Source organism: Anabrus simplex, chromosome X (genome assembly GCF_040414725.1).
Source record: "Anabrus simplex isolate iqAnaSimp1 chromosome X, ASM4041472v1, whole genome shotgun sequence".
In the NCBI taxonomy this organism is placed as follows: Eukaryota; Metazoa; Arthropoda; class Insecta; order Orthoptera; family Tettigoniidae; genus Anabrus; species Anabrus simplex.
Genome location: NC_090279.1, coordinates 162,799,038 through 163,087,395, shown reverse-complemented (window position 1 = coordinate 163,087,395; position 288,358 = coordinate 162,799,038). Strand labels below are relative to the sequence as shown.

The 288,358-nt window shown below is 39.3% G+C and overlaps 2 protein-coding genes across 3 annotated transcripts; one reads left to right on the top strand and one right to left on the bottom strand.

Annotated features, from left to right (window-relative positions):
* Positions 1-97,766: 97,766 nt before the first annotated feature.
* LOC136885885 (two pore channel protein 1) lies at positions 97,767-174,820 on the bottom strand. Its single transcript, XM_067158574.2, has 13 exons — positions 174,721-174,820; positions 174,386-174,573; positions 164,779-164,943; positions 160,443-160,568; positions 153,596-153,909; positions 144,060-144,159; positions 143,792-143,972; positions 138,696-138,914; positions 135,131-135,250; positions 128,975-129,314; positions 117,557-117,858; positions 106,984-107,090; positions 97,767-98,265 (listed from the first exon to the last, which is right to left on the bottom strand). Exons 1-13 carry the CDS (start codon positions 174,818-174,820, stop codon positions 98,059-98,061), a joined length of 2,469 nt encoding a protein of 822 aa, XP_067014675.2. The 3' UTR covers positions 97,767-98,058.
* A 178-nt stretch (positions 174,821-174,998) lies between these two features.
* On the top strand, positions 174,999-220,591 carry RpL6 (ribosomal protein L6). Of its 2 annotated transcripts, none has more exons than XM_067158706.2 (6): positions 174,999-175,107; positions 175,477-175,731; positions 181,841-181,953; positions 192,497-192,657; positions 219,476-219,660; positions 220,361-220,591. In XM_067158706.2, the coding sequence occupies exons 2-6, from the start codon at positions 175,477-175,479 to the stop codon at positions 220,520-220,522; spliced, it is 876 nt and encodes a 291-aa protein (XP_067014807.2). In that variant the 5' UTR covers positions 174,999-175,107; the 3' UTR covers positions 220,523-220,591. The 2 variants fall into 2 exon arrangements, with proteins under 2 accessions (XP_067014807.2, XP_067014806.2); XM_067158705.2 differs by having other exon boundaries at positions 175,077-175,161.
* The last annotated feature ends 67,767 nt before the right edge of the window (positions 220,592-288,358 follow it).

The following is a 288,358-nucleotide window of genomic DNA, read 5'->3' as shown; positions in this document are numbered from 1 at the left end:
ATGATAGTAACAACCTACTATGCTTCTTTCCTCATGGGATATTTCAAGCTTTGCAAGAACGACAACAAACTATGGTTCCTATTTTGATGCTGCCAAATGAATGGCATAGTTGAAAAAAAAAAAAGAACCTTATCGGACATAATTGAAGAAAAAGAACCTTGTGGAACATACTTTCTACAAACTACCAACCAACCTAATGATTCATCCAAAGATGAAGAGATCCAATTGTTGCTTTGTACAGTTTGTAAATTGTTAGAAAATTTTAAATGTATTCATGTAACAAATTTTGTTTTTAATTGAAGTTGCACATTTTTATAATTTTTGTACATATCACCTAAAGTAAGACCCCATTTTTTTATTTGTAAAAAATAGGTTCTTAGTATACGGTCATATTTGTATATATTGGTTCCAAATGTTTAACTCAGACAAGACCTGGTTCTTGACCTTAAGATTGACAACAGGCTGAAGATGCCCAAAAACAGGGCAAAACATGTACCTATGTACTGTAGTGTATACAAATCACTTATAATTAATTAAATCACCACAAACAGTGAATTGTATTAAATAGGTGGCTGCAATAAATTTTATTCTAATAGAATCTTACTTATCGTTATCTTTATTATGGAACAAATATGAGATTAGTTACATGTAATCATAGTCAATACTGAACAATTATAAATATTTAACCGATATGGTTAAGGTAATAAAAAGAAAGGTCACGTGGTTTGCAGGGGAGGAAGTAATTATTTTTAATAAATCAGGTAATGGATGACGAAACACCCCAAAGTACATGCCCTCTTTCTCCAACCTGAGATTTGTGCTGAATGAATCAATGAACTAATGTTTCCAGTTCTTCCACCCAAAGTTCCCGAGGAAATGATTACCTTAGTTTTCAATGCATTGTGGAACCACCCATGCAAATACAAGAACATTACTCTCCATTACTAGGCCACAATGTAAATATAAAGTCAATGAATGTAATCTACATTATTTTAGTCTTTACTGTAAACATCAGAAAATAATCTGAGCTAAACTGTTGTTACAGTGAATTTTTAAATAGATTGCTGCAGTTTATTTGTCCTCACACACAAAACACCTCCGTCCATTGGGTAAAGCGGCACTCAGATTTTCCCTGTCGCTGAGGGGTTAAGAAACAGAGTACAGCAGCATATATTCTATGTTTTTACAGTGGACAACCTTGAATTAATGAACAATGATTTCAACACCTAATGAATGACTGCTTTTCTTGCAGTCTCAAGAGTATGCACAATGGCCCCATAAGGGCCACTATTTCCATTAGAGTGACTGCCTGGGCCTTCGTACAAAGTGATGAAAACTGACCTATGACAAAGTTACACATAATAAACTTCAATATTCTACAGACTGTGTAGATTATCAAATACGTTTTTGGTTTGGGGCGATGACATCATCAGAGCATGATATAACAAAAACCTCGATAAAGTCGTACACCTAAATGGCTATCGGCGGCGGCGGCCGCTACTCATTTCCAAGAATACGTTTTTGATTATGATGATGACGCTTGTTATTTAAAGGGGCCTAACATCTAGGTCATTGGCCCCTAATGGTATGAAATGAGATGAAATGTAATGACAAATTAAAAGTCCAAAATCCACCACTCACTGGAAATTAAAACGTGAGGATGAAGAATGAATGGATGGATATGAAATTAAAACAATCAGTGGATCCGACCCGCAATACCTCACAGGCACAGAAACTGATGTAAAACAATAGTATTATTGACCAAGGGACTGCTTCTAAAGCATAATACTGAATCGATGATGCTTGTAGTCTAAAGGAGTTCAAAATCCAAGTCATCCGCCCCTCATAATGGTACTTATCGCTAGAAAAGTAGAACTGTGTTATTTGTCATATTGCGGTACTAATCAAAAGTAGCGTAGACTCGCGGTATTCCACACATTATGGTACTACTCACAGGTAATGAAATTCGCACATGTAATACAGACCTATGGTGTTAGCACATTGTGGCACCATTTACAGGCAACGCAAACCTATGGTGGTCATCACATACATGTACTAAGCACAGGGACCCACACTATCCCATGGTGTTCCTCATATACTGGGTACTAATCATAGGCAAGCCAGAACCATGGTGTCGCTCATCCATGGTGTCACGCCTTAAGTGGTACTAATCACAGGTACTGCAAAAGCCGGCAATGCACTCTGTTGTAACTAATCACAAGTAGTTTCTTGGATCCAATCCAATCACCCCCTTGGTCACCCCTTATGGCAAGCAGGGGATACCGTGGGTATATTCTTAGTCCGCATCCCCCGGCCACAGGTGGTTGTGTGTTTGGTCGGCGAGAGGTATTTTATTTCCCTCAAGTCCGCCGGCAAGCCAGTTAGGACCCCCCTATCTGCCACCTGGGACGCACCGTGTGGGAGTATCACCTCTCCCCCTGCTATGCCAGCGTACTAGGTTCGTGGAGAATATGTTGTTCTCCTGCAATTCTTGTTAATGACTGTTGGCTCTGTGGAGATGTCATTGAGATATCACTGACGACTTATCAAGCCAATCTTCGCATGAAACATGCGGCTACATAGGTCACATCTAAAGGTGGGTGGAGGACATGGTTGGAACTGATGTAGTTTCCAGTTTTCATGGGTTTCAGTTTCTTGTTTGCAACGTGCTTACTCAAACAGTGAGACACCTTCTGCAGTAGCTTTGTGCCAAAGATCACAGTTTTGTGCAGTGTTGCCCAGGAGTTAGCATTTATGTGACCGGTTGGGACAGCAAGAAGTCATCAAAATCTTTCCATTGTATTTTGAAAAATTCATCCAGTGCTCAAATAGATATTATGGTGTTAAAAGATTTGTTGTGAAAAATTCATGTATTTGTTTTAAATTGTGTTGGAAGAAAAGGACTTTCAGACTTGTGAACATTTTAAGGATTATCAGTATAAAGAAAATTAATTTTGACAGTTATGAAGAAAGAACCGATGAAAACCTACAACCTGTTTTCCAGTCTTTGACCGGATCAGGGATGTAATGAATGAAACATATTTAGGCTGTTATTACAGTGGGGTTGCCACTCCCAAGGTGATTTATTAATGACTAATAAATGCTATGAAATGATAATGGAGAGTGTTGCTGGAATGAAGGATGACAGGAAAAACTGGAGTACCCTGAGAAAAACCAGGGTATCCAGCGGTGAGAGACCGATGCGCTGCCATCTGAGCCATGGAGGCTTATTAAGAAAGAACTGATAAAATCTGATAATGAACGACGACTTTGGTATTATGTAACCTTGTGAAATTTTTGTGGCATGTACTTTCGAGGCAGGGTACCGGTTTAATCAGATAGAACGATCTCAAAAAACGTTCTCATTGGATTTAATAACAGGGGATTTTAATTGGTGAATGTGTCAGGGTAAATTCAATGGCCTGATTGGCTGGCTTCAGGCTCCTCGTGAGAGCGAAGCAAAATCTCTGTGTCTTTAACATTTGACCGACCTAGCGAGCGGACGAGCTCGGCGTTCACTCCCATTTGGGGATGCCAGCCTTTGGGATAAGCACTAGTTCCTTGTGTTTCGGCCTTTAACTTATCTTAATGTAACTTTTCCATTTTAATGTAATATCTGATTTGTACATCGGAGTTTACTCTTAGACACCCGCATTCATCAATATGTTCGTCAAAATGACTAATCTTTGTAGCTAGTCATTCCTTTTGGTTTTTGGAGATAATTCGCCCTTTTTTTTTTCTTTTGGTTTTATGAACTGTGTAATTAATATATAAATTTAGATTTCCCTTAGGGTTGTCCCCTGTAACTCTGTAACAGATTCTGTGTTAAGATTTTAAATTTTCTGCTGTCCTAAGAGTCTATTTATTCCATTATTGTAACGCTCTATTTTATTTAAAGATCATTAGGATGTACCTCGTGTTTGCAGACCCTTCCATCTTCTTAATTTTCATCTATTATGTTACTTGTTTATTGGTTTAATTGGTTTACTAATTTGATTTTTGTATCTTATCTCCGGTTTGTTAATTTAGTAAACAAAGAGTTGAGGGTAATTATCGTGTACCTCTCCTTTATTGCAATGAGATACTTTCACATGGACCTCATAGGATGGGTACAACGCACGGGTACTGGAATCCACCCGGCCAGGCTTTTTACTGCAACGAATCACAAACCTATTTCGTACCAAGTCAGTGATACTACTCGCAAGTACGTGCAACCCATGGTGTTCCCCGCATGATGGTACGAATCAAGAGTAGTTTCATGGTTCTAATTCATTCATCCCTTGGTCGCCCCTTTCAGTCGCCTCTTACGACAGGCAGGGGATACCGTGGGTGAATTCTTCATCTGGCTCCCCTACCCACAGGGGGACCTCATAGGGCTTCCATGTCACTTCCACATCCTTTTCATAGTTGTCATTTTGATCTCCCTGTAATTTAAGTTTCAGCTGCCTCGAGTATTTGTTTACATTTCCTACAATTTTAAGATTCATTATTATCATGTGTTTTTTATGTTTGTGGTACCTGCCGGAGGTCACAACTGATGTTGGTGCTATTCATAGTCTTCTTAAGCTGGTCTTTATAACATTTCAAAGGAGTGCCTTGAGGCCTTTTGCCACAACCAATCTTACTGTAGAGAAGTTGTTTAGTTAGTCTGCTATCATTCATATGCTAGACGTGACCAATCCATCTAAGCCGATGAGTGATGATGAAGGTTTCTATGTTATTCATATGCGCCTTGTCAAGAACTGCCACAGTGCTTATGTAGTTATCTCATTTGATGTTCATGATGGATCTAAGTTTCTGCTGATGGAAGCGCTCCAGTTTCTTTATATCATGACGATGAAATGTTCAGGTTTCACATCCATATAGTAATGTTGTTATTACTACAGTTCGGTACACCATTAGTTTAGTATATATCTCGAGATCCTTAAAACAGTTAATGGGCAGGTGTTGCATTGTCATCAGCATATTGAAGCTCCATTACGTGAGTACCATGAGTCAATCTCTGAGAACGGAGCCTGGTTTGGTTGAACAGTCCGCCATCATACCGAAACTTAATTTGCACACTTACATGGTCGATACTAGAAATCTTGTGAAGCATGGCTGCCAAGTACAGGGCGAAAAGGTTGGGGACAAGCACACAGCCTTGCTTAGGCCCATTTGTGATAGGGAATTCTTCTGATAGCTCATTCAGGTGAAGAACTCGTGCAAGCATTCCATCATGAAGAGCCTGGATAAAGCCTAAAAAATGGTCAGGAGAGCCAAAGCGCCATAATACCATCCACATAGCTTCTCTAGGCTATATAAACTACTGTATATGAATTAAATAAACTAAGTCACATATCAAGAAAGCACAACAATTCAGACTCCAATCTTCTTCTTCTTCTTCTTATTATTATTATTATTATTATTATTATTATTATTATTATTATTATTATTATTATTATTATTATTATTATTATTATTATTATTATTATTATTATTGTACCGGGCGGTACACCTCCACTCCGCTAATTTAAAATGTGCGCCTGTGGAAACTCCTCTGCTGGAGGAAGTCTGAACTTTATTTACCCTATTAATTTTCTAGTTTCTCAGAAGATGTCACCACGTGGAAAATTTTGAGTTTTTGAACTGTGTCATTTTTGATGTGGTTTTGTTTCGCTTGAAGTAAGAAGTGTGAACTTTCTCTTCTAGAGGACACCACTGAAAAACTACAATAGTGCACCCTAGTGGGAAGAAAAATAACTGTTCTTTGGAGAAAATTTTATTTCAAAAGTTTGTTCTTTGTTAAATTTCTTTCTCTTTCCCCTTGTTTTGCATTTGACCAATCCCGAATTTCTGTTATTAATTTCTGACCAATCATTGGTATCTTCCCCCAACTTGAATATGTTTCTATACCCTAGCCAATAAAAAGTTTGTGGGAGGGTGTTTTCTTTCCCCTAACACCTAGAACCTTCCGCGAGAGGATATAAACTGCTGATTTTTGGGTCTCCGGGCCACTTCTGTTCCATCTTTCAGTGTATTAAGTACATAGCAGGAGGCGGGAAGCGCCTCTTTCTCCGGCAGCGGTCAACTATAAGGTAATGGCCGATTAATATATTCTTTCTTTGCTAGCTCAGCAGTTTAACTCTCGGGGCGGGTGCGAAGCGTTCCACCATGTAACCTTTTCCTAAAATGTAAATGTAACTACTCTTTTCATCTATTCTCTGGGAAAGCTACATTCTGGGATAGAGAGTGCTAACCCTCTCGAGCTCCCACTCATATTGTTTTGAGGTGAACTTATTTTTCTCAACCTATTCTTCGTTAATGTAAAACAAATTGTTATCTTCTTAAGTCACCTCTTTAGTATGGGATTAGCCCTTGTATTAACGGCCTAGCGCCAAGTAGGTCTTAATCTAGTGTATTAGGAGTGCAAGTTCGCCTCCTCTCAAATTGTTATTTTAGAGGTCATTTAATTAACATTCTTTTCGTTTAATAGACCTCAGTAGATTGGGTATTTTACCCCCTGTGTTTATGTCCGTTGAGGACAGCTTGAAGGTGGAGTTTGGTGTGGCCTGGGAGAGGCTTAAATTTGAGAGCGAGTGGCTCTTTTGAAAATTGTATGTTGTATGCCTCGAGGAGGCTTTTCAGTGTAATTTGGAGCAAGGGCTCCTAGGTATGAATGGGGTTTTCTGCCCCTCTGTTAAAACTTGTGTTTGGGGTAAAACTGAGCTGATTGCCCAAGCATTGTGAACTCGGGGCGCGAAGCCCAAATTCTGTAAATATTGTAACTACCTTATTTGACTTGCTATTCTGTACCTGCCATGCTTGTTACTTATTTATTTTGAAAAGAAAATATAACCGTATTAAATTTTAAATTTACTTTACAGGCACTATAATTTCGTAGCTTGAGATCCATTCACACCCGCACCTTCTTTCACCTCTACCTACCACGCTAAAACACGGTAACAAGTGGTAGCAGAGCGTGGTTGAATGGGTCTCAATTTAGCCCCTTTTGATGGCTAAACATTGTTTGTTCCGAACTCTAACTATTTTCCCAGTTGCTGGAATTTTTTGAGTTTTTCAAAATTGTTCTGTCACCATGCCTGGCCCTCGCGATGTTCTCTATCTTAACTATTTGCGCAAGGAGGAGTTGATCTATGAATTAACTATCAGAAATGTGCAATCTGGAGGCACAGTTGCAGTAGACACTAACAAGCTTAGAGAGTCCCTTGATTTGCCCATTTCCATCCCCAATTTAGGAGAGAAAGAAATTGATGACTCTCTTTCCACGATCATCGAGAATATTACTGGGCTAGCTTCTGTAGTTAGTTTTTTTGATGAAAATGATCCGTCTCCTAATCAAATTAAGCGTGTGCAAGGCAGGCTATATCATTTTTCGAATAGGGTTAACGATCTGTTGTCTCTAAAACTGAATGACGTTCAGAGGAAGGAAGCTAGTACGCTCCTGGAAAATATTTCCGAATTATCTAGTAAGGTCACTCAGTTGTTAACTGGGGAAGTTCCTCCCAAATCTGATCAACCCACCATAGTGAATGCAGGTAGTGAGGAAGCGCCTCCCAAGGGAGAAGTTAATAGGATAACCGTTGCTGCTCAAACTATCCCTGCCCCATTGGACAACGAATCTGAACGTCGTGCATCTTTGAGTAACATCCGTTCTGAATTAACTTCCTTGCCATTGAAACCTTTACCTACTATGTCACCCGGGTTTAGCAGCTTGCCTCATCCATTGGCAATGTTGCTCAGAGGTATCTCTAAGTTTTCCGTTAATACCACCAGTGATGTAATTTCTTTTTTAAGATTTCTAGTTGAATTTCAGGATCATGCCCTTGTGTTTTCTCTTTCTCCATGTCAAATTTTGCAAATTATCTATCCGTATGCTATTGGTATTCTCTCAGATAAAATCGTAAGAGCCATTGCCGAGCAATCATCTATTGAGGATTTCCATGCCCATTTGCTAGCTAACTTCATCCCGGCTAGGGCCAGGTCCTCCCTTATTCAGAAGTACTATTACCGTGTACAACGCTTGGATGAAAACTTGGCTGATTTCATACAGGACATTAAGTTTTATACTAGGGTGTTTGCTCTTCATTTCCCTGAGGATCAGATTGTACAAGCTATTGTGGAAGGGATTTCACCACCCTACAGGTCATATTTGTGTTTCGCGGCGTGCCCGCAAACTTTCTCTGAACTTGAAGCGTTGGCCGTCTCAGCGGAAGGAGTTAGATACGCCGATTCTTTGCGTGTCGCCTTCCTTTAGTAATACTCGGCCTCCACCTCGCCGACCAGTCAATCCCCGTAAATGTTATGCTTGCGGGTCGCCTGACCATCTGCGCAACAAGTGTCCACTGATCAAGTCAAGTGGGACAAGGAATGGAGCCGGGTCATCACAAGGCTGTTTTAAGTGTGGGGCCTTCTCACATATCGCCAAGAATTGCCCAAACTCAAATAGCACCCCCTCCTGCTCAACTTCTGGTGCAAATTCCACCTATGCCAATACTAAAAAGTGACTAGTGGCTTCGGCTGAGTCGACTAATCCATCTTCCCGAGACTCAGCCCCTAGTAAACAGGTTGTAAATGCAGAAAACGATCAGCCTTCAAATTCATCTTTTGAATGCCCTAAAGAATGTCTTAGGATTGCGGCGGATACCCCCGCACCTGTTCCTTTTCTTAAGATTGAGTTAAATAACGAGCCTATAACAGCTCTCTTAGATTCAGGCAGTGTTTGTTCGATTATTTCGGCTGAATGGTATTCTAAATTGAAAACGGTTTGTAAACTTCCTGACTATGTCTCTTCTCCTGTTCAATACGTGTCGGCTAATTCATCTCCATTAGAAATTCTAGGTTCCTTACTGGTCAAAATTCTTATTTTTAAGTTTACATGGAAAGTTAAATTGTTTGTGGCCAAGCAATTGTCTTGCCCCATTATATTGGGAGCTGACTTTATTTCTCACACTGGTCTTGTGCTCGATCTCCAGTCTAGGTCGTGCACATTCAAATTTGCTTCTAATTGTAAAATCCCACTATTAAAGTGTAATTCTGTGTCATGTTCTTCTATTTCGCCTACCCAGGATGAGATGTTGTTAGACCTTAGACATCTACCTGAGGAGCAGGCTGATAGTATTCGCAAACTGTGTCTGTCGTTTCCCGAGGTGTTCTCTGATACTCTTGGTGTTACTGACCTTATTGAATACAAAATTGAGGTCACGGATTCGATTCCTGTCCGTTTTCCACCTTATAGGCTATCTCCACCTAAAATGAAGGCTCTGAAAGAAATTATCGATCAGATGTTGAAGGATGGTATTATTAGGCCCTCTAAGTCGGCGTATTCATCGCCTATTTTTCTAGTCCCGAAACCCCAAGGAGGCTTCAGGCCTGTCATTGATTACAGGGCTCTCAATCGGAAGGTGGTGTTGCAATCTGTGCCCCTTCCTGACCTACATTCTTGTTTTGCATGGTTTCGTAAGGCCAAGTTCTTCACCATCTTGGACTTGAATCAGGCCTATAATCAAATTCCCCTTGCCGAAGAGTCTAAACACCTTACAGCGTTTGCCACGGACTGGAATTTATATGAATACAACCGCGTACCTTTCGGGCTCCCCACGGGGGCAGCTGTGCTCACTAGGCTACTAGATAGGGTCTTCTCCGACATCAAATTCGAGTACTTATATCACTACTTAGATGATGTCGTCGTATTTTCAGAGACTTTTGAAGAACATCTAGATCATCTGCGAGAAGTTCTCGATCGCCTTCGTAAGGCGGGGTTAACTGTTAAGTTGTCCAAGGTTGCCTTTGCTAAGCCCTCTATGTCATTCCTAGGGCATATTGTGTCACCCGATGGTGTAGCAGTCGATCATTCTAGAACACAGGCCATCCGTGATTTTAAACCTCCCAAGGACATTAAAGGTATCGCCAGGTTCATTGGTATGGTGAATTTCTTCAGGAAGTTTATTCCTAACTTCGCTAATAGAGCGGCGCCCTTAAACCTTCTTCGTAGGAAAGGCATCAAATTCGAGTGGGGACCTTCTCAACAAGCCGCTTTTGAAGACCTTAAATTAGCACTTTGTAATGCCCCTGTACTTGCTATGCCTGATTTCTCGAAGAAATTCGTTGTTCAAAACGACGCATCATCGTCGGCGGTAGCTGCAGTCCTTCTCCAAGAGACTGAACTAGGGAGGCGCCCCATCGCCTATGCATCTAGGACTCTCTCGGCTCAAGAAGCAAAGTACTCCATATATGAGCTTGAAGGTTTGGCAGTCTTATTCGCCTTAGAAAAGTTCCGTCTCTATCTGGAACACGTCAAATTCGACCTGGAGACAGATAATCAAGCCTTAAGCTGGGTCTTAGGTAGACCACGTCGTACTGATCGTATAGCCCGTTGGGCCATCCGTATTTCTGCCTTCCAATTTGATGTTAGACATATCAGAGGTATCGAAAATGTTGTTGCTGATGGACTCAGCTGTATGTTTTCTAACGACGTCGAGACCCACGAACCGGTCGACAGTTCATCACCTTCCGAGTCCATACTATCTGAGGTTAATGCCATCCTAACTGATGCTCCCATGCTTTTTAGGGATATCGAGAAATACCAACGTGAAGATCCGACGCTGGCTCCGATAATGGAAACCCTTTCTTCTGGGGAACATGTTGTCCCTTATGTTCTGAGGAATGGGGTTCTATGTTGCCCTTCGAGGCATGATAAGATGATGAAAGTTGTTGTTCCAGCTGTTCTTGTACCTATGATCTTCAAGTATTATCATGAGACCCCATTAGGAGGGCATCTTGGTATCTTTAAAACTCGTGAAAAAATTCGTGATATGTTCATCTGGAAAGGTATGGACGGTGAAATCCGTGAACTAGTAAAGGCTTGTAAATCCTGTTTGCTTAGTAAACCGACCATGTCCACCAAGGTAGGCCTCTTGTCTTCCCAGCAAGCGTCGCGCCCCATGGAACGCCTGTATATTGATTATGTAGGACCCTTCCCCCAGTCAAAGGGTAATGCCAACAAGTTCATCTTTGTGTGTGTAGATGGTTTTACCAGATTTTCTTGGTTATTTCCGACTAAGCTGGCTACCGCTCAGTCCACCATTACTTGCTTAAATTCTATTTTTGCTTCTTTTGGTCCGTGCCAATATATGGTATCTGATAATGCTAAGGCTTTTACATCTAATTTATTTCGTAAATTCTGTTTTGACTTGTCCATCTCTCATGTAACTACTTCGGCTTATTACCCTCAACCATCTCTGGCTGAACGGGTTAACCGTAATCTCAGGTCCGCACTTATTGCCTATCATCATGAAGATCCTTCCAGGTGGGACACGTCCCTGCATTGGATAGCTTTTGCTTTGAATTCGGCGGTTCATGACTCTCACAAGTTTACTCCAGCTTCTTTGATGTTCAAGTTTGTTCCCAACACGCCGCTCTCTAACCTCTGGTCTCGGAGTGACATTCTACCCGAGACAATAGATCCGGACAACATTAAAGATCTTTGGAAGAAGGCTAAAGCCAATCTTAAAGTGTCTCATGAAAAGGTTAGGGAAAGGTATGATCGTGGACGGAGACCCACCCCTTTGAAGGTAGGTGACCAGGTTATGGTCAAGAATTTTGTTCCCGCGGGCAAGCTTGCCCCCAGATTTCATGGGCCATGCATCATTCTCGATTTTCTTACTCCAGTTACATTGTTAGTAAGCAATCCAGCCACCGAGAGGATATCTAGGGTTCACCTGTCCCAGGTGAAACCGGTGTAAATTTGTTTCAACTTGCTTCATATAATTTGATAGGAATACGATGGTTATATTTTTTTTTTGAGTTCCACTCTTAAGGCATTCTGCTCCTTCTATTTTATTTTATATGTAAGCATTTCTTGTAAACCTCCCCCGATTGTTAAACTGCCATCCTGTCCTTGTCACGGCCATTACCACGCTCCCGTCTCCTGCTCCACTACACACAGTGGCTGGCTTTGATGAAATGCCATGGATATCTGCACGCCGCTGGCCCCTCAATCTCTCTACAAGCCTGTGCCCTCAAAGAAAAATGATGGTCCAACACAATTCTGCCACCTAGCTTTAATGTTTCAGTGCCCCCGCAGCCGCGCGGCGCTGTGCCGCGGCTGGGTTCGAGGACGGGCCCCCTCGGCCCCAGCGAGGACGACATGTGCACGGCGAGCCGGAGCTCTCCTCCCGGCCAAGGCTGATGTGCGGCGCACGACCTGCTACTTGCCCGCAGCCTGTATATGTTCACCGCGGGTGCGGCGTGCTTCAACACCTCTGCTCCCCTCATAGTGCGGGCGAGCGGTATCTCAGGGTACTTGAGGGGTCCGAGCGGCTTCCTTTGGAGGCAAGCTGTAACGGCCGGTCTGGCCATCCAACTTAGCCTACATCAACTACATAGACATTCCTGTTCAACTTTAATACCGTTTCATGGGAATTCAACAGCAATATTTGGTGGACATTGCAAAATTTTCTTCACTTTTAAGTATTAAAAGTTTATCCTCAGAATTCAACTACTACAAACAGAAAGACTTTACTTCACTTGCAACAACAAAATTTTGAAACTGAAACAAACCAAATTAAGAAAATCTCATAAATGCTTCTGCAATCTATCTTCATATTCACATCATTACTTGGAACTTGTTTCAAACTGACTTCATGTGTCATCCCTCGAGGAACTTTTGGGGGGGGAGGTCTGTACCGGGCGGTACACCTCCACTCCGCTAATTTAAAATGTGCGCCTGTGGAAACTCCTCTGCTGGAGGAAGTCTGAACTTTATTTACCCTATTAATTTTCTAGTTTCTCAGAAGATGTCACCACGTGGAAAATTTTGAGTTTTTGAACTGTGTCATTTTTGATGTGGTTTTGTTTCGCTTGAAGTAAGAAGTGTGAACTTTCTCTTCTAGAGGACACCACTGAAAAACTACAATAGTGCACCCTAGTGGGAAGAAAAATAACTGTTCTTTGGAGAAAATTTTATTTCAAAAGTTTGTTCTTTGTTAAATTTCTTTCTCTTTCCCCTTGTTTTGCATTTGACCAATCCCGAATTTCTGTTATTAATTTCTGACCAATCATTGGTATCTTCCCCCAACTTGAATATGTTTCTATACCCTAGCCAATAAAAAGTTTGTGGGAGGGTGTTTTCTTTCCCCTAACACCTAGAACCTTCCGCGAGAGGATATAAACTGCTGATTTTTGGGTCTCCGGGCCACTTCTGTTCCATCTTTCAGTGTATTAAGTACATAGCAGGAGGCGGGAAGCACCTCTTTCTCCGGCAGCGGTCAACTATAAGGTAATGGCCGATTAATATATTCTTTCTTTGCTAGCTCAGCAGTTTAACTCTCGGGGCGGGTGCGAAGCGTTCCACCATGTAACCTTTTCCTAAAATGTAAATGTAACTACTCTTTTCATCTATTCTCTGGGAAAGCTACATTCTGGGATAGAGAGTGCTAACCCTCTCGAGCTCCCACTCATATTGTTTTGAGGTGAACTTATTTTTCTCAACCTATTCTTCGTTAATGTAAAACAAATTGTTATCTTCTTAAGTCACCTCTTTAGTATGGGATTAGCCCTTGTATTAACGGCCTAGCGCCAAGTAGGTCTTAATCTAGTGTATTAGGAGTGCAAGTTCGCCTCCTCTCAAATTGTTATTTTAGAGGTCATTTAATTAACATTCTTTTCGTTTAATAGACCTCAGTAGATTGGGTATTTTACCCCCTGTGTTTATGTCCGTTGAGGACAGCTTGAAGGTGGAGTTTGGTGTGGCCTGGGAGAGGCTTAAATTTGAGAGCGAGTGGCTCTTTTGAAAACTGTATGTTGTATGCCTCGAGGAGGCTTTTCAGTGTAATTTGGAGCAAGGGCTCCTAGGTATGAATGGGGTTTTCTGCCCCTCTGTTAAAACTTGTGTTTGGGGTAAAACTGAGCTGATTGCCCAAGCATTGTGAACTCGGTGCGCGAAGCCCAAATTCTGTAAATATTGTAACTACCTTATTTGACTTGCTATTCTGTACCTGCCATGCTTGTTACTTATTTATTTTGAAAAGAAAATATAACCGTATTAAATTTTAAATTTACTTTACAGGCACTATAATTTCGTAGCTTGAGATCCATTCACACCCGCACCTTCTTTCACCTCTACCTACCACGGAAAAACTCCGTAACAATTATTATTATTATTATTATTATTATTATTATTATTATTATTATTATTATTATTATTATTATTATTATTATTATTATTATTATTATTCACGTGCCATGTCCTTGTAGAACGTTGGCAACTAGTAGCATGATCTGTTGTTTGTTGATAGTTGGTCTGAATAGAGTAAACTTCGTCACCACAAACCACCAGCTCAGGTTGCTGAGCCACAATGTTCTGCTTCGTCCCAGACCATATTTACCATTAATTTTCCCTTGGAGCAGCCATTCCCAAACTGTGGTTTGCGGGCCCTTGGGGGCCGCGGTGATAATCCAAGGGGTCTGCAATAATAATGTAAGTTGTATTTGAAGAGTAAAATTTTATTGTACACACATACTCTCTCTCTCTCTCTCTCTCTCCCTCCCTCTTAGATCATTGTACTAAAATTTAGGAACTATGTCTTAACTGTTGTATAACTTACATCCAGTATATGTAACTCTTAACTTTGCTGATAGATGGTACAAAGTAGCAGAAAAAGAAGAAATACTATAAGGCAGTTAAGTGACTTAACTGTGAGACACTTGGAATTGCTGGTATCCACGCTCAGACCATATTGCCTCTGGTTGAAAAAATCTTGTGGATCAGAAATCCCTTCTTTGAAACTGAACATCATCTGCCCTCCCTTGAGGAAGATCAACTAGCTGAAGTATCTAGTCAGAGAGAAAGTGAAAAATAAATTGAAGTGTGATAAGGATGGAGAATCAGATGGAATGGCATGTTTAGCTCCAGGAAGTTCCACGAATGTATCGCACCTCCACATCTTTCATCGACTTTTGTGTCCCCTATAACCTACAATTTATAGAAAGGAAATACTGATTTTAGCGCTTTTTCTGCCCTCAAACAAATGGAAATGAAGTAAAGAAACAGAACTAATGTAGAGGCTGATATTTGGTTCGACTGACCATGCTTTGTCTTTAGTAAAAACAACACCATTTGTCTCATTGATCCAATAACCACAACAAGTGAATTTTTTCAAGTACTGGTAAGTTTAAGTTTCCAAATCCAGGCTGTTGTAATTATTAGCCCAGTGACACATTATTATATAATTTCTGTGCATTTATAAAATATCTTTATGTTAATGAAGTTAAATTAACCTTTCAAAGAAAGTAAATATTAGTCCTAAATATTCTACAAATAAAATCAAACATGGTATCACTACAAAATTCTGTTTTTGTTTACTGAATGCAGTGTTATGTTCTTTGGTTAAGGGGTCTGTGAACACACATGTGATATGTTCAGGGGGTCTCGGAGACAAAATGTTTGGGAAACCCTGCATTGGAGTATTACTTGTAGAATGTGTTGCGCATCATATGACCAAAGTATTCTAGCTTCCCTCTCTTGATGCTAGTGAGAATTTCTAGTTCTTTGTTCATAAAGTGCAAAATTTCTATATTAGTCATTTTAGCTGTCCAAGGTATCTCCAGCATCCTTCAATATGTCCACATTTCAAACGCTTGCAATCTCTTGTACATGGTCTCAGTTAGTGTCCACGTCTCAATGCTGTACAGTAGAATGTGAAAACATATCACCAGAGTAGTTGTATCCGTAGTGTAATGGAAAGGTCACAGATTGTCAAAAGTTCTCTAAGTTTCTGAAAAGAAGTTCTGGCCTGCTCAATTTTGCAACAGATCTCAGGAGCAAGGTCCCAGTCATCATTGATGTGACATCCCAGGTATTTAAATGTTGCCGCTCTCACGCTCCAATGCTTTCCTGCTTTGAGACTGCCTCAAATACCATCTTCTTTCCTACTTACAACCATCCACTTGGTCTTCTAAACTCCATCAAAATGATATAAACCTCTTAGATATGATATGGGCTTTTGGGCTTATGCAGTGTCAAGAAAACAAGGTGAAACTCTTTACGTTTCGCAGAGAACTTCACTCTGCGTCTTCAGAAGAAAATCTCAACCGTTCCCGAAGAAGTCTTCTACAATAATTAGGGTTTGAATTTAAGATTGTTTTACCATTGGAACTGTAGTGGTATGCTTGTTCGTCACCAGGTGGCTCGATGTAAGCTGGCACAGCGCTGCAAATGGGAGCTGACGACAACATTAAGCTCAAAATAAGATGTTCTATCACACCGTGGGTGTGTGTGCGAGGAGTAACAAGGAGGACATCAAACGAATCAGGGACGAATGTGGTAGAAGAAATAAATATAAACCAATAAAATTAATTGCACTGAAAGACACCAGGATAGAATAGAACAGAGATGAAAAATGGAAAGAAAGTATGTGGAGAAAACCAGAGGATGATAATGATGTGAGACAGTGTGAGGGAGGGAGCATAACCAGTGTACACATGTTATGAATGTATGACATTAACCTTCAACTGGCATTGTGAATTTGTACAACCCTGGCGCTCCCTCAGTATTCCGTTCTGGCTATCGCCGGTCACTGTAGCTGTTACTTAGTGAAAGGTCAACTGCTATCTAGAGTTGTAGCGTTTAGTAAATATCGGTTTTCTCAGGAACTTGATTTAAATATTGTGTGGTACCGTTTAAGACCCCACAATGGCGTTTGTGTTACGAAGTTTGTCGTGACTTAAAATTTTGTAAGTGTTCACATTTCATTCGAAGTGCGTGTTTGGTACTTTTTCTTCGTTTAAGCCTTGCTATGGCTTTCACATCTCGCCCTGGCATGTCAGTGTGTGATCCTAGGATGCAGTGCTTTAGAGGAAGATGACGAAGGAAGTGACGATAGCGATCTCTCAGATGAAAATGATCCACATTACAATTCCCAGCACGACACGGATTCGGAACAAAAAGAAGGCGAGGAAGACGAAGAGGGAAGTTTCAGGGACAACCTAGACGTCCATAACCAACCGTCATCTTTCTCTGGAAGGAACAGATAGAAGTGGTCAGCTATCGAACCCAACAAGCAAGTGAGACGTCAAATTCAGAACATTATTGTCAAACTTCCAACCTTTAAGTGTTTGTGAAAATGACGTAAATGACTGTGAAATTCAAAAGTTTTATGAGTTTTGTATACTATAATATTTAAATGTAGCTTTGAATTTGCTTTGGAGCAATGAACATTTAAAATTTGTTTTCATTTAAGTTTAATTCATGGGAGTGCGATTTTCTTTTAAAATCAATTACAGTAAAATAATTGTGCATTATCTCACAATCTATAATCAGTAAAGATATTAATTTCTCATTGTAGGCAATGCGAAAGATATAAGGAAATATAATTGACAAGTATTTATTTTTTGAAACATAAATAAAGGGTGTTTGAGGTCATCAATTCTATGGTATCATTTTTGACCCCACAACGCCATTATCGAACCAAAGTTTTCACAACGCCAGTCGAGGGTTAACACATAACACATAGTTTGGAATGAATCAACTGGTGATGACTAACGTATAAATTTGGAAAACACCTAAACGAAATAACAACACGGAAAGGACAGGGAAGAGAACTACCTACATACATCCTTAATGCTGGCAATCACGTATTACTTAACCGATAGCCAGTGTCCCTGCTGAAGTTATTAGGATTGTTACAATTTCCACAGCTTCCCATATAATCCTAGACTTGTTTAATTCTCTAATTTACTAATGCTCATTAAACATCCCTTAAACCAATCAAAACAACTTAAGATATGACAATAATAAACAGTATTTATGTGAATAATCCCCACACCCTAATTTTAAGAAGGACCATTTTGAAAAAAATGAAATGAACTATTATTCCTTCCATCGAAAGAGTAACGTAAGCATAAACAAACATTTCATATCACTCCTCGAGCTATACGTGGTATTTACGCCAATATGAACATGACGGATATAGCTACTTTGCTTGAACATGTCTGAGATGATGAAAATGCATTATCACTGCTATAAAACATATTTGCCATGGAAATTAGCAAGTAAGCCTTCTTACATGACAGATATTTCATTAATCTGAACTTGCAATAGGCTCGATTCACTGTATATTGGAAGATTCTTTCTTTCTTGCATCACTAAAATCCTCTCCTAAATTACTTACAAATTCATCACACTTCACGTCTAAAACACTTATCACATGCGGTCTCTTCTTGCTCAGATAGTAACACGACCAGTGGTGGATAATTCTTTACGTGCAATGTAAACACTTTCAAAAGACACACCTGCAAACTCGTTTGTTAGCTTTGCGATACAGAAAAACCTCATTAATTCCAAGTCGTAGGGATGCAAAAATGTGACTTCGAATTACATGATTTCGAATTAACTGCCAACTTGTAATTCAGACATGCCAACCCTAGCCGTGTCAGAAAATATTCCAAGACCCATTACTGCAAGCAATTAGCATTGATTCACAGTTTATACCTCTTAAATGCCATGGAAAGACTACTTCCGAAATGTATCCAACAAGGTGAATTTACGTTATTCAAATAAAGCACTTGAATAAATCACTGGCAAACATAACCTCATGCAACGAAAGAATAAAAACAATGTTCAAAGACGAGGCCAAATTAGGCTGGCTCCCCTATGCAAGTGCCTTACTTTTTGGATTATTTTAATGTTTGCATTATTAGAGGCCTTGTACTTGCACCAAAACTTCGTGGCATATTGAACTTTCCTATGACGAGCAACACAGTACATTGACCTCATCTCCTTTAAAACCATAAGTCGGCATTACAAAAAAAAATGAAGTTTCATCAGCATTGACAATATTGTTCGGTGAAATATTTGTATCTATACAATCTGATGGCCAGGCAGGCATCAATTTTTGGTAGTGAGACAAAGTCTCTCATAGTGCATTGGCACTGCCGGTGGCTTCAAGTAGCCTACACAGTGGCCTCCACGGTATGCACTAGCCATGCGTCTTGGTAGGTGTGCTAGGTACCAACTGACGAGCCCAACCTAGCACACGGGGGCGAAACGCTGGCAACCAGGAATGAGTTAGCTGGAAAATTTATAATCAATCAATCAATCAATCAATCAATCAATCAATCAATCAATCAATCAATCAATCAATCAATCAATCAATCAATCAATACTGATCTGCATATAGGGCAGTCGCCCAGGTGGCAGATTCCCTATCTGTTGTTTTCCTAGCCTTTTCCTAAATGATTTCAAAGAAATTGAAAATTTATTGAACATCTCCCTTGGTAAGTTATTCCAATCCCTAACTCCCCTTCATATTGTGATCTTTCCTACTTTTATAAACGCCACTCGAACTTATTCGTCTACTAATGTCATTCCACGCCATCTCTCTGCTGACAGCTCTTCTTCTTTCTCCCAATTCTTCCCAACCCAAACTTTGCAACATTTTTGTAATACTACTCTTTTGTCGGAAATCACCCAGAATAAATCGAGCTGCTTTTCTTTGGATTTTTTCCAGTTCTTGAATCAGGTAATCCTGGTGAGGGTCCCATACACTGGAACCATACTCTAGTTGGGGTCTTACCAGAGATTTACATGCCCTCTCCTTTACATCCTTACTACAACCCCTAAATACCCTCATAACAATATGCAGAGATCTGTACCCTTTATTTACAATCCCATTTATGTGATTACCCCAATGAAGATCTTTCCTTATATTAACACCTAGATACTTACAATGATCCCCAAAAAGAACTTTCACACCATCAACACAGTAATTAAAACTGAGAGGACTTTTCCTATTTGTGAAACTCACAACCTGACTTTTAACCCCGTTTATCAAGATACCATTGCCTGCTTCACATTATCGAGGTCACGTTGCAGTTGCTCACAATCTTGTAACTTATTTATTACTCTATACAGAATAACATCATCTGCCAAAAGCTACCTCTGATTCCACTTGTTTACTCATATCATTTATATATATATATATAAGAAAATATAAAGGTCGGATAATACTGCCTTGAGGAATTCCCCTCTTAATTATTACAGGGTCAGATAAAGCTTCACCTACTCTAATTCTCTGAGATCTATTTTCTAGAAATATAGCAACCCATTCAGTCACTCTTTTGTCTAGTCCAATTGCACTGATTTTTGCCAGTAGTCTCCCATGATCCACCCTATCAAATGCTTTAGACAGGTCAATCGCAATACAGTCCATTTGACCTCCTGAATCCAAAATATCTGCTATATCTTGCTGGAATCCTACAAGTTGAGCTTCAGTGGAATAACCTTTCCTAAAACCAAACTGTCTTCTATCGAACCAGTTATTAATTTCACAAACATGTCTAATATAATCAGAAATAATGCCTTCCCAAAGCTTACATACAATGCATGTCAAACTTACTGGCCTGTAATTTTCAGCTTTATGTCTATCACCCTTTCCTTTATACACAGGGGCTACTATAGCAACTCTCCATTCATCTGGTATAGCTCCTCCGACCAAACAATAATCAAATAGTACTACAGATATGGTACTATATCCCAACCCATTGTCTTTAGTATATCCCCAGAAATCTTATCAATTCCAACCGTTTTTCTAGTTTTCAACTTTCATATCTTATTTTAAATGTCATTGTTATCATATGTAAATGTTAATACTTCTTTAGCCTTAGTCTCCTCCTCTATCTGGACATTATCCTTGTAACCAACAATCTTTACATACTGCTGACTGAATACTTCTGCCTTTTTAAGATCCTCACATACACACTCCCCTTGTTCATTAATTATTCCTGGAATGTCCTCCTTGGAACCGGTTTCTGCCTTAAAATACCTATTCATACCCTTCCATTTTTCACTAAAATTTGTATAACTGCCAATTATGCTTGCCATCATGTTATTTTTAGCTGACTTCTTTGCTAGATTCAATTTTCTAGTAAGTTCCCTCAATTTCTCCTTACTTCCATAGCCAGTAATATAGTAATAATGTCCAATAATGGACCATTTATATTGGTATTATAAATTTACTCATTTGGGACAAATATTTCAGATTCCCTATGGGAATCAACATCTATATCATCTGATGGCCAAGCAGGCATCAATTTTTGGTAGTGAGACAAAGTCTCTCATAGTGCATTGGCACTGCCGGTGGCTTCAAGTAGCCTACGCAGTGCCCTCCATGGTATGCACTAGCCATGCGTCTTGGTAGGTGTGCTAGGTACCAAATGACGAGCCCAACCTAACACATGGGGGCGAAACGCTGGCAACCAGGAATGAGTTAGCTGGAAAATTTATAATATCCAATAATGGACCATTTATATTGGTATTAATATTGTTCGGTGCATACGAATTGATTATAATTATGAGCCACACTTTTTCACCAACTGTTGGCATCGCCAGTGTTCACAGATTCTACTTCTCTGCATACTGCCCGTCACGTGATGTTGTGGTGCTCCTTAAAGCGCTGAATACTAACGAATTACGATTTCACTCAAACTTAGCAACCATGAAACATATTGTAAACACAATGAAGCGAGTGAAAGTGCGAAAAGCTACCCCTGCATGTTCTGGAAGACGCGTTCTATTGTGACGCCAAGAAAATTTGAATTTGAATTACTCTGTAAAATACTACTTTAAAATAATGTAAAGGCAGTTTTGATTTTAAAGTCTGAATTGTTTTCCGTTTAAATATGACATATAGAGGCAGTTTTCTTCCAGCTGTGGTTACACAAACCATAACTGCACATCCAACATTGAAAACTATGTGAACCAGGAGCATGTTGACAACCTTGATGCAAATAAAACCCACACCCCAATTTCGGGCCTCAAATTTCTAAAAAAAATATGCGGGGATTATTTGCATAAATACAGTAATAAGCTATAATTACAAGTCTGGAAAGGTACATAACGTTGCCAGTATGTGACATAATGGAAAATTACAGTCAACAAGCCAGCTGACGCAATGCCAGTGTCAGCGTATTGCACTATATCATGCTCCTAGGTCGACCAGTAAGGAGAGAAGAACCAGATGAGGAGTACTTCATTAATATAAGTTATAACATTTCAACAATTATTAGAAGAGTGGACACAGGTTTTAACATACAGACACTTCATAGTAATAATAATATTAATCAATTCATAAGTTAATATAATAATTTTATTTGTTTTAGCCAGCCTGGTGGCCATGATCATTTAGGCATTGAAGGCTAAACAGTCTGACACTGTGGTTAGCAGGTTTGAGTCCTGTTGGTCGAAAAATCTTCACCATCAGAATGTTAGCCAGCAGGTTAGGGGAGGTGGTGGTACAGTACATGATTTCTAATCACTACATTGTGTGGATTAAATTCCAAACCTCGCTGCAGTGCTCGTATGGAGTGAGAGCATATGACACTGTTGATGGTAATTCGTACGTCGGATGGAAACGTTTAAGCCTTGGACAGAACCCTTGGTGTTATTCGTCACAAGTAGAATATGTGCCAGCACTGGGTTTCACCTTCTACATTCCTACAATTATAAATCACGTCATTCATTTCATCTCATTAACTCCTCTGGTGAGGTTGACGTCAGGAAGGGCATCCGGTCATAAAAACCCACCACGATAGATTCATCTCACCTCATACCCGACCTCATAGGACAAGGGTTGGAAAAACAAACAATAATGCTATTTGCTTTACGTCCCACTAACTACTTTTACAGTTTTCAGAGATGCAGAGGTGCCAGAATTAAAACCTGCAGGAGTTCTTTTACTTGCCAATAAATTACCTTCTTTTTTTTTTCTTTTTTTTTTTTGTTAAGAAGCAAGCTATACTTTCCAGTGTCGACTTACTTAAAGGCAATTTAAGAGCTTTCTAGTCTGCTGAAAAAAAAAAAAAAAACAACACTTTATTAATCATCATAATTAATAAAGATACAGCACACAAATTATGCATTGTATAAACAAAGTTTGTCATATATACTGTCACTTCTCACTATTACAAAAGTCCACAATAGATAATCCCCGATTTTTGCATGTGATTACGTGATATCAACTGCAATGCTCATTGCACAGCTTGCAAACACAGGTTTCGTCGGGGTCATGGAAGTATTCGGTGTTGCACAGTTTATGGTGATACCCATGGACCGTCATCGAGTTAACGAAATGTCGCATGTCTTGATTAGTCTTTGTCCATGTTCTATTCATCATCGCCTTCGTTGAGTAGAAATCGAGCCAGATTTCTTTCCTCTTCTTCACTCTGTCCTGCATTAATTTTTCCCAAGCATCTGTGGATGGAAACCCTCGCTTCATTCGGAGGTCCTCGATGAAGAAGGTTTCCTTTGCAAGCTCATATGCAAGTCTTGATTTTGTGTATTTTGAAATTCCCAGTGTAGCTTTCAGGAAGCGCGACTAGACTTCTTCAATTGTCTTCAGCTCAACCAGACCCAATTTATCCCATATAATGACCAGTCCATATGTGGCAATTGGCGCAATTTTCGCATCGAATAGTTTCATAGCAGTTTCTAGTGAAAGCTTGGTAATTGTTTTAATATCATATATTGCTTTGGTGGCCACCATTGCTCTAACCTTTATGTGAATTCTATAGGTTGTTGCTGTTGTTTGCATGGTCAGTCCTAGATACTTAAATGTATTGACAGTCTTGAGGACTGTTAGATCCTAGGTATATCCTGTCACTTGCGGCCTCTCGGCCACCTTTCCGAAATGTCATTTTCACTGTTTTCTCTGTGTTAATTTTCATCTTCTTATCTTTTGCCTACCTGTCTAGATTGTCTACAGCTTTTTGCACATCATGTAGGTAACTTGATCCAATGACCATATCGTCTGCATATAAGTATATTTTCAAATCCACAATTCCTCGCTGTGTTATTAAACAATTAAACCATAGTGTGTTCTTTTATTCCTTGTTTACTAATGTGGTTTTCTTTACAGATATGTTATAGTGTCTTCTTCTTCTTGGATCGAATGGGCCCACTTTGGACCACGCTTGTTCATCTGTTGGGCTTTGATGTTTGCCCAGTATTGGCGCATTTTCTGCCCATGTAACTCCTTTCTTTCATCAGTCTAGGTTCCTTCAGGGTATGTTGTAGAGACCGTCTATCTTGAAGATCTGATATTCCCAGTTCTTTAACGCCCTCAACTTCTGTCAGCCAAGTGGTACGGATCTTCTTGTTCTGCCAGAACTTGAAGAAGCAACTGGTCAGTCTTTTGGGAGGCAGTCTTACTATATGGCCATAGAAGGCTACTCTCCTTTTCCTAGCACAATCAGAGAGCCTCTCTATGTGTTCCTAGAGCTTGGAATTGCACCGTCTATGGAATTCTTCATCTTCCTTTAATGGATTTAAGATCTTCCTGAGAATTCTCCTCTCTCTGACTTCCAGTTTCTCATCAGATCTCTCCGGTTCAATGAAAGACACTCCATGGCATACAGAGCTTCTGGTTGTATGAACGACGTGTAGTGCTTCAGTTTCAGATTGCGTGATAGGAATTTTTTGTTATAAGTGTTGTCAGTCTATAGGCCAGTTCCAACTTGTTGACTCTCATGGATAATGATGCTCTTTCTGATAAAATGAGTTCAATCCATTCACTGAGATACTTAAATTTATCAGTCCTCTTGATTTTTCCCCATTCTCATAGCATCTCTATGCTAGCTTCTTTGATGTTGATAAAGAACTCTGTTTTCTCCAAAAACACTTGTAGACCCACTTTGGCTGCCTATCTTCTGAGGCAATTGATCTGTATTGTTGCTGTATCCAGCGAATTGGCAATCAGTGCCAGGTCATCAGCAAAGGCCAGGCAGTCTAAAACCAGCCCTTCTTTCTTATGACCCAGGTAAATCCCACTTTGGAAACCCAAGTTGGTATAGTGTTATAGAGGAAAGCTTTTAGGTTACATGCTACAGTAAATCTACCAACACGAGGTTAACGTATTTGAGCACTTTTGAATACCACAGGACTGAGCCAGGATCGAACCTGCCAAGTTGGGATCAGAAGGCCAGCACCTCAATTGTCTGAGTCATTCAGCCCGGCATATTTAAAAGAAATGTGTGATCTGATTGAATATGAAGATGTTCTTTCAAGAATGAAACATGTCATTTAGTTTTAATTACCGTATAATCCCGAATACCACCTGCCAACAAATAAGACCCGCACACATGAATTTCTTATGAAAAATTGGAAAAAATAAATCATATGCTTACTTACCAATTTTTTAAATTTCTCTAAATGTCTCAGAAAACTGTTAATTTAAAACAATTTACAAGTAATAAAAACACTAATTGCACCACATTATCATCATCATGAATTCCTTCCAGCGAGCCGGGTAGGATGTTTAAGAACGATGTGCCTCTATTCATTATGGTCCTGGTATGTATCTTTTCTCTTTAGGGCATCCCATGTTTCTCCTCTCTTCTCTTATTTGATCTATCCACCTTTTCCTAGAGCGTCCAATTGGTCTTCGTCCCAGAACAATCTTTTCAAAATACTGCCTTGGTGTTTGAGTCACTTGCATCCGCTTAACGTGTCCTAGCCACTTCGGCCTTGCAACACTCAGCCTTTCTTCCATGGTCAGGCTGACCTGCAGGTCTCTTTGTATCTGATCATTTCTAATTCTGTTCTTCCTTGTTTACTGTACAGATGATCTAAGGAACTTCATTTCAACAGCTTGCAGTTGACTTACTTCTCCTCACCAGAATGAGAAATAAAACTAGTTCAATGTACAAATCAGTCCCGATTCAACATCATCAGAACTACCACCATCGGAACTTCAATTACTCTCACCTTCCCATACATATTCGCCCTCACTAACATCGACAGAATTTGAAATTCCACGTTTCTTGAAAGTCGTTGGAGATTCAATCTTATGCAGTCTTTATAAATTTGAATAGAAGTTTCACTCTTCCAGCTGGCGTCAGTGCATGATCACCAGCAGACGTCATCCACTCGGTGTAGAGCTGTTTCAGTGCAGCTTTGAAAGGCCGGTTCGCAGAATCTTCCAATGGCTGTAGCATAGAGCCATTGGATAATTCCCTCCTGGAATTATTGCCAGATTAGTTCTTCTTTTACTTATCAATTCCTTTACAGCCTCTGTAGTATGCCTGTGATCACTCTCACACACAAGCAGGCTCTTCTACTGCAATAAAGCTTCCGGGTAATGTTGCCAAACACACTTCATCACCCAGTCCTCAAATAGCTCACCATCCATCCATCTGAATTCTTGAGTTCAAATGAAAATACCAGACGGCAAATTTCCTTTCACAAGTGATTTTCTTTACAGAGCCACATTTAGAGGATGTTTAATTCCATCAGCTAACACGCATAACTTTACTGTGCGGTACTGTTTTCCATTACCACCTGTCCTGATAGTAAAGTATTATTTTTTAATTTTATTTTTTAACAATTTTGCTTTACGTTGCACCGACACAGATAGGTCTTATGGCAACAATGGGATAGGAAAGGGCTAGGAGTAGGAAGAAACCAGCGATGGGCTTAAAAAGATTCAGCCCCACCATCTGCCTGGTGTGAAAATGGGAAACCATGGAAAACCAACTTCAGGGCTGTCGACAGTGGGATTCAAACCCACTATCTCCCGGATGCAAGCTCACAGCTATAAGCCCTTAACCACATAGCCAACTCGTTAATTAGTAACGCTTTTAGAACCCTTAATGCGAACCGTATTGTCTAGTGGCATTTCAAAATAAATGGGCATCTGATCAGCTTTCCCAATTTGAGAAAGCAATTAGGAATTTTGCTTCTGCAAATTAACATGGCAATGAAAGGCTGTCAACTCTCCTTTGTAGGCAACAGGGAGACATTCTGAAATAGATGTACATCTTCGTATACACAATCCATTTCTTCAATAAAAGTTCCTTATCCACCGATGGCTTGCAGTAAACCCCTCCTCCTATTTAAGTTCCTTTGCAGTCTCTAATGATTTTTGTTGATACATCTTAGTCGATACAACATAACCTAGTTTGCTACGCTATGAGCGAGAGGCATTCTGCTTCTGCAGTATCCATTACTACGTTATGGGCGGAAGGGGGTTTAGAGGATAGTTGCCTAGTTGTACTTCCTCTTAACACTTTGAACAATGTGCCCGTACCGCTTTCCTGGTTATGGATGGTGCCCGTATACCATTCAGAGCAAAAAGTATTAATCAACTGCCACACCATGTGGTTCCGGTAACACAGAAGTGGGCAACGGAATGAGATTTCAGTCATTTCCGAGTCGCGCAATATGAAACTATAGTTTCTGCACCTTCAGAACAATGTATTATGAGACCACAATACGAAGCCTTAAATATGACCTGCACCTGAATTTAAGGAGCAATATTGTTGTAAAAAAAAAGTGCCGATGGTATTCAGAATTATACAGTACATTCACGTATGCACTGATAGGTGCGACTAAAAGTACAAGTACATTTGGCTACGCTATGAGAAAGAGGCATGGGCGGGAGGGGATTTAGAGGATGGTTGCCTAGTTGTACTTCCTGTTAACACTTTGAACACTGTGCCCATACGGGATACGGGCACACTGCTTTCCTGGCTGTGGACGGTGCCCATATACCATATGGGAGTAATTTTCACACGTATTTATAGGCGGCTGCATGTATTCCATATGGCTCCCATACCTTGCTTGGAAGTAGTAACAGAATGCTGCAGTCATTGGGACGTTCAAACCTAAATGATAAAAAGAGCAGTTTCTTCTTGCCGTGACCTCTACCGAAGCACTCTATGTGCCAGGTGCTGAGTGTGCCAAATATGTCACGCTGTCGGCTGTGTTATTGTACAAATATGTCCTCACGCTGTCTCAATGATAGTGATATCTTGGATATTTCATGGGGAGTAGAAGGTTCGGAAATAGATGACTGCTTACGAGCCAGATAACGTATCAAATGATAATTTGGACAAGATTTTTATCTGTTATGTCACTTTTTAAGTGCAAGTTTTTTTAGCTGCATAAAATTACTCCAAATACAAATGATAGAAATGCTTCACCTCTCCTGAAATTTGGGTTATTTTTTCGTTAAGATGAAGAGACGCAGTCTGATGATTCACCTATACTGCGAAAAGAAAATACTGTCGATGATGGTGCAAGGAGTGCAAGGTTGGACTTTGCATAGCCCAATGTTTTCAGGGCTACTATAACAAAACAAACTATTCTCAAATAGGTACATTTTGTATTTTTTTTTGGTTTAAGTAGCCACATTAAATGATTCGTTTTTATAGCGTGAGCAGGCTTATTGGAAAAATTTGAATGTAAATGTTTTTCCTCAAATGTTTTAAAACTGTTTTTCATAAGACTAGTATAATTAAAATACTTCAGAGAGAGAGAGAAAATTCACAAGGGGTAGCTGCCCTAGAACAAGGGATACCATATGGTAACAGCATCAGAGAGAGAGAGAGAGAGAGAGAGAGTAATTTTCGTACTATTTATCTTCGGATAAAATGAGCTTACATATTTTTGAATTTTGAAATGCCCCTGTTGTACAGCTATCCCCAATCAGGAAAACTTTATTTTTCTTTACATACATTACATACACACATTATCATTATAGACTATTATGCCTTTCATCGTTCAGTCTGCAAGCCTTTGTGAATTTACTAAACATCACCACAATTCTCGATTTGCAACTAGAAACCGAGTCTAACCATCGTCGTCTCGGTCTACCTCTACTTCTCTTACCCTCTATAACAGAGTCCATTGTTCTCCTAGGCAACCTATCTTCCTCCATTCGCCTCGCATGACCCCACCACTGAAGCCGGTTTATGCGTACAGCTTCATCCATCGAGTTAATTCCTAAATTAGCCTTTATCTCCTCATTCTGAGTACCCTCCTGCCATTGTTCCCAACTGTTTGTACCAGCAATCATTCTTGCTACTTTCATGTCTGTTACTTCTAACTTATGAATAAGATATCCTCAGTCCACCCAGCTTTCGCTCCCATAAGGCAAAGTTGGTCTGAAAACAGACTGATGTAAAGATAGTTTTGTCTGGGAGCTGACTTCCTTCTTACAGAATACTGTTGATCGCAACTGCGAGCTCACTGCATTAGCTTTACGACACCTTGATTGGGAGAACACACAACCTAAATACTTGAAATTATCGACCTGTTCTAGCTTTTTATCACAAATCTGACATACAATTCTGTTGAATTTCTTACCTACTGACATCAGTTTAGTGTTCGAGAGGCTAATTTTCATACCATACTCATTGCACATATTTTCAAGTTCCAAGATATTAGACTGCAGGCTTCCGGCACAATCTGCCATTAAGACCAAGTCGTCAGTATAGGCCAGACTACTTACTACATTTCCACCTAACTGAATCCCTCCCTGCCATTTTATACCTTTCAGCAGATGATCCATATAAACTACGAACAGCAAAGGTGAAAGATTACAGCCTTTCTTTACATATACTATATAAATAGTGATTTACCATTGACAGTTCTGTAAAACATCTAAACAAATATCTTTCAAAAACCCAAATAGGAATACCATAATGGAGGAAGAACTTAATTGAAAATTTTGTGACAGATCCTCGTGCACCGAAGAGTAACCCAATCACCTCGCAGCAACTGGCACATATGTGATACTTTTCTTCAAAGTACTTAAAACAAGGTTTGTGTACTGTAACCTCACCTTCTTTCGCCTGTGAACCATTACCCTCAAACTTTGTTGTTGGATCAATAACAACGCCGACGTTTCTCTTCCTAACAACTGCGACAATGTCTGCACGTTTACTGGATCCTTCACTAGAGATACAGTGCATTTCTTCAAATACTTAAAATCTACCAGATTTTTTGAGAAGTTCTGCAATATTGCTCCTGACTCTATGGTGCCTGTTATTTGTCAACAGTTCCCCTTTTGGGCAGAAACCAAGAACATGAGGGAGGGTTTCTATTTCGCTGCAGTGACGGCAACGGTTTTCTTGGCTTCCACTGGGAACGCTTCGGACTGCTATTGCATTACAGTTCATTTTAATAGCATTACTCCATTGGGAAGTTGAAAGTCCTTTCTTCACTGTAATCCAGGTGTTTGATTGTGTCCATTCGGAAAAATGCAAGATATATTTTCCACGGTGAGGTAGTTTTTTCCATGTTCCAAACTGCAGATTTCTCAGTCTCTTCCAAAGAGTCTGTACCTTAGGTGGTTCATCAGGAGCAAAGCCAAGGCTTCTCAGACTACCCTTCATTTCTTGCTGAAAATTTCAGGAAAAAGGCCCAGATCACTGCCAGCATCCTGGTTGAAATACGGTAGTGTTGAAAGTGTTAAAATAATAATCACCACCACCACACCAACAATATTCTGGGCTTGACTTTGTGAATACGGACTCCAAAAAAATGCCCCAGAGACTCTTAACTTGGGAGCAATGGTTGGCGACCACGGGGCCCTCAGATGAGTCCTGGCATTGCTTCCACTTATTTGTGCCAGGCTCCTCACTATCATCTATCCTATCCGACCTCCCTTGGTCAACTTTTGTTCTTTCCCAACCCTGACGGTATTAGAGCACTTGAGGCCTAGGGAGTCCTTCATTTTCATGCCCTGCATGGTCCTTGTCTTTCTTTGGCCAGTACCTTCATTTTTCAAAGTGACAGATCCCTTCCATTTTTTCTCTCTGATTAGAGGATGGTTGCCTAGTTATACTTTCTCTTAAAACAATAATCACCACCATCAGCACTGCTCCAACAAAACTCTCTAATATTGTTATTGTTTCTATGGAAATATCCTTCCATGCTGCAGCAGCACTTACAGAGTTAAGACAGTGAACTAAGATGTGTGAATTAGAATTCAGTATCGAGGCTCCTTGTAAGGTGATGCTGCATGGTGAAGTGGCAGAGAATTTTGGGAAGACAGCTATTGTAGCTGCAGGTAACCTGAAGACAGTGCTAACCCTGAGTGTACATGAAGATCAGCCAGAGAATGAGATACATCTTGTGCTGACAGAGAGCGACGTAAAGCTTAGTTTCGATATTGACATGTTGACAAAGTTCCTACTGGAAGGACCTCTTCCTCTCCGTAAGATCGGCTCCATGAACTTGAAGAACCCAGACATGATAGACATCAGTTATCTGCTCTATATAGTGAGACAATACAGTGACACGCTGGAATTACCTGATGAGGCGAAGAATTCTGTTCTCGCATTCCTAATTTTGATCTCAGGTATGTTCTCTTGTGTGTCCGTTCCACTCGAGAAGTTTCTCATTGAAGTGTCGACAGAGATCCCGCTCGGGATGGGATTAGGTGCTTCAGCTTCGTTCAACACTTGTATTTCTGCAGCTCTGTTTCATCTCATAAGATTACGAGTCAGATTGGGAGGGGAAATGTCCAGAGCTGACTACAAGAGCTTACAGGCTTGGTGTAAAGATTTCAATTCCTTTGATGAGGAGGAGAAGAGGATCATATGCCGCTGGGCTTGTCTGAGCGACAGAGCCTTGAGTAATGATACATCTGAAGTAGGGTCGACTATCTGTACTTATGGAGCAATAATCAGCTATAAGAGACTGGGAAATTGTTTGTCCGAAATGAAACTGTTACCACAATCAAAGATATTGAAGATCTTGCTGATTCGCACTGGTCTTGAGGCACACACCTGCAATGTGGCATCCAAACTCCGGGAGCACTATCCTGTTATTGTGGACCCTATCTTCAGTGCCATTGATGAGCTTTCAATGGTTGTGGCTCAGATTCTCAAAAATATGGGGAGCGTGACACTCTCAAACAAAACTGGACATTCACAGCTCCTCAAACTGCTGTTGTATAAAATTGATCACCTTGGGGTAAATAGCTGTTCCATATTTGTATTTAGTGGTAACTTTACTGTAAATTCTATGGACATAGGGTAGAGAGAAATGAATGTTGTTTTTCTCTGCCTGGAATTGCAAGTGAAACAGCGATTCAAAATACCAAATTATGCTGTATATATGGTTAATCTGTATATATAAAGTTGTGGGGTTACCCGTGGACCAGCAGAGGTGAAAGAAGGTGCCGGGGTGAATGGGTCTAACTACTATGTCAAGAAGGAATTTAACCCTCTTGGAGCCAAGAGCCGATCTGGTCGGCCGCTCCCCATCAGCTGGAAGAGGCCAGAGCTCCACCTCCACTCTACTACTGTAAAGTGCCAGGCCGTTTTCAGTGGAAATACATGTATTTTAAAATTTGCGTATATCTGCCGGTGTATAGCAAATACCGGCATGAAATTTTCTACATATCGACTACATAGAATAAGAAACTGGTATGGAGTGATATAAAGAGTCAAAGACGTTTTATTGTTGATTTATAGTTGTCGATAACGTTTATTTTTAGGAAGAGAAATATATTTTCGCATTTTCTCTCTCAATATCTACTTTGAAAAAAATAATTTACGATACAAAAGAATATATGTAATTATGCATAATGTATTTTTAAATACAATTCTATAGAATAACTAATTTGAACGAGAAAAATAAAAACGTTAAAAATAAAAATTCAAACATATGTCACTAGTAAAAACAAGACAATTTTACTCACCGACAAAATTCGCGTGTATGTATCGATGTTTGGCAAATACTGTCAACAAATTTTCTACGTGCGGACAACACAGTATTAAAATAATTCAGAATTATTAAATAAGTAAAAATAGTAGTTGATATTATAGTTTTTGTTTTCAGAAGAAATAGTTTCTCGTTTTTGGTTGTAGTATTATATTAGAAAAATAATTTTACAATACAACAGAATTTACGAAATTAAGAAATATATGGCACTAAAGCCGTGATTTGCTTTGATCTACTAAGCGACCGCTGCTCAGTTCGGTACCTGCAGTTTACGAGGTGAATCATGGTCAGTGACACGGATCCTCTCAGTAATTAATTTTGGTTTTCCAGACCGGGCTCGCCCTCTCACCCTCATCCTCAATTGCAATCACTTAGGGTCACTTAGATTGAGTGAACCTCGAACCAACCCTCAGGACCAGGCGAAAATTCTTGACCTGGGCGGAAATCGAACCCATGACATCCGCGTGAGAGGCAGGCACGCTACACTTGGCCCATGGAGACCGGCATTTAGGTAATGATAAAGGACTATATGTGACTATAAGGTTCAGCAGAGAGTAAGTGAAAAGTAAATTGAAGTATGATATGGGCGGAGAATCAGACAGTAGGGAATGTTTAGGTCAAAGAACTTCCTTGAAGGAGACAGGAGGTTGAGGAATGTTGTCGGGTTCATTGGGACAAATTTCCACAAAATGTTCTCCAGAGACATCATCATCATATTCGTTATCACTAGTTTCATCTACCACCATATTCAGAGTAGCTTTAGTGCTGTTAGACACAATTAAACGTCTCTTCTTTTGCTGCGGTGATTCCGCGGACGTGTCCGGTATAATTTTGTCGCTACTCTCTGAACTAAATTCCCTATTGCAGTCCAATAAATTATCCACGTTAACTTCGCACTGTTCCAAACACTGCATTAATTTATTGTCATCAACACCTGCTGAAAAATATCACGTGAACAACATGCCATTTTCCTGTCACAAATCCACTCACTGCAAGCAGCAATCTCTTACTGACCGGTTAGCGGTATTTGTAAACACAGGAAATTACTCTTGTGAAAGGTATAACACCCTCTTAGAACTGCCAAAGCAAGGCCAGGCACACAATAACGTGTAGCCCCTTTACTACAGGTTGTAACAAAAGTATGTACGTCACTATAGGTTGCCTCAAAATTATGTATATCACAGAACTTTAAGCCGGCCGATGTAATCGGCTCTGGCAACTTCCGACTGGATCATTAAAGGCCGACCAGATCGGCTCTGGCAATTTAAAGGGAGGGTGCTCGCACTACCGCCTGGCACCAAGAGAGTTAAACTGAAATGGAAGGTTATATTTTCAAAAAGCAACAAGTTAACAAATTCTCACTTAGTAAGATAACAATGACATAACAATTTAAAAACAAGACTTAGAAAGGTCCACGATTTCAGAATTTTCACGCTCTTGGGCTACAAGCCCATAGTTTTACAATTTTTGAGTTCCCAACTCAAATTTACAAAAGAGTACAAATTTATATCAGGGCAGAAATTCCTCAATACATGGAGCGCTGGCTCCCAACTCACAATATCAAACCTTCAAAAGGCATTCAGCAATCTTACTTTGAAAAAGAGCTAACAGGCTCTCAGTTTTCACGCCTATTCAAGGCAACACCAAACACCTTTCGGTCTTCCATGGCCAGCTTACAAACTGATACAGGGGTATCTCGTACCCAACCTATAGGGCCTTCATGTAAAAGAAATAACAGTTAAATAAATGGCCCGAACACAAAATGAATGGAGGCGTGTACTTGCACTCCTAAATATGCATTCTTAAAACCTAAAGGGCACTAGCCCAATTAAACAGGGGCTATTCCCAAACTATGGAGGTGACTCATATAAGAATAAATTAAGACTTTACGGAAAGGAAGAAAACCAGTTACAAAACGTAGTCGCCTCAAACCAATATGAAGGGGAGCTCGAGAGGGTACATCACTTTCTATCCCCGATTTACAGTTAAAGATTTTATGAAGAAATTACATAAGCTGGCAGAAATTACATTTTCAGAAAAGTAGGTTACATAGTTAAGGTTTCGGACCTCCCCCTCGGGTTAAACTGCAGAGCTAGCAAGAAATAAAGATGTTAATAGGCCATTACCTTGCTGAAGAACTGCTGCCTGATGAAAGAGGCGCCTCCCGCCTCCTGCTTGACACACACACACACACACACACACAGTTAGATGTTGATCAAATGGCCAAGAGACGTGAAAATCCGTAGTTTATAAACCCTCAGCGAAAGTTCGAGACCTTTCATGAATAAACTAGCCCCACCCTCTCAATTTTATTGGAGAATTTAAAATTTACACAAAAATCGAAGAAGAAGAAGAAGAACAAGAAGAAGAAGGTGATTGGTAGAAAATTAATTACAGAAATTCTTGATTGGTTGGATTCAAAACTGGCAGAAAGAAAAGATCAATGTTGCCAACCCAAAAATGAATGAACATAATTTAGTAAAAGAATAACTTATGAATACAAAACTTCTTTGAATCAAAGTTCGTCCACTTTGCACCAGGGTGCATGATCAAATTTTTTTAGCAGTGACCTCTGTTGAAGAAAGTACAAACTTCTTGATGACTGGTAAACAAAACATGTAGAATTTCATACAGTACATGAACTTCATGATAAGAAAATGACATCAAATTACTGTAGTGACATCTTCTGAGTAAAGGTTTAAGTAGGTCTAGTTTCAAGTTCACTGTTTCTCCAGTAGAGGAGTTCTATTAGGCGCAACATTTAAATGTATGGCTTAGAGGTGTACCTCCCGGTACATATAAAATAGAGAGTTTTGTGTGTACATTGCTCAGAATTTAAAAAGAAATGTATTTCTGTATCAGTCATGTCCAGAGTAACAAGGAAATGCACTTTTTTTTTTTTTTTCTCATTTCTGCTTGTCTGTATGGGCATCAAGATAAAATGGCTGAAGAGAATTTAATGGAAATCGGTATGTAAAGTCGGCGAATAATGCATTACAATCTAGGCTATAAATTATTTTATTCACCCCAACCCCCCAAACCCCATGGTGCAACAGCCCCTAAGAGCCATGGCCTACCAAGCAACTGCTGCTCAGCTGATGGCCTGCAGATTATGAGTTATGGTGTGGTCAGCACGACGAATCCTCTCGGCCGTTATTCTTGGCTTTCTAGAAGAGGATAATAATAATTATTAAATTAATGTTGTATGGTCCACCTTTTCAATATTATATTATGCATACATACATACATGCATACATACATACATACATACATACATACATACATACATACATTATCATTATAGACTGTTATGCCTTTCAGCATTCAGTCTGCAAGCATCTGTGAATTTACTAAACGTCGCCACAATCCTCTATTTGTAACAAGTGCTGTGGCCTTATTTAGTTCTATACCTCTTATCTTTAAATCGTTAGAAACTGAGTCTAACCATCGTTGTCTTTGTCTCCCTCTACTTTTCTTACCCTCCATAACAGAGTCCATTATACTCCTAGATAACATATCCTCCTCCACTCACCTCACATGACCCCACCACCGAAGCCGGTTTATGTGTACAGCTTCATCCATTGAATTAATTCCTAAATTAGCCTTTATCTCCTCATTCCAAATACCCTCCTGCCATTGTTCCCACCTGTTTGAACCAGAAATCATTCTCACTACTTTCATGTCTGTTACTTCTAACTTATGAATAAGATATCCTGAGTCCACACAGCTTTCGCTCCCATAAAGAAAAGTTGGTCTGAAAACAGACTGATGTAATGATAGTTTCGTCTGGAGCTGACTTCCTTCTTACAGAATACTGTTGATCACAACTGCGAGCTCACTGCATTAGCTTTACTACACCTTGATTTAATCTCACTATATCACCATCCTGGGAGAAAACACAACCTAAATACTTGAAATTATCGACCTGTTTTAGCTTTGTATCACCAATCTGACATTCATTTCTGTTGAATTTATTACCTTCTAACTTCAATTTAGTCTTTGGAAGGCTAATTCTCCTACAATACTCATTGCACCTATTTTCAAGTTCCACGATATTAGACTGCAGGCTTTCGGCACAATCTGCCATTAAGACCAAGCCGTCAGCATAGGCCAGACTGCTTACTAAATTTCCACCTAAATGAATCCCTCCCTGCCATTTTATACCTTACAGAAACTACAAACAGCAAAGGTGAAAGTTTACAGCCTTGTCTAATCCCTGTAAATACCTTGAACCAAGAACTCATTCTACCATCAATTCTCACTGAAGCCCAATTGTCAACATACGTAGGTGCTTTGAAAAGTTCTCGGAATGTACTAGAATTAAGTATCTTACCTTGGTGGAACTGCTTTTATTTTTCAACATAGTCTACCTGTAGACTAATGCATTTGGTCCAGCGATGTTCCAATGCCTTGATCCCATCTCGAAAATGAGATTCCTCCAGGCCTGCAAAATTCGGCTGTCAGTTCTTCTCTTGTAGAAAATCTCCGTCCACCGAGGAAAAATTTCAGCTTGGGGAATAGATGAAAGTCTGATGGTGCCAAATCAAGTGAATAAGGTGGATGTAGCAACAATTCGTACCCCAGTTCATGAAGTTTTGCCATGGCAATAACACTTGTGTGCGGCGGTGTGTTGTCTTGATGAAAGATGACCTTTTTTCCTTGCCAAACCAGGCCTTGTTTCACGTATTTTTTCCTGTAGTTGGTCTAGGATGTTTGCATAGTATTGCCTCGTAATTGTTTCCCCAGTAGGAAGATAATCTATCAGCAGAATGCCTTTTGCATCCAGAAAACTGAGGCCATGACCTTTCCAGCCGAACGCACTGCCTTTGCTTTCTTTGGTAGTGGTGAATCAGCATGTTTCCACTGCTTTGACTGCTGTTTTGTCTCTGAGGTATAGTAGTGGACCCAAGTTTCATCTGTAGTCACAAACCGGCGCAAAAAATCTTGTTGGTTGCACTGAAAACGGGCCAGATTTTGTTCGGACATTTCCAATCTGGTACGTTTATTGTCCAATGTTAAAAGCCGCCACACCCATCTTGCGGATAAATTTGTATACCCAATTCTTCGGTAAAATATAATATACCCATTCAGAAGACATCCCTACAGCTTCAGCAATCTCCCACACTTTCGGTCGATGATCCTCCATGACCATTTTATGCACTTTTGCGACAAATTCTGGGGTCGTAACACTTTTTGGCCGTCCACTACGCGCATCATCATCCAAGCTCTCCCTACCAAATTTAAACTCGCTGGTCCACTTGGCAACAGTTGAAAATGAAGGAGCAGAGTCCCCCAGTGTGTTCTGAAAGTTGGCATGAATTTTCTTTGCTTTCATACCTTTCTTTACAAAGTATTTAATCACTGGTCGAATCTCAGTTTTTTCCATTGTCAAAAATCACTACGCGGGAACAACAACAAAGAGTCGTCACTACCACACTCCTGCAGCTAGAGCACTGATGCTGGTTCACTCACAAAGGATGTGTGGTTATTGTGCTGGAACCTTGTTGCTCTAGCACTGACATCTAGCGGTGATTCCGAGAACTTTTCAAACCGTCCTCGTAAATGCCTTTGTTCAATTTTAATAATCTACCTTTAATTCCATAGTTCCCCAGTTTGGCGAACATCTTTTCCCTCAGTACTCTGTCATATACTTTCTCTAGTTCTACGAAACGTATTTATGTCTATTCCTCTTGTAGCATTATTCAATTACCTGGCACATACTGAAAATCTGATCCTGACAGCCCCTCTGTGGTCTGAAACCACACTGGTTTTCATCCAACTTCTTCTCAAATACTGATCGCACCCTCCCTTCCAAGATGTCTGTGAATACTTTGGCTGGTATACTAATCAATGAGATACCTCGATAGTTGTTGCAATCCTTCCTATTCCCTTGCTTATAGATAGGTGCAATTACTGCTTTTGCCCAATCTGAAGGTACCTTACCAACACTCCATGCTAATTTTATTACTCTATGAAGCCATTTCATCCCTGCCTTCCCACTATACTTCACCATTTCAGGTCTAATTTCATCTATTCCTGCTGCCTTATGACAATGGAGTTTATTTACCATCCTTTTCACTTCCTCAAGCATAATTTCACAAACATCATTTTCCTCCTCCCCATGAGCTTGTCTGTTCGCAACACCACCAGAAAGATTTCCTTTTACATTGAGAAGATGTTCAAAATTTTCCCTCCGTCTCTCCAGTGATACCCTGGGATCTATTATGAGTTCATCTGAATTATTCAAAACACTGTTCATTTCCTTTTTCACTCCCTTCCTAAGATTCTTTATTACTGTCCAGAATGGTTTCCCTGCTGCTTGACCTAGCCATACCAAAATCTTCCCACAACTTCTTTTTGGATTCAACAACTATTTGTTTCACTCTGTTTCTTTCATCTACGTACAAATCCCTGTCTGCCTCATCCCTTGTTTGGAGCCATTTCTGATAAGCCTTCTTTTTAAGTTTACAAGCTTCTTTCACTTCGTCATTCCACCAAGATGTTCGCTTTTTCCCGTATTTACACACAGTTGTTCCTAAGCATTCCCTTGCCGTTTCTACTACAGCATCCCTGTACGCCACCCATTATCTTTCTATATCCTGAACCTGCTTACTGTCTACTATTTGAAACTTCTCACTAATAATATCCATGTACTTCTGTTTAATTTCCTCGTGCTGGAGATTTTCTACCCTTATTGTTTGCAGACATATTTCACTTTCTCTACCCTAGGCCTAAAAATACTAGTTCACTACAGATCAGATAGTGGTCTGTATCATCGAAAAATCCCCGGAAAACTCGTACGTTCCTAACAGATTTCCTGAATTCGATGTCGGTTAAGATATAGTCTATTATGGATCTGGTACCTCTAGCCTCCCATGTGTAGCGGTGAATAGCCTTATGCTTGAAGAATGTATTCGTAACTGCTAAACCTACACTAGCACAGAAGTCCAGCAAACGCTTCCCATTTCCATTAGCTTCCCTATCTTCTCCACATTTACCAGTCACCCTTTCGTATCCTTCAGTTCTATTTCCAACTCTCGCATTGAAATCACCCATTAGCGCTATTCTATCCTTGCTGTTGACCCTGTCACTCAATGCTTTATAAAACTTGTCAAGTTCATCCTCATCTGCACCCACACATAGTGAATACACTGAGACAATTTTCGTCCGAATTCCTCCAACTGCCAAATCTACCCACATCATTCTCTCATTTACGTGCCTAATAGAAATTATGTTGCATGCAATGGTATTCCTGATAAATAGCCCTACCCAATACTCTTCACTTCCCTTTCTAACACCCGTTATGTACACTTTATAATCTCCTATCTCTTCCTCATTAGCTCCCCTTACCTGAATATCACTTACTCCTAGCACTAAACTAGAGACTAGTTTCGGTTCAGCCTTAATGTAATACAGCTAATACCACACGAGTAATTTTAATGTAAGGAAATCCATCTTTTCAATACATACAAAACTGTTGCACATTTTTATTATTATCATTATGAAGGCACCGGTTTTGACATGTTTTGAATGTCATCATCAGCATTTTGTAAAACAAAGCTAGAAAATAAATTCACATATAGCAACAATATACACACACTAGGTAAAAAAAATTTAGTATAACAGGGTTTAAAGAAATTGTTGAGGAATGCGAAAACAGGTTTGTACCTTTAAGGGTAGTAAGGAATGGTAAAGACCCACCTTATTATAATAGAGAAATAAAGAGACTAAGAAGGAGGTGCAGACTGGAAAGAAATAGAAATGGCTGTGGAAGTAAGGAGAAATTGAAGGAGCTTACTAGAAAATTGAATCTAGCAAAGAAGGCAGCTAAGGATAACATGATGGCAAGCATAATTGGCAGTCATACGAATTTTAGTGAAAAATGGAAGGGCATGTATAGGTATTTTAAGGCAGAAACAGGTTCCAAGAAGGACATTCCAGGAATAATTAATGAACAAGGGGAGTGTGTATGTGAGGATCTTCAAAAGGCAGAATTATTCTTTTCTTTTTTTTTTTTGCTATGGGCTTTACGTCGCACCGACACAGATAGGTCTTATGGCGACGATGGGATAGGAAAGGCCTAGGAGTTGGAAGGAAGCGGCCGTGACCAGCCCCAGCATTTGCCTGGTGTGAAAATGGGAAACCACGGAAAACCATTTTCAGGGCTGCCGATAGTGGGATTCGAACCTACTATCTCCCGGATGCAAGCTCACAGCCGCGCGCCTCTACGCGCACGGCCAACTCACCCGGTGCAGAAGTATTCAGTCAGCAGTATGTAAAGATTGTTGGTTACAAGGATAATGTCCAGATAGAGGAGGAGACTAAGGCCAAAGAAGTAACAAAAGTTGAAAACTAGAAAAGCGGCTGGAATTGATCAGATTTCTGGGGATATACTAAAGACAATGGGTTGGGATATACTACCATATCTGAAGTACTTATTTGATGATTGTTTGGTCGGAGGAGCTATACCAGATGAATGGAGAGTTGCTATAGTAGCCCCTGTGTATAAAGGAAAGGGTGATAGACATAAAGCTGAAAATTGCAGGCCAGTAAGTTTGACATGCATTGTATGTAAGCTTTGGGAAGGCATTCTTTCTGATTATATTAGACATGTTTGTGAAATTAATAACTGGTTCAATAGAAGGCAATTCGGTTTTAGGGAAGGTTATTCCACTGAAGCTCAACTTGTAGGATTCCAGCAAGATATAACAGATATCTTGGATTCTGGAGGTCAAATGGACTGTATCGCGTTTGACCTGTCTAAAGCATTTGATAGGGTGGATCATGGGAGACACTGGCAAAAATGAGTGCAATTGGACTAGACAAAAGAGTGACTGAATGGGTTGCTATATTTCTAGAAAATAGATCTCAGAGAATTAGAGTAGGTGAAGCTTTATCTGACCCTGTAATAATTAAGAGGGGAATTCCTCAAGGCATTATTATCGGACCTTTATGTTTTCTTATATATATAATAATGATATGAGTAAAGGAGTGGAATCGGAGGTAAGGCTTTTTGAGGATGATATTATTCTCTATAGAGTGATAAATAAGTTACAAGATTGTGAGCAACTGCAACGTGACCTCGAAAATATTGTGAGATGGACAGCAGGCAATGGTATGTTGATAAACGGGGTTAAAAGTCAGGTTGTGAGTTTCACAAATAGGAAAAGTCCTCTCAGTTTTAATTACTGCATTGATGGGGTGAAAGTTCCTTTTGGGGATCATTGTAAGTATCTAGGTGTTAATATAAGGAAAGATCTTCATTGGGGTTATCAAATAAATGGGACTGTAAATAAAGGGTACAGATCTCTGCACATGGTTATGAGGGTGTTTAGGGGTTGTAGTAAGGATGTAAAAGAGAGTGCATATAAGTCTCTGGTAAGACCCCAACTAGAGTATGGTTCCAGTGTATGGGACCCTCACCAGGATTACCTGATTCAAGAACTGGAAAAAATCCAAAGAAAAGCAGCTCGATTTGTTCTGGGTGATTTCCGACAAAAGAGTAGCGTTACAAAAATGTTGCAATGTTTGGGTTGGGAAGAATTGAGAGAAAGAAGAAGAGCTGCTCGACTAAGTGGTATGTTCCGAGCTGTCAGCGGAGAGATGGCGTGGAATGACATTAGTAGACGAATAAGTTTGAATGGCGTTTATAAAAGTAGGAAAGATCACAATATGAAGATAAAGTTGGAATTCAAGAGGACAAACTGGGGCAAATATTCATTTATAGGAAGGGGAGTTAGGGATTGGAATAACTTACCAAGGGAGATGTTCAATAAATTTCCAATTTCTTTGAAATCATTTAGGAAAAGGCTAGGAAAGCAACAGATAGGGAATCTGCTACCTCGGCGACTGCCCTAAATGCAGATCAGTATTGATTGATTGATTGATTGATTGATTGATTGATTGATTGACTGATTGATTGATTGATTGATTAATTTAAAATAGTTTATATAAAATGTATTAAAATTGTTATGCGTTGGCAATGTGATAGTTTTTGTGTGACCTAGTGTGTGAATATTGTTGCTATATGTGAATTTATTTTCTTGCTTTGTTTTACGAAAGGCTGATGATGATATTGAAAACATGTCAAAAGTGCTACCTTAATAATAATAATAATAATAATAATAATAATAATAATAATAATAATAATAATAATAATAATAATAATGTAGTGTACCTTAAGTGCAACAGTTTTGAATGTATTGAAAAGATGGATTTCCTTACATTAAAATTACTCGTGTGATTCTCAGTTCAATACAGATCAACCATAAAGTTTTTTACTTTAGAATACATCAAATAACTAAACAAATGTAAAAAAACACACAACTGACATGAAAACTAATGTACAAACACACAATTAACATTAAAATCTGGTATGAACTAAGTTGTGAAATCTGAAAAATAAATTAGGCTCTAAATTCTTAGCATCTGGAGTATGCTCATCATCTAGACTCGTTCTTGTATTGATATTCATAGAACTGTTAGTTCCATCACTGCTAATCATTACAATTCAATTGTAATGATTTCTAGACTGGGCCTGCCATCCCACTGCCTGATGGCTCCTCAATTGTAATTATTACCGGAGTAATAATTTATACCCTCTCTGTAAGTAGTTTAGTACTGGTCGCATGGCCATTGAAATTTGTGTCTTTGATGTAATTTACTGGTATGTTATTTATCAAGTCACAGATAACCATGATTTTCATTATTCATAAACATGAACTTCCGTCGGACTGAAAGTTATTAATGTGGCCATCTGTTGTGCATGGCTAGCCAGTGTCTTCTCCAGTATTCTCCTGCATTCTAGTGTCGTCGGTATGAACTATCCCACCACTGGCCCCCCTCCACCAAGCAAGTTCGCACACAAAACATTGTGACTGTGGTCTGACTTGTAGGCTTCTGGGTAGTCGCCATTAACGTTTTGCGAGCCAACAGTGATGGAAGGACGGCGTGCTTCTCCACTTGGCGTAAAGGATGGTGAAATCATAATGGATCCAGGATGAAGTTGGTTTGAGAGGGCTTGTGCCCTCATGAACTGTTGAAGTTTTTAAAAATGATTATTATTATCCTTTAAATTACCTCGTCTGAATTTTTTGGAGTGCCTTCTGACAACTGATTCTACCATACCTAAGTAACGATATGATGATCAAGCAAACTCATGACTACGGCAACATGCTACACTATAAGTGTTATCCGAATCATCTTTTACTTATTCCAAGTGTGTGAACTAACATTTCGAAATGTGAAGTGCGTGCCGTGACAGGATATAAGTTTGCATCAACTAAATTCTACGTTTTAACTTGCGGTGTTTAAACATTTTTCGGGTCTAAGAAAAATCTTATATGTAAATCACTTTTATTTACTAGGGACTTGCGTCTGCTGTGAATAAACACAAATTATTTTGATTCTTGTAAATTGTAAATTTAAGTACTTAAAGTTTGGTAGTGGCTTTCTAGCCCTAATAAGTAGGGGTTAGTGCGATGTTTTGGCAGGGTTACTAACCAAGTGAGTTGCTACAAGAGTGTGGAATTTACGTTCTTATTCCATCTTCATTTTACCTTCATTTCCTTCTTCTTAATTATACTTTTAAATTAATTTGTTTCGTATTTTCGTGATCTTTCGGCGTCCTGTTTTTCTTTTGTCTCTTAATATGTATATGCTTATTGTAGTTTGGTGGCCTATGATTGGCTCTTTTCCTTAACTAGCCTAGCGTGTATTTGTTGCCATGGGAATGCTAATGAGGATTGATGGTGATGCTGATTGTTGATGGATGTTGGTGGAAATAAATTGATGTCCCTGTAAAGAATTTAGTGGGTGGTTTAACCTGTTTTTATTTTAATTAATTTTGGCATTTTTCCCTCCCTGTTGGCATATTTTCCTGCCCTGTGTCGAGCACCTTATTATTATTATTATTATTATTATTATTATTATTATTATTATTATTATTATTATTATTATTATTATTTTGGGTAATCTTACTCTTGGGAACTTGATAGTAATATTCTACCCTTCCTTATGGGAGCTCCTTGGAATGCACCCCGAATGGTGTTTCAGTATCACAAAGATCACAATTTATGTCAAATTTGTTTCAAGGTTGGATAAGATATATGATGGAAGTATGAATTTTTCAAAGAAATCTAATGGTATGTAAAGAGTATCTCAGATCTGAAGAGCCGTTTCAGAATTGTATGTTGTCTTAGGTTAATTTATTAATTAATTAATTAATTTATTTATTTTCTTTTAAACGGTCGACCGTAGGTTTTCCTGGTCTATTGAGCACTAAGATTTTAAAATTTCATTTTTCAGCGAAGATAAGCTTTTAATTAAATTGTAAGAAACTTAAATTCTTTTATTAAATCACCCTTTGTTTCCAAATAAGAAGTAGTTGTGTTTTGAATGAGGGTAAACATTTCAAAATGACGACCAGGTCTGTATTTTATCCACCCCTCTGGTGTCACTGTTTTAATTTATGGTGAGTATACTTGTTTATTTTTCTTATCTGATGTTTGTTTGGTCTCAGATGCTTCCATATCTCTGAACTGTACTTATCCTTTTCATGTATGGTCAGAGCAATATTGCTGTCACTTGGCGTGATTGTGTAGTTAATTGCATTAAGTGGTACAGTAATCGAGTAGGCTGAGTGGACCTATAAGTATAGTTATAGGTAAAAATCCCTGACCTGGCCGGGAATCAAACCCAGGACCTCCGGGCAAGAGGCAGGCATGCTATTCTTACATCACGGGGCTGGCTATTTTATTCACGCTGAATAAAATGGTAGTTTAGGGGAAGGCCTTAAATTTAATTCTCAAATATTCATGTTCTTAATGGTTATTGATTAATACTACATAACTTAAGTTACATAGAATTAAATTTCTGACCATTTATGTCTTATACCTTTTTTACCGTAGCGGCTATGAAAAAGAGTAATTCGTGAATTTCAATTTTTGTTGCAGCAAAGTCCATATCAACGCCGGACCACAAGAAACTGGGTGAACAGAAATTGAATTAAAATTGGTATAAAGTCTGGGAGTAAGGTGCTACATTCTACGTTATACATAATATTTATTCACGCTGGATGAAATGTTTGTTTAGGGCATGGCCTCTCAGGGTGCACAATGCAAAAGACGACTTCGCTTGGTTGACCAGAGTGCAGACCCCCACTCCTCAATTTGGAGCACTAGCGCTGTCTCTCTCTTTCCCCATGCCTGTCTCGCTTGCTCCCCCTGTCTCCCTCTTCCTCACTTGCTCCATAGTGCTCCAAATCTGAGCCAAGCTTAGCCGAGTAGCCCAGAGACGAAGCGTTGGTACAAGCCGAGCCGAGCGGGACCGATGCACTGTGCACAGGAACTCTGCACCACTGTTTGCATACGTGAGATTTTGGGCGTTTGAAAGGCCCTGGTTTAGGGGAAGGTGCCTAAAATTTAATATTTTAAACATATACGTTATTGGTCCCATCGGAAAGTATTACATACCGTAACAAAAGTTATGGAGAATAAAAGTTCCAATCATTTATGTGTTAAACAGTTTTACCATACCAACTATGATAATAGAATTCATGAATTTAGACTTTTGCCACTTAGTCCATATCAATGCCAAGCATTGTTAACATGGAAATATTGTTTCATCATGTTAACTGGCGATGGTTTTTGTCATGATTGTCTTCAGGTGTAAAACCACGTGGTCATCAGTTCATGTGTGAAGATGATTATAAACATGAAAAAAAGTTGTAAAGGAACGAACGCATAAGACAAGAGGGAGTCAAGGTTTGCTTTTACATTAGCTGTTCTAATATCCCAGGGTCGGAAGGAAACTAAATGTGAAGGACTAGAATATCGAAAGCTCATGAAACCAATCAACAACAACATCATTTTGACCATTGTTGTGATGTGGTTTGTCTCTTCTGCTGTCACTCATCTCCAATAGATGGGATTACTACAGCATGCCTGAATATTAGCAGAAAGTAGCTTTGCACATGCTATATGAATGTTCCATTAACGACAGCTACTTTATTATAATATAAGCCATTTTCAGATGCTCCAATTCATTTATCTTTCAAGTGATTGCCCAGAGTATCCAAGCACAGTCTTCCTTTACTATTGTCAGGTGCTGGATTTTTCCTTGCATGTATGACCTTGTATGCAGCAAGTTCTGACTTACAACTATGGTTGTTAACCATAGATATTGTTCTGTGTTTGGTCTGTGAGAGCTATTTCAATTTGCTCACACCCATCGGCAAGCCGGTGAGGGTCCCCCCCATCCCCAACCTGGGACATGACATGTCAAAGTATCACCTCTCTGTCTGCTACAACAACATACTTGGTTCATAGATAAGGAATGACAGAAAAGATCAGTCCGAATGAAAAGCTACTGGGCAATTCATAAAGAAAACTTTGATTGACTGAAAAATGTAAGGAGAAGAAGAAGAAGAAGCATTTTTTCCTTCAGTTTCAAATTTAATTCAGAGGTTCTTCTGTCTGTTGAAACTAATTCACTTCAACATAAATTTAGAAACTGTCTGAAAAAGAACACATTTATTAACAGATTATAACTCAATAATGACAACAGTAATAGTGCAACTCTGCCAGCACCAGGCCTACGCTTTCCATTTTCGGACTGGTGAGATAGTAGGCATGTTACAGGGAACAGAAGGGAGGGCAAGAAAATATGTTTAAAAAAAAAAAACACATAAGAAATTCATCACCACACAAGATTAAATTCAAATAAATGAAAAAACAGAAACAATTACAAGACACTTACCTGGGAAGAACTCCCTTTCCAAAATACCTGCTAGGAAGCGATACCAAAAGAAAGCTATTATGCATGAAAAAAAAGAAATGTGAGAACAATTTAATTGAAAAGGAAGAATTACATGAAGTAATAAAATGGAAATAATTTGAGGATTTCCTTCATAAATAATATAATCAGGTGAAACGCATCTCTCTCTGAATTTCAAGAATTGTAATAAATTTCTATTAAAATGAGATCCCATGCTACCAGTTATTAAATAAAAATAATTCATAAAACATAAATCTTATACACAATAATATGAAAATAATTAAATAAAATTAGGAGAATGCACAGTTCCAAATCAAGACGCTGTATAGCTGAAATTCATTGACCATTATGATAGAATCACCAAATAGCGTCATAAAATGTAATAAATGGCAATTAAATCATAAATGAAGATTGAATATAAAGCACCAGTAAGATTCATCACAACAAATTCCAAAAATAAAACTTAGTTACGTAACACAGCCTTGGGCATCTTAACACAATTAAGCTGTCATTATGATTATATTAGACACATTTGTGAAATTAAAAACTAGTTTGACAGAAGACAGTTCGGGTTTAAAAAAATGTATTCTAGTGAGGCCCAACTTGTAGGATTACAGCAAAATGTAGCAGTTTTTTGGGTTGGGGTCTTGGGCAAAAAGATCCAATGGAACACTTCAATATAATTATAGCTCGAAACATATTACATGTACGGAAATGGTTCACATATACGGAATAAGTATGAATACACGAGATGTGACCACAGCAGCGGACCTAATGTGGATGGCGCCATCACAAGGTGGCCGCCAAATCTACATATACAGGAGGTCGTTTGGGATCTCTGGGAATGATGTTTGAAGGGTAATTAGCTATTGAAAAGCCAACTCTTCACCAGCAATAATGCTCAATTGGAAAGTCAACATTTCTAGCTATAGCCCGATAATGTAATTTCCATTGTGCAGAGCTAACAAACATGTCTATCTTATCCCACTCCTCCTGACAGGCTTTCCAGAGACCATTGATAGTGCATGGACGTCTATTTCGTAAGGCCCTTTTTAGGAGTCCAAATGCACAGAAGTCCATGGGTAACCCATTGGGTGCCTTCAACGGAATGTTAGTAAAAGGGATTGCACGGACTCCAGTTCCCATGTCCATTCTCTCTAAGGACAGACGAGTTGAATGAGAGATGTGGCTGGACAATTTATCTTACTGTACCCAACCCTGATTTTTTGCCCTCTCATACATCTGTGTTGTAAATGGGTTTTAAAACCTCTTGCTGATAGTATGTACTGTATAGTTCGCCTTCACATTATTAGTGACATGGCCATTGTAGTAGTATCTAGTGATGATCATGGAACTCCTTGGGAAACTTTCCTGGCAATCTTTATACAATGTTTGATAATTTTTTTTGTTTCTAGGGAGGTAGTAAATTGAGCGGGGTTTGTTACAGTCACTAAGGTTCACATATGCTTCAACAAATGTCACCATATTTTTCCATTTGTCCCCAGCCAGATAGCCCTCATACAGCTTTCTTGCATTAGCGTTCCAAAATGTGACGAGACAACAGCTTGTGAACTCGGCGCTTATGCTGCTTTTCCAATTGCAGGTCCTTGTTTCATGGTCTTAACTGTTGAAACAGATGTCCCCAACTTACGTGTGGTAGTCCTTTGGTGGGTAGTGCCAGGAAACAAGGCTGGTGGCTGGTCGTGGATTTGCCTGTATTCTTCCCTCTGAAATTAAGCCCAGTTGGCTTGTTTTTAATTCAATACAGAACAGACCCCATTCTTTGATATCAAGAAATCATCAATCAATACTGATCTGCATTTAGGGCAGTCGCCCAGGTGGCAGATTCCCTATCTGTTGCTTTCCTAGCCTTTTCCGAAATGATTTCAAAGAAATTGGAAATTTATTGAACATCTCCCTTGGTAAGTTATTCCAATCCCTAACTCCCCTTCCTATAAATGAATATTTGCCCCAGTTTGTCCTCTTGAATTCCAACTTTATCTTCATATTGTGATCTTTCCTACTTTTATAGACGCCATTCAAACCTATTCATCCACTAATGTCATTCCATGCCATCTCTGGTCTAATAAATAACTTAATGTTATTATTTCAATCACATACCACTTAGTCGAGCAGCTCTTCTTCTTTCTCTCAATTCTTCCCAACCCAAACATTGCAACATTTTTGTAACGCTACTCTTTTGTCGGAAATCACCCAGAACAAATCGAGCTGCTTTTCTTTGGATTTTTTCCAGTTCTTGAATCAGGTAATCCTGGTGAGGGTCCCATACACTGGAACCATACTCTAGTTGGGGTCTTACCAGAGACTTATATGCACTCTCCTTTACATCCTTACTACAACCCCTAAACACCCTCATAACCATGTGCAGAGATCGGTACCCTTTATTTACAATCCCATTTATGTGATTACCCCAGTGAAGATCTTTCCTTATATTAACACCTAGATACTTACAATGATCCCCAAAAGGAACTTTCACTCCATCAACGCAGTAATTAAAACTGAGAGGACTTTTCCTATTTGTGAAACTCACAACCTGACTTTTAGCCCCGTTTATCAACATACCATTGCCTGCTGTCCATCTCACAATATTTTCGAGGTCACGTTGCAGTTGCTGACAATCTTGTAACTTATTTATCACTCTATAGAGAATAACATCATCCGCAAAAAGCCTTACCTCCGATTCCACTCCTTTACTCATATCATTTATATATATAAGAAAACATAAAGGTCCGATAACACTGCCCTGAGGAACTCCCCTCTCAACTATTACAGGGTCAGACAAAGCTTCACCTACTCTAACTCTCTGAGATCTATTTTCTAGAAATATAGCAACCCATTCAGTCACTCTTTTGTCTAGTCCAATTGCACTCATTTTTGCCAGTAGTCTCCCATGATCCACCCTATCAAATGCTTTAGACATGTCAATCGCGATACAGTCCATTTGACCTCCAGAATCCAAGATATCTGCTATATCTTGCTGGAATCCTACAAGTTGAGCTTCAGTGGAATAACCTTTCCTAAAACCGAATTGCCTTCTATCGAACCAGTTATTAATTTCACAAACATGTCTAATATAATCAGTTATTAATTTCACAAACATGTCTAATATAATCAGACATGTTTGTGAAATTAATAACTGGTTCGATAGATGCTTCTTACACATTCCTTGGATTGCAGAATAGCGATATTTAGCATCGGAAAAGGCTGTTATGTAGCCCTCAAAGTAAGATCAAGCTGCTTCGGCATTGTTGCAGCTAATGTTACAAAACTCTACACACACGTACTCAGTACTGATGTGAATCACCAATCCCCGTTTTGATGTATTCAAGTTGATAACAGTGACGTCAACGGCCTTCAAACTGGTCACCAGAGATCCCGAACGACCTTCTGTATAGTTTGTTTAACACAATATTGTGAGAAAACCGCAATACTAACACCTATGTATTATAGTTCAAAAGAAAGGTCTCCACCTCAGGATTACTAGAAAAATATTACTTACAAGAGCTGTTAATTAAATACTGTAGTCCAGGCACTCGCAGTAGATTGGGGATGCGTAAATAAGATATGGGAGTGATCAGGTGGTGCTGCTATCGATGTTTAGTGTGCATTGATGGGCAACCAGTTGAGAATGATGTTAATGTGTGTAACATTGAAGTAAAGTGTGTCCATTGGACCGCTCTAAAGCATGTTTTCAAAAGGTGATCAGCGTTCGTGGATTAAAATCAATGTTGCCCATGGCAAAAATGCATCAGAATGTTATTGAGGTTCACTTGGAACCTGTAGTGAGAATACAGAACCTTATAGGGCGGTTACACTATGGGTTTTTGTGCGGGTTGGAATGAGGTCTTGGAACACCCTCTATACTCACCAGACATGAGTCCTCGTGACTTCGACCCGTTTCTGAAGTTGAAGGAATCCCTCTGAGGCCGCCGATTTCCTGACGTGGCATCTGTACTCAGCGCAGTACGGTGCTCCGTCGCTGTCATCTACAGAGAACGCCTTGCCAACGGTCCACGACAACTTTGCGACATTTGGCAAAAGGAATAGATTTTACGGGTGACTACACTGAACTAATGTAATGCAATTGTACTTGTTAGTTGATTAAATATTGCCATGACTGTATTTATAGCCCTTGCATTTCATTAAGTCCTTTATTTGCATAAAATAGTCATTTTTTCAAATAATATGATGCTTAGGTCGTGGCAGTTCATTGTATTCGCTGGTAGGTGGCTTTATGAAAGTTGTCTTCGCTGAACTTTCTATGCCAGCCTGATAGAGGGCTCTGTGAAAGTTTTTTTTTTTTTTACAATTTGTTTTACGTCGCACCGACACAGATAGGTCTTATGGCGACGGTGGGATAGGAAAGGCCTAGGAGTGGGAAGGAAGCGGCCGTGGCCTTAATTAAGGTGCAGCCCCAGCATTTGCCTGAAGTGAAAACGGGAAACCACAGAAAACCATCTTCAGGGCTGGCGACAGTGGGGCTCGAACCCACTTTCTCCCGGATGCAAGCTCACAGCTGCGTGCCCCGAACTGCGCGGCCAACTCGCCCGGTGTGAAAGTTGTCTATGCAGATCTTTCTGTGTTAGTCCGACAGGTGGCTATACAGAAGGCGCTCACTAATCGGACTTTCAATAGTCCGACATTTCCAGTAATCGGACGTTTTGAACGCTTTTCATGTGGGGATGGTCAGCTCTATAGTCGGACGGTTTTGATGGGTAACCGCTCGGTAATCAGACAAAAGCAAGTTCATTGCACTACACCCCTACTACTCCTGTTGCTTGGTACCACTAGAGATAGGTTATTATTAGGCAGTGTCAGTTAGTCTTAGCAAAGTGTAGCATCATAACTTTTAACGCGTGTGTACTTAACTGTTAAGTGATTGTAAGTGTTACAGTTTAGTTCAGTGTGTTTAGTGTTAATGGGAGTTCACAAAAATAAATGTACAATATACTGTACAGTTAAAGTAGATTTTTGTGAAATGTCAACGGTCAAACGGAAACATGAACACTGAGTGTTAAAATGGAGATTTTAAGGAAGTTGGACAAGGGAGACAAGATTGCTAACATAGCTCAAACACATAATATTCTGCACACTACCATGTACTCAATCAACAGTAGCAGAGAGAACATTGAGAAGTTTGTAAAAGATGCTGAAGGTTGTTCTTCTTTACAGCAAACTGTGAAAGCAGGTGAATTTTCTAAGATCAAAGAAGCACTTTACTCTTGGTTTATAGAAGAACGAGCTCGCCACACCTCCATTAATGCTGAACTGTTAAAAGGAAAATCTTTAATTTTATATAACAAAATGTATGGAAAAGATGATTTTAAAGCAAGTGATGGTTGGTTTGCAAAATTTAAAGTGTGGTATGGTATTTGTCTGTTGACTGTTACCGGAAAAAAATTGTCTAGTGACGATGCAGCTGTAGAGCCATTTATTAAACTTTTTCTAGAGCATGTACATGAACTAGAACTTACAGGTGACCAGGTGTTCAATGCAGATGAAAGTGGATTGTTTTTGGAAATTATTGCCACAAAAAAGTTATGTTCATCAAAATGAAGCTTGTGCGCCTGGTTTTCAAAGTTCCAAAAGAATGAATAACCATTTTACCCTGCTCAAATGCCACTGGGACACACAAACTGAAATTTCTGGTTCTTGGTACGGCTAGGAATCTTCAGTCATTTAAAAATGTAAATTTTCCTGTCACTTGTAAAGGTCAAAATAAGGCATGGATGACAAAAGAAATCTTCCATGAATGGTTCCATAGTGATTTTGTACCCCAAGCACGCTCGTTTCTCAAAAAAAGAAATTTACCTGAAAAGGCGCTACTCATCCTTGATAATGCACCAGGGCATGGACCAAATGACGTGTTAATGTCAAAAAACTGACGCATTAAGGCTCTTTTCATGCCTCCAAACTGCACTCCCCTGTTACAACCAATCGACGAAAACATAACTGAAATGGTGGAAGAGAGTAAAAAGAAAAGATTTTGCTTGAGGCTGTTTGCCGTAATGACTGCGACTTTGAAATCAATCAACTTGAAAGATGCAGTATTCATGGTTGCAGCAGCCTGGGATACTGTACCTCAATCAGCAATAAGATTGTCATGGAAGACGTTATGAGCTTCAATGGACTCAGATGAAGAAGGACAAGATTCTTTTGATCCAGAGGATTTAATGCCATTAGCAGACCTGGGAGAGTCAGCAGTAAAGCAGGCCCAAGACACTTGAGCTTCAACGAGTCGACTTTCAAGATTGGTGTGACGAAAATATTCACTTTCAAGAGGCATCAAACCGAGAAGAAGCTGAAAACTCATTTGAGGTGTTACCTAAGACAACTGTAAAAACTGAAGATGCCCTCTCTGCCATTGAAACCCGTATCAAATGGGGAGAAGAAAACTCTGCAGCAACCAGCACTTTAACTGCATTACAAAAATTGAAGAGTGATGTAGTTGTAAAAATGTGTAAAGGGAAGGAAAAATCTACAATAGATTCTTCATTTACAGTAAAATTAAAACTTGTGAGAACAGTTCATACAAATAATACTTATTATTATTTTACAATTTTAAAAGTATAGTTTTTCAATAAATGTACCCTACTTTATATTAAACTATATAGCCTATTCAAATTGTGTGTTTATAAATGCCAGACTCTGATATTTTGGATTACTTCCAATAGTCGGACACTTCCAGTAATCGGACAACTTAATGGTCTAAGACATGTCCGATTCGCGAGCGCCTACTGTATTTCAAAAAGTCCTTTATTATGAAACTAGCATTGAATTATTCAGTGTAGGGTTATTAAATGAAATCTGTATGCAATGCCAAGTACAACAATTTGCTGCGGAAATGATAAATGGACATTTTAATTTGTGTGACAAATGGAGTAAGGCAAGGTTGTATATTATCACCTCAACTCTATAACATCTATGCAGAATGTGTCTTGATGAGAGCTCTCGATGGCTGGAATGATGGAATCTCGATTGGCAACGGAAAAATTAGCAACCTGTGCTTTCCAAATAACACTTCCGTAATCTGTTTACAAGAGTGAAGATTTTTAAAAATTTATTTATTTTTATTTTTGCTATTTTGCTTTATGTCACACCGACACAGATAGGTCTTATGGCGATGATGGGATAGGAAAGGTCTAGGAGTGGGAACGAAGTGGCCGTGGTCTTGATTAAGGTACAGCCTCAGCATTTGCCTGATGTGAAAATGGGAAACTACAGAAAACCATTTTTCAAGGCTGCCGACTGTGGGATTCGAACCCACTACCTCCCGGATGCAAGCTCAAAGCTGCGTAACTCTCACCACATGACCAACTTGCCCGGTTGAAGAATATTAGCCTGCACTGTGGTCTAGAGAAAAACATGAAGTATTCCAAATTAACGGTAGTTGATTGGCAAGGGCAAATTCAACTTGCAGGATGTCGAAAGAACCTGGGAATACTAAAGGAATTCGTATACCTGAAATCAGTCATCAATAACATGAGAATCTGTGAAAAAGAGATCAAAAGATGTATTGTCCTAAGTCAAGCTGCAATGGTTAAACTTGCTAAGATCTGGCAGAACCGGGCAATATCAAAAGCTACAAAGATGTACTTGGTGGAATCACTAGTGTTCTAAGTCTTTTTGGTATGACTGTGAGATCTGGACTGTGAATGCTAGACAAAAAAAAAAGAAATTGTTGCCTTTGAGATGTGGTGTTGGCGGAGAATGCTTCGTGAACCCTGGACGGAAAGAACTAATGTTTCCATTATGGATTAACTGAGCATTAAGAAACATCTACCTTCCCGTGTGAGTGAGTACTCAATCTCCAGTTCCTTGGCTACATTTTCAGAAAAGAACTTGGAAAAGATCATTCAGCAACGCAAAGTTGAAGGCAGTAGACCATGAGGAAGAACAACAAGTAGATGGTTAGATCAGGCGAAGAAGATCACTGGCCTGCCTCTTCAGATCATGTTAAGGAAAGCTGAAAACTGCTCTGGATGGAGGGAGCACATCAAGGTTGCAACACAGAAATTATGAGGTCACAGCACTCAGCAACGAAGAAAATGACTGATGATGATGATGATGATGATTCTCACAGGATGGTGGTTTAGTAAGCGAGATTGAATTGAGGTGCAGCGAAGCTAATGCACTGAGCTCGCAGTTGTGATCGATAGTGTTCTGTAACAAAGAATTCTGCTCCTGGGTAAAACGATCAGTATTCAGGCCAGCTTGTGCTGTACGGGAGTGAAAGCTGGGTGGACTCAGGATATCTGATTCATAAGTTAGAACAAAGAGACATGAAAGTAGCGAGAATGATCGCTAGTAAAAACAGGTGGGAACAATGGCAGGAGAGTACTTTGGATGAGGAGATACAGGCTAAACTGGCTGCACCTGAGAGGCAAACGGAGGAGGACAGGTTACCTGGAAGAGTAACGGACTCTGTCATGGAGGATAAGAGAAATAGAGGGGGACCAAGAGGACAACGATGATTGTTAGACTTAACCGCTTACAGGATGGAGTCTAAATATTTAGCCACCCTACATATTAGCTTTTATTGGTTACATATTGCTCTGAATGACGCACGTGTAGGCATGAATCAAGGCACTGAATGTGTAGCGACAATGTTAGAAGACATATTGAGATTTAGAAGGTTGTGGCGAATCGGTAGAGTATGAAGATCAAGGTGGCTAAGGATTTACCCACCATCTCTTTAGGATCTATTGGTAAAAGTACATTTTCTTCACTACAATCCTTTTGAATCTGTTTTGTTGCCGGATGTGTCTGAATTGTTGAGCTGTGTTTGTGTGAGTATTATCATCTTATCGTCCAACATTCATCCAGCATCAAATGTCACAAATAGGCTGATCTGCTGCATATTTATTACTTTATTGAAACATTTAGTTGGCATTCTAAAGATTAGTTCTATATTTTCATTTCCTTTATTTTGTGTAAAGTAGTAATTTCCAAATTTTTTGAATTCACACTTATAATACCAATATAGTTGGTCCATTATTGGACATTATAATAACGGACCGACTATATTGGTATTATAAACTTACTCATTCGGGACAAATATTTCAGGTTCTCTATAGGAATCAACACCTATATCATAAATTCACACTCGGGCAAATATAAAGACACTAAAATCTGAATCAAATTTGAAGTATTTCTAAATGGGATTTGAAAATGAAAATCCACAGCCTGTTTCCAGTCATCCAACCAGGTCAGGAGTGGAATGAATGAAGCCCCTGTCTAGCGGTGAGGACAGGACTTGTGCCGGCTGGCGAAACCTGTCGTGCTCCCATGGGACAATGATTAATGACTGACAGATGAAATGAAATGATAGTGGAGAGTTTTGCTGGAATGAAAGATGACGGGGGAAACTGGAGTACCCAAAGAAAAACCTGTTCTGTCTCCGCTTTGTCCAGCACAAATCTCACAAAGGACGACCGAGATTTGAACCACGGAACCCAGCGGTGAGAGAGCGTTGTGCTGCCGCCTGAGCCATGGAGGCTAAATGGGATTTTAACTGCCTAGATAATATTTGTGGTATTAATACCGCTACTCTGCTTGCGGAATATAATTTCACATTATTGTTTTCTGTGGTATTTTCATATTTTGCGCTCAAACTAATTTTCAGCAATGTAGGTAGGCATATGCCTGAGAGAGACAATAACAGGCTCTGTGCTTATTGTAGTGCAAAAAAAAGAAGAAAAAGAAGAAGGATGTAAAGCACTTCAGTCCAGTCTACTCAAAGTGTGAGGTCACGTTTGGTTTGGAGGGCTTCATATCATTCCATACACAATTGAGTTGCATCGTTTGTGATGCTCCAACAATGAAAAAATTCTACTCTTGACTCTGTTATATTGCAAATAAAGTTTTTTTAAATTTTTACGTCCCATCGATATAGGTAGGTCTTATGGTGACGATGGGAAAAGAAAAGCCTAGGAGTGGGAAGGAAGTGGCCGTGGCCTTAATTAAGGTACAGCCCCTGCATTTGCGTGGTGTGAAAAAATGAAAGTAAATAACACCTAATACTCCGCAATTGCAATTGTGACGAAATAAGTAGCAACCATTCACATGTAAGGAACAGTGTGATGGAATGGATGGTGGCTCCCTCTAACTTTCTTTTTAGTAAAACAAGCAAGTAATCCACTCCAATAGCATTTCCTATCCACTTATACATCACCTCTGGACCTAAAAATCATAAAAATAATTATGAGATTATGAACCAATTTCTTGCCCTATAAAGGGGAAAAGAGAAGTAGAGGGGGACCATGATGATGACGGTTAGTCTCTGATTCCAATGATTGAAAGATAAAGAAGCCACAAGGGCAGAGAGGGTTGTGGAGGTGTTTGGTGAATTCACAGAGGCTTGCAGACTGAAAGCTGAAAGGCATAACAATCGATAATGAAGATGTATTATTTCTAATTACAGAACACAAGAGACATTTCACAGACCAGTATGTAACTTTAGCGGCTGTACCTAGAAGGACCTACCACATCATCGGGTCACTCTGTATGTTGCAGGAGCTGACAGACTTGAACCAATCCCTACTAAAGGCACTTGGTATGTCTCATCCAAAAGCAGATGTCATACTTCGAAAAGCACAGAGGTACGGAGTACATGGCAAAGAAACTGGTTACGGAGGAGTGTATGGATATCTGCTACTGTCCCCAGTTGTAGAAGAAACAAAATTAGTTTCCATTAAAAGGGAGTTAATTCGAGAATCTATCGAATACAGAGAGGTGCGCATCGGTGTTCCCGGAGTCTCTGTATTCAATGTGGAGTCACAATATTTAGATTAATCTCTGCTCTTTGTCAACTAATATATTCATGTACCTGACACATAATGAGGAGAGAAACAGGAACTACTCCAATATCCAGTGATCATGACAAGAAAATATTGAGAGGTTCAGATACGTCAAGTCAGGTGATTGTGATTCGTTGGTGTATGAATTTGTTTTGTCTATAGTAATGACTCAAATGAGGAAATGGAACTGAGAAGCACGCCATCATTATAGTCCATTCCAGTTAGAAGACAATTTTGACTTGTTATTGATACACAGTATGATTTAATGTATGTATTATATATAAGCAAATCAAATAAAAATATTTTTTAAAACCTTATGGCCTATATTTAGTCACAAAATAAAATTGCTGTTATTCACATAACTGCCACAGCCTGTATCAAATTTTAATAGAAGTTTTCTTGGTGTCTGAGACATGGTGAACTTTATTTATAACGCGTGATCAAAACGTTTCCATTTGAGGGTGTTGCTGCAGAGGACATGCAATGTAGCTTGGCGATGATGTAGGTATATAAGCGCGGACATGTAAGTAAAGGGATTAGTATGGTAGTCGTATCATGCCGAGGTGCATGCGTCAAATGCGGCCACTTGAACTATGGTGATGTTATTACCAAGAGTTCCCAAACAGGACCACTGTGCTGCTATTCTGTTCTTGGCTGCCGAAGGACAAACACCGGCGGATATCCATTGGAGAAAGAAGACTGTGTGTGGGGCAGCATGTCTGTTGGAAACCACCATTGTGGAATGGTGCACCAAGTTCCCTGTGTGTCGCTTCTCAACACAAGACGCTGGTCGATCTGGGAGGCCAACCTCGTCCATTATGGATAACAACAAGCAGGCAGTGAATGAGGTGATTAGGGCGGACCGGGGCATAACCATTCGTGCACTAGCAATAGATCTTGACATCAGCTTCGGTAGTGTGCAACACATTAGCCAGCAGGAGTTTGGTTACTGGAAGGTCTGCAGCCAGAGGATACTTCGGGCACTGAATGCCGATGGCTGTTTGCCTGCAGCACCTGATGTGTTTCAATGTGGAAGGCAACGAAAGCTGGTGCCACCACTGGGAACCGGAATCGAAAGCATCGACGATGCAGTGGTGTCATCCATTATCCCCTTGTCCCAAGAAGTTCAATAGCCAACCGTCGGCGGGAAAGGTGATGCTCACTCTGTTCTTTTATTACCGGGACCCATTGCTGATTGATTTCCAGGAACCTGGTGTCTCCATCACTGGAGAGCGGTATTGCACAACACTGGAGAAATTACGGTGAAATATCCGGGAAAACTGTGCCAAGGTGTCCTGCTGCTTAATGATAACGCCTGTCCCCATACTGCAAAGGTCGTCACGCAGAAGGCACACCAACTCAAGTGGAAGACACTCAAGCACCTGCAGTATAGTCCTGATCTCTCCTCATGTGATTATTATGCCTTTGGTCCCCTAAAAAAGGCCTTGAAGTGACAACGTTTCCTGTCGGACGAGGACGTGCAGCAGGCGGATGTGGACTTCTTCACACAGCAGGTCATGGTGTTTTACCACATGGGGATCTTCAAACTGGTCTGTCGGTGGGATGAGTGCCTCAATGCTCATGGCGATTTTGCCCGATTGCCATCCCGACTTTGGACTGTACGGCCATCGAGTGGAAACTTTTTGATCACCCCTTATATTTATTTATTTATTTATTTATTTATTTATTTATTTATTTATTCAAATCAGAAACAAACAAAAAGTATGATTATACATATTACAATCATAAACTACGTTACACTACGGTAGACCAGTGACGTCCAACCTCAATAGTGTTTTGTGTCACTGTATGTATTTTGGCATGTTCTGAAGGATGCAGACTTTGATAAAACGAGTTAAAATCTTATCACTACAACTGGGTGCTTGTCGACCTCAGAATTGTCTTGTGGGTTTAATTGTCCAATGTTTGGAGGTAAAATGGTCAGAACATTCCTTTGATTTTGTTAGCGTAAATTGTGATCTGTTGGAAGCTGGCAATGAGTTATATCAGAATATCTAAAATAAAAGAGAAAAGTTTTTTTTTTTTTTTTGTTAGAGAATATCTACATAATGTGCATTGTGAGTGCAAGTGTGTTTTTTGACTTACTCTCCTGTTGTATCCAGCCAGTCGCTTGCGTGCTTGTTGGGAGCATGCGGGGCAGGGTGGTGTTCGTGAGAGTGGAGGGGAAAGGGGGCGGAGCAGAGGGGAAGGTTTGAGGAAGGGTTTGGACAGGAGAGGGTGTATCCTGTGGAGACTTGATTGCATGTTTTGTTTCTGTTTGTTAACGTTGTTTAAATAAATATTTTTTGACAGGAATGGGAAGCTAATAAACTACAATAGATAAGAACCAGGAAGCAATGAATAGAAGGACAATGTTTCATTGCCAATTATGATAAAAAAAACTAAATGATTTTTAAAGTGTTTCATCATTTTTCAGATGTATTGTACTTCAGTTAATCTTTGGTATTTTACTAATTGTTAAACGTCTCATCATTTTGCTTGTTAGAGATTAACTGTTATAACAAGCCACATTTCAACATCTCTTTAATCAGCTGATTAACACTTTCGCTACATGCTGCCTGAGCAGCTTGCCACTGCTGGGGCTCAACCATTTTTAAAAAGCTGCCTACCTGACTGCCCAGTTCTACTTAGTGCATATTACAGAAATCATCACTGAAAACAAAAGACATAACATGAGTAAACTATCCGCACCATTTGTTTCACATGTTAGGGGCGCTTGCAAGGGCGCCTGTTTCTCATGTAAGGGGTGGCCTAAATAATTGCTGACAGTAGCTCTAAAATGCCTTTCGGAGTGGCGACCCCATCGTAACAATAGCCTAAAATAAGTACCACCAACACCCCGACCTGGCAGGAGCTGGACAAGGAGAAATGAAAATGATGACGATTTACACCAGTCATCGTCATCATTGTTGACCATCTCCAGTTGCCCGAGTGTTGGTGTATGAGCCCCCTCCATCTTTGCCTATCCATGAACCACTGTGCTCTTGTAATCTTCTCCCAATCTTGTCCTCTCTCCTCGATATCTTTCTTTACCAGATAGGTCCATTTTCCTCTTGGTCTGCCCACTGGTATTTTCCTTTTACTTCTCTTTCATATTCTCTTGCAGTCCTGCTTGCATTCATCTTTCTTACATGGCCAAACCACTTCAGTCTTGCTTTTTTGGATCCTGTATAGTAGGGAGTCTCCTATTCCCACCGCCTCTCGGACTTTTTCATTCCTGAACTTGTCCCTTCTGGTCTTTTGTACCACGCTGCAAAGGAACTTCATTTCTGTAGCATGGAGTTTTGAATTGTCTTGTCTCGTTAATGTGGCAGTTTCCGAGCTATATGTATTTGTATTTTAGACTTTATTAAGGCCTGATATTAAGAATTTCATAACTATTGTCAACCATTTCGCACATTTCCAACATTTCCTTCACATTCATATGTAAGTTAATTACAATCAGGTACCTGATTAATCAACTTTCAGTTTGAGATTAAGGTTGAACATGGCCATAATTAAAGGGTGAAACATGTCCCTATCATTTTTTTTAATTCATTATCTTTTTTTATGTATTGAACAGGTGGAATAAATAAACTTTAATATTTATTTGACTTCATTGTACATTTCAATACGGACCTAAACATGAGAATTATAACATGTAAACTTGCCAGTTACTATCTTAATATGACCATATATGGTCATGCAATTTCATTTGCTAGAATAACAAGATTTCCTATTGGCGAAAAGATAGGGAACCTAGTGGAAATTGTTTCTTATTGGTTAATTGTGATCGTGCTATTTCCGGTCTTCTGCCAACTTCGGAAAAATTATGCGTGTGCTCGGCGTCATTTACATCCAACCACCCTAGCGAGCGCGTGCGCTCGGGGCCTCCCCTCAGGAACTCCAGTTTTTATTGGTAAGTGTTATTTCAATGTTATTCTCAATGTTTTCTGGTTTCGTGTGATTTAATTTAATTACTTTGGTATTTCGGTATTTCCTTGCTTAATGTCATTTTCAAAGTTTTAAATTTAACGTGTCCGAGTTTGCCCTAGGTTCCCATTGCCGTAATTTCAGTTGTAGCACTTACTTGCGTTTTAAACTATACTTTGTAATGTAGCATCACCCTTCTATTGTTAAATAAAATTTTCTCCAAGTTACTTAAGTACGTCTTGATTCCGTGTCGTGGAACTGTATTTTGTTAAAGTCTTTTAAACACCCTTCATTTGTGCATAAATATCAATTGCTATGTCATGATCTTGTTTCTTGTAATACTGGTTTTGATTATGTTAATATGATGAGTTTCGAGGTGATGATTGTAAGTCTTTTCTCCCCCATAATGCCGTACCTTCCCATGGACCTCATAGGGCCCTCGCACCTTCCACTCTCCTCTCTTAGTTGTCATTTTTAGGCCTGTAAGTGTTCCCGTGTATATGATTTAATTTTGCGTATTGAAAGCTACTCGTCACGTTTCCATGTTCTGATGTGAATTCACTGCAACTGCGTCATTTTTCTATTTCCTTATTCATATTATTAAGTGTCTATATTATTTACAACCATTTCTTTATTCACATTTTATGTCAACATTTATTATTCTTATTTTCGCATTATTATTATTCTGTGGTATTATTATTATCGTTGTTATTATTATTATTATTATTATTATTATTATTATTATTATTATTATTGTTATTATTATATTTATTTGTGTACGCGCTCTAACCTACGGTTACAAATACGCAGTACGAACCTCTAATTACATAACAGTGTGGGCAAGAGCCACTTCCTAGCTGTGACACATAACATTCCAGATTTCTCACGAGACAGCCAGGGAGTTTATGTCAGCCAGATAGGGTCGGATATATTAGGCCAAGATCCGGAACTACTCTCATAGTGTGATTGCTGCCTGCGAGAATGATTACCTCAGATCGAGTAGGGGTATTTCAGCTGCCTTGACAAAAAATACTGCAATGTATTCTAAAGTTGGCAAACTGTATGGAATGTACAGAAAACAACAATACGGTTCAACTGGGAAGAACTAAATATTTGCCCTTGTCACCTCTTTCTGTTATTCCCTATTTTCCATCACTGTATTTATCCTCTGGATATGTTCTTATCCATTTCTTAGCTTCCCGTTTAGACGTACAATCACACACTTGGTGCCCCCTTGTTATTACATGTAAACAAATATTAATATCAAGGAAGGTTCTTCGGAAACTGCAACAGAACTGATCAAGGATACATTTACAGTGATGCAACATTTTATTTCAGTTTTAAAAATATCACTTTCACTACATTGGGAATTACAAAGAACATTCTAAGTCTTTGCTGGTGATGTCTTAGAATCACGAGTACCCACACACCAACGACATAACAAAACACATGAACAGAGAAATCAACAAACTGATTTAATGTTTAGTAAGGAATGTGTTCTGCTCAATGATCTCATCAGAACAATGTGGGGTTAAACAGTGCTCTCGTTGCCCATCCATGAACAGCAAGGCAAAGGTCTACTTTGAGTCCTGCTTAACTAATAGCCCAAACAACACTTGCATGCAAATAACGAGAGAATCTGAGCAGGCTTAGAAGTAGTAAATGTCAATAGTTGTACTTCCCTTTAAAACAACCACCCACTGAATTTTAATTACTGTTTTTATGCCTCACTAACTACTTTTTGGAGATGCTAGGTTGCCAGAATTATGCCCCACAGAAGTCGTTTTAGCGTTTGGGTGTGATGAGCCCATCGTACTAATAGCCTATAACAGGGAGGGCAAACCTTTTTCGATTAGCATGTCAGTTGCCTTCTTTATTGTTTTTTTACTGTCTTGTGTGCCACTGGTTATTTTCCTTTAAAATTATCATTTGGCTTCGTTTAGGTATTAGACTGAATGTTTCACGGTTTATTTTGCAAACATCACCGAAAATCACATATTTTTAAACGGGTAAATTTTAGGAATAAGATTTTTTTGCTTCTTCTTCTTCTTCTCCTCCTCCTCCTCAACCGTTAGGTTGGTGGGTGACAAGCAGGTCTTCGAAGCGTCTTCTTTCTTTAGCCAATAGCTTCGAGTGTCAATAGGCGTATTTGCCTTTAATGCCGTCTATAAATTGAGTTCTTGATCTTCCTTTACTCCTCCTTCCTTCCAGCTTCCCTGCAATAAGGGTGGTGCACCAGTCAGAATGATGAATCAAATGGCCAACAAAGCTATTCTTTCTTTTGTTCCAGGATTCAACCAGGGTGCGTTTCTCACTTACTCTTTTGAGAACATTCTCGTTTGTGACTTTATCAGTCCAAGGTATCATCAGTATTCATCTCCAACACCACATCTCAAATGTCCTGAGTTTCAAAACATCTGCTCTTCGCAGGGTCCATGTTTCAGAGCCATAGCTTACAATACTCCACATAAAACTTTTCACAAAGTGCTTCCGCAACTCTAAGTTAACATTCTTGGATGTTAGTAGAGACTTCCTTTTTGAGAAGGCTTCTTTTGCTGGTGCAATTTGAGTATTTACTTCCCTTGTACATTTCCCATTAGATGTGATTAGGCTCCCTAGATATTTAAATTCCTTTACTTGGACTAATTTCTCTCCATCCATTAGCACGTTTACAGTTTGGTCACCCTCCCTAGTGCATACCATTACCTTCATTTTCTTCTTGTTTATTTTTTGCTTCAGCCTAATAAAATTTGTAAAAAAATATTGCCAAAGAATTAAATGTGACCTACTTTATTAAAGCATAATGTTGAAATATGCTATGTTGCAAGATTTTCAACCTATTTATTACATGTCAAAAAGCATTAAAATATGTTAGTATGTTGCGTGACGTGTCACAGAAGTCGTCTTCATGTATCACCTACTGGCATGCATCATAGGGTCGCCATCTCCGGCCTAAGAAATGATTGAGAGTGAGTCAAGGGGTGCCCCCAAAAGCAATGGCAGTTCCTGGTGTTCTCGTGCTGTGGAGGTCCTTGAATCAGAATCCGATCCAGAAGACTGGAGAAGAAGAAAAAGAACTTTTGTTTTTCACTTTTCGGAATGCAGTAATTAAGGGTAACTGGATGTGAACCCTGCACATTTTAAGGTTCAATCTTCTTCTTCTTTTTCTACCACTTTTCCCACACCCGTGGGGTCGCGGGAGTGAACTGCGTCGCACATGTGGATTTGGCCCTGTTTTACGGCTAGATGCCCTTCCTGATGCCATCCCTATATGGAGTGATGTAATCACTATTGCATGTTTCTGTGGTGGTAGGTGGAATATGAAGAGGAAAGTGTTGGGACAAACACAAACACCCAGTCCCCGGGCCAGAAGAATTAATCCGAGGCGATTAAAATCCTCGACCCGGCCGGGAATCAAACCCACGACCATCTGAACCGAAGGTCTCAACGCTGACCATTCAGCCAAGGAGTCAAACATTTTAAGATTCATTCAGGTTCTTATATAATAAAGTATAAGTTCCAAGACTACTAGAATATTCTCATCTTTTAACATATTTAATGGATTTAATTTAGTAAAGTTAATAGAAGAATTGAACTTCAAGTAGGATAAAATGCGTGTACAGTATCAACGGCCTATCTCCCTCAGATCTTCTACAGGGATTAAAACTGCAACAAATCACGTTTAAGAATTCAAATTTCTCCACAACTATAAATACGTACAGCTTTCATAGAAGATATTAGTTTTCCGTGCAAGTTAATAACAATTAAGAAATGTATCAAAACCGTTACTTATGCAACTGCCACAGAGAGTGATGTACTTCCCTTTAAAACAAGCACCATCTGAATTTTAAATATAAAATTATTGTTTTCATGTCTCACTAACTACTTTTGTGGCTGTTGTGTACAGTATTTTATTTCAATGCTGGAAACATTTCTTAAGAAAGTAGGGATCCCCTTACAACAAAGAAAAAAAGGAAAATTAAACATTTTCCTCAATTGTACCGAAAGTTGAAGAGATAAAAGAAAGGTTTCAAATTAAGAGTCCGGTTAGCTCTATCAAACCTTAAATAATATTTTTTTTAAATTCGAAATTCACTTCCAGCCTAAATGCAGTCCTGAAAAAACAGCCTAAAATTGCTTGTTTCTTTACTCGTTTCGTTTTTTATTCAAATCCTAGTCAAATTAACTTATTTATATAATTCTTTCTGTACTGTGTTTCTTGGTTCAATGCCCTCAGGCATTTTTTGACTTTTTTGAAAAATGTCCACACCGAAGGGCTTCAGTGAAACTCTGCATTGACTCACATTAGCAATCGTACTGCTAGAAAAAGGCAAACTGCTAATCCAATCAACCGGATAATGATGATTAAGAAAAGGATTGTAATCTTTAGGAATAAATAAAGAATATTTTTTTCATACTTTATTATATTTTATTCACCTAAAATTCATAGCTCATATCCCTAGGATGTTTTCAACATTGAGGTTTTTTTTTTTTTTTTGGTTTGATGTCGCAAATTAATTTGTACCCCTGGAAAAATTTTAAGCCCATGAAAGTTGTGGGGAGGGAGATAAATGCAGGGGGGAGATAAATTTCCCACTAGGTAAAAAAATTGGTTTCATACCTATTCTGTTTTGCATTTAAGTCCCATTTTGAACCTTCCAACCCAGCTGTCCCAAGAAGTTTTAGGGATTTTCTGCTTTCCTAGGGATCTTGGGGATACCAAGTTTTATGTTTCAAGGTACCTGGAAGTACGTTATTAATTCACCTTTATACATTGCTATACCTTGACCTCACTTTACTTGTACAGATTGACATGTTACTACTTCTGGATGCTCCTCCCTTAAAAGCAGCTTGAGATTCCTGCCAAAATGTCGTCACCATCTTCAAGTCTTACAAAGCCATTTCTTCCCAAACAACTGGGCACAGTTTCACTTCCAAACGATGTTCTGATGAGAGTTCTCGCACATGTTACAAACCTGCCAAATGTAGCACATTACAACCACCAGACATGTCACTGATCTTTGGACCCAACAAAATTCTAAGATATGGAATTATCACAATATTGCAATACAAAAGTCACTGCTGCAACAGATTTCTCTGAACACTTATGGCCATCACTAAAGTTTCAAATAGACTGAAGTGAAATGATTTGCCTCCCTAGGAATTTAACACATTATTGCAACATCTGGCTGGCATTAAGACTCAGTCATGAATTGAAAACCTCTCTGGAATAAGGATGTAACTAACAAATCAGTAATTTTTCAGGCGAGAGGAAAGTTATTTTTGGGGTTTATTTTATGGTATACACTACTTGAACCAATATGCATATGTACAGTACAGTAAGTGTACAAATCAGTTCGTCTATTAAAAACAATATTTTAATTTTCAGCGTTCTCTCTAGGACCTTTTTGATGGTTTTTACAGGCCACCCAGCTAGCATAGCCTAGATAAGTAAGTAAATTTGTTGACTCAATAGTACCTCTTTAGATAGTAATAGACCTTCTACGTTATGGCATAATATAGTTAATTTCGGCCTTGAAAAAGGCCTTTGAAGAGTAGTTGCCATCTAGTACTCCTCTCGAGAAAATCAATTACCTTGCCGGTACTGCTCCTTGTGATGTCAGGAGAGAGGATGCTGCTAATAACGAAAGGCTTAAAACAAATTTAATGCCTTCACATCCACACTTTGGATACCAACCTGGCCAATGAAGACTGAAGTCCAGGAAAGCCTTTTTAACATCTTCAGAACACCTGGAACGACCATCAGACAAAGTCAGGATTACCAAATGGAAACAAAAGACCCCTGGCCTCTTGAAATGGATGGAACCACGGGAAGTGTTGCCTCCCGGTCAAACCGTAAACTGGTTGACATGGAGGTCATTAAACAGACTTAGATCTGGAGTGGGTAGAACCAGAGCGAATCTACAAAAATGGAACTTCCCCATCGATACGGCTTTTTGTGACTGTGGTGAACTTCAGACAACCGAACACTTTTTATGCTGCCCCACCGTGTCCATCAAACTGCACAATGGAAGACTTGGTGCTGGCCAATCCAAATGCCCTTGAAGTGGCCAAATTTTGGGCTGAATCAGTGTGACATCTGATGGCATATATTATTGAAGACCTTTTACTTGTATATATTTGTGTATATAGTTTGTTTCTTTTAAATGTAGTATTATTCTATTTGTACTTCTAATTTGAATAAAGAAAGAAAGAAAGAAAGAAAGAAAGAAAGAAAGAAAGAAAGAAAGAAAGTAAACTCGCGTCCTCATCCCGAGGTGGTGCAACTCTTTTCAGGCACAACCCCAATGGAGGTGAGCTGCATGTACCGGTTCAACCCCATACCAGCCCTCCTGCCATTCTTAAATTTCTGGCAGTACCGGGAATCGAACTTGGACCCCCGAGGACAGCCGTTAATAACACTAACCATTACGCTACAGAGGGGGACACCCAGATATGTGCTAGTTACATAATATTCTTACATATCTGAATCACTGGGTGTTCCAAATTAAAATGTACATACTGTAAAACTGTTTATTTAAATGATAAATTTTCATTATTGTCAGCATAATTGTATCAATTATATCAGAGCTTGACTATCATGTTGTGTAGTGTGTGAGTGGGGTCTGAATTAACATGGAATCAGATGCGACCACTCGAATCTGCGTGAAGTCACAAATCCGTATGGCATTCCACAGCAACGAGCGATAAGCCTCGGTGTCACATGATTATGAACGAGCAGTAGAACACTAGAAGTTCAAAATACTCTGTTATGTCTTGTTCGTGATAATAACAACATTAAAATAGTTAAATTTTGCGGTTAATGTTTACCTGTCTGATATTATTGTTAATATCCTGAGGGGAATAAATTGGAATTTTAGCATATTCATTTTTTACATAGTATACCCCGCCTGGCTAGTCTTCCTGCCATTCAGCTGAGGAAAAGTTTCGGGGGGAACACTATTATAACTTAAGGTTTTAACAACCTGTAATTAACATCTCACCATTATCTGTTCTACATTGTACTGACACAGACAGGCCTTATGGTGAGAAAATTCTAGGGAGGAAGTGACTGTGACCTTAATTAAGGTACAGTCTGGTGTGAAAATGGGACAATGGAAAACCATTTTCAGGGCTGCCGACAGCAGAGTTCAAATCCACTATATCCCAAATGCAAGCTCACAACTACATGGCCTGGACTGTGCAGCCAACTCACTAAGTAGAACTCATTTGTGTATTGTATACTGTGTAGTCAGTAAAGAGTAAATAACATACACAGACTTACAATATTAGTGTTCCTTTTACTGGATCTGCCTTGTCAATACCTAAATGTACAATCACAATTTACTGTCTACATCTTTTCAGGAGTAATATGCCCACTGAATTCAATCGGTGCCGTAAATTCTGCCACATGAATCACAACAGCTGCTTCATTGAATGAGGCATTTCATACAACCTGGCAGGCAAAACAAATTACAACTAGAACTTTGCTGGACACGCTTTGTTTACCAGCAGTGCAAGCAAGGTAAAGGCGAATTAGTCAACACATCAAATGACAAGCAATTTGAGGCACTAAAGGAATATTTTTGATCACATCAGAGGACCTACTGATTTTTTAAATTGTAAAGTCAAACGTAAACGGAATAGAGATCCAATAGGAATTAACCAATGTTACTTAAAATCACCGTCGCTGCTGGGAATCAAACCCGGAACCCCTGAGACCAAAGGCCAGCACGCTAACCATTTAACCATGGGGCCGGACATTATATGTTAAGTAGTTTTCAGTGATTATGTATTTTCAATAGGTCTAGACATGTTAAGAAGTTTTAAAATTTTGAGCTGATGAAAATAATTTTGAGGTTCTCGAAACATGTACTCATGAAAAATGGAGACAAGAAATTTTGATTTTACATTTAGGTACTGACAAGGTGGACCCAGTAAAAGAAACATTAACTGTAAGCAGTCAATACAGGATCAGCAGGACCAAATATACAAACCCCATGGCACTACCCTTGGAAGGTCTTGGCCTACCAAGCGACTGATGCTCAGCCGGAAGGCCTGCAGATTACGAGGTGTCGTGTGGTCGGCATGACAAATCCTCTTTGCCGTTATTCTTGGCTTTCGAGACCGGGGCCGCTATCTCACCGTCAGATAGCTCCTCAATTCTAATCACGTAGGCTGAGTGGACCTCAAACCAGCCCTCAGGTCCAGGTAAAAATCCCTGACCTGGCCGGGAATCGAACCCAGGGCCTCCGGGTAAGAGGCAGGGACGCTACCCCTACACCACGGGGCCGGCAATAGGACCAAATATGGTCAAACTTATATATACAGACGTGTCGTAGTTGTTATTTCTCTACATGCCAGCCACCTTTGCATGAGGGACAGAACTAACATCATGATTGTGTAAATATAGTATCACTAGATCGCTCATCTGCAAGTCATTAGTCAGTACAATCATAAAGGTTCCCAGAATGCACAAACACAGCTTTGATTTCAATATCTTAACCAAAAATGCAATTTCACAAAACATGGACGCACACTAGAACAAAGTTATGATACAACTGGAGGCCAGTTAAAACTGTTGAGACCATAAGAAAGATTTGTAATGCTATATTTATCATTCACATGAAACGTTCGGTTTTCAAATTATAAGGGCAAGTCAAATGAAAACCTTAAAAGTGCAATAAAAATTCCATATGTCATATTACTATTCTTTAAGTTGGTAGCCTAGTACTGTTAAGACGACTAACAAATATCCTATAGGTGGTGGCACCGTGCAGAAAGGCCTCAGGAACAGATGGAATCGTAGCTGAAATTTGACAAGCAACAGAAGAAACATCAGTTAAAGTTAACTGTAATATGTCAACAGATTTGGAAAACCTAACTTGGCCCACAGATTAAAATGATCCACTTTCATTCCCAAACCAAAAAAAAAAAAAAGAGATCTGTTGAACTGATACCACATGCCAGTAAGGTGATGGTGAAAATCATAAATCGAAAATTAGAACCATACATTATCGTTACTCAAGCTGGTTTTAGAAGAAGTAAAGGAACCACAGATATAATTAGTAATGTATGTTTGAAGATGGAATACCAGAAACAGCTGTGCATATGCTTTATAGATTAGAGGAAGGCCTGGAGAAGATGTGGAATGTACTAAGATGGATGGGCATACCTCTACACGTCACTGTCCTGATGCGTAACGTCTACTTGGGACAAGAAGCCAACATTAAAACTGAGCATGGTGAAACAGAATGGTTCCCCATTAGCGAAAGCATAAGACAAGGCTGTGTATACTTCGCCATGATGAACAGAATATCAAGCGCGATCACTCCGCTCTCTCAACATTGTCATTGGTGGCCCCGCTGGAGTGTAGCGCTGCAGTCGCAACACGCCAGCTGCAACAACACATGTGACCGAGCTCGATAGCTGCAGTCGCTTAAGTGCGGCCAGTATCCAGTATTCGGGAGATAGTAGGTTTGAACCCCACTGTCGGCAGCCCTGAAAATGGTTTTCCGTGGTTTCCCATTTTCACAGCAGGCAAATGCTGGGGCTGTACCTCAATTAAGGCCACGGCCGCTTCCTTCCCACTTCCAGCCCTTCCCTGTCCCATCGTCGCCGTAAGACCTATCTGTGTCAGCGCGACGTAAAGCAACTAGCAAAAAAAAAACCACATGCGCAAAATTGTCGACGAAGGTAATAGCAAGCGTGACTACAGTCATGGTGATAATTTTAAGGCTTATTGAAGGAATTTGCTTGTTTTAATATTTTTTTAAAGTCTGTGTTAGTATCTGTGCAGTGCTCTGTATGTGTAATCAACTAGTTTTCCATTATTTCTAGAAAAATATCGCACTGTTTCGTTCCTAGTTGTAAATTGGCTGACGGAACGAAGCCTGATGGTAGACGATTTTTTACACTACCAAAAGAAAATAAAGTTTGCGAGGTGAACGAGACTTATTCTACGGAGAGGTAAGCAAATGTCAGCCAAAAGCAGAATATGTGACTGGCATTTTCCCGCAAATTTTATTATAAAGATTACGGATCCGGCAGTGGCACGAGGATTCTAACACATGACATTCTTTTCCAGACTGAAAGGAAAATTCATGAAAAACTGAGCTCATTTAGGCTGATGTGCGGCGATATTTTTTACGAGTGTCTTGACTCGACTGAGGCGATTTCAGTTGTGCTCTCAGGAGCTGGCTGTTGTAATGAATACACTTTGGACATTATTCCTAAACGGGTCTACCACTATTTAAAGTGCCACTTCTTCTTCAGAGCGAGAGAAATCCGCAGAGATCTTCAAGCTTGACAAACCGCTAAGTCTACTTGTAAACTATCAAAAGTGGCGTCAGACTCATTTTGATGGGTAATTTATTTATGTAAAGCACAATATTGCTTTCGCTTTTTGTAATGTTCCATTTTATCTCCTGTGTTCCCTTATAAAAATCCAAAGATATTTCTTCATGGGGACTGAGAATAGTATTTACAACTCTCCGACAGTATTATTCATAAGTCTAAGGAATTGAGTGGGTTATTTGATTATTTGCATATCAATGTAGAACATCTGACTGTGTAGCATTGGTGTTAGGCACCACTAGTGCCGCTCTGCGCTTGAACTCAGTGAGCGGTCTTGCTAGGTATTCTATTCGTCATGCCTTCGCCTCACTTGTTCAATCTGTACGCCGAGTACATCGTGAGGAAATCTGGATTGGATGAGTCACCTCATGGTTTTAAGATTGGTGGACTGAATATGAACCCGAGCAGTGCGGATAACATCACTTTGGTTGCTGAAAGTAAGGAAGAGCTTGAGGACATCACAATGAAAGTTAAAGAACAAAGTGAGAATATGGGCCTGTTCCTGAATATCAACAAGACCAAAATCATAACAACAGGTTTACCATCAAACATTACAATATGAGTTAATCAAAGAGGTGAATAGTTTCTGTTTGTTGGGATCAACCATCAGTAGAAATCCAGAAATATGCTGAAGACATGCCCTTGGAAGAGCAACATTCAAAGGCCTGGATAATATCTTCAGGTGTTCGCTCACATGTATCATCGCATACTAAAGTCGGAATGGTTAAAGCATTAGTCTTTCCCATAGCTGCATATGGTCATGAAAGCTGGACCATGAGGAAGCGAGATAGGAAGCATTTGATGCACTTGAGCTCTGGTATTGGAGAAGGACATTGAGTATCCCTTGGACAGACAAGAAGACAAATGCATGGTCAAAAAGATCAAACCCGATTTGTCTCTTGAGGCATTCATTATAAGATTACAACTATCCTTTTTTGGACACATTATGGGGCACTCTGATTCATTGGAAAAGACTATTTGCCAGGCTGAGTGGCTCAGACGGTTGAGATGCTGGCCTTCTCACCCCAACTTGACAGGTTCGATCCTGGCTCAGTCTGGTGGTATTTGAAGGTACTCAAATACGTCAGCCTCGTGTCGGTAGATTTACTGGCACGTAAAAGAACTCCTGCGGGACTAAATTCCGGGACCTCGGCATCTCCAAAAATCGTACAAGTGGTTAGTACGATGTAAAGCAAAATAACATTATTAAAACTATTATGCTTGGAGGGTGGCCAACATTAAGATGGATAGACTCCATCCAATCGAACATGAACGTGTCACCGAAGGATATGAAGTATATGGCTGAGGACCGAAACATCTGGAGTTAGTCGCCAAGAGTCAACGTAGACTTGATGGCACCTGATCATCATCATCATCATCATCATCATTATTCAGCAGACAAGCAAACACCATTGAAATATCAGTGAGCAATGTCTGTCCCACTTCAAACACCCAAGAAAGAAGAACAGCAGTCTGTTATTCAGTTTTCAATTAGCGAATGTGCATAACCTGTTGAAATTCATCAACAAATGATGGTTCAGTACTGTGATCCTTCTTACAACAGGAACATGATAATGCTGGACCCCATACTGCCCATGCATCAGTTGTGACCATCCAAGATCTGCAGTCTGAGTGTCTTCCACGTCCACCATATTTAGCAGACCATGCTCCTCATTTTGGGCTGCTTAAGGAGGCACCGGGGGAAAAGACATTCCTTTCAGGTGAGGAAGAAGGATGAAGGTAGCGAATAAGTGGCTGCACAGATTACCAATGAATTTCTTCCTAGATAAATCCCTGAATTCTGTAAGTACAGGAGGACTTGCACTGAATATTAACAGAGACAATGCAGAAAAATGATGGTACGGCTGTGCACCACCATCACTGAATCAAAATACATTTAAAGAAATTTGAAGTTTTCATTTGACTCACCCTTGTACACTGCAGATCATTTTCTCTGGTACCACACATCACGTACAAAGAAGAAATTTGTGAACTTCCTGTGTGCGTGTTAATATTATAAATTATCCAGGATGAACTGTTAACAAATTCCTTCTCCCCAGGCATCTTAGTTCTCAAATTATGTCAGAGTTACAAGCTACTTGCGTTTTTGTTACTTAAACAGAAATTAACTGCATGTCTACTGTACACCGCAATACGAAAATTAGCAGGTAGTATTTTAAACTTCTCTCAACAACAGACATTGGTGATTTCCATAACTTCTTTTCCCCTTTGTTTCAAAGTGATGCTAAGGGTGACTTATTTTAAGGGGCATAAACAACGAGATCATCATCTCTTTGTAACTAGTAACTTAGAGATATTAGGCTAATCTCTCATTGGTCAACTATTGTTCAAATGGAACAATGTTCATGAGCCCTTGAAAGCTAGATATTTCCTTTTCCACCTTCCTTCCAACCAACACCCTTGCTCTTCAAGGGGCGATTCACACTCCCTTTTTTCTTATTCAATATTACACTGATGACCCTTATGTTAATAGATAAAAGGCTTGAAAAGAAAGTCAAGATTCTATGGAATGATTACAATGTCGTTGAACCTGCAAAAACTGCTATGTGAAATTCCACCCACTTGGTGATCCAGTGCTACTAATCTCTGCTGTTTAGCCATCGGTTGCTGAATGCTGTACCCCAGTTTGGACGAACACTCCTTGCATGAAGAGAAGAGATGTTTAGCATAACAATACCACATGCATGATTTTGGGTTGCTCCATTTTCAATCCAATGGCAAGCAGCAGCTGAAACTGAGAAACTTTAACATGAGGTAGACAGTCGTCATCCTCTTTATGGGCATGAAACAGTACAGGTCACAGAAGCATTTAATAACATCATGACAACTCCAAGAAGACGAATCGGCCAAGAGATGGAATTCCAGCACATATTTCACAGCCTTGGCTTTTCTGGAAGACTCTTATTAGGATAAGAACTGGAATGCCTAGAACCAAGACTACACTCAAAACATGGCATTGTACACACAATGGTGATTGTGACAGTGGTACAATTCAAGATCTCGAGCATCTGTTCCAAACTACCCAGTGAACACCCAAATTGAAAACTTTGTTACAGTCAGTGAAAAAGCTATTGTGCCTGCTTCATACTGGAGTACTTTGAGCATTTGAAGATACATAGATACCATCATCATTATCATGATTCCCCTCCCATGGGTGGGAGTGGTAGAATACATTCACATATCCCCTGCCTGTCGTAAGAAGTGACGAAAAGGGAATCTCAGAGGATCTCAACTTTTAGGAACGAGTGTTGATGACCACAGGTCTTAGCCAAGTCTGGTATTTCTTCCACTTACCAGCATTAGGCTCCTCACTTTCATGTATCCTATCCAACCTTCCTGAGTCAACTCTCATTCTGAGAGTATTTGCACAGTTGCACTTCCCCCTCTACATAATAATCACCAACGCCACAACAACAATCAAGTCAACTTCAACTCAGTAGTTGCCAATACTATGATATAATTTCCACCACACGTACAGAGATGCAACACCGTCATGAAGGAATACTTAAAAGATTTTAAATAACCAGCAACTGCCCATTCTTACACATATCGATCACCTCGATATTGACAGGCTTTGAATGAGACATCCACCTATTTACATTGCACACAATCCCGCAGCTACCAACTTTGATTTCTGCAAGCGGTGGTCACGTGAATGGAGACAGTTTGCACCTGTACAGTGTGTTCTAAAATGCTGTCCATTACAACAAGGGTGCCGGGCTTCGATCAACCTCAAGAGATTTCGACATTTAAACTGGACTCGGATAAATCACGGAGTGTCTGGAGATCTCCTATACAAATGGAAGAGAAGACCTTCACCATGTTGTGACTGCGGTGCCAAAAAGCAAACAGTGAAGCATACCACTCAAGGCTGCTTTCTGATATGCTACAGGGATGAAAAGAAAGATCTGCATCTAGAGACACCACAGTCAATTGTGTTTAATAATAATATACAGCTGAACCTCATTTATAAGTTATTAACTTTGACGTTTTTTGCAGTTATACGCTAATTTTTTTTAGGGACCGAATTTTGTCCATTAATATTTAGCCCACTTATACAATTTTTGGTTATAAGTTTTCTCATTAATATGTCACAATTGCCTGGTCCCCATGAATAAAACATTGATTTACTTACTGGTACTCATTTATATGTTATACAAGTACCAAGGATATGAGAGTCACAGAGAGAAAATTGACAACATCTAATCCCATCAAATTCAATAAGTGGACTCTTTTGAGATATCCTTTGTGACACTACCTGCGGATAAAAGGGTTGCCGCTGACAGTGTGTTATGACAGACTATGAATCTCATGTTAGATCCGTATTGATCGTTGAACTTCTTACAAAATTGTACAGAATTATGTTAATATCCTCCTAGTTAATACTATAATATTTTACGTGCAATTAAGACGAAACTTTACATTGACATGGTAATTGTTGAGCTTAGTCTGGTTGGCTTTTATCGCAATATGTATTTCTATTGCGTCCTTTATATATAATGATTTTCTATTATTTTCAATGTATAATGTAAAGTTTCGTCTTAATTGGACATAAAATATTATAGTATTGACTAGGAGGACATTAACATAATTCTGTACAATTTTATAAGAAAGACAGTGTGTTAAGCGAGGTGACAGTAGCTGCCAGCACTGTGTATAACTGGGTAGTGTATGATTGTGTGAAAAAAATCAAAGAAGCAAAGAAAAATTGATGAATTTTTAAGCCAGTATAAAGCTAAAAAGAGAAAGATGTTCCACCTATTCAATACAATAACATTGTTGCACAAATTAATGTAGCAACATATTTAATATGTTACGGGACCGGTTTTGACATATGTCCATGTCATCATCAGCCGACACAAAAATGGCAAGAAGTCAACACAATTGTAACACTTACGACAGTTTTCTTGAATTATATATAATTTCCATTTATTTTGGAAAGACCTCCTGTATTTACAGGCTGCCACTAAGAACAAGGTAAAACATATCAATTTTATGTACATATGTATTAATAAAAGAAAATTCAAAATTAGCTGTAGAGGTGGTGCCTCGTGATCTTGATGGAGGCTCGGAGGACGAGGGTCACGATTTCCGGGATGAGCTTCATTGGGAGTTGGAAGCGCTTCCATGTGGCGACGAAGTGACGAGGTATGGTACCGCGAGCTCCGACCATTATCCCTATTATTTCAATTTCCTGAAGGTGGTATTTAGATTTGTAGTAAGGGATAGTGGGTTTGTATTTGTTAATCTTTTCTAGATTAACCTCCTCTGGCTGACCGCTATGGTGCTCGAACCTGACCGTCGAATCTAATATGAATCCTTGAGAGCTGTTGTCTTTAAAGGCTATGATGTCAATTCTTTACGAACTACCATTTATGGCCAGTCCGTGTACCTCCTCATGTACACTGAATCCCTTCTTTCTCAGTTCTGTGGCAATGAAGGATCTGATCTGGTGGTGCCGCGTGTTTCTAAGGAGCTCCCCGCGTGTGCAGAATCCCAGGACATGACCAAGAGTTTCTTTCTCTCCGTGGCAATGCCGACAGAGGTTGTTGTCCAGGGATCTGCCTGGCACCGCGCGCACCGCAGAAACACTAGCAGTCATCTTTATAGCCTCTCTCCACTCATTACAAGACAGCCCGGTATGATCTCGCACCCAAGAGTTTGCTCGTGTATACTCATGTAGAGGTTCTTGAGCACTCTTGCTGTAGATCTTGAGGTTAAAAAATGATGCAGTATAATTAATTCGTGCAACAATATTATTGTATTGAATAGGTGGAACATCTTTCTCTTTTTAGCATTGTAATTATTAGTTCAATATGGATCAGTGATGAAGTTTTTAACTTTAAACCAGTATAAAGCACCAATATTCTGCCTGTATGTTCTCTTCTGTGACTATACTCAAAATATTGTAGAGTGTGTGTGTCATTTGTTACTTTCTTATACAGTAGTTTGAGTAATAATGTAATATCACAGCTTCAGTTCCATAAAAAATTCACCTTTACGTTTTCCCATTTATATGTTATTTTAGCAATCTTCTTTTGAAAACGTAAAACTGAGGTTCACCTGTACATATACAATCCCTAAGTCTGTATTTCATGCACACTGATTATGAGAAAATGAGAATGATTCAAGAACTGAAACTCACACCAGGTATAGGTCGTTATCTCCGCTTTACAAGAAAAATACAATGTACCTCTGATGGCCAACATTTTTGTAAATTTTGCTACAGAAAAATATGTTTCTTACAGGAAACTGATTACATCATCTTCATCATGTTGAAATGTACAGCTCCGTCCATGACACAAGTTCAAACTATACCCATCCTTGATTTCTGCCCCCTTCCACAGCGATAGCAAGAAAACAAGAGCATTTATAAGGTTGAAACAGACATCAGATATAAGTTACAAGAACAACACAATGAAGACCATTTGAAGTGTTTTGTGAAAAATATCCTCTATCAGTGAAGTGAATGTAACGTCTTCATCATTCTGGCTTATGCAACGACATTACCTCCGTCTTGAGTTCTTACCACTGAGTTTAAGGTGTAATATCTAATAAATTTTGATTGTGGATGCTTTGTTGTAGGTTTCTCCATGGGAGGGATATGATTAGGGCAAGATGGAATTCTGCATGCTTGGTTCTTTTTCAATAAAATGTCTCTCATTCAGCAAGGTGAGATTGCCATTTTGGAGCATGCAGCTACACTTATTATCTCTTGTCAACACTGGGTAAAATTTAAATTAACGTGTTCATTTTAAATTTCCAATTACTTTTAACAGAGTAACTTCAGGTGTCAAGACAGGCTAACATACTACTTAATACGTAACCCCAATATGACAGTCATCTAGCTGTGTTTGCAGGTGCAACAATGTATCTTTCCTGTACCCCAACACCTGTGTTCTTTGAAAGAGAACGCTTCTCAAGCCCCTCAAACACAAACATTCATTGATTGTATAGTGTCTGACACAAAGCAGCCATGAAACATACAATGAAAATCAAAGAAAGAACCAGTAAAATTATCTAAAGCTACAATAAGGTAATATGCAGCACATTCATGATGACCATCAAATCCTTTCCAATATGCTCTAAACATATAAAAATATATTACTCTAACAATAAATGAAATATTAACATAAAACTACATAACCAGCACATAAAAAATCTACAATATCAATACAGGCAAAACAAATCTTATTTGGTTATTTTGATTATGAGTGAATCATTAAAGCATCTATGTGAACAAAAAAATAAAAAATAAAAGTATCATTAGGATGAACTTAAACAACTAGAGAAACAAGCTAACTTAAAACACTTGTACATTAATCAAGTCTCACCCCAAACTTCCAGCATCCCACAAGCAGGGTAATTATAAAGCATGGACCAGTACATACACAAAATGTGGTACTAACTCAATACACAGTGAAAGACAAGAATTATGTATCTGGAATTAAGGTAAATGAGAGATCCCCTATATAAGACAATAAAAATTTATAAAGTAATAATTCACTTGCACAAAATATATCTTAAATAAATAAGATATAATTAATTAAATTTCATCACTAGGATTCAGCCAGAATTGGTGTTTGACACAAACTAGTTTCCAGCCATAATTAAGAGGCTTCTAGTGAAGCTAATACAGTACAGGTACATACAATATCTACAAGGTGAAAAGTATCCTGCCATTGAAAACTGTTTTTTTTAAATAATTTTCTTACTTAATATTATAGGATGATAAGTAATAATCCAGGTTACAAAAAATACTGGTCCAATTACAGGTAACGACATAGTAAAACAACAAAGTCAAGCACGCTGACTTCAACAGTACCTTCAGTATTTAGATGGATGCTTTCACGGCCCGTAATTGTAGACGTGACAATAAGCTTTTGGACTTCCGTTGTGTCGAAAAAACAAGGTGAAATTCTTTATGTTTCACACAGAACTTTGCTCTGTGTCTTCAGAAGAAAATCTCGACTGTTCACAAGGAAGAATTCTCCAATAAGGAAGGTTTGAATTTAAGAATGCTTTATTCTTGGAGCAGGTCGACCACTTTTTATATCTAGGAAGTATCCTCTCAACAAATGCTAACTGCTCACAAGATGTTGATAGAAAAATTGATGCTGCCCACGGAAGAAGAGACTGTACCTTGAACCTGTATTCCTCTACAAACTGCACTTGAACCAGCAGTAACTCTCATGCAGTTTATTGCGATAAGAGATGACTCATTCTTGGACATTATTTCACCCCAAAGAATTTGAATGGACATGAGAAAAAAATTGTCGGTACTAAAGTTCAGAAGAAAACCACAGACTAGTTTAGATGAACATAAAAACATGGTAGGAACATGCTGAATGAATTATCCATTTTTCCTCGATTACTTGTTCCTCCCCTGCCCTTCATTACGACGGATAATCAAGATTCCACCGCAACTGAAAACGCTTGTACCAAATACCGTATTTCACGGCATAATCGTCGCCACCGCGTAATCGCCGCATCCTTTATTTTCAATTCAAAAATCAGACTTTAAACCTTTAATTACATAATCGTCGCACGTCCAAATTTTGTTCACTAATCTGGTTAAAAGGTAAATGGAACTGCAACGTAAGTTGCACATGAATGCGCAATTTAAATACGTGTATGGTTTATGGGCAATTTGGCAACACAGTCACGTTTGCGACATGTTGCACAACGTATAAATAAAGAATACCGGTATATGTACGACGCATGGCTTACCGGTAGACTATCGGCAGTTTGACAACGTGGTCGCGAGACAGTGTACTATTTATTCACCACCTACATATTATGCTTACCGGTAGGCTATCGGCAGTTTGACAACGTGGTCGCGAGACAGTGCACTATTTATTCACCACCTACATATTATGAGTTCCCATTTGAAATACGTAAGGCTGTAAGTTATCGCTTATCGGCAACGTCGCCAGGAAATACCGGCTAGGTAGGTTGAATGGACCTCGAACCAGCCCTCAGATACAGGTAAAATTCCCTGACCCGGCCGTGAATTGAACCCGAGGCCTCCGTGTAAGAGGCAAGCACGCTACCCCTACACCATGGGGCCGGTTCCTGTGTTATTGCGCACGAAGTGAAATCCAAGACGATAACGCAGATTTCCACGGAATTATTCAGCCGAATTATTTACGATGTCTCGGTTGTCATCGCTAGACTCTTATCTTACTACTACGTCATAAGTGTCCGGGCATGGGATGAAAACTTTTATCCAAGCAGTCAAGATAATTATTATCCAATGCTGTTAAAGTTTTATTTTATAAACTCGTCAGTAATGTAATGTAAAATCATCAATAACTGGGAAGAAATATTAACCTAATTACCGTATGTTTAAAAGAAATTGAAAAAAATGAATGTTTGTTACTGACGTCTCGGAATACAGTCTAGCTAGAGCTCCGGTTTGCGAGCTTTGCGCAAGCGCAGTAGTATGTCGCAACCAACGAGCTAAACTGATAAATTGTTGCATGCTTCCTTGCTGCCTAACAGTATTGGCTGCTCTGGAATGGACAGATCACAGATGCATTTATTTGTTTCAGATTTACATGATTACTGTAGACATGTGTGCGTGAGAATTTAAGTTTTTAATTTGTGTTTTGGGTGTTTGCAGAAATAATTTGTTTTAATAGTGAACAATTACGGAAAGTCATTTATATCGCAAAACATTAACGTGTGAAGCATTTATAAGCGATTATGGGTCAATATAGAAACTATTCTGCGGGCTTCAAGCTAAGCGTAATTGCCTTCGCTGAACAGCACGGGAACAGAGCTGCAGAAAGAAAATTTTCTGTGAGTGAAAAGTTGGTGCGTGACTGGCGGAAAGTAAAAAACAAGCTAAAAAGCACAAACCCTTCTAGACGCGCGTTTAGAGGTCCTAAAACAGGGAAGTTTCCTATAATTGACGAACAAGTGTTTACGTACGTCAGTGAAATACGTAACAATGGCTGCAGTGTATCATATGAAATGTTACAAATTAAGGGACAGGAGGTAGCGCGCAAACACAACATACCGGTAACTCAGTTTAAGGCGACTCGTGGGTGGATTAAGGGGTTCATGCGACGACACAATCTGTCAGTGCGAAGGAGAACAACACTAAGCCAAAAGTTGCCTGCTGATTACACGGAGAAGATTGTAAATTTTCACCGATTTGTCATACGTTTGCGCAAGGAAACTTAGTACTTGCTTTCTCAAATCGGTAATGCCGATCAGACTCCAATCTTTTTTGATATGCCTCGCAACAGCACTATTGCACTAAAAGGATCACGGAGTGTATTAATGAAAACCAGCGGTAGTGAGAAGTTGCGATGCACGGCAATGCTAGCCAGTACAGCTGACGGGAGAAAGTTGCCGCCTTACATCATTTTCAAGAGGAAAACGATGCCTAAGAATATACAGTTTCCCCGTGGAATTCATGTACGAGTGCAACCAAAGGGTTGGATGGACGTAGAACTCATGCTGGACTGGGTTAAAACTGTGTGGAATAGAAGACCTGGTGCACTACTAAAACAACCAGCTCTGCTTGTTTTAGATAGTTTTCGAGGTCACCTCGTGAACGAAGTGAAGCAAATTCTCACTACAAATAAGACACGACAGATAGTCATTCCTGGTGGCCTAACATCTGCTTTGCAACCACTAGACGTATGTGTTAATAAACCCTTTAAAGACCACTTACGTCGATTTTACAACGAGTGGATGATGAGCGGCGATCAGCAATTGACGCCCGCCGGAAATATCAGGCGTCCACCCTTGGACTTGTTATGCTCGTGGGTGAAGAAGAGTTGGGATCTTATACCACCTGAACTAGTCTCCAAGAGCTTCAAAAGGACTGGGATTTCGAATGCACTACACGGTTCCGAAGATGACGCAGTGTGGCAGGGAGACGAAGAATCTGATACTGGTATTAACAGAGGCGAGGACGGCGCATCAGATAGCGAAACCTGCGATAGCAACACCGAAGATTTGGAATAAATTGCGTACCGGTAAGTCCGCATTTCACACCAAAGCGATAATTTTTTGCAAGTGTAATATTTTAACTTTAATACTCAAATTAATTACAAATTAACTTAATACGTTCATTTTTATTTTCAGGTTGGAAAAACGTTCGCCGAATTGTTGCGAAAAATTATGAATTTTGTTTTAGACTATTTTAATTATTTTGATGTATAAACGCGAGTATTACGTGCATCTTAAATTTGTATCAAATACAATTTAGTTATAAATACATTTTTTGAGTAATACAAATACTGGTATTAAATATTCATCGTATAATGGTCGCACCCTACAATTTTTTTCGAAAATTTTGGTATAAAAAGTGCGACGATTATGCCGTGAAATACGGTAGTCAAATCACTGAATGTAGAATGCAAGAGAGAACTGTTCCATAGCATTAAATTAAAAAAACAGTATCACATTCATAAGCGTGAAAGATATGAATTGCCTCAGCTTATATTGGAAGGAAAACTTGAGGAAAGAGGAAGAAAAGGCAGGAGAAGGACTCCCTAGCATATTACAATAGTGGATAGGTCTGAATCTACAGCAGCTTATCAAAACAGCTTAGGAGAGAAATACGTGTCCGACAATCAACGTCAACCTTCTTTAAGTTAAAGAGACACTAGAAGAAGCAGCTTAAAACCAACTTATTATACTCACTTTGTTGTTTTACTTGTCCAAAAACAAACAGTGGAAAGTGCATGAAAAAATGTAAATGCTTCACAAAACAAAAACAAAACAAAAAATCTCTTCCCTCAGCCTTAAAATTCTTAAAATTAAAAATAATTATGCAATTTAAGTAGACTATAACTTATTACAATAAATATACATTGTGCTACACTGAGGTAAGAATGAGTAGCAAGTAAGAATACTGTAGTAGGTACGTATTACAACATGACTGTGGTGATTGATACCTGCAAGAAAGAGTCCTCCATTGAGCGTGAGCATGAGATTCAAATACAATCTTAAGAAATAAGAAGACATTATAGCAGGAAAGAGAAAAAAGAAATCCCCACAATATACTTGGCCTAAACTACAAAACGGGATCTACATAAGATAACCCATACAAGAAATCTACTCTAAGATAAAGAAGATCATGGACACAATATGCAAACTCTCACAGCTCGCTTTTACGGTCATCTATGATGAATGGACCACTCTCGATGGACAAAACGCAATTTTAACCATTTGGACTCAAAAATAACAATTCCCTAGTACGTGAATGTCAAGAAAGGCCTCAAAGAAACGGTTCTTCGACCAGAAGACACGCACAAAGGAGACCTTTTCGGAACAAGCATTGTGACTTTTGAGAATATCAGATGAATGCCATGCTTGTCACAGCAAGCTACTGAAAACCAGCTGGGTCAAATGAAAAATAAATAAACACCAGAAAGTATAATGATACTTATCGTGGTCCCTAGTTGGCCGATCAGCAAATTATAAATAAATGAATAAAAATAAATAATAATCTACATCAGTCAACATCATCCTTCCATTTTCAAGCTAGTCAGGTAGGAGCAAAAATGGCTCCTCTCCATTCTCTTGCTCACTACCCATCCAACACCGCGTCACAAGCCAAATTCCGCTGTTATGCTTCAAGTTCATCAGTCTCAGACTTGGTCAGCTTCTCTTCCCCTTTGTTCACCTTTGCCTTTCCATTGTCTATTTTGGCATTCTTTCATCACAGCCTTTAAACACTCCAAAACTTTTTCTTTTCTCAGCTTATGTCAGTTATTTCTGGGGTCATTGGATCCATCCAGGTTCATTTTGGTTACAGTTGGGGGTAGTGTAACAGTCAGAACTATTAGCTGCCCTCCTTGGACACCTAGGTTCGACTCCCGGGACTGCCAGAGATTTAAGAATGGCAGGAGGGCTGGTATGTGTTTAAAATGGCACGTGCAGTTCACCTTCAATGGGGGTGTGCTTGAAAAGAGTTCCACCACCTTGGAAAGAGGACACGAGTTTACCTGGCACCATGGCTAAATGGTTAGTGTGCTGGCATTTGATCCAGAGGGTCTCAGGTTTTTGAGAAGATAACCTCGACTCAGAATCGACCGGGATTTGAAACTCAGCCTTTATGCTTACTTCATCAAGTCATCTTTTCTTTTGACCGCAATGGCATTAGGTTTGCGACGCTTAGGGAGTCTCCATTTTCACACTCTTCTTGTCCCTTTTGTTTCATTTGCCAAAGCATTAATTCTTTGAGAATCGCACCTCTTCCTTTTTTTCCTTGTTGTCTACTTCCCCTTGAAACACTAATCACCACCATAAATTGTTCCATCTACCATGAGCATCCTAAGTACAGAACCCGGGATTGTAAACAAAGCAGCTGAAATGAAATGAAATGGCGTATGGCTTTTAGAAGACATGTTCGGCTCACCAGGTGCAGGTCTTTTGATTTGACGCCCGCAGGTGACCTGCGCGTCGTGATGAGAATGAAATGATGATGAAGACAACACACACACCTAGCAGCCGTGTCAGCGAAATTAACCACCGATGGTGAAACTTCCCGACCCTGCCGGAAATCAAACCTGGGTCCCCTGTGACCAAAGGCCAGCACGCTGACCATTTAGCCATGGAGCAGGACAAAGCAGCAGAATCTGCTGGCAACAAAATTTACTTCATACAAGGCTGAAATGTCATCTACCGACTCCAGTGCAAAAATGACCTGCCTTCTGTACAGGTACTTGTCTCCACACAGACAAACCACACACAGACAATGTAAAAACTATTATGGTTGTTTGACGAGAAGTTCTACAGACATGGGTTAAGGGGCGTGGGGAGTAAGCACGGCTGCTGCACATGCGTCAATCTTAATTCTCAAGGCCTGACAATAAACATCTGTTCTGTCCACAGAGAGTATTGCAAATCGAGGCGTAGTTGTGAAGTTTCAAAGTGGTAGTGCAATTGTACTTTACTTACACAAGACAAGGCTGCATAATGAACATGCAGCTGTTTCCGAGAGCTTGCACTATCATGACTAATGTTTGTGGTATCTGTCATTCGTGCCGTTCCTACAAGCTGCCGCAACTTCTCGTCAGACACAGATGGTCCCCACCATGTTAACAACTTCTTTCTAGCTTTTTCCCAACCACATGGGGTCAGTAAGCTCCGTTTACAGCCCGATGCCTTTCCTGATGTGCAGGGATGTATTCACTATTGCTTGTTTTTGTGGTGGTTTGCAGAGCGACGTGTTGCGTGCAAATGAAGACGTCTATTAAGATGAGCACAACACTGCCAGCCCCCAAGCTGAAGGTCACACGGTCAAAATCCATGGTCCAGGAGGGAATCGAGCTCGGGATCCTCCGAACTGAAGGCCAGTATAATAAACATTCAGTCAAAGAGCTGGATCTCATAACATTGCGAGATATTGGTGGGATATTGTTTCTGCTTATTATCAGACTTCTCCCTTCCCTCGCCCAAAACCGACCCCCTCCCCCTGTGGGTGGGGGTGATCAAGTACATCCACAGTATCCCCTGCAACTAAAAGTGAACTCTCATGAGCTCTCAACTTGAGGGAGTGCTCCTAGCTGAGTCTGGCATTGTTATCACTTGGTCAACTTGTTACCGAGCGAGTGGCTGTGTGGTTTGGATCACATCGCTGTCAGCTTGTATTCAGAGGACAGTGGGTTCATACCCCACTGCCGGCAACCCTGAAGATGATTTTCCGTAGTTTCTCATTTTCACACCAGGCAAATTAAGGGGTTGCACATTAATTAAGATGCTTACTTGTTATTTGTAGCCCTTTCGTATCCCAACGTCACCGTAAGACCTATGTGTGTTAGAACAACATAAAAACAAACCTCTTGTTCTCTTCCAACCCCAACGGTAACAGTACTGGATTTGTGAGGCTTAGGGAGCCTTTCATTTTCATACCTTTCATGACCTTTTCCTCACTTAGGCTGGTACCTTCTTTCTTCAAAGTGCCAAACCTCTTCAAACCTCTTCCATTTTACCCTCCAATTAGTGTTAACAGAGGATTGGAAACCACAGAAAATCATCTTCAGGGCTGCCAACAGTGGCTGGTGATCGAACCCAATATTTCCTTAATGCAAACTTATGAGCAGTACTGCAATGTCAAACTGCTCACTCAAAAAAAGAAACATTGTATCTCTGTCTCTACTATTTCGGTGCCATTTTCTTATCATGTTAAATCACCTTTCCCTCTTTCCTACCGTATGATGAAGAATTACTTTAAATTCTGCTTGTTTCTAGCCTTCTCCCATTTATTGGGGTCAGCATTTGATGAAGATTTGTCCGATTTTTACAGTTGGATGCCCCTACCTGCAACCAACCCTACATGGAAGGATTTATTCATTACTGCATGTTTTTGCGGTGGTTGGTAGTCTGATGTGCTGTATGTAGATGAAGAGAAGTGTATTAAGACGAGCACACAGAGAGTCCCAGAGCAAGAAGAATTAACAAAGCCAACTGAAATCCTCAGCCCAACTGAGAATCGAAAACAGGACCCCCTGAAGTGAACTCCATGGACCTAAGGAGGTGGACCGTTTGGAGAGATACAGTGGTGATAAAAAGCTGCCACAGTGGATCAGCGGAAGAGTGTCCGTCTCGTGATTGAAAGTCTGAAGGTTCTATCTTCGCCAAGGAAGTAAATTTTTGAAGGAAGGGAAACATTCTTGGCAGTTGATATCACTGCTGGCATGTTAAAGATTTATGGTGGCACATTCTGCAGTACCCGGCCACAGGAAATGTATTGTTTCTGCTGCCTGAGAGAAGTGCAATCGAAACGCTACAATTGATACCCAGGCTGCCTGTATGACACCACTTCAGAAGGCCTGGGCAAGTTGGAAACTGAGCCCATTTTATTATGACTGACATTAGGAAGGGGAACAGGGGTGGCTTTTATACCCACACCTTCCATTTCCAAGCTCTGACGGAGGAACTTGCAGGTACCAACACTTGACAATTAGTGATGGAATGGACTTTGCTACTTATACCTAAAAAGATAAATCATTAAAGCTAAGCTCTTTGCACCAACATTAACCTCATAAGACCATCCTTCTCCAACTGATAACACTTTTTAAAAAAATTAATTTAAGCAATAAATTCCCTATAATTTAGTAATGCTGCACATTAAATAACTACTGTAATTCCTCAGTTTAGTTTACATATAGATACGAGGGTAATTCCAACAATAAGTTTCGCCAGTCTGTTGTACCCAGGTCTTTTTTTCTCTTTATTTTGGGAAATCACAATGTCAATAGCAAGAGACATACACCTCGTAACTTTTCCAAACAATTCCACGAACACTAAGACATTTATCAAACCTCTTCAAGAGCTTCAAAAGACTGCTCTCATACAACTCCATGCCTTGTACCCAGAGAAAAGCAAAAATAGCGTGTACTACATTGTCGTTCGGGAATTCAGATGTGGTGTGTGGTGGGGATTGCCCATCTTCAGTGATGAAGCAACATTCACCCACGATAACCTGCTGGTCAGGGCAAATCATGGCATCCACACATCCAATATTCCTCTCTGTAGTCGAAACCGCAGGGCATCCAGGTAGGCATGCCCGCCACAGATTCCCGTGATTACATTACATTCAGTGACAAACCTCGTACGCACATTACTTTCAAAACATATAAAAATGCAAAACTTACTTTTCGGAATTACACTCGTACAAAAATATATTACGTTTCTAATTTTTTATGAGGAATGTTTCACATTTTGTAAATAAATTTTTAAAATGCATTAATAAATAGTAAGTAGAGTATTTTTCCTCTTTTGGTCAGGTATTAACAGATCCAGATTAGTGTAGTCAAGATCAAAACGCCAACAGATGACCACACGAAAAATATATGTACAAGGAAAGTTTCAAATACATTACGCTACGATATGTTAAAAAAATATCGACTTAACAAATGCAATAAAAGAACATTTTGTATACAATAACCATTTGGTATAAAGAAGACAGGATACAAACAGTAGGATCTAGCAAAGCAAGAAGAATCGTTCATGGATATTCCTCCTTTTGCTTGCACAGCCTAGCAAATAGAGCTGCACTGTTGTGAGGATGTTTCTATATGCTGCCTGTTTGTTTGTATGTGTCTTAGAGGGCAGGTCAAACCATCCGTACCTGAATATCAACAAGACCAAAATCATGACAACAGGTTTACCATCAAGCATTATAATAAATAATGCGTTACGGTTTACATTAGAAACCAAGAATAACAATAAGCTAAACTTTTTGGATTTGAGCACTGAAAGAAAACAGAAAAACTCAGACTTCAAACACAATACAGAAAGATACACATCACCTTGAGGCCAATAAAAAATAAAAAATAAAAAAATACAAAAAGAGTTCTAAGTATGTTAAATAGAGCCCACAATATCCCCTTGTCTAAGAATGATTTTCAGAGAGAAATTAGTCTTATCTACAGTTTGGCATTAGAAAATGGTTATACAATTAACTACACAGATAGGCCGATAAATAAAATAAAAAGCAAGCCCAAAACACAATTAATAAAAGAGCAAAATAAAAAGAAAAACTTTGCTACCGTCACCTACAATAATGAAAATATATACCAAGTAACAAATATCTTTAAGGGACTCAATTTTAACTTAGCTTTCTTTACCAATAATAATAACCAACAACTAATTTTTAATCATCATAGTGTTGCTAGTAGCAACAGACTGTTGAACTCTGTGATTTATACAGAATGTGACATATCCCATGTTGGGCAGATACGAAGGAACTACTTAATAAGGTATTGGGGACATGTAAACGCGGAATGATACAACAGATACTCGGCCGCAAGTCAACACATGACTGAATATAATCACACCTTTACCACAATAGAAAGACACTTGACTACTTTGCGAATTCTGAATAAAGGTAAACTGATGAATATTTTGGAAAATCTTTACATTGAGATCAATCAAAAACAACCTTAACCAAGATGTCAATGAGATAACTGATAGCATCATCATTTTACTAGAAGAAGTTACTAATTTGGATTCACGTAGGAAGGCCACCAAAAAGAATCCGGTAAAAAAAAAAAAAAAAAAAAAAAGCGCACCTCCCTCCCCCCCCCCCCCCCTCTGCACTTCCAACGATATATCTGTCACTCCCCCTTCCATATCCCCTCCTCTGCTTCATCTTTCACTCACAAATCAACCTAGCAACATGCACAGTCAGTCAGCTGATGGCATAAGGGAAGAAGGAACATAATGGGGCCGGCCGGGAGGTAAACATTTGATAGTTTTTCACACAGCGCTGCCACTTATTCACAAGGTTTTTTACTCCCTTCTAATACTTTTTATTTCCTTTCATTACAGACTCCCACCAATGTCTGTATATTTTCAACCAGGAATTATAATCAACTAAGGTTCTGATCTTAACCCTCGAACCGGTAGTTGAAATAGCTCTAACCGGTGGGTGTGCACCATACATTTGCAGTACCTGATGTATGCAACTAGGACAGATGTATTACAGAATATGCACATATAATACACCAAAACATTCAGCATGAACTGGACTATTTCAAAAATGGTTTGTATTTATCCTCAATGTAATATTTTTTAAGATTTTCTGCCCCTTTTTAATGCCCCCTCAAAATATCAAAAATATCTTTTACTTACACATCAAATATAAATGACTAATCATTTTTTCTGAAACTTTTTAAAATATAAATTTTGTAGAGAAATTAATTATGATGACAGGCATGCAAATTGTAAGTGAATAGTGTTAATACACTAGGAATCATTCAATAAAAAGTACGGCAGTTGATAGAATTCTAACCGGCGGGTGTTCATAACCTACTTCAGATGGCACAACACTTATCCATTCTGCTGCAGTGGGCCTTTAATTTACAGATGCATTTAATTCTATTGCAATATCTTCATCATTTAAATCTGAATATGTAGCAATCGTGTGTGCATAACACACAGTAAACAATGAAAGCAAGTCTCAACAAAATCAACGTGTGTTTCAAAGCTGTACGAATTGCAACCCTCATTTGTTTCAAAGATATCACATGTAAATGGATGTATTTAACACTGAAACATTCCACATTCCAAGAAGAAAACATGCCTGATGAATGCTGCCATCCAACGGGAATATTCACAACTTCTTCTAGCTGTATTTTCCAGTAAAGTAGACCTGACGATCTATCATTCGTGGCGGCTGAGATAGGCGCACATCTGCCGATCTATCGTCAGCTACCGGTTCGAGGGTTAAGGAGTTTTCCCCCAGTTGATATAGATTAAAATTCAAAACTCAGTACATATTACAAGTTAATGTAATGTACATTGTATAACATCAACAACATTTTTATATTTACAAGAAAGACTGTTGCCACAATGAATTATATTATCAATTGATGGTTATGAATTTCATGTTTTTGGTCCGTATTGAACTGAGAATAATATATAAGTAATAATAATAATAACGTAAATGTTTCCACCTTTTCAATACAATATATTCACAAAATTACAAAATTATACGGTACTAGTTTCGACCCATCTAGGGGTCATCATCAGCCGTATTGGAGCAAAGATCATTTGTGGCGAAATCCTAAGACAATATTATTTTAAAGAATAACAAGTGAAATGAGATGTTATGGTATTATTATTATTAACTATTACCATAACATCTCATTTCACTTGTTATTCTTTAAAATAATATTGTCTTAGGATTTCGCCACAAATGATCTTTGCTCCAATACGGCTGATGATGACCCCTAGATGGGTCGAAACTAGTACCGTATAATTTTGTAATTTTGTGAATATATTGTATTGAAAAGGTGGAAACATTTACGTTATTATTATTATTACTTATATATTATATTATCAATACGATCAATGACGTGTTCAGTGTTTTAATTCTCTATGGAAGAGCATTTTGACTTCATTATCCACTTTAGTGTTCTCATTATTTTATGTGTGCCGATATTCTTTACTTAATATGTCTTTTAAGCTGAAGATGTTCCAAAATGGAATGAAACATGTTCTTGTAATGTTTAGTTAGAATTTAAGCTCACACGTTTGTATAGGCATAAAAGCTAGCTAAAAAAAATAAAAAAATATATTGGAAGATGGGAAAAATCCTTTGACCTTAATAATGAGTTAATCAAAGAGGTGAACAGTTTTTGTTTGTTGAGATTAACCATCAGTAGAAATGGCTCAAGGAGTCCAGAAATTCACTGAAGACTTGCCCTTGGAAGAGCAGCATTCAAAGTCCTGGATAAGATTTTCAAGTGTTCAGATGTATCTTTGTTATTAAAGTCAAAATGGATAAGGCATTAGTCTTTCCCATAGCTACATATGGTTGTGAAAGTTGGACCATAAGGAAACAAGATAGGAAGCATATTGACGCATCTGAGCTCTGGTATTGGAGGAGGATATTGCGTATCCCTTCAGAAAGCCAAGAAGAAAAATGCTTGGGTCACTATCAAAGGGTAGAGGAGGGTCCACCTATACAATATTATTAATCACTTGTCAATCCAGACTATAATGAAATTCATAACCTATGAATGCTTGGGTTATTCGAAAGATCAAACCAGATCTGTCTCTTGAGACATTCACTACAAAATTACAGCTGTCATATTTTGGGGATATTATGGGATGGTCTAATTCATTGGAAAATATTATGCTTGGGAAGGTGGAGGGGTCTCAGAGACAAGGGCAGCCATCACAGAGATGGATAGACTCCATCAAATCCAACATGAACATGTCACTGAAGGATCTGAAGTACATGGTTGAAGATCGAAACATGTGGAGGCAGTCGCCAGGAGTCAATGTCAACCTGATGGCACCTGATCATCATCTACAAACCATCTACTGACTGATGCGACGCCTCACTATCTGGAAGCCCCGACATATTCAACGTACCGTGAACATGCTGCACAAAGCTAATTATCATTCTTTCTCCACCCAAGAGAATTGGAGTTTAGGATTTTCTGGTTCATCCTAAACATTATCTGTGTTGAATCCTCTGTCTGAAGGCTGGTTAGATCTCCAGCAGTTCTAACATCTGCTGTCAGGGATAGCTTATGCATCACTGAAAAGGCGTACTTGGGAAACGAGAAGGGAGGTGGTATTCATTCAGAGAATGATTGCACTTAGGCAAGGCAGCGCTGGTGTTAGTTTATCACAGTCTTAGAAGATAGAGAGGTGAGCAGCGGGAAAGTCAGTGGACCAAGTATAGTCACCACATGAACCTTGCATTACCGATAGGACAAGATGTTTTTCAGAGAATAATTTATAGTGTGCTGAAAAAAAAAAGTGGGTGAATTCAGAATGGAATGTGCACCATTGTATCATCAAGGACTGATAATAATGTTACTGGTTTTTACGTCCCACTAACTAAGCATGCTACTGTGAACAATTTGGTAGTTTCTTACATGGCGGAGTGCAACATGTTAATAGTTATCCATAAAAATAATATCATTTTCTTTGCCTCATGTGTCCTTTTTATTTTGGATTAATACATAAAAGCTGAAAGTAGTTTCAGTACCATTTTTGTTGATCCGTCTGTTTCTCAGCAAGACGTTTCTCTCGAGAAAGTGGCTGGACACAATGCCTTGAAACTGTGTACACGAGATGAAAATTTCTATCATCCATCCTGAAACTAAGCGGGGCGGGGCAGATGATTGTGTTCTTGGTATGAAATGGTGTACTGTCCCATGAGCTGCCTGAAATCAGTTATAGTCTGATGTACGCCGTTGTACACCATCTACAAAAAGTCTAGCAAAGACTGGTCCTCTCCCTCCTTTCTTCTCCTAGTTTTGATTTGATTAACGAATAGTAATTTTGACCAGCCTCTTCCTCTTCTACCCTCCACATTCCCCTCCAAAACACTCAGATCTATGCACATCTTTATGAGGGTGTTTAGGGGTTGTAGTAAGGATGTAAAGGAGAGGGCATATATGTCTCCCCAACTAGAGTATGGTTCCAGTGTATGGGAATCTCACCAGGATTACTTGATTCAAGAACTGGAAAAAATCCAAAGAAAAGCAGCTCGATTTGTTTTGGGTGATTTCCAACCAAAGAGTAGCATTACCAAAATGTTTTAAAGTTTGGGCTGGGAAGACTTGGGAGAAAGGAGACGAGCTGCTCAACTTTGTGGTATGTTCCTAGCTGTCAGTGGAGGAGAGATGGCGTGGAATGACATCAGTAGACGAATAAGTTTGAGTGGTGTCTTTAAAAGTAGGAAAGATCACAATATGAAGATAAAGTTGGAATTCAAGAGGACAAATAGGGGCAAATATTTGTTTATAGGAAGGGGAATTAGGGATTGGAATAGTACACCAAGGGAGATGTTCAATAAATTTCTAATTTCTTTGCAATAATTTAAGAAAAGGCTAGGAAAACAACAGATAGGGAATCTGCCACCTGGGCGACTGCCCTAAATGCAGATCAGTAGTGATTGATTGATTGATTGATTGATGATTGATTTTCACATAAAGGATTATGCCTTTACAAGTGTCCAGCAACCAAACCTCTTTGTTTCAATATCTTCTTCCAAAGACTTCTCACTTACCCAGTCCAAGCACATCCTTTTTTTTTTGCTAGGGGCTTTACGTCGCACCGACACAGATAGGTCTTATGGCGACGATGGGATAGGAAAGGCCTAGGAGTTGGAAGGAATCAACCGTGGCCTTAATTAAGGTACAGCCCCAGCATTTGCCTGGTGTGAAAATGGGAAACCACGGAAAACCATCTTCAGGGCTGCCGATAGTGGGATTCGAACCTACTATCTCCCGGATGCAAGCTCACAGCCGCGCGCCTCTACGCGCACAAGCACATCCTTATTAGTCATTGTTTCTATGCAGGGTTTTGCCTCCAATACCTCAGCTCAAACACCTCTAATTTTCTCTTTTCATCTTTGCCAATGATCCATGTTTTCAAGCCATAAAGGGCAACTAGACCAAACATGATGGTACATAATTTGATTACATGGTAGGTAATCTGATGTGTTCAGACTTCACGAGTCTAAGCGAGCAAGAGAACCAGTTGCAAAGGAGATGATGTATGGTGCCGAGGATGCAATCGTCAGCTACCACATCGGCAACGCAATGCAGTAGTCCCAGAGTTAAGTAGGCTCAATCAACTGTGGCTTTCATCCTGAGAAAATGGAAGGAATGGACAATGCGACACCTGTGAATGATGTGGGCAAGCTCATATTCTGATCAACAGAGATCCCAGAATTCAGATACATAAACTGTCAAAAATAAAACATAACCAACGAATCCAGCAGTGGTATCTCTCTCTAAGGAAACACTATGAACAGAAGCCCAGCAAATCATACTCTAGAACAGCAGTGCCATATCACAAAGATAAATTGCCCTCAAAGGCTCAAGTAGTGTTTAGAACATTGGAACTGGACACTGGAGCAGCAGAAATTAGTTCTGTGGAGTGACAAGTCAAGGTTCACAATGTTTTGATCAGACAGATATGTGATGGACAAACACTAGACTCAAGTAGGTTTGTCATGACAAATGAATCACTCGAGCAGTTATTTAATTGTTTGTTCTTGTATGACTGTATGATCCAATGCGAGAGCTGCATATCTTTCCACGGTGCCTGCATACATTTTGAAAAAGATCTGCTTGTGAGAAGTCAGTGTCTTTTGTTTTTGTTTCTGCTGTCTTCTATCTGCCACAGATATTGGCAGCTGGCTTCAAATATTTCCACAGCATTACAGATAGATTTCCTCCATAATGAGCTAGCCGAGGCTACATTTTCCTATGACACCTATGAGCATGGCAGCTACCTAGGGAATGTCTTCTACCAGAAACAATAGTGGCTACCAGGAAATTTGTTGTAATGGTGTGGGCATGTTTCTCATACCACAACATGGGATTACTGGTGTTCTTTGGGTACCCCAGAACTCACAGTCTTACAGTAAGATTCTCTATCATGAAACAACAGACATCGACCTATTATTGGATTACCAACACGTTATACTAGCTGTCAACCTTAATTCCAAACACACTGACTGGCACAGCATAAAATAGACAATCACGGTAATAAACTACGAAATCATAACACACAACAAAATTATTGTCACTTCCAGAACCACAATGCCAGGTGCAGGTAATACGATAGTTTGCAGAGAACAGTGCTCAAGAATTGGACTGGCCTTCACAGAGTCCTGATCTTAATCCTAACAAATGCCTTTGAGAGAAGTTGGTCTGGCTTAGGAAGGGCAGGCAATTTCCTTTGCCCAACTACCTGAGATGTTGCAAGAAAAATGGCCGTGCATTACAGAAGACGTCTTGCACAACCCAGTCAAGAACATTCTTGATAAGGTGGCTGCTGTTATAGCAGCACAAGGTGGCTCCATGAGGCTCTAACAGAGAAAAACATTTCAGACAAGTGCCCAATTCACTTTGCTAGATAAGTGTATGTATTCATGTGGCTATGGGGATTGAGTAAGATATAAAATTTAGTAACAGTAATTTTTAATGAATGTGAATGCTTCTTCTTGCTTTAAACATGCTAGATCCTGCCAATCATGCACTGCACGATCACAAAGATCCACTGCGTTCTGATCATCAGCCCCTCAGTGCCTTTCCATTTCCTTCTCAATTTGTTACTACATCCTAATAAATAAAATATTAAGTATTCAATTAAGTAGAAGGTTATAAAGGAACGATCAAAAGGATACAACACCTCACACCAAAGAACATAAAATATATGAATAGTTGAATATTACATAAGAACACACTGCATATGTAAAAGGTATGCAGTCAAGGTAAATTCTCTGCTCTGCAGAACTTTCGACTTCCTATTCTCAAAGGATAAAGATGTTGCTATCTTTAAAACAAAATCACACAGAAGAGCTTAAGCTATTCAATAAAATTCCCTTTGGTTCATTATAATCATATATAAGATTACAAAGGTTTCTCATAGGAATATCAACCTTCTGTAAAGGAGGTCCTATTAAATAAAATGCCAACAGATCAAACATTGTACAATGAGATTCTAAATGATGAGTAATGAATGATAATATTTCCATGACAGCCTATCACATCTCATATTACTAATATAAGGATCTTTTATATAAATTCCAGGGCACTTAATTGGCTTGTATTTTTATATGTTAAAACAAACCATTTCTAGATCTAATTAAAATTGTTGTTACGGTTAGATCATTTCTACCTTTAGCTTTTGTTTATCTTCCAGAATTGTAAAGGTCTAAAAATGTTAAATAAAATGATGAATTTTTATAAGAAAGTTTAAAAAAAAAAGCTGTATGAAAGCAAATTAAAAAGCTATGCGACAGATTTACTACATGCCACTTTTTTCAAATTAAAGATTTTTTTTTTTTTTTTTTTTTTTTTTTTTTGCTGCTCTGCAGCAGGAAGATTCACAGCCACCATATGTGTCCAGCGAGCTATGAGTTAGAACAGCCTAGGCTGCAGCACAGGAGAAGAGCAGCAACTGCATGTGCCACGATGACTAAGAGTTAGAACCCCCTATTCTATAACATATAAGCTACCAAGTTATTTGACATACTTCTCCAAAATGTTAAATTAAGTGATGACCCTGTAGAAAGGTCAACTATAAGGGTCATAAAACAAGTAAAATGGGGGAGCTAGTGACGGTGGGGTAGAAGGGCTGTGCCAGGCACTGACAGTGTGGAGCAGAACGTAATAGACCTTTGTTACCAAATCAATTAATGGATACGTTCCGCTGATATCCCTCGCTGGCATCCCCTGCCTCATTGAGGATCGTTGTCTCGGGGCTCGCCAGAATGACCGGTTCCCCCCTTTCCTCCAGCTCAGCCTCCCGCATCCACTCCTCGATCTCCGTGCGATACATCCGCCGCTGCAGGACTTCTCGGTTGCGGGGCCGAACTCCGATGAAAGTGGCAGTTCCCTAGAATTATTGTAATCAAGTTCAATAATCCTTAAATGTCTTGATGTATGAGGTTAACAAGTACCATATCTAACCAAGTTAAATAATTTATTTAGCTTAAGGTACAAGTTCAGCCACACAAAAGGAAGAAATAATATAACCAAATAACTAGAACAAAATAAATATAAAAAAGTAAAAGAAAAATAATATAGAAATTGAGGAAGATATGTACAACAGAGAAAAGAAACATACCAACAACAACAAACAGAAATGAAGCAAATATAAACACAGTTGAATTTGAGTTATATGTATATCATGGTTAATGAAATATATTTTGTTTCCCATAGGGAACTTGAAATGTTTGTCCTGAAAGTTTAAGTTCATAAATCACTCTACTACTCTGATCTTATCCAGATATGTTGCCTGACATTATGACTGGAGTGACTAAAAGCATGCAGAAGCAAGCCCACTGTACTGCTGCATGTGTTCTTTCCTATTAATGCAGATAAAATATTTCTTTACTTAATTTTCTTTACATGAAAGTACGGTATTTCATGTTATGCCTGTACCATCGTAGTACCTACAGTATGCCTGTTAAATGAAAATGGCTTTTACATATACTTTGTAAATATCATTCTCTGCTATCCCATATGATCGTGGTACAACATTCCCTTTCTTCCTGTATATGACTTGATATAAACTCATTTGTTCCTTTCTATTATCTATATTATAATACTATTCCTCATAGTTCCTCAGAGGGCTAAACAGACCATGTTAAAGACTTATCTCCTGCCCATCGTGGCGTATAGTCTGGAGAGTTGCATCATACATAAAAGAGAGGTAAGTCAGCTGTAAGCTTGTGAAATGAAATTCCTTAGATCAGCTATACAGAAAACAAGGAAGGACAGAATTAGGAATGATCAGATATGAAAGGACCTACAAGCCAGCCTGACCATGGAAGAAAGGCTGAGTGTTGCAAGGTTGAAGTAGCTAGGATACGTTAAGCGGATGCAGGCAACTTGAACTTCAAGGAAATATTTCGAGAACAACGTTCCGGGATGAAGACCGACTGGACACCCAAGAAAAAGGTGATTAGACCAGATAAGAGAAGACCTCGAGAAGAGAAGAAAAATATGGGATGCCCTATAGATCATTCCATGTTACGAAAACAGTATTGCTCTTATGACAACAAGGTTGCCATGTCGAGCGGTTCTGCTCAACAGCATCACAGGAAAACGGTAGTACGTACATACGGTGAAACTTTGTATTTAATTTCAAGATGAAAGGGGGAAAAAACTATGCTGAAAATTATTTTTACGGACTTAAGGGCATGAGAGGTTTAGTGGGAGCTCATTTAGTTTTTCACAGCAATACAGGAAAATGGTGGCAAAATTAAAATGTGCCTAAGAAACAACAGCTAAATGACAAAACCAGGGATAGGTAAAAATCATAGCGAATTTATGAATGAGTACAAGTCATGCCATGATGTATCACTGCACACCCAGTCATCAAAATATTCAGTAACAACTGCTATACAGTACAGGAATATTAGAACACACACAAATAAATAGATAACTTCTCTTCAATAGCGATAATCTGCTGTAACGGATTATGCATTATATGTACAAAGAAACTCGGAAGGAAAATAAAGGAATGCAACAAAGCAATGGCTGTTCCTGCCATTGTGCTTTCTCCCTCCAAATGTATTTATGAAATAGATAATATTAAGTAGTTATTCTAATAACTCACAAGCAAAACAGTGCCTCATCGTTTTTCTTTCTTTCATAATACAATATAAAATTCATTATAATATTCCCTAATCACAAAGAATTACGGGTGTCACTCCTTGTAGGTCCATATGAGCAATACTGTTTTCTTAATATGGAATGATCTACAGAGTGAGACGAAGCATACCAAAACGGTAACAAAAGGAGGCACATCATTCTAAAACATCCTACCTGGCTCACCGAAAGGAATTCATGATGATGATGACGACGACGACGAGAATACTGTACACCTGTGAGAAAACCTTCTTATCAGACCTCAACCCGTAGATTAGATTTAGTACAACATAAATTGCTTGGTTTGTATTTGTTTAGAGCAGAGTTTCCAAACAACATATTGCTTATATGTGATGCTTTCAATTTTACAGGATGAGGGAAAAACGTGATGCGGGGAGAAATATTAATTTTTTTATATTTCGGTGCCATTTGTTAGCCTGGCCATGCAATCTAGGGTAGCATGTCTATGTAATACCACAAGGCATACTCTCCCAGCCAGGTGAGGGATAGTTACCTATGTATGAGGACTGGAAGGTTCACTCAGCCGACATAAGAACAACTGAGGAGCTATCTGATGATGAGATAGAGGCCCCTCTCTATAAAGCCAAGAATAATGGCCGAGAGGATTCATAGTGCTGACTAGTGATGGGAGTATTTGAGACCAAACTGCCGAAGAATTCAATTCTAAAAAGTTCTCAAGATATCTCGAATCCTGATAAAAGTATTCGATTACTTCTGCTCAAGGTATTCAATCCCAAAGTGAGACCACATTATTTAGCGGTTAAACAATGCAGTCTCTCTTGATGCAATATCCGAGAACAGCGAGGATAGTAGCGACATCTCTGGACGTAACTCGGAACAGCCTCTGCATTCATAATGAGGGTTCAGTGGGTAAAGTGAGTAATGTATATCATACGAGTATTTACGTAATGTATTCAAATACTTCTCTTAAACGGAACAATCTCGAATACTGTATAATCTTACTGATTGAGCTTATACACCATTATCAAGTTGTAATGATGGTTATAGATGACTATCTGAACGCAAATCACTCACAATCAATTGCTTTCTTTATTTTTCCTATAAGGAGAATAAAATGTTTTTATTTTATTTTTTTAGAATTTGCTTTACGTCGCACCGGCACATATAAGTCTTTTTGCGACGCTGGGATAGGAAACGGCTAGGAGCGGGAAGGCATTGGCTGTAACCATAATTAAGATTAGCCCCAGCATTTTCCTGGTGTTAAAATAGGAAACCACAAAAAACCATCTACAGGGCTGCTGACAGTGGGACTCAAACCCACTCTCTCCCGAATGCAAACTGACAGCTTCATGCCCTGACCTCGATGGCCACTCTCTCGGTGAAATAAAATGTTAGTTAACCCAATTGATATACAATATATGAATGAAAATAGACAGTAGAGTTGGACATTTTGGCAACAACCAATGGTGTGGTATCAAATTTATATAAAATACCTGCAATTTAAAATTCCTTATATGTTTGTCAAATAATATATACACCGTACAGGGCTAGCATTTATTAAAGCGCTTCCTGGACACTGCTTCCTCATGTCCAGAGTTCTCTTATATTTCAGTTACTCAAGATATTCGAGAACTTGGTTTCGAATGCCAGTTTCGATTCTTAAATGTTTTCGGATGCATAGTAATCTATTCTGGAAAGTATTCGATTCTGCCCATCACTAGTGTTGACCACATGACATCTTGTAATCTACAGGCCTTCAGGCTGAGTTGTGGACATTTGGTAGCCAAGGCCTGTTAAGCAAGGGAAATTAAGTTTCTGAGAAGCAGAATAGGAGTAATGAGATTGAACAGAATGAGAAATTAAGAAAGAAACCCTTGCGGGACAAGATTGAGACAGCAAGACTCTGATGGTACAGGCACATTAAGACAATGCTGGAGGAGAGAATACCCAGGAAATACATGAGATGGATATACTAGAAAACGACCAAGAGGAAGACCAAGGGATAGGTGGGTGAAAGAGATACAGCGTCTCTTATAAATCCAGACAGTCCAGCGGCGTTTCTATTCTCCGAGACCTAAGCACCTGCACGGGAGGTGCACACATAGTTCTTGACCATGCAAGGAGCATGCACGTGTTCAACCTAGCATCAGTAGCCAGTCTGAATCTAAGCACATGATGAGACAGTTATCATTGCAACACCATATTTTTGTATGTAAAAGTTATTTTAAGTACAAGTCGGCTCGATGGGGACGCGATGCATTTCTTCAGCAATTTCCTGGTGAAGTGCCACTTTCATGAGCACAGATTCATGTAACTGTAAATAAATTTGAAACTACTGGCTCGGTACTAAAAAAAAAAAAACATGTGTGCACACGAATAGTTTTAACAGAGAAAAAGCTGGATGACATTGGTGAGAATCTTGAACGGTCACCGAATAAATCACTCACAAAATTATCACAGTAAGTAGGGGTTTCGGTTTCTTCTGCACACAGAGCTACAAAGCTGCGACACATCAAACCGTACAGGTTTACACGGGCCCATTTTTCAAAACCTGCTGATTCAGCCACAAGAGTGAGATATTGTGAGTGGTAACTTGCATCACTGAATGATAGTTTATTTGACCCAGAGCTTGTGTTCTTTTCAGATGAGGCCTGGTTTCATTTCATCTTAATGGTCGTGTGAACAGTCATAACTCTTGCTATTGGTGAGCAGAAATCCTAATGGTTTTATGAAGTCCCTCATTTTGAAGGATGAGATTTCCAGCATCTTTCATAAGGTAAGATATAATATTATAGATCGTATACACACTTAAAGCAGGGCAGACATGCGCGACGTAAGTTGGACTGAAGCAGCTGCCGTAGGGCAGAGTACAAACACTGTACACTAAGAGAGACCCTGTAACAGAGAGTGCCGGACCAAGGTGATGACGTAGAGGTGAGCCCGTAGCTCAAAACTGTGCAAGATGAAGATGATGATGATGATGATGTTCACTGAAGCCCTATCACTAAGAAGCCACTTATTTTCCTGATTATTACAGTATTTTCCTAAGGGTAAAATCAAAATATGAGGTGGACAGTCAAATTAGCAAAGCAACTCTATTTTACCACCAAGTAAGACAACTGCTGTGGGATAAACAAGTACCACTGAAGGCTAAGATGATGACATATAAATCATATTATTCACTACCACATTAACGAAACAAGACAACTCAAAACTCCAAACTGCAGAAATGAAGTTCCTACGCACTATGATACAGAAGACCAGGAAGGACAAGTTCAGGAATGAAGTCAGAGTGGATTTGGGAATAGGAGACTCCCTACTACAGAGGATCCAGAAAGCAAGACTGAAGTGATTTAGCCAGAGTGCAAGCAGGACTGCAAGAAGAGAATATGAAAGAAAAGTAAAAGGATAAAGTCCAGTGGGCAGACCCAGAGGAAAATGGACCGATTGGTGAAGAAAGGTGTCGAGGAGAAAGGACAAGATTGGGAGGTTATGAGAAAACAGTGGTTCATGGATAGACAAAGATGGAGGGGGCTCGTACACCACACCCTGGAAACTGGAGATGGTCGATGATGATGATGATGATGATAATGGAAATCAGGAAGATTATTCAACTTTCTTAGCTAGAAGCTTAGAACATAACAGAGCTATAGCCCACCCACTTGCATCTCTGAGTTCATTCTGCCAAATGAACCACCAAAAGAGCTCTTCTAAAACATCCCTCAGCAGGGAAAATGTGCTTTTACAAGAATGTACACGTTGTCACAATAAGTTGTGTCTCATACAATTCCATTTCTCTGTCACATCAATACACTTCTTGTCACTTGCACTATTCCCCTTTTTCACAGTTATATAGTATTCTTCTCTCAGCAAATCTCCCTGAAAGTAGCAGCACAGAAACAGTGGGGGTGTGTCTATTTTGTGAACACTTCAGAAAGGGTGCAGGATTGGCCAGTGGATATCTAAGACTTGCTAGCAGTCACAAGATTATTTCCCTCTGTTGGAGGTTTCTGTCTACACATGAAAACTGACATTATTGCGAATATGTTTTACATATCTTTGTAATAGTCATTATCATCAATTCCCCTTTTCCAGATGACACCATGTGGGGGCAAATATGTTTCCTCTCCATTTCGTCTTGTCTAGTGGCGGCCGGTGGACTCTCAGGTTGGGAGGGCAGCCACAGTACTTTTCTCCACAAATCTTTCTTTGCTACCAACCAGTATCACCGCACTCCTTCAAGTCTTCCACGCGAAAACCAACTAATTCACTGCTGCCAACCCTCACAAACCGCAGGATGCAAGCTATAGGCCTAATTTGAATCACAATTCCTGGTCTCAAATGTTACATTTCAATATAATTATTTATTATTTTTCTTCTTAAAATATAAACAATGTCATAAACTATCATTTAAGCCAGGCTGAGTGGCTCAGACGGTTGAGGCGATGGCCTTCTGACCCCAACATGGCAGGTTCAATCCTGGCTCAGTCCGGTGGTATTTGAAGGTGCTCAGATATGTCAGCCTCATGTCGGTAGATTTACTGGCATGTGAAAGAACTCCTGCAGGACTAAATTCTGGCACCTTGGCGTCTCCGAAAACCATACAAGTAGTTAGTGGGACGTAAAGCAAAATAACATTATTATTCTTATCATTTAATTATATTGTATGCAACCATGGAGATTTGGCTGGCGCATGTACGTATCAGGGTTCGTGAGGACATCTTTACTGATGCACTGTTACGGACTCTTCCCACGTGAAAGCTTCCCGCAACCTTTCTCCCCCCCCAAAACCGTCCACCAGCGCGATTCCCCCTTACATCTCAACCCCCTCACCGACACTATATCCTCGGACGGAAGCTCGAGAGTCCGTGCCTCATCTTCAACCCGAAAACATTTACCAGTGAACTGCAGGCTGAAAGTCAGTCACATAGTTAGTTAGTAATGTTTTATTTTACCTGGCAAGATTAAGGCCTTCAGGCCTTCTCTTCCATCTAACCAGTTTGATAACTTACTGCCAAACAGTCTTCTTTGTTGATGAAAATTACCAGTTTTACAATGAAATGTAATTCTCTTAGCATTATTCGAGTCCAATATTTGACTTCAAATGTCGAGTGAAAATAAAAGAACCTTTTCGTTCTTTAGCAATGACACCGTCCGAGAGTCCTTAAGGGCCGGCCGCTACTGTTCCTGTCTCTCCACCATCCCTCATCCAACATTGTGTTCGAGTCCAAGTCTCATTGTCCTCTGCTGTTCTTCAAGGAGTACATCCATCGTAATCTTGGTCTCCCTGTCATTTGTCCTTCCAGTGCTTGTATTGGCAGTCTTCCTTATTTCATCCATTTAATATGACCAGACCGCCTCAGCTTGTCATTTAGTTTTTACCCATTTAGCTCTTTTCGTATGTTTTCATTTCTCCCTCTATCCCTCCTTGTCCTCTGCACTATACTCCTCAGCAATTTCACTTCAGCAGCCTGTACTCTCCTCTCATCTCTCCGAGGCATTGTCCAGGTTTCTGCTGCATATGTCATTATAGGTAAGTAATATCCCTTGTACACAAGAACCTCGTTTATCCGGCCCTCATTAATCCGGATCTCCAGTTTATCCGGATCAGAAATAATAAAAATGTATTTTTACTTGCACAGTATTTCTTTTACGGGGTCGACTCTTCTTTAATGTCTTCTCCGCTAAGGATAGTTAAGGACAGGAATTGGAAGTAATTCGGCCATGGTCTATCAAAGGTATCGCCCCGGCATTCGCATGGAACTGAGAATGGGAAACCATGGAAAACCATTGCCAGGACGGCTGAGGTGGGATTCGAATCCAAGCTCTTCTGAATGCAACGCCCTACTAATTCACTGATGGTGAATTCGAAAATGAAACCGGCGCTCCATCAGATGAAACAATGACTCCTGGAGAGGCAACAATGCAGCTGGACAAACTGATGTCCTATTTAGAATCCTTGACTGAAACCAAACCGGCAGAACTGTTAGAAAAACGTTTTCGTGATCGTGCTGCGCGCAAACGATATACAAAAACAGAAAAAACTCGCACATTATTTTAGTGCATAAAACAGAGTCATAAATGTAAGAAAAGTGTTCTTATATTCTTTTGTACAATTGAAAAAAGGCATTAACTTACTGTACAACTAATGTTAATAGATTATATAACATGTACTGTATTTATTTTTTAGTTTTTCCAGATTATCCAGATTTTCGATAATCCGGATCGCTACCGGTCCCTCTTAATCTGGATAAACGAGGTTCTTGTGTACATTATTCTTTATTCCATATTAGTGTCTGTACCTGGTGGTAAAAGGCACTCCCCAGTTATATCCTTCCACTAATTTCCATATCCAGGCATTCAGTCACGTTACTTCCCAGGTATTTGAAGTGTTCTACTATTTCCAGTTCCTTGTCTCCAATTCTGATACATAGATTTGTAATAGTAAGAGTCTATGTTTTATAATGGCAAGAAACAAGAATAGCGTTTTCTAGGAAACAAACTTTCCAGAACTTCCATTAGAAAAAAACTTTTTAAGTCAAGGATCTAAAAAGACATCCAACGCCATCCACTGCCACGTATTTTGACTTGATGCAAGTGACAATTTTATCCTTATTGTCTGATTTTATGTTAATTTTATTCTGGAAAGGTCCATGGGGAAATCTTAATGTTGTAAATTTAAGAAAATTAAATATGTTAACCTCAACCTCCAAACTTTATGAGTCACCACTGTCTATTGGGAACCTTGCTTATTGTAGCTACCAAATTGATATTCTTCAATATGTTTTTTGTAACTTATAGGAGAGAAACAAAGTGATCTGAACATTAAACATTATCACTGGGGAGGTTTGGAAAAGAAGAGACTTAAACTACAATAAAAAATGTTACCAAGAAACTTTTTAAAAGTAATTTTAAATGAAAGGGATAAGACTAAATTCTGATTTAGGACACTCATTCAGAACAAAGAAAGACTTACCCCTACGACTAAATCTGCCCGTAATCTTTCCAGCAGCTGGAAATCTTGAATCCATGTTTGAAGCTCTTCCCATTTCACATGAACTTCTTCATGTAGCATTTTCTCCTCTGGAAATAAGAAGCATACAGTGAAAACATATGTAATATTGAATATAAAAGAAGTACTGAGAAAGTAATAATTTGAAATGTGGTGTTCAAGAGAATGACATTAAAATATACAGATATGAAACCATATTAGGCTAATAAGATCAAACCACCATCCAGTTAAATCTTTAACATTATTAGGAGTTAGCAACACATCAGACCTCTGGAATACGTAGCCAGAGGGGGTGAGAAGTCAAACCAGCAGAATTCTTGGCTTTCACAAACGTACCTGTAGGAGTGGAAGGCAAAGTATGAGGTCAATGCGCAAGTTTGTGCAGCATTCTTTTGGGTTAGCAACAATGCGGTGTGAAGGGATTGCTTATCGTTACTCCATTGTCTTAACTGAATCTGGAGTTTGTGTGTTGTGAAACACAGGTCTTCTGGATTGTGAACGTATTATTTGTGTATATTTCAGACAAACAGACATAGAATGTCAAGTTGAGAAAAGTGAGCATTTCCGGCACATTTTACACTTTGAGTTTAACCGAGGATCCAGTGCAGCAGGAGCGGCAAGAACAATTTGTGAAGTGTATGGGAATGAAGCAATTGCTGAAAGAACAGCACAAAAATAGTTTTCGAGTAGGACAGTTTGACTTGTCTGATAATCCACGTTCTGGAAGGCCTTCAGTTTTGAAGAAAATCGCTTTAATGAGTTGCTTCATGAGAATCCTTATCAAACAATGCGGGAAATGGCGCAAGTTTTTTAATATGATGAGTCAACTACTGTACGCCATTTGCATTGGATGGGTAAGGTACAGAAATTCGGTATATGGGTACCACATGTGCTAAGTGACAGTAACAAAAATAGAGTAAACATCTGTTTGTCATTGCTTGTTCAGCACTGGTTGGCTTGTGATATGCACAAAGCATTCCTTTTGAACATTGTCACTGGTGACGAGAAATGGTGCCTGTATGTCAACATGAAGAAGGGGAAAGAGTGGCTCAACCCATCAAAAAAAGCAACTCCCCGTGCCAAGGGTAGTGCCCATCCACAGAAAATCATGTTGTGTGTCTGGTGGAACAAAGATGGCATTCTTCACCATGAACTACTTCCGAAAAATGTAATGATTACCTCTGCTGCGTATAGTGACCAGCTAAGACGGTTTGCCATTGCTACTGACAACAAAAGACAAAGACAACAACCAGTCTTATTGCTCCATGATAACGTTCATCTGCATACAGCGCAATTGACCAAAGGTGTGATTGCTGAACTTGACTGGGAACTTCTTTCTCATCCTCCGTAGTAGTCTGACCTTAATCCCTCAGATTTCCATCTTTTCCGCTCTCTTTCTAACCACATTCAGGGTCCAGTGTTTCCTGACAAAGCTTCTCTTGACTAATGGCTAACAGATTTCTTCCATTGATGGTTATGAATTTCATGTTTTTGGTCCGTATTGAACAATATATAAGTAATAATAATAATAACTTAAATGTTTCCACCTTTTCAATACAATATATTCACAAGATTACAAAATTATAAGGTACTAGTTTCGACCCATCTAGGGGTCATCATCAGCCGTATTGGAGCAAAGATCATTTGTGGCGAAATCCTAAGACAATATTATTTTAAAGAATAACAAGTGAAATGAGATGTTATGGTAATAGTTAATAATACAAGGAATATACATAATAAGAGGTTTTTAACAAAGAATAAAGTATAAATGGGGTGTTGTAAAAATTATAATCATGGAAATCAGTAAGTTCTTGTATTGAAATGAAATATGGCTTAGGAAGAGGGCTTAAGGTGGGGCTGAAGGGTGCGGGAGAAAGTGTAATTGTCTTGGAAAAGTACCTTTGATTAAATTTAGGATTGAGTTTAGGTTGGCTGCATTATTGTTTCTGAGGAAAGTGATAAATAGATCGAAGAGTATGTTGGGTTTCTCTGAGATTTCATTGAGATTGTGACTGGCATTAAAGTATTGGTCTAGGTGTATGTAGTAATTTTCCATTATGTTCAGTAAAGGGCCCTTGTTTGCTAATACGAGGATGTCCATGTCTTGTTCAATATTGGTGAAATTATGGTTATAATCTTGCATGTGTTGGCCGATGGCTGAAAACTTGTTGTATTTTATTGCGTTAGTGTGCTCGTGGTATCTGATAATGAAGTTTCTCCCGGTTTGCCCGATGTAGGTTTTTTTTACAGGTGGTACATTTGATCCTATAAACTCCTGATTTTAAAAAACTGCTGGTCTTGTTGATGTGTGAAGTATTGTATAAAACATTCATGTTCTTATTGTTGGTTTTGAAGGCTATTTTAACGCCTTGTTTCTTAAAGATGTTGGTTAACTTGTAGATATCATTGTTGAACGTAAAGGTGGAAAATGTTAGAGGTTTGGTTATTTCTTTTTTGAGGGTAGTTTTTGGGCGATGTTTGTGTTTATTGATTATCCTTTCTATAAAATGATTGCTGAAGCCGTTGAATTTTGCGATTCCGCGGATTGTGTTGAGTTCGTTTTTTAGATCTTTATTGGACATAGGTATGCTGAAGGCTCGGTGAACTAGGCTGTTGTATGTGGCTCGTTTGTGGGACTGGGGGTGCACTGAATCTTGGCGAATGGTGGAGGCTGTTTGAGTGGGTTTTCTGAAAATTTTATAACTGAAAGAATCTGAGTTTCTAGTGATGGTTAAATCTAGAAAGTTGATTTTTTGATTTGATTCGGATTCTAGTGTGAATTTGATATGAGGATCAATATTGTTGAGTCTTAAGAGGGTGGTGGGTGCGTTAATTGATTTCTCATTCATGATTACAAAGACATCGTCGACATATCTGGCCCAAAAGAGAATGTTTTCGAATTCGTTGTCAATTTTGGTGTATTCGAGGAAGTCCAGGTATATTTCTGCTAAGATACCTGAGGCCGGTGACCCCATTGCCAAACCATTTTGTTGATATATGACATTGTCAAAAGTGAAGAAGTTATTGTCGATGATAAGTTTTAATATTGTGATAAAGTCTTGTATCTCTAGTTTGCTTAAGTGGCTGTTTTTGTTTAAATTGTTTATAATTATCGGAATTAATTTTGATACTTGTATGCTTGGGTACATGTTTACAATATCGAAAGAGTGGATGGAGTGATCCGGTTGCAAATTGAACTTGTTTAGTTTTTCTACTAGCTCAGATGTGTTTTTAATAGACTTTTTGGATAAGAATTGATAATTTTTTCTTAAGAAACATTGGATGAATTGTGATATTCTGTATAAGGGGCTCGGTCTATAGTTGATAATTGGCCGGATGGGAATTCCGGTTTTGTGAATTTTGGGAAGAGCTTTAGCAGTGGGGAGTCCTGGGTTCATATGTATGAGTTTGGATTTTTCCTGTTCGGTAAATAAAAATGAAGTGTTTTTAAGAGTTTGTTTAAGTAGTTTTTGAATTTTTTGGGTGGGGTCTTTTTTGATTATGGAAAATGAGCTGTCTGTGAAAAAGTTTTTTGTTTTTTCAATATATACTTTTTTATCCATGATAACTGTTGCATTGCCTTTGTCAGCTTTGGTTATGATGAGTTCGTTGTCTTTAATTTTCTTCTTGAGGGCGTATATGCGCTTTTGTTCAGCAATTTTTTCTTTATTATTGATATTATTGATATCCTCCACAATTTAACCAACCCCGCAAATAACCTCAATAATAAAGAAAAAATTGCTGAACAAAAGCGCATATACGCCCTCAAGAAGAAAATTAAAGACAACGAACTCATCATAACCAAAGCTGACAAAGGCAATGCAACAGTTATCATGGATAAAAAAGTATATATTGAAAAAACAAAAAACTTTTTCACAGACAGCTCATTTTCCATAATCAAAAAAGACCCCACCCAAAAAATTCAAAAACTACTTAAACAAACTCTTAAAAACACTTCATTTTTATTTACCGAACAGGAAAAATCCAAACTCATACATATGAACCCAGGACTCCCCACTGCTAAAGCTCTTCCCAAAATTCACAAAACCGGAATTCCCATCCGGCCAATTATCAACTATAGACCGAGCCCCTTATACAGAATATCACAATTCATCCAATGTTTCTTAAGAAAAAATTATCAATTCTTATCCAAAAAGTCTATTAAAAACACATCTGAGCTAGTAGAAAAACTAAACAAGTTCAATTTGCAACCGGATCACTCCATCCACTCTTTCGATATTGTAAACATGTACCCAAGCATACAAGTATCAAAATTAATTCCGATAATTATAAACAATTTAAACAAAAACAGCCACTTAAGCAAACTAGAGATACAAGACTTTATCACAATATTAAAACTTATCATCGACAATAACTTCTTCACTTTTGACAATGTCATATATCAACAAAATGGTTTGGCAATGGGGTCACCGGCCTCAGGTATCTTAGCAGAAATATACCTGGACTTCCTCGAATACACCAAAATTGACAACGAATTCGAAAACATTCTCTTTTGGGCCAGATATGTCGACGATGTCTTTGTAATCATGAATGAGAAATCAATTAACGCACCCACCACCCTCTTAAGACTCAACAATATTGATCCTCATATCAAATTCACACTAGAATCCGAATCAAATCAAAAAATCAACTTTCTAGATTTAACCATCACTAGAAACTCAGATTCTTTCAGTTATAAAATTTTCAGAAAACCCACTCAAACAGCCTCCACCATTCGCCAAGATTCAGTGCACCCCCAGTCCCACAAACGAGCCACATACAACAGCCTAGTTCACCGAGCCTTCAGCATACCTATGTCCAATAAAGATCTAAAAAACGAACTCAACACAATCCGCGGAATCGCAAAATTCAACGGCTTCAGCAATCATTTTATAGAAAGGATAATCAATAAACACAAACATCGCCCAAAAACTACCCTCAAAAAAGAAATAACCAAACCTCTAACATTTTCCACCTTTACGTTCAACAATGATATCTACAAGTTAACCAACATCTTTAAGAAACAAGGCGTTAAAATAGCCTTCAAAACCAACAATAAGAACATGAATGTTTTATACAATACTTCACACATCAACAAGACCAGCAGTTTTTTAAAATCAGGAGTTTATAGGATCAAATGTACCACCTGTAAAAAAACCTACATCGGGCAAACCGGGAGAAACTTCATTATCAGATACCACGAGCACACTAACGCAATAAAATACAACAAGTTTTCAGCCATCGGCCAACACATGCAAGATTATAACCATAATTTCACCAATATTGAACAAGACATGGACATCCTCGTATTAGCAAACAAGGGCCCTTTACTGAACATAATGGAAAATTACTACATACACCTAGACCAATACTTTAATGCCAGTCACAATCTCAATGAAATCTCAGAGAAACCCAACATACTCTTCGATCTATTTATCACTTTCCTCAGAAACAATAATGCAGCCAACCTAAACTCAATCCTAAATTTAATCAAAGGTACTTTTCCAAGACAATTACACTTTCTCCCGCACCCTTCAGCCCCACCTTAAGCCCTCTTCCTAAGCCATATTTCATTTCAATACAAGAACTTACTGATTTCCATGATTATAATTTTTACAACACCCCATTTATACTTTATTCTTTGTTAAAAACCTCTTATTATGTATATTCCTTGTATTATTAACTATTACCATAACATCTCATTTCACTTGTTATTCTTTAAAATAATATTGTCTTAGGATTTCGCCACAAATGATCTTTGCTCCAATACGGCTGATGATGACCCCTAGATGGGTCGAAACTAGTACCTTATAATTTTGTAATCTTGTGAATATATTGTATTGAAAAGGTGGAAACATTTAAGTTATTATTATTATTACTTAGATTTCTTCCAGTCAAAACCAAAACAGTTCTACAGGCGAAGCATTCAACTGCTACCTGAACGTTGGCAGAATGTCATAGAGAGTTGAGATGAATACATCACTGAGGGATTGTGATTGTGAGTTACAGTGCGTGACAGCGACAGTAAAATAAAATAAAATAAAATAAAATAAAATAAAATAAAATAAAATAAAATAATAAATATAAGAACCGCACAAACTTATGCATCGACCCAGTAGTTAAAACACTCTGAGCCTCGTAAATCCAGTACTGTTATACAACCTACCAGCCTGGCAGTCTAAGTCAGATGAAATTATAACAATTACAACCATCAACTTGGATTATTCCATTTTCATACCATTTATAGATTTGGAGATTCAGTTTTTATCTCAGCAGCTACAATGCTGTCATCAGCACAGATGATGGTGCAAGACAAAGGCTGGCGCAGGTCTGCTGTAACACTGTCCATCACAAAGATGAACAACAGTTGTCACAAGGTTGAATGAACATTGACTGTGATACAGAAATTATCAGACAATCCTGGAGCAATCTGAACATAATTTCTTTGCTCTAGCTATACCCAGTTGACAAGATACTTTAGTACACTGTGTTGGAGAAGTGATAACCAGATGTGGTCACGCAGCACAAGATCAAAAGCCTTCTTGAGATCTAAGAGATGTAGTAGCGACTTGTTTTACTCGCAATGCTTTTCAACTAAGTCGTGTTGCAGCATGGATTGCATCAGGTCTTCCTCAATTTCTCACACAAATCTGGTGTGGTTTTGGTCAGTTGGACGAACTCACAGATCCACTTTTCAAGAATGCACTCAAACACTTCCATGATGTTGCTCCTAAGTCAGACTGGATGGTAAATGGCACAACTGAAGACCTCCCCTTCCCACCCCCCACCCATTTTTTGTTTTTAAGATGGGCACCGTGATGCTCTGTTGCCAGTCACATGGTGTTCATCCCTCTTTTACTATTTGGTTGAAGAGTCTCGTGAACCAATCTGGTTTAAAGCAGCACTAACTTCGGCAATGTTGTTAGGTGTGATGTGTTCCTTGACGGCAATGTCGACTGGAATAGGATGGTAAGTGAATTTTCTGTTGAGATCTTATCGAAGTAACTCTGCTACATTCTCATGCTTTCTTCTAATCAACAAAGAAGTTGTCCTTTTCATTGTTAATGCCATAGAAGTGCTGGAATGAAACATCTGGCGATGAGGCTTGTGTCATTGTCATACCTTCATATGTGTGTACGCCTGTTATGTTATGTGACCCTCTCAGACCGATTCTGATAGTTCCTTCCGCTTCTGCTTCGAACGTTAGCGCTGTACCGTGTCGGAGGAGTCATCTGGTGAAGAATGAACATACCATTTCCACTTCTATTGGGTAATGTCTAAATTCAAACCTCATTGTTTAGAAGCCTTTCTCGTGGACAGTCAAGATTTTCTTCCGATGACGCAGAACATAGTTCTCTGCAAAATGTAAAGAATTTCATCTTATTTTCTTGACATGGCATAAGCCCAAAAACCTATATCATGTCTATATTTTGAATTTACTTTATTATAAGACAGGTCTAAAAATAAAATAATGATACAATAATATTCACTTACGAAGTATAGCAAACTTACACCTAATAAATGAATGATAGCATCAAAACCAGTCAAGTACATGCATTTTCTTGCCTGCCAATATTAGTTACAGTATAATAACCCCAACAATTATTGGCTTACATTCTTGATAATGAACTACAGAGTGTAAATGGAAACAACAAAATTGCTTAACTTGATGCTGTCAATTCCATTAACGCCAGTTTCTAGTGAACGCACTACGAGTGCCTTGAAATGAATTAAAACCCTACTTAAGGAATTCAATGACCAAGCGGAGACTAACTTGAGAACTCTAGCTATAGGGAAGGAACTGTTGTGGCATCTTAGCAAGACGCCTGACTTCATGAAGGACAGGTGGAGTGAACTCATTTAATGTAATAATGTTATTGGCTTTATCTCCCATAACTACTATAAAGGTTTTCGGAGATACCAAGGTGCCAGAATTTAGCCCCGCCAGGTTCTTTTACGTGCCAATAAGTCTACTGACATGAGGCTGACGTATTTGAACTCATTTACAAGAATATTTTTTAAGGTGACTGATACAAAAATATTTATTTCTTATTTCTCTTATTAAATCTACATAACAAAGAATTATTTTGCTATTTTTTATTCTAAAAGTATGTTGTTATTTGACAACTACCCCCTGCCTATTTAGTCTATATTTAAAAATAAAACAAGTGCACATAGGGTTATAGATTGTTACAGGGTTTGTCTTAGTTTCAGAGTTATTAACATAATACTGAATACAGATCTGTACGCATCAAAAGCGAAATTCCATATATAATATGATTACAATAGTTTAAATTTTAAAAATCTCTATCTACCCCCTTACTCAGTTCACGCTTCACCACTGCTGGGAGTAGCAAACATGTTTATTGTCCAATACATTTCTAACTTAGGCTTTTTAATGATATCGGTCATCATCCAGAGTCCTAAAAATATATCATCTCATCCAAAGTAACAGGCCTCCAATTATGATACCTGCAGTATTTAGTAAATGGTCTTGCCAATGCACTCAAAAATTGTTCTGTGTATCGGTTAGTTTCCATTACGACAAATGACAGAAATGCCGACGTGAATAACAACATGAAGTATGCCATTTCATCACTAGGTAATTTACTCATACCGGCGTCTTCGAATAATTGGGATGTGTCCAGGTTGATTGGTATCTGACCAGTCATCTGAATCAACACCAAATAGGCCAATATATATTTCGAAAATAAAGCGTTAAATATAGCTGGACCTACCTCATCAAGTTCAGTACTCGTGACTTCATCAGATGAATCGCTATCACTTTCCTCCAAATAAGGCACTAAATCATTTTCCGACTCAAAAGCAGCATACACTACTTCTAACATACCCCGTATATCTTTTTCCTGCAAGTAATCTGCACTTTTGTACGATTTACAGGCCATTTTTTAAGAGTGCAAAGACACTAACTGAGAACAAACACGCGGTTACTCAACAAGTGAAGATAGCACGTGTTTGGGTGTCAACAGAAAGTTACTTTACTAAGGAATGTGATTCGTATGTTTACCGATCGACACAATGATCCTTCAATTTGAATCTATGAAAGTTAGACTGCATTTGGGTGACAACTGTATGAGCTACAATGAACTATTTTGAACATACGCACTTAACCCCTTTGCTTACTATACAAACAAGTGCTCTGAATTTTCGATTTACCATTTAAATTCTGATGAAAATGAGGTTCATACATGGCTGTATTTAAATATTAAAATCTCCACAACTATTTGCTCAAGTAATGTGAAACCAGTACATAAATACTCAGAATTAAACAGACTCCCACTGCGGTTCCGGTCTAGAATTCTACTGTCTCGTCAAGGCAACCTGGGTTCAATTCTTGACACCGGCAATAGTTTAGAAATACAAGGAATCTTGGAACTGTGTTAACCATGCACTGTGAAGACAATTAGGGAGCTGCTGCGAGTAGTAGCAACTAACAAAGAACCAAAACTGCATTTGCTGTCCTCCCGTCATCTTCAGGTCCCGAGCCGGGCAGCAGCTGCCTTGTTCTCCAAAGGCCAAAGCAGTACAAATAACTATTTCAATGAAATTTGCTACATTATAGCAAAAAAATATACTGTAGGAAATGAAGTCACCTAGTAACGCCTATCCGTTTGTCTCATAACACGCGCTTTGCTAAAAATCATCACCGAGAAACTGATAGAGATTGTTTTTAGCCGTAAGTTCAATGTTTTGAAAAATAGGACTTACCCCAGGAATTCCTGTAAATTGCACTTTTGTAGGGATATCTTGTAATGGACACACAGATTTCCAATTCGACTCTCCCAGTTTGTATTTTTTGTTACGGTGCGCGGGAACATTTACAGTCGCAATATTTACGTCTGCTACATCACTCGTATCATTATCACTAACTTCACTAAGAACAGATAAGGTGTCTTCATCACTACATTCACTAGAAGAACTTTCAGATATATCATCTTCATCACAATCACTATCTAGTAAGATATCCACAACTTCCTTGCCGCGCTTATCTATACTGACTGAATAATTGCGACAACAGCTGTACAGCTATTTTCAAATATAGCGGTTATTCACTGAAAGATAATGTAAATACAGTGAAAAAAGACTCTCTTGTAATATAAAGAAGGATTTTAATACCATCTGTTGAATTAATAATCTATTACTTCACTGCTTCATTGATAACACAGGGCACTGCATCGCCCCGGGCTACGTAAGTCGAGTCCCAGGTAGCGAACCCCGTCAGTTCGATGGTTAAGTAAGCCAAGGGGATAAACGTCAATCGACGTGTTTGGCGCTGAGTGAGTTACAGAACTTTAAGTTATAAAAGTTGAATAAGCAAAAAGTACATGATATTGAATATGTGGTTAATAAATATTTTCTGTTCAAGGAAAAGAATTTGTAAACAATACTATTAAAGTCAATGTGGAACTATTATGAAATTCATAGTTGCAAGAGGATGGAGGTCAATGATTTACCACAGCCTGACCCAGGAGCTCCCTGGATAAAGGCGATGGAAGAAGATGACAAGTAAACCCACCTTCTCTTTTACTTGTCTGCCGTTTGTACTGGATCCTGAACCGGAAGGCCTCCAGTATGGACGCCACGACGATGGTCAACACGATCATGGTGGACAAGTAGAAGAGCATGAAGTACGCTCTGCTGGACTGGGCCACCACAGAGGCATAGCTGTTCATCAGGATGAACCAGTTGTTGACGATGGTCAGCTCAAACAAGGTCACTCCGCTCGTCATCAGGTTGTCGAAGGTGTTCAGGTAATAGTACCCCAAGGCCGTGCTGCCATTGGCACTGAACTTGTAGAAATCTTCTACTGTTGTGTTCCTGCAAACAAGTCACATACGTTTGAGAAAGAGAAGCAGTAGAACAAAGCTAAAAGTCTGAGAAGGGAATGAGAAAAGAAATGGGCAGCAGAGTAACACTAAAATTTACTTGAAAACTAACATTTGAAGAAAGCTACCCCTGCAAGAGTAATTTTACAATAATTAATGAACGGCTGCTTCTATAACCAAATCGCTTGCTATGAAATCTTACCACTGTCCCTTAGATAACTCTCTGCTAAGTTTACCATCTATAACAATGCCAATTAGCTTCTACTAAAACCTACCTTTTTCTGTTCATTTCCTGTCACCCACATCCTAAGCTGATTCATATGCAGGGCCGATGACCTTCGATGTTAGGCCCCTTAAAACAACAAGCAACAAGATTCATATGCAACTTGCCTCAGATCTTCTCTCCTGAATGTCTATTATTACATCCTGGCACCGACTGGCTCAGCAACCATTCCTACTTGTACCAGTTACATTCAGTTCATGAAGCCAATTTCCATTTAGCTTTGCTCAGGAAACTTTGTCTGAGAACCGAATGATGTAAGTACAAGGATACTGACATGGCTGGGAATCATCTGAAAATTTACGTTACGGAAGTTAGTAGGACAGAAGTGTAACCCTAGGAACTGTGCAAGCCATGTCTTATGGCTGGTGGTCACCTGAAATCAGTAGCCGTTTCATGCTGGCTGGCTTTAGTCTGCCCCGTGCTGTTTGGTCAACCCTGAACAGGATCTGATGTTGTGTTGGTAGAACTGGCACAGCCTTACATCTGTGGGAATGGGTAGATTCTCCCTGCTGTGACTGTGGTGCTCAAGTGCAGTCTATCAAGCACATAGTTCAAGAGTGCCCCCTACGTGCATTTCCTGGCGCTGTGGAGGAATTTTCTGAAGTAACAACACCAGAAGTGATTACATGGATAAAAAATTAGGACATTAAAATATAAAAGTGAAATCCTGATGCTGTCACCAACTTGTATATTTGTATATTTTGTATTATGTTTGTATATTTTGATTGTCATGTACACATCATACGCTAATAATAATAATAATAATAATAATAATAATAATAATAATAATAATAATAATAATAATAATAATAATAATAATAATAATAATAATAATAATAATAATAATAATAATAATAATAATAGCCGTTTATGGATGACCGTGACCAAGAGACATATTTAGGATCATCTGATTTTTGCAAAGGGAAAAGAGGTTTCTTTTTCTTCTTTTCCTCCCCCCCTGCTAGTGATGTAGATGGTAGGGGTGATATTGTGTGCATGCAGTATTTGTAGTACAAAAGCCTTAACGTTGCACTAACATATCGAAGGTTCATAGATAATAAATTCCATATTAATCCATATTGAAGAGAAATATAATGTAAAACAAAAGCTAACGGTTTCCACCTATTCAATACTGTTTGTTATAACCTTAAAAAAGTTACATATATTTGTTGAAACTAGTTTCGGTTTGAGCAGAGACCATCATCAGCCAAAATTAAATAAATAAATAAATAAATAAATAAATAAATAAATAAATAAATAAATAAATAAATAAATAAATAAATAAATAAATAAATAAATAAATAAATAAATAAATAAATAAATAAATAAATAAATAAATAAATAAATAAATAAATAAATAAATAAATAAATAAATAAATAAATAAATAAATTAAATAAATAAATAAATAAATAAATAAATAAATAAATAAATAAATAAATAAATAAACAAACAAACAAACAAACAAACAAACAAACATGTATGCATGTACAGTAGAAGTCTGCTATAGCGAGTACGGCATATAACGAGATCTCCGTTATAGCGACTACTTTTTTCTGTCCCTTCAAAATTCCCATATTAAACTGTGTATCGTCCTTCGGTTACAGCGAGAACCCTATCACTGGCGCATCCATTATTACGAGCGATTAAACGTGCACGATTTTTTCCGTTACCGATATTTATGGACCCCAGCGATGATAGTGCATGCGATCGATTACCTTCAGCATAGTTTCCTCGCTATAAACACTAGCGATTTCTCTCGTCTACATTCGAAGGCGATGTCGGAGTCGATTAGTAATATCCATCGACAGCTGTTCCGTAAAGAAAATTCGAAATGAAAGAGAACATATTTTCATAACAAATGCGTAAATAACGTGTCCGATAATGGTTGCTAATTTAAAGATAAAAATTTTCGTTGTTCCGTATTGAAATTATTGATGTTAAAAATTAAATAACTGGAAAGGAGGTTCAACCTATTCAATACTCAAAAGAAAGAAACGTAGCAATCACATTTCTATTTAAATGGGACCGGTTTCGACCTTAGTCTAGGTCATCATCAGCCATAAAAAACATGTAAAATGTTTATGAGTGTTGGAGGTCAGTTTCACTCTCTGTTAGGCACAAAGACACGACATCACATTCTGTCCTGGACAAAGTCACAACACTACCAATCAACATGCAAAGATCAAAAAGGCTTGAATTCGCAGACGAACAGATCTGTAGTTGAAAGCCGCCAGCTCCCGGTGACCAGCGCGGCACACTCAAGGTCACACGCTGCGGCCAAACACCAAAGTAGAGTGGAGAACGTTTCAAAGGTCCAGAACCTGTCACGGCTGCGGGAAGCCAAGTACGTATATAAAAATATACGACGCCAATTAGTACAACCGAATGAGCACCCGTACTCCAGTTAAGTTCTTGGTAAACAGTTGACTTGAAAAAACAATTGTTCGTCTGCGAATTCAAGCCTTTTTGATCTTCGCATGTTGATTGGTAGTGTTGTGACTTTGTCCAGGACAGAATGTGGTGTCGTGTCTTTGTGCCTAACAGAGAGTGAAACTGACCTCCAACACTCATAAACATTTTACATGTTTTTTATGGCTGATGATGACCTAGACTAAGGTCGAAACCGGTCCCATTTAAATAGAAATGTGATTGCTACGTTTCTTTCTTTTGAGTATTGAATAGGTTGAACCTCCTTTCCAGTTATTTAATTTTTAACATTAATGGTTGCTAACTCGTAAAAAATTAAGGCTGACTAAATGACCACTTAATTTTGAGCCTAAATAGTGCAATTAAGCAAGAATGGGATACACCTCAAGATATGGCGGAGTGCTTAATTGATTTCAGAGGTTAGTTTACATTTTGCTGCGTCTGGTTAAATTACGGAAAGGCTATTATGAAAATTTATAGTGAGAAAGGTATAATTTCTCTACTGGCGCTTGAAGTGTGTTTTCATCATACGTATAGTAGGGTTAAGTTAGGATACGTAACGCTGTTTGAATAAGAAAACTGAAACGTTTGCAACAAAATGCGATCGATCATCTTCGGTAGGGTATAGTTTTCTCACTTTGTGCATTTGCGAGCTCTCTCGTTGAGATTCAAAGGGGATGGTGGAGTTGATTAGTAATACCAGTAATACGCATCGACTGCTGTTCTCTAAAGAAATTTTCGAAATGAAAGAGGATAACACGTTTTCGTAATAAATGTGTAAATAACGTGGCCGATACCAGTTGTTAACTCGTTAAAAATAAAGACTGAATAAATGACATCTTAATTTTAATGTTATATACAGAAATCAAGTAAGAATGTGATACACCTCAAGATATGGCAGAGTACATCACTGATTTCAAAAGATATTTCATATCTTCTCACTATTTACATGTAAATTTTTCGCGAGGAGGTTATTTCTCTACATGCGTTTCAAATATGTTTTCATGATAGGCTACATATAAGGTTAGGTTAGGTGACGCTGTTTGAAGAAGAAAGCTGAGGTGTTTGCCACAGAAATCTCTGGAGTGATACTGTATTTCTCCGAATCCAAGACTTTTTTTTCTCAGAATCTCATGCGAAAACTCAAGGGTTGTTACATTCGCTGCCTAACAGTAAGTGAATGGATACCACTGGCTACTACCGCGGTAACCACGCTGCTTCTTTTCACATGCGCACAGAACTCGTTGACAATAAACGACCGCATCTTTACTACACATCGCTAGCCGCGACAACCGGTTGTACAGTGTCTGTGTGTTTCTCAAATCTGCAGAATGGCATCAAAACATGTGACCCTTCAAATTCTTAGAAAAGCCACGGCTACTCAGTGGCAGAGTCATAACGCGTCTACTGTACTTGACACTTAGTAAAATTAAGGTTTATAGACAGCAGGAATATTTTCTTGATGGATAGTCGTATTGTAAAGATACGTGAAAAAGGTATTGCCGGCAAATTTTCAACGGGTTCTAGTCAATATTATAATGCCAATCTTAAGTTAATGTTTATTAAACACTCGGAAATGTAGAATAATTGTGCAGCCGCAAGAAAATACGGTATAGGCCTAACTAAGGCCAATGTTTGGCGTTAGCGTGAAGACAAAGAGCTAAAAAAATGCGTGCTGTACAAAAAATGCATTCAGTGGTCCGCAACAAGGACGCTTTAAAGAAGTCAAAGATGAAATTGTGAGGTATGTGCACGAAAAATGCAAGGGCAGGATGGCGATACCGTGGCGCAATAAACTCGTTCATTGACTTTCAACGTTCGCGATTAGGCCTATACATCGCTAGCCGCTGAAATTGGCCGAACCCGACAAGCAAGACGTGCGTGTAGCAGTAGCCGGTTATATCTAACGCTGCGTAAAAGTAACAGTTTTATAGACAGCAAGAATAATTTCCTGATGGCTTGTTGTATTGTAGAGACGCATGGAATAAGTATTGCCGGAAAATTTTCGATGAGTTCTCTTCGGTATTATGATGCCAATGTTAAATTAATGGTCCGTAAACCCGCGGAAATAAAGAATAATTGTGCAGTCGCAAAAAAAAAAAAAAAAAGAGAGAGAGAGAGGCGTGACGAAAGTCAATGTTCGGCGTTTAAAAATTGCCTAAAAATTGCGTAGGCCTACTGTACAACAAGGCATTCATATGATTTTACAAACTTCTTTTTGAGCCTGATTTAAAAAAATTTTTGAAGGAAAAAGTGGGGTTCATCTTGGATTCGGAGAAATATGGTACTAAATTCTTTTCAGAATGAAATTAAACATACACTTTCACATAGTATCGGATAAGGAAAAAGTAACAAACAAGTAAGCCGTAGTGTGGATATCATCTGCAGAAACGCAAGTTTTGAAATTGCCGTTCATACCGATTTTAAAGCGTATGAAGGGTTTTCCGATTTTATACAAAAATCGGATATAACGACAATCCGTTATAGCGAGTAAATTTTTCGCTGTTGTGAATTCTCGCTATAACGGACTTCTCCTGTACAGTCATTAGCCCGAAGGCTGGTTCGATCCTCAACAGCTCCGCCATCAGCTGTCACAGATGGCCCAGGCATCACTGAAGAGGCATACTACGGAAATGAGGAGTGAGGTAGTTTCCCGTTGCTTTCCTCACCGAGCCAGAAATAAGCCCACTGAAATGCATGCACCAACCGACCCTATGAGCAACAGTTTCACACCATTCATAGCAGGGACTAGCTGCATAAGGAATGGCATTACTAGCATCGCTCATACCTCAGTCACTTGCATATTGTCAAAGCCCAGTATAAGACAGAGACAGATCAATGAAAAATATATATATATATATGAAGCAAGCATGAGTTCTAGATGATTCCTCTAGTGCTGATATTTTAGTGTTTCACCTGGTCCTCTGTGAGGTGCAGCCTTCCAATTGGAGGAAAGCTGAGACCTTGCACAGGATATGTGAATGTGATGAGTGTTTTTAAAATCTTTACTCGTCCTGAATTTCATGCTTGCTTCATATGTGCATGTATATATTGAAACGGAAATCCCGTCAGCATTCGCCGTTCATGTATTTCTTGAGGAGAACGCGCTAACACCGAACTGGATGGATTCAAAACGAGCGCCGAGCGTGCAGGTATCATGGGTGAAGGCATGCAAGCGAGCGCTGCTACGGAGTGCCAGCCAAGGCCAAGTGACGTCGCACCGAAAGTTCTATTTGATTCAATGGCATTTCATCATGAACGGAAGGTCAGATCATTATTTGAAGAACGTCACCTTGTAGGCCTGGGCAACAAATGCTACTGCCCAAAATTTTGTGAAAATCGGTGGAAGGATGGCCGAGATATGAATTTTTTAAGAAGCGCATATTTCCAGTCTCGCCATCCAGCCTTGAGCAATATAAAGGGGTCGCCAGCCTTGAGGAAGTCAGTGTGTGAGCGAGTACTTCGTTGTGAACCAGCTGCCTCGCTGTTCGGGCCCGCTGATGTGATATAGTTCATTACTCTGTCCGGCGAAGGACCGGTGGTTGAAAGTACGTTATACGAGTGTTGAAAGCCTTCTCAGTGGACTCTAACTTTGCATGTAAGCGGAAAGCTTATCCACTTATAATATTGGTCTGTCAAGCCGAGTAACATCATTTCATTTAGTGAATTTTTGTATTGAAGAGACTGTACAGTAATCACTAGATATTTTGAAACCGTGCTTAAAGGACTTAGGGCATAAAGACTGCTTTAGTTGTTTCCTCTCCAAGAGACTGTGTTAGGTTATTTCGTGAAATTGTGCCCTAGTGAAAGTACAATTCTTTTTATGGACAGTGTCAATTTGTTTCATCAAGGACAGTGCCAACCTTTCTTTTAAAGACTGTGTCTATTCACTCCGTGAGAAAAACAGTGTCGACATTTCTTGTCATAAGACTGAGCCAACCTTCATTTTCAAAAGACTGTGTTAATTCACTTCGCAGAACTGTGCCAACATTTTCTTTCATAAAACTGTGCCTACATTTCCTTTCAAAGACTGAGCTGATTCGTGAAATACGGTACCTTTATTTCTTTTCAAGGAGCTATGTTAATTCCCATCATAAAAGACTGTGCCTAGGTTTATTGCCAAGAAGTTGTATTAAGTTACGTGTAATACGGTGCCTCAGGAGAAAATTTATCTCTGAGAAACTACGTGATTTTTTGTTAAGACTGGGTTGTAATAGAACTTGGTTCTTTTTCACGAGACCGTGTCATAAACGATTTCTTTTCTGTCTTCGCAGAAACTTTAATTTATTTCTACATGTGCGTGTGCTAGAACACTGCATGTCCTTCTCCATACTCATTACAAACAGTACAAAGACTGTGTCCGCAGGACTTAAGTTAATTTCTTTTCGCACTGAGATTAAGTGAAGTGGTAAACAGTTGTATCTCAGAAAGTTCCAGATTATTTTCATTACCTATCACTTCGAGTTCGACAGTGACTATTGCACGAACAATATTAATTATTTTCACAAAACTGTGATTTTGAATTCATCTCTCTTTCCAAAAGTGATGTGCGTCCAACACCATTTATAGTGGAACTTGTTCGCCCAGTAGGGAGTGTCTCGCCACAATTAGCAGTGCAGTGCGGTAGAGATGTGTCGTATCAGATTCTACTGACATTCTGTGCGAAAGTTTTACATTTCTCTACTCCTTTCATGGGACTTAGTGGAATACAAAGCTAAACAACCATTCCACGCTGCACTATCATCAGACGACCGCCCCAGGTTCGAGTCTCCTTCAACATAAAGGGCTAACAACCGCTGTGGGACGACGCCGACGCCAAGGGACGACGCCTTCTCCACATCTTTGAGGACATTCAAACCATTCGTCTGTAAAAGGTGATATAATTTCTATGTGTTTTTTTTTTTTTTTTAATAAACTGCAAGTTCCACTTTAAATATGAACTCATTTCACTACCCTTCTCTCGAACTCTCTAAAGCAGGAACCGTACACGCCTTGGTGTTAATCCATGCTCTCCACAAAGCTGAAGTACGGGCGTTCCTGTTTCAATATATATATGTGTGTTATATTTTTTATTATTTTATTTTTTTAAATTCATGTCTTGCCTTTACTTTGATTTTGATTGATGATGGTCTCTGGTAAGACCGAAACTAGTTTCAACAAATATATATAACTTTTTAAAGGTTACAACAAACAGTATTGAATAGGTGGAAATCTTTGGCTTTTGTTTTATGCATCAAGGGTTTACACAATGCAAGGATGGGACAGTTATAGAACAGGGATAGTAGCAGCCATGGCCTTAGTTAAGGTACAGCCCCAGCATTTGCCTGGTGTGAAAATCAGAAACCACAAAAAATGATCTTCAGGGCTGTTGATGGTGGAATTTGAACCCACTCTCTCCCGAATCCAAGCTCACAGCAACCCAAACAGCATGGTCAACTTGCTCAGTCTTTGGTACAATTGGGTACCCTCAACACTGTGATTTAAGCTCAAGGCGATTACTAAACTGTCATTTTATCACAAAACAAGCATTATATGAACAACACGAACAATGACTTCAGCAGCTCCATCTGATGGACCAGGGGCTCCCCACACATGATCAAGAAAATAAACTGGCAATTACCGTATTTACGCGAATAATCCCCGCCACCGAATAATCCCCGCACCCTAACTTTAGGTAGGCTTATTTTGAAAAAAGAAATGCCAACCATGACGCAAAAAACCGCATCCCAATTTCGTGCCTCAAATTTTTAAAAAAAATGTGCGGGTATTATTCGCGTAAATACGGTAATTAAAATGGTATCAATAACTAGAGGATTTAAGGAGTAAAGAAACCATAATAATGCAAACAAAATGGTGGGGAACAGACTTAGTGGAAGAATACCAACTTCCAGTTTTTTGTATGTCAGGAGCATTGTAGCAACTTTGACGCAAATAATACCCACAACACAACTTTCCACCACCATGTTTTGAAATAATCATGTGGAGATTATTCACATATATAGTCTCCTTCTTTTTCTTCAGTGTTTGTCCCCCTGGTAGTGGGGTCAGAAACATGGATTTGTTGTCTCTATTTAGTTCTGTCCTAGGCCAGGTCAGGGTTGAGGCTAATGATCTTCAATTCCTGTGAAAATTATCAGCCCATCACCGTTTTGGTCGTCCTTTGGTCTCGTACCGATGAGTTCTAATTGTAATCTCTCTCTGCAATAGTATCAACCTCTGTCATTAGTACACATCCAAACCATCATAGAGAGCATTCAAGCATTTTATCTTGAATTGGTGCAACGCAAAATTTCTCCCCCTAATGGATTCACTGGAGATGCGATCTAGTTTAATGACACCAGCGATCCATCTCGGCATCTCCACGACGCCCAGTCGACACTGTCACAGTCGTAGTCGGCAAACATTCGCAACCATACAGTGTAACAGATCGGATGACAGTACGATAGTTTTTTGATTTGGGATTATTTCCCATCCTCTAGTCACAAGTAATGCTGGTCGTCGTTTATCATTTCATCCAGCCTTCAGTTATCCCTGCACTGACCTTTTCGACAAGATAGCCATCGTCAGTGATCATGGAGTCAAGATACTTTAATATTGTAATTCGTGGCAGGTCCTCAATGTCTATCTGAACAATTCTGATTGCCTGTGGATTTGACGTCATATATTGTCTTCTTTTTATTGAGGTACAGGTTACATTGTGCCGGTGGATTGCTCCATTATTGAGTTTGCCGTTGCAGATCAACCTGGGTCTCAGAGGCCAACATGACAACATCAGCGCAGAGAAACAGCTATGGTAAAAGACGATGCAGGTCTGCTGTTATGGTGTCCATCACTGGAGTGAACAAGAGCGGTGATAGCGCTGAACTTTGGTGATGAGAAAGTCACAGGATGTTCCCGTGGTGACCTGAATGTAGTTCCTTGGGTCTACGTATGGTAATACTCAATATCTGATCCTTTTTAAACGAGGATAAGGAGAAAAGAATATAAATTTTATTCTTTTCAACCAGGAAGGAGGAGAAAGGAGTGAAAAAGAGGTGAGACAGTGAGTTCTTCACTTCCTAACAGAAATGGATTGAGGTTACATCATTTTGCCCCTTTACGGCAGTTGTTCTGGTCTGAAGTTAACAGCTGAAGAGTTGAACACTGCCATGTGAACATTTGGGCAATGTTTAGTAAATTCTCTATGGATTTTGCATCCTCCTCTTTTTTTTAATGATTAGTTTTATGACAACACATAATATCGGACGGTTTTGCTGACTATTTGAATACTTACTGCCAAATAAGGAAAGTAAGATTACCTCAACTGTTTTGCAATACGAAAGTTCAAATTTAAGCCAAGTTCTGATCATTTAGAGGAAACTAGTATCCTAATTGGCAAATATCACTATGCTTTCTAGATGGCATCTTAGCATTCGTCACCAAATAAAAGCTATGCTTTCTATTTAGCATGGTCTACATTGCTTTTATGGGAGTATACAATGCCTTGCTCTAACTCTGTATCTCCTCCCTTACATATAATCTGAAAATAAAATTTTAAAAATTCCTCAGTCAAAGAGTTACAACCACAAGAAATAAAATTCAAAATTAATCCGTATTGTCAGCCTCAACAAGATAGAAGGTCTTAATAATTGAGTGACTCCACCTTTACGATACAGTACAATGTCATTCCTTTCTATTTTATTTTGAAAGAGACATGTTTCATCTCTTTCTTGTGAGACATCTTCAGTCTGAAATATTATAATAATAAACACATGATATTCTTAATAACAATAAAAACAATTACTTATCCTTAAAATGTTTAAGAGTCTAGATGACTCCATCTGTCATACGTAAACACAGTTTTAAAAACAGTTCATGTTGTTAAAAAATTGTCATAAGACCAAATTACTAAATGATGAAAAGTCCCATTGAGTTTTTATACTCAAAATAAAAATTAATGTGATGATCACAGTGGTGTAAAATCGGAAATAAATCTTGAGTTAGGTTGATGTCATCTCAAGTTGGAAGCTTGAGTACGTATGTGTCTGATTAAACAGGGCTTGTTTTTCTAAGTGGAATTACTCAATATGCTGGTTATGTAGCCAGATAATTTGTGCGATTCATATATTACTGGTATATGAGTTTTTTTCCGCCCTGTTTATATCTCTCTCTCTCTCTCTTGTCCGGCCGGCTCGTTTGCGGTTCTGTGTGGCCTGAAGATGTCTCACAAGGAAGAGACAAAACATGTCCCTTTTAAAATAAAATAAAAAGGAACAACTTTGTACTGCATTGTACAGGTGGAGTCACTCAATTATTAAGACCTTCTTTCTTGTTAAAGAGTTACAAACAATAAAACGGTTTAGAAGTGTGGTCTTTTCAATTCTGCAAGCCCAACATGAACATTAGGATGATACTCACACGCAGCAGTTTCTCATGTCATAGCCAGCAAAGAGTTCCATCCCGATGATGGCGTAGAAGTAGTACAAGACCAACATGACGACGGCCGTGGAGCACATCAGAGGGGTGAGGAGGACTAGCGTGCCAAACACGTCCCGGTAACGCTTCTTCAGTTTGAAGATCCTGAGGAGCCGCAGAGGTCGCAGAACCACCACGTACACAAACGACGGCACGAGGTAGATCACTAGCACGCCCAGGAGAGTACTCAGCGTCACCGAGAAATCAAAGATGTTCCAGCCGTTGGCAAAGTACTGCATGAGTCCCAGACCAAGGATCTTCAGTATCACCTCCAGAACATACACTGAAAATACAAAAGTACTAGTTTAATAATAATAATAATAATAATAATAATAATAATAATAATAATAATAATAATAATAATAATAATAATGCTATTTGCTTTACGTCCCACTAACTACTTTTACGGTCTTCGGAGACGCCGAGGTGCCGGAATTTAGTCCCTCAGGAGTTCTTTTACGTGCCAGTAAATCTACCGACACGGGGCTGTCGTATTTGAGCACCTTCAGATACCACCGGACTGAGCCAGGATCGAACCTGCCAAGTTGGGGTTAGGAGGCCAGTGCCTTAAGGCAATGCATCGGTGAAAATCCTAAAATCTACAGTTTTCATCCTATCACCTTAGAATTTTGATCATTTAATATCAGTATCAGCATGATACAACATACAAAGTTTCAAGTTTCTATCAATAACAGTTTTTGAGATATTCATAAATTTATCAATATTTTTAACAATTTTCGATGTATATATAAAATGCTCCTCATGCCAAACGGCTCAACAGATCTCGCGTAAAATTTAATCTTGGTTTTAAAAGACCAATATAAAAGAAGTGATGTGTGGGTTTTGACAAATTTTAATTACACTGAAAGGAACAAATTATTTCACATAGGCTTAACTTCTAAAATATATTTTGTGATGATCATGATGAGAAAAACTAGACTGCCACTGAACTATTGCATGTATTTTAAAATTTGCACATCAGTTTGTTATTATGTTGTATCTGAAACTATCCTAAAAGTTTCAAGTAGATTGGTTGAAAACTGTGGCACGAGGAGCATTTTGAATCTTGAAAAGTGCTGGAAAATAAATTTTGAGGAAAAAGAGATTGAAATTTTAGAGATGAACAATAGTCCAGTACCTGAATCTAGTTGACTTAAAACTCCCCAGCACCATATGTTGGACCCTCTGCTGCCTTCTCCCTGGCCTCATTAGCAGTTTAGAGAGTTTCAGTTTCCTTCGGGCTGTTTTGAACCCTTGTCGCCCAGACACTCCACTGTGGTCAATTCTACGCTTGTCCCTCATTACACTAATTTTCTGTCCTGAGCTGTTAACTTTAACACTCCTAACACTAGCTTTTAGTTTCTCACTTGCTTCACAACCCATGTTGAATTCAGCAATTGGTGATGTTACAGCAATCTCCAGTTCTTTATTTGACATAAACACTTCCTTCGGATACTTAGCCCAAATTACATTATGTATTCCCCGGGCACAATATTTGGTGTGGGGATTTTAACTTCCCCTACTTGATCTTGTAAAATAGTACTTACATTCTTATTCCTGTTAGAAATGTCATTGTTTCACTTTATCCAACACTTTACTAGATCGTTTCTTCCGGCGACGACAAGTCTCAATTCTTCTGCCCATTATGTACACTGATAATAACACAACCTCACAAATCCCAACCTCAAAAACTAAGCTGCTTGCACTAAGTAGGTACTGTTATTGTTTATGGATCATTTATAATACACTTATTACAAATGTAACATTTAAGAAATTACAGAAAAGCAGAGTAGGCCTAAAACACGAATGATAAACACAAAACGTCAGATCACAACTCTTTGTTTACATTCAACACATGGACAAGCTCCATCCATGAAATGAGCGCCATTTCCACTCGATATATCGATAGTCCACCAGAATAGCCAACATAAAGACCCACAGGAACAAAATTTCTTACTTTCAACCCGCACGCTCAATTCAAAATCTTCGAAAAACGAAAGATATTCATGAGAATAGTGTCGATGGGCGGCAACGCCCACTTGCACCGGGTCATTTAAATGGCCACTAAGGGCTTTAAATGGCTGATATTTAAATAAAACAAAGCTCAAAAATAAAGTACAAGGTATAAACATAAGAACGTAAAAAACTAAAAATGGAATTTTTTCACAATTTTCACCAAATTTCACCGATACATTGCCTTAACCGTCTGAGCCACTCAGCCCGGCAAAAGTACTAGTTTATGCCAATGAATAATGTAACTGAGCTAGCTATAGTTCAACAATAACTAAAAGTGAATGAAAAGGGAAACAGTCAAGACAATACAAGGTGAACTTACACTTTCTTTTTTTGTTATTGGTTTAACGTCGCACTAACACACCAAAGGTTTTCGGCAATGCAAAGATGGGAAAGGGCTAGGAATGGGAAGGTAGCGGCCGTGGCCTTAATTAAGGTACAGCGCTAGCATTTACCTGGTCTGAAAATTGGAAACCACAGAAAACCATCTTCAGCGCTGCCTCCCAAAATACTTTAGGGACAAACTTTAAGGAGGTGATTCCTGACAGGAAAAGAAAACAAACAAAGCTTAAGTCAACAAGTCCAGAAATGCATATTTGCATGGTAGATGGGAATACTGCTAGGCATGATCTCAATCCCCCATAACAACATGCTTTTTCGTGTTGCAGACTGAGTGATCATAGTGAAGCAGAGGTACAATGGTCGAACCCTGTGGGTGGGGGCGATAGAATAACACCCACGGTATCGTCTGTCTGTCGGTCGTGAGAGGCGACTAAAAGGGGCCCACCAGGGACTCTCAACTTGGGAGCGCGGGTTGGCAACCACAAAGCCCGCAGATGAGTCCTGGCATTACTTTCACTTACTTGTAACAGGCTCCTCACTTTCATCTACCCTATCCGACCTCCCTTGGTCAACTCTTGTTCTTTTCCAACCCCAACAGTATTAGAGTACTTGCAGCCTAGGGAGTCTTTCATTTTCATGCCCTTCATGGCCCTTATCTTTCTTTGGCCCATACCTTCATTTTTCGAAGTGTCGGATCCCTTCCATTTTTTTCTCTCTGATTAATGCTATATAGAGGATGGTTGCTTAGTTGTCTTCCTCTTCAAACAATAATCTCCACCACCACTATACAATGGTTGGTATTTATATCAGGGACAAGCTGGGTCGAGAGGCCATATGGATTTAAGGAGGAAAGTACCCTCCCTCCAGTCACCACCACCACCACCACCACCACCACCACCACCACCACCACCACCACCACCACCACCACCAACTCAAACATCACCACCTGAATCACAAAATGTTTGTAAGTATTTCTGGGAGTGTGTATCCTTTGACGGAAGTGGTGAACAAAGAGGGCAGCCGCATCATGTTCGTACACAAGACCTAGAGGAACGCGTTCCACAAGATATTGAGTACAACCCTGATACAAGCTACAAGCAAGTGGCCCACCAGCGTGGTGTAAATCAAACGACTGCGTTGAGTATCTACATGAAAACCGCTACTAAGCCTATTACTTGCAATTTGTTAAGAAGGAAGCCATACTTTTCAGTGTTGACTCAGTTTAAATGTACACTTAAAGGCTTTCCAGTCTGCTGAACACACAATTTCAATATAAATATTACCCCGTAACATACCTGTAAAAAAAAAAAAAAAAAAAAAACAACACAAGGAATAAAACACACTACTAACACATTAGAGACGATACCGAAAGAAACTATGGGTGCATAATTTCATTGCTGTTGATGGAACAAAAATTAGCAGCCATCATTTCAGAGAGCAGTGGCTTCACCAAAATACTGTTGGATGCTTCTATAAGCATAAAATGCACTAATGAGGAGCATATGACGATTGCTCTCCTTTGAAGGCATTGATAACACAGCCACGTTCCTACATAACCTGAGGCTGCGTCATCGTTCACTCCCAGGTGTGAAATAAGCGAGAAAGTAGGTGCAAATCATCATTCTCATTTTTGATCCTATTGAAAACAGTGATCTCACTTAGTTTACAAAAGAGTACATTTATTGTTCTATCTATTCAATACAATCAGGTCTCATGGCACCGATGGAATAGGAAAAGGCTAGGAGAGGGTAGGAAGTGACCATGGCCTTTATTATGGTACAGCCCCAGCATTTGCCTGGTGTGAAAATGGGAAACCACAGAAAACCATCTTCAGGGATGTTGACAGTGGGGTTCAAAACCCACTATTTCCCATGCGCAAGCTCACAGCGGTGCGACCCTAACCGCATGGCCAACTTGCTCGGTGTAAGAATAAAGAAGATAAAATAATACTGATTGTATTGAATAGGTGGAACAATAAATGTACTCTTTTGTAAACTAAGTGAGAAAGTAGGTGCATGCGGACAGGAAGAGTATGTGTTCGAGACTTGTTTGTGTCATTCTTGTGAATATTTAGCATGTCTCATTCAAGTGTACGAAATTTAGACGATTAATCCATTCTGGGTGTTCTTATCGAAGTCTTGGTTTCTGAAACTGAGGACGATGATTACAGTACACACCAAGTGACCATGGTGATTCTGGCGCTTCAGGCAAGTAAAATTAGACAATGAGCTAATTTCAAATTTGTATGAACTGGATTCTGTAATGTAGTTTTATACCGCTCCCCAAAATGTTGAGTTGTTTCCCGTGCACGTATGACAACCTGCAGCAACTCGATGCAAGCCCGTCGTCAAGCGATGAAAGGTGGGAAAGAAATTAGTGGTTGTAAACAAGGATACCCATGCTACTTGACCAATTAGATTAGAATCTGTATTAGTTAGTTTTAGTAGTCGTGTCCTCAATACTTTTAAAATTTAAAAATATTAACGAAACTGCCATCCATAGCTTCATCAGGATATTTTTTTCCATTCTAGAACTTATTAGCTTCATAAAATGTTTATTTTAAAAATCCAGAACTATTATGATAATAATTTTTTTATAGAGGAAAGTGTGATCTTTCTAAATACTCCAAAAGTTATTACAATCATTGCTTTCCCTAGCATAGACAAATCATTAAAAATCGTGCAATTTCTGAAGGGTAGACATTCAAATACGACCGTCTCCAACGTGTTAAACAAAGAATGACACTAGCCTTCAGACTATTCTACAGGATGACAATTTTGATGTTATCTTATATATTGATACCTATATCAAGACTTAAAGAATGAATGCTTATATATAGTTCTTCTATATGATTTTTTGGATATTTTTTTTTACTTTACAACAAGTTAAAACGTTTCAGGATTAATCTTTCATATGCAATTTTAGTATGGTGTTTTTAGTGTTCTCTAAACTTTGTATTTTTTTTTTTTTTTTTCAAGGCTGAAGAAGGCCCAATGGGGCCAAAAAATGTACCTTAAATGTGATTTTACTTAAAATTTTCCTTTAAGACACATTTATTGTATTGAGCAAGGTGGACTAATTACATATTTTTCTATACTGTAAAGTCAACACAGAACAAACCAAATATGAGATTGCAATTACTTCTTGCAATCACAGCATTTCTGTACGGAAGAGCAATTTGCATGGTGCCAAATGCATTACCTGACACTCGGCCACCAAGGAAATTGAAGTTCTGTATTCATTATAAGTAACTTTAGAAGAAGATTATGCTGACCATGAGTTAACTCATGATTTGGAAAACTATTATCTGCGCACTTTTTAGTGATAGATTTACACCTTAGTGCTGAAGTGGTCGACTTCGGTTATCTTCGAGATTCGTATTGGCAACCTTTGAAACACAAACTAAGAATCGCTTATCATCGCTGTGCGACATCTGGCGTACACTTTAAGTACTCGTACTGTTGTTGTTTACACAGCAAAGCCACACTATAGAATTCATGCTAGGAACACGTTTCGCAATGGGAAATGTTATATAGTATTATATATTGTGTGTGTGTGACACAGTTGTTTGCTTAAAATAATAAAGGTTTATAAACTTCATATCGATCGATCATATTATCGATTCAATTCAGATTTCATTTCCATTCAGTTGGCAGTATTAACGGAACCCTTCTTACTTCTCCAACGAGTACAAAAATCTATCACTAAAAAGTGCGCAGATAATATATGTTCTATAATACTCACAGGCAACAAATATGATGGTGTCCCAAGATGCACTGAAATTCCTTGCCGAGTCTTCTAGGTCTGTGGTTAACTCGCAGAGTCTTGCAATCATGGCACAACCGTTCAAAACAGTCAACGAATCTGTTGAAGAACATATTAAATTATAGAAATTAGTTTGGCCTAAGCAAAAGAAACATAATACAGTATTAGAAAAAAAGCCATTAAGAATACAGGTTTTTTTTCATAATTTGCTTTACATTGCACTTTAGGTCTCGTGGCGATGATGGAATAGGAAAAGTCTAGCAGTGGGTAAGAAGCGTCCATCGCCTTTATTACGGTACAGGGCTGTTGCCAGTTAACAGTGGGGTTGAAACCCACTATCTCCTGTACGCAAGACCGTAAAAAATGACAGGAGATACTGTTCCAGAGGAAAGCAGTTTTAAAAAGAATTGACAACTAGGAATTGGTAATATTTTCATCTGCAAGAGTAATATGAGCCACATTATGAAATCTGAATTTATTCATTTCGACAATTAATAAATTTATAATTTTTTAAATTTATAAATTGATCTTCTTTTTCATGAACTTTTTAAGGAAATAATAATTATTAGGACATATTCTCTATGGATTATTATACAAGTGTTTCCTCGACAACTGCTTTCAATTGTAGAAAGAATTTATATAATTTCTCTTAACTATTTTGTTTTTAATATTGTCAATCTTCTTATTTTAATTTTAAGGACACTTCCTCTAAAACATTGATACTTTGTCAATACATGGATGTTTCATCTAAACAGTGTTATGTGGCTGAAGATGTTGATAATATACGAAACATGTACCACTTTTAACCAATAAGTTGCCTTAAGCAATTTAGTGTATCGACAAGGTGGAAAATAAAAAATAGTTGTGAAGCTCACAGCTGTGCGACCCTAACTGCATGGCCAACTTGCTCAGTATAAGAATAAGAAGATAAAATAATCTAATGTTTCACAAAGCTAAAAATGGAGATAAGAATATACATAAATGACAATCACGTTGACAAATATGTTCCTACCCTCAATTACAAGCACACAATAGTATTACCATAGGGAGCAATGGAAAGGACAATCAAGGACTGTCACCTTCATAGATGAACTCTCTCCACCCCAATTCTGTTCCTATCTGATATATTTCTTCAGTCTTAACAAGCTTCCTTAGGAGGATGCTAACCAAGGAGATAATTCTCGAGGGAGTTTTTATTTTTAAAGCAGTAACTGTGTAATACGGAGAAAGCTAGAAAAATACAAGGAAGAGACAAGGAAATGAAGAAGGAAAACAGAAGAAACACTAAATAAAAATACTGTAGGTTAACACGTTCACTCCCATTCGTATGTAAAATACCATATCCAACCTTAGTTTAATTTGAATTTATGCCAAATTTTTACATTCAAAAAGTAAGTTTGATAAAATAGTATGTATATCAGTTTCCTGGTAGACAGCGAGCAGATGAACATTTTACTACAGCTTAGGGTAATTTCCTGAGTTGTGGACTGTGCGATCTAAATAAACATGTGCCAGTCTCGAGGTCTCTGAAGTGCGCGGATGGAATTCAAGTGACGCCGAGTGATAAAACCAATAGTCATGGGAAGTGTATGTATGTATGTATGTATGTATGTATGTATGTATGTATGTATTCAGCCCAAAGGCTGGTTTGATCCTCTAAAGCTCCACCAACAGCTGCCATAGATAGCCTAGGTATCACTGAACAGGCATACTAGGGAAATAACGAGTGAGGTAGTTTCCCGTTGCTTTCCTCACTGAGCCAGAAGTTCCTATTACATATCAGTCTGCCAAGCCCACTGAAATGCATGCACCAACCGACCCTATGAGTGATATTTTCTCACCATCATAACAGGGACTGGCTGCATAAGGAACGGTATTACTAGAATCGCTCATACCTCGGTCACTTTCATATTGTCAAAGCCAAGGATGAGACTGAGACAGGTCAATGAAAGTAACAAATTTATTCTAGCCCATATCAGAAAAAATAGTGCACTGTAGACACTACATCATATCTCTCGAGCAAGTGGCTGAGTTATTGCAAGCATAAGATCCGGATGATGATCTTATTCCGGAATAGATTCCAGTTATAGCGACGATGAGGAAACAGAGACATTTTCATTCCATACTGACAATGACATACCAACTTTGTCTGACGAGTTGCGAAGTTATCAACCTCCTTTAGCAGAGTTCATGACTAATGCAAAATTAAATGCTATCAAAGGGTAGAGAAGGGTCCACCTATTGAATACCATTAGTTGTATATTGTCCTATATAACTTCTCAAGAGATCGGATAAGTCTGTACGTAGAACAGGTAATTAGTACCACACCATGATTATTCACAAAGAATGGTTTGGTCATCTCAAAAGAATGGGCCCACAAAGAATGGCTAGAGTGTGGTCTGAGTAGGAACTTGACGGCAAAGGACCAAGTGGTCGGCCAAGGAAGAGATGGATCGATCAGATTAGAAAAGATCTAACTGGACGAGGTCTGGATTTGAGCAAGTTATGGAAGAAAACCTCTACATGGACAGAAGTAAATGGAGAGCGCTTGTTCACTGCACCGGGAAACTGGAGCTAGTTCAAGATGAAGATGATGATGATTATTATTATTGTATGGTACGGTAACTACACAATGGCTCATTTCGCATTTGCAGATGATGTAGTAATTTGGGGTAACTCAGAGAAAGATGTAGAAGAGAGACTGCAGGGGTGGAGTCAGGAGTTTGAGAGATATGGATTAAACATCAACAAGGCTAAAACGGTGGTGTTGAAGGTACAGAAGGGTGACAATCAGCCAGAAATCATGCTAAATGGCACTAAGCTAGACAGTGTCACAGAATTTAAGTACTTGGGTAGTATAATGTCCAAGGATAACTTAGCTAAATATGAAGTAAACAGTTGAATCAGCAAAGCAATACATTTTTACCTCCAAGTAAGACAGCTACTATGGGATAAACAAGTACCACTCAAAACCAAGATGACACTATAAATCATACTACACCCCTATCCTCACATTCAGCCTGGAAACCGCTACATTTAACAAGAAAGGACAACGTTCATCTTCTGCCCAACTGCTTCCCACACCCAAACTCACTACCATTGCATTCGTCAACATATTAATTTAATTTATAACAAATATCCACTTCACTTCACTGGTTATGTGCAGCCATGTTGTTGCAATGTGTTTACATTCAATCAGCTGTCTGTTCCATCTAAGAAAATGTATAACAAAACACTTATTTTAGCATTCCATGCATATCAGTTGCATCTAGGAAGCTTAAGGAATTCTCTGGTTCCAAGAAGACAGATGGCAGAGGAAGTCGGTTTGAAACTCGAATATGCTCTACTACGCAACCCGCGGTCTACCAAGTGACTGCTGCTCAGCCCGCAGGCCTGCAGATTACTAGGTGTTGTGTGGTTAGCACGAAGAATCCTCAAGGCTGTTATTCTTGGCTTTCGAGACCGGGTAACGTTTTAGCGAGGACCAGTGAAAATGATCTGGTAATATAAGGGTAAAAGCAAATCAAAAGCTCAGAGGACTCACATATAACCATGTCGAAGTATCTGGAAGTGACAAGGTCGTGACACAGCTGGCACACTGTCTGGACGGGAGCCCACGTCGTGTGAAACCAGGGGATATGAGAGAACTGAGCATCCCAGTTGAGTAGCACAGCATCGTATATGCCGTAAAATTCTGTCAGCGAGAGAGTTCCACTGCTGGACACGTTCAGGTACTTGAACATCAACACCGTATCACGTACTGCTATATATCAAACAAGAGAAATAAAATTATAGGCATGGTGTTCTTACAGAGTTTGTACAAATTAAATTAATGGATGCTATAGAGAATAGACAATAAACCTTGCAAAACACACTAAATATTCCATGTATCAAATGAGGCATTAATAATCTTAACAGATGCCAGACATTTGTACTGAACGAGTTCTTTAATAATAATTTTTAAATTACTATTATTGATATTATTATTATTATTATTATTTATTTATTTACTTTACAATTTATGACCTACATTGGACTACTGTAGTCAATTAACAAAGGATTTCTTGATTTCCTATCAGCCCAATATTTCTTCATTCTGAGAGTTGATGTCGGCCTTGAAAACACCCTCCCAATAGACCTTATGTTGGTCTTTAGCCCCCCCTCTGTGTGTGTGTGTGTGTGTGTGTGTGTGTGTGTGTGTGCGCGCGCGTGCGCGTGTGCGTGCATACACGCGCGCGCGTCTGTCTGTCTCTCTCTCTCAAAGTATCTTAATTTTCTCTGTTCTGATTTTAAGATCATCTATTGTTATTTGTAGTTCTTTAATAACATCCTTAATTTCCATAATCCATTTAATCTTGGTCTTGCTATAATAACAATAATAATAATCATCATCGTCGTCGTCAGCTGCAACTCATATCCGAGTAAACACATTCTTCATATTCTTCAGCAGTTTACATTTTCACACTCAAAAAGGTTTGTAAATATGTTTCATATGAATAGTAAACTAATCTTGGCATGAAACATGCGTCCACACAGATCACATGAAATGGTTGGGGGAGGGTGGAACAACAACAACAACAACAACAACAACAACAACAACAACAACAACAACAACATCAACAACAACAACAACAACAACAACAACTGTCTGTCCTGGTGGTGAGGTCCACTACATGGATTCAATGTCACCATTTAGTTCCGTTCTGGGGCACGTCAGCATGGAAATTGATGATCTTCAGATCCCTGTGAAGAATATCAGCCAATTTTCATCATCCCTTTGGTCTCCTACTGACGCCTTCTAACGTGTAACCAGTTGGAACCTGAGACGAACAAGAACACAACACCTCTCCACCTCCTGGACATCAGCTGGACTGGGCAACGTGGAATTCACTGAACCACTTGAGGAATGGCAATGGAAGATCCAGAAGTGGGGTTATTTGAGAGTGAAATCTGAATTCTCTGACTGGGGGAACTACGAATTATCCCACATAGTTTAAGTATTGGCTCTGTCCTGCCAAGGACACACTTCAAGACCTCACTCAAGCCACAGAAATGGGAACTGATGTTGCTGCTAACTTCTGGGCAGACAGCTTGCTATCATTGACTGTGTAGTGTAGTGAAATGCTGTTAGAACAAGTTTATTTTGTTAGCTGCTTTATGACGCACCGACACAGATAGGTCTTATGGTGACAATGGGATAGGAAAGGACTAGGAGTGGGAAGGAAGCGACTGTTGCCTTAATTAAGGTACAGCCTCAGGAGTTGCCTGGTGTGAAAATGGGAAACCACGGAAAACCATCTTCAGGGACGCCGACGGTGATATTTGAACCCACTATCTCCCAAATGCAAGCTGACAGATGCGTGACTTAAACCGTGTGGCCACCTGTTCGGTGGCTTGCTTGATGGATGCGCAGTTTGGTCAATAGGTTCAGATCTTTGGGTAGTGTACTGTGAAAATGTAAGAGTAAGATTACATTCTTATGAGCAACAACTTATTTAGATTTTTGTGAGGAAGTGTATCATTACCAACAGGAGTTCTTTTTTTGCTAGCGGTTTAACATCACACTAAGACATCAAAGGTTTTAAGCGATGCAAGAATGGGAAAGGGAAGTGATTGTGGCCTGAATTAAGATACAGCTCCAGCATCTGCTAGTATGAAAATGGGAAATCATGGAAAACCATCTTCAGGGTTGCTGATGCTGAGGTTTGAAGCCACCATTTCCTGAATGCAAGCTCACAGTTATGTGATCCTAACAGATTGGACAACTCGCTCAGCACCAATGGATATAACTACAGATATCAAGTTGCAGAAAAAATTCTTAAGAACAAAAGGAGTAAGATCGAGTTGGAAATTCCACCTTGAGGCCCAACCACTCGATGATAGTACAGCAAAATCAAGGTTTGGAAAGGTTAAGAGGGTTTGACCCAAAATGAGTAGCTGAAGGAATGGCTGGGGAAAGATGTAGAAGACAAAAATCATATAAAGGCCAATCAAGCAAAAGATGGATTGAACAAGTGGAGCTCAATCTACAAGGAAGAGCCATAGAAGTTACTTAGTGGAGGAAATGTACCTAGAATAATAACAGAAATGGAAAAAACTAAACAAAAAAACAAATACACTGACAGATCATAGACTACTAAGCAACCGCTACTTAGTCTGAATACCTGCAGATTATGAGGTGACATGATGTAGGATTATATGACAAATCCTTTTGATCATTATTTTTGGCTTTCTAGACTGAAACTGCTAACTCACCATCAGATAGTTCCCCAAATGTTCTCATGTAGGCTAAGTGGATTTCGAACCAGCCCTCAAATCCAGCTAAATATCTCTGGCCTGACCGGAAATCAAACCAGAGGTCTCCAGTGAAGCCTCTTTCAGATGGCATGGGAATGAAACATGCCAGTGTGTATGCACGGGTGCACCTGATTCCGCCGACTTTTTCACATATAGCGGGTTCAGTAGTGCAAAAGTCCCTGCGCTTTCCAGCAGATCCTTTTCAATACTCCCTTCAGTATAGGTAATACAATTTGCTTTACGTTGCACCGACACAGATAGGTCGTATGGCGATGATGGGATAGGAAAGGAAGCGGTTGTGGCCTTAATTAAGGTACAGTCCCAATATTTGCCGACAGTGGGATTTGAACCCACTATCTTCCGGAAGCCAGCTTGCAGCTGCATGCCCCTAACCACATGGCCAACTCGCCCTGTTAGTATAGGTAAATGAAATGAAATGGTGTGTGGCTTTTGGTGCCGGGAGTGTCCGAGGACAAGTTCGACTCGCCAGATGCAGGTCTTTCGATTTGACACCCATAGGCGACGTGCATGTCATGATGAGGATGGAATAATGATCAAGACAACACATACACCCAGTCTCCGTGCCTGCGAAATTAACCAATTATGGTTAAAATTCCCGACCCTGCTAGGAATCGAACCCGGGACCCCTGTAACCAAAGGCCAGCGTGCTAACCATTTAGCCACGGAGTCGGGCGTCAGTATGGTAATAAATATGGACAATCATCAGCCTTAGTTTACTTTACCTTCTACACTTAAGAAAATATAACAATAGTTCAAGCATGTTGTGTCGTTCACAATATCATTAGAGAAAAGGATGCGTACAATTTTGAGGATACTCTCTCAATAACAGGTCTAATGATATCACACATCCCCAAACACAATGAGACCACTGGTCTTTCCGATACTAAAGTTATCAAGTTCTCAATGTCTATTTCAAGTTCAATAACAACTGCTGTAAATCACACAGTATGAAAGGAAAAGAAAAAAAGCACACAAATAACTTTTAAATTGAAAATTAGAAATAAATACAACAAATAGTAACACTTCCGATGTGTGAGACTGGTTATTACAAGTATCGAATGACAGTGAATTGGATATTTCTAATGATTAACGGCTAACACTAAACGGGAAGTAATCGTAAAGAAAAATCCTTGCGTATTTTAATACAATAAGTACAAACAGGGCATTCCTACTATACTGTGCTAAATGGAGCCACAAACTGTACTGCTTTTAAAGGTATCACACTGTATAGACTACCAAGCAATCTAGTGAGTACATGTTCCATGTTTGAGGTTGGAATCTTGAATACTTTTCTTCCATTAACAATAGTTTGAGTGGAGCAGTGTTATTTCTTTCTTGGATGTTGGAACTACCAGGATTGGCTCCATGTGGGGTAGCAGCACAATTCGGGGCCCATCGTCAACATGTTAATACACCCATTGTGATCGCATTCAAATATATTGTTTGCATTGCAGTTCTATAATACATAAATAGCATGTATAAGAGGCAATTAAAAAATTTCTGTTCAACGGCCGTACAGTCCTGAATCGGGATGCCAATCAGGCAAAACTGCTGTCAGCAATGAAGCTCTCATCCCACCAACACACAAGGTTGAAGATCCCCGTTTGGTAAAACACTGTGTCCTTCTGTGTGAAGAAGTCCGTAACCATCTGCTGCACATCTTCGTCCAATGGGAAGCGTCGGCACTTCAAGGCCTTTTTCAGGGGACCAAAAGTGTGATAATTGCAGGAAGAGAGATCAGGACTACAGGGCGGGTGCTCGATTATCTCCCACTTGAGTCGACGCACCTTCTGAGCAACGACCTTCGTGGTATGGGGCCGGACGGGAAAGGTGATGCTCACCCTGCTCTTTGATTACTGAGGCCCATTGCTGATTGATCTCAAGGAACCAGGTTTCTCCACCATCGGGGAATGGTACTGCGCAACACTGGAGAAATTACGGTGGGCAATCAAGGCGAAGTGTCCGGGAAAACTGCGCCAAGAGGTCCTGCTGCTTCACGATAAAGCCTGTCGGACGAGGAAGTGCAGCAGGACACGGTGTTTTACCACACGGGGATCTTCAATCTGGTGCGTTGGTGGGCTGAGTGCCTCAATGCTCACAGCGATTTTGCCCGATTGGCATCCCGATTCAGGAATTTACGGTGTCGAACGTAAATTTTTGATCACCCCATACATGTTGGAATGTGTGGGTTTTATTCACAAGATTAACATATTAAATTCAAATTTCTTCTAACACAGTACCGGTACAGTAAATTAAAATGTCAAAAACAGGCTTACATACTAGTATTTCAGGAAAGTAGAGACTTGCTTCCAGTATACTTACTGTTCTTTGGTATATAATATCGGACAAGACCTTCAAACTGCTTGAATCTCATCCGGTTAGGATCCTTCTTCGATACAAGAAGTCGAAATGCATGTTGGCATGCCTTACGTTTGTGTAAGAGAAGCTTACGAAATTTTTCTCTTTCAATGCGAGTGAAAGTTTCGTACACGACAGCCAACATCTGCAATGCAAACATGAGCCATTAAGCCGACAATTTACTTTTTATATATATATTTTTAAAAAACTATTTTGTGGTGACAAAACTGACCAAGTTCATGAGGACGTAGAGCACGATACATAGATACGAGATGAAGAAGATGGAGAACCATTTGGACCTGGCATATGCAGGCATCATCACATCTGGGAAACTGGAACACAGACCAAGTAACTTTACAAAGCTGAAAACCGTCAATACGGAATGATTCTAATATCTTGTAATGTAACAGACCAAGTAAGACGTTACATAGCGAAGATTCAGGATGATACACACAATAATATAAAGCAGAGCTACCAGGCAAGTGAAATTTTAGCCCCAATAAGATGAGTAATAATTATTTTACATAATAAAAGCTATGGTTTCATACATCAACCCTCATGTCTAGATATACTATGCCAATTTTAACAATGTCTATATACCTAATCCAAAGGCTCTTGCAAAACAAATTACAAAACATTCTTAAAGTGGCAGTTTTCTCAGAAAAACCAGTTGAAAAAGTGGAATACAGTGCATCTAACTCCTTAACCATAAGTTGGAATATTCATTTAATTTCCCAACCAAAATACGAGAGATGTTTTGTGTCAAAACTTAATTTCCATAAACTTTACTACATACTTAGTAATACAGTTTCTTGAAAAGGTAATGGATAATTTATCAGTTAACAATACAACTGAGTACCATGTAGGCCATGCCGAGTGACAGAACATCCTGTGATTGCGACGTAATATAGTTATGTTATTCAGTATGTAAAGCCAGAGCTGTGGTTTGAAGACAATGCAACTTACATGTGTTTCAGTTTAAAGGACTAAGAAACATTGACTGATGAGCAGAAGGCAACACGGATGGAAATTACTGGAGAATTCGTTGAGATGTGCAACCAAGATCCATCTCTTCTGAAAACCATCATCACAAGCGAGGAGAGCTGGTGCCACCAGTTTAATCCGTAGACCAAGCGACAATCAATGGTATGGTGTTCACCAATTTCCCAAGTCCCAGAAAGAGTCGCCTTCAAGACATTGTTGATCGCCTTTTTTGACAGCAATGCCATGATCCACCAGAAATTCATACCAGAGGGTCAAACTGTCAACATCGCAATCAACAAGAACATTTTTAAATGGTTGCTGCTACACATTCTGCACGTTTGTCCACAGCTGTACAGAACTTAAAAGTGGAGTCTCCTCTACAACAATGCCCGCCCACACATTGCGATATGTGTGTGCTCTCTAACATCCTCCATAATGCTCAGATCTGGCACCAGGAGACTTCTTTTTGTTTCCCTGCCTCAAGGGAATACTGAAAGGCACACACTGTGCTGATATACCGGACCTACGAAGAATGTGATGAATGCTTTGATCTATTCAACAGATGCCTCCACTGCCAATTTCCAGTATCTGTATATACATTACCGGAGTGTGTGGCCAATCGAGAGTACTTTGAAGGCAACTAAAGATATTCTGTTTATAACATCTATTTTCTTTGTTATGGTATCATTCACCAAACATTTTAGTTGCACCTTGTACAACAAATTCAGGAAGCTAGGTAAAAGGACAGAAAAATATACAGTAAAAAGGATAAACACTATAATAAAACAAATTACGAACATACATTTTCATTTTAAACAAGTTATACCTTTCAGCATTCAGTGTGCAACAATGCTAGTTCTCTTGCCTTCATTATTAACCTAGAACATTGCTTCAGGATCCTCCACTCTTCCATTCTCTTAAAATGTCCAAATCACCTCCGCTTGTTAAGATTTTGCACTCCAATTACCTGTTTGAATTTCTCAGTTCTTACCCTGTCCTTTCTAGTCTTTCCTAATCACCCTAACCCAAACCCCATAGCACTACAGCCCTTGAAGGGCCTTGGCCTACCAAGCGACCGCTGCTCAGACCGAAACTAAAAATTTAATTTCACTGAACTGGATTTTACTCTCCTGTCTTCTTGTCAGAATCCGGGTGTCAGAAGGGGGCAATAATACGTCTTATACATCGCCTCTTTACACCTCCTCAGTACTTCTGTCTTTCACATCAAGCTCTTCACACACTGGTAAAATTAATTTCCCTTTTGTATCCTTTTACTAATCTCCATGTCCAATATGCATCAGTTCACTTCCCAAGTACCGGTAATTGAAGCTTTCCATAACTTTACGATTGTATCATCCAATTACAAGTTGTCCATTTCATGACCGTATTGATGAATATAATCAAGAAGTTAGTAAAATAACCACCTAATCGATATTATATTATTGACTCAGGCAAAATTGAATATAAATTAGCACTTACAGGACATGTTTCGACCACTTAGTGGTCCTCTTCAGCTGCATAAAGAAAGAATTGAGAAGAAAAAACATTAGGACAATAAGCACAAATAATAAAAGTTCTTTGGAGACTCCTGCCTCTCGTTCTTGTTTGGAAAAGATGTTTATTCCACGCTGTCTAGAGGGTTTGTCTTTGAGCGCGACCTGGTGAAGTAACGATGTGACACAGTCTGACAGTTCATGCAAAGCTCTGGAGAGAAGGGAAGTAGAGATATAATCAAACACGACATCACAGAAGCATAGCCCAATCTCCCTCCTCCCTCACATGATATTTAGATGACGACAAAACTCTACTTCCCTTCTCTCCAGAGCCTTGCATGAACTGTCAGACTGTGTCACATTGTTACTTCACCAGGTTGCGCTCAAAGACAAACCCTCTAGACAGCGCAGAATAAACATCTTTTCCAAACAAGAACGAGAGGCAAGATGTCCTGTTCTGATGACCTCCATTTTTTAACAAAGAAGTCTCCAAAGAACTTTTATTGTTTGTGCTTTTTTTTTTTTTTTTTGCTAGGGGCTTTACGTCGCACCGACACAGATAGGTCATATGGCGACGATGGGATAGGAAAGGCCTAGGAGTTGGAAGGAAGCGGCCGTGGCCTTAATTAAGGTACAGCCCCAGCATTTGCCTGGTGTGAAAATGGGAAACCACGGAAAACCATCTTCAGGGCTGCCGATAGTGGGATTCGAACCTACTATCTCCCGGATGCAAGCTCATATCCGCGATTTGTGCTTATTGTCCTAATGTTTTTTCTTCTCAATTCTTTCTTTATACAGCTGAAGAGGACCACTAAGTGGTCGAAACATGTCCTGTAAGTGCTAATTTATATTCAATTTTGCCTGAGGCAATAATAAAGTATTAATTAGGTGGTTATTTTACTAACTTTTTGTATCATCCAATATTTTTGCCTTGTCAACACCATTGTCTTGTTTGTGGAGACACATATTTTCTCTGTTCTACAAATCCCACTCAAGGTTCACCAAAAAAAATGTTGATATCGAGTCTGTTCTCATCATCCTCCGGTAAGGTTCTGGCTCTTCTTTTGACACCGACATTTGTATCTTTTTTTAATTTTTTTAAATTTTAATTTTCAAGTGTCTCACAGGTTTCTGGCTTTATAGAGTTTAGAGAGAATGAAATTGTTCACTAACATATAATCTTTAAGTTTTCAGTCCGTCAGAACTAATTAAGAAAACATTTTATTAGTAACAGAACCCAGTAGACAATGCCTAGAAAAGAACATTCCATTGTTTGGAAAAGATGTTTATTCTGCGCTGTCTAGAGGGTTTGTCTTTGAGCGGGTGAAAGTGGTTTTCCGTGTTTTCCCATTTTCACACCAGGCAAATGCCAGAAATGAAACATGATATTCTGTTATTAATTAAATGTCTCTTTTCCAGCAGATTTCCTCAGTTTTCTCAATCTTGCATTAGTTTTGAAAGACTGAAAGGTTGAAACCTAAAAGAAAATGGCTTCCATTTTCATCCCTCGACACCGACCTCCATATGTCGTACTGTCCCCATCAAAACCTTGCTTTCCGCAAAAATAATGATGTGTCTGCTAATAGCCAGTGCCATTCCTACAATATGTGTTATTTTCAAGATATCAGTGGTGACAGATTCCATATCATTCAGCCAGGTATTGTGGAAAGCTGAAGTCATTTTGTGTATTTGCCTTTTCACCCTCTGCAGTAAAGAGAGAGTGAGTGAGTGTATGTATGTGTGTGTGTGTGTGTGTGTGTGTGTGTGTGTGTGTGTGCGCGCGCGCGCGCGCGCGCGCGCGAGATCACGTGATATGCTGGCTCAGCTCAAGGCTAAACTTGTATCTATCAATTGTGCGTAAGGTGAAACATTCTCTGAAGCAAGCGAACCAATTATAGGAAGCAATTGTGTAGTAAATACGCCAATAGTAATGTTTCTAAATGCCACACCTCCAACCTTAAGGATATTTAATCCCAGTGATATTCCCTAAACCTCCCCTTTTTCTTCGAGACATTCTTGAAATATTCACCGAGAGAGCCAAATTAAGTTTATATTTATTCTGGTCTGGCTCGGACTTTTCGTATTTTTTACTTGTCAGTTTCACCTTATACTTACTTTATTCAGAAGAGGACTACAGACCCAGGATTGAACGACAGTACCAGCTTTACAATGTCATCTACATTTCCAAGAGGACCACCTCAGTCAACGTGGGATTCATCATCAACTACGAACATGTGGCACTAAACATGTAAGCGTCGCCAGCATCGAAGGAGGGACATGAGGGGCAAAGGAACCTAGCAGACTACAGATGGGGAATCGAGTTTCATCATAAAATTTAAGTACAATTTAGCAATATTATCTGTCCATCTATTTAGAAAATTTAACGTTCTTCTTCAATAGAACTGTAGTTCTATTAGTTGTGAGTAGCTTTGAAATATTTTCTTACTTCATTCTTTCCCAGGTACAGGTAAATTTGAGAGAGAATATGTGTGTATTGGGTTCTATTAGACTAGAAGGACAGTAGTTTGTCTTCTGAAATGTTACTACCTCAGTGTGATTTCTAAAAATAAGAATTTGATAATCATTACCCTCCCGGATAAATAAGAATTTAAAGTATCCTTTTTATATCTTATGAAACATTGTGGGATAAATTGTAGGTTGCGCTTCATTCACTGCATTGCCACATGATATTGCAGATTGCATCACCTTCTAGAAATATTTATTTCAGATGTCTATGGTAGACTTAGAAATCAATAGTAATAATAAGAAGAAATCGGGTTAAATGGAACCATAAAGGTCGTGAGTGATAAATGAAGTTAGAGTTGTTCATGTGGAATAAGTGTTGTGCTCAGCTGCTGATGTATCTACCTGGAAAATGGTATGCCTGCGGGCAATTGTGTAAATTTTGGAAGCATTAGTTATGGGATACAATGTGTCCTGATAAATGTGTGGAGCACGTGTTGAAAAGTATTTCAACATCTGAATAATAATAACAACTTATAGACACTCAATGATGACGTGATAGAGTAGAGTCAATGTTAACCCAGATGTTGTGGATAGTTATTGTTTCTACCCAGTCTTCTGAATAATAAAATGATTTTGGAATATACTGTCATTGTAATGTTAGAGTAAGGTTCAATTAAGTGATAATTCATCTTCAATCATATGTCAGGTGTTGACAGTATGAATTTAACAGAAGGTCATCAGTCAATGCAATGAAACCTTTTCCTCATAAAAGTCATGTATAAAAATAAAGCCTAGGATTCAAATATAACTTGTAAATAAATTTTGAGTATCCTGAGTGCATGGAATGAATGTGATTGTAGTCAGAAATATTTTTCAGTGTCATTTATTTGAAATGTGCTTCCCAATCTGACCACGTGTCCATCACGGTGGACCAGATTATTCCAGCGTTGTCAGTGCTTTTGTTCGTTTATGGTGGATTGTTGTTCAATTCCTAAGGCAAAGATTAGCGATAGAATTAATCCAGTGATAAAATGAATTAGTCTGAACTGAATAAGATCGATTAATTTGCTAAAAATAAGCAAGAACAGGCAAAGTAAAGAACTGCAATATAAATGTAAACAACATTTATTAAGTCTTATTTAAAGCCATAATCGACTCTAAATATTCATATAATAATTATTCCAAGGGTATTTATGACTCAAATATTCTAATTAATAATCATAACTTGTGTCAATCGAGAGACTATCTTCATTTTAAAATAGTTATGATGATGCTGAGATCATATCCAGATTAGGCCTAGAAATCAGCAATGACAGAGTCGTGTGTTTCTACTATAGTGTACAGATTAGGTTTAGGGATAGCATGGTCATCAACCATGTGCACTAAGTAGACATTTACTTTTTTTTTTTTGTTTTAATAATGCACCTGGTATTATATTTAAAGATTACAATGATCATTTATGGATATGTTATTAGGATGGATCAGTTATCCAAGGATAGGAAGGAGTTCTTCCATTTATTTAATGCTTGCGCAGCCAGAAGATGAGGCTAATTTTCATTATTTATTCTTTTGCAGAATATTCCAGATATGCCAGCATCAGCAAAAATCCAGCAATGTGAATTTATAAAATATATATTTATTTTGGCAATTGTAAATTCGTGAGTTAATCAGGCAACATTCAGCAAGAGATGATTTTGTTAACATTTTCTTTTACCTGTGCATATCTTAAAATAAATGGCAAGCCTGTTTTAAATTGTTTTCTTTTGTATTGTCGTCAACCCTTGTCCTTTAGATGCCTCTAAAATTGGGACAGCTAGCAAATGAATGGTCCACCTTGGGATCTCTCGTATGCTTGCTAAGTTAGACTGGGTAAATAGACCTCCACTTCTTTACATGCTGCCATCCTCCATGTGTGGTATAGCCCCATAGGCCTAAAGTAATTTTGTTCTAATTTGTATAGTTTTAATGTTGTCGAGATGGAAATGGCATATCTTTGAAGATGAAGATCTCTGCCTTCCTTCTGCATATGAATCACCTCAAAGCAGACTTTCCTTTATTTTTTCTTTCTCTCACTCTCTTGAGTTTGAAATAGTCTGATCTCTTTTTGCTTGAGAGTACATAGACTTAAATTTTTGCTGCATTCTAGCGAATGTTTGTATCACAACACGACGTTTTCTTATGTAGACTGATAGTGTACATCACCTTCTTTCCACAGATATTCATGTTGACATGATCTGGTAAGCATTCATATAATTATTTCAACACCTTGAAACCTCGTAAGATACATAATTGCTTGGCTCGCAGTCACTTTGAGATACGATACTGTGTGGTGCGACATAGTTTGAACCTGGGATTTGTGCTAAATGAATCTTTGAACTGTTGTTTTCAGTTCTACTGCTCAAATTTTTTGAGGTAAAGACTACCCCTACTTTATGTTGCATCATGAAACAACCCATGCAAATACAAGAACATCAATTTCATTCCTTATAAAATATGGAAGGTCTCATCTTCATTAGTAGACTATAAAGGTAAATATACACTGCCCAACAAAAAAACTGAAGCCCCCGGAAGGGGAGGAGGAAATGTAATGAAACTTCACGTGTTGAGAGGGAATGTGATGTTATTTCAGTGATTACAAAATCGAGTCAAGTTTACAAATAATTTGGCAATACAAGCCCATTTATCAGTATGACGTTCCACCCCCTCTGGTCTGGATGCATGTAGTGATTCGGTTGGGAAGGAGGCATAAAGCCGTTGTATCCTGTCCTGAGGCAAGCTGGCCCACAGCCATTGTAACTGATCCTTGATATCTTGGATACCGGCACTGGAACGAAGTTGACGTCCAAGCTGGTCCCATACGTTCTATCGGGGTCAGATCTAGGGATCTTCCCAGCCACGACAGTACCTCAATGTCCCGCAGATAGTTCATGGACACATGTGCCATCCTGCATTGTCCTGTTAAAAATGGCACCACAATACTGTCACATAAGAGGTAATACAAGAGGACGCAACATGTCCGTGACGTACCGTTGTGCCGTCAATATTTATCAGCTGTGACCACACCATGACACCAGAAGTAACACCACTGTACCTCTCCCCAGGTTGCCACTATACTCGCAGACGATGGTCATCCAAGGTAATGTAGAACCGCGATTCATCACTGAACACAATACGATGCTATTCACCAGCAGTCCATGCTTCCCGATCACAGCACCACTCCAAACGCAGTCGGTTGTGTTGTGGTGTTAATGGCAGCGTGCGCACGGGACGGTAATTCCCTAGTCCGGCTGCTGCTAGTCTACAACCACTGGTGCGGGATGACACATAATGTTGCAGGGAATCCATTACTTGTTCTCGGATGGCAGGCGCAGGTGTGAAGAGGTTATGATGAACTTGGTGCACAATACGGTGATCCTCCCTTGTGGTGCTCAGACATGGTCGACTGGAACCTTGATGACAAGCATGCCTGTCCTCACGTTCCCATGTAGTCCAATATGGAGCCATTGTCACATTCAAATTTTTCACAAAACTGGATATTGCCTTCTTTGATCAGCTGGCCAAATGGAGACCCATAATGACACCCCTTTCAAACTCGCTCAGGTGCTGATAACGCTGTCTCACATGAACATGCAGCATCTCTTTGTCCTTCACAGTGATAACTCAAAATCTGACGCTGTTCATGCCCGTTATATGCCCTATCAGGCCTGGTAACAACATTAAACACGAACAACACTAATGAGCTCTGGTGGCCGTTCTACCTGTCACAGAGAACTGGAACACTAATCAGTTACATACCCGCCGATGGTGAGTACGTGTACAAAGTTACATTGACATCCAACTATTTCTTCTGGGTGCTTAAATTTATTTTTACTTTTACAAGTTGTTTTACGTCGCACCAACACAGATAGGTCCTATGGCGATGATAGGGCAGGAAAGGGCTAGTGGGAAACCACGGAAAACCATCTTCAGGGCTGCCGACAGTGGAGTTCGAACCCACTATCTCCCGGATACTGGATACTGGCCGCACTTAAGCGACTGCAGCTATCAAGCTCGGTAAATTATTTTGTCAGGCAGTGTGTGTGTGTGTGCGTGTGTGTACAAAGTCAGTGAGCGTAAACGACATTCTTTTGAGAATACTGTAAATGCTTGAAAATAATTTGGGCTAAACTGTTCTAACAATGAATTTTTGAAAAGATCCCTGCGTTTTCTTAGAGCTCACACCTGAATCACCATAGTACACTGGGTAACGCAGCACTCAACTGTTCCAAGTCACTGAAGGGTTAACAAATTGTTCAATAATAATAATTAATGTTGATGGCTTTACGTTTCACTAACTACTTTTATGGTTTTTGAAGGTGCCGAGGTGGCAGAATTTAGTCCCACAGAAGTTCTTTTACATGCCAGTAAATCTACCAACACGAGGCTGACATATCTGAGCACCTTCAAATACCACCGGACTGAGCCAGAATCAAACCTGCTAAGTTGGGGTCAGAAGGCCAGCGCCTCAACCGTTTGAGCTACTCAGCCCGGCAAAAATTGTTTAATAAGGCAACCTCTAACAATTAGAAGGTATCAGCAGAAAATCTCATGAGTGGATAAACTGTAAATACAATATTTAAAGAAAGAAACCTTAGCCAGTGGGACTAAACAAAAGACCCCAACAGTTCAGCGCCATTCAATAAAGGACTGCAAGGGGGTTAAGGCACAATATATCTACATTCTAGCCTGAGTAAAATCACAAACAAACAAACAAACAAACAAACAAACAAACAAACAAACAAACAAACAAACAAACAAACAAACAAACAAACACATAATAACCTACTTGGCAGTGGTGAGAAGCACAAACATGCTGACGAAACTGTCGTGGAGTGTGGTGAAGTGCTGGTCCCTGGGATCGGCGGAGAAAAGGAAGTAGCCAAGCAAGCCGTAGATGCAGACAAAGAAGAGTAACAGGCCAAGCATATCCACGATGGGGGGAACCGACTGGAAGATTTGGCGTATAAAGCGTCGTACTCCTCCGCAATGCCGAGTGTCCACCAAGAAGATGGGGCGCAAGGCTCGCGTCACTCGAAAGTGGGATGACTGACGCACCAGTACCGTGATCGCTTCCACAACCATGATACCTAGCACACAACACTAAGCAATGCAATGGTTAATAACAAGTTTTTCAAAGATTTGTTAAAAATTAGTTACAACAATTTTAAAAATGACAAAAGTTCAACTGCATTTATCGTGATTGACATAACATTCACACAGAACACTAAGCAAATAAAATAACGCATGCAACATAAAGAAAACTCTCAATCAGCATAATCTTGGAAATATATTTTCGTACAGACCAGTAAAATATGACTGTTACAAAGGAAAATGTGTTAAATAATTTTTTAGCTTGCAATGGTATTAAGATCAGGGTTGAATGGAAAAATAACACAAATAAAGACATCTAGAAGGATATATAATGGTGGGCAGCCTCCGGAGAGGCAGGTCTTTCTACCTGACGCCTACAGGCGACCTCTGCATCTGTGAGAAAGGGGCCCTACCTAAGATGAATTCTAATAATGAAGATAGCACCAAATACCGCAACCCCCAGGGCAGGGGAATTAACCATTGAAAGTTAAAATCCCTGACCTAACTGGGAATCGAACCCAGGATCCTTTGAATGAACTAAAGGCCAACATGCTAATCATGTTAGATATTATGTATTTATTCATTGTAATTTTTTATTATCACCATGGACTGATTTAGTGCCACAGACCGCGTTGGTTGCAGGTGACCTTTCTGTTTACATTACAAGATGGCTAGAATGTCAACAATGTATGTTTGAGCTCTCTGAGCTGACGGTCGCATTCACTTCAGCATGTCCCCGATCAAGAGAACTGCACATATACTGTAAGTCTAAATGATATTTACAATAAGATTGTATGGTTGTTTTTGTATGAAGCTACATTATTTCGCTAATAAACAAGAAGAGCCAATTACTACACTCTCTGATCGTGATTATACTTCTTCTCCCATCACCACCTTATTCATGACAATATATTCAGCAGCTCACTCAGAACTTCTGGAGGAGATGATCAAATGAATACATCAATAACTTACAGCTAAGGAATAAATGGGCAACGAAACATCCCTATCTTCAGCCTGGAGACCTAGTCATACTGAAAGAAGATAACGTACCTCTTATGCAGTGGAGGATGGCAATCACGAATGTGCATCCCAGTAGTGACGGATTAATTCGTGTAGTGACTATGCACATGAATAACGGTGAATGTAAAGGGCCTATTCACAAGCTCTGTCCCATACCCTCTATTAAATAGAAAAGGCAAGATGCCTTTTGGTGGGCACTAAATCAGTCCATGGTGATAACACAAATGACTTAGCTTGCAATGAATAAATAAATACATAATATCTAACAAATCATTTAACCACAAAGCCAGACTGTATAACAATTATTCCTGAAGAGTGAATAAATATCAAATGTTTTAGAACATTGACTGCAAATAGTTAAGGAGCACATGTCATTAAAACATCAACACTGTTCAACAAGTATGACAAACAGGTAAAAACAGGGATCACCATAAAATTGTACGTAATGGAAAGAAACAACCAATGATAAATAAAGTCATATGCAGGTAGGATAAACCCAATAACAGGTCAGCAACAGGAGGAAAACAATAGAAAGAGGGGATCAGGAGGGCAAGCAACAACAATCACTGAAGGGACATCTTGACAGATTTTCAGTTTTAATGTAGGAAGTGTAAGATCAGAACAAAACTGAATAAAGGCAGCAAAATGGAAAAGAGAAAAGGATAAAGATGAATACAGGTGATAAAAGACTAAAAATACACAGACCTGTCATTGTGTTTATTCCACAATGTGTGCCTTTGTACCAGATATGAATGTTGACGTGTGGTTTTATTGACTATCAACATGATTTCAATTGCGTATCTCGTGCAAAACTTGCTCTACTGGAACCAAATAGCACAGGTCAAAAGAGAGGGTGCCACAACAGAGAACATAGCTATAAGTTGAGTCGCGCAACAGGGTTGTGTCCTGTCACCTCCCCTTTTTAATATCTACTCAGAGACTTAAGGATCAGTGCAGCATTTGGTCTGTTCATGAATATTGGCACCAACAAGCTGACTGTATTTGCAAAAACACCAAAATAGCCCTCCCTACACATCAACGACACAAATGTTCAGCAAGTGTCATCCTTCAAATATCTTGGGACGATAGTGACTGAGCATTGCAATCCCAAGAACAAAATCTTATCCAGGATCAAGCAAGCCAAAAATTTGTTAAACAGTATGAGGGCCCTATTCACCAGCAGAGATCTCAACCGTCAGCTCTGAGTTCAGATGTTGCGATGCTATGTTTTACCTGACCTTCTGTTTGATTTTCAAGGCTGAACTCTCACGCCTTTGCTGGAGAAGTAGACTGAAGCTTTCAAAATGTACTTGTACAGAAGAATGCTTTGAATATCCTGGATAGAAAGGAAGACAAATGAGAAAGTCCTCAATTTGTTAAATAAGGAAAAAAAAAAAAAAAAGTGCTTCTAACAACTATCAAGGAGCGAAAGCTTAGATACATCGGGCATGTCATGAGATTAAATAACACTTGAATGTTTTATTATTCATCCACCTATTCAATACAATACAATTTTAATAATTAGGACATTGTCCTTATCAAAGTTGTTAACATGAAATCAATATATTATATGGTACATGTTTCGCCTATCAATAGTAGACATCATCAGCCACATTTTTCACCTTAGGATAGATCAGGTACCTGATTGGAAATAATTTATGAATGTTGTTAAAAACTATGTTGTTTAAAAGGTATTGGAGATTGTTAAACACTATTACAATATAAAATGTAGTATGCTGTTATTTGACAATATTTGTGATAATATTTGAGTCTAAAAACATGATAATTATTTGACAATTATGACATATTAAAAGATATTACAATAGAGATAAAAATCAGAAAACACATTCCATTTAGTTGTCAGATGATGTATTGTCAAAAATTTATGGAAAGTTGAGCAATGGTAATGGTCATTGGTTCTTGAAGTTCTAAAATATTGATTTTCATTTATTTGCTTATAAATATTGGAGAATTTTCATATTGTCTGGTTCCTTTTGAGATAATAGTAGTTGGAAATGTTGGTGCCAAAGGCTATATTGAAGTCTTTGTAGGCGTCATTATACCACATTTTTTGATGTGGTAAGAGTTTGTAATGGGTATGGCTCTTTGCTGTTGGGCGTGTTGAGGTGAGCGTATTAGAAGGAAGGGAATGTTGTTGTCATTCGGTGGTTAGCCAAAGATATGATGAGTTCCCTTCGACTGCTGAGATGTTAGCTTACGTTGAGAGTTTTAGAGTAACTGGCAGTCGCCGAGCTCTTACTACAACACACGTATGGAATGTGTTTTCTGATTTTTATCTCTATTGTAATATCTTTTAATATGTCATAATTGTCAAATAATTATAATGTTTTTAGACTCCAATATTATCACAAATAATGTCAAATAACAGCATACTACATTTTATATTGTAATAGTGTTTAACAATCTCCAATACTTTTTAAACGACATAGTTTTTAACAACATTCATAAATTATTTCCAATCAGGTACCTGATCTATCCTAAGGTGAAAAATGTGGCTGATGATGCCTACTATTGATAGGCTATTTGGTTTACGTCGCACCGACACAGATATGTCTTACGGCGACGATGGGATAGGAAAGGCCTAGGAATTGGAAGGAAGCGACCGTGGCCTTAATTAAGGTACAGCCCCGGCATTTGCCTGGTGTGAAAATGGGAAACCACGGAAAACCATCTTCAGGGCTGCCGACAGTGGGGCTCGAACCCACTATCTCCCAATTACTGGATACTGGCCGCACTTAAGCGACTGCAGCTATCGAGCTCCACTATTGATAGGCGAAACATGTACCATATAATATATTGATTTCATGTTAACAACTTTCATAAGGACAATGTCCTAATTATTAAAATTGTATTGTACTGAATAGGTGGATGAATAATAAAACATTCAAGTGTTATTTAATACAAATATTTTCAATACGGACCCAAAAATGAATTTTATCACATGTAACATGTCATGAGAGGCGAACGATATGAACTTCTCCACCAAGCAAGTGGCTGGTAGCTATCAGCATGCATTCGGAAGATAGTGGGTTCGAACCCCACTATCAGTAGCCCTGAAGATGGTTTTCCATTGTTTCTCATTTTCACACCAGACATATGCTGCAGCTGTCCTTAATTAAGGCCATGGTCGCTTCCTTCCCTCTCCTAGCTCTTTCCTATTCCTTCGACACCATAAGACTATCTGTGTTCGTGCGACATAAAGGAGATAATAAAAAATTCTGAACTTGTCCAACTCATCGAGGGGAAAAATTGAAGGGCAATGATCTGTGGGGAGATGGTGAAATTCTTGGCTTAAAGAATTGTGCTGCTGATATGGACGAATTTCTATTTAAATCTTTCAAGCCACTGATTTGCAAGTAATTTTAATCAATTGTACTGCCAACCTTCATAGGGAGATGTCATCCTAAGATAATGTTCCTATTCATATTGCTTTATTTCAATATATGACTTACTTATCCAATTTTGTTTCCAGTTCTTGTCTTCTGATATATGACTTGACCTTCCATTGCGGTCATCCTATAATGTGTTCCTTTTCATGTTCCTTTAATATAATATATGACAATGAAAGATGAGTTCAAGTAGATGATGATGATAATGATGATGTTTGTTGTTTAAAAGGGCCTAACAGCTAGGTCATTGTCTCCTAATAATATGAGGGGCAACAAAATCAAACGATAATTAAAATTTCAAAATGTATCCACTGACTAGAATCTAAAACGGATGATGATGAAAAAATGACCACGAATTCAAAACTATCAGTGAATCCAATTCACAATGCCTAATTTTGTGGGATGATGCTTGTTGTCTAAAGGGGTCCAAAACTTAGGTCACCGGCCCCTCATAATGGTACTAATCACTGGTAAAGGAGAACCTTGTTGTTTCTCCAATAGTGGTACTAACCACAGATAATGTATAACCAGAGTATGTCACACATAACGGCACTATTCACGGGCAACACGGTCCCATGATGTTCCTCACATAGAGGCACTAATCACAAGCGCCGGCTAGATCAGTGGTGTTCCTCATACAGTGGTACTAATCACAAGCCATATATACTCATGGTTGTTGCTCGCATAGTGGTACTCATCATAGGCTACGTATAGTCAAGATGATGCTCACATAGAAGTACTAACCACAGGCAACACAGACCCATGGTGTTGCTCACACAGAGGCACTAAACACAGGCACCAGTTAGATCCTTGTTCTTCCTCATATAATCATAATAATCACAGGCCACTATACTCCTGGTGTTGCTCACATAATAGCACTCATCACAGGCAATGTAGACCCACGGTGTATTACACATTATGGAACCACCCACAGGCAACACAGACTGTTCTTCATATAATGGTACTACTCCTATAGCAATCCTCCCCCGATGATACTAATCACAGACCCAGCTGGAAGCAGTAGTGGTACGAGTTCCTCAGGTCGTAACGATTATTGCTCTAAGAGGGAGCACAACCAGGCACATGTAGTAGTACTAATTGCAAATAAATTCGATCCATGGTGTTCATAGCGTAATGGTACTAATCACAGATGGTCTCATGGTTCCAAAAGTATCATCCCTTGGTCACCCCTGTTATTTGCCTCTTATGACAGGCCGGGGATACTGTGGGTGTATTCTTCATCTATGTTCCCCACCCACAGGGGGTAAAAATAGATCTGGCACTGAGGAGCCTGGCACAAGTAAGCGGAAGCAATGCCAGGACTCAGCTAAAGTTCCTGTGATCGCCAACCCACGCTCCCAAGCTGAGAGACCCTGGGGCCCATTTTCGTTGCCTCTTATGACAGGCCGGGGATATTGTGAGTGAGTTCAGGTAGAGAAGAGAGGAGAGACACATGTACAAACAGAAAAACAAATGCTAAAATAATAATAATAATCGTATGGCCTCAGCTACCGTGTGCAGACATTTCAATTTGACGCCATCTGGCTGTCTGCTCGTCAATTTCGACGTTCCGTTTTACTCTAGGCCCCCACTAGATGGCAGACCGAGTAAACCGAAACTCTCTTGGGCGTCTATGGCTGAGATTTTTAATGAATTTTGTCGGGTAAACACCAAATGTGTCACCAGAGATCTTTTACATGCCGACATTGTACGACATGGAGTGTCGAATGGACTTTTTTCCGCCCTTCAAAAATCCGACTACCTCTGCCGGGTTTGAACCCGCTATCTTGGGATCCGGAGGCCGACACTCTACCGCTGATCCACAGAGGCAGCTAAAACAAATGCTGAAAGTCAGTAACAAACTTCACATCTTGATAAAAATGGCTTGGCTTTCTCCTCATCAGTTCCACTTCCATCAGATCTATTACACTTCAGCTTCAACTAAGCTAAAATCTGTCTCTTAGCTTCATTAGGAGGGTGGGCACGCACTGCTGTATGCTATTCTTGAGATATCTGGAGTCTTGATGAGGGAAAGACAAACTCAAGGAAAGGAAAAGAAGAAGAAGAAAATACATTTCTATAGGTTTTATTAATGTACAATTATGAATTTACCTTGAACATAGTTCTTTTATGATAGAGAATACTCTTCCAGCCAATCCAACGAAGTTTTAACATCAGTTCCACCCCAATGATGGCCAGACACAGGATTTCGATAGAGCCATGTACTCCAACTGGTAACTGCAAAAAAAAGTTCAGCTTTCTCAACACCATTACTTAAGAAAGAAAGGCAAATTAGATTATGAAGATGATGATGATGAAGCCAAGACCAACAACAGTAATAATAATGATGATGATAATTAACATAATTTCTATCTAGACAGGTTATTTATTTATTTATTTATTTATTTATTTATTTATTTATTTCATACAGTCATGTCAAGAAAAGCACTACTGTAACTTACGGCTCATCGTCATCTTCGCACTTTTCCATTTATGTGGAGTCTGCTTTCTTGCAATGTTTTCTCCAATTCAATCAATTCACAGCAACCCAGGAGCTGAATTTTGTGAGCAGCATGTCATCTTTCACCCAGTCTGACCAGCATATTTGAGATCGCCCTCACCTTGCCCTCAGTGACCATTCACATTCAGTTGAAGAGCAGTCTTTGCAATTGAAGTTTCATGGCTACAGAGTACATGCCCATACCATATACAACATATACACTTGACAACTCATTTCAAAGTGCCGCTGTCCAAAAGTGTGCAACATTCAGTGTGTCTAGTGATGTACCAAGGAGGCCCTTCATAGCATATAGAAAGGTCTACACTCGAGCTAGTGAGACGTTGACAGCTCGACACCGCAACCACACACCACGATCTCGGCGTGGTACGCCTACTTCTAAAGATTGCTCTTGCAGTTCATGACATCCAAACGTAGCCTGTTGAGCGACTTCCAAGAGGACCTCTTCTCTGCATGAACAGGAGGAAAAGCCTCATTTTGTGTGAACCAGTCTATTTTATTCTTGTATCTCGCATGCCACTTATCAATTCAGGCTCAATGATATGTACCTGTTAGTGCTTCTGTTGACTTGAGGAAACTTTTCCATAATTTAAGTCTGGTTGCGCTGGTTGACAGCCACACAGAGTTTGTGGGCTTCAGAAGCCAATGCCTTCTTCAACTTGCTTTTTCTTCACCATCTCTCAACAAATGACAAGAGGTGCAATCCCACCAAGGTAGTATAGCTTCTACAGAGGTGTATTCCATAGACATCCCGTGATGACATGACAAGTCTCACTGAGCACTGCAGGAACCTTTTTGGAACAGCCATTTACATATTCATTTATTTTATTTATTTTATAACATGTGCTACAAGTGATTCTATATCTGGCCTACTTCAAGTAAAATTCTGGATCATTTAAAATTGTATAAAATTTTATCGTCAGAATTTGTGGGACACCCTGTACGGCACGTGTCGATTAACCTGGGATTTGCACAAGACAAGCTTCAAAAAGTGTCCAAGGATAAGATAACCTGCATCAACTTAGAATTAATTTTGCTGTGCTGTTTCCTGTTGCATCACGCAGTGCGGGCTACCTTCGGGAAGCCCGTCTCAGGTTAGATTCATTCTGTCTTCAGGATCATGTAGAGCGGATGTGTTGCCCAGGAGGTCTGTACTACATGGGGAGCTCTGACTTCTCTTGGGGTAAGCAAATCTTAAATTTCTTAATATAACTTCATTTAATTTTATATTTTAGATGGTTACAGGAGTTTACCCATTGAATTAACTAACAGGAATATAAACATATTTTTGATGGTGTAAAGGAGTTTTACATCCATCTCCACATCTGCACGAGGCAAACTTTTCTAGCAGTTTTGTACCTTAAAATTAAATTACTCACTAAGCTTGACCTCAGTAATTCTGATTCATTTTAAATTGTTTTCCGATGATCTGTATTATTCTTTAGCGAAGGTGGTTGCTTTATATTTTCAACTTATAATTCTCTTTGGATATCGACCCACTCTGCGCAGTAGACCAATTCGCTTTCACATCTGAACTTCAGTTTTATTTAATGTCTGTTGTAATTCATAAGAACGTTGTAAGAATGCAACTTAATTACTTTTGGGTTCGTATTTCTATTTTGTGTTTATGCTAGTGTTCTTTATTTCCTTTTCTTTAGTGTTTTTTTATAATAAATAGGTAGGTATTAAATTATTCTTCATTCGAAGTTTTGGCCAACGGAAGTCCTTCGATCCATAACCTCATACGGTTCTTTCTGATGTCCACATCCTGGCCTTAGATGTCGTGTATCCTAACCTTGTTTCAATTTTGGATCTTATGACACATTTTAAAAATTTGTAATTTATTTCCATGTTTCAAATTGCTTTCTTTTAATTGATTTATGTTTATGGGCTCAAACAGCTGTTACATATTTAGTTATTAACAATGAACTGCCAAGAACTCATAAACACTTAACAACATTTCTAGATAGACAGGTGATTAATTCACTTCACTACACACAAACATGTCCGAATAATCATCACTATAAATTACAGCCTAGGGTCATCTTCAGCTGCTCTGAAATGTCAAAAATAAAAATGTAAAATTATGAAACTTTACATGCTATAAATAAAATTTACATTCTTATAAAAACATAGGAATAAAATCACACAAATTGAAACATTAGAGATGAAAGTGTTGCCACTTTATGAATATAAAACCATATTTTAGTCTTCAAAAACCACTCATCTTGACAAGTATATGGAGAGCTAATTTCTACGGTACCGGTAACAAACTTATTCATTAAACATTGCTGTTCCATATAATATAATGGCAGCCAAAGATTTCTGAATTTAAAGATGTTGAAGTATGTCAAACGGGAGTAGGAGTGTAGAAATTTGAACTGTCATCAAACCACCTTAGGAGGTGTGAAGTCTAAAAAGCATGAAAAGAATAATGTAATGAAAAGGAAAAAAAGTTGCAGGTTTTCTAATTACTAACCTATTAACCTACCTGAAATTAGAGATGACCGAAAGGATCCACAATACCACTGCCTAAATACCAATCAACGGAATGGTTTAGAAATGAAACTGGACTAAGACAAGTGAGTGTGCTGTCGCCTCTTTTGTTTATAATGGTTATGAATGAAATTGTAAAGGAAATAAAGGAGGCATATGGGAATAGGGAGATAAAGGTATTACTATTAGCAGATGATACTGTGGTCTGGGGAATGAACAGAAAAGAAGTACAAGAACAACTTGATTCATTGAATTAAAAGCATTGTGAAAATTGGTGGTCAAAGCCTTGAAATTACTGACAGTTTTAAATACCTAGGGAGTGAATTAATGCAGAATACAAGACTAGACATGGAGATTAACAAAAGGGTGTAACAGGACAATGCTTTCTACCAGCGAGCAAGAAATCTTGTCTGGTATAAAGTGTAAAGAGTTAATGTACAAAATGTATTATGCACACATATTGACTAATGCAGCTGAGACGTGGACAAAGACAAGTAGGGAGGAGAGTAGAATTCAAGCCAGCGAAATTAAATACTTTAGAAGTACGATAGGAAAGATAAGGATAGACAGATTGAGAAATGAAGATATGAGAAAGGAGGTCGGAATGGAAAACCTAAATGAGAGAATTGATAGGAGTAAACTAAGATGGTTTCAAGTCCGGCCCGGCGGTGTAGGGGGCAACGCGTCCGCCTGTCACCTGGCGGCCACGGGTTCGATTCCCAGCTGGGCCAGGGTTTTTTTAATTGTAAATGATTAATTTCCCTGGCCTGGGGACTGGGTGTTTGTGTCATCCTTGACGTTCCTTTCCTCACATTCCAATTACACGCAGGTTCCTATCACATGGTGCAACTAGGGGCAAATGAACTCTATAGGTCGACGCCCCAAACAAATAGCATTTAAAAGAAAAATTAAAGATGGTTTGCAAGTGTACAAAGGATAGAGGAGAAAAGATACCAAAACAGATGATAGAGATGAAGTTTGAGGGGAAGAGAGCAAGAGGGATACCTAGAACAAGGTGGAGCAATTTAATAAAGAGGAGTACAAGAAGAAGAAACCTGGAATGGGACAAAATCATGGAAGAGAAATGGTGGAACAAGAGTGGAAGGTGAACTACCGTAAATGCCCTGACCCGGCAGGAGCTGAATAAGGGGAAAGGAGGAGGAGGAGGATGATGAAACACCAATCAAATAATTCCGTGATTGGCAATGCACTGAGTGCATTAATATGAGGTTGAACATGCGACATGCATTAGGAGGATGATGAGGGTTGCTTTTTATCCCCATCTTAATCGTCCTGATTCCCCTTTATCACGGCCTGTTGATATTGGACAGCATTTTTTCTACACGCTGTACATCGTCCAAGTAAGAGCTATTGACTCCCATTAAGTTGCTTCTCACTACCTGCATGTATTCAACACCATAAACTCTCACTTACTCTGAACAGCGGCACTGCAGGCTCCTCCACAAATGCCAAAGCAAGTAAAAAGAGGGAAGTCGACAGATCTAGGCCGTAGTACCACCGGTTGTGGACCAATAAATACGCAGGTAGGGCCTCTGGATTGTGGGGATGAGAATCAAATTTTTCGTTGTTCTGTCCTTCCTGGAATTAATAAAAATACATATATAAGAACGACATTTTTTTAAAATGCAACCGACGTAACCTTTTTCGGCAAGTCATTTGTGTGGATCACATTTCATTGTGAAAGCTGAACATTAAAAAAAATAGAACACAGCCTTCTTGAAGCAGCAGAAATGTGGATAAGGTGTAAAAGACAACAATGAACTAGAATGACAGAAAAATAAATTGAGAAATATTAAAACAAGTAAAGGATGACAGAATGTTGTTAACCTCTTAACTCAAAACCCCTAATTGGTGAAGAGAGAGAGAGAGAGAGAGAGAGAGAGCTCTGTGCTTCCTTGCTTTGATTCACATCATACATCAATAAAAACTATTTGAAAGAGATTCATTAGGGCATAAAATATGTCTCGTTTTACATCAAAACAAGTTCCAATGTAAGATATCTTGTGTGCTATAGTGGAAGCTGTTTCTTTTCAGTTTCGACTTAGTTCATTGTAACTGTCGAAACTTAATCACAATATAATAAAATTAGACATTACCCAAAAACAAAACAATTTAAAACAGAATTTTTAGCGTATTTCATTCCTGAAACATCATCATCTGATTCTATCAAATCACACTTTTAATTATTCTTATTATTATTATTAGATAGCTATTATTAAGAAGTAAAAAAAAAAATGTTATTGTAAAAGATTGTGTACACTCTTCTAATAATCGTCAAAATGTTGAAGAATAATGTTACTGGTTTTTGTCCCACAAACTACTTTTACGGTTTTTGGAGATGTCAAGGTGCTGGAATGTAGTCCTAGAGTTGTTTTCACGAGTCGATAAATCTACTGAAATAATGCTGACATATCTGAACACCTTGAAATACCACTGGACTGAGCCAGAATCAAACCTGCCAAGTTGGGTTCAGAGTGCTAGTGGTCTTCCATCTGAACTAGTTAGCCTGACTTGTTCAAATTTTAGAACGTATATTAAGTTAATGAAGTACTCTTCTTGTGCTTACTCTCTCCTCGCTAGTCCCGCTAATGCGCCATCATTGGCATTACGTCAGCTGGTTTGTTTACCCATAACTTTCTGTTATGTTGTACTGCGGCAAAGTATTTGGCTTTTGTGGAATTGTACTTGTAGTCTATTATTATTCTTGTTTTATTATGCCCATTCATAGAGCACGTTGGAACTTGTTCACTGGCTTGCTGACTTTTGCCTTCCTATTCTTCCAAAGTCGCTTAATGAACTCAATGTGTGGTTTTTTTTTTGTTTTTGTTTGTTTGTTTGCAAGTTGCTTTACGTCACACCAACACAGATAGGTCTTATGGCGACAATGGGACAGGAAAGGGCTAGGAGTGGGAGGGAAGCGCCTGTGGCCTTAATTAATGTACAGTCCCAGCATTTGCCTGGTGTGAAAATGGGAAAACATGGAAAACCATCTTCGGGGCTGCCGACAGTGGGGTTCGAACCCACTATCTCCCGAATATTGGATACTGGCCGCACTTAAGCGACTGCAGCTATTGAGCTCGGTGGACTCAATGTGTTACCTCTTCCGTTCTTCTGACCACTTTGTACCAGTCCCCCTGCTACTTTTGACCGCAAATGTGTGTTTATTTACCGAGGTCCTGAATACTTTGTGAGTTTCCATGATGTCTTCAGGTCCTCTCTAATTTCCGCCAGCCAATTTATCCTCCTATTCTTGGAAATTATTACAATGAATAACCTTTTTCTGAGTCTATTATTAAACATCCTAAAAAATGTGTCCAAAATATTTCAAATGCCTCTTCTGTACAATACTGATGAAACTATCTGTGTAACCATAGAGGTGAGGTCTGCATTTCGCCTTTTGATCCAAATCCCATTTTCTTGTATGGGGACAAAAATTTTCCTAAGAATTTTACGTTCTTGTTTTTCAATATCTGCAATTTTAGAATGACCACCTAAAGTTAATATTTCTGATGCATATAGAGCATATATGCATATAACTTTTGTGATGTTTCAATTTATTATTATTGCTGTTATTGTTGAGGCCCCTTGGACCAAGTGGTTCCTAACCCTCGTGAGCTTTCTCCTTGTCCTTCAATACGAATCATTATGAAAATCGTAGTTTAGGATTACACTTTCTCTTTGACGGATGTACTGTTTGTTTCTTGTGGTCCACCCATTACTTTTTCATTATTTCAGAGAACCTACATTAAATGCCCAAAAGGTATCCTTTTCTGTTAAAAATTAATGTAAATTCTGCAAAATGCTTTCAGCAGTGAAATTTTTATGAACAGTGAAATTACCATTAAACATCTGCAGTGACAATACTAAGTTTTACAGAAAAGGGAAAGTTTAAAATGTAAAACAAGAAACATAATCTCTAACTGTGAGGTTGTTCAGTCTCTCAAAACTAATTCAGGATAAAATAAATACCTATAGAAAATACCTGAAAAAGATACCATTTATTTAAAAACAGGGGATTCAAAAAAGGAAAGCAACTCACAGTGCAAAGATGAAGGAATACAGAACCATAATGTTTTAATAGGTGGAACACTTTCCTTTCTCTATGCCGGCCCCGTGGTGTAGGGGTAGCGTGCCTGCCACTTACTCGGAGGCCCTGGGTTCGATTCCCGGCCAGGTCACGGATTTTTACCTGGATCTGAGGCCTGGTTCGAAGTCCACTCAGCCTACGTGATTAAAATTGAGGAGCTATCTGACAGTGAGATAGCGGCCTCGGTCTAGAAAGCCAAGAATAACAGCCGAGAGGATTGTCCTGCTGACCACATGACACCTCGTAACCTGCAGGGCTTAGGGCCAAGGCCCTTCAGGGCTGTAGTGCCATGGGCTTACGTTAGCTTTAAGTTTATAATATATATTACCGTAAATTTCAGTAATAAAAACATTGTAAACTTTTGGACAAACATTTCTTTTTAAAATTTTTAGGGGTGAAAAGAAATGGAATGTAGAAAAATGAAATGTATTAGACATATCATTAAACACATCATCTTCATCACTACTATTTTCAAAGGCAAAGTGTCACAGAAGACAGGGAGATGTCGAGATCGGAAGGAAAAGAATGAGTTTCTAATATTATCATTTACACTTCACACTTCATTGAGAAGTTAAAAGCTATATCACTTCAGCCAAGCGATAACTTAGCGAGTCTCGACCTGGTGTCTCTGTTTACAAGCGTACCTGTTGATGGTGTCCTATCTCTCAGTGATATATTTACTGAAGACATCACAAGACTTTTCTATCACTGCATGACCACCTCTAACTTTCTATGGAATGGGGAATATTATGAACAGACAGATGGTGTAGCCATGGGAAGTCCTCTCTCTCTTGTCATGGCTAATTTCTTCATGGAGAACTTCGAAGAGAAAGCTTTGTTGTCAGCACCTTGCACACCGAAAATCTGGTGGCAATATGTGGATGATACGTTCACTGTTTGGACAGAATGAAGACAATCTTGGTCATTTTCTGGGTCACCTTAAACGCCAGCACTGTATTTGTTTCACCAAGGAAAAGGAATCTGACGGCAAAATACCATTTTTAGATGTTCTCGTCACAAAGAAAGAGGATGGATCTGTAGGACATAGCATTTATCATAAGCTTACACACATCAAAAGATATCTCCATGCAGATTCTTACCATAACCCTGCCCAGAAACATGGTATCCTTACAGCTCTAACTACCAGGGCCAGAAGGATTCGTGAAGCGTCAGCTCTACAAGAGGAAATTAACACTTTGAGAACCACCTTTGAGCGCAATGTTTACAGCAAAGCTTTGATTTCTACAGTTCTGAAACCAACGCACAATCGGACGTCTGTTAAAAAAAAAGATATAAAAGAAATGGCTTACCTACCTTACATACGTAACGCAACGAATCTTATTGCTAAAATCTTACACAGATACAATGTACGAACTGTATTTGGAACTTCAATTAAGATTAGGAAACTCCTGCGACCAACTAAGGACAGTCTGCCTAAGTTGCAACAACCTGGTATCTACAGAGTTCCCTGTACTTGCGGCAAGGTTAATATTGGGCAGACTTCGAGAATGATATGTACTCACATCAAAGAATATAACAGGTGTATCAGACTCAACCAACCTGGTAAATCAGCTGTTGCTGATCATGCCTTAGCACCTGGTCATGATGTCATATTCCAAGGAGTGGGTGTTCTTGCCCGTATATAACAACATTGCCCCAGAATTATCAGGGAGGCAGTTGAATTACGTAAACACCCAGATAATTTCAACCTCAATACAGGCTACAACTTCAGTGAATCAAGGCTACCTATTATCAGGACCATCTGAAAATGATGCTTTACTGTTGCCATTCGTTGTCTCTAGCACAAGGCTAAAATGGCGTCCCTATTACACCTTAGGGCAACATTTTAAGTCCTTTGTTGCTTTCTCTTAACAACCTTTGATGCATCATGTTTCATTTTTCTGTTTCTCCTGTTGAAGAAAGGCAAGGTTCGTTTTGAAACGCGTTGAGTGTTTATATAGCTCATTACATGGCAAAAACTCAAAACATGCATCATGAACAAAAAGACCGGGATTTGAAAGTTACACGGAGATTAAAAGAGCAGTATAAGATAGAGAAGAGACATTGTACTGGCAAGGTTCTGTCTTTAGAACATGAATGAATGAACTTCTCAATAAGGTAGAGACATCAAAATCAGAATGAACATACTTCAAGTCTGTTTTCTTTTGGTAATAGTCTCTAAAACTTCCTTGCAATGTTATATGAAGTTATTTATCGTAAATAACAACAATGAATATTTACATATAAACATTTCAAAGTAACTTTTAGTGTTACTGACCAGACTGCTGACTTAAATTAAAAACATGATATTTGAAAAGAAAAACATGGTTAGAAATATTTATTGACATATTCAAACACAAAACAAAAATTATGAACTATTCTGTGTCACTTGGCAAACCTGTCCTGTTACCCAAAAAGAAAAAAATTTAAAAAAGACAATTGTCATGCTGGGAAATTAAAAACAGACAGGAAGGGTAATTATCTATGCAAAGACAAAATACACAGAAAGAGCTAGATTATGGGTGTGACTTACATATGCTTGTTAAAAGTTCAGAGAGATCAGAGACTGACACTTTATGCTTAAATTCTAAGGGCATTATTTTATATACCTCTATTTAGATATAGGTTTGAAGAACAAAGAAATAAAATTAAAACAACAAAAAGATTCATATAACTATACAACTATATATTACCAACTAAATTTTAACCAGAAAACTGTAAAAAGGTACCTATAATTACTTTACGCCATTCCTACAGCTCATTCTTTAAAATAAGACAATGTCTCACTGGCGTTTGCCAGCATTCTTAAACAAGAGAAGGATCTCTCAGTAGTAGCAGTAGCATCCCTGATTCCATAGTTTTTTTCTTTTTTTGGATAAGTTTTCAATAACACTGCAACAAGGAAGGATTAAGAGTGGAATGGAAGTGGCCAGGACCTTAATTAAATTATATCATTGCATTTGCTACCAGGTGTGAAAATGGATATATATATATATATATATATATATGAATGCGGTGTTCATGAAACTCAAAATCACTTTTTTTTTTTCAAGTTGCTTTAATTGATGGTTATGAATTTCATGTTTTTGGTCCGTATTGAACAATATATAAGTAATAATAATAATAACTTAAATGTTTCCACCTTTTCAATACAATATATTCACAAGATTACAAAATTATACGGTACTAGTTTCGACCCATCTAGGGGTCATCATCAGCCGTATTGGAGCAAAGATCATTTGTGGCGAAATCCTAAGACAATATTATTTTATTGTCTTAGGATTTCGCCACAAATGATCTTTGCTCCAATACGGCTGATGATGACCCCTAGATGGGTCGAAACTAGTACCGTATAATTTTGTAATCTTGTGAATATATTGTATTGAAAAGGTGGAAACATTTAAGTTATTATTATTATTACTTAAGTTGCTTTAAGTCGTACCAACACAGATTTGTGATGATGGGATAGGAAAGAAGTGGCTGTGGCCTTAAATAAAGTACAGCCCCAACAATTGCCTGGTGTCAAAATGGGAAACCACGGAAAATCATCTTCAGGGCTGCCGACAGTGGGGTTCGAACCCACTATCTCCTGGATGCAAGCTCACAGCTGCGCGACAGTTACATGCCTCAAACTGCACAGCCACTCGCTCGGTCAACAAGATAATCACCCAATTCTTACCTCAAAGGCAGTTCATGATTTGCAGGCAAGGATCGAGGCGATACCTTGCCTTCCAAATCATGGTATTCAATAGGTGGATCTGCCCATCCTGTTGAAGTGGTCATATTGCAGACAACAACAAATTTGTGTTTGAAGATAAATGATGCCACAGTAGAACAGGTTAAGACCTTGTGTTACTTAGACCACCAGAAAATAATAATGACATTGTTTTTTATGTCCCACTAACTACTTTTGATAGTTTTCAGAGACTATGGGGTGCCACAATTTAGTCCCGCGGAGTTCTTTTTACGTGCCAGTACATCTACTGACAGGAGGCTGGCATATTTGAGCACCTTCAAATACCACTGGACTAAGTCGAGATTCAACCTCCCAAGTTGGGGTCAGAAGGCCAATGCCACAACTGTCTGCGACAATCAGCCTGGCCACCAGAAAATAACAGAGGAGAAAGATGTGCAACTGAAATCAGAGGAAGACTGCACAAGTTAAGATTGCTTTTATATAGAAGAGCTTGAGTACCAACACACTTGGTCTCTTCCTTGGCATGAGAGTTCTGCGTGCTTCTGCCTGGGTAGTACACCTCAGAAGACTGACATCAAACGCCTTGAGGCTTTTGAAATATGTTACCAGTGAATGAGTCAAGTAATAAGTTCTAAATCAAATAAAACAAAGTAGTGCTCTGGAGAAGTTAATCTGCAGAAGACAACTTGCTGTTTACTTTCACTCGTGACTGTTACACTCAAGGCTGACTCACTGGAGAATAAAGACCGACTCCATGCTCCCACAGTCGCACTCTTACACAGGCGAGCAGGGGTTTTCATGACAACAGGCCACTTTACACCATTTCCAGATAATTGCTGAGGGTTATGTTGATGGCATACAGCTCTCTAGAAGACCAGGATATTATGACAAACAAAGCCAACTCAGCACGGCCAGCAAGAGTGCCAGCGACGGATAATAATTATGGTTGGAATCACAACACTCGCTGATCTCATCATGATACCTGACAGCTATCAAATCTTGCTGGTTTACCCACACAACTTCATGGAGAGGTGTTTGAGTGGTTATCATAAAACCTCCCCACACCATTACGGATACCTTTCCACAATGTTTGAGGGCCGAAACAGTGTTCCAGGTTTTGGCCAGATGTGAATCCATCGTTAATCATTTGGAAGACCAGATCAGGGCTCATCCATGAACAGAACATCGGCCAAATGTTCAGCTGTCCAGATGACAAGTTGACTCCACACTAGATGTCGTCTTCTGAGCACATGCATCATGGGGACACATACAGCCGGTCACCAACAGTAAAGACCTCTCTGCCTAAGCCCTTGCCTTGATACAACTGTTGGTGGGCGGCTGTGACATCAGATACCAACTGCCATGCAGTCCGATGGTTGTACAGTTTTGCCCTTATGACCAAACAGTGGTCTTTTCTTTTGGATATCACTCTTGGTCGTCCTTGTAATGGTTTTCTAGACACATTTATGGACTCTAAAAACCAGTGCCACATCTGAGAAACATCAGACCGATGCACATTAAGCCATCAGGCCACTTCAGCTTGTAACTGTCCCGCTTCCATTCGTTCAATCACCCTCCACCCCAGGACGTCATCCAGGAGTCTTCTCTGTGCCATAATTGAATGTTTACAACATGAATGTGGAAGTTGGACGAATATGGCAGTATACACTACGTACACCACTTATAGGGGCACTGTTTCATGGTTATATGAACACATGCATGATATCTTGTTCGCAGAATACAGATGTGATATAATTTGTTTACACTTTACCGTCACCTGATTGTATTATGTGGTGAAACGGATAGAGATGAAAAGAATTTCCATAAGTTGCTTTAATTTTGGACACTAGTGTATACAGAGAAGGATGATTTTTGCAATCGTCATAAATACGAAATGGGGCCAAATGCTGTAAAAGTAAGTGTATTTGATGTCACAAAAAGACCATTAACTGTATCATTGCATTTTTTAAAATTTGCCAAGTGGTGAGATTGCAAACTGTAGGCCTAATGTAATGTAAACATTACGCTCAATAGCACCACACAGCATTAACACTAGACTGCAAGAACATGAGCGGCATAGCCATCCAACCAGAAAAATCTGCAGTGGTAGAACACACTCTCTTGTTCCTCAATCATGTAGGGAAATTTGAGGAACCATGGTTCCAGATATAACCTTTCAGTATCACCCTCGTGTTTACCGAGAAACTGTGGAGATAATGAAGCATGACAACTGTTTCAGCAGGAAAGAAGAGGGCCTACAGATTAGTATAGGTTGGTGACTGTAGCTTCCTGCCAGATGACAGAAGAATGAATAAGCTGGAATACCCTGTGCATATCTTAGAAACACTACTCTGAGAGAGAGGAAATGTCAACAGTGGTGTTACCACCTAGCCTTCTCGATGCTAAAAATGTACAGGCAACCACCAGTCTGTCATTTTATCTTGACACAGGCTACTGTAGAGTAGTTTACACGTTTTCCTTCTTTCATCGCCCTCATCAAGGGAGCTCTTGGGTCTGGCAGTGGATCACCTCAGTCTGATGTTCCATATAGGCTATTATTACCATGATCTCGCCACACCCAATGACATTTTATACCTAACTGCCAAGTTCCATTGAGGCCTAACGTTGACCCATTTAAGATATCTACACGATCTAATATCCCAGCAAAACATCAACACTTGTCAGCTGACATCGGGCATGAAAGCCTGCACCAACATATAAGCAAAGGCGGTTTAGTTCAACAAAAATTCTATGTAAACAAACACAAAAGTAGTCAAGTTTGAAAGAAAGAAAAGCAGTCGCTAAGTAACGAACTACCGGCGACCATCGGTTTCTTATAACAAAATATTTGGCCAAAATTCCTGAACAATATCTGAAAGTCTGTTGGTAGCAGTAGAAGGGACAGCAGTATAAAGAGATGTCTATCTTCCCTACGAATGATATTTCGGTGCCTGCTGCGGGCAAAATATTTAATCTTGATAACCATCTACTAAATGAATGGTATTATAAGCCACTGTTTATGAAATTACTCAAGGATCCATGTCACCGAAGGTACTAAATGAAGTAAAAAGCTCATATCCTTCTTATCACAGAGCTTTTCGACTCAATCTTGCAGAGAATTTGTAATGCAGTTTGATGCTGATTGAAAGAAAGGGTTGAAATAAGATCAGAATGCCGTATCTAATTTCTAAATACCAATGAAAAATATATTTTCTAAATGAAGAAAAATAACGTGCCTCTAAAAATATTGCTGCTTCATGATAATTCATTTCCCAGTGCTGCTCAGGATCAAGGTGACTAATTGTTGCATTTTCCCCTGACCTACTTGACAGTTCGACTGAATTCTCCGACAGCTCACGATTTAAACTTGATGTGCTTCCTATCTCGTTGGGAAAATCGTCGCCGGCATGTGAATCTCCATGTTCTGAAATAATATAAGAAAATTTAAAAGGCCTCGTCGATAAAATGTCAAACTCTACAGGGCAAAAATGAATCATGCGAACGTCACATTTATAATGTGAAATTTAACTAGGGCCAATACTTCATTCATTCTTCAGCTGAGTACACTTACTGATGTTATTTGTCTGGTAGGTTCCTTCATAATTACTGATTTCGTCATTAAATCGCGCATAACCATCACCTGGAGAATTCAGCCCTTTGACAGCAGCCATTTGTGTGTCACTTCTGCAGCCAACCTACGCACTGAATACCTCGCATTACATGCAAATCTTTTCATTAGAGCAGTGTACAAGATATTTCTCAGATTGATATTGTTACAATTATGTTATGTTAGATATTATTCTCTTACAGTTAATAGTAGTATCCTGATAATAAACCTTGGTTACTAAAATATTTGTGTTTTTAGTACGTTGGCTATAATGGTCTCGTTTTTCCCGATAATAACAGCTTAAAACCAAATTTTCCCGATAGAGAGCTCTTTCGGAAGTGATTGACTCGAGTAAGTAGTGTGATGTGTTGGTAAAGTGTGTTAAATCTGAAGAATCTTGACATAGTAAGCTTAAATTGTTGTTTTCTTTAGTTCACATTTCATTACAAATTACCTTTGCATGTTTCTTTGCTGAACCGTTTGGGTGTTTCTTCTTTCCTTCATACAGAATTATGATAGCATGAGACAGCGTGGACGTGGATGGTTATGTGTCGAAAGTTTTTTCGTTGTTAAATTATTTATTTTCCTTCCATACGGTAAACGATGCATTCTTAAGTTCGGGAGGATAAGTTCTGATCTGTCTTCTATTATCTTAACCGCGATAACTAACGGAATATTTTGTACATATGGTTTATGCATATTTGTTACATTTTTATTTAGATGGCGGATACGAAGCCGAAACCAGCACCCGCCGCTGCTGCAAAGCCAGCAGCAGCAAGTCCGAAGTCTGATGCAGCAAAGCCTAAACCGGAAAAGGTAGCTGGTAAACCATCAGCCCCTGCTGACGAGAAGAAGCGTAAACGGGGCCATAGTAGAAACTATGATCTTGGAAATGGTGTGTATCGTTTCAGTAGATCACGTATGTACCACAAGAAGGCACTCTACAAATTCGTAGGCAAGAAAACTCCCAAGAAGGTACGTAGTTTATTCTTTAAAAAAACCTTTTACATCAGAAATTTGCATACTTCATATTAACAAACTTTAGTTATTTATAATTTTGTGAAGGACGTCTTTCAGGGATGACTAATGGAAGGGTTGAACTTTCTTTACCTGATGTCTTGCCCTCTTTGGCTATGTTGACCCTTTGGGGTCGTCTTATTTCCTTTCTCTTCTATTTTCATCACTTCATTTCTTGATTCTCTTTAAATCATGGAGTTTTATCTTGTTACCTTTGATGCTTTCGTGGCCCGTAATTATAGGCATGATATAGGCTTTTTGGGCTTAACCTATGTACAGAAAATAAGGTGAAATTCTTTACGTTTTGCAGAGAACTTCTCTTCTCTTTTATCTTTATCTTCTCTTTCTGTGACATCTGACATGCTGAAAAATCTTCCATCAACTTTCATGGTACTTGGTACTCTGTGAATGAGTGGCGTTTGTTGCCATGGTGTATAATTGGATACAAAAATACAGAGCGATGATGTGTATGATAGAGGACATACTGAGATCACACTGCTGTTGTGAGTGATGCATGTATGAATGCTCTTGATCCTATCCGAGAGGTAGCCTGACTTGTGAAGTTCACTGGGGGCACCCTCAAATACTTCCTTCACTGTATTGTTGCTATTGATAAGCAAACTTCAAGGAGGAATTTGAAAGTTAAGATTACAGGACGCTGAATCTAGTCTCACTGAAATGAGCCATCTGGGATGGATCGGGCTGATGACCTAGATGTTAGGCCTCTTTAAACAACATGCCATCTGGGATGATGTGAAGAAGACCACTTCTGCCAGACATGCTGAGGAGGATGAAAGGAATTTGGTTTTCAGAAAATAGTTTATGGACCCAAGATATTGAATGTAACTGTGAGTATGGATATTTCCATTTTTAAATGGAAAAAGTGCATTGGTTATTGAGAGAGAAAATTTTTAGCAGAGGAAAGTTTATTGCAAAATTAAATTATAGTGATCTTTAATGTTACGGGAATTTAGACTACTTGCTTTTCAAAGTTAAATTTGCGAGAATAGAAAAAGGAATTCCTCCTAGAGAAAATTGATTGGATAAAGTTGACAAGTGTAGAATAGGAGTAAATATAATTCGGTTTTGTTTTGTTGAGCCATTTATTTGTTGACATCTATGATTTTCGTTGTTAGAAGCAACTTCACGTTGCTAAGTTTTGTCCTCATGAATAATTGAAGTTAACAAAAAAGCTATTTATCAGTGAATCTATTATTTGGCCATTTGTTCTTCCCCCAGTGATAAATTGTATCTTAGCAAAAAGAATAAGGTCTTGTTTATACATATAAGCTAGAGACCTTTTTTAGTGCCTGAATTGGGTGAAATTCTTCTTCAGTATATGAAACACAGCTTTCTGTTGTATCTCACAATCTCCTTGTATAAGTATAGGAAAGGAACAAACAAGTGTGAAATCAAGTTAGAGAAGAAATAAATGATCTACAATGTGTGCTTACATGAAGAGAGAAAAAATATAACAAAGAAAACTGCACCCTCGCCAATATGACCCATAAATATCAGTTCTAGTGAGCATGGGTAGTGGAATAGGTTGGCAGGAGTATGGTGGTGGTCATGAGTTTCGTATCTTTGACGAACGGTGTTTTCCCTCATGAACCTAACAGCCTTTATTTCTTATTCGCCCCATAATCTCCTTGTGTTACGTAAAAGCCCATGTAAACATTACCACTTTGGCAAATGTACCAAGAGAACAAAATCTCTGCTGGAATACTCTAAAACGTTATGCACATTTGTGTGGTGTTCACTAATAATTATAATCTTGAGATATTTGTTGAATAGCCCTCCTCTTTTACTTATTCCACTTTAATGTTAATGATTGTTTTCATGGTAGTAGTTTCATACCACTGTGTGAATGTAGCTAATTTAAGGAATGTATAGGCAAGTTTCTATTTGCAAGGCTCTCATTGTCTTCTGTACAGTGACACAGAACCATCTTCTGCCTTTCTCTGTTCTTGGTCCACCAGTCTCTCCACTCAGCACTCCAAAGGCTGTTTTCATATGGCTTTCAACCTAGGTGAAAGCAGACTTCACAAACTGCTCTTTGTGTGGAAATTACTGTTAATCCCCAAGCCAGTATAAACCTAGGAGGATGCAACACATTACTCGGCAAGATAAAATATTTGAATGTTCCCTTAAAATGCTTGTTTAGGATAGATGTCCTCATTGCCGATGCTGAAATCGCCATCCTGCCCCAAGAAGTTGCTTACTTTTATAACCAAACACAGAAAAAAGTTTTGTGGACCAATGACTGTTATGAAACAGTCGGGGCTCACTTTCTTTCAGAGGCTTTCTGCTAAGCACCTCTGACTTGTTAAGACCAATTGTTTATCACTAGCTGGGACTTGCACAAAAAATAAAGATAAGCTGTAAACAAAACCTAATCTCTTGGTCCACATGCACAAAAGCCGTGCTTAGGAAAAAATCAACAATTGGGAATCTGTTGACGCTTCTATTGGCAAGCTCATTAACTAAAACAAACGAGCATCACCCTGAGTGGAATATCCATCTGAATTATTTGGTCCTTTGTCCTGGGATAGTATTCCCTAAGCAATCATGGAGGCCTACTGCTCCCCTAGTCTCCTTCATTAAATGCTATTAGCAACAGCCATTTGTGGTTGGGATTGAGTACGTTAGCATTGAATGGAATTTATCAATGGAATGTGATTGAAAAGAGAACTGCTGAAGAAAAAAGTTGTGTAAAATAAATGTTTTCCTCCATTTCAAAATTTGAATATGCAGCAAAGCTCACCATTGCAGCTTTAAACATGACTACCAAGTTCAGAGCAATATTTTAACTGTATTGCAAAGGTTAATACTGTGATGCAAATTATGCAGAATTTCATTGATTTGCCACTTCTTGAGAAATAATCCCCTCTAACCTTTGTATCTATTTCAATTTCCAGTGGTGATTTACTTGAAGGCCAATTTCGATCGAATACTCGAAGGGAAGTGGTTGTTCCTTTTCATGAATATTTGTGCTACCAGTTGGAGTACAGGCACACATTACCTCAGTAAAATGAATTTGAATACGACTGAATATCGGAGACCAGCAATGAAATCAATAAATAATGTTTTGAAAGAATCTCAATGTGACAGCTACATCATCAGCTGCAGGTCCGAGACCAGCAGTGAAATCAATAATGTTTTGAAAGGATCTCAATGTGACAGCTACATCAGCTGCAAAAACATTCTGACTGGTTTCTTTTTTCATTTCTCCATTGGAAATGTGCCTGAAAGAACTTGCCTTATTTTATACATATTTATTCTCATGTGTCTCTCCTTCATTCATGTTAGCTTCTTTTAACTTCTCCATTTGCCTAACACCACTATATCCTCTTTGCATTGCAACTTCCCTAATTGCTTGGAGCTTTGCTACATTCATTTCTTCAAGTTTCATTTCAAACTTTATGTGGGCTTTGCAGATATTTCATCCTGTTCCAATCTGTAATGGGTGTGGTAAGTATAACAAATAATTTAAAACTTCTGTTTCTGTAGTTTTATTTTGATGAGTGTAAGACTGTACTACTTCCCCTCAAGAGAAGTGTGATAAGGGAAGAAGGTAGAAAACTGTGAGAGTAAGAAATAGAAATAAATTTCCTGAGAAGTATAGTTCAGAAACCAAGGGAACGAACGGTCCTATTTGAAGATTGTATTGATTTAGGAAAATGTTGGTTAGTTGCCTGTTATCCTTTTGATATGTTGTGCTTGTGGGTTATGATTGAATGCCAAAGGAGGTAACATTTGTAACATATTAAAGGGGAACCATACTGATGTTTTGAAAGAAAAAAAAATAGGTATTAGTACTAGAGGACACACTAAACTGTGGGGCACACACTTGTACTCCATCACCATGCATGCCTACACAAAACACAATATGCAGCCATTTTTTTAAAGGCATTGCAGAAATATTTCTCTTGTAACTGGACATGCCCTTTCCAGCTTAATTTTTTCTCAAAAGTAACTTTTTATGGAATTCAGAATGCTCCAGATAAACCAGTAACTTGATTAGCTTCAAACTTCCCAACTTCGCACAAACATGCACACACATGCACCCCCAGACCCCCTTTACTTGCCATGCTAGTCGAAGACCTAACCTAACCAAAGTAGACTCAGTGTCGTTGTCCAGTTTGTTGGAGGGTCCATTCTGCACAGCAAAAAAAAAAATTCACTGTTCATCAGTACAGTTTTGTCCACTCTAGAACATAGCCATGTTGAATCTCTAACCTATCTTTTGCGATCCAGGTGAGGAAGCTATTAATCCTTTGATCTTCTAAGGCTTAACAATTACGTTTCAAACCATAAAGCAAGATATTGGTGTGAGGAGAGCATTTCGTTAAATTACTTCTTGGTAGGAGAGAATCCTTCATTCGCAAAGAAATTGCTCCCTGTAAGTCTAGTTTTTTAACAATTTTTTGTGATTTAGATTACTTAGTCCATTCATGAACACTGTTAAAAGGGTTTTTAAAGAAAAATATAAAGATATGTCATACTCCTTGTAATATATTTATTACCCCTTATTGTGAACTCCTAGTACCAATCATTTCTCAAAATAGTCTCCGTTTGCCTTTCCACAGGCAGGGAGTCTCTTAGGCCAACTGCCACGGCTTTTACCAGGAAGCACGTCAGGCTGTCAATACTGAGGGTCTCTTCTTGCAGACCATCTCAAGTACAGACCACAGACTAATCCAAGCAATTGAAGTTTGGTCTGGAGGAGGGACAGTCTGCCGGAGATATGAAGTTCGGAACATTGGCTTGAAGTCGCTCCTGGGTGATCTTCGCTTTGTGTGCTGGCTATGAATCTTACTGGACACTCCATTCTTGTATTGCGTAAGGCCTTTATTACTGGCTCCAACACTCTCTCTTCGTAGACCATCGCCGACGTTTTTAACCCTTGCTTGCAAAAATATAGCTTAGTGGTACCAGAACAGCTCACACGCCACCAAACCATTACTGAAGCAGGATGATGGCCTCACTGGATCCTCGGAGCTCTTACACAGGCTTCACGAGATGGGGCATACACCTTGTCATTTTGGACATTAAATAATTCTTCAACAGTGAACATTTTTTCATCTGTAAAAAGAATTATCCTGTGCCCATCTCAAGCATACCTCTACAGGAGGCGTGATTTCAGAATCATCTGCATCTTCAGATGATCTGTGAGAAAGTATCTTGTGCTTCGCTGGTTAGCTTTAAACCCAAGGTCACTAGCTAACACATTGGACTTTTTTCCCCACAAGACATTTAGCTTGCAAGCTTTGATTGTCTTTACACTGTGTTTCTGTAAATACGAGCCTCCACTGCTTTCACAAGTGCTGCAGCCCTGACGGAACGTTGTCTTCCTAGTCTAGCCCGGTCATAAACTGCCCTGGTCTTGAGGAATTACTTGATAGTGCGGTACACAAACATTATACTAATTTTTAATGTTCTTAATGTCTTGAAAATGTTGATTTCCCTGCCTTATAAAGGGCTATTACAGCCACGCTGTTCTCATACTCTCCCCACTTTGTCATAAACACTTCAAAAAAACTAACCCCTCAGTTGCCTGGACTTTCAATGGCAAGGGTGACTCATGGCAGGGAAAGGAAACTTATCACAATAAAAAGCAGTTGTACAGTACAGCTCACAAGTTTGTAACAGTATTTATGAAAAGACTGGCCAGGAAACTGTCATCAAATTTGATGTAAATCAGGCTAAAATCAATACATGGAAAATTCAGTGGGGTCTTTACATGTGGAAGAGGTCCAAAAAGAAAAAGATATTGATTACCATGGAATGCCCTGCACTGTTCACAGGCTGTGTGTCCTTCCTTTTGCCTAGCAATTTTTTGAGATGAAAATCTCAACAGAGGATTGGCTGGGATTAAATCCTTACATATAAATGCTCTGATAATTTAGCAAAGGACGTCTCCCTGTTTGGATAGAGATCGCATTAAATAATAAAATAAATCCTAGAGTGGTATTTTCACTAGCTCATTTTTCTTTTTAAGTTAATTTATGTATGTATAATCCTACTGAATGGTTCAGAGTATATTGAGAGAAAGACTATTGTGCAGGTAAAACCAAGGAAGCCAAGGAGCATCAAGAAGCAGATTGGAGGTGAAAAGAATGGAGGCACTCGTATTGTTCTGGTGAAGAAGAGGAGGAACAACTACCCCACTGCTGATCGGTGCGTGTTAACATTTTAGCAGTTCCAAAGTGTAATTTATAGGTGCTGCCCATGATGCATAACAAGTTCTCTTGATACTCTGTGAAGTGATTTGTATTCGTCACTACCACTGAGGCAGCTGTGCACTCTTCTCCACTGACAGGGCAAATGTGATTGTATTGATCTGCAAGTTTTGGCAGGGATTGGTTGCATATGTTCAGATTTTCATTTGAACTAGGTAATTAATATGAAAGAGGTTAAATGAACCAGCAAATAGGTGGGCTATTTTTTTTTTAAGTACCATTTGCCAATAACATAAGAACTCCCTACATATTACAGGGTGTCCACCCATATGGGAAACGGGAAATGTCTGGGAATTCAGAAAAAAACTGGAAATTCGATCTTCTGCCAGATATACTTGACATACCGTATTTATCCATGTATTAAAGCACATTTTTTGGTTTTTATAACATTAATCTAGGGCATGTCTTTTATACCAGGAATAAATTGTAAAGAAGACTTTTTATACCAGGAATAAATTGTAAAGAAGACTTAGTATACATTAAAAAAATGTATGATCAGTAACAGATAGCATCAATAGCTGCTATATGATTGATTGAATTTTCAGTGTTTTGATCTACTTACTATAGAATATTCTGTGTTGTTGGGGAATCATGAGCTTGATGAATTAGGCTTACATTGCGTTCTCAGTTTTTCTAATCGCTTAAATACATGGCTCCCACAACAAAATATGCATATGGACAAAATGTCACAACCCAAAGGATGAGTGTGTTTGTTTACTGTGTAATCACGTGCGCGATAGTTACTACCTCTGTTTTTACAGACAAAAACAGGAAAGTGTTAAATTTACTTAAACTTAATACTCACTCAAGTGCTCATGATTATTGTTGTTATTATTATTATTAAATGCACTGACGTAGGTAAGCCTTGAGTAAATGTGTAAAGCATCGTGACACAGTTCGGGCCACGCCATGTTGAGTTTCTAATCTATCTTTTGTGCGAGGGGCTAGGAAGTTTCTGGCACGACTAGTAGCTTGTAATATCACGTGTAATTTTTTGAATGCAGAACAAGATTTAAGATACAGTGACATCACATTGTAAGATGAAGGTTGTTTGTTGGTTAGGAGGTTTTTAGTTTGAGAACTACAGTAGAAGTCCGCTATAGTAAGTACGGCATATAACGAGAACCCGTTATAACAGTAATTTTTTCTGTCCCTTCAAAATTCCTATATTAAACAGTGTATTATCCTTCGGTTACAGCAAAAGCCATATCAGACGCATCCGTTGCGAGTGCTTAGGCGTGCACAATTTTTTCCGTTGCCGGTATTTATGCACCCCAGCGATTAGGTTGCATGCAATATATTACCTTCAGTATCGTTCTGTCGCTATTTCCACTAGAGTTCTCTCGTCAAGATTCAAAGGTGATGTTGGAGTCGGTTAGTACTGCTGTTCCGTAACGAAAATTCGAAATGAAAGAGGACAAATTTCGTAATAAGTGCGTAAATGTGCCCGATATCAGTTAACTCGTTATAAATAAAGGCCGTCTAAACGATCGCTTAATTTTAATGCAAAATAATGCAACTTCTCTACTGGCGTATGAAGCTTGTTTTCATCATGCGTATAGTATGGCTAAGTTAGGATAGGTGATGCTGTTTGTATAAGAAAACTGGAATGTTTGCCACAAAATGCGATCGATCATCTTCGGTACGGTATGGTATAGTTTCTTCAATACCGGGCGAGTTGGCCGTGCGCGTAGAGGCGCGCGGCTGTGAGCTTGCATCCGGGAGATAGTAGGTTCGAATCCCACTATCGGCAGCCCTGAAAATGGTTTTCCGTGGTTTTCCTATTTTCACCAGGCAAATGCTGGGGCTGTACCTTAATTAAGGCCACGGCCGCTTCCTTCCAACTCCTAGGCCTTTCCTATCCCATCGTCGCCATAAGACCTATCTGTGTCGGTGCGACATAAAGCCCCTAGCAAAAAAAAGTTTCCTCAATATGTGCATTTGCGAACTCTCTCGTAGACATTCAGAGGCGATGTTGGAGTCGATTAATAATAAACGTCGACTGCTGTTCTCTAAAAAAAAATTCGAAATTAAAGAGGATAATACATTTTTGTAATAAATGTGTGAATAAAGTGGCCAATAGCAGTTGTGAACTTGTTAAAAATAAAAGCCGTCTAAACGCTCGCTTAATTTTAATGCAATTAAATAAAATCGTGATAACTTAAGATATGGCAGAGTACATCACTGATTTCAGAAGATAGTTCATATTTTCTCACGTCTAGTTAAATTTCGGAAAGGCTATTCACATCGAAATTTTTAGCGAAGAAGTTATCATTTCCCTACATGCGTTTCAAATATGTTTTCATCATACATATACAGTAAGGTTAGATGACGCCGTTTAAAGAAGAAAACTGAAATGTTTGCCACAGGAGCCTCTGGAGTGGTACTGTATTTCTCCGAATCCAAGAAGACTTTTTTTCTCAGAATGTCGTACGAAAAATCAAGGGTTTGCCTTGCATTCGCGGCCTAACAGTAACTCCTCTTTAATATACATCGCTAGCCACGACAACCGGTTGTGCAGTGCCTGTATGTAACGTCACTGGATCTTGGAAAATAGTGAAGAGAGAATGACATTCTATTAGCATCTACAAAAACATTTCTCATGTGCAGAATGGCATCAAAACATGCGAGCCTTTGAATTCTTAGAAAGGGCGCGGCTACTTAATAGCAGTTATAACGTGTCTGCTGTACCTTACGCTTACAAGGGAACATACACAAAGGTGAAGTCGCCGATCGCGATGAAACTTAGCAAACACATTGAGGTACATGTAAAAACAAAGCCAGCATCAATTTTAGGCGCCAACATTCATTAGCGCGTTAACTAAGGGACCTAAAAGTTGCGACATTTCAAGTTCCGCGCGATCAGCGATGAATACCTGCTGGCCAATGCTAAGCCGGCACACACACTTCCCGTCTGGAGACACACCCTCTGCACCGCCTTTTACCCTCCAAGCGGTTCTCCCCGGCACGTTCCCCTCCCTTCTCCTCGCGCTGGCCGGCTGCTTGGCTGTGGAACGAGACCGGCGCTATATTTTGCTTCTTTACGTACTATAATTATTGAAATCCTTTAAATCACGTTCCGTTTCACACATAATGATAATAAATAACCTAAACGTATTTACTAATATTTTATGCAAATGTTATATTTTCATTCCTGCTAATTCCGGTGAGTTGCCAATTCGTGGGTACAACCCCGAGTTAAGCACCATCGGGCGTGGACAAACGTGGTATAAGGTACCGCGTCCGACCTAGGCTTAAATTATTATTTACGTCTGAAACACCTTGAAGCTGTCGGTAGTGTCATTTAGAGTGGACATACATATGAAATTTATTAAAATAAATCACCCACCTTGAAACAACATTACATATCCTTTTATTTAAAGAAATTACGTGCCCGGGTAGAGGATCGCAATGAATGTAATGAGATGTTTTACCTCGGCATATCAAAATATGGTTACAGGTCCAGACCTTCTTTTCATGTCCACTCCCCTACCCCCATTTTGTGTACGCTATCAGTTGTGTCATAACGAAACAAAATCGCGAACAACAGCAATTATAAACTCCGAGTTAGAAACTGCTGGTATTTCCCGTATTACGTACTCTGGTATAAGGAATCTAGATAGAATGTTTTTATTTGTGCTTGTGTTGAACGATGTATTTATGTTTTGCAGTGGAAGGCACAACACATTTCAATTGCAGCCATGGTTGTCGAACATAAATCAATTAAATACATAGACAACTTTGATATGAGTATGACATGGAATGATTGACGTAATAAGCCACGTCTTTAAAAAGAACTAAAGATGTGCATTTATATATGACCGAGCTCGATAGCTGCAGTCGCCTAAGTGCGGTCAGTATCCAGTAATCGGGAGATAGTGGGTTCGAGCCCCACTGTCGGCAGCCCTGAAGATGGTTTTCCGTGGTTTCCCATTTTCACACCAGGCAAATGCCGGGGCTGTACCTTAATGAAGGCCACGGCCGCTTCCTTCCAATTCCTAGGCCTTTCCTATCCCATCGTCGCCATAAGACATATCTGTGTCGGTGCGACGTAAAGCAAAATAGCATTTATATATGCAGTAGATATACCATAATCACAGGCAGAGCTGTAGTCCTACTTACTCGTACTTTTGCGCTATAGCTGACAGAGGTCTATGTATTCAACAAGTAGGCATATTAAAGTATCACACTACAGTCTTCTGGGTAAAATGGCAGTTACATACGTAAAAGTGTACATGGCTATTGTACGAACTGGTACAACAACAAAAAATTACAAGGCACCACAATAAATGACTCCATATACATTACATCGGGCAAACTCCTCGTCAATAATAGTAAGCAAAAACAATTTATGGTCTATTCGACACATTACAAAATAGTGAAAAGACGACTGAAACAAAACACAATTAACAACAGGCACCATACTTTTCTCAAGGGACGTATGCTTTACAATAGTGGTGTTCCTCGTAGAAGTGTGCGACGCACAAGTCCTTTGTACACCACGCACATTTGACAAAACCAGTATTCGGGCACAAAGAACATACCAAGCCAACACTGTCAAAGGAATACACTACCGGGTGTTCGAATTGTCCAGGATGATCATCAAGGTACCCACTGCAGTACCACGAGTACTTCCACATGTTTATGAATCGAGGAGATGTCAGCTGGAAATGTAACAGTGATTGCAACTTTAAGATGCTGTTACGGTGATGCAGCACGATGCCGGTATTCATAAGTCGCAGCCCGGAATACATTCGTCTGGTGTATGTTTTCCAAATCCGAAACCCATACACGTCAAATGGCTGACAAACGGCTGTAGCGCCGGCTGGAATCTTCATAACTTCAACTTCCGTGCCATGAACAAGCGCATTGTGGCCAGAGAAAGAATCTAACAATAAAATATTTTGTCCATCGGGTAAACTTGGTTTCAAGATGTCATTATACCAGCTCTGAATTTCTGCTTTGCCCATCTTTCCAGACGTGGTGCACACGACATGAATATTTTCGTGTGAAAATATTCGTTTCTTAACAAGGGAACCAAAAACGACATTTCTTTCCTTTAAAACGATTAGCAACGGGGAGAGTAGCTCACCTTCTGCTGACATGGTAGGCATAATCGTGTAGCTGTGCGTAGTAGAGGGAATTGTTTGGACCACCGTGCTAATCGACTTTTCTCCTCGGCGCGCTAATGTTCTGCCGGTGTACATTTCCAAATTAAAGCCGCTTTGGTCGCTGTTAAAAACATGTGATGGGCTGTATAACTGTATTTTTTCTTTTACGTTTTCCACAAACATTTGGGCTTCCGCCATAACGTCACTTTCCTTATCAAGTTTTCTCGTTGTTGTCACGACAGTAATTTTTCGGGATGTGATCCCAAATTTCTTTTTGAAGTCGTACACCCAGCGTGAGGACGCTTTAAAGTCATGGAGCCCGCGAGAGCGGGCACTTTGCATTGCCCAGTGTTTGATTGTGGCGTCATGGATGGTAGACGTACGGTACTCCGCGTCAAAGTTTTTCTTGCAATCCATCGCAATAAGACCAAATTTGTCTCGGAGAGAGCCTCCTTCATCCACAACTTTTTTCCAGGCGGAGAGCTGTGACACACTATGTAAACGACGGAAGTGCTTTTGCACAGTTGTAAATTTAAGATTTTTCCGTTTTCCACTCCTCCAGAAGTTGATTGCTCTTGTTTTATACTGTAAGTCTACGGTGTCCGCCGAACTGGCACTGTCTTGGCTTCGTCCCGGTTCTGGCTCGCTATGTTCAATATCCTTTTCGGTTTCCTCCGACTGATCAGACTTGTACGTCAAACTTGTAACGTCCTCCAAATAGAGACTGTCACCTTCAAGACAGCAACTTATAAGCTCTGAAAAAAAATTAAACAAATAACTAAAATACATGTTGTTATGTGAAAAATGAAATGTCGTATGGCTTTTAGTGCCGGGATATCCCAGGACGGGTTCGGCTCGCCAAGTGCAGGTCTTTCTATTTGACACCCGTAGGCGACCTGCGCGTCGTGATGAGGATGAAATGATGATGAAGACAACACATACACCCAGCCCCCGTGCCGTAGGATTCAACCAATTAAGGTTACAATCCCCGACCCGGCCGGGAATCGAACCCGGGACCCTGTGAACCGAAGGCCAGTACGCTCACCGTTCAGCCAGCGAGTCGGACAGAGTTATCGGTATCAACATATCATAAACCTACAATTTCACATGCAGCGCAAAAGACCACGCTTCAAGCTACGTTATTACGGCCTATGTCCGCAGTGTGACATCTCCCCGCGTCAAAACCTATTTGACAATAGTTGACTGCTTAACACTCACCCTCAATCGCGTCATAAAGCTGCAGCTCCCGAAAGTTCAGCGGACCGTCTTCACCGTGACTTCCGTGCTTTGCTTGAAGATGAAAAATAATTTTTGACACGCTCAGTGACATTGCCCTTAAGGACTCGTCGCAAACGTTTTCATAAATATTTCATAAAATGTACACTGCCCATACAATGTGGAAATTCCAAGGGAGAGCTATGAGGACGGCTGATAGCGTACGCAGTGTAGCACAGGTTCTGTTCGACAGCTAAGCAGTCGGCAGCGCGGGGAGAGGGAAACGAGTGGTGCTGAACCAGGCCGTGCGGTGGGGAGGAGGAGCAGAGGTGTGGCACAAAGCAGTGTTCCGGCTAAGCATTGGTCAGGAGGAATTCATCGCTGTTCGCGCGGAACTTGAAATGTCGCAACTTTTAGGCCCCTTAGTTAACGCGTTAATGAATGTTGGCGCCTAAAATTGATGCTGGCTTTGTTTTTACATGTACCTCAATGTGTTTGCTAAGTTTCATCGCGATCGGCGACTTCACCTTTGTGTATGTTCCCTTGTTAGTAAAATTAAGTTTTCGTGATGGATAGTCATATTGTAAAGATACGTGGAACAGGTATTGCCGGCAAATTATCAACGGGTTCTCGTCGATATGATGCCAATTTGCATTTAACGGTTATTAAACACTCGGAAAAAGTCTACAAAAAGTGACCCCACACAACGTTTCAATAAACATGAAATATTAGAAAATGATATGCCGCCTACAGCCACAAATTATCACCATCAACAAATGGTTAAATTACTTTAGTACCTCTGATGAGGCTTCTGTGCCAAATATTTCATTATTCTTGTACAAAACAGCTTAAGCATGCATGTGTTATGAAAATATATTTTGACCGGGTGAGTTGGCCATGCGGTTAGGGATGTGCCGCTATGAGCTTGCATCCAGGAGATAGTGGATTCAAATCCCACTGTGGGCAGCCCTGAAGACTGTTTTCCGTGGTTTCCCATTTTCACACCAGGCAAATGCTTGGGCTGTACCTTACAAGTGGGCCGGCGTAAGGTTGCACATGATAGCTGCGCAAAATGTTGGTCACACTGCAGTGGCACACAAAGCGATGTTGCTGCCATAACAGCTGATTACACAACAAAATTTTAGAAACATACTTTTTTAATGTAATTGCGATGATACACTACACAAATGAAATTGGGCTATAACAATCGCACTTTCAACACATCGGTTAACTTTACAGTAAAATATTTCACACAAAATGATGCGAGATAAATCTAATACGAAGTTATTATTGCGATGTTAGAAAATACAGAAGAAATTGTCAGGCAAGAATCTCGCTTTAAATACACCACTAAATGTTACAGTAACATACACCGGTGCTAACACAAAAGATTTTGAGTAAAATCTATTCAATTCACGAAAATTCAGAAACATTTTTGTTTTCTTATTCACATTGGTAGAGGCTCTATACCCTCTAGATCACTGCCATAACTACAATCACCTTCGTTGTGCTCGTCGTCGTCCAGGCAGATCATCATCTCCTGACAGTCACTGATGATGCCATCTATTGCCATTGCCTAGTTAATTAATGTTGCGACATGGCTAACTTTCTTCCTCCACGAAGCTGCATTCACTAGAGCAATACCCTCTCGGAACAGTCTTTCCACTTCAGTAATTGTGAAGGATTTGTGCATACGTAATGTTTCACTTCACTCCATAGCAACTCAATAGGGTTGAAATTACAGTGGTACGGCGGCAACCTAACAACCTCGTCTCCTTGTTCCTTCGCTACCTCATTGACTACGTACGTTGGTGAAACCGGTGTGTTTTGATTCACCAGTGCATATAAGGCTAATTTAGTCATACCCATACGTGCTGGGATATTTCTTGCCTGCAGCCATTCCACTAACAGTTCTTTACGGGCACTCGAAGTAGCTGTCTTGTCCATTATTACGGAGTGGTAAGGTGCATTGTCCATCACAATGACAGAAGGGCTTTTGAGCTGTTGCAGGAGCTTCTTCAACCAGTCTAAAAAGCAAACATGGCCCATATGTTTCTGATAATCACCAGGTTTTTTCGATCGGAACATTAGAAAACCACCTTCCACAAACCACTGTATGAACTTGTGTGCACTATTTTTAATCTGGCGCCCTTCACATTTGGTTGCTTACCGGAGCTTTTAGGACTGTCATCAGTCCAAGATTTAGCAATGCACTCCCCAGAATTCATCCATGTCTCATCAAACCATATTACCTCATGGAGATCCTTGCAGGGAATTTTATCTAGGAAAATACTCCTAGCAGTCATGTGCGGCTTTTCAAGCAGCAGTTTTCTTCCGTTCAGTTTTTTACTTCTGAAACTTAAGGCTCGCAGTGCTGATTTAAAGGAAGTTCTGCCCCCTCCCTCCCCCCCGCGAGGAAAGCTTTTTCTGTTAAGGGAGACTAGTAATTTTGCCACGATAGGGTATTCTTTCCTGCTGTAATAATTGTACACGTGTCTCCGTATTGCATCAGCCTGGAAAGAATCAGTTCCTGTTACAGGAGATGGCTTAAATTGTATTTCCTGGAGTACTAAGAAACAAGTCCCCACTATCAGTCCCGTTTTGGCTACTGCTAGGTTCCCCAGTCCTTTTCTTCTTCACTTCCTGGTGAACACCTTTCGCTGCCCTAATGTTTGACTTGTACGTTCCACAACTTGATCTGCAGGAGCAGAGGTACAACCATGCAAGTGTCTGAATTCCCTCTCCCTCTTGTAAAACTCTCAAGTTCTCCGCAGTAATTCACATGCCTGGCTATTCAGGGGCACTCCTCGGCGCAAAGGACTATCACTTCGCGATTCATCAAGTTGTTTCCATGACATCGCACTGCACTAGTTATGAAAAAGTTCTCACAAACAACTTTTATCAACGCGCGAATCACACCTGGCCACGTGCTAGCGACGACAGACAAGCGGCAACACTTCAATACAGAAGTCAAAGTAAATAGATGGCACCACTATACCAGCCATATTGCCAACAACAACCAAATGAAAATAGTTCATCTCTATTTTGCAGCTCGCTTAAACATTACCTTTTTTTTCTAATGTTTTTTGAAAGTAAATGAAAGGTTATACGCACTATACGAAATTTAATATTAACTAATATGTATAAAATGCATAAGTGTATCTGACATAAAATGTAGGGATTGGTTGTTCTGATTGACAGGTAATGTTCAGTTATTTTTTGTAGTAGTGCCAACCTGAACTATAACTGTCAAATGCAACCTTGTACCGGCCCACCTATAACTAAGCCCATGGCTGCATCCTTCCCACTCCTAGGCCTTTCCTATCCCATCGTCACCATAAGACCCATCTGAGTCAGCTCGACAAAGTAAAATTGTAAATTAAAATATGGGCCCCAGTAGAATAGTGAATACCTTTTCACTATAAATTTTCGTGGGAACAGTCTTCTGAAATCGGTGGTGCTGTATCATTTAATTTCTGTATCTAGTATTAAAGAGCATTGTTTACTTCATGGTATACGTGCCCTTATTGTTCTCCCCTTCCTTTTTGAACTTGAATTTTTGTTTTTACCAGTCGGAGTTGCACGTCTGATTATTGTTAATCGAATTCAACAGCAGCCTTGAATGTTGGAGAGAAAGCTTGCTATTGTGCATATCGAGAAATCGATGCGGAGGACGATGGGTTCATATTCAATGCTGCCGTGTATAACTGTATAACGAGGTTCTCACTATGTGCCATATTTCCTATTTTTTACAATAATATAAATATCCTCTCATTCAGCACTTTCTTCATCTGCTGAGATCAAATTTTAATCTACCCAGATATGGGTTATTTTAGATTCAAACATTATAAAATATTACTGTGTTTACAGAGTACATTACTAAAACTTCATACCTTATGTATGTTAGGGATGCTCTACTGATCTTGACACAAATAATGCCTGTGCCTCTGGTTTTTTCTGCCAAATTTTGAAAAATATGTGCAGGGATTATTTGCAAATGTGCAGCATTTTGAGTACAATGCAGTCCTGAAATGTATGTGCTGAGAATAATTAGATTTGGGTTTCGTATTTATTGTTTTATATTAAGTCTTTATATTTTTTGCAACTTCTTTTTGAATTTTAACGATGACTACAGGTAATTTTCTTTGCTTCTAGCATTAAGAAACATCGCAGTAAGAAGCTGTTCTCTCAGCACACACGTTACACCCGCAAGTCTCTCACCCCTGGTACTATCTGCATCCTGCTGGCTGGTCCACACAAGGGGAAGAGAGTTGTGTTGCTGAATGTTCTGAGAAGTGGCCTACTGCTCATCAATGGTGAGTTACTTAACCCTTACCCCTCGAATTAAAGTTCTCTGTGTTGCCTCTACTACTCGTATTTTAAATGTACATTTTTATCTTATATGACCTGTATTAATCTTTCACGATTTTGGAGATAGCACTTGATTTTGAATGATGTAGTTAGGCTATACACGTTTACAGCAAGCTATACTGGAGCAAATAAAAGCAATATGTGGAATTTAAGACGAATTATTTTACATTTTTATTATAATTATTGTTACCGTTATCGCATACCGATTGGTTTCGTGAATAATTTAGTGTACAAATTATCGCTAAAAATCAATTGAAAAACTCTATTCAGTCTCTGTTTTCATACCTCGCGGTAGTTTGTAGGCTGAAACCACTGTAAACGGCAATTTCTTGAAATCTGAATCTGTTGATCTATAATTGTGCCAGCCGTCAGCATCAGGTACATGTTGGGTTACGGTACACAAACCGACCATCGTCAGTTCACTTTTAGGCATCGTGAAATGCTATTAGATATATTCATTAGGAGCAGAGGTGCGAAAATACTGAGGTTCTGTGTGTTGCCTGACATATACAACATATATATGACTAGAAGAGCACATGGCGGCCATGTTTGTTTACTATCGCTCGAGATTTCGTGTGCATGAGTGGACAGCAGACGGCTACACTGCCATCTAAATAATGGATTTTTGACTGACTGTCTAATAGTATCTGAATTCTACAAAGTTCTACGTGGAACCAAAAGATGGCAGTATAGTATATCATCGTGTATTTTGTCGGCTAAGAGACGGCAGACGAGCGGTGGGCGATAATCTCCCCCGACATGCGACCGGAACGGGAATATCGTAATGTCGGGCCTCACCCGACAGACGAGTGGTAAAGGTTAAACTCTTCTTTGCATAGATGTGTGATTATATAATATAGAGAGCTTACAACAGAATACACCACAAAAAATTGAATACAAAACTCAAGAATAGAAACCTCCGCTTTACACTTACACAAAACAAACCAACAACATGCATATTTTCAACTGAGGAAAGGGCACGAAGATCCGAACATCTGAAGTAGTACTGGGAGGACCGCAAAGCCTGAACAATCCCTTCAAAGATACCTAAACGATGGACTGACTAAAGTGATCCTATGTGGTTGTAAAAGAAGAGAGCTGTTAATATCAGGTTTGGTGCTATACTCCCATGGCCATGTCAAACGATTGGACGATGGAAGGACAGTAAGACAATGGCTACACACAGTCGTGGCCGGTAAACGACCGGTAGGAAGACCAAGGAAGAGATGGCTGGACCAAGTGAAAGAGGACATAGGAACAAGAGGAGTCAGCTGGGATGTCGTCTTGAGAGAAGAGTGGTACATGGACAGACAGAAGTGGAGAGTGCGCGTAAACCACACCCGGGCAACTGGAGTGGGAAACTGATGATGATGATGATGGCTCCCAAGAAAATGTTAAAGTTCTAACACAGGAATGCAAATAAGCACAGAATGTGTAGAGGCTTACCAGAAAATCTGCAGCTGTACTTTTCTGACCTGATTCACTGCTTGGAAGTGATTTCTTGATAAACAAGCTTTTAATGGGTTCTGTTGGCTCAAAGGCGGAGACAGATGGTTCATTCATACTAACGGTCATTCAGTTATTGCATCATGTAGTACTGTGCTGTGGGTAGATTTTGATTCATATAACTTAAATCTTTAGTCTTTTACTTATGGTGTTATTTTCCGTAACGTTTTCCTATAACTTTCCAAATAAAGCTATTGCGTCCATAAAGGGTATGGACTACTTTACCGGCCGTGTTAACAATACTGGTTCTAGGCTGAAGGGCCCTTTTTTTTTACCAAGAAAAGTTTTTTTAAGGTCAGTTTCTAGTCTGGTAAACACGGTATTTACGTGAAAGGATTTTTATTAATCCGAACATTCAAGATGCTCAATTCCCTTTTGTTAAATAACAGTATAACAAAATTTTCGGGGTCCTCAGGAATTAGTTATAGTGAAATTTTGATATACTGAAATAAGTCGGTTCTTAAGAACTCACCCATTGCTAAAACTGTTGAAGAATCTGATTTGAATTTACACCTAAAAACCTTAATACTGTATTTATTACATAAGAGGAAAATTAGGAGATATATATATATGCCTACAAGAAGTAGTGATATGAAGTACGGGTACTTGCAAGAAGTTTTCAGCATCTCAGATTTTGGAAAAGTCTGATTTTCTTCTGAACACTCCCAGATGCAAATATTTAAGGTAGTCAGCAACTACTGCACTTGAATTTAACACCGATTCTGTCACATCAGTTTGTGGCAGAAGAAAAAACTGAAGACTGTGTGGCATGTTTGTTGCCTGCACAAGAGTCAAACTCTGCTGAACACTTTGAGGCAAATCTTCCTCTTCCACCTCATCTCACGGATTCCTACCACTTATAATAACTATTGTTTTAGATATCGGTATGTTCGAATAAAACTTTCCTCTTATTCCAACCGCTTGGTTCTGTTGCAAAATTCAATTTTGTTGAGTACTGCTGTTGAACTAAAGTTAAAATATTTCTTTTTAAAAATCTGTATAAACTTTTGCTGTCTTATAGGTTCGACTATTTCTAAAATTTACTATTGAACTTACGGGTGTGAGTATTTAATGAATTATGAATAGTGTAGTTTAAGTATGTTATATTTATGATACACAGTGAAACCTTGTTAAGATGTTTCTGCAAGGGACAACAAAAAAGAACATGTTACGCGAGAGAAACATACTACTGAGTATAGGTATGAATAAAAACTGTCCAACAGGGATATAAAAACACTAAATATGATTTATGACAACAGGGCATTTTACATCGTGTATCCGAGAGTACAGTGTAAACTATATGTACCCTATCTGACGATGAGAGGAAAGTATTATTAAAAGGTGTGGAAAACATGAGAGAACAAATATGAACACCCCTTCCACTGGCGGTTATAAAATAAGTGCACTCAAAGTTGTGAAAAACAACAAACACAAAACCATGTGCACTGGGGCCAGTGAAGATCTCGAAGTAGTTGAAGCCTTTTATTTCTGAGTAGTGGGTTATTAAACATTATTCTCTGGTCATACTTTGAGAATGGTTTGGAGGTTAGGATCGACCATGTGCTACTGGCAGGAATGACTTTGGCCGCCATTATGAATCGAACAAAATTTCGATAAACTTGAGTGATCAAGTCAACATTCGCGACCTTTCCTTGCTTCAAGATGTGGACACCCAGTCCACTTGCTAACAAAATTTAATTTTATCTTCGTTGGTAATGAATTTCACGACTTTGAAGGGCTGATCCAATATTCCTTCGCTCTTTCTCCTTTCTTCACTTCCCATAGTACAGCAGAAGTCCGTTAATGCGAGAATTCATAACAGCGAAAAATTTACTCGCTATAACGGATTGTCGTTACATCGGATTTTTGTATAAGTCGCCCCATATACATTAAAATCGGTATGAAACAGCAATCGGTTTGTTCAAAACTTGCGTTTCCGCAGATGATATCCACACCACGTCTTACTTGTTTATTATTTTTCGAAATCTGATACTACATTAAAGTGTATGTTTAAATTCATTCTGAAAAAAGATAGTATCATATTTCTCCGAATCCAATATGAACCCCACTATTTCCTTCAACAAATTTAAATCAGGCTTAAAAAGTACTTCGTAAAATCACATGAATGCCTTTGTTGTACAGTAGGCCTACACATTTTTAGACTATTTTTTTACGTCAAACATTAACTTTCGTCATGCAGTTTTGTTTTGTTTTTGTTTTTTTGCGGCTGCAAAATTCTTTATTTTCGCAGGTTTAAGGATCATTAACTTAATTGGCATCATAATACTGAAGAGAACCCGGCTATTCTATGCGTCTCTACAATACGACGATCCACCAAGAAATTATTCTTGCTGTCTATAAAACTGTTACTTTTACTCAGTGTCAGATATAACCGGCTACCACTGCGCGCACGTCTCGCTTGCCGGGTTCAGCCAAATTCTGCGACTAGCGATGAATAGGCCTAATCGTGGACGTTGAAAGTCAGTGAACGAGTTTATTGTGCCATGGTATGGTCATTCCGCCCTTGCGTTTTTCGTGCACATACCTCACAATTTCATCTTCGACTTCTTTAAAGCGTCCTTGTTGCGGACCATTGAATGCATTTTTTGTACAGTACGCAGTTTTTTAGCTCTTTGTCTTCATGCTAACGCCAAATATTGGCTTTAGTTAGGCCTATGCCGTATTTTCTTGCAGCTGCACAATTATTCTACATTTACGAGTGTTTAATAACCATTAACTTAAAAATAGCATCATAATATCGACTAGAACCCGTTGAAAATTTGCCGGTAATACCTTTTCCACGTATCTTTACAGTACGACTATCCGTCACGAAAATATTCCTGCCGTCTATAAAACTTAATTTTACTAAGCGTCAAGTACAATAGACGCGTTATAACCAAATACAGTAGAGACAATACGCGACACTTGCAGATTTCGCCTTGCTAAAATGGGAGACAATTCGACGGTGGCGCTCCTAGTGACTTGACCTGAACAAATCGCGCTAAATTCAAAAATCAATGGAAATGTATATACGGAAATGGATAAATAAATTACGTCTGGAATGAAAGTAGTATTGAGATATTAACTTCGAAGTTGCTAAAGCAATTCTGGATAAATGAATGAATAATTATTTAAAAGGTTATTATTCAAAGACTGAAATTAGACACGTAAACAAGATATGAAATGGGCTGCTGTGAAATGACTTGATCTTTAATTTATGCATTACTTTTTTAGCCTTAGCATTCCTGCCTGAACTTTTACGGTTGGATTTGTCTTTTTTCTCATTTAAAAAACATTGTATGATCACATTAAGAGGTTTGTCAATAAAAATATCGGCACATTCCTTGCACACATGATGCAATGAATTAACATTTAAAAGCTGGACAATTTTCCTCTTAACATGAAGCCTACTAACAGAAAGAAAATCTGTAACATTCCTTCTTTAATCTGAGAAGAGGGATTAAAGAAAGAAAAGTATGAAAATGTTGTCGGTAGTGGTGCTTTGAGGAATATTTACGTACAATTAGAGTAAAAATGTAATATACCCTTGGCCATATAGTCGAGAATTTTTAAAGTCGCTGGCCTGGAAATGATCTGAACAGATCTTATAATTCTTATATAAGCGTAATGTCCCTTCTTTCTTGTACACCTTATCCAAATCACTTCCGTGACATTTCAAAACCCACAGATCACACCTACAACACCACATCGGTATTGAAGGTTAACTGCTGCACTGTACAATAAAATATGCGTATTACATTTTATGCCAGTTAAAATATGGGTCGAGCAGGTCAAAAGATTATGAAGTACTATAAAAATCTGTCACTGGAAGAATATATATGCAAACACAATATTACTTGCATGTTCTTGTCACGAAGGAACCTGAAGAACGACCGCGCATTTTTCTCTACTTCGTAATTACTGCAGCCAAACACAGCTCATACCTTTCCCCTCATGTTGAGAGGAGATATCAAGGAATGACACACGCTACTATTTAATTATGTCAACTCACTGAAAACGAATAAATAACACCAAAAACTTCACACAAAAATACACGTGCTCTTATGAGAGAATCAGTACTGTTCAGGTCTATCCGCTAGAGTGAGTTCCAATAGCTGTCCCTCGATATCTCGCTCAGTGTCGCGTATTGTCTCTACTGTATTTGTTATAACTCTGCCACTGAGTAGCCATGGCCTTTCTAAGAATTCGAAGACTCGCATGTTTTGATGCCATTCTGCAGATTTGAGAAACGTGTTTGTAGAAGCTAATAGAACGCCATGCTCTCTTCACTATTTCCTGAGATCCAGTGACGTTACACCCACACTGTACAACCGGTTGTTGCGGCTAGCGATGTAGGCTGTGGTAAAGAGGTGGTCCAGGGTGGTCACCCGTATGGGAAACCGGGAAATGTCAGGGAATTCGAAAAATGACTGGAAAACCGGGAAATGTTAGGGAATTCCGAAAAAAAAATCTAGAAATTCGTTCTGCCATATAAAATTGACATACCGTATTTATCCTTTAATAGGAGCACATTTTTCAGTTTTTATAACCATTTAGGGCATGTCTTTTATGCCAGGAATAAATTGTAAAGAAAACTGAACAAACATTTAAAAAATAAAGTGTGATCTCGAACGTGAAGTAACCAATAGCATCAGTAGCTATATGGATAGGCTATAGCAAGCAGTAGCGACTATGATAGATCGATTGATCGATCGAATTTTCAATGTTATGATCTGCTTACTATTAAATATGCTGTGTTGTTGGGGAATGGCGAGCATGTTGAATTAGGCCTATATTGCGTTCTCAGTTTTTCTAATCTCTTAAATACATGGCTTCCACAACAAAATATGCATATAGACAAAATTACACAACCCAACGGATGACTGTTTGTTTAGTGTGTAATGACGTGTGCCATAGTCACTACCTCGTAAAGTATAAAAGCAAGACAACAAACACTGACTGAATGCAGGAAAGTGCGAAATTCACTTAAACTTAATACTCATTGAGTGTTCATGATTATTATTATGATGAAATGCGCTGATGTAGGTAACACCGTGGGCCGCACCATGTTGAGTTTCTAACCTAACTTTCGTGAGAGGGGTTCGGTAGTTTTCAGGCACGTCTAGTAGCTTGTAATATCACGTGTAATTTTGTGAATAGAGAACAAGATTTAAAATGAAGTGACATCACACTGTAAGATGAAGGTTGTTTGTTGGTTAGGAGATTTTGAGTTTGTGAAGTATATTTGTATGTATTCGTTCTTGATCCAGTCAATCCCAAACCACCATTCATATCGATTTATGTCGGTTGAGCGCAATCTTGAAACCTGTCTGCCAACTGTATTGCCTACATCACCACGTGGTTAAGTTACCTAACTCGGCGTGTGTGGTATATAGGTTTAATAGTGTTCAATGTAGTTGTAATTTTATTTACATCCGTGTGTTGGTTACCATATAGTTCATCTGTGTACCGTACCCCTGTATAGTTCGTGCAAGACAAGCGGCAAGAATGTGACTCGGCAAAAATTGACACCGTGGTATCGATCAGCCATAACCTCCTTCTTATGCCGGTCATTAGCCGCGAATAATTTATTTTTGCACTTTATAATAATGTAACTATTCTTGTTTTAGTGTATGATATTGGTAGGAAGTTTTGTGAATTTGTTTTCACTTGTGTTTTTTGTGTGATTTTCATAGTAGGGTATTACATTTTACGAGTGCATCAACTGCTATCGAAGCAATAGAGTGCTGGCAGCATAGGTAAGGCAGTGCTCACTTGTTTTGCGAACTGTCAGTTTACAAGAAAGTCGTGCGGAGTATAGGGCTATTTAATTTTTTTCTTTTTACAATATACTTACTTTTCTCAGCTAACAATGTCTTCATCAAAGCCAAGGAAAACTTTGTTTAATGAAAGGTGGCTGCTTGATGATACTTTCAGAACGTGGTTGAAACCCATGCCTCAGGACAAATTTTCAGCATATTGCATATTATGTAAAACATCATTTTCTCTTAACAACATGGGGAGGCAGGCATTAAAAAGTCACATGGTAGGAAAGAAGCATGCCAGTAGTGTCAACTTCAGCCAGTTCTCATCATCCCTTTCAAGTTATTTTAAAAAAGAACATTCGAATAGTGAAGTAAAAAATGACTTAAACTCAGTAGATAATACCCTGGCCGCAAACAAAAATTATCCTCTGCCTGCCACAGCTACCACAACGAACTCTATCACATATGACTCCACTGCTGCTGTTTCTCCTGCTTCTTGTTCTTCCATTAAAGAAGGTTCACCAGAGACGAGATGTCTACAGAATTATCTTTCAAGAGAGCAGGTAACCAAAGCTGAGATTATATGGTGCATGCATACGGTCATGCAACACCATTCTTTACGTTCTAGTGAAGCTAGTGTACGTTTGTTCACAGTAATGTCTCCAGACTCTGAAATAGCTTCGAAAGTTCAACTGCACAGAACAAAAATTGCATATACAATCACTCATGGTTTGGCCCCCTATTTTCATAAGCAAGTTCTTGAGATGTGTCATAAGTGCACACATTTTACCGTTGGTTTTGACAAGTCTCTGAATAAAGTTTCTCAGGTGGGCCAAATGGATCTTGTAGTTCGTAGTTTCAATCCTGATACCAATGAAGTATGCACTTCTTATTTTGATTCCGTGTTTCTTGGTCACTCTACCTCCTCAGATTTGTTAAACGGTTTTGTGCGAGTACTGCAGGGACTCAATCTAAAAAAACTCTTACAAATTTCAATGGATGGTCCAAATGGAAGCAGAAGATTCTTTGCAAAAAAAATAAGAGAAAGGCCACTTTGTTGCTGAAAGAATTAGAAGAAAAGAAGCGGAGGGTGATGGCAGAAACTCGACAGTCGTTGCTCGCTATAGATGAAGAAATTTCTTCACTGAAACAGTAATGGTAATAACTTTTTAAAATCTTAAAGTGAATTAAATTGGACTAAATTAAACTTGCAAGTTTTGAAATTTAATATGTACATTAATTACTCATTTATATTTTGCATGTTAAGGTTTTAAAATGTATTTTAATATTACGGCCATTCCTGGAAACCTATTATAATTGATGGTTATGAATTTCATTATTATTATTATTATTATTATTACTTAACCTATTATAATTTAATTTTTTTGTCATTGTGTGTCAGGGAAAAAATTGTTTTTATGTCTGGAAAACAGGGAATTTCAAAATCTGGATTTGGTGGACACCCTGTGGTCGTTTATTGTCAACGAGTTTTGTGTGCTTGGGGAAAAGAAGCAGCGTGGGTACCGTAGTAGTACCAGTGCTATCCATTAACTTACTGTTAGGCCGCAAACGCAAGACAACCCTTGAGTTTTCGCATGAGATTCTGAGGAAAAAATGTCTTCGATTTGGAGAAATACGGTATCACTCCAGAGGTTTTCTGTGGAAAACACGTAAGTTTTCTTTAAACTGCGTCATCTAACGTAACCGTATCATGAAAACATATTTGAAAAGCCTGTAGAGAAGTCATAACCTACTCGCGAAAAATTTCCATGTAAATAGCCTTTCCGAAATTTAACTAGACGCAAGAAGAATTAAATATCCTCTGAAATCAGTGATGTATTCTGCCATATCTTGAGGTGTATCACATTCTTACCTAATTTCCGTATACAATATTCAAATCAAGATATCGTTTACTTCAAGTCGTCATTTTTAACGAGTTAACAACTGCTGTCGGCCACGTTATTTACGCATTTATTACGAAAACTGTGTTATCCTCTTTCATTTTGAATTTTCTTTAGAGAACAGCAGTCGACGGGTATTACTAATCAATTCCAACATCGCCTTTGAATGTCGACGAGTGAGCTCGCAAATGCACACAGTGAGAAAACTACGAATATACCGTACCGGAGATGATCGATCGCATTTTGTTGCAAACTTTTCAGTTTTCTTATTCAAAGGCGTCACCTATCCAAACTTTACTGTACTATACATATGATGAAAACGCACTTCAAGCTCCAGTAGAGAAATGATAACCATCTCGCTATAAATTTTCATAATAGCCTTTCCGTAATTTAACCAGACGTGAGAAAATATAAACTAACCTCTAAAATCAAATAAGCACTCTGCCATATCTTGAGGTGTATCCCATTCTTACTTAATTACAGTACTTAGCCTCAAAATTACTAATCGACTCCGACATGACTTTCGAATGTCGACGAGAGAACTCACTAGTGCACATAGCCAGGAAACAATGCCGAAGGTAATCGATCGCATGCAATATCATCGCTGGGGTTCAAAAATATCGGTAACGAAAAAACCGTGCGCGCTTAATCGCTCGTAATAACGGATGCGTCAGTGATAGGGCTCTCGCTGTAACCGAAGGACGTTGCACAGTTTAATATAGGAATTTTGAAGGGACAGAAAACAATCGTCGTTATAGCGAGTTCTCGCTATATGCTGTACTCGCTATAGCGGACTTCTACTGTATTTCACATTTTTCTTTTGAAGAAAACTGCTTTTGCTTCTTTTGATCCATATTGGCAAAAGAGTTAACTGGCATACTAATACGCATGTTGCTTCACGAACAAAAGATACACAACGAACGCATCATGAGTCTTGAATAAACTAAATGCAGTACTGAAGATAGAGATGTGAGACCGTAACTTTCATTGGTTGATTGTAAATGTGGCGTTACTACCCAGCCAATAGCGTTACTTCTTACGTGTTTGTTACTTTAAAATCGATATCCAGCTCGACCAATCGCGTACACGTATAGGAAATGACTACCTGAACCGTATCCTGTAAGCATGAATACTGTAATCCAATCCTCGCACCCCAATATTTGAAAATATTTTTATAAATAGAAAATTGGATTTAATTTGCTTTTTATGTATAAGAAAGTAATCCTACATAATGACTAGGGCCCAGATTATTTAAAAATGCATATTTCGATCGTTAGTGCATCTATAGATATGTTCTTCTCTTATGTGTGATTATCTAAGATTTCTGAACGAAATGAAAATCTAATGAACTCGGTATGTTGTACATCCCTTGGCAACACCAGAAACCTTCCCTGATCAAGGAAAATGCTTTCAGTGTCACAATACAAGCTGTTATATGGATAATAATCCTCTTCTCAACAACAATTTCCTTCTTTCTGACATTCCTTCCTCCTTACAGTAGCCTCTCAAGGTTTGCTTAAACAAGTGCGTTCATCTGTTAACTTGCTCTCCATCTGTTGCAGTGTTTTTACCGAATTAAAATGTAAAAGTGCCTAAAGATATGAGCTCTAGGTCTTTTTTAATTAAACTGAGGATATCGGGCAGTATTGACTATAAAAGTGATGTAATGTGCGACAAGAGTGTAAAATGCGATTTAAAAATTTCAAACTGAACAGCATTCAAAAACAATTTCACATATCAGATCAAAAGAATAGAGTAAGAATACGCAACACTACTTTTTACAGACGTGGAAACACGGCGTGAAGTTAGTACATTTTCCGCTGATATTTGTAAGACTTTTGTATGAAGGTTGAAAAATCTACATCTATGCTCACTTCTTGAAAAGTATTGTGCTAATCAAAGGATACCAGATGAATCTACCCTTTGGAAGAAATATTTACTTTTGGTGCACGCTTCTGCCATGGATTCGATACGATCTGACAGAGAAGTGTGTCTGGATATTTGTAGGCGAAACAACAAATTTGTATGGTCGATACATTGCGAACTTCATAGTGGGTAAATTATGTCCAGAAGAACCTGGCGAACCTCATTTACTTTCGTGCAGATTACTAGAAAAATCCAACCACGCTACAGTTGCAAGATTTGTTAAACGATTCCCTGCGGCTTCTGTGGCATAGTGAATCCGAGGGCGATTGTTACAAAGTGCACTTTTTAGTCACAGATGCAGCTTCGTATATGATGAACGCTGGTTGCTCTCCTAGAGTATTTTTTCCAAATCGCATCAATGTCACATGTTTGGCCCATGGATTGCATCGTATTGCAGAAAAGATACACACCCTCTACCATCTATCAACAAGGTAATTCGGGGAAAATCTGTTCCTAAAAGCACCGGCTCATGTACAATTGTACAGAACTCCTTTGTCTCAGGTTCCTCTTCCACCGGAACCTGTTCTCACAAGATGGGGAACTTGGTTATCCGCAGTATTGTTCTACCATGAGAACTTTAAGTGAAGGGTTTAGTTAAAAGTATTCATGAGTCATACTGCGTGTGTTCGTGAAGCAAAGTGCGCATTTGAATCTGAAACTGTACATAAAGATATTAGTTTCATCCGTGTGCTTTATTCATCACTTTTGAAGGCAAGGATCTAGAAACTCGCCGTGCACCCCTACAAGAATCCTTTCAGTTATTTCAAAACACTCAATTCTTTAAATAGTGTCCGTGGTGAAACTGGAGAAAAAGTTAAAAGGAAACTCAGTGTGGTGTTGGACTCAAACCCAGGACTGAAGGTTCAATCCATAAGCCAACTACATGAGTGGAATCAGGCAGTCTTCGCCAGAAGAATCTTCAGAGCAGTCGATGCCAGTGTGCAAGTATTGCCCAGTTACGTCCATCGACGTAGAACAGTTATTTTCGGCGTATAAATTAATTCTGTCCTACAACAGAAAGTCGCATATCCCTGAAAACATTGAAAAAACAGGATATAACCTACTGCCAAGCATCATTTTGCGAGGAATGAAACGTGTTTATAAATTCAACACTGATTTGAAATTAAATAATGCTTTTGGTAAGTGTGTTTTGTTTTATTTTTAGTGCATATGTGCATGCATATTTTTAGAGATTTTAGTGCATATGAATCCGGGCCCTAATAATGACAGTGAGTACCAGTACACCAAAACTGGATGAGATAATCTTCACGTGCTGTTGGGTGGGCAACCCGCTCGTCTGAATTGTGATGTTTTTGCTTACCTTACCCTGATCTGTAATCGAGTAATTTCGCCTGTGTATTGTATAGATTATGCCGTCTGGTATTAGATGTATAGAGACATGTTGTGCTAAATACCTGGCAATTAAAACAGGATGAATTACAATTACATTTTGAAGAAAAAATATGTTAAATATAGGCAAAGAAGCTAAATTTTATTGATCATACTGAAAGTTTGAAATTCGTTACAATGAATTGTTTTAACACACATGAAAAAGCGGAAGGTCCTAAAAATAATTTTGCTATTCTAAACATTTTGTTAAACTGGCATTCGTTACAATGACTGTACTGTATCATCAGTTATGCAGTCAGTTTACATTTCCCTAGGACAATAGTCCTCTCTCCGCTTTACGTTTCCCACCATTTATATTTTACATTAGCTGGAACCAGTCTGTGTATAGCCATGCAGCAAACTGAATAAAGAACATGTGTGACTGCCTCACTACAGCTAACAGATAAATAAGGGATTTCTGCAAGCAGATATTGGATGTTTAAGATATTGACCAGAAGCTTAAAACATTATTTCTGCTTTCAATACTTCAAACTTTCAGAAACAGCCCATTACAAATCATATTTTGAAATTTACGAATGGACAGTATAGTTGGCGGGCGAAGAAGGAAGTACGCAGTAGTCAAACTTCCATTCTTTTGGGTACACCTACTTTATCCTCTGATTCAAAAGAGTTCACTTGCAATTGCCAGCTTTAACGAACTTTTTTTGGCTAGTTGTTATACGTCACACCGACACAGATGGGTCTTATGGCGACGATGGGATGGGAAAGGACTAGGAAGGACGCGGCCCTGGCCTTAAAGTACGGCCCCAGCATTCGCCTGGTGTGAAAATGGGAAACCACGGAAATCCATCTTCAGGGCTGCTGACACTGGGGTTCAAACCCATTATCTCCCAGATGCAAGCTCACAGCTGCACTCCCCCAAGCACACAGCCAACTTGCCCGGTGCTTTAACAAACTGTCAGCCAATGCGCGTGATAAGATGTGGAATACAAGTGCACCTTCCTCAGTCATCTGGTAACTTCAATTTGCTCGCTTGGTAATTTAGACTGAAGAAATGTCAAGTCAGTCTGTCTAGACCAGTGGATTGTCGCTAGGACGCATCTTGTCAGCAGTTGGTAGCATGACGGACAGTCTTGTAATACATCTCCACAAAAGTGTGTTGAGTGGCAGGAGTCTGCAGTATTCTCATCTGCTGTACATATAGCAGTTCTACCCTTGCCTCTTGGAATGTACCATTGGTAGGGGCCTTATTTTTTGGTGAAATAAAACTGTTGATTTCGGTGTTAAAACTGACACTATTTCGGAAGGTATTTCGTGAAATAAATTGTTATACTGATGGATGTTTCCTGCCAAATCTTCCTTGTAGTAGTGTATGGGATAAATGTAACTAACTTTGTGATAAGGGGTTTTAAAGTAAACTCTTGTAATGTATCATTGTTATTAAATCTTAGAAAAACCAAATGTGCAAATTGTTATAGAAATAAATATATAAATCACTGATACTTCGAAATGAAGTTAGGTGATCTGCCCTGTGATACACATTTATACATAGCCTACGTTTTTAGACGTTGAATTACTTGTCTCCAAAGTACGAACTAAGCATGGTATCAACATTATAAGGATGCAGAGTTGTGCGACAGTCAGAAAGTGTCTTTGTGTAAGCAGAGAAGCTCCTCTCGCTGACCACATTAGATGTCTGAAACCATAATGCTTGTGAACACTTGGATGCAAATTCACTGTGGTCTTTCATAAAACCTCCTAAAACTTTGCTAACACTGTCTTCTTTCACTTCCTCAACCAGATGTGCTTTCATTGCATTTTGCAAAGTCATATAGCTCTGGAAGATGTTCATGGATACACTCTTTTTCCTCGGTCGGGGATGAGTAGCTCGGATGGTTAAAGCGCTGGCTTTCTGATCCCAATTTGGCAGGTTTGATACTGGCTCAGTCCGGTGGTATTTGAAAGAGTTCAAATACGTCAGCCTTGTGTCACTAGTTTACTGGCACGTAAAAGAACTCCTGCAGGACAACATTCCGGTATCTCAGCGTCTCAGGAAAACGTAAAAGTGGTTAGTGGGACATAAAAACAATAACATTATTACTACTCAAACAGGCGATTTATATACAATAGGCCTACCAACACCGTAATATTTTACAGTAAAGACAGATTTATTTATCTTTCCTTTTATATTCATTCTCTTCCTTCATATCCTAATTTTCTATGGTGGTTTGCATGAATGCTTTTTTTTGTATCTATTACAAATTGCTCTCTATAATTCAACACCTTTACGATCTGTAAAGTATCGCCGATTGTTATTTGCCGCTTCGAATTATGTTCATTTGCTTCATTCTGATTCTCTGCAGTGTAAATCACACATTTCAACTTTACGAATATTACCGGTACACTATTGATACATTAGAATCTTTCTTGCAGCATCAAATACATAGAACCCCTCACTGTAGTATTCTTCGGCCCTCGAAAAACCTGTTGTGGCTTCAGTTTTCGGCATTTTTATACTTAAATGTTGGACATTTGCCGATAGATGTTCGTAAGTAACGAACTCTCATTGCCCAATGCTGGTATCAAATACAGTAGAGACAATACACGACACTTACGGATTTCGCCTTGCTAAAATGGGAGACAATTCGACGGTGGCGTTCCTAGTGACTTGACCTGAACAAATCGCGCTAAATTCAAATATCACTGGAAATGTATATACGGAAATGAATAAATAAATTACGTCTAAAAAGAAAGTGGTATTGAGATATTAACTTCGAAGTTGCTAAAGCAATTCTGGATAAATGAATGAAGAATTATTTCAAAGGTTATTATTTAAAGACTGAAATTAGACATATAAACAAGATGTGAAATATACTGCTGTGAAATGGCTTTATCTTTCATTTATGCAGTACCTTTTTTTGCTTTAGCACTCCTTCCTGAACTTTTACGGTTAGAACTGTCTTTTTTCTCATTTAAAAAACATTGTATCATCACATTAAGACACTTGTCAATAAAAATATCGGCACATTCCTTACACACATGATGCAATGAATTAACATTTAAAAGCTGGACAATTTTCCTCTTAACATGAAGCCTACTAACAGAAACAAAAACTATAAAATTCCGGCTTTAATCTGAGAAGAGGGATTAAAGGAAGAAAAGTATGAAAATGTTGTCGATAGTGATGCTTTGAGGAATATTTAAGGTACAATTAGGGTAAAAATGTAACATACCCTTGGCTGTATAATCGAGGATTTTTAAAGTCGCTGGCCTGGAAATAATCTGAACAGATCTTATAATTCTTATATAAGCGTAACGTCCCTTCTTTCTTGTACACCTTCTCCAAATCACTTCTGTGACATTTCAAAACCCACAGATCACACCTACAACAACACATCGGTAATGAAGGTTAACTGCTGCACTATACAATAAAATATGCGTATTACATTTTATGCCAGTTAAAATATGGGTCGAGCAGGTCAGAAGATTATGAAGTACTATAAAAATCTGTCACTGGAAGAATATATATGCAAACACAATATTACTTACATGTTCTCGTCACGAGGGAACCTGAAGAACGACTGCGCATTTTTCTCTACTTCGTAATTACTGCAGTCAAACACAGCACATACCTTTCCCCTCATGTTGAGAGGAGATATCAAGGACTGACACACGCTACTATTTAATTATGTCAGCTCACTGAAAACGCATAAATAACACCAAAAACTTCACAAAAAAATTAACACGTGCTCTTATGAGAGAATCAGTACTGTTCAGGTCTATCCGCTAGAGGGAGCTTGAAACATGCTGCTCCAGCATGGTTTCCATAATTTATTACCTATGTTTCACTGAATTGGTTTCGACCTGTTACTATATGTGTTTCCGGTTTTAATCGATAGAGGACAGCCCCCTCTGTCGAGAACATTAATGATCTTTTCTCGACTAAGTCTTTAACTATCTTCTCCTTGGTTTATATTCTGTTCTGAGGATGGTGGCTTATAATAATATGGGACCCTCACACACAGGAGCTATGTTAGTGCTTTTCAAATGGATGTATCGTAAGTTTAAAACCGTGCTAGATCGCTGCACGATTAACGTGTTCTGATGCTTGATATTGTGGGTGATCTACCATTTAGTATTTGTATTTCTCCCTTTTTTTTGGCCGACCGTAACCCGTCTTGATACTCGGAGAGTGGAAGGCGTGTGTGAAAGTGTGTTGTTGATATAACAGTGGTGCATTCATAATCTGAGTCTCTGTGCATTATAATGAATTTCTCAATGAGACGTCTTTGCTCTCGTTTGGAATTATGATCTGTGTGTCGGCCGTCGAATTATTATGGCCGTACACAGCGATGTTTGTGGCAGATCTACGCGTGGCCTTGAAGCCACGACATGTGCTGTTGTCATTCTACTACTATTGACGTTTGGCCTCATTGATGTTAGGTAATATTGCACTCTACGAGTTGGCTGGATTGATCCATTCGCACCAGTTGTCACTGTTATCCGCCCTCGAGGCGATTGGTTCGTATGGCTGAATGAATGAATTAATGAATGAGTCGAGTATTTAGATGAGGAAGTGTCGGCCTATCTAATTTATGTTTAACTTTTCGTTATTTGCCCCTTTTATCTCGGGTTCTATTTTTCTCCTTATTTGGTGCGCGCCCTGATCTTTTTCGACCTGGGCGTCGCCATGTTGATTTATTTTGTTCCTTGGCCGCACGATGGCCCGTGTTTATCTGATTGATTCATCCTATGTATCTTTTTCTCTTTGCCCGCTGGGGTTATTCTTTACCTGGTCTACCCTTTTTTGGGGTGTGTGCGCTCCTTGGTGTGTGGGGGATCCTAATGAAAGGAGATCATAGTATTGTTTAAAAAAAAAAAAAAAAAAAGAAGAAAGGAAATGGATAAGAAGTAGGGGGGGTGGAATGAATAAGGTACTCCCGATTTGTAATCATGTGTTGACCCTCATTAGTTATTCTTCTCGCAATTGTTATATGCGAAATCTTCGTGAGTAAAAATGCTAAGATCCCTTGCGTAATTCTGCAACTGTGCATGTACGTATTGATGAGATATGGATATCACGATTAATTGTCATTGGTGCTAACCCATATACGTATGTATTACCCTATTATATCTTATGTTTTCCTTTTCAATTAATTCTTTAATTAACGTTGTTTTTCAATAAACATTCATTTATCACTTATTCGGGTTTCGACTCTTAGTAGTGTTAGTTTATGCTAGAACTAATTAGGTGAATAACATTTCCAGTTCAGGGCAGATTTATACGCCCTTCTTGATCGTGATTCACGTGCAGTTTCCTCTTTTATCCTCCTTTTTTTTGTCTACGTATTTATTTTTACTTGAGGGAGGGTGTGGCTCAGTAAATGGTAGCAGAGCGTGGTTCGATCAAGATATCTCATCTGGAAAAAGCACGGGTGAGATAGAACTGGGAATGGTATTCTGTTTCGGGTACGTTAAGGAAAACCATTATTTCTTTTCGATTTAACCTTTTGAAACTTGTTATATTAATTCTGATCTTGTGTGTCGTTTATTAATTAACTCTTTCGATGACCATTGTGTATGTGTGGGTTTTTCATTGCGGATAAAACCTCGGTTGAGACATGGAAAGTGATAAAGTTGTTGACATGAGTGGTGAGAGTGATGTATTTGCTGGAGAGGTCACCGATGTCGAAAGAGAAAGGCGTGAACGTATTAATCGGGATAATGCTTCTGCCCTGTCAGGTAGTGAGAGTAATGTGTGCTTAGGAAATAACAATGCTGTTGTTGACAGAAATTGTGGCCTCGATGAGAATCGTGTCGGTTTGGTTTCCCCCTGTTATGGACCCAGTAGTGAACGTAGTCCTCATATTAACCCCGTTTTTGATATAGTTAGGAAATGTAAGCTCAATTTCTCCGGGGAAGGGGAAAATTCTAATGTGGTTGAATTTCTTGAAAGAGTCGAGGACATCGCTGAATGCAGCTCGATACCCCTTAACCTTTTTGTTCCTGTAATTCCGGGGATGCTCGAAGGGCCGGCGTTAAGGTGGTTTAGGTTGGTTAAAGCAAATGTCCGGTCGTGGGAGGATTTCGTTGATCGCATTAAAAAACGTTTCGGGTTGTCCGACATGGATTATAGTCTGAAACAAGAGATCTTTAGAAGAACCCAAGGTGTTGGGGAAGGTGTTGACGACTATGCAACTGGTATTTTGACCCTGTATAACCGATTAAGTGTCAAGGTTCCTGAGTGTGAAATTTTCGACCAGTTTTACCGAAACCTGTCCCCTCAATACAAATTATTCATTAAGAGATCCGAGGTTCAGACCGTCGATGATGTTATTAACTTGGGTCGCGAGTTTGAATCAATCGTATGTCAAAATAAACAGTATCGTCCCCCTCCGATTCCGTCTGAATGCTCTTTCCCCGACGTCGCCTGCCACACGTCCTTCAAGTCAGTATCCTTTGATGCGCCCCCTTCGGCGTCGCGCCCCTCGAGTAGTCCCGAGCGAAGGACCAGCGTTGTGTCTCCGGCCCGACGCTATATTAACGCCATCCAACCCTCCGAGTCGCCTGTTGAACGTGGTTCCGCTACAAGAAAGTGCTGGAATTGCGGTAAGGCGGGACACATTTCTAATAATTGTCGGTCAAAATCGCGACTAAAGTGTTTTAAATGTGGCCTCGTTGGTGTCACTGCGCGTGTATGTCCTAGATGTAGTTCCGGGCAGGGAAACTGAACGCGCGCCGGCGAAATGGCCCTTCGTTGGCGCAAAATGTCGGTGTTAACAAAAGGATCTGGGGCCTTCCTTCGTCGACACCCTGGGCCAAAGTTTGTATAGGGCCCCGCACGCTATACGCCCTGCTGGATACCGGTTCCAGCGTTTCCTTCTTGAATCTGAGCCTTGCGTCTTCCGTACATTTAGAGTATCTCTCGGACAGCGGGAAGATAGATAAGTTTATGTCTGCTGAAGGCCGTCAAGTGTGTCCGGTGGGCCGCGTCGTATGCCACATCAAAATTCATAATCTTTCGTGGAATTGGAAATTTTATGTTGTTGCAGATCTGTCTGTCCCGATCATTTTAGGGACTGACTTTATGCAAGCGACGGGTCTATCCATTGATTTCATTACTCGAAGTTTCGCCTTCCGTTTCCAGTCTGACGTAAATTATCCTTTCGAAACCCCCTTTCTGCGTAATATTGTGTGCCCTCTTTCTACTTTTGTGACTCCAAGTGCGTCGTGTGACCTAACCGACGGACAGAATTTGATGCTAAACAGTTTAATGGAGGAATTTTCTGATGTTTTGACGCCTGAGTTAGGTTGTGCAAAAAACTTTTCTTATTCAATTGAGCTCAAAGATAAAACTCCTGTTAGGTCCCCTCCTTTCGGATGTTCGCCTCCGAAGTTGTCCGCCATGAGAAAATGTGTAGATGAACTTTTAGAAAAGAAGGTCATCAGTCCATCCAAGTCACCTTATGGTAGCCCCGCCTTCCTAATCCCTAAAAAAGACGGGAGTTTTCGTTTCATTGTGGATTACCGCAAGGTAAATAGGAACATTGTATTTGACAGCTTCCCATTGCCCACCATCGAAAGCGCCTTTCAGCATTTTCATGGTGCTAGGTTTTTCACTGTCTTTGACTTTAACTCGGCGTATTACCAGATTCCTCTGGACCCAAAAAGTCGCCCTTGTACAGCCTTTGTCACCCCTTTTGGCCTTTTTCATTTCAATAAAGTACCCATGGGCATCTCGATAGGGGGACAAGCGCTTAGCCGGGTCATGGATTCGATCTTTGGCGATCTAAAGTTCTCCTATGTATTTAATTTTCTGGATGATCTCCTCATATACTCTGCAAGCTTTGACGAACACCTGGCTCACCTACGTGAGGTACTTAGTCGTCTGCGCAAACACGGGTTCACTATCAACCCCAAAAAAGTCTCTCTCTGTTCCAAACGATTGAATTTCTTGGGGCATGTCATCTCGGATTCCGGTATAGCTGTAAACCCTGAGAGGGTTAAATGTATTAAAGAGTTTCCTCAGCCCAAGAACGTCCGCGGCGTAAGAAGGTTCTTGGGTATGGTGGGTTTTTACAGTCGGTTCATCGAGAATTTTTCTCAAATTTCGGCCCCTTTGAATCTTCTTAAAAAGGAAGAATTGTCGTTTCGTCTGGGGTGAAGCCCAGATCCTTGCCTTCGATCAGCTGAAAGATGCCCTTTGTCGAGCCCCTGTTCTCCACAGCCCCGATTTCTCCCGCGATTTCGTGCTCCAATGCGATTCCAGTGAAATTGCGATTTCCGCCGTGCTAAACCAAGCCGATGAGGACGGAAAACTAGTCCCGATCGCTTGTTTTAGCAAGCTACTACACGGGGCCGAGTTACGTTACTCCATTTACGAAAAGGAATGTTTGGCCGTTGTGTTGGGTGTAGAAAAATTTAGAACTTACCTCGAACACCGTCACTTCTTTGTCCACACTGATAATCAGGCCCTGTCGTGGATGAGTGCCAACGTCAAACGACTTGGAAGAACAGCCAGGTGGATTCTTCGACTGTCTGCGTATAAGTTCACCATTGTACATGTTCGCGGAAAGGAAAATGTCGTGGCTGACTGTCTGTCACGTATGTTTGACGGAATAAACATGAGTGAAGCCGATGACGCGGAGAAATACCATAAATCTGATGGTGCTGGATGTGTTAATATTATGCAGAAATATCCTTGGTCATTTTCTGATATTTCAGAGCACCAGAATACTGATGACGAGTGTCAAAAACTGATGAAAGGTGTCACCGATGGGTCACTTCATGATAAATCATTTTGTATTAAGCGTGGATTGTTATTTCGTCGTTGTGGTAATAAGGGAAAGGACAAGATTTACATTCCTGATAGCATAAGGCGCATGGTATTACATTATTACCATGACTCTTATTTAGGGGCGCATTTGGGTCAGTACAAGACATTACATCGCGTTTCTCGCGATTTCTACTGGCCAAATATGAAAAGAAGTGCTTGACTACGTGAAAAGCTGTGACGTGTGTCAACGGTCTAAACCTGCCAAATCATCTCAAGTTGGGCTGCATTCCGCTGATGTGGCAACGTACCCCGGAGAAAGGTTATTCGTAGATTATTTTGGCCCTCTCGTCAAGTCCCGTAAAGGCAACGTTGGTATCCTATCTGTCATTGATGGTTTCTCAAAATTCGTCTGGTTGTTCCCGGTGCGCAAAATCAATTCTAATAACGCCGTTCACATCTTGTCTCGTCACATCTTTGCAATTTATGGCCCCCCCAAAAAGTTGGTAACTGACAATGCATCCACTTTCAGCGGTAGTAATTTTCGTCAATTGTGTTTTGAGTGGGGAGTGAACCAGATATTTCTCAGCCCTCACTACCCAAAACCGTCTCATGTTGAGAGGTTTCATCGTAATCTTAAGGCCTGCCTAACCGCGTTCCACAGCGCTGACCAGCGCAGTTGGGACGAAAACTTAAATTTCTTTGTTCTAGCTTTCAACAGTGCTCTACATGAATCGCATCGGCACACACCGGCGGAATTGTTCTTGGGCAGGAATGTTACTGACCCATTACAATTAAAATGGAATTTTGGATATTTGTCCGAACCGTTAAGGACCAAGAGCGTCGAAGAAAAATGGAAGGAAGCAGTCGAGCAACTGATCAAAGCCAGAGATCGTGTAGCCAAAAGGTTCAACAAGGGAAGGAGAGAAGTCACCCTAAAGGTTGGAGACTTAGTAATGATTAAAAGGTTCCCGACAAGCTCGGCAGCAGACCAAATTGGAGCAAAACTCTGCCTAAAATGGTCTGGTCCCAACCGTATTGTGAAATTCTTGGGACCTGTTACCGTGTTGTTGGAGGATGAAATAAATAAGAGGGTATCCAGAGCTCACGTGAGTCTGTTGAAGCCCTACCATTCACGGGGCGAAAATAATTGATCTAGTAGCTATTAGTACCTGGTGGTAACATGATTTGATCAATTTGTCACTCTTAAACTCGTTGTTCTAAAGTCTTTTTCTTTTCAGGGAAAAATGAAAAAAGGAAAGGGAAAGAAAAGAAGAGTCAAAGGATATTTCAGTACCGAATGACAAGGATAATATAAAATAAACAACGGACCTATTGATAGGACACGAAAATTGTATGACTATTTTTATCCTCTACCTACCTACAACCGATTCGTGAAAGTGTCATATTAATGATAGGAAAAAGACTGATTAAATTCAGCGCCTTTCCTTCTTTTAATGTACTGAACTTTAAAGCAATGTATAATCCACCAATCTATGCTCCCTTGTGACTGTTGGCGATTTTCAGTGTTATTTGTTGTTACTCTAATTAATTAGGTTAGTAATTAGGTTAGTTCATTTTAGTTATATAGTGCGCACTATCTATATATATATATATATGTAATTTCTTCATGTATGTATTCTTATTATAAGCTTTACACCTCACTTTAAAATGTGTCCCTTTGACCCTTCGTCAAGATCGGACACATTTTAAAGACACATGGGGGTGATGATGAAACATGCTGCTCCAGCATGGTTTCCATAATTTATTACCTATGTTTCACTGAATTGGTTTCGACCTGTTACTATATGTGTTTCCGGTTTTAATCGATAGAGGACAGCCCCCTCTGTCGAGAACATTAATGATCTTTTCTCGACTAAGTCTTTAACTATCTTCTCCTTGGTTTATATTCTGTTCTGAGGATGGTGGCTTATAATAATATGGGACCCTCACACACAGGAGCTATGTTAGTGCTTTTCAAATGGATGTATCGTAAGTTTAAAACCGTGCTAGATCGCTGCACGATTAACGTGTTCTGATGCTTGATATTGTGGGTGATCTACCATTTAGTATTTGTATTTCTCCCTTTTTTTTGGCCGACCGTAACCCGTCTTGATACTCGGAGAGTGGAAGGCGTGTGTGAAAGTGTGTTGTTGATATAACAGTGGTGCATTCATAATCTGAGTCTCTGTGCATTATAATGAATTTCTCAATGAGACGTCTTTGCTCTCGTTTGGAATTATGATCTGTGTGTCGGCCGTCGAATTATTATGGCCGTACACAGCGATGTTTGTGGCAGATCTACGCGTGGCCTTGAAGCCACGACATGTGCTGTTGTCATTCTACTACTATTGACGTTTGGCCTCATTGATGTTAGGTAATATTGCACTCTACGAGTTGGCTGGATTGATCCATTCGCACCAGTTGTCACTGTTATCCGCCCTCGAGGCGATTGGTTCGTATGGCTGAATGAATGAATTAATGAATGAGTCGAGTATTTAGATGAGGAAGTGTCGGCCTATCTAATTTATGTTTAACTTTTCGTTATTTGCCCCTTTTATCTCGGGTTCTATTTTTCTCCTTATTTGGTGCGCGCCCTGATCTTTTTCGACCTGGGCGTCGCCATGTTGATTTATTTTGTTCCTTGGCCGCACGATGGCCCGTGTTTATCTGATTGATTCATCCTATGTATCTTTTTCTCTTTGCCCGCTGGGGTTATTCTTTACCTGGTCTACCCTTTTTTGGGGTGTGTGCGCTCCTTGGTGTGTGGGGGATCCTAATGAAAGGAGATCATAGTATTGTTTAAAAAAAAAAAAAAAGAAGAAAGGAAATGGATAAGAAGTAGGGGGGGTGGAATGAATAAGGTACTCCCGATTTGTAATCATGTGTTGACCCTCATTAGTTATTCTTCTCGCAATTGTTATATGCGAAATCTTCGTGAGTAAAAATGCTAAGATCCCTTGCGTAATTCTGCAACTGTGCATGTACGTATTGATGAGATATGGATATCACGATTGTCATTGGTGCTAACCCATATACATATGTATTACCCTATTATATCTTATGTTTTCCTTTTCAATTAATTCTTTAATTAACGTTGTTTTTCAATAAACATTCATTTATCACTTATTCGGGTTTCGACTCTTAGTAGTGTTAGTTTATGCTAGAACTAATTAGGTGAATAACATTTCCAGTTCAGGGCAGATTTATACGCCCTTCTTGATCGTGATTCACGTGCAGTTTCCTCTTTTATCCTCCTTTTTTTTGTCTACGTATTTATTTTTACTTGAGGGAGGGTGTGGCTCAAGCTCCAATAGCTGTCCCTCGATATCTCGCTCAGTGTCGCGTATTGTCTCTACTGTATTTGCTGGTATCTACGACCGATCTTGTATCTTGTTACGACCACAACGCTATTTGCTGTAATCGATTACAGATATTGATTTTTATCGACTGCCTTAGAGATCGCGAAACTGAATCAAATACTGTATTTGACTGAATACACATACTTTCGATACACAGTGCGTACCGCTTTATGTGCATTTGTGTGGATAATATACAGCGGTATCAAGCAAATGAGAAGGAAACTACGATAGTCAAGTTCTCAGAAGCATTTAAACGTTTATTGGAGAGCTCTTCCGGTGCCATTTCGCATTTTTCGCACCAAGTGGTGTATATTTCGTGATTATTTGCACAATTCGCGCAATGAATCAAATTTCGCAATATTTCGCGAGTTCATTTTGCTAAAATACGGTATTTTTAGTACCTGGGAAGTCATATATAGACAAGAAAGAAGATATTTAAAAAAACTCGTGCATATCGTTATTACCAAAAAATACGGCCCCTAACCATTGGTGATATTTAATGCAGCTATCAGACTCGATCACTACGGTCTTTGGGCCGACTTCATAGCACTTTATGTATAGACAAGAAAAGTGATCCACCGATCAACTTATTTATTGTGAATGGATTATTACACTAGTACCAGTTTCGGCCTTTCATGGCCATCATCAGCTAGTACATAACGTTTATAGCCATTAGACGAAATTACAAAGATGTTACATTAGATCATCCGCATGTCTAATGGAAAATGGGAATAAAATATATTGCAGTATTGTTATGTTAAAATATCTGTGATTAATGGTGGTGATGGTTACAATAAACTAAAACTTATTGAGTGTACATGAGTACATTAAACATATTAAAACATATAGGCGACAGTATAAAACACTTAAAAACTCAACACATTAAAACGTAGTATATAAAACGTCTATTAAAATTTGAGTTCGTGTTGCGTAGCATTCATCTTCAATCTTCTTGTGGTTCTTGTGCTGATTTAGTTGTAGAACGTGGTCATCAAGAATGTTCTTTTTTGCTATGGGCTTTACGTCGTACCAACACAGATAGGTCTTATGGCGACGATGGGATAGGAAAGGCCTAGGAGTTGGAAGGAAGCGGCCGTGGCGTTAAGGTACAGCCCCAGCATTTGCCTGGTGTGAAAATGGGAAACCACGGAAAATCATTTTCAGGGCTGCCGATAGTGGGATTCGAACCTACTATCTCCCGGGTGCAAGCTCACAGCCGCGCGCCTCTACGTGCACGGCCAACTCGCCTGGTCGAGAATGTTCTATGGCTGATACACGTTATATTGATATGTGGTAAGAACTCTTGTTTTTGAATGTTTTTTTTTTTTTTTTTTTTTTTTTTTTTTTTTTTTTTTTTTTTTTTTTTAGTACTGTGCAGTCCAACTATTGATGAACTCCAGTAAGTTTTTTTTTTTATATAAACTGCGAGCTAGTATGCGTATGAAGGAATACCCGGTGTATGTATGAAAATGAAGGGTACTTACTATTGTTGTTGTGGAGGTCGTGTACCGATATGTCTGGAGACATATGCTAACCCCAATCATAATATTAATGACATTGCAGACAAAACCATCATCTTTGATAAAGCCATTCCTGCATTAAAGAATGACTAACTCAAAATAGTAAACGCATGCCCTAACAAACCGACGAATCACAAGCCCGACACCGCCCCTACATCCACAATAGCCACTCCTCCTTCCCCTCCACCTACATCCCTCCCCTCAGCTAACATGAGCCCCAGACGTACTCGTAGTAGAACACAGCAAGTCTAACTAACGTGTACTTTTTTAGATGAACATTAGTATTCATTCCATGTACATATAATACTATGACAAGTTCATTACTGAATTTTATTTGCATTTAAGTACTGCTTTTTCCACAGACTAGATTTTATGATTGTTTTATCTTGTATTATTATACTTTAATGAAAAACGCAGTTCAGGACCCTGACTTGGCTATAGATTAAGTATGGCTGAAGATGCTTACAAAGCCTAAGCGAAACATGTCCCATTTTAACATGTATGTAGTATTTGTATCTTAGACTTGGAGTGGAATGGTGGTTTTTAAATAAATTTGTTTGAAATTTTACATACCCCTATTATATTGTTTTATGCAGCTACTTCAATGTGTTGATGCAGGGAAGCTCATTCTTCTTTATTGAATTTATGATGGTGTTTCAGGTCCCTTCAAGATTAACGGCTGCCCATTGCGACGAGTCAGTCAGAACTATGTAATTGCAACTAGCACCAAGTTGGACCTCTCTGGTGTTGAGTTGCCTAAGCACCTTACAGATGAGTATTTTAAACGTGTTCGCTCCAAGAAGACAAAGAAGGAAGAAGGTGATATCTTCAACACAAAGAAGGAGGTAATGAACTTTCCTTTCTGATGTAGCTTTCTTCGATAATCATGTGTAAACCATATATGGATAGATAGTGTTTCAGATATTTGACCTTAAGGTTACCCCTTAACAAGGGGCGAAACATGCCCCCGAGAAGTTTATATAGTACTATGTAGATTTCAACCACATAGCACGTGGTTTGTATTGAATAGGTGGTGATAATAAAATAAATTATTGTTGTGATAATTTTGCTTATAGTCAGTTTCAATACAGATCAATCATGAGGGTTATCTCTTGTAACTTATATTATGTGAAATTTTCACCTATTCTTTCTCTGCCTTATTTTTATAGTTGAATATTAGGGAAAGGGGGTTATATAGGCAAGTAAACAATGTATATTCGGTGTGTATACTTCTGCTGATTTTTACCTGTAGTGTAAATTACCATGTGAACAATTCACATGAGTGTTAAACTGGATAGGTGGAGATTGTTGTCTTGAGAGGAAGCACAATTAGGTAATTATCCTCTTAAACCAAATACACAAATGCATTGATGGTAAAAAATCATACTATCGAAGGTACTGCTTTGGTTGTATAGTTTCTCTAGACCAATGGGGCCGATGACCTTAGATGTTAGGCCCCTTTAAACAACAAGCATCATAATCAGACCAGGCTCTGTAATAGTTTTCTTTTCTGGTATATTATAATGTTTGCTTGTTTTGTTCCAGAAATACAAGCCATCAGATCAGCGAAAGTCAGACCAGAAGTTGATGGACAAAGTGGTGAACGATGCAATCAAGAAGCACCCAGACAAGAAGCATCTGTTTGCATATTTGTCTTCAATGTTTGGTCTCAGAAGCAGCCAGTACCCTCACAGGCTAAAGTTCTAAAATCCCAGCCTTTGGTTTGTTTCTGTTTTGTAAAATATGTGATCGAAGTAAATTGTGTAAGACGCTAAACTTTTGTCTTATAATTTATCATCATTCCAATATCTTTCTACAACATTTGCAGGCTGCCTCAAAGACAAAGAATGCCAATGCAGTAGTAGTCCAATAGCAAGGACAGAACCCCGTTGTAACCAGTTTTTAAAAAATTCCAGTATTAAACTGTGTATTATCCCTCGGTTACAGCTAGAATCATACCGCAAACATCCATGCTTTCTCCTTGGCTTGTAGAAGCAACGTCGGAATACATTAGTAATGCGTGATTTCCGGTGTTTCCCATTTTCACACCAGGCAAATGCTGGGGCTGTACCTTAATAAAGGCCACGTCCGCTTCCTTCCAACTCTTAGGCCTTTCCTATCCCATTATCGCCATAAGACTTATCTGTGTCAGCGCGATGTAAAGCCCCTAGCAGAAAAAAAAGTAATGCGTGAATAATGTAACCCATAGCGGTTGTTGACTGGTTAGAAATAAAGGATGAAGTATACTATCGGTTAATTTTAATGCTATGTACAGACATGAAGTAAGAATCTCATATGGCAGAGTGCATTGCTGATTTCAGAGGTTAATTTGTATTTTCTTGCATTTGGTTAAATGTAGATGTATAGCGAAAGTGTTATTCCTCTTCCGGGGGTTGGTGTATGTTTTCGTGATACATATATAAATTAGAAAATTAGTTACAGTAGAACCTTGATAATTTGAAATTGGTTAATTCAAAATCCCGCCTAGTTCAAAGAAGCTTTCATTCCCAGAAATGAGGTACGGTTTTGAATGTTGTTTAAATTGCTTAATTCTAAATACCGATAATTCGAAGAACAATGTCTTCCCCATTGCCGAAATTCAGATGTTTAATTCAGACCTTCCTTTACATTTTAAAAAGGTAATATTTTGCAGAGTAATTTAAATTCAAAATATATCCGCATCATGATAAAACAAGTCTTCCAGAACGTGCAGGGGTAGCTTTCGGCAATTTCATTCTACAGTGTCCACAGTGCATCATATTTACTAAGTTTGAGTGAGATCATAATCTCTCCGCATTCAGCATTTTAAGGAATGCCACAATATCACATAGAAGGCAGTGTGTGGAGAAGCAGGATCTGCGAATACTGGTGATGCCAACAGTTGGCAAAAAAGCTTGTATAACCAATTCATAAGCACTGAACAATATTGTCAATGCCGATGAACCCACTTTTTTTTTCCTAAATGCTGAGCCCGGATGGATTTATGGTTTTAATGGAGAGAAGTGGCAGCCGGGGTCATACTGAGTTGCAATGCATACCGAAGGGATAGACTTCCTCCCCTCGTCATACGAAAGTTTGATACCCCATGATGTTTTAAGGGCGTCGAGCACTTTCCATCCAAGTACAAGGCATCCATAAAATGCAAACAGTACAGTAATCCAAAAAAAATAAAGCCTTTGCACAGGGTAGCCAGCCTAATTTGTCCTCGTCTTTGAAAGGTTTTTTTCCCCCTTTGTGTGAAGTTTGCAAGTGATTTATCCAAATGCATTGTTTGAATAATGTAAATTAACTTTGTTGGATACATTTTGGAAATAGGTGGGGGGTTTTCATTGCATTTGAAAGATTTAAGCTGTGAAACAATGTGATTGCATGTATTATTGGGTCTTACAAAACTTTGTGACGCAGCACTGGCATTTCTGAATTACGAGAGAAGGGCCCTGGCGGGAAATCCTACAAGGATAGTGACTGTACTATGTTGTAATGCAGGCGGAAGCGAAAGACTTTCTCCCGTCGTCATAGGAATGTTTGATAAGCCACGATGTTTTAAGGGCATCGGGTACTTTCCGTGCAAGTACAGGGCATCTAAAGAATTCAGTGAATAAAGTACTTGCACAGGGAAGCCAGCATATAATATTAAACTTCGTTTATACTTTTTCCAGGGGACTGAAGGAAAAAAAACTGTGAAAAACGCTTCAATGAAATTCTGTAAATATGAAGCTGAGTCCAAAGTATATTTGGCAACATGAAACAATATAAACACAAAAGAAATGCATACAGATTTAAAAAATACAAAGAGAGTGAAAAGTCGCTTTACAGAATAAAGTAGTCCGTGGTTTTTTGCTGGGTGCGGCCACGGCGTGAGCAATATTCTCAAACCGGTACAATTCGACCATTATTTCCTCAGAAACATTAATGGTGCGTCACAAAATGTTTGATAGTCCGTAGAGCAATGACAGCATCGTTAAAGGTCACTGAACTATGAGCGGCTCTTCGGTATTGATGTTAAGCAGACCCTACACGGTCAATAATACTGATCAGTATTACTGAGTCAATAATACTGACAGTACGCATCAGTATTGTAGCGACCTTACATGATCATTATTACTGTCAATATTTTGGTCAGTACAAGTGAACTTGCTTACTTACCATTGCGGTATTCTCACTTTACAAATAAAAAGTCAACAACCGTCAATACGGGTTAAAGACTGGCTTAGGAAAAGAGAAGAGTATTCTCTTATGAAGTTGTTGAGGGAAATGCAACATATCGAAGCAGAAGATTCAGAACTGTCTCCGAATGAGTGAGGGTAGGTTACTTTAGCGAAATTACTAGGAGTGGTAGAGCCTTTTCTTCTTCGTCTGTTTACTCTCCAGGGTCGGTTTTTCCGTCCGACTCAGCGAGGGATCCCACCTCTACCGCCTCAAGGGCCGTGTCCTGGAGCTTCAGACTCTGGGTCGGGGGATACAACAGGGGAGGATGACCAATACCTCGTCCAGGCGGCTTCACCTGCTATGCTGAAGAGGGACCTTGCGAGGGGTTGTGTAGATTGGAAGGGATAGACCAGGAAGAGGGAAGGAAGCAGCCGTGGCCTTAAGTTAGGTACCATCCCAGCATTTGACTGGAGGAGAAATGGGAAACCACGGAAAGCCACTTCCAGGATGCCTGAGGTCGGAATCGAACCCACCTCTACACAGTTGACCTCCCGAGGCTGAGTGGACCCCGTTCCAGCCCTCGTACCACTTTTCAAATTTCGTGGCAGAGCCGGGAATCGAACTTGGCCCTCCGAGGGTGGAAGCTAATCACACTAACTGCTACACCACAGAGGCGGACAGAGCCTTTTCTCATAAGACAAAAGTGCGGAGCTGTTTATCGTTGGCAGACAGATTAGTGGCGAGATTGAGGTATCTTGCAACTGGTAGAAATTTTTAAGACTTGTAAGTTTTCCGCTATGTCACCAGTTTTCACCAGGACAGTCGTTGTGGAAACATGTGAAACATTGTGTTACGTTTATTCTAGCAGCGTTTCATGTAGCTGGATAAACTTTTGCGATAGAACTACTTGGCGGTTTCACAAGCACCTCTACCTGGCCTTGGAGAGAAATGCATTTGTCGTCCATCGCTGCTCCGTTAATACTGACAGAAATAATGACGAACGCACTCACACGGTCAGTATAACTGTCAGTATCCCCACCACTCTACAGTACTGACGCTCGCAGATCAGGAAATCCGGATCTGCTTCAGTACTGTCTTCATTCCATCATTCCAGTCCACATACGATCAGCATTACTGTCAATATTTTTCGGTACTGACAGTTTTATTGACCGTGTAGGGTCTGCATTATTGTGTACCTCACTGAAAACCCTTTGCGAGTCTTCAGCAATCTTGGAGATAGTTATGGTTCCTGCATTGGCGAGGTTAACGTCAGAATTTACATAATCGTCGAATGATGCCTCTTCCAGTTTCCACCATTCTGCAACATCAGGAGCATTGCCATTATCATCTGTGATATTACAATCATCAGAACTACCGCCAAATCCAGCTTTTCAGAAACTATTTTTGAACTGTAAGTTCGGAAACACGGAGCCGTGACGCCGCAATTTCATGCATTTCCTATCTGAAGAAAGGAAAATTTGTTTGAAGACACGAGATTAACACCTCTGATAATCATTTTTTTCTGGGCCGCTTCACATTGAGTAACCAGAATCAGCTACAGAGTACAGTGAAACCTCGATTCTCCGTTTTTGGAGGGACCCCAGAAAAAGAACTTGCAACACAGGAAAACGGAAAATCTGGGGGAAAATGAACCATCAACCGTTTGGCTAAACATCACAACAATGAAATATGTATAAGTATAATCTTACAAACACTGCTTAAATCAAACCAAACTAGAACCCCAATGGGCCTTCCGCCTACCAAGCGAACGCTGCTTGGTCCAAATGCCTGCAGGTTATGAGGTGACGTGGTCAGTGTGACGAATCCACTCGTTCATTATTCCTGGCTGTAATCTGGGGTCGTCATCTCTCCATTCGATAGCTCCTCAATTAAAGGTAATTGTAGAATAAGTTAACTTGGAACCAGCCCTAATATCCAATTAAAAATGCCTGACCTGGGCGGGAATCAAACCCAGGCCCTCCGGGTGAGAAGCAGGCAAGTTAGACCGCAGGAACAGCTTCAAATATTAATTACCGGTACGCGACTTGAAAGTCTCGAAACTTTACATTCAGTTTTACGGGGGATACTTAGTTGCCTGTGAAAACTTTGGTCAGCCAAACTCTTTGAATAATCCAATACCAGTAACGCCAAGCAAAACGACAATTGACCCCTTTTAAATTCCCTACCGGTAATCTAATAAAATAAAGCATATTGGGTACAAATGTGCCTGAAACGATGGCAAAAGTTCTTGAATGCATTTTATTCAATTCTGCCCGCCACTATTCACAATGAAATTTTAAAAAGAAAAATTATCAAAACTCGCAAATTACTGTTACTCGTGACCTTGAGCTCGGCTAGAAAGCGCGCTCGCTGTACAGGTGCAAAAATGTACACGCTGTTTAAATGTAACGTGCGCAAATAAAAGACTGGTTGTTACAACATTTTAACACAAAATTGTGAAATTCGCACATTTGTACTGCAGAGGTGCCAACTATTACGGAGTTACGGTCAAAGGGGAAATTATTGCGGAAAAGCTGACATCACGGAAACAAAAGAAAGGGAAAAATGTTGAGTCCTTTCGAGCCTTTTTCCTAATTCGACTTTATTTCAAATGCTTCTGAGTTGGCAATGATACTTATTCGATCGTGACTTCCTTTTGCTACCCGTAAGCGTTGTAAATTCATTGTGAATGAAGGAGCTCAGGCGCTACTCTTCTCCACTACAAATCCTTCGGTAATGTTGTATTTGCTGTGTTAAGTGTACCTGACAGTTGACAGAAAGAATTGAGGCCCACATTAAGCACATCTGCACTCGTATTGCTTATGGTTCAGAAAATGAAAATGTCATCACAGTTGGAAGGATGCTTCAAGAAAAACTACACTGAAAAGCAGCTGCTGCGTGAGAAACAAGCTACAAGGATCATAGAACGAACAGGTTGCGTGCAAATGTTATTGTGTAATATGATGTACTTTTGGATAGATTGCTGGAGGGAAGCGATAAAGGGGTGTCGTTATCAAGAAGGAAGGCGTATGCTTTGGACTTGAGAAATTTTTCTCGAGGGTGAAGGGCGATTACTGATAATCCACTTCAAAGTTGGCACCTCTGGTACTAGGACCAAAACAGCAATGGGCGTTAGGCAATCCCAAAACCTCCCATGGCTTTATGTACCGCTATGTAAGATGCAACATCTGTTCTGGTCTCTATACAGTCGTATAAGACAATATTAAAATATTGCATTTGTGTTACTTACGGAGCAGTTTCGATTCCTGCCTGAAAGCCTAGCGACTATACAGTGCCCTGAGGGAAGTGCCGAAAACCTGTTCGGCTATACCATCGAATAAAGTTTTTAAAAAATAACCATCTAACCCTGGACATAATGTAGATGTTTTGAATGTACGAACATTTGACAAAAACGCGTTCCGTCTCCAGTTAGAGCTGTTGAAATGCGCTCTGTCTCCTTCCAATTGTTGTGGTCAATCTGCTTTATGATTTCCGAGGATTCTGTGAACAATACCACCCAAATGCGATGCTAAGATGGTCCCTTATGCAAGTTAATCACGATCACTTTTCCAGTACAGTACTATCGCAATGACAGGACGTTAACACCCAGATCCGTAAGTATGCCGTAGCCGTCCTTTTTTCGTGAGATACAGTTTCTTGAAAAACGCGTGATTTAGGCTTTAGCATTGATTTGACTGAAATTTCTGGATGGTTGATCCGGGAAATCTTTCCTTCAAGGAACGGATAATGCGGGATTTTTACAGCGTGATTTAATTAGGATGCTCACGGGACCATATAATTTGAACGAATAATACGGGAAAACGTAGTTTCCAGGAACGTTTAATCAAGCTTCTATGGTAGCTCATATGAATTGCTTCGCTGAGCAGTAGCCCGTCTTGCTACTTAGCCACCTTCCCCGGCCTACTGCCAGTTTTCTTCATTGCTTCTTGCGTCTTTGTTATTGTCGAAAGGAAGGAACGTTCACAACTACTTATTTTTTATTTTCCACCTTGTTGCTTATGGCAACTTATTTGTTAAAAGTTTAAATGTTTCGTACTTTGTTGTGAATCTGTTAATGTGCAATACGGACCATGAAGTTGATTTTATGTAAAGGAAAGAGAGTGTCGTAGGATTCGTTCACATTCTACGTTCAAAGATAGTTTTAAAGGACTTTTCTATTAATTACAGTGGACCTCGATTCTCTGTTTTTGGAGGGACCAAGAAAGTAACACGTACAACACGGGAAAACGGAAAATCCGGGAATGAATGAGAACCATCAACAATTTGGCTAAACATCACAAAAATGAAATGTGTACAGTTATATTCTTAAAAAAAACTCGTAAGCCAAACCAAACTACAGCCCCAATGGGCCTTTGCCTGCCAAGTGACCGCTGCTTTGCCTGAAGGCCTGCAGATTACGAAGTGACATATTGCTCTCTAGACCGGGGTAGCCATCTCACAATTAGATAGCTCCTTAACGGTAATCATGTAGGCTGAGTAGACCTGGAACCAGCCCTTATGTCCAGATAGAAATGTCTGACCTGGCCGGGAGTAGAACCCAGGCCCTCCGGATGAGAGGCAGGCAAGTTAGACCTCAACCGGCATCAAACATTAATTACCTGTACGCAGGTTCAAAATCTCAATACTTTATATTCGATTTTACAAGGGAATCTTCGTCAGTTTCCCATGACTACTTCCCAGTTCAGCAACATTGATTAGCCAGCTCTCCGAAAAATATAACACCAAGCCAAACGACAATCAACCACAGGTAGTTTTTAATTCTCTCATCTAATAAAATAAAGCGCATTAGATACAAATGTGCCTAAAATGAAAACGAAATCCCTTCTTTTCTACATTTTCCCTTGCAATTTGGTCTCCGGTATACTGTTTGTAGTCAGTTTCTGGAAATCTTGTACTGCATAAATTAGGCCTACATCGACTTTTAAAGGTTATGTTGAACTCGAGAACATGGGTTCGAATGTAAGTATTGATTCTCAAATGTTTCCGAATGCATTATATTCAATTCTGCTCGTCACTAATCCAATCAAATCGGAAAGCGAAAATAATCATCAAAACTTCAGAAGTTACAGTTATGAGTTCAGCTGGAAAGCGCGCTCGCTGCACGTGTCGGTACGAGTTGGAAATGATACAAACCATTTAAATGTAACGTGCACAAATAAAAGGACTGCGGTTTCTGGCATTTTAACACAAAAACGTAACATTTCCAGTCATATAATAGGACCAAGACGTTCATAGGCAATCCCAAGACCTGCCATGGCTTTTTTTAAATGTAAGGTGCAACATCTGTTTTGGTCTCGATAACATAATCGCGTACTAGATTTGTGTTATGAAGGAGCAGTTTCGATTCCTGCCTGAAAGCAGAGTTTCTGTTCAGTGCCCTGAGGAAAGTGCCGTAAACCTGTTCGGCAATACAATAGAAAAAGTAAAATATAAACGTGGACATTTTATAAGTGCGAACATTTGACGAAAATCGTTCAGACTTCAATAGAGCTGTCAAAATGCGCTGTGTCTCCTTACAATTGTTTTGGTCGCTCTCTGCTTTATGATTTCCGAGATTCTCTAAACAATACCACCCGAATGCGATGCTAAGATGATCTCTTAACAAGTTCACTGCCAATCGCTTTTCCAGTATTATCGCAATGACGGGGCGTTGACGCCAAGATCCATAAGTATGCCAAAGCTGTCCTTTCGTGAGATATAGGTTATTGAAAAACCCTTGATCGAGGATTTAGCGTTCATGGGACTGAAATTTCTGAACGGATGATCCGGGAAATCTTTTCTTCGAGGAACGGATAATGCAGGATTTTTACAGCGTGATTTAATTACGATGCTTGCGGGACCATTGGTTTGAACGCATAATCTGCGAAAACGTAGTTTCTGGGAACGGATAATCGAGGTACCACCGTATTTGATTAGTTATGTGATGATTAAGTTTATTAGTTACATCAGGATGTCAAAGAAACCTTTTGATGAACTCTTCGAAAGTGTGAAAGATATTGCGGGAATGAATACCATGTTCAGCAAAAAATGTCTTAAATTTGAGGGAGTTGAACTGAGATGTTCATTACTTTAGACCATACATTCCTCTTTATTGCTACATTAGTCTCTTTTAAGTTCCAGTTGTTTGTATAATTTGCATAATGAAATCTTCCGTGTTTATACGGTCCACTCGTCTACTTATATACCAAATATTTTTTCCTTCTACCACGTTTCCCACAGTGGTAGGGTCACGGGTGCGAATTGTATTGCCCGTGTGAATCTGCCCGAATGCCTTTCCTGGGGCCTACCCTGGGTGCATTCACTATTGCATGTTTCTGTAGTGGTTGGTAGTGTGATGTATGAATATGAAGAGGAGAGTGTAGGGACAGGCACAAACCATACCCTACATAGTTCAAATTTCCGGCCCCACTGGGAATCGAGCACTAGGCCCTCTAAACTGAAGGCCAATAGGTTGACCCTTTAGCCAAGCAGCCGGACCTCATTCATACTGAATATAATTTATTTATAACAGTATATAGTATTTTGAAACAGAATCCGTAATGTGAAGGAACATGAAATGTACAATCACTGAAAGGAGTACTGAACGAAACAAAACTGAAGAATGTTTGAAGACCCCAGCGCACAGCAATAGTTTACCGGCTGTCGCCAGTCGGTTTTGCGAAACTGCCTCGGCTGCTGGTAGCAGGAGTGAACTATTTCGAGGTTGGTAGCCGAGAGAGTCGCCCCGTAGCTCCATTTAAAAAGATGTTCCACAAACGCGGGCGGCCAGTAGCCGATTCCTGTCGCCTAGTGTGAAACGGCGCTTAACCCTATGAGTGCTACTCCTGCCTATAGAGGGGCTGACGCGGCTGGTCCACCACTGCTTCACCCGTCTATAAACGGTGCTCAAGAATTTTAATTTTTTTGAGTGTTCTGGTTCACTTTCAAGTGCGAATTTGATCTCTAACATATTCTGCCATCTGTTGGGTATTACGTAGAATTAATTGATCTGAGATCATAGCTTCGGGAAGTAACTTGCAGAGCTTTTTGTAGACATCTGTGATGTAAACATGGCGGAAATACAATCTATTTGCTCTTGCAGCGTTGTTATTTCGGTTCACAGACTCTTTCCGTTATTAATCACGGCAGAAAGTGATGATGGAGATGAATGAATTGTTAAGTGATTTTGAAAGTGAGAGTGATAGACAGAGTGCCGAAAATATTGTACGTGAGAGAGAAACAGAGCCGCCTTCTAAATGAAAGAAGAAACACACGGTGAGAACAAAAGCTATTTTATCACTTTTCGTGGCGGGCGGATTACTTTTCTTCACCAGAGTTACAAGAAGCTGTGACAGGCTCTGAGGGCCAAGTAGTGTTTGATGACAACCCGAAAATCATTGACGTTTTAGAAACTTTTGCGCCAGTGGAGTTGGTGCAGATAGTTGAACAAATCGGCATCACAAAAACCAGTAGAAAACATTTATCACCACATTCCAGGTTTGGAAAGTATTTTAAAATATCTTCTACCGAGCTCGATAGCTGCAGTCGCTTAAGTGCGGCCAGTATCCAGTATTCGGGAGATAGTAGGTTCGAACCCCACTGTCGGCAGCCCTGAAAATGGTTTTCCGTGGTTTCCCATTTTCACACCAGGCAAATGCTGGGGCTGTACCTTAATTAAGGCCACGGCCGCTTCCTTCCCACTCCTAGCCCTTCCCTGTCCCATCGTCGCCGTAAGACCTATCTGTGTCGGCGCGACGTAAAACCACTAGCAAAAAAATTATATCATCTTACATACTTATAAGAAGTTACATGTATTAGTTGCAAACAGATTTTAGGAAATATTATTTTGGGCTCTTTACTTTGTATACAGATAATGCATGCATGGGCACACAAGTGGAATTTTGTTTTCTCTCAAAATAATATTGAACATAAGTGTAGGATTTCCAATTTGCATTTAGATTTATAAACAACCAACTTTTATAAACATTTTAAGCTAATCACCTCACTGATAAATTAAAAATTGAGGCTTCTACAAAAAAATTACATACAAATTAAAAAACTCAGCACTGAGGTACCAAACAGGCAACTGGTAACTCAGCACTTGAAAGGTTAATGCATGGTACTGTGCAAAGTCCTAGGGCAAATACTTCATATAAACCTGAATAAATATATAAAAAGAGGAAATGAGAGAAATCTTACTTATAATATTTTGATCTTTATTTCGTCCTTCATTCCGACGCTTATGCATCTGATTGCGTGCTGCACCAGCATCTTACGATAATGCAACTAGAACTGGCGTATCGCTCCAAGGTAGAGCAGCTGCAGCTTACGAGGAAAATTCTACAGTCGCATTCTTGAGATATGAAGTAATAGGAGGATTTGCTGAGCATCGATCGACGAACAGTAATAAGATCTGACGACCTATTTCTCCCATTTTGACGTCCACGATTCGTAGCCAGTCTTCAGAAACTTTCGTAGGTATTTTAAAATACTTTCCAAACCTGGAATATGGTGATAAATGTTTTCTACTGGTTTTTGTGATGCCGATTTGTTCAACAAACTTTCTTATTGTTTGCGTATTTCTTGGGGAGCATAGCAACGTTTTTAAAACAACGCAGTTTTGAAAATTTGCCAATTGTCAGTGGAGGCAGTTTTTCACTTCAGTCGCTATTGGCTCGTAACTGAACTTTTACGCATTGTTTGCTCTGTTTCCTGCTGCCGCATTTTTCCCATTTGAATTCCATTGTACGTCCAGGCATTACATTAAAAAAGAGGCCTGTCTCGTCCACATTGAAAATGTCCTCAGGAGTGAATCGAGATGTCAGTTCTTTCAAACGATATTCCTTCCAATCTTGCACAGTCTCGGCATCGACACTTCTGCTTTACCCAGACACATTATGACTGCCAATACCGTGTCTAACCTTAAATTTGTGTAGCCAGCTCAATGTAGCACTAAAATCTTCTACACAGTCTGATCGCTAGGTTCACTTGCCTTTTCGCAAAGCATTGGTCCACTGATTGGAATGCCTTCTGCCCTATGTTGCCTGAACCACTGAAATAAACAATCTTCCAGGCGTTCGTATTTTTGACCCTGAATCCGGATCCGCTTATTTATCGTAACACCTGAAGTGCGCGCTTCCTTCAATTTCCTCAACCTTAGCTCCAGTAGTATTTGATAAACAGAGCAATCCCCAATTTCTATGCAATTTCAACTCTTTTCATGTTGCTACTTTCCTTCACTACACTCAAAATTCGTAATTTTTCAGCAAACGTAATGCTAGTTCTCTTTCTTTCGCCCTTGTTCACTACTCGCAAATCTCGCCCTGCTAATCGCAAGTCGGTCACACCTGAAGCACAGAACACTAAAGAGTAAGCTCAAAAATAGCTTCCAGGTCGCTCACTCTACCAAACAAGCGTGTAGAGGTATGATTTCCAAGAAAATTACAGTCTAAATCATTAGTTTGTGTTTAGAATATTTCTTGCGATTTTGAAGTCGGAAACCATCGTAAACGTGTAAACGCACTATTTTGCCTTTGAGGATTTGGGTTATAATCATGAAAACCGTACAAGTGTAAGGCGTATAAATGAAATAACTCGCCGTAATATGTATAGGATTTTGTTGGGACCCGTGGGGAAAAAAATATTTAAGTGCAGAAAACATATAAATGAAGTTTTTCTCCTTATCTTTTATTCATGCTTTTTGTTTTCCTTTCAATGTGTGAGGTTATGTTTGCTAGTGAGTTATCCAAGAGAATTACTTGAATACTGTAATTCACCTTGTTAGCTACAATTTGGAAATAGTTCTTTCCATGGAATTTGAAAGGTTTAAACTCTGAATCGAAGTTCAATGCATTCAGTAACTGGTATTAGAATATTTTATGATGCTGCAAGAGTTGACATTTCTGAATTATGAGTTAGTGGTTATTTCATAATCACGTCATTCGGAAGTCCGATTTTTGCATCCAAACGACTTTGAAATAACGAGGTTTTACTATAATGTGTAAGCCATAGTTCGGAAATCTCTGAAAACTCAAGTTTTGAACAACATAATTGCTGTTTCATACAGATTTTAATTGGGTTTTTTCCCTACTTAAAAATTTGCTGAAACAACAATGTGCTATTGCAAGTACGTTTTCCACTGTTATGAATTCTCGTTATAACAGACTTCTGATGTAATTAAATGTATTTGCAGTGTTGGTCAAAACAGTAGCCAACCTAAAAGAGAAATGTTTTGATTTTTCACAGCCGTACTTTTTTCAAAAATTTCGTAAAGTACATAGCAAGGTTAATAGTTTGTCACCCTTTGGTCTTTCAACATGCTGAAACACAGCCCTCCATGGAGTCTGTGAGGCTGTGACAGTCCTCCAAAGCACCATCAAATGGGCCCAGCTTTTCCAGGCCATCGTGACTTAGGGTTCATGTTGTCGTGCAATCTCCTCATGGAAGATGTTCTCACTCAACAGCTGCTGTGTAACAAGGCTGCATGACTTCAAGGGTAGTGCAGTAGTATTGAATTCATGGGACCAGGTCTCTCACTATACCGCTGTCAGCGAGAAAACCTGTCATGCTGTAAACATGAGCACATGTTCATGTTAACGTTTATTGGTTGACGCTACCTCAACGCCTGCAGACACATAAAAATAGTTTATTAGCCAGATCATAGCATTATGCTGCTATCCTACGTCCACAATGTCCAAAATATAATTTCAGTTAGAATAGTATGCAAGAATAGATCTATTATTAGTATCGGCAAGTAATTCGATGTGAACAATGCCGGATACTCGTGCTTGACCTGCCATGTTGAATCTCTAGCCTCTATGACATCTTCAATCGCACCGTATTGGATCTTTAACCACGACGACATCATCCATTCGCGAAGGTTCGGTGGAAACTTTACCTCCATTCCCCTCCGTAGAGTTTGTGTGGAGCTTATGTAATAATAAAACTCAAAGTCGGAATGTTAACGATACTCTGGTGAGAGTAAGAACTGTAATATGGTGTGCCTTTTATCACATGGTGGGAGAGTAGCTGAGATTCTGGGAATCAGACGGTCTGTGCGATATGATTGTCGATCGTCTTGTCATTGATCCAAATTATATGAGCAACAAGTGAGCGGGGGGGGATCAGTTTGGAAAGATTTCATCCTTCATCACCATCAGCCAATTTTATCATTACATGATATGGCCTCTTTAAGTTGTGAATTCAGGTAAGTCTTCAGCAGAACTCTCCAGGTGGAACGGTCTGGAGCAGTTCTCTGCCAGGTAGCACCAGGTATTCTCTTAATGTCTTTGTCCCATCTGTCTGGCGGTCTTCCTCTAGGCCTTCGATGATCTCTTGGAATCCATTTTAACACTAGCTTTGTCCGTCTGTCATCTTCCCTAGGAGCAATATGTCCAGCCCATTGCCTTTTTAAGGTTCTCTCAAGAATATCATTAACTTTAGTGACTGATCTGCAGTCATCTGCTCTCTTATCTTTCCTTGTAAAACCCAGCATTGATCTTTCCGTGCCTCTCTGCACTGTCCTAATTTTCCCTTTCGTAAATTTCAGTGTTCATGTCTCGCAGCCTTAAGTCAGCACAGGTAGAATGCACTGATCATGAAATATTTTCTTCAGATTTACTGGCATATTTGATCTGAAGACAATTGAGTTTCTTCCATACGCCTGCCATCCCAGCTTAATGCATCGAAAAATTTCTGGTCTTATATCACCTTTCATATTTATCAACCGCCCCAGATATATTCATTAACCTCCTTTAATGGCATGTTGCTGATCACATTTCCTGCTGTGACCCACCTTTGGACATGACTTCTGTTTTGGAAAACAGCTTTATAGAGATTGGATCACCTTGTTTAACACCTCTTCCGACAGGGAATTCTGAAGTTTCTTCACTCACATTAATAAAGGCTGAAGAGGTCTTGTAGATGTTATTGAGAACTCTGTTATAAGCTACTTCAACGCCCTGGGGCCTGTTCCATGAACGAACTTTGCAACTTTGCCCTTTTCACTTTTCAGTTCTTGCAAAGTGCAAAGTTTCTGTTCCACCATGATCTAGGTTGTACTTTTCAATTTCTTCGCAAAGTGAAAAGTCTGCGAATGCGAGATCCGATCGAGTTTATTCCATGAGCAAACTGTATAGGCCTAATACACTTATGATATTAATATTTTATTTTCGCGGCAAACTTGTCGGTATAATTGTCGCAACATTAAAGTTTTTGGCATGGGAAAGAAAGGTTATTACAAGAAGCTGGCTGTTTTGGAAATTGACAAGGAGAAACGTGACATCCTTTTTGGCAACTTTAAAAATAACCTCTCAAATGATGACACACATCAATATTAACGCGAGTATCGTCCACATACAGAAGGAAATTCACCCTTATTAGAAATTCCGTCGCTATATTGTGGATTATTAGGCCAACGTACTGTTAGGAAATATTACATTTACTATAACATCTATGACTTTGGCAACAGTTCTGCAAATAATTTATTTTGATATCCCTTGCCTTGCTGCTACATCGTGCAGCTGGGCACCATTTACTAACCAATGTAAGCATATAGGAATTTGTTCTTTTTCTTGGAGAGGAATTGTCTTCTTTTTTTGTTGCATGTTTCAATAAATGACCAATCATTTCAAGAATATAGTCGGCCTGTGTTGGGGTAATAAGGAATCACTCGCGAAATTCCATCGAAGTGAGGTTATAAAAATTAATCCTGTCTTTATACTTTCTCTTATTGGATTCATCATCACTGTCCTCACTTGATGCTAACAAAAGCTCTCGTCTCAACGTGTTTATATCACTAAACCAAATTCTGCGCCGAGAAACTAGTATAGATACTTGTTAACAGATGAAAAGGGAATCGTTTCTTTGCAAGATTTATGAAAACTTTTCACTTCATTTCTTTGCACTTTGCATTTCTGTACCAATGGAGGAACATAACAGGCTTAAAAAGTGAAAAGATTCCTAACTATTTACTTTTCACTTTGCAAGCTAAATCTGAAAAGTAATGGTGGAACAAAATCTGAACTAAAAAGTTGCACGGTTCGTTTGTGGAACAGGTTCCTGCTGATCTAAGGCTTGTTAGATAACTGAATGGCTGATTGAATCAAATGTCTTTTCAAAATCGGAAAAGGCTATGCGAACAGGTATTCATTTGCATCACTTCACGCAGAGCCAGAATGTGGTCCATTGTGCTAAAGCTGCTGCGGAATCCAGCTTGTTCAACCGGCTGGGCTGAGTCGAGGGTGGGGCTGATTCTCTATAACAAGATCTTCATCAAACATTTGTACAAAACAGAGAGCAAGCTTATAGGACGATAGTTTTGGTTATTGTGAATACTTCCGTTTTTATGCAGCAATACTATCTTTGCTTTATTCCATGATGCTGGGATGGAAGCATTGTGTAAACAAGAAGTGAAGATTTTAGCCAAGTGGTTTACTGTTTCATCACCTATAAGCTTCAGAATATCAACAGAGAGATCATTACCGGCAACAGTTCCTTTCTTCATGTTGTCTGTAGGTCATTCTCCAATCAACGTGAAGACCGTGGATGGATACATGATGTTCTTTGTTTACATCATATTCGGTTCTGTCGATGCCGGCAGAATGCCCAGATCTGCATTGGCATCACCACCATGTTCATTTGTTGCACTTATTTCTATTACAAGCACGTAGATGGATAATGCCAATTTAAAATAACTCCAGCAGCACTAAAATTTAGGCAGTCTTCGATTACTCTACCGAGACAACATGCCCTACTAAACCGATAATGAGTTCTCGACTGTGTTACCACACCAAGCTAAAGCATTCACTTAGCTAAAGTGACACTATCTGAACCGATGGTGCTCGAACATGGTTCAGAGATAAGCTGTTAAAGTTTTTGCTGTTTGGAGTTGCAAAAAGATTCATACTGTCCATGTGGAATAGGAATACAGTGGAATCTCGATATCCTGAATTACATGTAATAAATATCATTTTTGGTCCGTATTGATGATATTTGATTGAAATAATAACATTAAGTTATTTATTAGACCACCTAATCAATACAAAATCGTCTTGGATGATTTACATGAATGTGTTAACTAATAGTGGTACATGTTTCGCCTTCCCTGAAGGGCATCATCAGCCATAGTCTTAACCTTAAATTAAAAATAAGCGTCTAAATAACATGTAATAATGAAATGAATTTTAAAATCTTGAAGAGATTTGAAGTAAAATAACATTAAAAATAACAATGATGGTTTAAAAATACAATGTGATGAGATATAATAGTGGAAGTATTAACAAAATTAACATTAGAAGGCTGCTAAAATAATTGCAATGGATAAAACAACAGATTGTTATAAACAAGTAGTAAGATTGCATAAAAGTAAAGTTGATAGTCTGGCGGTTATAATTAGACGATGGCGAAAAATCGTATATAATCAAAGTAAAGAAGAGAGAATAAAAGTACCGGGCGAGATGGCGAAAAATCGTATATAATCAAAGTAAAGAAGAGAGAATAAAAGTACCGGGCGAGATGGCCGTGCGCGTAGAGGCGCGCGGCTGTGAACTTGCATCCGGGAGATAGTAGGTTCGAATCCCACTATCGGCAGCCCTGAAAATGGTTTTCCGTGGTTTCCCATTTTCACACCAGGCAAATGCTGGGGCTGTACCTTAATTAAGGCCACGGCCGCTTCCTTCCAACTCCTAGGCCTTTCCTATCCCATCGTCGCCATAAGACCTATCTGTGTCGGTGCGACGTAAAGCCCCTAGCAAAAAAAAAGAGAATAAAAGTCAAAGTTAGTCGAGAGATCCGAAGTTAATCATGATCTTGAAGATAAAAGACGAAAGTCAGATGCATATGGTGAAGTTGTAGAACACGTTGAGGATATGAAGTTGGTGAATAGAAGTTGAAGAACAGTTTCAAATAGGATCACTATGGACCATCTCAAAATTTGAAGTGATGCTCAAATGTTGTAAATTGTGAGTTTGTAGATATTCTAGTTGAAAAAGCATATAAAAGTGAAATCTGTAAAAGGAAGCAAGAAACGTAGAGTTAATTGTGTGAAAAGATATTTGAAATCAATTGAAGTAGAATCGTGTGCACTTACCATTTGACGGTGACAAAGATAGCTTGTAACATTATGGGTTAGAAGTATTTGCAACAGTAGACTTCTTGCTACGTGTGTTATAACTGAAGGTTTGTGCTGGAGGGGGATCTGTTTGCGTTGACGTAACTATTGGAGGGGGGCTGCTATTGGTGGGAGGGAAGGAAGAGAGAGTATTACTGCGCGTGTTGTAACGGTGTAAGGCTATTGGAGGGAGCGATGTTACGGTGGGTGTGGCTATGTGTTTATTGGTTGTATTTGAATTAGAGGTACTAGCGGCGGCGGGAAGTGAGTGGGGTATATTAGCTGTAGGGGAGGTGGGAACGCTGATTGATGTGAGGTTGAAGATTTTTTAAGAATATGTTGGTGAGAGAAGTTGATTCTCGTAATAAAATAAGAATCTGTTCATACAAGGGGCTTTTTTTTTATCAATAGTGTCATTTAGGTTCTTATCTTTATTAAAATGTTGGTCGAGGAAAATAAATAAGTTTTCATATTCTGTCATGAGTTTGCTTTTATCGACTCTTTTTAGGATATGGAGGTCTTGTTCTATTGTGGTGAATTTATGCCCTGTGTCCCTCATGTGGTTGGCCATTGCGGAGAATTTGTTGTGTCTTTGGGCATTGTAATGCTCGGCGTATCTGGTGGAGAAGCTGCGATTTTGTATTGATTAGGTGGTCTAATAAATAACTTAATGTTATTATTTCAATCCTGAATTACCTCGGGAGCTAAATTTTTAACAGTATTAAAAAATATATACAAACAAACTTGCTTTTACGGCATTATTACCTTTATTATAATAACTCTTTAAGACAGGATACAGTACATACCGTACTAAAACAAGAAAAATACCTCCGTTAACACCTTTGGAAAAAACTGTTAGTCTCTTCTGTTTCTTACTGTTAACCCCCTTTTCTTCCACACATTTCAACATTTGTTGCTGTGAAGACACTGTCATTTACATTCGACTGACTGTATGTAATATTGAGGAATAGTCGCGTAACGCCTGGTCTGCTGGTGGTATAGGAGAAGGCAGTTCCAACTCTTCTTGTTGGGAATCTTCTTCTGCTTTATCAGCATTGGTATATGTAGGAGGCTCGGCCATTTTTACGTCTGTCCACATTTATGTAAGCCTCCAAATCGGCTTCGCAGTTAACAAACTGCTGATACTCCACCCTTTCTTCAGGAACAAGGGTGACTTCCTCCTCTTTGTGTTCTGAAGATCCTGAGCCACCTTTCAAAAATCCTGCTTTGCAGAAGCAGTCTACAATGGTTTCCTGTTTCACATCAGCCCACTATTTGCTCAGCCTTGTTATAGAGTGCAAGAGATTAATGTCCGTTGATGACTGCTTGGATTCAGTTCCTCTTAAAATTATGTGAACAGCCATCTTCCTGTTGAAATTCTTCAAGTTTTTAATCACACCTTGGTCCATGGGCTGTAGTTTAGATGTTAGGTTTGGTGGCAAGAAGAGCACACCCACTGCCTTTAACTCTTGTACGAGCACCTTGGGATGAGCAGGGCAGTTGTTTGTGAAAAGGAAGATTTTCCTCCCTTCACACTGAAACTTCTCGTCAATACCACCCAACCTAAATTCGTAAAAGGAGCTTGTCATCAGCGACTTCAGAAGTTTCTTTCGTATGCGACTGGTGATTAATTCACACCCAAGAAACAGTGAGGCTTCACAGATTTTCCAATTGCTGGAAGTTTTAGTTTTTCGATTGGCAGTTATATTAGCTCCCAGCATCACTGTAACCCATTCTTTACTTGTTAACTGTTTCTCACAAATGCTGTATTTCACAGTTAATGTTGTACAAAATTGCGAGTTAGAATATTTGTTGCTTCGAGAAATTTGTGTGACCGAATTTACGAGTAATAGAGAAATATATGCACATGGAGAATAGGACAAATGGCCGGGAAATTTAAAGTTACGTTGAGATACTGAAATTCCGAGTGAAGACTACCTCAATAGAATTTAGCGGGTTGATGCTTAAACGCCATTTGTCTGCAGATGAATGGCAGTCGCCAAAATAACGTACAATAGGAAGCGTTTTGAAGGTAAACAGATAGCAGCCATTCTCTGGACTGACGGTTGTTATTTTGAAAGAAAGTACAACTGGGCAACCGTTCTTCTCTTTCTTCTTGAATGAGTCGTCTAGAACTTGATGGAATCAATATTTTTCCAGCTTTCCGTTCTAACAATTTACGTCGTGTGCGTTCCTGTTCTTCAAATCCCCGTGTTAGGACTAAATTCTAATTTCAAACTGATCTAGTAGATTTGATGAGTCTAGTTCTCCATAAGTTTATACCACCATTGTTTTCCAGAAATTTGTAAATTTTGTTGACTTTCTAAATGCCCTGTAAATTGTATTTGTTGCAGTCACAGCATATCTGTGATTTTGGAATGAGTGTATATTTCACAATTAGTTTGGGATAATGCAACCATTCTGTATTAACACCAACCGGAGGGAAAAAGGGTCAGATACTTCAAAGACTGAAGTTATCAGTCAAAGAAATATTAAGGGCTTAAAAATCAGACTCCCTAGGCCTTATGAACCTAATTCATTCAGGATCTGAAAACAAGAGTTGACGAAGGTAAGTGGTGGTGATTATTGTTACAAGAAGTGCAACTAGGCAACCATCCTATATTAAAACTACAGAAGGAGAAAATGGAAGGGGTAAAAATGAAGGTATCAGCCAAAGAAAGATGACTGCCAGGAAGAGAATGGAAATGAAAAACTCCCTAAACTTTGAATAATGTTGGGGTCAGAAGAAAACAAATCGACCAAGATGAAAGTGAGGAGCCTAGCATTAAGTAGAAGAAATACCAGGACTCTGCTAAGTGCTTGCGGTCCCCAACCCACAATTCCAATTTAAGAACCCCTGGGGCTCCTTTTAATTGCCTCTTACAACAGGCAGAGGATTCTGTGTTATTCTACCACCCCCGCCTACCCCCCTCCCCCATGGTACTACAGCCCTTGAAGGGCCTTGGCCTACCAAGCAACCGCTGGTCAGCCTGAAGGCCTGCAGATTAGAAGGTGTCGTGTGGTCAGCACAACGAATCCTCGGCCGTTATTCTTGGTTTTCTAGACCGGGGCCGCCATCTCACCGTCAGATAGCTCCTCAATTCTAATCACGTAGGCTGAGTGGACCGCGAACCAGCCCTCAGACCCGGGTGAAAATCCCTGACCTGGCCGGGAATCACCTCTGGGTAAGAGGCACTCTACACGAGTACATAGAAGCCGTGCCAGACTCTGCTAGGGAATCCGTGGTTGCCAACCCACACTTTACAAATCAGAGGCCCTTGGTTCCTCTTTTATCTTATGACATGCAGGGTTACAGTGGTTATTGTATCACTTCTGCCCACAGGGACGTCGTTTCCAAATGCTAGCTGAGAAAACCAAATTTTTGAAACAGTTTTATCATTGCCCCTGTGTTTACAAAACAAAGTTTGGGATACCTGCTGTCTGCAAGGGTAATTAAACATTCTCTCTCTCATTAACACACTATATTACTAAGATGCATGCATGCAGTTTCAACCAGACTGACAAATGCGCAGGGATTAGCCAAAATATTGGATGAGGGACATTCAAAATGTAAACCTAGTAGGCGAGAGTGGGTGAACGTGCTTTAAGCCGTATTTTGTATAGAGTTTATTTACATTTGGCACCAGGATTTTAGTAATTTGTCATGTACAGGGAAAACGTGTTAATGAGGAATGTACTAATGGGATTCCACTGTAGTATATTAAATGATAGTTTAATATTCAACTTAAATTTGCTGTAGAAGCATGAACAGTATTTTAAGTTATGACTGGAATAATTTTTGAAAGGTTATTTACAAGTTGACTGGTTGGGACCTAAAAAATCTAACTTAAACATTAACTAAGAACAAAAATGAGCATTGGAAAGGAACAAACAAATGCTATATAAAGAGGAACGAGAAAAGGAAAAGATAATATGAAGAACATAATGGCATTTCGGGAGAGGGAACAACAGAAAGAGGATACGAGAACAAACCTGAAAACAGGAGGACTGATCTGCCATTGTCTGCCCTATTATTTGTTCCTGTCTTTCTACACAAGACTATAACAAAAATGGGTAAGCTACACAAGAAAATTTAACACGTTCACTGCTGCCTTAATTAAACCTGTAAATTGCCTCAGAAGCTGACATGTTTCTAGTTTTTATCTATTGGCAGTTGTAACATTACAAGTGAAATTTATCTTGCATAGACACGAAAAATGAGACTCACATGTTGATTATCAGCACTGAAAAGTTATATATCCTAGGTGCCTGCAGACGCACGTGTCAGTGTGTGTGTGTGCTATTAATACAACACATTGCTTTGGATCAAATGTTACATTATGTCGGAAGACCCAGTGGCCTGGAGAAGACGCGGTCGCTGAAGGCCTAGAAGACAAGCTCCATTGAAATGGGTAGACCAACTTAAGAGCCTGATGGGAGAGAACCTGCATCAATAACAGACTATATATTGGTATTATAAATTTACTCATTTGAGACAAATATTTCAGGTTCCCTATGGGAATCATCTTCTGATGGCCAGGCAGGCATCCATCAAGTTTTGGTAATGAGACAGTCTCTCATAGTGCATTGGCACTGCCGGTGGTTCCAAGTAGCCTACGCAGTGGCCTCCATGCTATGCACTAGCCATGTGTCTTGGTGGGTGTGCTATTTACCAACTGATGAGCCCAACTTAGCACACTGGGGCGAAACGCTGGACACCAGGAATGAGTTAGCTGGAAAATTAATGTTCTATAATGGACCATTTGGTATTACACACCCCAGACCCATAATCCTGTTTGCAAATGGCTGCTTTTCTTGCAAGTTTGCTTTTGTGATCCATTGTGTTTTAAGGTGAGCAAGTATATTAGTGCATATTTTTATTCCTGACGAGAATATATTGGAAATAATTTTCCAAATAGAAAGGGTCATCTATAGCTTTGGTTTCATGAAACATTAAATCTGTACATGCAGTTAGGTTATGGTGGTATTAGGAATACATATGACGGTGGCTGATGGGGAACAGTGAGAAAAGTCTTAGCGGGGAACAATTAGACAGTGTCTCACTGTTCCCCATAAACAGAGGAGTTAAATTGTAATGCAATTATTATTGAATGCCGCTTCTTAAATAATCTGTAGAGCAGAATAGGTATTCTGAATGGCTTCTGTTGCTGCAGATCTCGACAACATGCCGCGAAATCCAAAGAGAATGACTCTGATAGGAACATTTTCAAGTGAGACGACGAGCACAGTTGTTGAGCAACTAACAGCAGGGAGAAGTTTGACATCTGTTGTAAAAGAATACAATTTATCATTCCAGACACTGGCTAGATATATCAAGAAAAGGAAAGATAACCCTGGGAAAATTATTCGTGTGACTCCAAATTACAGAATCAATCAAATTTTCACTGATGATGAAGAGGCTAGTCTTTCATCTTATTTAATAACATGCTCTAAAATGTTTTATGGATTGCCAGTGTCGAATGTCGAAAGTTAGCTTATGAAATGGCTGTTGAAAACAAAATCAAAATGCCGAAAACATGAGAAACCAATGATGAGAGGATTTCTTAAACGCCATGCTGAAGTATCCCTCCGTTCACCAGAAGAATGCAGTCTGTCAAGGGCAACCACTTTCAATAAACGTAATTGTATAATCTTTTATGTCAATCTTCACATTGTCTTATCCAGAACAAACAAAATTTGCTGATGGAACAAAGATTTTCAACCTGGACGATACCAGCACAGTCACTGTCCAGAAACCACCAAAGATGATAGCAGAAAGGGGAATCAGAATAGTCAGTAAGGACAAAAGCGGTAAGAAACGTACACTTATAACGAGTGAGTGCATTTGGAAATAGTCTGCCTCCTGCTATGGTATTTCTGAGGGTACATTTTAAGGAGTGCATGATCACTGGTGCTCTGCCAGGTACCCTGGGATTAGCAACACCTTTGGAATGGATGAACAGTGAATTGTTCCATCATGTTATCAAACCCTTTATAAGGTATTCCCACAGCTCATAAGACAATCCTCCTCTCCTAATTTTTTATAACCATGAGAGTCATCTCTCTAAATTTAGCTAAATCCAATGGTGTAACTATGCTGACAGTGCCACCTCATTCTACGAACAAGCTACAACCATTAGATGTTGATGTGTTTAAGCCTTTTGCTGTGGTTTATAATAGTGCATCAGATTCATGGATGATGCAGCATCCAGGTAAAACTTTCTCAATCTATGACGTTGCGGCATGTGTTGGATAGGCTCACAAGAAGGCATTTACTCCTAGTAACATCTTGTCAGCTTTCAGGAAGTATGGTATCTTTTTGTATGATCGAGACATTTTGAGTAAGCTTAACTTTCTGCCTAGTTCTGTTACTGACAGGACTCAAACTGCAGCAACTTGATGCCTGATCCATTTTCACCAAGAAGTCTTACCTGGTCCATCTTAAAGGCCTGAAGATGAAAATGAGGTGGATGGAAGGACACAATCTTTTGATGACAGCTCACAGCAAGAAACTAAAAGTGCATCTCCTCAATCTTCTTCTGAAAGGACTGCATTTGTCAGCCCAGAACAAATAAGAGCATACCCAAAGGCTGAGAAAAGGAAACTTACTTAGAAAAGGCTAAAAGGAAGAAGTGTGATCGCAACTGACACACCAGAGAAAGATGTAATTGAAGAACGGTATAAGAATGATGGCAAAGAAACCAAGAAGAAATAAAGCTAAAAAAGTGTTAGTTCTTGGAGATAGCAATGAAAAAGAAATTTCTGAATTAGATGAATTTTCAGATTATGAATCTGACGAAGATGCAGGTCACAAATCAATCCCTTGGCATTTGGAGCACTTGAAAGGGCGCCGTCAGTACACGATTATGTTCTGATGTAATTCAGACAAAAGAACAATAGGCTTGTTTACTACATTGGCAAGATTTTAAGTGGAAAAGATGAAAGTGGAGATTTTTAAGGTAAAATAGGGAAGGGTAATTTACTATCCCAATGTTCTTGATGTAGCTTCTGTTTCTGAAACAGACTTTAAAATGATACTGCCAATGCCAAAAATGACCGGAATAACAAAGAGACAGCAGTCTTGTTTTGCATTTCAGGTTGATTTTTCACTAATTGACATTCATTGTTGGTCGTTGAAGAGTGTCTCACTGTTCCCCCGGTTGTCTCTCGTATCCCATCGATGGGTACAGTGGGACAATGTGAATGTCTTTAAATATATTATTATTGTATTTGGTTGATACACAGTAGGATATTTATTCTGTAAGGTAACAAAAAGTAATCTTGGAAGAACTGTATGTGCCATTTTTGAAGTAAATTACTTAACTTGTTTTCCTTTTGTGATCCAAAATAAAAGTGTCTCACTGTTACCCACCCTCCCCTAGGCCTAATTCATATCTCATTTAGATACAAGCCCTGTGAATAATCACAACAAACACATATTAATAGGTTCAATTGCTTCTCAGCAAAAGTGTAGGCCCTACCTGTGAAGAATTTGTACAATACCGGTACCGTACTTTGCGTTTATTATTATGGAAATATTCCCATTATTTTGGTGTCAGAATACAATAAGTTCAATTTACGTTTGAATTCGACTTTAATTTCTGGATAAACGTCAAAAACGCAAAACACGTGACCATAAATATAGGATGGTTTGTTATGAGCTGACGGAGTTCAAGTCTATAAGTGCTGTGCTGTAAAACATGGCACAATTGAATCGGAATCAATCAGTCGCCACTGATCTGCATTTAGGGCAATCGCCGCGGTGGCAGAATCCCTATTTGGTTTGTACCTAATCTTTTCTTTAATAATTGCGAAGAATTTCGAAATGTCCTGAACATCTCCTTTGGAAAATTATTACAGTCCCTAACTCCTCTTCCTATAAACGTATATTTGGCCTGATTTGTATTCCTGAATTCCAAGCTCCGAGTGAAAGTGCACTTTTAAGAGCATTAGAAAGAAGCTTTCAACTGATAGTATGGGTTGAACCAAGGGGGTGACACTTCATAGGGAGCGTCCGAAGCAGTTCTGAGATGGGCCCTTCAATCTCCGCCAACTAGTGAAAACTAAAATTCTCTTATAGAGGGTTAATTTAGACGGCAGTGATTGGCATTACACATTCAGTTGCGCGGTACAGCAAATTCAAAACACAACACTGTTATCTCAAGTTCCCTCTTAGCAGTGCTCGTGTGCAGTTGAGTTGACAGTCGCTGTGAGGAGGTAGCGTGGACGGTATAGAGTAGTGATTCTACGAGTGTAATACGTACGTTATGGGGGAGCAAAGTGGTGGTGAGGAGACTCCTGATCCTTCAACCCTCACAGTTGCTCGGGAAGAGACAGTTCAAATGGACCAGGATGAGGATGATAGTCTAAGTGAGAATAGTAGTACAGTGAGTAAATCGATTACACCCAATGAGGTGGTGAATAAAGAGACTGATGCTTCGATTTCGAAGACTGAGTCGCAGGAACTTTATCCTACTACTCATTATGGACCTTTCATTATTTTTGTGGAGTCCACAGCAACAGGCAATGTCGGTAACATGCATCCTATGACCCTGGGTAGAATTTTCTATGAGAAAAATATTCCAGGCATAAAATCAGTGGCCCGCAAGGGACGAAATAGGGTACAAATAGAGTTTGTCTATGCCGTACAGGCAAATTCATTTTTGAAACACCCTATATTAGTTGAGCTTAAGTTACGGGCATACATACCTAGCTCTAATGTATTGCGGGTAGGAGTTATCAGGGGAGTAGAGAAGACCTTGACAGAGGATGCTATATTAAAGCACTTAAAGTCTCCTGCTACTATAAAATCTGTAAAGCGTTTGAACCGTAGAATTGTTAACGAAGAAGGCACACAGTATGTCCCTACTGGATCTATAAAAGTGGTTTTTCGTGCGCAGAAACTTCCACAGTATGTGTCATTATATCAGGTGCATTTAGAGGTGGAGCCATATGTTTTTGCTCCCATCATCTGTAAAAAATGCCAACGGTACGGTCACGTTGATAAGCATTGCCGAGCAACAAGTCCCAGGTGTGGAAAATGTGCATTGCACCATACTACGGCGAACTGTACGGAAACTTTCCTGCAATGCGTACATTGTCGCGGCACCCATTCAACTGGCGATGTCGACTGTCCAACTCACCAACAGCAAGTCCACATTAAAAAGATCATGAGCCATCAGAACTTATCGTTCAAGGACGCTGTACAAAAAGTCCAACCTAGTGAATATAAACTAGTAGACAATTCCCAAAATTTTCCCCCTTTAACTGGGGAGGGGCAGACTCCTACACACTCGAATCCCCGTAAGAGAAAATTCACACAAGTAATTTTAAAATCACCTAGGCCAGTACCAGCCCCAGGATATGATAAGGAAAGTTATCAAAATATGGTTCGAGAGATTCCCCGCATGGAGATGGCAGCTTCAAGAGTTACACCTGTTTACGAAGGCGCAAGCCGTCGGATGGAGGCACCTTTGGACGAACCTGTTGCCACGAGTAGCGCCTCAATGGCGCAACCGCTTTCGTCATTTCATAGGCAAAGAGAATATCTTCAAAGTGGTCTTTATCAATCTATTCAGCAATTGGTACAATTATTGGGTGATCACCCCGCGTTAGCTCATAATGTATTCCAGTTAAGAGACAGGGTTTGTAGTTTTATTCAATTCTATGATCAGAATCACTCAATGGAACGCTAGAAGTCTCATGAACAAGCGTCATGAGCTATTTAAATTAATACAGGAAACAGTACCTCACTTTTTAGCTATACAAGAAACTTGGTTTAACCTTGAGACTCGCATTAAGTATCCTAATTACAAAGTTTTACGTAATGACGGACCCAGTTACGGTGGGGTTGCCTTTTTGGTCCACTCGTCCGTGACATATCGCATCCATTCGAATATTCAGGCCATACCCCATACATATGTTATAGGATTATATTATATGCATTTTTTTACTTGTGAATATCTACTGTCCTCCTGAATTTTCCATTCCTGAGAGACAATGGAACCAATTCTTTCAACAATTTACTACCGAAGCATATGTTTTTATCTTTGGGGACTTTAATCTTCATCACACACTGTGGGGAGGAAATTTGGATACACTTCAAGGTACACAGTTCCTTAATGAAGTAAATAACCATGCTTTTGCTATTTTGAATGATGGCTCTCCTACGCGTTTGACTGCGCCTTCTGCCCCTCCTAGCGCAGTAGATTTAACATTGTGTAAGCGAAATATGGTGTCTACCACTACATGGCATACTTTGAGTGATACTTATTCCGGTGATCATTTCCCTATTGTTATTTCTTATGGTGTAGGCAGACCCTTTTCTCCACCGCACCACACATTTCAAAATAACATGATTCGATCTTTGAGGAGATTTAAACCGCAAATATATACCGCTTACATTGAGGATGCGTTACAAAAAATACCGGAAAATACTTTTTCATATCAAACTTTACTGCAGATTTTAACAGCTTATATTAACCTTCACCACCCTATCAGCGGTTCACACCCTTTATCTTCTAGGAAACCTGTGCATGTTAAGTGGTGGGACGACGAATGACATATGCTGATTCAAACCCGCAAAGTACTTTTTCGACAATATAGGCAGCACGCAACACCTGAAAATTACTTCCGGCTCAAACGACACATGGCACAAACCCGCCGAATTTTCCATAAAAACGTCGTGTCGCTTGGAGGGAGTTTATATCGTCCTTCACGCGTCAGGTTCCAATTGCAGACTTGTGGAATGCCATCAGGGCAATCACACGAGTTACGCAGCACTCCCCTGCCAAGACCATCCCAGGTCAAGTATTATCAGATTTTCTTGTTAGAGAGACGCCAGATTTTGTTGTGCCACAGTATGTTCATTCCCAAGACCCACTAGACGCACGTTTTTCCGTATTGCTACAACCCTGCGATTATCAGGAATTAGAGGTAGTACTCCAATCATGCTCAAATTCCTCCCCAGGTCCAGATAATGTATCATATCAAATGCTCCAATTATTACCTATTAGAGCAAAGAAGGCATTATTAAATAGGTATAATGATATTTTTCGCAATCACAGTACACCTGTTAGTTGGAATGACTTTTTCCTAATTCCCATTCTTAAAAATAAGCAGTTACCCACTGAGGTAAGTAATTATCGCGGTATAGTCCTCGGTTCGTGCCTCCGTAAAGTCTTTCTAAAGATCATACTTCGAAGAATCCTATGGGTATTAGAATACTATAACTTGACGCCTCGATATCAATGTGCCTTTTTTAAGGGACGCAGTACATCTGATGCATTAATAGTTTTGTTATCGATTTACTATTAGCTCGTCATAGAAAACATAGTACCATAGCGGTTTTTCTTGATATTCAACGGGCTTATGATTCCGTACCTTTGAACATATTATGGGAAAAACTTGCAACTCTTAAGATTCCTGAGGGATTTATTAGCATTCTCAGACAACTTCTGACTTATCGAACACTCCGATTTAAATCGACACCTTATACAATCCAGCCCCGGCAGGTAAGTAATGGGTTGCCACAGGGCGATATTCTGAGTGGTATTCTTTTCGCTGTTTTCATGAAAGATTTTGAAGCGGTCATTTTACGTCATGCTCGACTACAGGCGTATGCTGACGATTTTTTGCTTTATTGTACACATGAAGATTTACAGCTCTGTAGACAACATATTAGTTTCACGCTTCATGAAGCTAGAACATGGTTAGAGGCCTATGGGTTAAATCTTTCCATAGCGAAATGTCGAGCAATGATATTTACACATCACCGAACCTATGACCGATCGCCACTTGCTTTTGATCAGTATGAAATACCAGTGGTTAGTCACCATAAATATCTTGGGTTATTTATCGATCAAAAACTTACATGGAAACATCATTTTTTATATTTGCGTTCGAAGAGTGAACGGTATCTTCAGGTAATACAGGCTGTAACCCGTAGGCAATGGGGGGCAGATCCCGTTGTGGTGCTATCTTTGTACAAAACCACTATTAGGTCGATATTGGACTACGGATCACATATTTTTGACGTAGCCTCTTCTACTAACTTGAATATTCTTAACACTTGTCAATATAAAGCAATACGCTCCTGTATTGGAGCTTTAAAGTCCACACCTACCAATGCCCTTTTAGTTGAAGCCTGCGAAGCTCCCTTACAAGTACGTAGAAAAATACTTGCGACGAAATATTTACTTAAAAAGTTTTCTTTCACAAGTCATCCTTTAATTCCGAAGTTACAGTTACTCTCGGAGTATTATTCCGTTCGGCGCCAGGGTTTACGCAGATTGCCCGTACTGTTTCATGCTTTTAATACATTGAAGTCGAAACAGTGTACCTTAATACACAGTGTTACTTTACTACCCTATACCTTACCCTATCAGGTTTCTTATTTTAAGCCTCAAATAATATGGCCTATGCGTAATGGCTCTACTAACGTTCCTTGTCTGCAGGGGACCGAGATATGTCCTGTTAAAAGAGTGAAATTTTCTCATATTCCACGAAGCATAAACATTTTTACAGATGGGGCAAAGAACATTAATGGAGTTGGTTCCGCTTATTATATACCTTCTCTAAATGTTAAAGAACAATATGGTTTGCCTAGTGACTGTTCGATTTTTACGGCGGAGTTATTCGCCATACAGCAAGCTTTACTTTTTGTTCAGCGACAGGGATATACGCGAGCTACAATCTATACGGATTCGCTGAGTGCATTACAATCTTTGGTTTCGTATGAGTTATCCTATAATTGGTATATATACAATGTCAAGAGTCTCCTTTATATGCTTGACAACGTCGGTATTTCCATAACTTTAGTATGGGTACCAGGTCATGTGGGTATCGAGGGTAATGAAAAAGCAGATTGTCTTGCAAAACAAGCTTCTCGTCTTCCTGTTCCGAATACTAACAATATTGTTCCAGCTTCTGATTATGTAGTTGTTATCCGACAGGAGGGGCGTCAAGAATAGCAGAATTTCTACCACCAGACTGCACAAGTCAAAGGTAACTTCTATTATCATTTACAACCAACACTTTTAGTTAAACCTTGGTTTATACGAGGATCTTATACTAGACGACATATTATTAACATCATTCGGTTACGGTTTAATCATGCCCTTACACCACAATATCGATCCCGTTTCCATTTAACGCAGGATACAAACTGTTTGTGTGGTACAAATATCCGTAATGGCGACTCCAACCACATTTTATTTGAATGTTCTTTATATGCTAACCCCCGTAAAAAACTTATGACTAAACTCAAGCGACTCAAGCAGGTTTTTCCTACCAGTGTTTCTTGTTTGCTCTGTAATCCTACAGTCGAGATTATTCGAGTGCTAAATATGTTTCTAGATGAAGCCAATATCGTGTTATAATTCTGTCTGTAATATAGGGTGAGAATTGCTTATGCTTTTGAAGGTTCTATTTGAGTGATTCCTCATATCATTAGTGTATTACTTGTGAGTGCTATTTTGGATTCTTCGTGTGGGTGAAGCTTTAGACGCAGTGTGATTGCAAGATTGGAAGTTTCCCGTATGACAACAGTCTACTCTAGCAAAATAGGGTTGTTATGTGATATAGTGAAGTTCAGTGTTTTGTGTTTTTCTACTTGCAAGCTCAAGCATCAATTATTGAACTGAAGTTTTCATTTATACTAGTGTGTTTACATGAGTAAGCGAGTATTGACTGGGTGAAATGTCGTAGACACAGCCCATAAGCATCAGCAAGCAAGCAATCTTTGCGCGCGAAGGGAACTTGGTCGTACGGTAAGTAATAGTGCTTGTTAGACGAAAATTTGTTGAGATTCTTTCGCATTGAACAAGATTTTTGATCCAGTTTTTTGAAAGTGTGGAGTGAAATTACAATTATACGCGTTCTTAGTGTGAAGAAATAGTATTATGATCATGAACGTATTTCACATTGAACTACCTAGCTGTTGCGAGTAAACGTGTGTGTGATTGTGCTTCTTACCTGCTGTTTGGAATAAAATTCAAAATATAAACTGTGTGCATTATGCTCTGTTTTACTTCTTCCTTTCTTTCTCCTGTTTTCCATTTCCATACATAAAAGTCGTGGGAAGGGTTTAACGAAAGAGCGAAAGAATGAGGTTACGTTAGATCGTGATTTAGGCAAATATGGGCGTTTTGGGATTTTATATGAATTGCATTAAAATTTTCAGTAATCAATGTTGCATTTATTATTTAATAGATGTAAATGTGCATTAAAATGCGAACGGTGAAACAACGATACAAGCTAGCATTATAGCAGTATTGCCAACATACAAATACGGTAATTGCAATTTGCTTTTCAAGTAAAAGACACGAGAGAAGCTTTAGATACAACTTTCCTACCGAAATGCAATCATTATCTCTATCACAATTAAAATTTTAACAAAGTAACAACTGTTATTATCAAGTTTATTACGAGGTATTATCGTGGTATTTAATTCCTTATGTTGGCGGAGATACAGGGGCCACTATAGCTTCCATGACCTGTTTTCTCAGTGAACTATATTATACAGGAGTGACGGATCTATTTCTCTTATATGATCCTTGGGTTGAACCTTAGCCTACAAGGAATACAAAGCCTGCTCACTCGCAGTGTTCTCTTCAGAAACAGTGTCCGCCTGGCAGTGCGCGTCTTGACCGCTGCAGCGCTAGTATACCACCTCACATCAGCACTCAGTATCATTGGTAACGGGAGTTAAAACCAGCACAAATTGACCTCTATACTATACTTCCTGTATATTATACACATTACTGAACAGAATGAAGTAGAAAATATTTAATGTTCACCTTTTACCCCTAGGAGTTCAATTCAGCTGTGGATTTTCATTTCAGATAACACATATAACTGTCGAAATTTATGTCCGGCATTTAAAAGGATATACGGTCTGCACTAGATATTTTTACTACCGCACCATAGATTTTCAGTGAAAAGGAACGACTTTAACTATTTTCCTTCATATTTTATTCTCATAAATTGTTTTTCTTCTCGAGAAATATTCTCAGCGATACTCATCTGTCATGCCATTAGCGTAGTTAGTGACAGAGAGATGCAGAAACTTCTTCAGTATTATTCTGCTTTGTTTCTCGGGATGATCACTTTTCTCACACTGTAGAATAGAATTTTTAGCAACACGTGGCAACAGTATTTCGGTTAATGTCTGTGCTGTTTTTGGACTGCCCAGCGTTACCGATAACATTTCGTCCCTTACTTGCCCCTGTTTCATCAGCAGTGAAACAAAACTTGGCCTTGCATACCTGAGGCCACCTCTGACTTTGATTTTTTTAATGACGTTAGTGGAGATGGACTCTGGATACTACTCATTTTATCAACAAACTCTTGACATGGCATGTGGTCTTCGACAACTCTTACCAAATACCCTCCAATATATGCCATTGCAGCACTCGACGGAGCGGTCACTAAGGTTCCATAACTTATTCTTGGTACCACCTACACAACAGAATAAGTAAATTATTATCAGCAGAATAGGAGCAATAATAATAAGTAACCTCAATTTTGCAGTCTCATGGTCTGCGTGTTTACTGTACCATACCTGGTCTGTTTATTGCTTTAATCCATAATTCCCTAGTTGGCTCTTAGCAAGGGAATTCATGGAAACTAGTTCCAGGAACTTTATTTCTAGAGCCTTGTTTACAAAACGGAACGCAGCAGCACATCAGCGTAATATGATTGACGTATTTTAACCATATCCTTTTCCCATTTGGCCAGTGTGTGAATTAAGCAAAAGGTGTCAGGTTCCAATTTATCCTCAATTTACAAGAGTTTCCCCGTTTCACATCGGGTGGTAAAATTATATTCTGCGACGTTTGCAGCAAGAGGTGAGTGAAACATGTTTTATATTTCCCCATAACAAATTATTATCAATTTAACAAAATCAACACGGTGTTTTAAATAATGCATATTAAGATACGTAAAACAGCAGCTGCCTAAAAATACTGTAGAGCCTAATTCAGAGTCTGTTTTAGGCAGTTAAAATAACATTTTAGCACCTAAAAATCACTATATCAACAAACACAAACACCAGTCCCCGAGCCAGAAGAATAAATTAGACGTGATTATAATCACCCATCCGGCCGGCAATCGAATCTGGGACCTTCTGAACCGAAGGCCTCAACTCTGACCATTCAGCCAAGGATTCGGACAAATCGCACACGCCTATGAACCGGCAGCAGCGAATCCTGAGTTAGCATGAAATTTTCAAACACAACTGGAAAGCATCGAAAGGGAAGCCGAATGAACACCATGGGTTTCTATGTCGAGTGCTGCAATGGCATATATTGGAGGGTATTTGGTAAGAGTTGTCGAAGACCACATGCCATGTCAAGAGTGTGTTGATAAAATGAGTAGTATCCAGAGTCCATCTCCACTAACGTCATTAAAAAAATCAAAGTCAGAGGTGGCCTCAGGTATCCAAGGCCAAGTTTTGTTTCACTGCTGATGAAACAGGGGCAAGTAAGGGACGAAATGTTATCGGTAACGCTGGGCAGTCCAAAAACAGCACAAACATTAACCGAAATACTGTTGCCACGTGTTGCTAAAAATCCTATTCTACAGTGTGAGAAAAGTGATCATCCCGAGAAACAAAGCAGAATAATACTGAAGAAGTTTCTGCATCTCTCTGTCACTAACTACGCTAATGGCATGACAGATGAGTATCGCTGAGAATATTTCTCGAGAAGAAAAACAATTTATGAGAATAAAATATGAAGGAAAATAGTTAAAGTCGTTCCTTTTCACTGAAAATCTATGGTGCGGTAGTAAAAATATCTAGTGCAGACCGTATATCCTTTTAAATGCCAGACATAAATTTCGACAGTTATATGTGTTATGTGAAATGAAAATCCACAGCTGAATTGAACTCCTAGGAGTAAAAGGTGAACATTAAATATTTTCTACTTCATTCTGTTCAGTAATGTGTATAATATACAGGAAGTATAGTACAGAGGTCAATTTGTGCTGGTTTTAACTCCCGTTACCAATGATACTGAGTGCTGATGTGAGGTGGTATACTAGCGCTGCAGCGGTCAAGACGCGCACTGCCAGGCGGACACTGTTTCTGAAGAGAACACTGCGAGTGAGCAGGCTTTGTATTCCTTGTAGGCTAAGGTTGAAAGTAAGATGCGTGTGCAGTGCGCTTATGCAAGATTTCTCATTATAAGGATACTGATACATGTGAAATATATTCATATTCAGATCGTAGTACCGGTACTGGTATACTACAAAATCTTCATCAACATAAAGAACAAAAATATATGATCAAGGTCAACCGTTTCACAGCGAATGGTTAGATATATTCAGCACAAGAGCATCTTCTCCATAAACAACCGCTCCGTTAAAAGCGCTAATGGTGACCGTGTAAGTGACTACTAGCGCTAAAGGTGGCGAAACAATCACTAACGTGCAGGCCATGCTAGTTTAAGAAACGACGTTGGTGTTTTAGATTCAACCACGACCTTAACGCACTTAAATACAATCCAATTTTGTGCACTTCGCATTTGTATCGGTGCTCTTAGTACTACGCCTACTAATGCTCTACTTGCGGAAACTGTCGATCCCTCTCTACAAATACGGCGCCTTATGTTAACCACAAAATACCTATTTAAGAAATTTGCCATAATCGCTACTCCTCTCATTCCAAAATTATAACTTCTATTTGAACTTTCTGACACTTTCCGTCATCGTCTTATTAAAATGCCGGCTCTATATCATGCATATAGTTATTTACATGAACACCGAGATTCCATTTTACGTATGACCAAGCTACCGTATTACTCCTTTTCTTATGAATGTTTTATCCATCGCCCTTATGTTATTATACTTCCTGCTTCTAATTATAGCCGCGATGTTACTTTGCACAGTACACAAGTACAGATTCACAAAAAATTATGTGTCTCACCCTTTCCTAATTCTGTAGACATTTTCATAGATGGATCGAAATCATCGACTGGTGTTGGAGCGGCCTTTTTTTCTGTACAACCACAGTTTGTCCAACAAATTAGATTACCCAATTATTTTTCCATTTATTCTGCTGAACTTTTTGCCGTCAGACAAGCCCTCCTTTATGTTATACAACATCATTATACCAAAGTAACTATTTACACTGATTCAATGAGTGTATTACAATCACTCTCCTCCATCTCCTTTTCATTCAACTGGTATTTACATAACGTGAAACATTTAATTTACACCCTTGAATATTCAAATGTATACCTTACTTTTGTTTGGGTGCCAGCTCACATTGGAATTTACGGTAATGAACAAGCTGATAATGCTGCTAAACAAGCGTCACGTCTTCCACTCTCCGCTTTCCCTATAGCTACTCCACCCACTGATTACTTTATACATGTTAAACATAAGGCCCGTGAAGATTGGCAAAATACTGCAAACTACAAGGGTCGATCATACTACCAACTTCAACCTCTCATACTCCTACAACACTGGTTCGTATCAGGTCAGTATTCCAGACGACACATCATTACTATCATCCGTCTTAGATTTAATCATACGCTTACACCACTGTATAAATATAAATTTCAACTGTCAACTCACTCACTTTGTGTATGTGGTTCTCTCGACGCAGATGCTAACCATATCTTTTTCAATTGTTCTTTATATCGTTCAGCTAGACTCCGTTTTTTACATCACCTTGTTCAGCATAAAATTCCTTTGCCTTCTAGCATATCTTGCTTACATTATAATTTGACACCTAACGTCATTTCATTAATTACCACGTTTCTTGATGACACTAACCTAACTCTATAACTAGATACTACATCATGATTTCATTGGTCTTGTTGTTTTAGTGAGTAGACATGTTCCTGGATTCCTTTGTGTTCGATTATATAACTGATAATTCATCTCCTCCTGCTTCCCTAAACCTGGCTTTCTACCTTCTATACGAAGTTTTAGCATTTGCTTTAATTATTCTTCCCGCTATATGAGTTTATCAAGTGTATATTGTATATATTGTCGAGTGTTTTTATTCAGTGCTCAGTATGGTTAGGTGTCTATATAGTTCTTGTTAACTACATAAGAATATTGACTGGGCAAAAATTAATAAATAAGGAGCCCAAAAACATTTCACGAAGAAGAAGAGAAGAAGAAGAAGAAGAAGAAGAAGAAGAAGACCGACTCCAATTATCAGACCTTAATGCTACTCTCGATCGTTCAAATGTGGCGAGTCGAGTAGCCGGATATGTTGGAAACATGGGTTTTTTTGTTGTTGTTATAATATGTGCTCGGAGTAATTTCATGAAAGTTAACGATTAATATTAGTTTCTTTTTAGAATATAAGTGTGCGAGTGTATTTATATGGGTAAGTGGATACTTGGTATCTGTCATTATATGTAGTAATGTGAGAATGTGTTTGTTTTGATCTTGTTGTGAACCAGGTTTAAGTCTGATTATGACAATGCCTCTCATACAACTACTCTTAATGTTTCTCCGGAATAAAACATTAATAGAGAAATTGATTTAGGAATACACATCGTGATTATTTTGAAATCGATGACAAAACTGTAGTGTGCGCACATCATTTTGAAAATAAGTCTCAGGTTAGGGAAGACTTTTCTCTAATTCCAAACGGTGAACCTATTCGTACTTACTTCTCTATTCGTGTTCCTCGAAAAATATTAATTTGTATAGAATATAATTGATATTGTGATATTCCATCCGTGTCGAGTGATTTAGATGCATGTGTATTTTATAAGTGTGACAGATGGAGCAATCCGTATACTGTTACACAGAAGAAATAGTGACATGTAGGGATTAGCTCGGTTTTTAACGCAGGGTTTTACATTACCAACACCTTCCGATTCATGCTGTGGTTATCTGTTATCAAGCAGACTACGCGAAATTGAAGTTTGTCCATGTAGGTTAGACATCAGTGTTTAGAGTCAATAGAGTTCTTGCACTCGTGTTCTTTAATGGGTAAAAATGTATTATAGTGTCTGAACGTTTCATTACTAAGTATTGCTATGCCATATGTCAACATTATGTTAGCATTACTAGGGCCGTTCATTAGGTTAACATAATTATTTTGGATGTACTCGGGCTAAGTGGGTCAGATAGTTAAGTGGCTGGCCTTCTGACCCCAAGTTCGCAGGTTCGATTCTGGCTCTGTCCGGTGGTATTTGAAGGTGCTCAAATAAGTCAACCTCGTGTCCGTAGATTTACTGGCGCCTAAACGAATTAATGTGGGACTAAATTTCGGATTTCGGCGTCTCCGAAAAACCGTAAAGAAGTAGTTAGTGGGACGTAAAGCTAATAACATTATTATGTCGGGTGTACTTCCTTTTCATTGGGTGCTGAGCGTAAGAAATTGTCCACCACTTCAAAAATAAGGCAACAAATTATGTTTCATAGTTCTTATGAGACCGAATAAATTGAGGAATTTCACATTTGAATTTATTTTTAAACATTCAAGATAATGTCATAAATATCATTTTAACAGTCCTTTCATGTATTTTCCTCCATCCAGCGAAGTGAAATCTAAGAGGAAACGTGATTTGACTAATTGAAATTTCTAAATAATCAGCTTATTCTCTTTTCTAGTAGAATATATGTGATTCTAACAGTGGCGTATACTGAGGGCTAGCAACGCTGTCGGTGAAGCCCAAACCTCAATTGATAATGACGGAAGTCTAAAGCACATTATAATGTAAACATCTGAAGCATTGTTCCATTTACAAAACTTGAAATCAGTGAGGAAAAACGTCGCACATATTTCTGAAGGCCAGTACACACGAAGCGCCAAAGTTGCGGAACACGTGTATCGCGACAAGTTCCAGGGATGTCCTGCGACATTTCTTCCGTGTTTGGGACTGTGGCGATACAAAAGTCGCATATCGCAGGTCTCCCATTCGAAATGGGATACGTGATACAAATGTTGCGCAACATGATATAGTCTGGACGTGTCGCGAGACAAAGTCCCGGGACACGCCATTGCCAGTGTGCAGATAGCCGCCACGTGTTGGTGTTGTGTTTCGTGTTCTGTTGTTTTGCGATGGAAACTACTCTAAAAATCATTGAGGATTTACGCACACTCCCTTGTCTTTGGGATGTTATGTCTACCGAGTGTAAGAACAGAGACAAATGGAGGGAAGCAATGGAGTCTCTGGCTAAAAAGTTCACTATGTCCATTTCTTGCCGATTCCTTGTATCGCAACAGTCTAGGGACAGTGTCTCGCAACTGTCCCAATACAGTGTCCCGCGACTTTGTCGCTAGGTGTGTACTAGCCTTGAGAGCAAGGCATCGGGGTCTCATATTGCAGTCCAAACTCTCGCCACACAAGCTGGTTGCTCCATATCGGACAGGAGTGCGGACCGGCGTTGGGTAGGTGTGCCAGGCTTTGGTCCATCAGATCGTCACTGCTATCAGCCATGAGTTACTCATCGTATATACTTTCTAACCTCATACTTCTGACTTAATGATATAGATAAGAGTGTGCGGGTATTTCACTCCCGTCTACTTCTGCATCCTTGTAGGAAGAGACTGCAGGGCTGCTGTTATAGGAGCAATATAGTTTTATTTTTATTGGTAGATCTGCTAAAATGAAATGCCATCTTTCAGGTTTAGTGTATTATTTTGTTGGTTGGAATCGAACCTATGATCGTAGGTCGGACACCACCACTGATCTCCCGAGGAAGCTAATTAATCAGTGTACGATGGGTACGACCGCTGTAAAATCCAACATTTTTATTTACTATTAATAATAATAATAATAATAATAATAATAATAACAATAATGGAGCGTGGCATCTGTACTTTAAACTTGGTGTTGACCTACAGGAGATAAAATGAATTCTGAATACTCAATCATTCCTACTGGCATGTTTATTAATCTGACGTTTTTCATATGTAAATGACTTCATTCAGCCTCAGTGCGAACAACTTACGTGTTTGTATCAACGCACCAGAGAGAGAGAGGCACTGTCTGTCATTAACACGGAAGATCTTTGCGTTTACGAGACTAGGAGTTTTATCTCTTTGTAGAGAATCTTCGCTTTATTCTGGAGATATGAACTAACAGTGGAGGCCACGCAAATCGGAGCAGCTTTTCTGTGTTTCAAATGGCTGTTTAACATATTTAAACTCAGCCTATTCTAGCTTACTTCTTATTGTTTTCATTATTCATATGTCAGGTACGTTGATTCTTCTTTTATACTGATTCTACATTTATTGCGGGGGCATTCATTTGATTTAATTATAACTGACTGATACGCATCTTCCGGGCCCACAGCATGAATGGAATGTGTGTGTGTTATTATTATTATGATTATGCGATGTTGGTAACTGGGTCTCAAACTGATTTTGATGTGCACTCCGTCGTATGGTATTTTGCCATCGAATGTGTGTAAACACGCCGTGTCGACTCGAAGCTCCATTTTAGTCGTACGGAGCGCGAGAAACGATGGGTTTGAGTACGGAATATTTATCCGATCCCGTTATTGAATTGTTTGGGCCGTGCACGCTGTTGGCTGTATGATACGAGACCCGTTGTTGTGACCAGGTGAGTTGTGCAATGTGGATTGGTGTTGATCTAATAAAATGCAGCTGCCGTTCATATTTCTTGCCCATGCCGGCAAATGTGTGAGTGCGTGTCCGTGAGTCAGGGGAGTGCGAAGGTGACGTATCGGTCAGTTGTATTTTCACTTTTAATCATGGTTGTGTGTTTTTTTATCTCGATACTCCATTATTTATTTTTGCAATGTCTTGATCTTGGCCGATTGCTCGCCCGTGAGGCCGCCGTATTTGTTTACTGTATTCTTTTGGGTTGTGTGCATGCCCATTAGTGTCTTTGGGATTTTAAACTTTGAGCCTTGGTACAGAGATGTTGGTCTCTTTGGGATGTTATTATCTAACGTTTTGGTTCTTCTTGCTACCTTTATTCTCCGTGATGCGTGGAGGCTTTGATGAGATGATGCTATTGTTGTGTGAATAATGGCGTGTATACACACGAGTACTATTGATGAAAAAGGGATCTCGTGAAAGAAACGACGTTATTGTGCCGTGTAAATTGTGATAATAATGCCACAGGATGTACCAAATTTCTATTAGGGGAGGTGAGCTATGTGGTAATTTTTTATTTTAATCTTGGAGTATAATAACGACACGCTCACTTAATGATGTTGAGAGAATTCTTCAACAAGGTATTCTATTGTTTGAATCCTTTAACTATCTTTTCATTACTGGCTTTTCTCGCTAAGACCTTTGTTTGAATTTTATTTAATCAATAAACCCCCATGTAAATTTCATTCTGATTTTTATTGCTGTAATTGTAGTTTCATTTCCTTGTTCACCGATAACGAGGGTCATCTCCAGTTCAGGGCTGAGTCTCGGCGTTTCTTAGTCGCGTTTCACGCCTCATTTCCTCCCGATGTTCGTCTTATTAAAGCGGTAAGGGAGGGGTGTGATTCAATACTTCATAAACACTCAGTCCCCTAGCCAGGGGAATTGACAGTATGAGGGGTTGATTCTGAACAGTGAATTGGGGCCATTGGACCAAAGGCAATCATTCTATCCATTTAGCCACAAAGGTGGACTTTCATTTGCTAAACCTTAGGCTTCCATCTCCACTAGTCAAGGGTTCAGCATTAGCAGTTGCAGAGGCCAGGGCGGTAGCTTGTGGAACAGCTTAGCAGCCTTGACAACACAGTAGGCTTCTCCGTTTTCTACTGGCTGGAGCTCAAAACGCTGAAGATTACATTTATTAGTTCAATTAATGAATACATCCCATAACTTAAGTACAAAAAGTAAACTAAGTGAATTAAACACGTATATAAAAGCTGTGAAAATGTGTGTGTGTGTAATTTTTCCGTCCATCTCTTCACTACGTTAGAAGATAGTGTTACATGCGTGTGCTATATAATGTTTTGAATATCTGTGTTTATTATTCATATCATAAATAGGAGCAAATCCATCTCCTTATCACAATACGATGTAGATTTCTTGCATACGACTGTGGTTGAGTCAACAGAAGAGCAATACGAGGCAAAACAGTAAGGTAATTTCCCGTTGTTTACTTCAAGGTTCTGTGATTGTGACTTGTTATTCTTGCTCAATAGCTATGCGATTGTGTAGTCGAAAGAGACGAGTCCCTTATGTTTTACAGACAAATTTCCCTAGCATTTGCATTGTAACATCGCTAATCATTTTACCAAGGAAATGGATCAGTATTGTTGGTTGAAGTGTCATACAGTCCTAGCATTTGCTTCGTAACCCCAGATTTTGCATAGTAACATCGCTAATCATTTTACCGAGGAGACGAATCAATGTTGTTGGGTGATGTGTCATACAGTCCTAGCATTTGCTTTGTATTTTGGCACCTGAGCATCCGACGATTTCCGTAGAAGTGTCGACAGACAAACCTCCCCAGCATTTGCATAGTAACTTCGCTAATCATTTTACGGAGGAGACGAATCAATGTTGTTGGGTGATGTGTCATACAGTCCTAGCAATTGCTTTGTATTTTGGCACCTGAACATCCGACGATATCCGTAGAAGTGTCGACAGACAAACCTCCCCAGCATTTTCATAGTAACTTCGCTAATCATTTTACGGAGGAGACGAATCAATATTGTTGGGAGATGTGCCATACAGTCCTAGCAATTGCTTTTGTTTTTTCGCACATCGGCATCCGCGGAAATCCGTAAAAGTAGTTAGTGCGATACAAAGTCATTATTATTATTATTATTATTATTATTATTATTATTATTATTATTATTATTATTATTATTATTATTATTATTATTATTATTATTATTGTGATTGAAAAAATTGTCGGGTACTGTAACATACAGTCCTAGGTTATGCTAAGATAGCAGCACGATCTAGCGGATGAAGTTTAGTTCGATGGTCGATGCATGTAAAATCGATAGGTGATGTGTACACGCTTTGAAACATGGCAATTCATACTGCTGCTCTGTTCCCAAGACTTCTAAGCATAGCTCACCTTAATGTTGCTCTTAACGACGTCGAGCTAAGGATTGATTACGTGACCGTGACGTCACGGCCACGTGCTCTTGTTTGGTAAACATAGCCACGTGCTTTTTTCTGACAGCTGTCTTCTTGACGAACCCTAACCTCACTTTGGAGGACAATAGAGCGTCGCTAACCTCACTGCTGCCATCTTTACGGTGGTAAACCTCAAGGCTGCCACCTTATGCATGTTAGAGCGGAGGAATTTAAAATCCAACAACGGAACATTGCTAACCTCACTCTTACCATCTTTACGGCGGTAAACCTCAAGGCTGCCACCTTATGCATGTTATAGCGTAGAATTTAAAATCCAACAACAGAACATTGCTAACCTCACTCTTGCCATCTTGAAAAGTTCAGTGTTCCAAACACTAGTTCGAAAAACGTAACTAATCGCACCTCAGGGATTTTATTAGGTAAGACGTAACCCCTAGGTTCCATTCCTTGTTCTGAACATAAAACCATTTACCAATAAAGATTAATTTTCTACACTTAACAAAGTACAAGCGTTCTTGCTGATAGCGATCGATGAGGTTGTGGTACCCCCTAACATGTTCTAAACACATGTTGTATTGAGTACAGTGTTCGATTCTAGTCTTGATCACTTATTTTGTGTTCTGAACACATCGATCAATGTTCTGATCACATGTTGTATCGAGTACAGTGTTCAATTCTAGTCATGATCACTTATTTTGTGTTCTGAACACATCAATCAATGTTCTGATCACATGTTGAAGTTAACAACATCGATTACAGTGTTCTATTCTAGTCTTGTTATGTTTCAATCTGATCAAGGGTATCCCATGACATATTCTAAACACATGATGTATTGAGTACAGTGTTCGATTCTAGTCTTGATCACTTATTTTGTTTTCTGAACGCTTCAATCAATGTTCTGATCACATGTCGTATCTAGTACAGCGTTTGATTCTACTCTTCTTATGTTTCGAAAGTCTAAACATGCACAATAATGTTATCGCTGCACACGCTTGCCTTCGCGATGCAGGTTTAAACTTGTTCGATATAAAGCTATGCCTTGACATAAGAGGCGGAGGAGGAGGTAGAGAAGGAGGAGGAGGAGGAGGAGGATGAGCATGATAAGGCCTTAACAGCCTATGTATAGTCGCCATTGTTTAAGGATGATAGCTGTCAAAAGAATTTTTCAAATTATCCACCACCACATTTCAGCTAAAGAGGGCAGCAGGGTGCTCTGTTGATTAAGCACATAGAATTTCAAATTGCCCTCCACCGCATGCATAACAGCAGCTGTTAAATCATTGGTCAGAAAAATTTTGTCCGTTTTGCTCTACGATGCACTGCTTTCGAGATATTTAACATTTTGCATTTAAGCCCCAAATTTAATGAATCGAACTAGCACGACACGTTAGCCTCTAAGCTAAGAGCAGCAGCCATCTTGCGCAAGCACCCTTAAAGCGTCTCATAAGGAGTTGTGTATAGCCGCCATCTTGTGTCCGCCATCTTGCGCAAGCATCCTTAGGGCGTCTCTAGTCATCTTGTGCAAGGACCCTTAAGCCACCTCATAAGAGCAACCGCCATCTTGCGCAAGCATCTCTAGGGCGTCTCATAAGGAGCCATGTATAACCGCCATCTTGCGCAAGCATCCCAAGGGAGTCTATGTATAGCGGTTATCTTGCATAAGCACCTTTAAGGAGTCATGTATAGCCACCATCTTGTGCAATTAGCGTCGAGAGATAGCTGATGTAGAATTTTTCTTTTTTAAATTATCCGCCACCATATTTCAAAAGGAGCCATGTATAACCGCCATCTTGCGCAAGCATCCCAAGGGAGTCTATGTATAGCGGCCATCTTGCATAAGCACCTTTAAGGAGTCATGTATAGCCACCATCTTGTGCAATTAGCGCCGAGAGATGGCTGCTGTAGAATTTTTCTTTTTAAATTATCCGCCACCATATTTCAACTAAAGAGTGTAGCACTGAGGTTTGCGATGTAAGATGGCGGATGACAGCTGACAAAAAAGCGCGTGAGTTTGTTTACCAAACAAGAGCACGTGGAATTTGCCGCCACCACATAGATGGCAGCACGGTGCTCTCTTGATTAAAGATGGCGGATGACAGCTAACAGAACTTTTCAAATTGCCCGCTACTACAGAGAGCAGCACGGTGCTCTGTAGATTAAAGATGGCGGATGACAGGTGATGAAATTACCCGCATGATAGCAGCACAGTGCTCTATTGATTAAAGATGGTGGATGACAGCTGTCAAAAAAAGCACGTGGCTTTGTTTACTAAACAAGAGCACATAGATTTTTTTCAAATTGCCGCCACCACATTTCAAAGGTATCTAGCTAAAGAGCGCAGCACAGAGGTTTGTGATGCAAGATGGCGGATGACAGCTGTCAGAAAAAAGCACGTGAGTTTGTTTCCAAACAAGAGCATGTAGAATTTTTCAAATTGCCGCCACCACGTAGAGGGCAGCACGGTGCTCTCATGATTAAAGATGGCTGCTGTCACGTGGAATTGCCTGCCACCACAGGTATCTAGCTAAAGAGGGCAGCATGGTGCTCAAAGATGGCTGCTATCAAAAAGCATTTTTCAAATTATCCGCCACCACATTTCAATGGTAAGTAGCTAAAGAGGGCAGCACTGTGCTCTATAGATTAAAGATGGTGGATGACAGCTGTCAAAAAAGCATGTGGATTTGTTTATCTCACGCTAGTGAGGTTAAGTTGGTAGCACTAAGGTTTAGGCCCGTTAAGATGGCAGCACTGCGGATGACAGCTGTGACGAATTTACATCTACTACGATAAAGAGGGCAGCACTGTGCTCTATAGATTAAAGATGGCGGATGTCAGCTGTCAAGAAAGCACATGGCTTTGTTTCCAAACAAGAGCACGTGGAATTTGCCGCCACCACATTTCAAAGGTAAGTAGCTAAAGAGGGCAGCACGGTGCTCTCTGGATTAAAGATGGCGGATGACAGCTGTCAAAAAAAGCGCATGGGTTTGTTTCCAAACAAGAGAATGTAGAATTTTTCAAATTGCCGCCACCACATAGAGGGCAGCACTGTGCTCTCTTGATTAAAGGTGGCTGCTGTCACGTGAAATTGTCTGCCACCACAGGTATCTAGCTAAAGAGGGCAGCACGGTGTACAAAGATGGCTGCTGTCAAAAAGCATTTTTCAAATTATCCGCCACCACATTTCAAAGGTAAGTAGCTAAAGAGGGCAGCACTGTGCTCTATAGATTAAAGATGGCGGATGACAGCTGTTAAAAAACACGTGGCTTTGTTTACCGCACGCTAGTTAGGTTAAGTTGGTAGCACTAAGGTTTAGACCCGTCAAGATGGCAGCACTGCGGATGACAGGTGACGAATTTTGCAGCTACTGCGATAAAGAGGGCAGCACAGTGCTTTGTGGTTTAAAGATGGCGGATGACAGCTGTCAAAAAGCACGTGGCTTCGTTTACCTCATGCTAGTTAGGTTAAGTTGGTACCACTAAGGTTTAGGTCCGTCAAGATGGCAGTACTGAGGTTAGCGATGCGTTGTTGTCTGTCAAAAAGCACGTGGCTTTGTTTACAAATCTGTCAAAAAGCACGTGGCTGTCAAAAACACGTGGCTTTGTTTACCTCATGCTAGTTAGGTTAAGTTGGCACTACTGAGGTTTAGGCCCGTCAAGATGGCAGTACTGAGGTTAGCGATTCGTTGTTGTCGATGACAGCTGTCAAAAAGCACGTGGCTTTGTTTACAAATCTGTCAAAAAGCACGTGGCTGTCAAAAAACACGTGGCTTTGTTTATCTCGAGCTAGTTAGGTTAAGTTGGTACTACTGAGGTTTAGGCCCGTCAAGATGGCAGTACTGAGGTTAGCGATGCGTTGTTGGCGATGACAGCTGTCAAAAAGCACGTGGCTTTGTTTACAAATTCAAATTTCCCGCGGGAGGTGGAGGAGGCATCTGGGAGGCCTCTGGCTGAGGTGGAGGTGGAGGAGGCCACTGGGAGGCCTCTGGCTGAGGTGGAGGTGGAGGTGGCCACTGGGAGCCTGAGGTGGAGGTGGCCGCCGAACCATCCAATTATACTACTATGATCTATGATTAAAATGTGTTCTGTATTCGTAGTAATGTTTATGCTGTGTGCCTTTGTTAAAATTCTGTTGGGAATCGAACCCGGCAACTTTTATGATTAAAGGGCAGCATGCGAACCCATTTTTATTGCATACAACGGTGGTTGTTTAAAGTAGCTGGCGGTTGCGAGCTGTGTAAGTAAAATGTTTTTTTATTGTGTAAGCAACGCAGAAGGGGCATACAAAGAAAAATCAGTAAGGTAGATTCTCGTTGTTTTTCTTCAATAGCATTTGTTTGGCAACATCGCTAATTATGTCTGCGTCTTTCTAAATTTTCCTCTTGAGGATTAGAACTTTGGGCCATGGGTTGGCGATTTCAGTGCCATTAGCTGAGCATACGATTTAGCTCTTAAAACAATAATCACAACCACCGAATACAAGGTCACAACTCAGCCACGCGGTTAGGGATGTGTAGCAGTAAGCTTTGCAATTAATGTAATATTAATCATATTTTAAAAATGTTAAGTTCTAGTAGTATGTGTTAATGCAATTCCAATGTAAATTTCTAGTAGCATTGTGCGTTAATGCCATTCCAACAGACTCTTTACTACTGAGTGCGATTCTAGTAATGTTCACATTACAGTAGATGATTAAATGTTTCTAGTGTTAAATCTATAAGCTCGAAATGTTACACTCAAACATTCAGTGCTCTAAACACCTGTTGTAAGAGTCGACCGAAATGCGTCCAGGAGGGGCTCTGAACTTTTGTGCTTCGGGGGTAAGCGATAACGGATATTCACATTAACTGCTACACTGCAGTGGCGTAAATAATAATAGTTTTAACACATGTACGCTTATTCGCTACAATCTAGATTGCACGCATATCAAACAACATGATATTAGTTAGTGATATAATTGTAATTACTAAATTTACCATTTCCGTTTTATCAATAATATTTTAGACTATGTTCTATTTATAGTCGGGTCAGAAATTTTGTTCACGGAATCCCTGAGCGAACTGGCATCGCCGTTAGAGACGTGTAGCTGTAAGCTTTGCATTTAGTGTAATAATAAACGTATCTTTATACTGTAAAGTTCTAGTACCATTATGTGATAATGTCATCGCAACGCACTTATAACGAGCGAATTGGCCACACGTTTAGGGATCTGTAGCTGTAAGCTTTACAATTAGAGAAATAATAAACGTATCTTTATACTGTAAAGTTCTAGTAGCATTATGTGCTAATGCCATTGCAAAACACCTATGCCGAGCGAATTGACCACGCGGTTGGAGATGTGTAGCTGTAAGCTATGCATTTAGTGTAATAATAATCGTATCTTTATACTGCAAAGTTCTAGTATCATTATGTGATAATGTCATCGCAACGCACCTATACCGAGCGAATTGGCCACAGGGTTAGGGATCTGTAGCTGTAAGCTTTGCAATTAGAGAAATAATAAACTTATCTTTATACTGTAAAATTCTAGTAGCATTATGTGATAATGCAATAGCTAAACACCTATGCCGAGCGAATTGGCCACGCGGTTAGGGATGTGTAGCTGTCAGGTTTGCAATTAGTGTAATTTTAATCATGTTTTTGTAATGTAAAGTTCTAGTAGCAATATGTGTTACTGCCATTCCAACAGACTTATACCGTGCGAATTGGCCACGCGGTTAGGGACTTTTATAAAAATAGTTTAACAATACACTTCTATTCCTCTTCCTTTTCCCTTATACTTAAGTTTTATATAAACCTAGACTATGATTATGTTATGAAAATCGTACTACACATATAAAATCAATCATTTTCTCCTAATCGAACCCTCTACATTCCTCATCCGCTCCCTTCTCTTCTTTCATCTGTTAAATAGAAAAAAGTAGGTAAGTAAAAAGTCAATGCACAAGTCTTAACAGGAGGTGCAAAAGGACAAGAGGACGTCTCTACACCATGCTCACCTGATTAATAACATAATACTAACGTAAGTATATCAGGTATGAAAATTCTGAAAAACAATTGTACGTGGTGTTAACAACATTGTTAAACAAGAGCACGTGGTCTGAGCACGTAGAGTGAAGATAGACACTTCGTCTGTAAGGTTAGCCTTGCTGTCTTTTCCCAAAAAAAACCCACCTGTCAAAAGCACATGGAGTGAGGTTAGCCTTAACCTGTTTTACCAAAATCACCGCCTCGTGGAATTAACTTAAAATAACAGGTGTGAGCTTAGGATCGTTCACTTTTTTCAAAATCCTCACACCTGTCAAAAGCAAATTAGAAGATAAAATAGAGTATCACCACAAGAGAGCAATAGCAAAAAGGGAAGTGCGGAAAAAGCACAGAAAGTGTTGGGAAAACTTTGTTTCACACCTGGAGACTGATATAACAAGACCACAACCATAGACCTATAAAATACTCAAGAAACTGAATAATGATGTGAAAGAAGACATACGCCTAAATGCAATACCTCTAACGGAGTGGCTCATTTATTTTCGGAACCTTTGGAGAGGTTCAAATATTGAGCCATTCCTTCTGCCAAAATCTCTTAACAAGTCTTCGGAAACCATTACTCTCGAAGAACTGGAGCTAGTACACAGAAAATTTGTTGTTGTTGTTGTTTGAGTCCAGTTCATAGACTGGTTTGATGCAGCCCTCCATGCCAACCTATCCTGTGCTAACCTTTTCATTTCTACGTAAATATTGCTTACTACATCTGCTCTAATCTGCTTGTCATATTCATACCTTGGTCTACCCCTACCGTTTTTACCACCTACACTTCCTTCGGAAACCAACTGAACAAGTCCTAGGTGTCTGAAGGTGTGTTCTATCATTCTATCTCTTCTTCTCGTCAAATTTAGCCAAATCAATCTCCTCTCACCAATTCGATTCAGTATCTCTTCATTCGTGATTCGATATATCCATCTCACCTTCAGCATTCTTCTGTAACACCACATTTCAAAAGCTTCTATTCTCTTTCTGAGCTAGTTATCGTCCATGTTTCACTTCCATACAATGCCACGCTCCACACGAAAGTCTTCAAAAACATCTTTCTAATTCCGATATCAATGTTTGAAGTGAGCAAATTCCTTTTCTTAAGAAAGCTCTTCCTTGCTTGTGCTAGTGTGCATTTTATTTCCTCCTTACTTCTGCCATCGTTAGTTATTTTGCTACCCAAGTAACAATATTCATCTACTTCCTTTAAGACTTCAGTTCCTAATCTAATATTTCCTACATCACCTGCCTTCGTTCGACTGCACACCATTACTTTTTTTTGTACTTATTTATTTTCATCTTGTACTCCTTACACAAGGCTTCATCAGCAACCATTCAGCAACTTCTCGAGATCTTCTGCAGTCTCAGATAAAATAACAATATAATCAGTAAATCTCAAGGTTTTGATTTCCTCTCATTGGACTGTGATTCCCTTTCCAAATTTCTCTTTGATGTCCTTTACTGCCTGTTCTATGTAAACATTGAAAAGGAGAGGGAACAAATTGCAGCCTTGCCTCACTCCTTTCTGGATTGCTGCTTCTTTTTCAAAGCCTTCGATTCTTATCACTGCAGACTGATTTTTATACAGATTGTAGATAATTCTTCGTTCTCGGTTTCTGATCCCTATCATCTTCAGAATAATAAATAGCTTGGTCCAATCAACATTATCGAATGCCTTTTCTAGATCTACGAATGCCATGTACGTGGGCTTGTCCTTCTTGATTCGATCCTCTAAGATCAGCCGTAAAGTCAGGATTGCTTGACGTGTTCCTATATTTCTTCTGAAGCCAAATTGATCTTCTCCCAACTCAGCTTCAACTTGTTTTTCCATTCTTCTGTAAATAACACGTGTTAAAATTTTGCAGGCGTGAGATACTAAACTAATGGTGCGGTAGTTTTCACACCTGTCAGCACCGGCTTTCTTTGGAATAGGTATAACAACATTCTTCCGAAAATCGGATGGGACTTCTACTGTCTCATACATCTTGCACACTAATTGAAATATCCTTGCCATGCTGGTTTCCCCTAAGGCAGTTAGTAATTCAGAGGGAATGTCATAAATTCCAGGTGCCTTGTTCCTATTTAGGTCACTCACAGCTCTGTCAAACTCTGACCTCAAAATTTGGTCTCCCATTTCATCAGCATCAACAGCCTCTTCATGTTCCAGAACCAAATTATCTACATCTTTATCTTGACACAACTGTTGGATATGCTCCTGCCATCTTTCTGCTTTGTCTTCTTTTCCTAGAAGTGGCTTTCCATCTGAGCTCTTAATATTCATACACCTAGATTTCCTTTCTCCAAAGGTTTCCTTGATTTTCCTGTATGCAGCATCTACCTTTCCCAGGACCATACAGCCTTCAACATCCTTGCACTTCTCCTTCAGCCATTCTTCCTTAGCTACCTTGCACTTTCTATCCACTTGATTCTTTAATTGCCTGTATTCCTTTCTGCCCTCTTCATTTCTAGCATTCTTGTATTTTCGTCGTTCATCAATCAGGTCTAGTATCTCCTGAGTTATCCACTGATTCTTAGTTGATCTTTCTTTCCTTCCTAACATTTCTTCAGCAGCACTTCTGACTTCGTTTTTCATGACTCTCCAATCTCCCTCTATAGTGTTTCCTTCAGCCTTTTCATTTAGTCCTTGTGCAACATGTTCCTTGAAACAATCCCTCACACTCTTTTGTTTCAAATTGTCTAGATCCCATCTTTTTAATTCTTTCCTTTCTTCAATTTCTTCAACTTCAGATGGCATTTCATTACCAACAAGTTGTGGTCAGAGTCCACGTCTGCTCCTGGGAAAGTTTTGCAATCCAACACCTGGTTTCTGAATCTCTGCCTAATCATAATGAATTCTATTTGATACCTTCCAGTGTCTCCAGGTCTCGTCCACGTATACAGCCCTCGTTTTTGGTGTTTGAACCAAGTATTGGCAAGGAGTAAATTATGATCAGTGCAGAATTCAACCAGCCGACTTCCTCTTTCGTTCCTTTGTCCCAATCCAAATTTTCCTACTGTATTACCTTCTCTTCCTTGACCTACCACTGCATTCCAGTCTCCCATCACAATTACATTCTCGTCACCTTTTACATATTGTATTAAATCTTCTACCTCCTCATATATTATTTCGATTTCTTCATCATCCGCTGAACTAGTAGGCATATAGACCTGCACTATTGTGGTGGGCATTGGTTTGGTGTCTATCTTGACGACAATAATTCTTTCACTATGCTGGTCGTAGTAGCTTACCCGCTGCCCTATTTTATTATTCATTATAAACCAACTCTTGCATTTCCCCTCTTTGATTTTGTGTTGATAATTCGGTAGTCGCCTGACCAAAATGTTGTTCTTCCTGCCAACGTACTTCAGTTATACCGGTACCAACTACATGTAACTTTAGCCTATCCATCTCCCTTTTCAGATTCTCTAACCTACCACAACGATTCAAACTTCTAACATTCCACGCTCCGACTCGCAGAATGTCAGTATCCATCTTCCTGATGATCGCCCCCTCTCGTGTAGTCCCCAACCAGAGATCCGAATGGGGGACTAGTTTACCTCCGGAATATTTTACCCGGGAGGAAGCCATCATCAGTACATCATTCATACAGAGAGAGCTGCATGTACTCTGGAGTTAGTTACGGCTGTAGTTTCCCGTTGTTTTCAGCCGTGTAGCAGTATCAACACAGCTAAGCCATGTTGAGTATTATTACAAGACCGTATCAGTCAAATCATGTAGACAGCCGCCCTTGCATCTACCGAAAGGCTGCTCCACCCCTATCGATGCACCATTCGTTAGTCTGGTCTCTCAACAGGTACCCATCCGATATGGTTGCACCTGCGGCTCGGCTATCTGCATCATTGGGACACGCAAGCCTCCTCGCCGCGGCAAGGTCACATGGTTCGCAGAGGAGGAAAGATTCAATAAATGCAGAATTATTCAAGTACTCCAGTGACATATTCAAGCAAAGATTTCTCAAATTCATTAATTTAATTTGGAATGGCAACAGACCACCAGAGAATTGGCAAAAAGCTACAGTTATTCCTCTTCATAAGAAGAGCAGTGTGAAAGATTGTGGAAATTACAGAGGGATAAGTTTACTCAATTAAGGTTACAAAATTTACTCTAATATTGTCAGGGAAAAATTATTTAGGTATTATGAAAATGTGATTGGAAATTAACAACATAGATTTCGAAAGGGGCGCTCATGTGCTGATGCTTACTTTACGTTGAAAATCTTAGTAGAAAAACACAGGGAATTTAACTTGGAAACTCACATAGCATTTGTTGATTTAAAGAAAGCCCTTGACCTAGTTAACAGGAACAGACTTCTTAATATATTAGCAGAAGATAATGCCCCACAACATTTAATAGTTAACATATACAACATCTAATGTGACAACCTTATTGCAATAAAGTTAGGTAATCATCAGACTGAATGAGGCCCGCCTGGTGGCCATGATCGTTAAGGCGCTGAAGTCTAAAACGGTCTAACACCGAGGTTAGCCGGTTCGAGTCCCGTTGGTCGAAAAAATTTTCACCATCAGAATGTTGGCCGGCAGGGTAGGGGAGGTGGTGGTATACAATTTCTAATCACTAGATTGCGTGCCAAAAGCCTGGATTAAATTCCAAACCTCTCCGCAGTGCTCATATGGAGTGAGGGCATATGACGCTGTTGATGGTGATTCGTCCGTCGGATGGGGACGTTAAGCCTTGAGCAGACCCCTTGGTGCTATTCGACAGGAGTAGGCTATGTGCCGGCACCGGGTTTCACCCTCTACCTACTATCATATATCACGTCATTCATTTCATCTCTCATTAACTCCTCTGATGAGGTTGACGTCAGGAAGGGCATCCGGTCATAAAAAACCGCCACGACAAATTCATCTCACCTCATACCCGACCCCGTAGGGAAACGGGACAAGGGCTGGACAAACAAACAATCATCAGACTGAATGAGAACCGATCAGCAGAGGTGTGAGACAAGGTTGTGGACTTTCTCCATTGTTGTTCATAATCTATATGACCTTCAGTGGTCAGCATTTAATCACCAAAAAGTCTCTTCAAAGTTCGACATGATCATTTCACCACAAAAGAGCAAGTTAATTGCCTTTAAGGGGAAGGACCCTATCCCGAGTAAAATCTGTTTAGATAATAAAATTTTGGAAAGAGTCAACGAATTCAATTATCTGGGATACAATTTATCTTACCAAGGGGAAATCGATATCTCTGCAAAAATAAATAAATTACCAGAACGACAGGAATAATAAATCATATCATGAAGCCATCTATTGTCCAAAAACACACTCGCTTACTTCTTTATAACACTTTAGCCAGACCAACTCTTTGCTACAGCAGTGAGGCATGGACAATAAGAACTCAAGTCATTTCCAGAATTACAGCACGTGAAATGACCTTCATGCGCAGAACAGCAGGCTAAACGAAATGGGATCGTGTAAGAAATAAATATGTGCTTAGGGGACTGAGTGTGAAATTAGTAATCAATTACATCTATGATTACCAAGAAAACTGGAAACGTCATGTTCAAAGGATGGAATCTGGAAGATTACCAAAAGAGATCCTACGCTATCAACCAAGCGGACAGAGATCTATAGGACGTCCAATGAAGCGATGGAAGGAAAATGCAAGACCGTAACGGGCCACATGGCCCAGTACATGGAAGAATGATGATGATGATGATCATGATCATGATCATGATGATGACATAACCTCTCCTGCCCAAATGTCAACCTCACCTTCCCGAGATGAATAACTTGTTCCCCCAGATGAGGCCCTGTCGACCGAGTCACGGCAGTATAACCGTTACATCCATTACGGAGGAAATCCTGTAATTTCAGATAGTCCATTAGCTGAGAGGTGGCAGCCCCACCAATGGTCTTACTTCCTTCAGGCTAGCAACCTGTCGGAAGGACATTTGATTGCTTTCAAGTCTTGAAAAAGAAAAACGCAAAACGTAACGGGACACATGGCCCAATACTTGGAAGGAAGATGGTGATGATATTAAAACGAATGGAATGGAATACGAAAGTAGGAAAGATCACAATATGAAGATTGGAATTCAAGAGGAAAAATTGGGGCAAACATTCGTTTATAGGAAGGGGAGTTAGAGATTGGAATAACTTACCAAGAGAGATGTTCAATAAATTTCCGATTTCTTTGCAATAATTTAAGAAATGCCTAGGAAAACAACAGATAGGGCGACTGCCCTAAATGCAGATCAGTAGCGACTGATTCAATCAACTATTGTGCGTCTTCTTCCTCAGAGCTTGTAGACACTATTTCTGAGTTATGACCACTTTCGAATACCTCTTGTGTTTCACTGTCATCACTTTCGTCGTTCAGATCCACTTCCTCCACCGTTACTCCCAAACAGGAAAGTATCTGATCAGTGGATGGCATTATAACTTATATAAATTCACTATCGGCAGTCACAATATGAACATATCACATTAAACACAAATATAAAACAAACCTTGACTTATTACAATGCTTATTAAAATCCTCCCAGTATTAGTTGGGGTTCATTGTTGGATGCGCTTGTGAATGGTCGGCTGTTGAGGCTGCCCTTTCATTATCGTAGTGAAAAAGTAGTTAAAACCTATTGAAATTGATTAATTGTCTGTGTGTGATCCATTTAGTGCTATTTATACATTGGTGTTTAGAGTTTGTTGGTTGAAATTTGGAGTAGTAATCTTTATTTGAATTTTATAACAAGTAGTTCAGTCGTGTTGGTGTTCAGGAGATTACGTTTGCTAGGTTAAGTAGCCTACGTAGGTATACCTTCTTGCGAATTTAGGTTAGGAAATACTTTAGGTCATAATATTAACATTTTTAACAATTACTTTTAAATATCTTTATGTTCGCTGGTAAAATACCTACAAATGCAGATTATCATAAGGAGTTGTAACTTCCGCAGCTTTTCCCGTATTTCGTATAGGTATCCGTTCAAACTATCACGAAGGTAATCATTTATTCAATTAAGGGCCCGTTCTACCATTTGCTGGTAAAGTGGCTGGCAGCTGCCCGGGAGGTAAACTACCTGGAGGTGTAAATCGGCTGGTACTTTGGCTTGCGTCAACCACCTACGCGCAAGCGCTAGGTAGCTACCCAGAGCTAGACACCGATATACGAAGTTGGCTAGACTGATTTTCAGCGACTTCTCGCTTTCGAGTGTGGTGCTATCTATCGTCAGATGCATGAAACTCATTTCGATTGTCTTATTTCCCTGTGCTTGCGTCTGCAGATTATCACACAAAAGCCTAATAAGGGGAGTCTTAAGAGTTATGGACAACAATTTATGTCAAGCTTTTGAGATTTTAATCTATGATCTTCAATATCAATACCTAATTGGGATTAAAATCTCGAGATTTTATTTTCATACGTCAGTTATAAGCTGTCATGTAAGGCAGCGTTTTTGAAAAGTATTCTCGTAGTAGATTGGTCAACTCGCGCGCTCCGTAGTAGAAGGTAAGGAGGTTTTCATCGTATATCTAATTTATATTTTAAAATGTATTTTCGTTCCCTGCCGTTGTTCTTAACTCTCTTTTACGCGCTTCCATATACGTACACACACACACACATCTTTACGGACTTATTGCCTTTGAGCGATCTATCTGCAGGCTTCTGTGAATTGATTAAGTATCTCCACGATGCTCTATTTGCAACCAGTTCTGTGACCTCGTTTAGTTCCACATGCTTCCATTTATTTATAAAGCATTTCATTCTAATGTTTAAAGTTGGAAGGTACTGCAAATGTAAAGAACTAATCGGGATAAATATCCATTCATAGGATGAGGAATTCGGGAATAGAATAGATTCCAATTCCTTCGAAATAATTTACAGAAGACTATGTAAACAACCTGCTACCTGGGCAACAGTCTATGTGCTATTAATCATAACATCACTTTCTATAAGTAGCACATATATAAAGCAATTTCCTAGTAGACATCATCGTCATCATCTGTTTACCCTCCAGGTTCGGTTTTTCCGTCGGACTCAGCGAGGGATACCACCTCTACCGCCTCAAGTGCAGTGTCCTGGAGCTTCAGACTCTTGGTCGGGGCTACAACTGGGGAGAATGACCAGTACCTCGCCCAGGTGGCCTCACCTGCTATGCTGAACAGGGGCCTGGTGGAGGGATGGGAAGTCTGGAAGGGATAGACAAGGAAGAGGGAAGGAAGCGGCCGTGGCCTTAAGTTAGGTACCATCCCGGCATTTGCCTGGAGGAGAAGTGGGAAACCACGGAAAACCACTTCGAGGATGGCTGAGGTGGGAATCGAACCCACCTCTACTCAGTTGACCTCCCGAGGCTGAGTGGACCCCGTTCCAGCCCTCGTACCTCTTTTCAAATTTCGTGGCAGAGCCGGGAATCGAACCCGGACCTTCGGAGGTGGCAGCTAATCACGCTAACCACTACACCACAGAGGCGGACGTTCCTAGTAGACATAATATATGTTATTAACTGAAGAACATATGAATAGAGGCATACAGATTAACACAACGCTAATAATGGAAATAAAAATGATTCGTCATAATAAGGACTCGAACCTGCATACCTCGTGTTACGAAGTGCGCGTGTTAGCCATTACGCTACGAGAACACTTCAGCAAGTTAGGATACATACATTAAGTTATACCTCGTGTCTGAAAACTGAAAAAGTAGAAAATTAAAGCCCATTTGAAATGATTTCCAAATAGATTTTGATTTTATATCATTTTTAAAGTTTCTTTACGGAAGCTTGACTTATAAGATGTGTTCCCTAAGCTACCGATGCGAGAGGCTGGTGTGACCGTTGCAACTCAAGGGAAGCATTTATGTTCAAGATCCTGCAATACAGTATCGGCCACTGTTACAGTATCATGCTTTTTTCAGTATACTAAGCTAATTTATGTTGTATGTCACCAGAAATACAGCTAATAAAGTTCAACTCTTAAAATTTGCCCGGCAGGTAAAGTCTTATCGGGCCCTCGAAGTGGCCGATAAATTACGCGCCGGGTAACGACGATTTATGCTGCCGATAGCGCTATCTGGGGGTGGTCGAACGGAAACATCCTTTTACGCGGAGGGCAAGTTACGCGCTACTTTACCAGTAGGTGGTAGAACCGGCCCTAAATAACACGATATGACTGTAAACTACGATTTGCACGCATTTCAGTGGATAATTACTCAATAGTCTTTGGATTATTGAAGATTGTTGCTGCATTCCGATTGCATCAAAGAGTACATGCTCATGGTAGTTGTGTAAACAAATACAAAACTCAGCTTATTACTGTATTCCGATAATTTTCAGTCTAAGTTCCGGGCATACTTTGTATGCTGCACCTTTATTTTTTCATCGAGTAGAAGTTACCGGTAATAATCAAATTCGTATATCCCAATAATATTGAAGTTCAAGATTACGGTGTACTTTTTACAGAAATTATTGTAGACAACCTCTTTTCAACATTTAAGGACATTTTTATTCTCCGTCTCGGGTAGTGGAGAAAATAATAGCAAACCACCAGCTGTAAAAATCATATAACCACATTTCAGTTCAGAATTGTAGTGTAGATACGGCATTTTTGATATTACCGTACCTTGCCTGCTATTTTCGTGTGTATCTTTTAGAACATAGTATGCTAAAATAGTACTAATGATAATCTGTCTGCGCATTCAGCTTTGTTTGTAATCTTTGAGTAGTTCTTGCAAATTTCAAACTTGCAATTTTCATTTCTGTTCATGCTTAGTAGTAACATATTGTAATTAGAATGCGTCTGAACATAGTTCAAAATTATTGTATTCTATTGTAGTATAGGATTAAAATCTTATTAGAAATTAGCGTACTGTACTTATTATATTATTGTATAATATTTGTGTAGTATAATAGTATAGCAATATACTACGGAGGTGAGAGCTACGCTCACCATGCGAATACCCACGGGTTAAGAATACTTTTCACATGCTACCCATTATCATATTGTTGTATTTGTCTCTTCTGCTATTCCAATCACATTTCTAGCTTCCTTATTTTCATGCCGACCCGCCATAGCTTTAATCGAATGAAGAAATGTGGTTTCCTTCTCGAATGATATAATTTTCATTGATGTTTTCTGTCTGATCTTCGATAGAGTGGCTACCTTTATTTCACAGATCAATCATTTGCCCTCCACTTGATTCTTGAGATTATAATTCTGTTTCAGCAGTAAAAGCATCACATTCGCCTGCAATATACACTTTATCATCATCTTTCTTTCTCTTCTATCCACAGTTCTCATCATATTTAGTCACATTTCTTCGTTCAGGATTTTGTTCAGGACATTTGTGCACGGAATAATCTTCAAATATTCTGCGAAAAGCATTCTTTTTCTACTTAATTTTCGGCCCGGTATAACAGTCGGACTGAAGGAACTGCCTTCTGCATGTAGGATATTATAATAAATAAATAAATGTTTTATTGCGCACAAATGTGCATGGACAAAATTTTTATGAGCAATCGTCTGTACAGAATTTTGATAAGGATTCTAGTCGCAGTTTACACTTAAGTACGTGATAGCGTTCACAATGTTCGCCGCACCTTTTGCACCTGCAGTCCAGACTTGGCTCATGGAAACTCGCTTTAATTCACAGGCGTTGGTGAAACCCATGGACTGAGAGTCTGGTCACGACGTGTTTTAACTCATAGCCTCCCTGAGTCCAGTTGCGGTTGATCAACGCATTACATTGGTAAAAGTCCCACCATATGCTGTTCCTTTTGTGTTGAAGCTGTTTTAGGAGTTCCTTATACGGTGGGGTGGCCGGGAGCAGTAGTTTCAAACGCACCGACAGTTGGTATACGAGGCGTGATAGAGTGTACTTTGATAGGCAAAGTACTTTCATTAAATAGAATGCTTTCACCTTCTCTATACTATGTAATTGCCTCTTTCCAAGATATATCCATATATTTTCTAATCCATAGGTGGGTACAAGCCTAACATTAAAATGAAATAACTCGATGGCACATGAAAGAGAGAGATGGCTCAAAGATCTGATGTCGTTAATGGATTTTATGGCAGCATTTAGTCGGTCTTTTACGTGTAAAGGGAACACGTTCCCCGGTGTTTGAAAAGTGACTCCTAGGTACTTAAAATTTGTGACTAATTTCGGTTGCTGGTAATTGATTAAGAATGTTCTCCGTTTTTCTCCTTTTCTGAAGGTCAAAGAGACAGTCTTATTTTCATTTGACATCAGCTGGTTCTCTTCTGCCCATTTCGTAACGTTATTAAGGATATTTATTCTAAATTATGTACAAATTTATCCCTAGATAGTACAGTAAGCAAATTCTGCCGGAGGTCTGGTTCACATGAAAACTCGTGGAATGAAATCCCTTTAGTTTCCCGCTCTTACTTGTGCAGTATGGGACGCATAAATATACCATTTTGGTTACTGATCACGTACGACAATTAAGTCTTATGGTTAATTAATAAAGATTGCATGTACTTGCAGAATAATTCAAGTTAAGGGAACCATCAATTTCTACGAGCTGCTATGGGTACAGTTTAGAAACATGAATACATACAACTACCTTACGGAACTCGCTAATTCCGCTTCTAATATTCACCAAAACGAACTAAAACCAGCTCAAACACTTCGAGAAACACCACCATAAAATTTACAATATCAATACCAACTGTCGAGTGAATTATTCTTTGTGGAAAAGTTGCGTTTGAAGCTACTGCTCCCGGCCATCCCAGCGTATAAGGAACTCCTACAGGAGCTTCAACAAAAAAGGGACAGCATAATATGATGGGACTTTTACCAATGTGATGCGATGATCAACCACAACTGGGCTCAGGGTGGCTATGAGTTGTGACACGTTGTGACCAGTCTCTCTGTCCATTGGTTTCACCAAATACAGTAGAGACAATACGCGACACTTCCGGATTTAGCCTTGTTAAATGGGAGACAATTCGCAAGTGGCGCTCCTAGTAGCGTGACCTGAAATTTCGCGGATAAATCAAATATCAATGGAAATGTATATACGAAAATGGATAAATAAATTACGTCTAGAAAGAAAGTATTATTGAGATATTAATTTCGAAGTTGCTAAAGCAATTCTGGATACATGAATGAAGAATTATTGAGCAGGTTATTATTTAAAGACGGAAATTAGACATATAATCAAGATTTGAAATGGCTTGATCTTTCATTTATGCATTACTTCTTTTAGCTTTAGCATATCTGCCTGAACTTTTAAGGCTAGATTTGTCTTTTTTCTCATTTAAAAGCACTGTAGATCACATTAGCACACTTGTCAATAAAAATATCGGCACATTCCGTACATACATGATTCAATGAATTTGCATTCAAGAGTTGGACAATTCTCCTTTTAACTTGTAGCCTACTAACAGACAGAAAATCTATAAATTTAGCCGCAAAAACATTCGAAATTTGGCTATAAGCAATACTTGCCATTACATTAGGGTAAAGCAAATTTGCATCATCATCATCACATTTCTTAAATCACGCATATTTTCTTCTGTGCTTGAGAACGCAATGCGGCATTCCAAATGGGGAAACTTGGAACACAACCAGCCACACACATATGCACTTTCCTGAATTAAATCAAAACCCACGGATCACACCTACAACAAAACATCGGTATTGAAGATTAACTGCGGCACTAATACAATAAAATAAGCTTATTATATTTTAAGCCAGTTAAAATATAGGTCGCGCAGGTCAGAAATTTAGGAAGTAGGCCTTCTATAAAATGATCTTTCTAACTGGAAGAATATATATGTGTAAACACAGTATTTACTTACATTTTCTTCTCACGAGGGAAACGGGAGAAAGTCCGCGAGTGCTTCTGTAGTTCACAGTTATTGTAGCCAAACGCAGCACATATCTTTCCACTCTTATTGACAGGAGATATAAAGGAATGACACACGCTACTATTTACTTATGTCAACGTAATGCCTGCTGTCATATCCTGATGGATACAGTACTTTTGCATCCATCTCTTGGCACGGGCCAGAGTAAAGTGTAGCTTCCACCGAAGTCCCAGACAACATCGAGGGCTGTGACAATACGGAAGTTGCTGGTGTATGGGTAGTGCTGAGCCATGACATTCGGAGCAAGACTAGTGCATGTGAGTGTTATGAAAGGTGCTGCTCATAGGGTCAGTTGTGCTGCAATAGTACTTTCTGACCCAGTGAGGAAAGCAATGGCAAACTACCTCACTCCTCATCTTGCCTAGTATGCCTCAATTTGGTGCTGCCATTGGTTTTTGGGGTTTCCTCATAACCGCATAACCTTTGGTGGTGCTATTTGAGGATCCAACCAGCCTCTGGGCTGATGACCTAACAGACAATGCAAACGCATAAATAATCCCAAAAACTTCACAAACAAATACACGTGCTCTTATGGCAGAATCAGTAACTTTCAAGTCACTCCGCTAGATAGAGCTCTAATCGCTGTCCCTCGATATTTCACAGAGTGTCGCGTATTGTCTCTACTCTATTTGGTTTCACCAACGTCTGTGTATTAAAGTGTTGCCTACGCTATAATAGAAGGCCTGGACAAGCCGACACATTTCTGGGCGAACAAACTAGTTCACGCAATGGCCGCTTGGATCGCGTTTATGTTCTATTGTTCTCATGTTCTGTCTACATCCTTGCATTGAAGATTCATACAATAACGCGAAATAATACATTTTTTTATCATTATGCCCAGTGTGAATCAGATATAAATATATAAAGCAACTTAAAACACACTATACTTCATAGATTTCTTTCATTTTGCACTTGTATATCACACAAAAATAGGGAAATAAATAGAAGTACTCACCCGATTTTTCCCTATTACGATAATTTCAACACTTTTCTGCTCAGAGGCTTGCTGTTGAATTTGTTTAATAAATCACAGTCATTAGTCACTTTCATTGCATAGTTATCAAGAACAGGTCTGAAAAATTTTGTAAGTATAACGTCTGTGATGTGTGATTGATCACAGTCGCGGCAATGAAACGTCTCTTTAAGCTTTGAAGCGGTAAGGAATTTCAGCTTTCGGACAAGGTTACTTTTTCCGAGATATCCTAACGCCCGCGTTGTAAATATTAACACATTTTTTAAGAAAAAAACGAATTTGCGTGAAGGGTAGCGCAAAGCTCCCCGATCTTGAGCCCTTATTAAGCACATTAGTGGCCTGTCCGTAACACAAGACGACAGCTGTTCCAAACAAGATCCACAATCTGTCTTCTCCTCTGCGACCCTAACTAAATAACCGCCGACCATAGCCAATGCAGATAGCTCCATGGAAACAGGTTCTTCTGTAAAATGAGAAAAAAAATGTGAAAGTGTCAGCGATCATTTAAACGAACATGCATAATACTGCGTAACCGATATTAAAATAAAGCAATTACCTCGAATAGGCACGTCGAGTAATTCCAAAACACTTCCGGGAAAAACAACCGAGGTGGAAATATCACTGGCTGTTCTCCGCCGAATGGTGTCCATTAACCTGAACTTCTGAGATTCTACATTAGAAGTGTCAGAAGGATTGATCATACCACATTTCAAAGTCGTCTCTAATGCATATAAACACGACCTGGCGTCCATCATATCATTGAAACCTCCATTCCTTCTTAAATGACTAAATAACAGTTCAATGTCATCGCTGGAAAGATTTCTACTGAGAATATAATGAAATCCATTTGAAAGTAAATACTTTATACACTTTACCGTTGAATGTGTTGTGATCATAAGAGCTTCATATGTTTCTTGACTGAATGAATTTAACTTCTGACCAGATTTTTGAATTGTGTCAACGTACGGCAGAAATTCCGCTGTTAACCACAAAAACCTATCGTCAGTCAATTCGGTGAAAATTTTCTTGTCTGTGTTCCTGGAATGGTAACTTTGTTTTATGTTGCACACATCGTGTATGTCATGCCATTTCCTTACATATTCTAAAAATTTAATTGTTTCTCTCAGACTTACATAATCAGACACTGACTCAGGAGCGACAATAGGTAGTGTTTTTAGTGCTGCAGTGACATTAAGGGTAAATAAATACTTTGCTCTTTTAACATTCATTTTTTCAAGGTTGGAGGGGTACACAACCTTCCTTGTTAAACAACGGACTGGTTTAACAATGGATTTTTTCTGCATATTGTACAATCTTTTTACATGTTCACTTGAAATCAAAGTTTCTCTATAACGAAGATCCTTTGCTAGAAACTGAGACCTAATATTTTTCAGAACATGGCTGGAATCAAAACTGAGGAACAGGGGTCTGCTTTCATCATTAGGATGTTTTATTTCAGGCAAGATTGGACCTTCACACAACTCTTTCATCATATTCGAATTCACAGAGCAATTGTCTGTCACTAAGCGTAGGATTAAAAATCCAGTTTCTTTTACTTCGCTAATTACTTTCATTGTCAGTGTTAACAGCTGGCTGCCAGTTAACTGCCTAGTGAAGTAAAATGCCACGGGTATTCTGATGTTAGTTGACAAACCACGGAATAAAAAGCAGAGTAACCTGTTAGCCACGGCTTCACCTCGGCCCAAGTCTTCTATTTCATTTTCCGAAAATCCAAGGAACTGGTCCATTTTACGGTCATATCCCACTCTGGCTTTAATTGCCATCTCGTCAATAACGAGAGACCCCAAATTTTCTTCTGGACATTCCAAATTACTGTATTCGTGCTGTAGTCTTTCTTTTATTAAAGATGTGACTCCAGTTTCCCCATTAGAGAAGCCAATGTACCTTTTTAGTGTTTTCGGATGAGGAATTTTGAGGCAGTTTACAGATCTTATGAAACGGTATCCTGTCGGAGCTTTCCTATGCCAAAGTGTACAAATTTTAAGTGTTGTTTCGCCGTATGTAATGTGTGCTTTACTATAAGCTTCAATTTGTTCGATTAGAAACAGTTCTTTTATCACCCCATTTTCTCCATCTTTCTGAATTTTCTGGATTTTCTCTTCTGGAGGAGACTTCTGTTTCTTATTAGATTTCAGCTTTTTAATTTCACTTCTCAGTTTTACTACAGTTTTTCTTAGCCTACAATTTGATTTACATTTTAAAACAAATTTCCTTTTGATATTCTTGTGCTTATCTTTGTAGTCAAATACTGAAGGCGTTTGGGTGCCTACATCAGAGTTTAACACGTTTTCGAGTTCTATAGAAGGGTGTTGATCATCTGCGTCCACTGGTCTGCAGTCTATTTTCTTTTGTTTAATCGGTGAACTACATGCCCTCACAACTGGGACTTTCCTCCGCTTAAGAATTTTTTTCTTGTGATCAGGGAAATTATTAAAAACTGTCGGCACTTTGTTGGGGAGCAGAATTCTCCTCACAGTACTTACACTGTAATCTGATTCGACAAAGTGCAAGCTACATATTCTGGAGCTATCATTAGGAGCCCAAAGAGATCCTTTTCTGCTGCCCTGTCGAGAAATAGTAACCATTTCTCCCGTAAACTCGGATCTTTAGGAAAAATATGAAAATTTATTTTTGTGTCTTTCTTCGCTGCGTTAGATGTGCAGTTAGGCACGCAACAATAAACCATCTTAACCTACAGAATGGAAAGAGAAACTTGACGGTAATTTGGAAGCGCATAACCAAACAAATGTTAAATGCATCTCAGCAACCATCCATATACTGCAAATCGTGAGACCAACTAAATTTAAAAACGACAAAACTCTTCATATTTCATGTTAGGTAAGGCCTTACCTTATAAACTGAAGTTTAATATGTTATTTCTTCTCATAAAACATGCTGCAGTAACACACGTAAACATAGGATTCGCGCCAAACAATAGAACATAACCGCGAACCTAGCGGTGGAAATGAGAAAAACCACTACCCCGCTTTTAATGCAAGAAATTGGCTCTCTGTCCAGGCCTCTAGTATCTAGTAGGCTTTGATTAAAGTGAGTTTCCATGAGCCAAGTCCGGACTGCACTGAGTCTGCAGATGAGAATGATGCGGCGAACTTTTTGAACACTGTCACGTACTTAAGTGTAAACTTAGAATAACCAAATTCTGTACAGACTATTGTTCATAAGAATGGCAGTTGGTCTTTGTGCGAAAGAAGTCACGTAACACTCCTTAGCTGAGGGCCCCTTACACAGTCTTTCCAGACTAGTCTCTGCGTGTATGGCCGTTAAGTCCGCCGACAAAAAGTGCGCAGGTAAATCTCCAAACTTCTAGCAGTGCTTGAATTCAGCCAGAGACTTCACGACGGAAACGTCCTTTATCGGTGGCGGCAGAAAGTGAAAACGTAATAACATAAGAAGGTGAAACTGCGATCACTAGTCTTAATTATTTGTTGATGTACCATTGATGTTAAGATCCGCTGTTGATAGGCAGTGATTTGCTTGCTAGTGTTTTGTGATTTGTTTTATTACCGATGGCTGAAGCAACGTGTTCCGCTGACATGAGAAATTACTCTCATGAGTTCATTGTGCAGTTCATTGAGTTGTATAATTCGTTTCCATGTCTGTGGAAAATTAAAAGCAAGGATTATACCAATGAATTAATGAAGCAAAGAGCTTATGAAATTCTCGTTGAAAAATTAAGAGATTTGTACGTTAACGCGGACAAGCACACAGTCATTAAGCGGATTAATGATTTAAGATCGTGTTTTAGGATGGAGGCAAAGAAAGTAAAAAAAAAAAAAACATGCTAACTGGAAGTGATGTGGACAGCATTTATATACCCAACTGCGGTACTATAAATGTCTACATTTCTGTACATGTCTTGTACAAGCACTAGAAATATGAGTATAAATGAGGAAGAAAATAGAGACTTAAGTACACAGCTTAATTTATCTTTTTATTCTCATAAGTAGGCCTACATGGCTGGTTTACATAGGGTGATCAAGGAAGTACTGTAGAAAGGTTCCTTATATTCCTAGCTTCGTCTTTATGATTTCTGTTGTGCCCTCTTTCTAATGGCGCAAACATTTCCCTAATCTCTCCTAAATCGCATGCGCCAGAAGAATATGTATTACGGTACTGCACTTCCTTCGCAAAAATTATGCAGAACATATGTGGCGAGAACAATACTTCTCAGATTACACGGTGCTACCCCTATTTCTGTATGAAATATACGGAATCTACTTGCCATGATTCCAAAAGCATTCTCCACTACACGCCTTGAACGACTGAGTCTAGCGTTGGAAATTTTCCTCTCGGTTGTTAATTCACGTTCACTGAACGGCGTTTTGAAGTCAGGCCTTAGTGTAAAAGCCTCATCCCCCACAAAGGCGTACGGAATATTGTTATCTTCGTCAACAGGCGGCCGTTTCAGTTGTCCCTCTATCGTAAAACTGAGTGTTTTCTATTGCCCCTCCGCCTGACACCCTTCCATTGGTGCCAAAATCGAACATTATAAACTCATAATCTGCATTCAGCACAGCCATTAACACCATACTATGGAACCCTTTATAACTGAAGTGAAAGGAACCACTGTTAGGCGGCGGTCTTATTCGCACATGTTTCCCATCTACTGCTCCTAAACAGTTAGGGAATTGCCACTGTATCTCAAACTGTTTGCCAATTTTCTTCCATTGTTCTTCTGAAGCAGGAAACTGAAACAAGAAGAGATGCGAGTGATAATAATAATAATAATAATAATAATAATAATAATAATAATAATAATAATAATAATAATAATAATAATAATCTAATTCTATTAATTCTTTTTTTCAGGATGGCGATGAAAGAAAAAGCATGTCCCCCTTCAGTGACGATCCAACCACACCTCATCCAGCCGCTCTGTAGGGAATTTGGTGCGAAAGAAGAAAGCAACGCGCAAGCAGGATGAGATTATTGACTTAATTGCAAAGAAAATCACCACATCCAGTGAGAAACATCACGGATTTGGGCTTCATCTGGTTGAAAGTTATGGACCCTGAAATGGCAATATATTGCAAGCGAATAATAAATGAAGCTCTTTTGGAGGGTCAGATAGGGAGGCTAACAAGACACTCTACCACAGTATACTCCTCAATTGAGGGAATTTCAGGGCATATGGTGCCCGAGTAATCATTGTTGAGTTTGATTGTAAGTTAATTGTGAATTGTAATAATAATAATAATAATAATAATAATAATAATAATAATAATAATAATAATAATAATAATAATAATAATAATAATAATAATAATAATAACTATCTTTGGAAACTTACCTTGCAATATTCCTTCCGTCGAACCATGAAAATTGCCTTACAGACTCGAGGAATTATTCTTCCTAATGCTTGTGCAGA

Excerpts from the sequence above, each read along its gene's own strand:
- LOC136885885 (XM_067158574.2), bottom strand. The coding sequence starts at position 174,820 with ATGGCTGCTGTCAAAGGGCTGAATTCTCCAGGTGATGGTTATGCGCGA. Across the intron at positions 164,944-174,385 it reads AAGCAGCAATATTTTTAGAG|GAAGGACAGAACAACGAAAA; the intron begins GCACGTTATTTT and ends TATTAATTCCAG. Across the intron at positions 107,091-117,556 it reads GCAGACAAGTAAAAGAGAAG|AGGAGAAAATGCTACATGAA; the intron begins GTGGGTTTACTT and ends TCTTATTTCCAG.
- RpL6 (XM_067158706.2), top strand. The coding sequence starts at position 175,477 with ATGGCGGATACGAAGCCGAAACCAGCACCCGCCGCTGCTGCAAAGCCA. Across the intron at positions 181,954-192,496 it reads AACTACCCCACTGCTGATCG|CATTAAGAAACATCGCAGTA; the intron begins GTGCGTGTTAAC and ends CTTTGCTTCTAG. Across the intron at positions 192,658-219,475 it reads TGGCCTACTGCTCATCAATG|GTCCCTTCAAGATTAACGGC; the intron begins GTGAGTTACTTA and ends ATGGTGTTTCAG.